Below are 288,358 nucleotides of genomic sequence, written 5' to 3'. Positions count from 1 at the left end.
TGTATCTTTGATACAAGGCAGAAAATGGACATAAAAAATCATACTACAAGTTTATTCATACCTGAGATTAAAAACTAGATTTTCTAGATGCCATTTGTATATAATCTGATCTGACCAGCCTAAGCTGTATCAACCTCTAACACAATGAGCATAAATAGGAATGAAAAATTTGTGATAATAACACACCCTCAGAAGTCAGGGTCTACTGCATGCATGTGTGTGTGTGTGTGTGTGTGTGTGTGTGTGTGTGTGTGTGTGATGCCCTATGGAGTGTGAGATATCATTAGAACAGGGATACTGAGCTCATATTCCAACGTGATTATCATTCATAGAGGCCAGAACACAATCAACAGAAGGTACTAGAGAAGAGTCATTTAAACACACAGGCCAACTTTGCAATAGTTTCATAAACTTCTAGAGGTACATAGTGGCTTCCCAAGTGACTCCAGGGTGAAGAATTTGCCTATCAATGCATGAGATACAGGAGACACAGGTTTGGTCCCTGGAATGGGAAGATTCCCTGGAAAAGGGGATGGCAACCCACCCCAGTATTCTTGCCTGGAAAATTCCACGGACAGAGGAGCCTGGTGGGCTACAGTCCATGGAGTTGCAAAGGAATCGGACACAACTTAGCGACTAAACAACAAAGAGGGACATGGTGTGTGCTGTGTACAGGGACACCTGATCTGAGGTCTCAGCAGCAGCAGGGAGGCCACCTGGTTCCTCAACATCCTCTGACACCATCACTCATCACTCTCCCTCCTGCTCATGTTCCTCCAGAGACTGACTTTAAAAAAAAAAAACTTTAACATCTAATACAAGTACATTCTTTCTTCAGGGCCCTATTTGCATGTCTTGCCTGAACACCCATGTAAAAGAGCAGCCACACTAATTCCTTTCCTCGTACTTGCTTTCATTTTCCTCATTGTGTCTGCCACAATCGAACATGCTATATATGATGCTTTATTTGTGATATTCTTTATCCATGATGAAATTTTAGAAGGCTTTGTTTCTCAGAACCCTATACACATTGCAAAATCATTAAAGATGTTTTGCTATAGAACTGTTACATCTTGATATAAAAAGAGAATTAACCCAATTTTAAAAAGCAAAGGACACAGATAATTTGTGGTAGAGAAAGTAAACGGCTAACAAAATCACATACATAGTTAGCCTCATGAGAAATGAAATATTGCCAAAGTAAGATCATTAGCACATGCCCTTTAACATCTTAAAAATTTTTTTATTTACTTCACAGAAGGCACTGTGAAATAGATGTCTCAGGTACTGTGAAATACATGTGCTATTGTTGCAAACAAGTATTTCCAGGCATTCCTTGACATGGATCTTTCTCAATATAAAAACATGGTCAATTATGGACCATCATAAAAAGTAGTAAGAAATTTCTTCATTGTATATTCCTCCATAATTAATACCCTGGGGCTTTCCTGATGGATCAGTGGTAAAGAATCCACCTGCCAGTGCGGGAGATGCCGGTTCAATCCCTGGGTTGGAAGATCCCTTGGGGAAGGAAATGGCCACCCACCCTAATATTCCTGCAAACTCCATGGGAAAATATTAAAATTAATATTTGACAGCAAAATTTTAAAGTAACATTTCAACAATGTGAGACATGTCTATTTGTAGCAAATTTTCCATGTTATTTTTCCTCTATCCTTGTAGGCAACAAGGAACATCACAGGAGTTTCAGAATTTCTTCTCCTGGGATTTTCACAGGAACCAGAACTGCAGCCCCTCATATTTGGGCTTTTCCTCTCCATGTACCTGATCACTGTTTGGAAATCTGCTCATCATTCTGGCTGTCAGTTCAGACTCCCACCTTCAGATTCCCATGTACTTCTTCCTCTCCAACCTGTCCTTTGTAGACATCTGCTTCACCTCCACCACTATCCCAATGTTGCAGAAACCAATACTCAAAAAACCAAGCACCACACTCGGAGAGTCGGAGAACTCAGCTTTATTAAGCCAGCAGACCCAGAGGAGTTAACACTCCAAGCTCTGAGCCCTGAACAAAGGGGTTACAGAGTTTTTATACATAGAGAGGCATGATTAAGCAGGTTTGCAGGGGCTTGGTGATTACAAAGAGCAGGACAAGGGTGAGTGAGATAAGCTCCAGTTCCTAGTATCATGAGTTTCCACTTTCTGAGACTATGTGACCTACGTGATCCAGACTTTGCAAGGAGCAAGCTGAGTTATAGAGGCAGAAGAAGCAGAAGGTTATGTGAAATTTTAACTTTTCCTCTTCATTCCCCCCTCTTGATGCTTCTATCACTCATTGTAGAAAGCATCATCTCATGTTTTGGTAGGACATTTAGAGCTCCCCATCATTTAAAGGGCTATATTGAACTATTACCATTTGTAAATTTATGGATTTAACTTGAAAGATTATGAACTGGGTAGTGGCATTGAGAATACAAGGGCCAAACAAGAGCACCCACCACAAAGAACATGAAGACAGGACCAGTTAAAAGGAGAAGCCATGATGCCCAGCTCCAGATATTGTTCCAGTTACCCCAGGAATTAGCTAGTTTATCTCTCCAATTTATGATTTGTTCCCTTAGCTGTTGGGCCATGTCCCTGACTATTTCTGATTGGTTTACATAAAGGCAGCATTCTTCATTCAAGAAGAGACAGAGTCCTCTCTTTTCAGCTGTCAGTATGTCAAGCCCTTTGCTATTCTGTAAAACCACCTCAGCCAGGGAGACTAGTTGGTCCTGTAATGAAGAGCACAGCAATAATACTGATTAGGGATAGAGCCAGAATTGACAATGAAAATCCATTGATATTTTGATAGCTGGATCCTCAAGCTTCCAACCACGCGTTGACCAGCCAGTTGCTGGAGTGTGGCTGGAGCAAGGCTGAAGAATCCTCAAGCTTCTGCCGGGTGTTGACTAGTCAGCTTCTGGAGTGACTAGGGCAGGGCTCAGCGTCCTTCATGGGTGAGGGCCATTGTCTTTGGAACTGGACGTTGAGGGGGTTTGGGGGGTCCCAAACTGCCTTCCAGGTGTCATCACAGGAAGCTGCTGACTTATTGACTCTGGTGTGGTGGATTCAAGGGATGACCTATAACTCTAACAGCAGTAGGGGTTGCCAGGACGACCGTGTGAGGGCCTGCCCAAACTGGCCAAAGTGTTTTTATTTTGTTTTGTTTTGTTTTTTCTAATCTTTAACCCATACTTCATCTCCTGGCTCATAGGGATGAGCCCAATTGCCCAAAGGAATGGGTGTCCTTTCTAACGTTTACTGGGGATATGGTGGAAGATTTTCCCAGGGCCTGGAGGTGTTGGGACATCTCCTGGTCAGCTAGTTGTTGGTGGCCTCCCTTGAGCTTTTCTATCACTGGGGGTGGTCTCTTGTATAAGATCTCAAAGGGAGACTAGCCTGATGACTTTGGGATGCACTTACATAGGGAGATGAGAGTCCACAGAATAAGACAGCTTGTTCCAGCATTGTTTGGGTGTTAACCAGGGTATATTCTTGTCATACTACTACTTGGAGAAACAAACTTAACAAAAAGTTAAGGCTATATGGCCCAAAGATTAATAGAAGTAGGAAAGATGTTGTGGGGCTAGCCAGGAGAACCAGGTCCAGACATTGGTTCATGACATTAGTGTTTCTCTAGGTATGAGAAGATGCAAGAATTTGGACTCATAAAAATCTTTACCTAAAAACATTTGACTATCTGAACGGCTATTTTTCTGGGTTTCTCCCAGAGCACCGAGTGCCTTATTTTTTTTCTCCACCCTGAACTTCTTTCAAGGGGATGTGGAAGGTCAGCATCTTGTAGTGGCTATGATTTAATCTTTGTAGAGGCAGCTGGCAAGGGTCAACTTCCAGTCAGCAGGGCCCCTTCATAGCCACATATTTGACCATGTTTTGAGAACATTTCATGGTCATTGTGTCCTGTAGTCCTGGGAAGGCTCATTACCAGGTCTAACAAAGATTCCATTGACCGGCCACTCAATGTGTTGTCACTAGACTAGGCCTTCCTTGTAAGTAGCAAAAGTCTCTGGACCATACCTGTCTTACTAGCCTCCTGGTCCAGGAAAATATTTCCTCTTGTTGCTTCTTCCCATATCTAGAGTTACACTATTACAATTATTGATCTTGTGTGGAACTGCATGTCAGCAGTTTATCACAGGCTCAATCATGCATTTGGTAACATAAGAAATAATCTTCTGAAGCAAGCTACATAGAAAATAATATAGATAGCAGTTATTAGTAAGATCACAAGCAAGAATTTAAGTCAAGAACTTTCATTAGGTATAGTCCAGTATACCCCAGGTCATCTGACTCAGTGAAATGATTACAGCCAAGTGTTCATCTCCTGGTTGTACATCATGGAGCATCGGACCTTTATCCAAAGATTGGTTACTGAGATAAGCTTTAGAAACTATCTTAGAGTGTACTTTTTAATAACTTAATTAAACTTTTTAGCAATATAACATAACAAAGAACTATCTCAGAAGTGAGTAAGCACAGACCTTAATTAACAAAACTAGAACTTAATATTCAGTGAAACATGAATTTTTTTTATTAGAACTCATTGTGAGGGCATTAACAATGTAGCCAGGGAAGGCTTTAACCCATCAAATAAAAATGAGGTCTGTCAGGAAGCTGGGAAAAGCCAAGCGGCCATCGCCATCTTGGATTTCCCATACCCCTGGCTCTTTGATTTTCAGGGTTGTTTATCCATTTTTAATTTCCTGATTTAGGAGCAGACTATTGCCATGTTTTAAGAACATCAGGATAGCAAAAGTCTTACCGTGAGGGGTTACTTTTTGTAGAAGCAAAATGAGCTTTGTCTACATGTACCATAATCTTAAATGTTTATTTACTTTACCAAAGTAACAAAAGATTTTAAAAGCAACTATAAATCACTTAAAGACAAAGAAATTTATAATCTGTTATCGAAAGCTTCATTCTAAGAAAACTTTGCTTTCTAAACAAAGAGAAGGCCAAATTCTAGTCTGGTACCAGCTTACTGTTAAAAACAAAATTTGTTTATCTCTTTAATCTTAGAAAGTCTTTTCCATAAATCTTGAAGAACTAGCAGTATTCTTCTAAAGGCATGAGAGTAAAACCATAGAAGACATGTTTAAAATCTGATTCTATTGCAATTGACAAAGAAACCTGGTCATAAAATTTTAATATGATAACTAGAATTATAATTGACCATATTTTATCAGGGTATATCAGATCTATATGAATTTCACACAATTTTAAGATATCTATTTAGTAACATAAACCATACAGTATAACCTGAAAAGATTTATCACCCCTCTAACAGTACTTCCCATGTAATTTAACGTGTCCAATGAACCCAGGTAGCTACTAAGTTATCTGTCTCGGGGGCCTCTGAAGCATCCCAAAGTTAGCTAGAAGTCAAGCTATTTAGGAAGTTTTGTCAATAAATATCAAAAGGATTTATAACAGCCAGGTAGGATAATATAAGTTACTGGGAAATAATAGTTATTTACTTAACCAAGGTTAACGAAAGATTTCAAAGGTAAATATAGAACAGATCAGTTAAGAGGTAAAGAAACTTAAATTTATTATTAAAAGCAGTTCAACATCTGAAGAAAGTATGTCCTCTTAACAGAGAGAAAGGCTGAAACCAAGTTTTGCACCAGCTTACTTTAAACTCATTTAGGTAAACTTAATTAAATTTATTTTAAACTTGGTCAGTCCTAATCATGCACAATTTTTTTTTCAGGGTCAATTTCCACAAACCTTCTAATCACTTTTTGTAACAGCCACCTGTAAGTCAGACCTACGTTTTTTCCCTTCATAAAATGTAATTTTATTTTTATACCTTTTTTTATTAAAAACATACCTCCTACTTCCTTATTAGATTAGCAAACAAGCATTAATACTATATATTTAATATTGACTATTTCCCAGTTTACATGAATCTGAAATTTATTTAGGTTAATTTTTCTTGTATTTAGAATTGCTTGATTTGTAAGCACTTACTTTTCTTAAGGCCAATTAAATTAGAATTCATTTACAACTTCAACAATATTATCAGAAAAAAACAAAAGTCATACGCAGAGACATACATAAATCCAGACAGACAGATTGACAGAGATCTTATAGTTTTCTATTTGAGATTTAAAATATCTTTCACCCCCCCCCCCTTTTTTTTTTCCCTTTGCTTGAAGTTCTAATCTGCCCAAGGCTGAGGTCTCAGGCAAAGTTGGCTTTGTATTTTAAGGACATGGAAAGGGTTAACTTCAAGGTTTCTCCTAGATAGGCCTTTTAACAAGCTAGTTGTTTTTAATTGTATATGCAAAAAGAATTGGTTTTGCAGTTTCCAAAATGAAAAGTTTCTCTCACTCCGTTCAATCAGCAATCCCACACTCAAAATCATTCAGAGATTATCACAACGCCTCCTTTCTCCCGTATCCCCAGGTTTCCTTAACTGTTGCTCCCTTCCTGGGAGCTCCAGGGAGGTGATGAGTCTCCCGGTTGGAGTAGAATCTGACTGGGGACTGGCCCTGGGGCCTTACCTGATCCTGTGGCCATTCCTGGTGGGTTGGTCCGTCCCTCCAATGAGTCCAGTTGGGTATCGGCCATCTGGAGAGTCAGAACACTGGTCTGAAAGAGAACCCGGAATACCATCAGGGGGCATGTCTCCTTGTTTGTCTCGGGGTTTCTTTGCTCCAACCCAGCCAAGCCACCAGTGTGGCAACTTAAGGGGCCGGCATGGTTGGAATCTCGCTGGGGCCTCCAGAAATGTTGCAGAAACCAGTACTCGAGAAACCAAGCACCACACTAGGAGAGTTGGAGAGCTCAGGCTTATTACCCTGGCGGGCCCAGAGGAGTTAACACTCCAAGCTCTGAGCTCCAAACAAAGGGGTTGCAGAGTTTTTATACATGGACAGGCATGATTAAGCAGATTTGCAAGGGCTTGGCGACTGCAAAAAGCAGGACATGGGTGAATGAGATAAGCTCCAGTTCCTAATATTGTGAGTCCCCACCTTCTCAGACTACATGACCTACGTGATCCAGGCTTTGCAAGGAGCAAGCTGAGTTACCAAGGCAGAAGGAGCTGCTGCTGCTGCTAGGTCGCTTCAGTCGTGTCCGACTCTGTGCGACCCCATAGATGGCAGCTCACCAGGCTCCTACATCCCTGGGATTCTCCAGGCAAGAATGCTGGAGTGGGTTGCCATTTCCTTCTCCAATGCATGCACGCATGCTAAGTCGCTTCAGTCATGTCCGACTCTGTGCGACCCTATGGAACAAGAGGTTATGTAAAATTTTAACTTTTCCTCTGCACCGAAGATGATGTGGAACATCCCGACCCAGAGCAAAGTCATAACATTTGAAGGCTGCATCACCCAGATGTACTTTTTCATTCTGTTTTCAGAGTTGGACGATTTCCTCCTGACCATGATGGCCTATCATCAGTATGAGGCCATCTGTCACCCCCTGCACTATACAGTTATCATGAACCCCCAGATCTGTCGGCTTTTGGTGCTGGTGTGCTGGATGATCAGTGTCCTGCATTCCTTGTTAGAACGCTTAATGATGTGGTGACTGTCTTTCTGTACAGTCTTAGAAATTTCTCACTTTTTCTGTGAACTCAATCAAAGGATCCAACTTGCCAATTCTGACACTTTTCTCAGTAACATGGTGATGTATTTTGTAGCTGTGTTCCTGGCTGGTGGTTCCCTCTTTGGTATCATTTATTCATATTCTAAGATAATGTTCTGCATACGTGAAATCTCATCATCTCAGGGGAAGTATAAAGCATTTTCCACCTGTGCATCTCACATCTCAGTTGTCTCCTTATTTTATTGTACAGGTTTAGGAGTGTACCTCAGCTCTGCTGCTACTCACAGCTCACACTCAAGCGTAACAGCCTCGGTGATGTACACTGTGGTCACACCCATGCTGAACCCCTTCACCTACAGGCTGAGAAATAAAGACTTAAAGAGAGGTCTGAAAATACTCTTTGGAAAGGTGTCTCTAAAAGGGCCTATTTATCCTAGGACTTAAGAAGCACCCTGGGTAGCAAAGCTCAACATAAGGGCCAAATGTTGCCACTCTTTGATGAGACTAAAAACATAGAACATGCCTCTTCCATTTGGGGGGGGAGGGGAGGGGGTGGATTTCTATTTTTATTTCAAATTCTCTATACAATTTATGTAACTCTATTTTACATTTTGTAATATCTCTTATAACCAGGATTTTTCCCTTTTTCATTTTTCAACTCTCATCATTGTATTCCCAAACTTGTTTGTGAAATATTTGGAAATTCCCACTTATCTCAAGGAACCGCATGGATCCCTTCAGATAATTTCTTCTCAAATAAAATAGATCATATGGAATACTTGCTGTTGTTGCTTTTGTTGTTGCTGATTCTGAGAGGGTAACAGGCAGGAAGGCCAGGGGTCTCCAAATGGAGGAAATAGGCTGCAAGTGCCAGACATTTTTATCTCTCTTAAGCGGCAGGAGGAAACAAACGCGATATTTTTTTTTTCCTTCTCTATACAAATTTAAAAGGAGGTTTCTCTTAAAATGCTCTGTTGCCATGACACCTGGTTTCACCTTAAGCTAACTATTCTCAAACCTTGAGTTAACCAATACATTTTTCTTGTGGAAATGTTTGTCTTAAGCTATGTTAATGTGCTATGCATTCACCCCAGACTCTGTAAGTTTCACCAAATGGCTCAGAAACTACTTGACAGACCAATATGTTATACTCAGATATTGTTCCCCTAATCTATGCAAATGAAACTAATTGTTTGGTAATCTGCCCTTCTACAAGATTCAAGTCAATCATTTTATGGCCTGGGATGAATTATCTGGTGCCATTCTGAGTTTTAAGACATTCTTTCTTTTCATTAACAGACTGCTAGTGACTATATAACATCCAGCTGAAGACTAGCAGGGGGGTACTCTTTCTGACCCCTTCTGATGCCTGTGTCAAAAGCTTTCTCTATCTCCTTTATACTTTAATAAAACTTTATTACACAAAAGCTCTGAGCAATCCAGCCTCGTCTTTGGCCCTGGATTGAATTTGTCTCCTCCGGAGGCCAAGAATCCTGGCGTCTTATCGTTCAGCAGCAACCTTTCAATTCCAATTCCTTACTTGTTGTTGGGACAAGCAATAGAGACGCTTTGGAAAGACTGCAGACCAAGAAAATGGTGAGCAAGTGTCCCAAAGAACCATCTTTCTGTGTTTGAATGCTTGTTTCTTTTATAGAACAGAGTGGTAAAGCGTAGGTAAAGTAAAAGGGAATGAGGTGTTGCAACTGTTTCCTAGTTCCAGCCAGGCTCTGGAGGGGATGTAGTCATTTCTTCTTTCCCGAAGCCATTTACAGGTGGACATTATCAGGATGTTTTTTGTGAAGTAAACAAAGATAACTTAGTTTAGATTCAGACATGGAGGTTTGATCCCTGGGCAAGGAAGATCTCCTAGAGGAGAGTATGGCAACCCACTTCTTGACTGGAGAATCCCATGGGCAGGGGAGCCTGGTGGGTTACAGTCCACAGAGTCACAAAGAGTCAGACACAACTGAAGTGACTATGCACACACGCACAGATATGGGAGGCTGGGTTCCAGAAGATGGGCCATTGTATATACTTCAAGCCATAGGCACTATCCCTTTAGTGATTAACTTGTACCCGAAGCATGAGTCTCCTGGAGGAGGGCATGGCAACCCACTCCAGTATTCGTTCCTTGGACAGAGGAGCCTGGCGGGCTACAGTCCGCATGTGTGCATGCTCAGCCACTTTAGTCAGGTCCAGATCTCTGCAATCCCACGGACTATAGCCTGTCAGGCTCCTCTGTCCATGGGATTCTCCAGGCAAGAATACTGGAGTAGGTTGCCATGCCCTCCTCCAGGGGATCTTCCTGACCCAGGGATCGAACCTGTGTCTCATGTCTCTTGAGGTCACAGATGTTGTGCAAACATCCACAATCTTCCAGCTTCTCCATTTGACCTCTAAGGGACAGAAGTAATGCCACTTGTTCATACAGTTATGTGAAATAAACTTGAGCAACAGAATAATCATGAATATTACCTTCAAATATCAGAACAGATGATTAGAAAAAGTAGAATCAGTTACTACAATTATCATCACCTGTCTCCAATTTGATGTTTGTTTCAATTAGCTATAATTGCTCCATAAATGTGGACAAGACTGGAAGAAAGTTGGAGTGAGAGATTTGAAAATGCTTTGCAGCTGGTTTGGAGATGGAGAACATGTTCTAAGCAAAAATACACATGTGTCCATTACAATCTGTAATAGAAAAGGAAATACATTTTCCAATGGAGCATCTTGTAGGATCATAGGCCTACAGATATCTTGATTTTAGTCCAGTGAGACCCTTTTCAGGATTCCACCCTCCATAATTTAAGATATAAAATTTTTTTTAGAAGCCACTCAAATGGTAGTTTGTTACAGAAGCAATAGGAATCAAACACACATATAAGATTTAGTTTGAGAGAACTAAGTTTAAGTCTCTCAATTCACTCATTTAGCTTCCCTTGGGCAAATGGCATTTTGTGTTGAAACCCTACGTTAAGTAGAAGAAGAAAATGAGAGTCAAACTGAATATCTTGCCCTGTTAACTGGAACAACAAATTTCTCACTGAAAAATTGGGAATGTGTGTTTTATTTTGAGGCCATTAAGGAATTAATGTGGGAAAGTAAGTCTATTAAAATTAGGATCATCCATTATAATTTAAATATTTTCAAATTTATACTCTTTCAATCGCATGAATATTCAAACATTCATTTTTTTACTTCTATTCTTTCCAACTTTCTCTCAAATTTTCTTTCAATATTATAGATGGGACTACAAATGAACATGTGATTGTACATATGCATGTGTGTGTGCATGTGTGTGCTCGGTCATGCCCAACTGTTTGCAACTCCATGGACTTATCCTGCCAGGCCTCCCAGTCCATGAAATTTTCCAAGCAAGAAATACTGGAGTGGATTGTCATTTCCTTCTCCAGGGAATCTTCCCGAGCCAGGGATTGAACCCCAGTCTCCTTTGTCTCCTGCATTGGCAAGCAGATTCTTTACCACTTGTGCCACCAGGGAAGCCCAAATGAGGGTGTGAGTGTTTATTTGAAGATGTACAAATGTACACACACACATAATACACATAGTCCTTACTCCCAAACATTTTCTTTAGACTTATAAAGTATTTTTACATATTTTTGTAGCTTAAAAAAATTATTTGGCAAGTAAAGTGGGATAAAATTATTTGGTATATAAAGTGGGGTAAATGTATTTAGTGTTATGATTTAATACCCATGTGCTGTGCTGTACGTAGTCACTCAATCATGTCCAACTCTTCGCAAACCCCTGGACTGTAGCCCGCCAGGCTCCTCTCTCCAGGGGATTTCTCAGGCAAGAATACTGGAGGGGGTTGCCATTTCCCTCTCCAGGGAATCTTCCTGAACCAAGGATCAAACCCATGTTTTTTGCATCTCCTGCATTGGCAGACAGATAATTTACCACCAGGACCACCTGGGAAGCCCCCTTCAGCTGAGGAAGGGCACAAGATTGAAGGATTCAGAGACCCAGAGTCAGAAACTCTGAATCTTTTTTTTTTTTTTTTTTTTCAGATTAATCAGATTGAGGAAGTACAGCTTGCTCCTTCTGTTTATTTTCTTGCATTTTCATTTCTTTGACTTCAACTCCTCTGTACAGTTTATGTGACTCACTTGATTAAATCTTGTGATCTGTCTCATATTCAAGAGTTTTTCCATTTTGTGGTCTTCCCACTCTCTCAAATGTATTCTCAAACTTGATTCTGAAAGGTTGTTGCTGAACGATAAGATGCAGGATTCTTGGCCTCCGGAGGAGACGAATTCAATCTGGGGCCAGAGACGAGGCTGGATCGCTCAGAGTTTTTGTGTAATAAAGTTTTATTAAAGTATAAAGTATAAAGGAGATAGAGAAAGCTTTTGACACAGGCATCAGAAGGGGTCAGAAAGGGTACCCCCCCTGCTACTCTTCAGCTGGATGTTATATAGTCACTAGCAGTCCGTTAATGAAAAGAAAGAGTGTCTTAAAACTCAGAATGGCACCAGATAATTCATCCCAGGCCATAAAACGACTGACTTGAATCTTGTAGAAGGGCAGATTACCATACAAATAGTTTCATTTACACAGATTAGGGGAATAATATCTGAGTATAACATACCGGTTTGTCAAGTAGTTTGAGCCATTTGGCAGAACCAACTTGAAGACAGAGTCTGGGGTACATTAACATAACTTAAGACACAATATTTCCCTAAGAAAAAAATGTATTTGTTAACTCAAGGTTTGCGAATAGTTAGCTTAAGGTGAAACCAGGTGTCATGGCAACACAGCATTTTAAGAGAAACCTCCTTTTAAATTTATATAGAGAAGGGAAAAAAATATCGCCAGTTTGTTTCCTCCTGCCGCTTAAGAGAGAGAAAAATGTCTGGCACTTGCAGCCTATTTCCTCCATTTGGAGACCCCTGGCCTTCCTGCCTGTTACCCTCTCAATTCCAAACAATTAGGGAATTACCATTTTTTCATATGACTAGATGGATTCCTTAAGAACAATTTAGTCTCAAATAAAATATATACTGGAAGTCTCTCAGTCATGTCCCACCCTTTGGGACCCCATGAACAGTCCATGGAATTCTCCAGGCCAGAATACTGAAGTGGGTAACCTTTCCCTTCTCCTGGGGATCTTCCCAACCCAGAGATCAAACCCAGGTCTCCTGCATTACAGGCAGGTTCTTTACCAGCTGAGCCACAAAGGAAGCCCCAAATAAAATACATAGTACCAAGTATTTTTCTCTTTTTAAAAGAATAGTCATAAGTTTTACTGGTGCTGTGGAAAAAAAACTACTTTAGGCACCCATAGCTACTTATATGTTTAAAAGAAGGGAAATATCTGACCACAGATTTCACTTGTGTGAACTTCATTCCTTTGTATGCCACTATCTTAACTACTCTTCCTGGTATTCTGGAATTCAACGTACAGTGTTTTATAATATGGCATTGTTATAGCCACGCTTTCTGGGAAACAAACTCACTCAGAAGGACAATGCAGATAGTGGAGTGCATTTTATTACACCGGTGGGCCCAAGGCAGTCTCCTCTTAGCCAAGGACCCCGACCAGCATTTGTGAAAATCTTTTATACCCCATGTGTACATGTCCAAACCCACCACCCCAAATTCCTAGAAACTTACATAAACAAAGGTAGGGTAAATACAACTACAATAACCCCATCATTCACGTGTTATGTGTTCAAACAGTTAATAATCAACAAGCCCGCAGTTACATTCCAAATAGTTAATAATCAATAAGCCCGTGGTCACATTCCAACCAGTTAGTAATCGATAAGCCTGTGATTACATCCCGATAAATATGGAAAAAATTTATGACCTGTCCGGAGGCAGGGGTGATTAGGGTATGTTTCCTCTTAGGCGTTGAGTAACCTGGATGTGATCTTCAAGATTCCCCTGCCCAGAGGGGGTCTTATCCTTCCATTGTCATTCCCATAGGCATAAAGCAGAGAGTTCAGAGTCCACTGGAGAGGTGGCCATGCACGACCAGCACGGCCTGGGAGGAGTCCAGGCCCTATGAATTCCTTCTTCAACATTGAATGTTATTTTCCCTGGGAGGCCTGAGATGGAGTCCAGGCCCTATGAATTCCTTCTTCAGCATTGAATGTTATTTTCCCCATTAGAATTTTATTCTCTTCTTCATATCTATGCCCACAATACCTACCACAGTCACTGACAGAAATAGATTATAAAATACATGTCTTTATGTGGGGGAGGGATGTTAGGGGGAAGGCATAGTTAGGGAGTTTGGGATGGACTTGTACACACTGTCATATTTAAAATGAATAACCAACAAGGACGTACTGTATAGCTCAGGGAACTCTGCTCAGTGTTATGTGGCAGCCTGGATGGGAGGGGTGTTTGGGGGAGAATGGATACGTGTGTATGTATGGCTGAGTCCCTTTGCTGTTCACAACATTGTTTGTTAATTAGCCATATACCAGTACAAAATAAAAAGTTTAGAAGAATTTTACAAAATTTTTCACAGCCTCTGGAATGAATGCATACACTTTTCTTCAAAATGTCATGCAAAGGTAATATGAGGTAGAGAAAACTATGTACAAGACTCTAAAACAGCCTGACTTACTCATGGAGTGGCCACAGTCCAGTACCAGCTTCATCAGCATCTTCCAGGATCTTGTTAGAAATGCAAAGTCTCATGACTCACCAGGCAGGATGAGCTGAATCAGAAACTGCATTTGAACCAGTATCTGGGTGACTGGTATGCACAGTGAAGTGGGCAGAGTGCTGGTCTAGAACAGGCTGATTTGCTTTCCATTGTTGACTTTTTGTGACAGGATCATTATCTGAGCTGGGTACTGCCCTGGGCTGGAGAAGGGCATGGCAGCCCACTCCAGTATTCTTGCCTGAAGAATCCCATGGATAGAGGAGCCTTGCGGGCTATGGGCCATAGGGTTGGACATAGGGCCAAGAGTTGGACAGGACTGAAATGACTCAGCACACATGCACTGTCCTGGGCATCATAGATGTTTAGCAATATCCCTTCAGTATGACCAAATATCATGCTGGACAAAGGTATCTCTGATTGAGAACCACTGGCCCAGAGTTTGAAAGGTACAAACAAACTGGCAGAATTCCAATAAAGGCCACGTACCCTTACCTGGATTATAAATGGCAAATCACTCATCCACAGGAAACCTATTTCTGCAATGGAAAATGGATTTTGTAAAGTACTATCTTATAGAATGTTTGTTTCTAAAAATGAAGGCATATCATTCCTATAAAGTGCTAAGATCTGTATGTCTCAAGCTTAACAAACATTTTCTAATGAGAGACTAACTGTGACAACCCCTAACTTATGCTGTATGTATGAAGCTCCTAATTATTTTGGCAAAACTGTTGTGAATCCAAGCAGCATACTGCCCAAGTTTTTTATATTGTTTTTTTCTCTAGTTGCAGTGAGAAGCCCTCTCATTGCAATGGCCTCTCTTGTTGCAGAGCATGGGCTCTAGAGTGAGCGGGCTTCCGCAGTTGAGGCACATGGGCTCAGTACTTATGCAGATTCTTAACCACAGGACCATCAGGAAAGTTCTGCCCAAGGTTTTATATTAAAATAACAAAGTTATCCAACTTATTAAAGATGGGAAGAGTAATTTTTCGAGGGATATGTGGAGCTCTGACCTACCAATGCTTTGATTAGGAACCTAATCAAGACAGTATCCTCTCTGAGACTCTGGAGAAAACTTGAACTCAGAGTTGTGATAAAATGCTGCTATTTAAGGTTTATTGCCCTAAAAAGACAGGAAAGATCAAGGAAAAGGAAAAATAATCACTGAATTCAACTGGCTTTTAACATCGTCTCCACACAGAGAATGAGTGGGAAAATTCTCTTATCTGTCCAGACCAGATCAGTGTCCCACAGGAAAATTAATTATTAGAGGCTGGTGTAACAGGAGGGAAATGTGCTAATGAGGAAACACAGGGAGCTGTAAATATCTCTCTGTTGCATCCCTCAGCCTGTGGGTCCTTTGGATGGAGAGGACGTGACTGTAGCTTGTGGACCCGTAACTCTGCCCAGGGGACCAATGCTTGATTGCATCCCACTCTCTTGTCTGGAAGCAGAGCATCTTTCTTCACCATGAACCATCCAAGAGGAACCTTGGATGTGTATATGCAACTTTCCTCTCAGAGACCCCACCCAGGTGAGTCCAAGAGTCCAGTAAACCCTGCAGAAGATCAACCAGAACTGCAGACAAGAACATTTACCTGAGTTCACCTGAGAGCCAGCCCAGACTAGCCCAGAGCCAAGACCAATGAAGTTGTTTGTTTGCCTGATTGATTAACATTTTAATTTATGATGCCCAAAATAGTAGTGAATATTGAACTCATTAATGCAAGGGTCAATGTTGACCATTAAATGACTCAATTTGGAGAAGGGATAAGAGGTATAAGGTGCTTCCAGTAGAAATAGAACTGAAATCCAAGGAACTTTGTGATTAACTGGAGTAAAGATATAAGGTATTAGCTGTGGAGGAATGTAAAGTGATGTAGGGCATTTTTTAAGAAGGGGCATATTTGACTATGATGAGTAAGATCCAGACTAAGGAATGCTGGCAAACATTTCCCTGCAACAGCAGTTCATGAGACACACATTTCAAAGTATCTCCTCCCTCTTAATATTCAAATATTTTTTTAAATTTATTACATGTAAGTGGGTAGTGCTTAGTCACATGCAACACTCTGTGACCCAGCAAGAATACTGGAGTAGATTGCCATTCCCTCCTAATGGGGATCTACCCGACTCAGAGATCAAACCTGTCTCTTGCATCTCCTACATTGGTAGACAGAGTCTTTACCACTAGCACCACCTGGGAAGCTCATAACTGGGTAGTGCAAAAGTGAAAGTGTTAGTCAATCAGTCATGTCCAACTCTGTGACCCCATGGCCAGGGGTCCGCCAGGCTCCTCTGTGGGATTCCCCAGGCAAGAATACTGGAGTGGGTTGCCATTCCCTTCTTCAGGAGATCTACCCAACTCAGGGATCAAACCTGGATCTCCTACATTTCAGGCAGATTCTTTACCATCTGAACCACTAGAGAAGCCCATAAATGGGTAAGCTAGAGCTTAATTTGCAATGAATTCACTCATTGTTAAAGCTGAATATATTTGCAGATCAGTTAGCCTGTTACATTCTGCATTTAAAATTGCCTGTTCAGGGAAATCTGCTCAATGTTATGCGGCAGCCTGGATGGTAAGGGAATTTGGGGAAGAATGGACACAGGTATATATATATATGGCTGAGTCCTTTCACTGTTCACCTGAAACTATCACAAATTTGTTAATCAGCTATACTCCAATACAAAATAAAAAGATTTTAAAAATTAAAATAAAATTGTCTGTTCAATCCATACATTAGGAAGTAGACATCTTTGACAGGGAGGTGGAGATGAGAAGGGGATATTCTTCACCCCAATATAAAACCCTATTTAAAAGTGCTTCTTTGAGACTTCTGGCAGTCCTCTGGTTAAGACTTTGCCTTCCAATGCCCAGGTGTGAGTTTGATCCCTGGTCAGGGAGCTAGGATTCTATATGCCTTGTGGCCAAAAAATCAAAACATGAAACAAAAGCAATACTGTAACAAATTTAATAAATGACTTTCAAAATTGTCCACATCCAAAAACAGGTGTTTTTGTGGGTTTGTTTGTTTGTTTTACTTTTTTAAATTAAATTAATTGGCAGATAACTGCTTTACTGTATTGTGATGGGTTTTGGCATACGTCAATATGAATCAGCCACCAGTATTTATATGTACCCCATCCTGAGCCCCCCCACCTCCCACCCCACTCTGTCCCTCTGGGTTGTCCCAGAGCACCGGCTTTGGGTGCCTGTGTTCTTTTTCAATACTGAGCTTTATTCAGGGCAAGATAAAAGACTCTAAAGACGTTAGGTTACATACAGTTAAGAAGTTGTTAGGGCTTCCCTGGTGGCTCACATGGTAAAGAATTTTCCTGCAATGCATGAGACCCAGGTTCAATCCCTAGGTCAGGAAGATCCCCTGGGGAAGGTAATGGCAACCCACTCAGTACTTTTGCCTGGAGAATTCCATGGACAGAGGAGCCTAGCAGGCTAGTCCGTGGGGTTGCAAAGAGTTGGAAAGACAGAGAGACTAACTTTCACTTTCACTTTCAAGATGTTGAGATGTTGTTAGGGGCTTCCCAGGTGGCACTAGTGGTAAAGAACCCACCTGCAATGAGATGTGGGTTTAATCCCTGGGTGGGGAAGATCCCCTGGAGAAGGAAATGGCAGCCCACTCCAGTACTCTTCCCTGGGAAATCTCATGGACAGAGGAGCCTGGTGGGCTACTGTCCATGGGGTCACAAAGAGTCAGACATGACTGAGCCCCAAGGTGTTGCGAAGGTAAAGTGTGTCCCCAGTGAAACTGAATTGAATTCCTGAGTGAAAAAATAAAATATTTGTGACTAAAAAAATAAGCAAATAAATAAAATCCCCTGCTCTTCATTAAATTCACTTCATTTCTATTTGAATATTGGGGCTTTATAATGATGAACCACAAATAGTTGGGTTTTGACTTGGCTCAACTTGAGAATTTTTATCTTTAGTGGGGAAATTGAACTGATTTTAATATACTGACATCCCTGGCATATTTGTTTTGCCCTTTTTTTAATTTAATTTTTGTTCTGCTTTTGGAAGAAGTTTTCTATACTGTCCTGTTGCCTTTCTTTTCTTTTTTTTTAACTTTAATCTTCTTATTGTCTTTATGTTTTACCAAAGCTTTCTTTATTCTTCCAAATGTCAAAATTGTAAGGGAAATACGAATATATAAGAAGTTTAACACAATTTTACTTCATCTACTCAACCAAAGATGTTAATATTGGGGGTAATTTTAGATAAAAATTATTTTTAAAACTTTGTCTTCTTTTTTTTTTCCAATAACACCTTTGCTGGAACATAGTTCACATAATGGGGGCTTCCCTGGTGGCTTAAAGAATCTGCCTGCAATGCAGGAGACCTGAGTTCAATCCCTGAGTCAGGGATCCCCTGGAGATCCCCTGGAGAAGGGAATGGCTACCCAATCCAGTAGTCTTGCCTGGAGAATTCCAAGCAGAGAGGAACCTGGCAGTCTATAGTCCATGGGGTCACAAAGAGTCAGATATGACACTACATAACTCACTATTTTAATGTGTATGTTTAAGGGGCTTTTAACATTTACAAAGTTGTGTATTGATCACTGTTGTCTAACTCTAGAACATTTTTATCACTTCCCAAAAGAACCCCACATCATTAGAGTCACACCCTCTTTTTTTTTTTTCTTCTGGCCCCCAGCAACCACTAATCTACTTTCCCTATAGATTAGCCTACTCTGGACATTTCATATAAATGTGATCATACAAAAAGTAAAGGAAAATTGCCTGTTCAGGTCCTTTGTTCTAGATAGTGAATTTCAGCATGTTTGGGAAGTTTTTTGTTTTGTTTTTAATTTTTGTTGAAGTCTAGTTGTGTTAGTTTCTGTTGTACGGCAAAGTAAGTCAGTTGTATACAAACATATATCCCCTTTTTGTTGGGTTTCCTTCCCATTTAGGTCTCCAGAGAGCAGCTTATGAAAAGCTGTTCGCCATCACTAATTACTAGAAAAATGCAAGTCAAAACTACAATGAGGACTTGGCCTTCACTGAAAATCTACAAACCATAAATGCTGGAGAGGGTGGGGAGGAATGGGAACCCTCTTGCACTGTTGGTGGGAATGTAAATTGATGCAGCCACCATGGAAAACAGTATGCAGGTTCCTTAAAAAAACTAACCATAGAACTGCCATATGACCCAGCATGTTTTTTATTCCTATTTTTTTTACTGTATTCTTTCAAACTAAGAATTGAAATTTCATCATCAATTTGCTGTTCCCCATTTAGATACTTTATGTGCCTGCCTGCTAAGTTGATTCAGTAGTGTCCAACTCTGCAACCCCATGGACTGACATGCCAGGCTCCTCTGTCCATGGGATTCTCCAGGAAAGGATGCTGGAGTGGGTTGCCATGGCCTCCTCCAGGGGAGCTTCCCCACTCAGGGATCAAACCCAAGTCTCTTAGGTCTCCTGCATCCACTGGCAGGGACTTTACCACTAGCACCACCTGGGAAGCGCATTCAGATATTTGTGCAGAAGGTCTGAGAATTTGCACATTTCTGTGGTAAAATCTGTGTCAATTTTATGTTCTATCCATTATTGTTTTGTTTTTTTTAACTGAAGCAATTGTGTTCACCTAAATATTCTTCACTTGCAAATAATTACCTTAATCAAAAATGAAAATGAATGTTCCTGTTCATACTCAATGCTAATAAGCCATGCTTTATGTATGCTTTCAACTACTCTCCTCATCTTTATTTCTTATTCTTACTTCGATCTTTTAAATTTAGAACTATCTCTAAAAGTTGCATCATGTTTAATCTCCATTTAAAAAGGGTTCCTCTTTACCTTTGTCAATTTTCTTCCAAATGCAGAATTGAAAGGATATATTTCTATCTAAAATGAAATTATACAGAGATAGTGCTCCCATCTCATATTTTAAAAACTGTTGAATTATTTTATAACCATATCTGTGTAATCCAAAATTAAAATCATTATTAAGCTATAAGTACTGTATTATCTTTTCTTTTAGAAATTTAGTTTTGGTTTTTCCTTAAACTGTCTTTTGTACAGGTGTTTTTAATATTTAATTTCATAAAGTGCCAAAGATACATAACAGCAACAAAGGACCCCTTGAGACTTGAAGTTTCAGCAGCAGCAGGGAGGCCACCTTGTTCCTCAATATTTTCTGACACTTTCTCTCCTCACTCTTCCTCCTGCTCATTTCTCTCACCCCCTGGCTTCTTTTTTAGACTGGGACATCTTAAAGAAGCACCCTCCTCAGGCCTTCACTTTGATTTCCCCTTGCCAGACACACACTTGCCAGGTATGCTCATCCACTCTCTTTCTTCCTTGATGTCTCTGTTCAAATATCATATTTTTTACAGGTCTTGCTTAAACATGCATTAAAAAGTAGCACTCCCTTTTCACTCTCTCCCTTATACATACTTTTGGTTTTTTTTGTAACACTTCTCACCATCTGGCAAGCTATATGATTTTCATTTGCTTACATATGGTCTCCATAACTGATTTTTGAGAGCTTCTGCTTTTTGACACCCTATACTCCCTGCATAGACATTACCTGGAACATTGTCTCAAATCAATTTATATTTTTCAAATGCATGAAAGAATTTCTCATTAAAACTGCAAATACGTGACATCTTTGAAAAAAAGAGAAATGCACAAGTTTGCTTCTTAGAGATGACACAGGAGTTTCTCTAAAGTGGACCAAATCCATGAACAAATATTGAAATTAATTTCCTAATGGGAAACTTCAAATGGGAGCACTTGCAATGTGACTAATGTACATTTGTGTGAAAATTAGTTGTGATATTTTCCCCTTTTCTGTTAGTCACCTCCACCACATGGCACAAGGGAATCAAACAAAAGTTTCAGAATTTCTTCTTATGGGATTTTCAGAGGATCCAGAACTGCAGCCCCTCATATTTGGGTTTTTCCTCTCTATGTACCTAATCACAGTATTTGGAAACCTGCTCATCATCCTGGCCACCATCTCTGACTCCCACCTCCACACCCCCATGTACTTCTTCCTCTCCAACTTATCCTTTGTAGACATCGGTTTCACCTCTACCACCATCCCAAAGATGCTATGGAACATCCACACTCAGAGCCAAGTTATAACCTATGAAGCCTGCATCTTCCAGATGCATTTTTTCACACTCTTTATAGGATTGGACATCTTCCTCCTGACCGTGATGGCCTATGACCGCTTCGTGGCCATCTGTCACCCCCTGCACTACACGGTTCTCATGAACCCCCGGATCTGCGGACTGATGGTGCTGGTGTCCTGGATCATCAGTCTCCTGCATGCCTTGTTAGAAAGCTTAATGGTGCTGCAGCTGTCTTTCTGTACAGTCTTAGAAATCCCTCACTTTTTCTGTGAACTCAATCAAATGATCCAACTTGCCAATTCTGACACTTTTCTCAATAACATGGTGATGTATTTTGTAGCTGTGTTCCTGGCTGGTGGTTCCCTCTTTGGTATCATTTATTCATATTCTAAGATAATGTTCTGTATACGTGAAATCTCATCATCTCAGGGGAAGTATAAAGCATTCTCCACCTGTGCATCTCACCTCTCAGTTGTCTCCTTATTTTATTGTACAGGTTTAGGAGTGTACCTCAGCTCTGCTGCTACCCACAGCTCACACTCAAGCGTAACAGCCTCAGTGATGTACACTGTGGTCACACCCATGCTGAACCCCTTCATCTACAGTCTGAGAAATAAAGATTTAAAGAGGGGTCTGAAAATGCTCTTTGGAAAGGAAAATACAAAAGTGTCTATTGTCCTAGGGCTTGAGAAGTGCCTGTAATAGCAGAGCTCAAAACCTGAGCCAAATATTGCCAATCTTTGATCAGATTATGAAAGTAGAACATGCCTCTTCTGTTTTTCTTGGAGTTTCTATTTCAACTTCTCTATACAATTTGTTTAACTCACTTTTATTATTTATGGCATCTCTGATATCCAAAAGTTTTGTATTTGTATTCCCAACATTGGAAGTGAAATATTTGAAAATTCCCATTTATCTCAAGGGATTTCTTAAGAATAATTTCTTCTCTCAAGTGAAATATATCATACTGAGTATTTTTGCTTGTTCTTTGTCTAAAAGAGTAGACATGAGCTGTAAAAATTCTATGAACCAGAAAACTTCTCTATAAACAGCTATTTGTAAGTTTATAACAGAGGAAAACCTGAAACCACTCTTTTTCACTTTTGTTAACATCATTCTTTGCACATCACTACCTTAGTTGGTCTTCTTGATTATCCAAACCTTAACATATTGATTGTTATCACTGATCAAGGTTACTTTTCTATTCATTAGGATCTTATTCTACTAGATAGCTTGTGTCCACTTGAGGCAGGAGGTAGATGTCCATCCCCCACCCAGGGTAAAGCAATTGGGATTAATCCCCTGTACATCAAAACTCTAAGATGAGAATTATAGGAAACAAGAGAGGAGGCCGGACCTTGCTCAGACCACACATTTCTGATTTCTGAAGTGAGATGTCCCCAATCACACACATGTAGAACAGCTCCTTGGAGGTCAAAGGGGAGTGATGTCAAGGGATGCTCTACCCACAGGCCTCTTTGGTAGAATCCATCTTGGCTAAGAAATGCATGTGCACACATGGGAGGATTCTGGGATATACCATATATGGATTGTGAACCAAACCAGGTAAATCAAAATTATTGGCCAAAGAAAACCAGGAAGAAATGCTCCATGAAAGTAATTCTAATTACCACAAGGGTGCAGCTCAGAGATTCTCTGAGTCCAACCATGTGTCTACCCACAGGTACTGTACTCTTCTTTTTTTTTTTCTATTAATAAATAAAAATATTCTTAAAAAATATTTTTCCTCTTTAAAAAGTGCTTTTTTCCTCTTACTTTTCTTTGTGAAAATTTTTTTTCTGCAACACTGAAGGGCCAGGGCCCTTGTCTCTGACTACTGGTCTAGTGGCTAGGATTCCTTGCTCTCACCACCACGACCTGGGCTTGATCCCTGCCTAGGAACCCAAGACCCACTTCAAGCCATCGCAGTCTGAGTAGGGTCACACTGTGTCCATCATACTCATTGACAAAAGTGATAATAAAATACATGCCTCCAAGTCGAATCTATACAGAAAGACAAGTATGAAAAATAGATTGATATAATATGGCCTTAGAATGGATTTTACTTTAAATATAATGAAGCAAAATGCTAAGTCATTCATTTTGTTGTTGCTATTGTTCAGGTGCTCAGTCATGTCCAACTCTTTGCGGCTCCATGGACTGCAGCATGCCAAGTTTCCCTGTCCTTCACCATCTCCTGTAGCTTGCCCAAACTCACGTCCATTGAATTGGTGATGTCATCCCACCATCTTATCCTTTGTCATCCCCTTCTCCTCCCACCTTCAATCTTTCCCAGCATAAAGGTCTTTTCAAATGAGTCAGTTCTTTGCATCAGGTGGCCAAAGTATTGGAACTTCAGCCTCAGCATCAGTCCCTCCAATGAATATTCAAGATTGCTTTCCTTTAGGATTGACTGGTTTGATCTCCTTGCAGTCCAAGGGACTCTCAAGAGTCTTCTCCAACACCACAGTTCAAAAGCATCCGTTCTTTGGCTCTCAGCCCATCCTTATGGTCCATTTATTACTATGCAAATTTTTTTCAGACAATTCATTGACTGATTGAAATATGCGCTATCAGTATCCATTTGTAAGTCATGTCTGACTCCTTGTGACCTCATGGACTGTAGCCTGCCAGGCTCCTCTGTCCATGGGATTTCCCAGGCCAGAATACTGGAGTGGGTAGCCATTTCCTTATCCAGGGGATTTTCCTGACCCAGGAATCGAATCCAGGTCTCCCACATTGGCAAGCAGATTCTTAACCACTGCACCACCAGAGAAGCCCATCTGTAGGATTTCCCAAGCAATTATTGTTTCAGTTATTGTGAAACAGAGTGGGACCTTGTGGGGTTTCCCAGGGGCAGACACACACATCCTGTGTCCATACCTCTTGTTCATAGAAAAGCTTCAGTTTCTTAGATCTTCCCCAAGTTCCAAGCAGCAAATTTAGTCAGAGAAGTGAGAACATTTAGAAACAGAGGAGAGCAGTCAAATGGAAAAAATGATAGTTTCACCATAAGACAAAGTCAAGGACATTGAGTTCCTCCTCAAGGGCTATAGATCATATACCAAATGATATCCTTGCATTGTTTTTCAGATACTAAAATTCCCACTCAGTGGGAAAATATTAACTACATGCTGACCACAAGCACATAGGCCTCAGACCTGTTGGAACCAAAAAATTGATGACTGAGATTCCCAAAAAGATCACCCTGTTACCTCACCAACAACGAATCATAATTTTGCACAGGCTGATCACACATCCTGTGACTTTCTCCTCACTCTGTCTTTAAAAATGCTTCATACAGAGTGAATTAAGTCAGAAAGAGAAAAACAAGTATTATATTAATGCATGTATGTGAAATCTAGGAAAATGGTACAGATGAGCCTATTTGCTGGGCAGGAATAGAGATGCAGACGTAGAGAACAGACATGTGGATGCAGGGCAGGGGAGGGAGAGTGGGATGAATTGGGACTGACTATACATGCTATCCCGAGAAGGCAATGGCACCCCACTCCAGTACTCTTGCCTGGAAAATCCCATGGACAGAGGAGCCTGGTGGACTGCAATCCATGGAGTCGCTAAGGGTCGGACATGACTGAGCAACTTCACTTTCACTTTTCACTTTCATGCATTGGAGAAGGAAATGGCAACCCACTCCACTGTTCTTTCCTGGAGAATTCCAGAGAAGGGGGAGCCTGGTGGGCTGCCATCTATAGGGTCACATAGAGTTGGTCACACAACTGAAGCAACTTAGCATACACACTATCATGTGTGAAATAGATAGCTAACAGAAAGCTTCTGTATAACATGGGGATCAGCTTGGTGCTCCATGATGACCTAAAGGGGTGCAATGGGAGGGAGGTCCAAGAGGGGGGGATATATATATATATACATGTAGCAGATTTACTTCATCATACAGCAGAAACTAGCACAACATTGGGAAGCAAATATATTTTAACTAAAAACAATAGTAATAAGAGTAAAGTTTATACCTAGATACTTGAAAATGGATGAGTAAATAAATAATTAATAAAAAATAAAAATATCTCCCTGAAACATTTATAGATGATGAAATGTTATTTAACCAGGCTGATCTTGTGCATTATGTTAACTTACTGTATTGAAATGTGTATCCATTTTTTTAATATATATATATATATCATTTGAAAAGATACATGTATTCCATTGCTCATTGCAGCACTATTTACAATAACCAGGACATGGAAGCAACCTAAACGCCCATCAGTGGAAGAATGGATAAAGAAGAAGTGGTACATGTATATAATGGAATATTACTCAGCCATAAAATGCCATTTGCAGTGACATGGAAGCACTTAGAGATTGTTAGTATCATGTATATGTGGAATGTTAAATAAAAAAGGTACAAATGAATCTATTTGCAAAACAGGAATAGTGTCACAGAACAAAATTATGGTTACCAAGGGGGAAATGGACGGGAGGGATATATTGGGAGATTGGGGTTGACATACATACTATGCATAAAATAGATAACTAATAAGGACCTACTATATAGCACAGAGAACTCTGCCCAGGGCTTTGTGGTGACCTAAATGGGAAGGAACTCCAAAAAAGAGGGGATACATATTTGCTGTACAGTAGACACTAACATGACATTATAAAGCAACTATACTGCAATAAAAAAATTTTAAATAAATAAAAGAGAAAAAGTTTTTAAAACCAGGGGATAAAACGTGAATTGCCTTAACTTAATTCACTGCTGTAATATCCACATATGAAACTTCCTTTTTTCCAGTTAGAAAAGATGTCTCTTGTCTCTGTCAAATGTGACTGCTCCAGACCTGACCCTGGAATGCACACTAGAATTCTTTAATCATGATAAATTTATCAAATCATAACTACATGCCCTATTCTGTACTCATTTAATGTATACAAATTGAAGAAATTTAAATGTCATTTGCTAATTAAGACTATATACTACCTGCTTCTATATACACAGTTGAAGAAGGTACATAACAAGTTATATATAATTAAGTTTTTACTGCTGTGTTATGTACTTACTAAAAATTTAATCCCCCTGGTCTCTTTCTCCTTAGTTCTGGAGATAATATGGAATAACAAACATAACTTCTGAGAGATGTTGAGAGAAAAAATGAAATCTGTAAAAGTATTTGTGCAGTCCAAAGAACACAGTCAAGGGCAAGGAATATGTATGTCTGTACATTACTTGTTTACATTTTTCTCTCAAATAAACATACTCACACACATATATGTAAATGCAAAGAGTTTCACTTATAATTCTACCTATTATGTTAAAGAAACCTCTAAGGAAATTTGGAGGGTAAGTAAATGAAAATATTGAATGTTTGAATTACAATGAAATTCATGAATTGTAGAACTTAATACAAAAAGTCACAAAAATCATGAATGTGTCATATTACTTTGAATAGAGATTAATATTTCTGTCTTAATGCCTCAAAGTCAGAACCACACCTATATTCTATATTTATGGAATGGGGAATTTATTGCACTAGATAATGGGGAAAACATCTCCAAACTGACTAATTTTCTTCTACTAATGTGAGGTTTCAACAATAAACAAAGCTAGTGGAGATGAAGGAATTCCAGTTGAGCTATTTCAAATCCTAAAAGATGATGTTGTGAAAGTGTTGCACTCAATATGCCAGCAAATTTGGAAAACTCAGTGGCCACAGGACTGGAAAAGGTCAGTTTTCATTCCAATCCCAAAGAGAAGCAATGGCAAAGAATGCTCAAACTACCACACAATTGCACTCATCTCACACACTAGTAGAGTAATGCTCAAAATTCTCCAAACCAGGCTTAAATAATACATGAACTGTGAATTTCCAGATTTTCAAGCTGAATTTTGAAAGGGCAGAGGAATCAGAGATAAAATTCCCTAAATCCTCTGGATCATTGAAAAAGCAAGAGAGTTCCAGAAAAACATCTATTTCTGCTTTATTGACTATGCCAAAGCCTTTGACTGTGTGGATCACAATAAACTGTGGGAAATTCTGAAAGAGATGGGAATACCAAACCACCTGACCTGCCTCTTGAGAAATCTGTATACAGGTCAGAAAGCAACAGTTAGAACTGGACATGGAACAGCAGACTGGTTCCAAATAGGAAAAGGAGTACATCAAGGCTGTATATTGTCACCCTGCTTATTTAACTTATATACAGAGTGCATCATGTGAAATGCTGGGCTGGATGAAGCACAAGCTGGAATCAAGATTGCTGGGAGAACTATCAATAACCTCAGATATGCAGATGACACCACTCTTATGGCAGAAAGCAAAGAAGAGCTAAAGTGCTTCTTGATGAAAGTAAAAGACGAGAGTGAAAAAGTTGGCTTAAAGCTCAACATTCAGAAAACTAAGATCATGGCATCTGGTCCCATCACTTCATGGTAAATGGATGGAGAAACAGTGGAAACAGTGGCAGACTTTATTTTGGGGGGCTCCAAAATCACTGCATATGGTGATTGCAGCCATGAAATTAAAAGACACTTACTCCTTGGAAGAAAAGTTATGACCAACCTAGACAGCATATTATAAAGCAGAGTCATTACTTTGCCAACAAAGGTCTGTCTAGTCAAGGCTATGGTTTTTCCAATAGTCATGTATGGATGTGAGAGTTGGACTATAAAGAAAGCTGAGTGCTGAAGAATTGATGTTATTGAATGGTGGTGTTGGAGAAGACACTTGAGAGTCCCTTGGACTGTGAGGAGATCCAACCAGTCCAAACTAAAGGAAATCAGTCCTGAATATTCATTGGAAGGACTGATGTTGAAGCTGAAACTCCAATACTTTGGCCACCTGATGGGAAGAGCTGACTCATTGGAAAAGACCCAGATTCTGGGAGGGACTGGGGGCAGGAGGAGAAGGGGATGACAGAGGATGAGATGGTTGGATGGCATCATCGACTCAATGGACATGAGTTTGAGTAAACTCCGGGAGTTGGCATTGGACAGGGAGGCCTGGCATGCTGCAGTCCATGGGGTCACAAAGAGTCAGACTGACTGAGTGACAACTGAACTGAATCCTGGGGAAACTAAATGACTATATTGAGAAAGTTAAAATCAGTTCCTGTGACCCATATTTTATTGGATAAAATGTGAGCATTACACTCCTATGCTGCTTTAGCAAATTACTATACTAGTGACTTGTGGCTTCTCAGGTGGCACAGGGATAAAAAGTCTTCCTGCCAACGTAGGAGACGAGGATTCGATCTCTAAGTTGGGAAGATCCCCAACTTGTTTACATTTGGAGTAAACATTTCTTACATGGAATAGGAAATGGCAACCCACCCCGGTATTCTTGCCCAGAAAATCTCATGGACAGAGGAGCCCAGCAGCCCATGAGTCACAAGGCGTGGGACATGACTGAGCACTGAGCATGCATATTAGTGGCTTAAAAAAATTAATGTAGAGATCAGAAGTCAAAAGTCATCTCTTCAGGCTTAATATAAGACGTCTGTAAAAGTGATCCATCAGGACACTCAAGGGAAGGAAAGCATTGCCTTCCTAGATCACTTCCTGTAGGTTACCTGCATTGCTTGTCTCATGGTCATTCCTCATCTTCAAAGGCAGTAGCATCTCTCTGCTGACTCCAATACTTCTCTCTCCACCACATTTAGGGGACCACTGCCATTATTTATATCAACCTGGATAATCCAAGGTAATCTTCTCATCTTAAGGACAATGTTAAGCAAATTTATTTTATCTGCTAGCTTTATCCCCCTTTACGTCAGCAAACATATCCAAAAGTTTTTAGGATTAGGATGTAGACATCTTTTTGAGACCCTTATCTTGTCTATTCAAAGTCTTTTTCTGATATATATTATTTGATGTCATTCAAGAGCCCTCATAGAATTGAATACAGAATTTATTAGGGCTTCTGCAGCGAGTAAAATATTTTTCTTACAAAAATTGCACAAAAAGTGAATTTTGGTATAAATCTAAACTTACCAATAACTAACTCTAACACAGGACCATAGCCTTGTTAAAAAGTGACCCACAGGACTTCCCTGGCTGTCCAGTGGTTAAGACGTCACCTTCCAACACAGACGGTGCAGGTTCTTTCCCTGGTCAGGGAGCTAAGACACCACATGCCTCGAGGCCAAAAAACCAAAACATAAAACAGAAGCAATTAAAAAAAAAAGAAAGTGACCCACAGATCAGGACCTGCAGTGTCACACCTCTAGGAGTGCTAAAAATGCAGAGTCCTTGGGCCCACTGGGAGACATAGTTCCTCAGAATTTGCACTTGAATTAAAATCCCTAGTGATTTGTATGCACAGTGAAGTGGAAGAAGTGTTGATGTAAATGTGTTTTCTCCTGTTTTTGCTGTTAACATTTGGGGCAGGATAATTATCTGTGGGTGAGTGCTGTCCTGTGTTATGGCCATTTAGCAGCATCCTTCCTGACATTGCCAAATAGCCCCAGGAGAAAAACCACCTCTGGTTGAGAACCACAATCCAGAGTTTGAGAACAGGAAGCAACCTAATAGGATTCAATCAAGACTCCATCTCAAAACTGGCTCGTAATTTTCATCAGAACATTAAACACCTCTAAACCTCACTCCTGAAACAGAGGATAGAGTTATCTTAGCACTGTCTCACAGAATGTTCTCTAAACATTAAACCAGATCATCCCTATAATGTGCTAAGGTAGGTAGGTTATGGTGCATGACAAAATCGAAATATGTCTCATAACTTACAAACATATTTAATTAGGTGCTAACTGATAGATCCAACTTCAGATATAATTTGAAATTCTTAAAGGTTTTAGCAAAATCATCAGGAAACCAAGGACTGCATTGCCCAGTGAATTACATTAAAGGAAAAAAGTTTCCCTCTCACAAAGAGGGGAATAATAATTTTCTGAGGGTATCATAGACAGTGTTCCCTCCACAGGTCAACGTTTTAAGACCCAGAAAAACTATTGCCTCAGTCTCACACGTTGCAGAAAGCTAAACTCATGGTTGGGATAAGGCGCTAGGAGTTTAGATCCCTGGCAAGAGAATTAATGGAGAGGGGTTAATAAAAGCTGAATTCTTGGGGCTTCCCTGGAGGTCTAGTGATAAAGAATCTACCTGCTAATGCAGAGGACACAGATTCCATTCCTGGTCCAGAAAGATCCCACATGCCTTGGAGCAACTAAGCCCATGTGCCACAACTACTGAGCCTGCACCCTAGAGCCGGGGAGCCACAACTACTGAAGCCCGTGTGCCTGGAGCCTGCGCTCCGCAACAAGAGAAGCCACTGCTGTGAAAAGCCCACACACCACAACTAGAGAAAGCCAGTGTGCAGCAACGAAGACCCAGCACCAACCAATAATAAATAAATAAATCTTTAAAAAAAAACAACCTGAATTTCCCTGACATACAACCTAACACCCTGAGAACAAAGACTCAGCAGGAAAAGTCCTATCTTGTCCAGACCAAGTCCCACGGGGAAATCACATACGCATAGGTAATTGCAATATAAGGGAAATGTACCCTAGGAGAAAACATGGAGAGCTATAACTATTTTGTCTGCTGTATCACTGAGCTTCTAACACCTGGGCATGGATGAGATACAGGTTTTACTCTAGAGTCCTAAATCTGGCTAAAGGACAATGTTTGATCTCTTTTTGCTCTCTTGTCTCAGGACAGAGCTTCAGTTTCTATCACCAACCATCTACTAAGAGATTTCAGACTTCCAGGCAGTTAACTTCCTCTCAGAGTTCCCATGCAGGTGAGTCCAAGAGCCCAAAAGACACTGCTGGGAAGGGTCAGAGAGAAAGAAGTAAAGCATGTCTGCATGAGGTCACCTGAGAATCAATTCAGCCTAGCCCAGAACCCAGAAAACTTGTTTGTTTGCTTGCTTAATTAAATATCAATGTACTTGAATAATGCTAAAAGTGAAGGAAACACTGAAAGCAGTAAGGCAGTGTTCAGTGATGCTAATTAAATGATAGGAAATCAAGCACAATTAGAAGAGCAAAGAGAGGTTAAAGTGCTTTCAGTAAAAGTAGGACATATGCTGCGTTAGCAAATACTTCCTTCTGTTGTGAGGGCTGTCTTTTCATCTTGCTTATGGTTTCCTTTGCTGTGCAAAAGTTTTTAAGTTTAATTAGGTCCAATTTCTTTATTTTTGTTTTTATTTTCGTTACTCTAGGAAGTGGGTCAAAAAAGATCCTGGGTGATTTCTGTCAAATAGAGTTCTGCCTGTTCTCCACTAAGAGCTTTATACTGTCCAGCCTCACATCTACGTCTTTAATCCATTTTGAGCTTCTTTTTGTGTATGGTGTTAGGGAGTGTTCTCATTTCACTCTCATATGTGTCGCTGTCCAGTTTTCCCAACACTACTTATTGAAGGGACTGTCTTTTCCCCACTGTATATTCTTGCCTACTTTGTCAGAGATTAGATGACCGTAGGTACTTAGGTTTCTCTCTAAGCTTGTTGTCCTGTTCCATTGACCCATATGTCTTTCTTTGTGCCAATACCATATTGTCCTGATTACTGTAGCAGAACTTTGCAATAGAGTCTGAAGTGAAGGAGCCTGACTCCTCCAACTCCATTTTTCTTTCTCAAGACTTCTCTGGCTATTCTGAGCCTTTTGCGTTTCCAGATAATTTGTAAAAATTTTTTTTCTAATTCCGTGAAAAATGCCATCAATAACTTGATAAGGATTATGCTGCATCTGTAGATTGCTTTAGGTAGTCTAATCATTTTCACATTATTGAGTAATACTCTTCCAATCGAAGAACAAGGTTATTCTCTCCATCTATCACCTTTGATTTCTTTCATCACTCTTAGAGTTTTCTGAGTATAGATATTTTGCTTCCTTGGGTATGTTTCTTCCTTGATATTTTATTCCTTTTGTTGCAGTGGTAAATGAGATTGTTTCCTTAATTTCTCTTTCTGATCTTTTGTCATTAGTGTATAGGAATGTTAGATGTTTGTGTATTAGTTTTGTATCCTGCAACTTTACCAAAGTCATGCATTAGCCCTAGTAGTTTCTCTGGTGGCATCTTTAAGGTTTTCTATGTGCAGTATATGCAACCAGTAATATGCAATCAGCAATAGCTTTATTTCTTCTCAATCTGGATTCCTTTTATTTTCTAACCAATTTTATTGAAACAAATTTCATCATGTAAACTCAACCATGCAGAAAAGTCAATGTTTCAATAAGTAAGATTTTAGCAGCTGAAATAGAAGCATTTGCTAGTGCACTGTTTGCTTTTTGAAACCTCTAATTCCTCAGAATGATCCTGTTTTTTAGAATTCCATATTTAGTATCAATTTATGCCAGGTAAGATTACATATTAAAAACATCTATAAAGATTCTACAGTTTTACATTGTGGGTTGCTATGCAGACAAGAAAAATAAGTTAAATAATATGAAAGGTATGCAAGATATGGGCTTCCCAGGTGGTTCAGTGATAAAGAATCTGCCTGCCAATGTAGGAGACACAGGTTCAAGCCCTGGGTCAGAGAAGATGCTCTGGAGAAGGAAATAGAAATCCAACCCAGTATCCTTGCCTGAAGAATCTCCATGGACAGAGGAACCTGGCAGGCTACAGTCCTTGGGGTTGCAAAAGGATCGGATACTACTTAGTGACTAAACAGCAACATGGCAAGATAGAAGGCAGGAAAGAATATCTAAAAATTTGGGTTTTAATTAGCAGTGTTCATGTCAGATAATAAGGTGGGGCTTTTTTACCATAAAGATATTAATAACTGATTTAGCTGCTTGATTAGTATTTCCACACATCACTGCATATTAGTGACAAAACATCAAAGATACCCAGAAATGTTGAATCCCTCATGTGCTCTAACTGTTGGTATTTTATCTGGTATAAATATAGCTCAGCTTCAATGAATATATTTGTTGGGATGTTAATACAACACACTTAAACAACAAACTTAAACTCAAAGGTTAAGAACAGGAAGATTAAATTTCTTGGCACACAAAATAATAGTGGCTAAAAGTTGGTAACTTGTATCACTATTTTACATGCTGATCAGATGAGCAAGTAGATAAGTGAAAGCTTTTCTAATAGTCTTAAAAATGTTATGATTTGAAGATGTACTTTTTCTTTAGCTATTATGCATAAGGTTTTGTTTTGTCTTTCATCTTTCTTTACTTTTATACAAAGGCAGCATTTTCTAAGTTATTTTGTTCTGTGTTGCAACCTTTTTTTAGTTCTTTTAAACTGTGATAGGGCTTCCCTATCAGTTGGTAAAATAGCTCAGTTGGTAAAAATCCACCTGCAATGCAGGAAACCCCAGTTAGATTGCTGGGTTGGGAAGATCCACTGAAGAAGGGATAGGCTACCCACTCCAGTATTCTTGGACTTCCCTTGTACCTCAGCTGGTAAAGAATTCGCCTGCAATGTGGGAGACCTGGGTTCAATCCCTGGGCTTGGAAGATCCCCTGGAGAAGGGAAAGGCTACCGACTCCAGTATTCTGGCCAGGGGAATTCCATGGACTGTATAGTTCATGGGGTCCCGAAGAGTTGGACACAACTGAGCAACTTTCACTTTCAAGTTGTGATAGGATGGTAACTGATGCCTTTCATTTTGTTTAACTGATACAAAATAAGCCAGGATCTGATCAAAAGTATTTCATAAAATCTTCCTTAATCTACTGAAAGGTGCTTTGATGAATTTTTCTTTGGTCTGTAGAATTAGGACTGAACTGTTGACTTTACTTGCTACAGTTGCCATCACTTTTTTCTGTGATAAAACTACTGAAATTTGCTTTCCTGGGTAAAGAAGTATTGCCTAAAGATGTCTGCTGTTTGCTTTCAGGGCTTGGGCTGGGATGATATTGTTTATATCTATGAATATGAACATGCTATTTTGCTTGTTACCATTGGGTTTTTTGCTTGCTTGCTTGTTTTGTGGTATCTTGTTCTTCTCAGTGGTCTTGTGTTAGCACTCAGGTAAGCTTTTTCTCCATAGCCAGTCAAATGTTAAACACTCAGTTCAGTTCAGTTGCTCAGTCATGTCCAACTCTTTGTGACCCCATGGACTGCAGCACGCCAGGCCTTCCTGTTCATCACCAACTCCCAGAGTTTATGCAAACTCATGTCCATTGAGTCTCTGATGCCATTCAACCATCTCATCCTCTGTCGTCCTTTTCTCCTCCTGCCTTCAATCTTTCCCAGCATCAGGGTCTTTTCAAAGGATTCAGCTCTTTGCATCAGATGGCCAAAGTATTGGAGTTTCAGCTTCAACATCAGTCCTTCCAATGAATATTCAAGACTGATTTCCTTTAGGATGGACTGGTTGGATCTCCTTAGTCCAGGGGACTCTCAAGAGTCTTCTCCAACACCACAGTTCAAAAGCATCAATTATTTGGCTCTCAGCTCTCTTTATAGTCCAGTTCTCACATCCATACATGACTACTGGAAAAACCATAGCATTGACTAGACAGACCTTTGTTGGCAAAGTAATGTCTCTGCTTTATAATAAGCTATCTAGGTTGGTCATAGCTTTTCTTCCAAGGAAGAATTGTCTTTTAATTTCTTGGCTGTAGTCACCATATGCAGTGATTTTGGAGCCCCAAAAAATAAACTCTGCCACTGTTTCCACTGTTTCCCCATCTGTTTGCCATGACCTGATGGGACCAGGTGCCATGATCTTAGTTTTCTGAATGTTGAGCTTTAAGCCAAGTTTTTCACTCTCCTCCTTCACTTTTATCAAGAGGCTCTTTAGTTCTTCACTTTCTGCCATAAGGGTGGTGTCATCTGCACATCTGAGGTCATTGATATTTCTCCCTGCAGTCTTGATTCCAGCTTGTGCTTCTTCCAGCCCATTATTTCATATGATGTACTCTGCATATAAGTTAAATTAGCAAGGTGACAATATACAGCCTTGATGTACTCCTTTTCCTATTTGGAACCAGTCTGCTGTTCCATGTCCAGTTCTAACTGTTGCTTCCTGACCTGCATACAGACTTTTCAAGAGGCAGGTCAGGTGGTCTCTTTCAGAATTTTCCACAGTTTATTGTGATCCACACAGCCAAAGGCTTTGGCATAGTTGATAAAGCAGAAGTTGATGTTTTTCTGGAACTCTCTTGCTTTTTCGATGATCCAGCGGATGTTGGCAATTTGATCTCTGGTTTTTCTGCCTTTTGTAAATCCAGCTTGAACATCTGGAATTCACAGTTCATGTACTGTTGAATCTTGGCTTGGAGAATTTTGAGCATTACTTTACTAGTGTGTGAGATGAGTGCAATTGTGCAGTAATTTGAGCATTCTTTGGCATTGCCTTTCTTTGGGGTTGGAATGAAAACTGACCTATGAAGGTCATTTTTTTTTATCATGTCATTGTTCATCTCAGATGTTGACTGAGGTTTCAAGAATGATGGCAGTGGGTTTTGAAAACAGTCTTATACTTGTTGGCTTGGAGTTTCACAGAGATAAGTATATTTCACGGTTAATTGTTGAGCTGTAAGACAACTAACCAGGCTACCCAAGTAACTCAGTGGTAAAGAATCCACCTGCCAATGCAGGAGATGAGGGAGATGCCTGTTTGATCCCTGAGTCGGGAAGATCCCCTGGAGAAGGAAATGGCACCCACTCCCAGTATTCTGGCCTGGAAAATCCAATGGACAGAGGAGCCTGGCCAGCTATAGTCGATGCGGTCACAAAGAATCAGACACAACTGAGCAATTGGGCAGGTACCTAAGACAACTAACCATTTAAAACTGAAAAACAGTTCATTGTTTTGTAACAATTCAGTTTTTAAACATAGACATTTCAATTAAAACATGAGTTGCATTTATAACTCAACGCAAATCCAACAGTTGTATTTGGAGTTAAATTATTTTTAAAAACTTATTTAATGAAAAATTAAAAAATAAATAAACATGGATTACCATTAGTACTCCCTTTTCACTCTCTCCTTTATATCTCCTTTTCTTTTTCTTTTTTTTAATATCTTATTTGTTTATTTGGGCTGCTCTGGGTCTTTGTTGCTGCATGTGGGTTTTCTGTCATTGCAGCGAGCAGGGGCTACTCTTCATTGTGGGACATGGACTTCTCATTGTGATGGCTTTTCTTATTGCAGGGCAGAAGCTCTAGATGCACGGGCTTCCGTCGTTGCAGCACATGAGTTCAGAAGTTGTGGCACACAGGCTTAGCTTCTCAAAGACAAATGTGATCTTCTCAGACCAGAAATCAAAGCCATGTCCCCTGCATTGGCAGGCATATTCTTAACCACTGGACCAAGGGAAGTCTTTCTTTTTCTTTTTCTTTTTCTTCATAACACATGTAACTATCTGATATGCTATATGATTTTTATTTGCTTATGCTTTTTCTCCATAATTGAATTTTAGGAGTTTTTGTTTTTCAGCACCCCTACACTCCCTGCATAGGTGGTACCTGGAATATTGTTGAAATTCAATTTGTGTTTTTAAAATGCATAAAAGAATTTCTCTTTAAACAATAAGTAAAGATTATTGTTTTTTCTTTTTTATTGCTTTATTTTCTTTTTATTGTTGGGGCTTGGAAATGAGAGTAAGAGAAGTTTGCTAATTATAGATGACACAAGGAATTCTCTAAAGGGAATCAAAGCCATCAACAAAATATTGAAATTAATTTATTGTTGGCAAAATATAGAATAGTTATATTTCAACAATGTGATAATGGCCATTTGCAAGGAATGCAGTCATGTTATTGTCCCTTTTCCTGATAGTCACTTCCACAAAATGGAACCAAGGAACATAACAGGAGTTTCACAATTTCTTCTTATGGGATTTTCAGAAGAAACAGAATTGCAGCCCCTCATCTTTGGGCTTTTCCTCTCCATGTACCTGATCACTGTGTTTGGAAACCTGCTCATCATCCTGGCTGTCAGCTCAGACCCCCACCTCCACACCCCCATGTACTTCTTCCTCTCCAACCTGTCCTTTGTAGACATCTGCTTCACCTCCACCACCATCCCAAAGATGCTGGTGAATATACAGTGAATATACAGAACAAAGTTATAACTTATGAAGGCTGCATTATCCAGATGCATTTTTTCACACTCTTTATAGGATTGGACAGCTTCCTCCTGACCGTGATGGCCTATGACCGCTTCGTGGCCATCTGCCGTCCCCTGCACTACACGGTCATCATGAACCCTCGTCTCTGTGGAGTGCTGGTGCTGGTGTCCTGGATCATGAGTGCGCTGCATTCCTTGTTAGAAAGCTTAATGGTGTTGCGACTGTCCTTCTGTACTGACTTGCATATCCCTCACTTTTTCTGTGAACTCAATCAGATGATCCAGCTTGCCTGTTCTGACATGTATCTCAATAAAGTAGTGATATATATTTTAGCTGTGCTACTGGGAGGTACCCCTTTTGCTGGTATCTTTTACACTTACTCTAAGATAGTTTCCTCCATACATAGAATCTCATCAACTCAGGGGAAGTATAAGGCATTTTCCACCTGTGCATCTCACCTCTATGTGGTCTCCTTATTTTATTGTACTGGCATAGGAGTGTACCTTAGCTCTGCTGCTCCCCACAGCTCACACTCAAGTGCAACAGCCTCAGTGATGTACACTGTGGTCACACCCATGCTGAACCCTTTCATCTACAGTCTGAGAAATAACGAGTTAAAGAGGAGTCTGAAAATACTCTTTGGAAAGGAAACTATCAAAGAGCCTATTGTCCTAGGGCTTAAGAAGTGCCCACGACAGTAGAGTTCAAAGCCTGAGCCCAGTGTTGCTATGCTTTGAGCAGATTGTGGAATTAGAACCCAATCTTCTGTTCCTCTTCTGTTTTCATTCGAATCTCTGCTTTGGCTTTGACTCTATACAATCTACGTAACTCGCTCTTAAGTTTTATGATATCTCTGATACCTAAAGGTTTTTTTCCTTTGCCATTTTCTTACTCGCCCAATTTTGTTACCAAACTTGGGTTTGGAACATATGAAAGTTCCCATTTATTTCAAGGGGCTACATGAATTCCCTAGGAATAATTTCTTCTCAAATACAATATGTCATTTTGTGTATTTTTTTCTTTCATGTGACTAAAAAAAACAATAGTCATGAATTGTACTGTGTGTGCTCAGCTGCTCTGTCGTGTCCAACTCTGAATACCATGGACTGTAGCCCACCAGGCTCCTCTGTCCATAGAATTTTCCAGGCAGAACACTGGAGGAGGTTGCCAATTCCTACTCCAGGGGATCTTCCCTATTCCTATGGTAAAAAAAAAAAAAAAATTACTCTTGATAATCACAGCTATTTATAACAGAGGAAAATCTGAGATCACTATTTTTCACTTTTGTGAATGATATTTCTTTGCCTATCACTACCTTAATTGCTTTTATGATAACCCAAACTTTACCATACTGGTTGTTAACACTGATTATATGATATTTTTCTATGCTTCACAATCTTATTCTGCTGTACCACCTGTGTCCACTGTGTCTACCATACTTGCTGGCAAAACCTGATGTTAAACTAAATGTCTTCAAGTACAATCTATACAGAAAGACAAGCATGAAAAAGTATACCAGACTCCTTTGTCCATGGAATTCTCCAGGCAAGAATACTGGAATGGATTGCCATTCCCTTCTTCAGGGGATCTTTCAAATCCAGGAATCAAACCCAGATCTCCTGCATTGTAGGCAGATTCTTTACCATCTGAGCCACCAGGAAAGCTCTCTATGACAGAGTTGACCTTAAGTATAATGAAGCAAAACATCAAATCATACATTTATCACTATGCAATTTGAGTCTTTTCTGGCAATTCATCTTCTCATTGAAATAAGGACTATCAGTGTCCATTTGTAAGGTGTATTCATTGAGTTGAAGGACTGGAGGCATATTTTGAGTTTTTATTAGTTACTTTCATCTTTCTGTTCAAAACTTTCCAGTGCTTCCAGGAAATATCATTCCTTCCAATTTTCCTAAATGAAATATCTCCCACTCTTCAAAATTTTGTCACAAACACTGAAGGGGCAGAGAACGAACAATATCAATATCATGAATTATGTCTCACTCCCATACTTAAAGGATGACTCACTTCAAACCTCAGATTCTTGTTCAGGTATGTGATTCAAGGTCATAGGTGTTGTGCAAACATCTATGTCCTACCTCTCCATGTGACCTGAAAAGAACCTCAGTGAGGTCACTTTTTCATACAGTTATACAAAATAAACTCAAATAACAGAGAAGTCATGAACAAATGTCAGAACAAATGTCTGGAACCAGTAGAATCAGATTTTTGCAACAGCCTTCAGTTCAGTGCAATTTGTGTACTGTGCCAGTTAGCTGCCAGTGGATGCAAACTTTCCTACAATAAAACTGCTTAATAGAACATCTTTATTATCAAATGAGGTGGTCCAGTGAGGAGTTATTCTGATCTCTGCAGAGCTTCTCATGAGTCTACAGTCAGGCAGGAATCTCTATCTTGTGCTTCTAAGGCTCATCCATGATGCTGTGTGTGGCTATACTGTTCTTCCATCTTCAACTAATTTTTGTCATTTTACTTTTTTAAACATGTAGGCTAAATTCTTGCAGGAAAATGAGCTTAATAAGTGTGAATTGCCTTAATTTAATTCCACTACTTTAATATCTACTTATGAAATTTTTTTTCCCAATTAGAGAGACATTTCCTTCCCCTGTGAGCTGTGACTCAGCTACCTGTGCTCAAGATCCTATGCCTGCATGCACACTGGAATTAATAAATACTAATAAATATATTCAAGCATGGCTACATGCAATAAGCTGTACCCCTTTAAAAGTCATTAAAAACTTAAAAGAATACACTGCCTGGTTCTATTTCTATACATCTTGAGAAGAAATAAAACATTTACTTCATTGTTATCAGTTCAGTACAGTTCAGTCATGTCTGACTCTTTGTGACCCCATGGGCTGAAGCACGCCAGGCCTCCCTGTCCATCACCAATTCCCAAAGCTTGCTTAAACTCATGTCCATTAAGTCAGTGACGCCTTCCAACCATCTCATCCTCTGTACATCTCCATCTCCTCCTGCCTTCAATCTTTTCCAGCATCAGGGTCTTTTCCAATGAGTCAGTTCTTCACATCAGGGTACCAAGTATTGGATTTCAGCCTCAGCATCAGTCCTTCCAATGAATTCAGGACTGATTTCCTTTAGGACTGACTGGTTTGATCTCCTTGCAGTCCAACAGACTCTTGAGAGTTTTCTCCAACACCACAGTTCAAAAACATCAATTCTTCAGCGCTGAACTTTCTTCAAGATCCAACTGTCACATCCATACATGACTACTAGAAAAACCATAGCTTTGTTGGCAAAGTAATGTCTTTGTTTTTTAATATGCTGTCTAGGGTGGTCACAGCTTTTCCTCCAAGAAGCAAGTGTCTTTTAATTTTATGGCTACAGTCACTGTCTGCAGTGATTTAGGAGCCCAAGAAAATAAAGTCTACCATGGTTTCCATTGTTCCCCCATCTATTTGCCATGAAGTGCTGGGACTGGATGCCATGATCTTAGTTTTTCAGATGTTGAGTTTAAGCCAATTTTTTCACTCTCTTCTTTCACTTTCATTAAGAGGCTCTTTAGTTCTTCTTTGCTTTCTGCCATAAGGGTGGTGTCATCTGCATATCGGAGGTTATTGATATTTCTCCTGGCAACCTTGATTCTAGCTTGTGCTTCATCCAGTCCAGCATTTCTCATGATGTACTCTGCATACAAGTTAAATAAGCAGGGTGACAATATACAGCCTTGGTGTACTCCTTTTCCAATTTGGAACCAGTCCATTGTTCCACATCCATTTCTAACTGTTGCTTCTTGACCTGCATACAGATTTCTCAGGAGGCAAGTAATGTTGTCTGGTAGTCCCATCTCTTGAAGAATTTTCCACAGTTTGTTGTGATGCAAACAGTCAAGGCCTTTGGGATAGTCAATAAAGCAGAAGTAGATTTTTTTCTGGAACTCTCTTGCTTTTTCTATGATCCAACACTATATTTTGCACTGCTATATATTGTTATAAATGTAATCTCACTGATCTCTGTTTCTTTACTTCTGTTGGTACCAAGGAATAATAACATATAACATGAACATAATAATAATGTATGATAATAAACATAATTTCTCAAGTATGCTGTAAAAAAAGAAATCTGTAAAAATATTTATGTAACTAAAAGGAAACATTCAAGTATAAGAGGTACGTGTGTGAGATGAGCATTTTATGTATATATTTTCCTCTCAAACAAACACATTCACACACACACATAAGTACATGCATGCAGTCATTTATAATCCCATTTATTTTATTGAAAGAATATTTTACCAAAAGTTGGAGAATAAAGAAATGAAAATAATGAATGTCTGAATCAACATGAAATTCAAGGAATGTAGAAATTTAGACAAAAAGATTTAAAGTAGATTGTGTGACCTTGCTTTTGATATAAGTAACTTGTCATAGGCCTCAAAATCAGAAACACATTTATATTTATGGAAAATAGAATTTGATCCACCAACTAATAAGGCAGGTATTTTTGACCCTAATTTTCTTCTCCTGTTAAAGTGGGGTTTCATGCAAATTCCTTTATCAAGGGAAAATTAAATGTCTAAATTGAGAAGCTCAAAAGTGACTATATTTTATTGGATAAATGTGTGTATTGCATTTGTATTTCTGCTGTAACAAATTACTACACTGTGCTTTTAAAAATTGAAGTTCTAAGGATCAGAAGCCCATATTCCTCTTATTGGACTGAATTCAAGATGCTAAAACTGAGGCCTATCTGGACACTCTAGGGAAGAATAAATTTTCTTTCTTGAGTCACATTCTAGGGGCCACCTGTATTCCTTGTCCCAAAACTGGTTTGTAGTTTTCACCAGAACATTGAATATCCCGGAGCCCCAATCCTGAAATGGAGGGTGAAGTTATAATAGTGCTACCTCACAAAAGGAACTTCTCTAAACATTAAACCAGATCATCCCTATAAGATTCTAAGGTAGGTTATGGTTGCTTGATGAAATCTATCTCACAGCTTACATGCATTTTTAATTAGAGGCTAATTGATAACACTTAATTTCAGACATGTGGGTTTCCCTAGTGGCTCAGACAGTAAAGAATTTGTCTACAATGTGGAAGACCCAGGTTTGATCCCTGGATTGTGAAGATCCCCTGGAGAAGGGAATGGCAACACCCTCCAGTATTCTTGCCTGGAGAATTCCAGGGACAGAGGAGCCTGGAGAGATACAGTCTGAGTTTGTGAAGAGTTGAGCACAACTGAGTGACTAAAATGAAATTCCTGAAGGTTTTAGCAAAAGTGTCAGGAAGCTGAAGAGTATACTGTCCAATGTTTTACATTCAAGGAACAAAGCTGTCCCTCTTATAAGGAGGGGAATAATAACTTTCTAAGCATATCATGGGCTATACCCCCACCACAAGTCAATGCTTTGGAGATCCAAGGAACCGATTCAAGACAATTGCCTCAGTCTAACATGTTGGAGAATCTTAGAAATAGTGTTGGTATAAGGTGTTGAGAGATTAGACCTCTGGAAGGCAACTAAGTTAATGGAGAAGTGTTAATAAAAACTGAATTCTCCTGGCTCATAACCTGGTCCCCTGAGAACAGAGCATCAGAAGAAAAAAGATTCTTTCTGTACAGACCAAGTGCCATAGGGATTCTTCTGCTTATAGGTCATTATAACAAGAGGGAATGCACCTAATAAGAAGACAGAGAGAGCTGTAAATACCTTCTCTGTTTCATCCCTGAGCTTGTACAACCTGGGCATGATTGAGACACAGTTTTTGCTTTTGGAGTCCTACATCTGGCTAAAGGATCAATGATTGACCACTTCCTGCTGCCTTGTCTGAGGACAGAGTTTCAGCCTCTATCATCAACCATCAGGAAGAGAATCAGACTTCCACATGGAGACCTTCCTCTCAGAGTTCCCATGCAGGTGAGTCCAAGAGCCCAAAAGACCTATAGGGAAAGATCAGAGAGTATGAAATCCAAGGATGTTTACTGGAGGTCACCTGAGAACCAACTCAGCCTAGCCAAGAGCCAGGAAATGACAATAGTTGTTTGCTTGCTTGCTTAAAATATCAGTGTATTTTGATGACGCTGTAAAGAGACATGAACATTGAATTCAGTCAAGCAGCATTCAGTGATGCCAATTAAATGATAGAAATGGAAACTCATGTAGAAGAGAGATGAGAGGAATAAAGAGTTCCCAGTAAATATATAACTTATGTGCAAGTATCTTATTAATTAACTGGAGTAGAGAAGTAGGGTATTAGCTATGGAGGAACATAAAATGAATTAAAGACGTTTCTTCCTAATTTTTATCATGGGGCATATTTAACCAAGTTTCCATATTGATGAGAATAAACCACACCAAAGAATGTTTATAAGCTCAACTTTGCAACAACAGAACACATTCTTCACAGCCTAAGAGGCATATTTTCACAGTGTCTGCTGTGACATAAGTGAAAAAAAAAAGATAAGAGCTAAAAAAGGGTACACTAATGATCTTACTTTGCAATTATTTCCATGACTCCAAATATATATGTGGGTTTGTCAGCCATTTACATTCTCAATTTCAAATCATCTATGTGAGTCCTCTGTTTAAGTTGGGTTATTTGTCTTTTTGTTAAGTTGTCTCAGTTCTTTCTTAAAACACTTGCTTTGAGGTAACTTTGACATAGAAATATTGTACATATTTGAGGTATATATAATATTTTTATATATTGATATGAATAAATTTTGTAAAGATCATCAAATCAAGCTAATTGTCATGTCCATCACCTCTACAAGTTTCTGATTGTGTATTTGTGTGTGTATGTTGAAAGGATTTAAGATCATCAAATTTATCAAATTTGAATCTTTCAAATCTTATCAAATTTCAAGGAGTAAGCCCTTTGCTTTCATATGGTAGGATCAGGGAACTTTTACTCCTGTCTTTGACAGAAATGTTTCAAAAAAGATGTATTTTTAAAAATACATCTTTTTTTATTAAAAAAAATAGAGAATGTAAGTGGCTATAAAAAGCACCTCTGCTTTTTCTTTTATTACCAAGTTGTTAACAATTTAATTTTAAATTATGACTTATTGATTTAGTTAAATTATCACTATTTCATCTGCTTATATAATTTGCTTGTAGATTTTGATTCCATTTTGTTACATAAATTGTTTTGAAACTAATCTACTTAACCTAAGTTCATTCTTACTGATATTTTCCCCATTAGTTTTTAGTTTATTTTAAAGCTTCTTTCTATATTATGCACACATACATACACATACTTTTATACAAAAGCAGCAATAGAATTCTATACATATTGTAAATGCTGTTTATGTTTGATTTCATCATTTTTCCTAACTTTCCATTTTCCTTCTTACTCAAAATACCTTACTGAAAACCCTGCTTCCAGTCACCAGGATGATGATGATTCATTATTTTTATGGCTATATAACATTTCATGGTGTTATAACTTCAATGGCCATTCATATTCTCTTTTTTATTAAACTTGTTATTCTGTATTGGAATATAGCCAATTAACAATGGTGTGATAGTTTCAGGTGGACAGCAAAGGTACTCATTCAAACATATACAGGTATCCATTCTCCCCACACTCCCTCTCATCCAGGCTTCCACACTGAGCAGAGTTCCATGTCCTACACAGTAGGTCCTTGTTGGTTTTCTATATTCTTTTTCATTAAATTGCTATTATATCAACGAAGCAGAATTTTTTACAATAGTGAAGCACAGACTGTGGATGACTTTGTCCCCCCAGGGTTCATCTAGCAATATCCAGAGACTTTTATGGCTGTCGTACACGGAGGCTCAGCAAAGCTCAGGGATGCTCTAAGCATCCTACAGTTCACAGGACACATTCCACCACAAACAGTGATCTGGATCAGAATGTCAGTCATGCCAACACTAGAGAACCTGAGTTAAAGACTGTTGCCGTTATCATTTAATCACTCAGTTGTATCCGACTTTTTTGTGACTCCATGAACTGTAGCCCACCAGGCTCCTCTGTCCATGTATTTCCCAGGAAAGAGTACTGGAGTGGGTTACCACTTCCTTCTCCAGAGGATCTTCCTGATCCAGGGATCAAATCACGTCTCCCACATTGGCAGGTGGATTCTTGACTACTGAGCCACCATACGTGTACTTTGAATATTTATAGCTGTCTACAGGTATTTTCCTAAGATGTTATAACACTTCACATCTGCCAGAAAATTCAGATAGTATTAGTTCAAAAGTTCTCATCCCAAAATATAACAAATCTTTTTTTCCTAGCAGTACGCTCTGAAAAAGATTTCTTGTTTTTTAACTGTATACCAAGTTAAAACAAAGATTTATACATTTTGTCATCATTTTACTTGTTATTATGCCCCCAATACTATATGCCAACTTTCCTGCAGTTATCAGCCTTTCAAATCATTTTTACAAGTGAATTATTTTTCAGTTGAGTTTGGGTACTCGGGAGACCTAAAATTTTAAATGTTTATTCTGTTGTATATGTCTGTTTTACTATCCGCCTTTCTGCCTTATTTAAAATGTTTTCCCCAACTCATCGGGTTTTGTTAATTTTACCTGTTTACTTATTTATTTTTGGCTGCGCTGGGTCTTCGTTGCTGCGAGTGGGCTTTCTCTAGTTGTGGCCAGCAGGGGCTGCCCTCAAGCTTCAGTGCACAGTCTTATTGCTGTGGCTTTTCTTGTGGGCCTTTGTGGTGCACAGGTTTCAGTAGTTGTTGCACACGGGCTTGGAATATGGAACCTTCCCGGACCAAGGATTGAACCCTTGCCCCCTGATTTGGCAGGTGAATTCTTATCCATTGGCCCACCAGGGAAGTCCAACCCATAGCTTTTTTTTTTTAATTGGAGGCTAATTACTTTACAATATTGCAGTGGTTTTTGCCATACATTGACATGAATCAGCCATGCATATGCATGCTTTTATATGTAGATTTCAAGATGTTCATCTTCAATGTGTTTATTACTCTCACACTGAGGTGGTCATCTCTAATTTTTTTTAAAAATGTTGAAGGGAGGAAAGAAACTTTACTTTTTGCAATACAGATGTTTACGCCTGCTTTTATCAGCAATTCAATCTTTCTCAATAAATTGAAATACACCCTTGCCATATTTTAAATGTTCATATATAATAAGACCTAAGTCCCAATTCTGAATAATAACTGATCATGCTATGTGCTCGGGCATTCTAGGAACATTGTGTAGTGTTTCATTTTATATCTAGATCACTGGCAAATTAATTGATTCACACTGATATTGTAATTTATTACTATTTCAATGCTTGTTCAATTCATTTTCAATACTCCATTCAATTTACTTGTTTTGAAACCATATTACTTAACCTGGTTTCACTCTTTTTGTTATTTTCTTTATTTCCTAACTTTTTATTTTTCTAAATTCATTTTTGTACAAGGTCGCATATATTTACAAACTCAATTAAAATACAAAGGTGAATTTTTTAAAAAGACATGATGGCACTTGCTGCAACATGAATGGACCTAAAGACTGTCATACTGAGTGAAGTCAGACATAAATGAGAAATATCACATGGCATCTCTTATATGTGGAATCTAAACAGAAATGATACAAATGAATTTGCAAAATAGACGCATGAATAAACTTATGGTTGCCATATATATATATATATACATATATGTTTTAGTTATATATGTTTTAGTTATACATATGTTTTATTTGAGGTAGTCTTTCTCCATGATGGGATTTTAGGAGATTTTGTTTTACAGAACCTTATCAGTTCAGTTCAATTCAGTTGCTCAGTCATATCTGACTGCCACCCCATGGACTGCATCACACCAGGCTTCCCTGTCCATCACCAATTCCTGGAGCTTGTGCAAACTCCTTTCCGTCAAGTCTGTGATGCCATCCAACCATCTTATCCTCTGTCATCCCCTTCTCCTCCTGCCTTCAATCTTTCCCAGCATCAAGGTCTTTTCCAATGAGTCAGTTCTTCACATCAGGTGGCCACAGAACCCTATACACATTGCCAAATCCATGAACAAAATATTGAAATAAACTTTTTACAGCAAAATATAAATAGTGGCATTTCAGCAATGTGAGTGATGTCTGTTTGTACCATAATCCATCATTTACTTTCCTCTTTCCTTGCAGTCACCTCCAACACATGGCACCAAGGAACATAACAGGAGTTTCAGAATTTCTTCTCATGGGATTTTCAGAGGATCCAGAATTGCAGCCTCTCATGTTCAGACTTTTCCTCTCCATGTACCTGATCACTGTGTTTGGAAACCTGCTCATCATCCTGGCTGTCAGCTCAGACTCACACCTCCACACCCCCATGTACTTCTTCCTCTCCAACCTGTCCTTGGTAGACATCTGTTTATCTTCCACCACCATCCCAAAGATGCTGTGGAACATCCAGACACAGAGCAAAGTTATCACCTATGAAGGCTGCATCACCCAGATCTATTTTTTCACACTCTTTGTAGTCTTGGACATCTTTCTCTTGACCGCAATGGCCTACGACCGCTTTGTGGCCATCTGTCACCCCCTGCACTACATCGTCATCATGAACCCTTGGCTCTGTGCACTGCTGGTGCTATTGTCCTGGATCATCAGTCTCCTGCATGCCTTGCTGGAAATCATAATTGTATTGCGGCTGTCATTCTGTACAGTCTTAGAAATCCCTCACTTTTTCTGTGAGCTCAATCAGATGATCCAACTTGCCAGGTCTGTCATTTTTCTCGATAAAGCAGTAATGTATTTTATACCTCTGTTGCTGGCTGGTGGTTCCCTCGTGAGTATCCTTTACTCCTACTCTAAGATAGTTTCCTCCATATATGGAATCTCATCAGCTTGGGGGAAGTATAAAGCATTTTCCACCTGTGCATCTCACCTCTCACTTGTCTCCTTATTTTATTGTACAGGCATAGGAGTATATCTTAGCTCTACTACTACCCACAGCTCACACTCAAGTGCAACAGCATCAATATTGTACGCTGTGGTCACCCCCTTGCTGAACCCCTTCATCTACAGCCTGAGAAATAAAGACTTAAAGAGGGCTCTGAAAATACTCTATGGAAAGAAATCTATAAAATAATCTGTTATCCTAGGGCTTAAGAAATGTCCATGATAGCAGAGCTCAAATCCTGAGCCAAAAATTACTGGTATTTGGTACAACTGTGGGAGTAGAATACGCCTCTTCTATTTTCCTTGGAATTTCTATTTCAACTTCTTCATACAACTTACATAGCTCCCTTTTAAGTTTGGTGATAGTGCTAGTATCCAAGAGTTTTTCCCTTTTTCATTTTTATACTCTCCCAACCTTGGATGTGAAATATTTGAAGACTCCCATTTATCTCAAGAGATCTCTTAAGAAAAATTTTTTCTCAAGTGAAATGTATCATGCTGAGGATTTTGTTTGTTTGACTAAAAGAATAGTTAAGAGCCATACCACTCCTATGGAGGGAAAACTCTTGGCAACCACAGCTATTTATAAGTTTATGACAGAGAAAAATTTGTGACCTCTGTTTGTCACAAACATCACTCCTTTGTGTATCACTACCTTATGCTTTTCTTGATAATCCAAACTTTAACGTGCTATTTGTTATCACAGATCATGGGTATTTTCTACTTGTTCAGATCATGTTCTGCTGTGTAACTTGTGTCTCTTATATCTTTCATAGTAGTAGTGTTAGTCAGTTGGGTCCAACTCTTTGCGCCCCCACAGACTGTAGCCTGCCAGGCTCCTCTGTCCATGGATTCTCCAATCAAGAATACTGTAGTGAGTGGCCATTCATTCCCTTCTCCAGAGGATCTTCCTAACCCAGGGACTGAACTCAGATGTCCTGTGTTGCAGGCAGATTCTTTACCTTCTGAGCTACAGAGAAGTCCTTGTATCTACTATAAAGTGAAGTGAAGTCGCTCAGTCGTGTCTGACTCTTTGCAACACCATGGACTGTAGCCTACCAGGCTTCTCTGTCCATGGGATTTTCCAGGCAAGAATACTGGAGTGGGTTGCCATTTTCTTCTCCATGTATCTACTATAGTCATTGGCAAAAACTGATAATAAAATATGTTTTCAAGGAGCATCAAAAGAAGAAAATGACTATGAAAATGACTATGGATATAATATGGTGCTAGAACAGACCTGATCTTAAGTATGATGAAGCAAAACATTAAATGATACATTTATAACTATGGAAAATATGTATTTTTCAGACAATTCACCTACTCATTGAAATATGATATAAAAGTGTCCATTTGTCATGTAATATGGGGACAGAGGTCTGAGAGGGAGGGGATGTATTGCAACAGATAGCTGATTCACTTCATTGTACAGCAGAAACTAACATGACATTGTAAAACAACTATACCATAGTAATAAATAAATAAATAAATAAACTTGTGTAATTTTGTGCAAGCTAAAAACAGTGTCAATTTGTAAGGTGTACTTATTGAGCTGTAGGACTGGTGGCATGTTTGGCTTTTTTATTAAATTATTTTCATGTTTCTGTTTGAAAATTTCCAGTGCTTTCAGAAAATATAATTCCTTCCATTTGTCTAAATGAAATAGCTCCAATTATTCAAAATTTTGTCACAAACTCTAGAAGGGCAGAGAATGAACAATTTCAGCATCACCCATTAAAGTTCATGCTCATTATCAAAAGATGACTCACTAGAAAGTTCAGATTCTGCTCAGCTATATGATTCAGGGTCACAGGTGTTGTACAAACATAACTGTCCTTCCAACCTCTCCATGTAACCTCAAAGGATCCTCAGTGGAGGCATGTTTTCACACCCTTATATGAACTGAACTTGAATAACAAAGTAATTGTGAATGTTACTTTCAAATATCAAAACAAATGCCCAGAGCAAGTAGAATCATATTGTTACAACTGCCCTCAGTTCTGTCTGATTAAATTATTATATCAGTTAGCTATTGTTGCATACAAATTTCCTAAAATAAAATTGCTTAATGTAGTATCTTTATTATTAAATAAGGTGGTCCAGTAGGAATTTGCACTGAGCTCTGCAGGCTTCTCATGAGCCTGTAGTCAGACTCGAACCTCTACCTTGTGTTTCTAAGGCTCATCCATGATGTTGTGTGTGATTGTACTGCTCTTGTGACTTAAACCAATTAGTGTCATTTTACTGTCCTTTGATATGGGCTTCCCAGGTGGCCCAGTGGTAAAGAATCCACTTCCCAATGCAGGCGACATAGGTTCGATCCTTGGGTGGGAGAAATCTGTTGCAGCAAAAACAGAAAAGAATGGATAGTCTTTGTCACTTACCAGCTAAACAGGCCTGTGAGAATTAAACAGTCTTGGTTACTCTTTAACTGTTATTACTAAAAACCACTTACTAGACTTGTCCTTCACAAAGTTTCAAAAAAGTGAATTAATCTCTGACTCCATGTAGATTATACTCTGTACCTGGCATTCTTCACCCCTACACTATCTTGTAGCATTCTGCATTTCAGAAAGAAGGTCCTTGGACCAATAACTTCAGGGACATCACACTTGATTGCTGAGTTGTCTGATGCCAGCTGTAGCCATTTTGAAACTTTAAGAGAAAAATATGCAAGACCTTCATGAGGATATAAAACCTCTATTGCCTAGAGAGAAGGGCACAATTCTTGAGACACAGGCCTGCTGTGTTTCCCTTTCACCTGGCAAAAATGATAAAACTACTCTTTTCTATTTCCTCCAAACTGTCTCCTTATGTCTACTTGGCATCAGTGAGCAGGGAGCCAAGACTTTGGTAACAGATCCCATGGAGTAGGAAATGGCAACCCACTCCAGGACTCTTGCCTGGGAAATCCCATGGACAGAGGAGCCTGGTGGGCTACAGTCCATGCAGTCACAAAGAGTCAGGCACAACTTAGCTGAGCTGAGGCTAAATAGCTTGCAGAGAAAATGAGTTTAATAATTATGAATTGCCTTAATTTAATTCCACTACATTAATGTCCACTTAGGAAACTTTTCTTTATCCCATGCAGAGGAAATATCTCCCACCATCATGAGATCTGACTCAGCTACCTGTGCCCCAGGTCTTACCTTAACATACACACTAGAATTTTTAAATTATAATAAATGTTATTAAAGCAGAGTTACACAGAACAAACTTTACTCACTTAAAAGTTATTAAAAAATTAAGTGTATGCTGCCTGGTTCCATTTCTATACCCCTTGGGAAGAAATATAATAATTTCACTACTTTGTTACATGTATGCATGTGCATGCTCAGTCATGTCTGACTCTTTGTGACCCCATGAACTGTAGCCCACCAGGCTCCTCTGTCCATGGGGATTCTCCAGGCAAGAATACAAGAGTGGGTTGCCATGCCCTCCTCCAGGGGGTCTTCCTGACACAGGGATCCAGCTCCTACCTCCCGCATCTCCTGCATTGCAGACAGAGTCTTTACCTCTGAGCCTTCAGGGGAGCCTTGTTTACTGTGGGTGTTTTGCAGCATTTCTCTTTCAATTACCATGTAACCAGGAGCAAAACCATCCCTGGTTGGAAATCACAATCCAAATTTTGAAAACCGGAAGCATCCTGTGAGAACCCAAATCAAGACTGCATCCCAAAACCAGTTCATCAGTTTCAGCAGAACAGTAAATTCCCATTCCTGAAAGGAAGGATGGAGTTACAATAGTACTACCTCATAGAAGGAACTTCTCTAAAAACTAAATCAGATCATCCTTATTATATGCAAAGGTAGTCTATGGGACATTAAAATATATATCTCACAACACAACCCTTTTACAGTGAGTGAGAGGGTAACAGGCAGGAAGGCCAGGGGTCTCCAAACAGAGGAAATAGGCTGCAAGTGTAAGACATTTTTATCTCTCTTAAGCGGCAGGAGGAAACAGACTAGCGATATTTTTTTCCTTCTCTAGACAAATATAAAAGGAGGTTTCTCTTGAAGTACTGTGTTACCATAATGACACCTGGTTTCACCTGAAGTTAACTATTCTCAAACCTTGAGTTAATCAATGCATTTTTCTTATAAAAATGTTTGTCTTAAGCTATGTTAATGCACTATGCATTTACCCCAGACTCTGTCTTCAAGTCGGTTCGCCTAATGGCTCAGAACCTATTTGGCAAGCCATTATGTTATACTCAGATATTGTTCCCCTAATCTACATAAATGAAACTATTTGTATGGCAATCTGCCCTTCTACAAGATTCAAGTCAATTGTCTTATGGCCCGGGATGAATCGTCTGGTGCCAAGATTATCCCAAAATGCATCTTACGGATGAGGGGGCTGATGCCATTCTGAGTTTTAAGACATTCCTTTCTTTTCATTAACAGACTGCTAGTGACTATATAACATCCAGCTGAAGACTAACAGGGGGTACTCTTTCTGCCCACTTCTGATGCCTATGTCAGAAGCTTTCTCTATCTCCTTTATACTTTAATAAAACTTTATTACACAAAAGCTCTGAGTGATCAAGCCTCATCTCTGGCCCCGGATTGAATTCTTCTCCTCAGGAGGCCAAGAATCCCAGCGTCTTTTTGTGGGTCAGCAACAACCTTTCGTGAGGAGCAAAATGATAGCTCTCAGCTTCAGATATAAGCATGAAATTGTGTCCGAACCTGCCCACCAGGCTCCTCTGTCCATGGGATTTCCCAGGCAAGAATACTGGAATGGGTAGCCAGTTCATTTTCCAGGGCATCTTCCTGATTCTGTTAGGGGAAGCACACTGATTGAAACCTTTCACCCTGGCCAGGCACCATAGTAACCATTTGCATGAGTTGTTTTATGACAGGAGGTCCTGGTAAGGAACACAGAACTAATAAGCCTCCACCAACCGGAAGAGTTCGGGAAAGGTCAAAAGGAGACACCACAGGTCCAACCACCTCCCAGAATCCTCGCTGGCATCCGTCTTGGCTGAACAAGGCGTACACCACCAGGAAGGACTCTGAGTCAGAATGATTGGCTAAAGACAACCTGGAAACTAATCCCATCACCGTAAAACCCAAGACTGCAAGCCATGCAGCAGAGCAGTTCTCCTGGTTCCCTGACCCTTCTGCTCTCCACCCAGGCGCCCTTTCCCAGTGAAATCTCTTGCTTTGTCAGCACGTGTCTCCTCGGACAATTCATTTCTGAGTGTTAGGCAAGAGCCCAGTTTTGGGTCCTGGAAGGGGTCCCCCTTCCTGCAACAGTTCCAGGGATTGAATTCCTGTCTCCTGCACTGCAGGTGATCTCCTGCATTGCAGGTGATCTCCTGCATTGCAGGCAGATTTTTACCAACTGAGCCACTAAGGAAAGGCCCCAAGTATGAAATACCTAATGGTTTCAGTGAGCATCAGGAAGCCAAACAGTGCACTAACCAATGCTTTCCATTAATGGAATGATGTTGTCCCTCTTACAAGCAGAGAATAACAGGTTTCACAGGGTTCCATGGGCTGTGTAGCCATCGCAAGTCAATGCTTTATCGACCCAAGGGATCTATTCAAGACAGTTGCCTCAATCTAACTAGTTGGAAAAAAATTTAAATTCAGAGATAAGATGAGGTGCTAGGAGTTTAAGCTTCTGGAAAGGAAGAGAGATGATGGAAAAGGATTAATAGCTGAATTCATCTGGCTTATAACTGGTATCCTAGAAACAGAGAATTATGAGGGGAAAAAAAAAAAAAACTTTCTGTCCAGATGAAGTCCCCCAGGGAATTCAGGTGTTTACAGATCACTGTAACAAGAGGGAAATGTACCTAATGAGCAGGCAGAGAGAGCTGAAATAACCACCTCTGCTGCATCCCTGAGCTTGTACAACCTGGGAATGGACAAGACTTAGTTGTAGCTTTTGAAATCCTAAATCTGAATAAAGGACCGATGCTTGACCTCTTCGTGCTACCTTGTGTGGGGACAGAGCTTCAGTCTCCATCATCAGCCATCCAGGAAGATAATCAGACTTCTGCACAGAGACCTTCCTCTCAGAATTTCCATGTAGGTGAGTTATAGAGTCCGGAAGACACTGCAGAAGGTTACGGACAATGAATCCAAGAATGTTTACCTGAGTCCACCAGAGACCCAACTCAGCCAGGATCAGAGGACAGAGTACACTGTGGTTGTTTGCTTGAATGATTAAAATATATCAATGTATTTTTATAATGCTAAAAAGAGAGCTGAACATTGAACTCAGTAAAGCAATGTTCAGTGATACCAAGTCAATGATATAAATGGAAGCCCAATTAGAAGAGAGATGAGAGGCATAAGGGGCTTCCCAGGTGGCTCCATGGTAAAGAATCTATCTGCTAGGGCAGGAGCCACAGGAGATGCAAGTTCAATTCCTGGATTAGGAAGATCCCCTGGAGGCGAGTATGGAAACCCACTCCAGTATTCTTGCCTGAAAAATCCCATGGACTGGCGAGTTACAGTCCATGGGGTCACAAAGAGTTGGACACGACTGAGCAACTGAACACACACGAGGCATAAAGTGCTTCCAGTAAAAGTAGAACTATGTCCAAGTATCTTATTAATGGTTTGAGTAGAGAATTATTATATTAGTGATGTAAGGATATAAAGTATAATTAGGACATTTCTTTCTAATTTTTTTGATGGAGCATACTTGACCATGTTTCAATATTCATGAGAAAGACATCCTGGGATTCCCTGGGAGCTCAGTGGTGAAGAATCTGCCTTCTAGTGCAGGGGACATGGGTTCGATCCCTGGTCAGGAAGATCCGACTTGCCTTGGAGCAGCTAAGCCTGCCCACCACAACTACTGAGTCTGTGCTCTAGAGCTCAGGAACCACAACTAGGCGGTCCTCACACCCGAGAGCCCATGCTCTGCAATAAGAGAGGCCCCCGCAAAGAGAAGCCCATGCGCTGCAACTAGAGAAAAACCACATAGCAACAAAGACTTAGCACCACCAAAAATAAATAAGTAGATATGCACACCAAAGAATGCCTGTGAATGCATCCTCGCAACAGTATTTGCCAGATATATACACTTCAGAGTATCTTCTGTGAAAAAATATTCACATGTAAAGAGGGGTGTGCGGACGAGCTTGTTGTTATAGTCGCTACCTTGTGTCCAACTCTTTGTGCCCCGTGGACTGCAGCCTACAGGCTTCTCTGTCCATGGGATCTCCCGGATAAGAATACTAGAATGGGTTGCCATTTCCTCCTCCAGGGGATCTTCCAGACCAGGGACTGAACCAGTGTCTCCTGCAGTGGGAGGCGGCTTCTTGACCACTGAGCTGCCAGGGAAGTGCTAATAAGCTTACCTTGCGATTGTTTCATTACCTCTGAGGGTGAATATGTGTGTGGATTTGTCAGCCATTCACTTTCTCTATCTTAAATGATGTATGTGAGCCGTTTGCTTTTCTATAGTAGGATCAGAATAGAATTCCTATCTTTGAGTACAATCTTTCAAAGAACTGGAGATGTTTATTAATCGTTAAGATGTTGTTTCATTGTTAAATCATGTCCGACTGTCTGGGACCCTAGGACTGTAGCCCACCAGGCTGTTCTGTCCATGGGATTTCCCAAGCAAGAATATTGGAGTGAGTTGCCATTTCCTCCTCCAGGGGATCTATCTTCCCAGACCAGAGATTGAACCCATGTTTCCTGTATTGGCAGGTGGAGTCTTTCCCACTGCACCACCAGTGCAGTCATTGTTCCTACCTTTTATCCCATTTGCCTTTTTTTCAATTTTCCTTCTTACTCAAAATTTCTCACAGACCTGCCTCAAATCACAAGTATGACGATGAATTCATTATTTTTATGGCTGTCCAGCAGGGCAGGGTGTGCCTCAACTACTGACACTTTAATGGTCTTTCATATCCTTTGAGCTTCCCTGGTAGCTCGGCTGGTGAAGAATCTACCTGCAACGTAGGAGACCCGGGTTCAATTCCTGGGTTGGGAAGATCCCCTGGAGATGGGATAGGCTACTCACTCCAGTATTCTGGCCTGGAGAATTCCTCGGACAGTATAGTCCATGGGGTTGCAAAGAGTCAGACACGACTGAGCGACTTTCACTTTCACTTTCATATCCTTTATCACTAAGTTGCTATTATACCAAAGCTACACAATACATTGAGATAGTGAAGTTCAAACTCTGATTCTAACTATGGGTGGTTTCATCCCCCAGGGATTTTTGTCTGTCACACATGGAAGGCTCTGTAGGTCAGGGATGCTGTAAATATCCTTCAATGCACAGGGCAGATGCCACCACAAACAGTGATCTGGCTCAGAATGTCAATGGTGCCAACACTGGAGAACCCTGAGTTAAAGTATATCTGTATTTTGAAGGTTTATAGCTGTCTTCAGATTGTTCCCTAAAATACTGTAACACTTCACATTTCTTCCAGAAAAATCAGAGTCTCCTTTGCTACTAGTCCAGAAGTTCTCAGCTCAGATTTGACCAGTCTTCAAGATTTTTCCCAGGACCATGGTGGGAAAGAGATTTCTTGTTGCTTTCTTAAACTACATACTGAGCTAGAGCAAAGATTTATATATTTGGCCACCTTTTTGATTTGCTTATTATTATTATGTGTGGGCTTCTGTGGTGCCTCAGTGGTAAGTTCGAATTCACCTGCCAGTGCAGGAGACGTGGGTACATCCCTGGGTCGGGAAGATAAATTCCCTGGAGAAGGAAATGGCAACCCACTCCAGTAGCCTTGCCTGAAAAATCCCATGGACAGAGGAGCTTGGCGGGCTAGTCCATGGGGTCACAAAAGAATCAGACACGACTTAGTGACTAAACAACAAAAACAATAATTATTATTATTATGTACACATATTAGCAACTGAACAACAACACATATTATATGCCCATTTTTCTACAGATACAGCCTTCCAAATAATTCTTTAAAATGGTTGTTTTTCAGTTGATTTATGAGGCATATATTTGGCCTTAATTTTTTTAAAATTTTATTTAGTTATATAGGTCTGTTGTCTTGTTTCTGAGTCTTTTGTATTATTTAAGGTGATTTCCAGCCCCCATTGATATTATATATTTACATGTCAAAGTGTTCATCTAAAATGTGCTGGCTATTCTTACACTGAGGATGTAATCTCCCTAATATTTGTAAGATGTTTGAAGTAGGCAAGAAACCAATTTTTACAAGATAGATATTTATGCCAGCTTTAGGAACATTTCAGTCTTTCCAAGTAAATTGAAGTGCAACCTTGACATATATTAAATGTCCATATATAAGGAGACCTAAGTTCTGATTTATTCAACAAATAGTAACTGAGCATATGCTACATGCCAGATTACTCTAGGAACATTATATATCATATTATTTTATATTTTGATCATTGCCAATTTAATTAATCCATATTGATAACAAATTTTTGCTATTACATTTCTTCTTCAATTAATTTTCAGTGCTCCATTCAATTCTGTTTACCACAGTTTTGAAACCATGCTATTTAACTTGGTTTCATTCTCTATGTTATTCTTTTTATCTCCTAACTTTTCATTTATCGAAGTTCGTTTTTATACAAATGCACATATATTTACATACTCAGTTAAAATGCAAAGATGAATAAAACAGTGGAAGTCCCTACATGTATGGATCAAGCATTATAATTGGGAAGACAGAGTGCAATGAAGGAAATAAGTGTATAATACAATGTCCCCAGATGACTAATATGAAGAAAGTTAGTGAAAAGGTTGAAACTCATGGTGTATCCAGGTTTTATGTGGATGGACCATTGATCCTTTGGGCAAAGATCAGAACTAGGGCTAGAGTGCACTCTTAGGACTCATCAAAAAAAAAAAAAAAAAAAAAGATTAAAATCCAAGAATAGCAACAACAACAGAAAAAAAGATGTCACGTATGAAAAGGGAGAAAGAGGCTTGCTTCTCTGCTTTCATATAAAAACATTTAGTCAAATGAAAATGAAATAAGAACAGGAAAAACAAGCTTTGCCACTTGATATTAAAAATGGCCAATGTTCAATTCCTATCCATTGTGCTTTGTAAGTATCCTTTTGTGAAGTGCTATTTTGTTCCCTTTGCTCATTTTCTCTTGGGTCATGCAATCCATAAGTAATAACCATAAGTTATTACTACTCTGGATAAATTTATTTTTTCTTTTTAATAATTTCTGCTGGGCATCAAGGGAATATAATAGCATGTTAAATGTTATAAGAACCAAGGAAATTTTCTTAGCACAGTCTCTCAAGGACCATTTGAGTTTATTAGATCTGTATTATTTCATTTCCATTCTCTATTTCTCTCTCTTTTTCTCTCATATGTAGAATTATATATTGTTGTTGCTATTGTTCGGTCACCAAGTTGTGTCTGAATCCTTGTGATCCCATGGACTGCAGCACACCAGGCTCCCCTGTCCTTCACTATCTCTCGGAGTTTGCTCAAATCCATGTCCATTGAATCGGTGATGCCATCTAATCATCTTATTCTTTGCTACCCCCATCTCCTTTTCTTTCAGTCTTTCCCAGCATCAGGGTTTTTTCCAATGAGTCAACTCTTCGCATCAGGTGGCCAAGTTGTTGGAGCATCAGCTTCAGTATCAGTCCTTCCAATGAATATTCAGGGTTGATTTCCTTTAGGATTGACTGGTTTGATCTCCTTGCAGGCATATATGTATACTCAGTCATGTCCAACTCTATACAGTCCATGGGATTCTCCAGGCCAGAATAGTAGGTAGCCTTTCCCTTCTCCAGGAGATTCTCCCAAACCAGGGATCAAACCCAGGTCTCCTGCATTGTGAGCAGATTCTTTACCAACTGAGCTATCAGGGAAGCCCCCTATATGTATATATCCAGATTTAAAGATACAATACAGATATATAATATAGTTGTACACTGGAAAAAAAACTATATGCCTTTAATACATGACACAAAATGGTCATACCAAAATTAAATGCCAAGTTACATTGATACCTGGGAAAACTACAAAGTGGAATTTCTGAATGTCATTTGTACATAATCTGATCTGATCAACTTGAGTTGTGTCTAACTCTAAATCATTTGTGATTGTTAAGGGTGAAAAATTCTTGGAAATAACACAGCCTAGGAAGCCAGGGTCTTACTGTGTGTCTTTTGCTTTCTTGCCTTGTGAAGGGTGAGAAGTCTTCAGGGCAGGGGTACTGAGCTCACATATTCCAAAATGATTCTCACACATAGAGGCCAGAACTCAATCAGCGAAAGGTACTAAAGAAGAAATTCATTTAAACATATAGGCTAGGACTTCCCTGGCGATTCAGGGATTAAGAATCCACCTCCCAATGCAGGGGATGGAGGTTTCAATCTCTGGTCTGGAAACTAAGATCCCACAAGCCACAGGGCAAATAAACCCATTCACCACAACTAGAGAACCCATGCACTGCAACTAGAGAAGATTACACACTGCAATGGAGACCCAACAGAGCCCCCTCCCAAAAAAAAATGCAGGCCACCTTTGCAACAATTTCATAAAGTGCTAGAGAAATGTAATACGGAGGAGGGACTCCTTGTAACTTGCAGTCTCACCAGCAGCAAGGAGACCCCCTTGCTCCTCAACATCCTCTGACACCTTCTCTCCTCACTTTCCCTCCTTCTCACTTCCCTCACCACACTGGTTTCCTTTTTTCAACTAGAACATCTTAAACAAGCACCTTCCCCAGGGCCTTTGCACTGGCTGCTCTCCCTGCCAGGCACACATTTCTCCTGATAAGTTCATGGCTCTTGCTCTCTCTTCCATGAGGTCTCTGTTCAAATGTCACCTTATTTGCGGTCTTACCTGAAGACCCATAAAAATAGCATCCTTTCTTTACTCTTTCCTTTACTCTTACTCTCATTTTATTCATAGTATGTGTCACCATATGACATGCTACATATATTTTTATTTGCTATATTGATTCTCCATGACTGGATTTCAGGAGCTTTTGATTACCAAAACACTGTACTCATTGCATGAACAAAATATTGACATTAACTTCCTAATTGCAAAATATATAAGGTAGCATTTCAACAATGTGAGTAATGTTCACTTGCATGAAAATTAGTCACCTTTTTTCCCTTTACTTGTAGTCACTTCCACTACATGGCACCAACGAACATCACAAGAGTTTCAGAATTTCTTCTTCTGGGATTCTCAGAGGAACCAGAACTGCAGCCCTTCATATCTGGGCTTTTCCTCTGCATGTACCTGATCAATGTGTTTGGAAACCTGCTCATCATCCTGGCTGTCTCAGACCCCCACCTCCATACCCCCATGTACTTCTTCCTCTCCAACCTGTCCTTTGTAGACATCTGCCTCACCTCCACCACCATCCCAAAAATGCTGTGGAACATCCAGACACAGAGCACAGTTATCACCTACAAAGGCTGCATCACCCAGATGTTTTTTTTTATACTGTTCGCAGGGTTAGATGACTTCCTTCTGACTGTGATGGCCTATGATCGGTATGTGGCCATCTGCCACCCCTGCACTACACGGTCATCATGAACCCCCAAATCTGTGGAATTCTGCTTCTGGTTAGCTGGGCCATCAGTGTCCTTCATTCCTTGTTACAGACCTTAATGGTGTTGAGACTGTCCTTCTGTGGAGAGCTGGAAATCCCTCACTATTTCTGTGAACTCAATCAAATGGTCCAACTTGCCTGTTCTGACAACTTTCTTAATGACATGGTGATGTATTTTGCAGCTGGGCTGCTGGCTGGTGCTCCCCTGTCTGGGATATGTTACTCTTACTCTAAGATAGTTTCCTCCATATGTGGAATCTCATCAGCTCAGGGAAAGCTTAAAGCCTTTTCCACCTGTATGTCTCACCTCTCTGTGGTCTCCTTATTTTATTGTACGAGCTTAGGAGTGTACCTTAGCTCTGCTGCTACACAGAGCTCACACTCAAGTGAAATTGCCTCGGTGATGTACACTGTGGTCACACCCATGCTGAACCCCTTCATCTACAGTCTGAGGAACAAAAACATAAAAAATGTTCTGCAAGCATTCTTCAGAAAAGCAGCTATAAAAAGGCCATTTGTCTTCAGCTGAAGAAGCCTACCTGACTGAAGGGTTAAAACCAGAGCCAGAAATTACAGATCTTTTTTCAGATTCTTTCATTAGATTGAAGAAGTAGGACATGCTCCTTTTATTTATTTCCTAGAAGTTAAATTTCTTTGAACTCCTCCATATAACTTAATTTCACTCACTTGAATAAGATTTGTGATCTTTCTCATTTTCAAGAGTCTTTCTGTGTTATGGTTTTCCCACTCTCTCAAATTTATTCTCAACATTGGATCTAAACAATTTGGGGAATTTCCATTATCATGTGATTAGCTATATTCCTTGATACAAATATATTATTATGTCATGCGTGCAGGCATACTCAGTCTCTCAGCTGTGTCTGAGACTTTGCTGTCCCACAGACTGTAGCCCACCAGGCTTCTCTGTACTGGAGTGGGTTGCCATTTCTTACTGCATAGGTCATGTATATGTGGAATCTTTTTGAAAAGCCAAAATTATGCAAATAGAGAGTAGAATAGTGGTTGCCAGGAACTGAGGCTTTTGGAGAGATGTTAATCAAAAGGTACAAGCTTCCAGTTAAAAATGAAGATGTCTTGAGGAGCTAAGAGAGCATGGTGACAACAGCTAATGATTCTCTATTATATCTTTGAAAGTTGCTAAGAGAGTAATTCTTCAATGTTCCACCATAAGAAAAAAAAATGATAATTTTTTTCAGGTAATGTTAGCTAAATTTGTCATGGTAACTATTTTAGAATACATAAGTATATCAGATCATTACATTGTTGACTGAAAACAGCATCTCAAGTACCCTGAGCAGAGAGCTCCCAGGAGACGGGGGTAGGAACCAGACCATGCAGAAGTTTTGCAACAAGGGGCAGATAGTCCGAACGTCAAAAGATTTTTTGTAAATTAAAGAAAACTAGAAATCCCAAGTTAAGGACAAAAATTAGTGATGAAATATCTTCCAAAAATTAGTCAAATTCCAGACCAAGAGGAGGAACTGAGGAATGGAATATTTCCTGCCATATCAGTAAACAACAGATGTCAATAATCAGCAATTTCAGCCACCACAGAAGGTGAGCTGGTGAACGGGTGAGCCCTGAGGGAACTCAGGAAGGAAAGATTATCTGCCATCTCAGTTCAGTTCAGTTCAGTCGCTCAGTTGTGTCTGACTCTTTGCAACCGCATGAACCGCAGCACACCAGGCCTCCTTGTCCATCACCAACTCCCGGAGTCCACCCAAACCCATGTCCATTGAGTCAGTGATGCCATCCAACCATCTTATCCTCTGTCGTCCCCTTCTCCTTCTACCCTCTAGCAGCCAGCAAACTGCTACCATTCCCTATGGTGAGCCCCAAGGAAGCTCAGGATGTGAAAAACACAGAATGAAAGTGAAACTGTCAGTCACTCAGTTGTGTGTCTTTGAGACCCCATGCCCTGTAGCCCTCCAGACTCCTCTGTCCATGAATTGTCCAGGCAAGAATACTGGAGTGGGTAGCCAGTCCCTTCTCCAGGGGATCATCCCAACCCAGGGATCAAACTCAGGTATCCTTCATTGCAGCTAGATTCTTTACCATCTGAGCCACCAGGGAACCCCAGATAGCTGAGGTGCATATCAAAGGAATAAAGTCTCATGCTTTGTCAGAATTCATGTCTCCTCAGACAATTCACTTCTGAGTGTTAGACAAGAGCCCGGTCTCAGGCCCTGGAGTGGTCCCCTTCCTGCAACAGATTACTCCTGGAGGCTCCAGGGAAGAATATGTTTCTTGTCCTACTCCAATTCCTAGAGAATACTTGCATTCCTTGACTATTGCCACATCACCAAAGTTAACAGCTTAAGATTTTCAAATATCTCTATGAGTTCAATTCTTCTACCTCTCTCATCCATGTTTAGAGGATCATTGATTAATAATCATGGCTAATTGTCTTAAAGTGACTTATTAGGAACTTTATTCAACTAACCACCTTAATTTAAACATCCCTGCTATGTAAAATAACATATTCAAAAATTATAAGGATATGAACATGGACATCTTTTGGAAGCCCTTATTCTGCCTACTACACCAACTTTCCCAGAAGTGCATTATTTGGGGTGATTCAAGGGCCCTTTTTGCCTTTTCATACTGTTCATGAGGTTCTTATGGCAAGAATACTGAAGTGGGTTGCCATTCCCTCCTCCAGTGGACCATGTTTTGTCAGAACTCTCTACTATGACCTGCCTGTCTTGGGTGGCCCTGCATGGCATGGCTCATAGCTTCGTTGAGTTACACAAGCCTCCTTGCCACGATAAGGCTGTGATCCATGAATGGGACACAAATTGGACATAGTTTTTCACAGCCTCTGGAATGAATGCACATGCGTTTCTTCAAAATTTCATACAAAGATGATTTGCAATAGAGAACATGTGAAACTCTGTAGAAGACTCTAAAACATAACCACAGCCTTGTTTACTCAACAAATGGTCAAAATCCAGTACCTGTATCATCAACACCACCAGGCAAGATCTGCTGATCAGAAGCTGCTTTTGAACCTGCATCTGGGTGGCTGGTATGAACAGTAATGTGGGAAAGTGCTGGTCTAGGTTAGGTTTAATCATTTTCTCACTGTTTTCCTTTGGGGCAGGATCATTATTTGGGTTGGGTGGTGATTGGGCATTATTGTATGACTGTTTAGCAGCACCTCTTCAGACATGACCAAATATCACCCAGGGTAAAAGTATCTCTGACTGAGAACCACTGTCCCAGCGTTTGAAAGCTGGAAACAACTGGAGAATTCCAGAAAAGGTCTCATACCTTACTCAGAGTATAACTGGCAGATCACTAATCCCTAAGAAGCCCGTTTCTGCAATGGAAAATGGAGTTCATAGAAGTACTATCCTTCCCTGGAGGCTCAGATGGTAAAGAATCCACCTGCCGATGCAGGAGACGCAGGTTCAATCCCTGGGTTGGGAAGATCCCCTAAAGGAGGAAATGGCAGCCCAGTCCAGTATTCTTGCCTGGAGAATTCCATGGACAGAGGAGCCTGGCAGGCTACAGTCCATGGGGTCACAAGAGTCAGACACAACTGAGTGGCTAGCACTTTACACTTACCACATAGAATGGATTTTTCTAAAAATTAAGCTGTAGAAACCCCAAAAGGGAGCTAAGATCTATGTGTTTCTTATAATTAAAAACATTTTCTAATGAAGAACTAACTGACAGGTCTTAACTCTTGCTTTAAGTGCAAAATTCCTAACATTTTTGACAAAACTGTAATGAATTCAAGCAGTATACTGCCCAAGGTTTTACATTAAAAGAACAAATTTATCCCACTGCTTGAAGGTAAGAATAGTAATTTTCTAGAGATATTAGGGGCTGGGACCCACCAGGAGTAAACGCTTTGATCACAGACCTAGCCAAGACAGAAACCTCAATCTTAGACCCTGGAGAAAATGTGGACTCGGGATTGGGATGGGACCTTAAGTTTTACTCCCCCAGGACAGGAAAGATCATGGAGAGAAGTAATAAATACTATATCCATCTGACATTGTCACCTAGAAACAGAAAACAAAAAGAAAGTTTTCCTATCTGTCCAGAACAGTGTCCCACAGGGATATCAATTATTAGAGATGGTACTAACAGGAGGGAATTGTACCTAATGAGCAGACATGGGGAGCTATAAATATCTCCTCCGCTGCATCCCTCAGCCTGAGCAACCTTGGGATAGACAGGACATAGCTGTTGCTTGCAGACTCATAATTCAACTAGAAGACCAATGCTTGACTCCATCCCATTGTCTTGTCTGGAAACAGAGCTTCTGTCTCCATCGTCAGTAATCCAAGAGCACCTGGGACATCTATGTTGCAAACTTCCTCTCAGAGACTCCACCCAGGTGAGTCCAAGAGTCCAGGAAATACTGCAGGAGAAGGTCAAATGGAATGGAGGCAAGAACATTTACCTGAGTTCACCTGAGCCAGTCTGCACTAACTCATAACCAAGATCACTGGGGTTGTTTCTTTACTTGATTAATTGATGTTTTAATTTATAATGCAAAAAGAAATGCAAATATTGAATTCCTGGTGGCACAGTGATAAAGAACCCGCCTTCAATGAGGAGATACGGGTTGGATCCCTGAGTCAGGAGGATTCCCTGGAGAAGGAAATGGCAACCCACTCCAGTATTCTTGCCTTGAGAATCCCATGGACAGAGGAGACTGGCGGGCTACAGTCCATGGGGTTGGAAAGAGTCAGACATGAATGAGCGATTGAGAAGTGCAAGGGTCAGTGCTGGCCATTAAATGATGAACATAAAGGCTCAATTAAAAGAGTGAGTTGGAGGTGTAAAGCTTCCAGTAAAAGTAGAAGCAAAGTCCAAGGATTTTTGCTATTAACTGAAGTAGAGATACTGAGCATTAGCTGTGGAGGGTTGTACAGACATGTAAGGACTTTTATTTTTTAAGATGGAGCCTATGTGACTACAATGAGAGGGATCCAGACAAAGGAATACTGGCAAACATTTCCCTACAAAAGTAGTTCATGAGACATACCTTTCACAGTATCTCCTCTCTCCTAATATTCAAATAAAAGAGCATTTATTATTTAAAAATGGATATGCTAATGAGCTTACTTTGCAATTATTTCATTACCAGTGAGGCTGAACATATTTATATATTAATAAGAAAGTTAGTTGAAAATTGTTCAATGCCTTTGCTTTTGCATCATGAATTTGGCAGGATTCTTGCTTTTGATTGTATTCTTTCAAAGACTAAAATTTTTTTCATCATGGTTGCTCTTTGCCACTTAGTTATTTTATGTATGTATACAAGTTTTGTGCAGAATATCTGGGAGTTTTAAATTTTGTGTGGTAAAATCAACAAGTCAGTTATATTCTGTTCTTTTCATTGCTTTTTAATTTTTTTAACTGAAAGAATAGAGCAGTCACTTACACATTCTTCACTGCTTTCACCAAAAATGAAAATGAATGTTCTTCTGCATTGTCTTGTTGTGGTTGTGTTAGTTGCTCAGTTGAGTCCAACTTTTTGCAATCCCATGGACTGTAACCTGTCAGGTTCCTTTGTCCATGGAATTCTCCAGGCAAGAATACTGGAGTGGGTTGCCATTCCCTTCTCCAGAGGATCTTCCCAACCCAGAGATTGAACCCAGGTCACCTGTAATGCAGACAGATTCTTTACCATCTGAGTCACCACCAGGGAAGGCTTGATGCTAATAAATCATACTTTATACGTATTTCCAACTACTTCTCACATCCCTTATTACTTGCTTTTGTTCTTTGTGGTTAGACATTGCATTTTTATTTCTTGAAGTTGCACCATATTTCTAAAACTTACATCATATTCAGCCACCATTTGGAAAGCATTTCTCTTTACACTTGACTAAAGATCACCTCTATCTTCCATATGCATATTTGAAATCATATGTTTCTATGTAAGTGGAAATTGTAACTTAGATACTGCTTCCTCCCCACATTTTAAAAGACCTTCTGTCGTATTCTTTTATTTCCAAGTCTTTGATAATCTAAAATTGAGTCAGTGACCCAAGCTTATATAATTAAAGCATGTTGCTGTTCAGTGACTAAGTCATGTCTGACTCTTTGTGACCCCATGGACTGCAGAATACCAGGCTTCACTATCACTGTCTCCCAGAATTTGCTCAAATTCAGGTCCATTGAGTTGATGATGCTATCTAACCATCTCATCCTCTGCCATTCCCTTCTCTTTTGTCTTCAGTGCTTCCCAGCTTCATGTCTTTTCCAGTGAGTCATCTCTTTGCATCAGGTGGCCAAGGTATTAGAGCTTCAGCTTCAGCATCAGTCCTTCCAACGAATATTCGTGGTTGATTTCCCTTAGGATTGATGATTTGATCTCCTTGCATTCCAAGGGACTCTCAAGAGTCCTCTCTAGCACCATAATTTGAAAGCATCAATTTTCCAGCACTCAACCTTCTTTATGGACCAAATCTCACATTCGTACATGACTACTAGAAAAACCATAGCTTTGACTGCTTTGTCACAAAATGATGTCTCTGCTTTTTAATATGCTGTCTAGGTTTGCATAGATTTCCTTCCAAGGAGAAGTGCCTTTTCATAAATTTAATTAACTAATTTTAATTAAAGTATAACTCTTGTATATTTTTGACGAAAATATAATGTCTATAGTTTTTCTTCTAGAAGTTGGTTTTGGATTTTCCTTCAATTTTGTTTCATATGGCTGTGGGGTTTTTTATATTGAATTTCACTAAGTGTTGGAGATACATATGTGGATGAGGGACTCCTCGTCACTTGAGGTTTCACCAGCTGCAGGGAAGCATCCTTGTTTCTTAGCATCCTGTGACACCACCTCTCCTTCTCCATCCTGCTGATCTCCCTCACCAGACCGGCTTCCTTTTTTTGAACTTGAACATCTTAAACAAACAGCTTTGTGCTGTGCTGACCTGTGAACTGGCTGTTCCCTTTTCAGGCACACACTTCCCCACAAACGCTCAACTGCTGGCTCTCTATTCAAGAGTCACATTTTTGGCAGGTCTGGCCTGAACATGCATAAAAATTAGCACACACACACCTCCTTCTCTCTCTTCCTTCCACATACTTCCTTTTACTTTATAATACCTGTAGTCATCTAGCATGCTTGTTATAATACCTGTAATCATCTAACATGTGTGTGTGTGTGTGTGTGTGTGTGTGTGTGTGTGCACTTAGTTGCTCAGTTGTGTCTGACTCTTTGTGACCCCATGGACTATAGCCCACCAGGCTCCTCTGTCCATGGCATTTCCCAGGCAAGAATAATGGAGTGGGTTGCCATTCCCTTCTCCAGGATATCTTCCCAACCCAGGGAGTGAACACAGTTCTCCTCCATTGTAGGCAAATTGTCTACCATCTGAGCCACCAGGGAAGACCCCTAAACATGATATACAAGTTTTTCACTTGCTTATGTTCTTTCTCCAATCTGGATTTTAGGACCTTTTGTTTTTTCTGTTCAGTTCAGTCCCTCAGTCGTTTGTTTTTTAGCATGTCACAATCCCTGCATAGACTGTATGGAGAACATTGTTGCAATTCAATTTTCAAGTGCAAGAATTTCTCATTAAAACTGTGAATACATGACATAATGGGGGGAAAGTTAAAAATGGGGCAAGTTTGCTTACTGGAGAAGGCGTGGCAAATTCTCTGAAGGGGATAAGAACCATATGTAACATATTGATTTCTTGATGACCAAATATGAATTGTATTATTTAAACAATGTGAGTAATGCCTATCTGTGTGAAAATTAGTCATGTTATTTTACCCTTCCTTACAGTCACCTCTACCACATGAACCCACGAAATGATACAGAAATTTCAGAATTTCTTCTCCTGGGATTTTCAGAGGAACGAGCACTGCAGCCCCTCATATTTGGGCTTTTCCTCTCCATGTACCTGACCACTGTGCTTGGAAACCTGCTCATCATCCTGGCCGTGTGCTCAGACTCCCATCTCCACACCCCCATGTACTTCTTCCTCTCCAACCTGTCCTTTGTAGACATCTGCTTCACCTCCACCACCGTCCCAAAGATGCTGTGGAACATCCAGACACAGAGCAAAGTTATAACTTATGAAGTCTGCATCACACAGATGTATTTTTTTGTACTCTTTGCAGTGTTAGACAACTTCCTCCTGACCGTGATGGCCTACGACCGCTTTGTGGCCATCTGTCACCCCCTGCACTACACGGTCATCATGAGCCCCCGGCTCTGTGCACTGCTGGTGCTGGTGTCCTGGATCCTGAGTGCCCTGCATTCCTTGTTAGAAAGCTTAATGGTGTTGCGACTGTCCTTCTGTACAAACTTGCATATCCCTCACTTTTTCTGTGAACTCAACCAAATGGTACAACTTGCTTGTTCTGACACCTTTCCCAATAACATGGTGATATGTTTTGCAGCTGTCCTGCTGGGTGTTGGTTCTCTTACTGGTATCCTTTACTCATATTCTAAGATAGTATCCTCCATATATGGAATTTCATCATCTCAGGGGAAGTATAAGGCCCTTTCCACCTGTGCATCTCACCTCTCAGTAGTCTCCTTATTTTATTGTACGAGCTTAAGAGTGTATATGAGCTCTGCTTCTACCCACAGTTCCCATTCAAATGCAAAAGCCTCAGTGATGTACACTGTGGTCACACCCATGCTGAACCCCTTCATCTACAGTCTGAGGAACAAAGACATAAAGAGGGCTCTGAAAATGTTCTTGGGGAGGGCAACTCTAAAAGAACATGTGGTCCTAAGGCTTAAGAAGTGCCCGTGATGAAAGCCTCAGAGCCAGAAATTGCAGTTTATATCAGATATGGAAGGAAGTAAAACATGCCTCATCAGTTCCTTATTGGAGTTTCCATTTCTTTTATCTCAACTTCTCTATACAATTTATGCAACTCATTTTATGAAGCTTTGTGCTCTCTCTTATATTCAAGAATTCTCTTGGAAGGTTGGGACTGACAATATATACTGTTGACACTATGTTTAAAATTGATAGCTAATGAGAACTACTGTGTAACACAGGGAGTTCTACCCAGTGCTCTGTGGTGACCTAATAGGAAGGAAATCCAAAACAAGGGGATATGGGTATACATACAGCTGATTCACTTTACAGTATAGCATAAGTTAACATCGTAAAGCAACTATATTCTAATAAAGTTTTTTTTTAATTTTTCCCTTTGTCATTATTCTATTATTCCAAGGTTATCTTCAACCATGGATCTAAGATATTTGGATTTTCCCATTATCTCAAGGTTGTATGCATGCATGCTAAGTTGCTTCAGTCATGTATGACTCTGTGGGACCCTATGGACTATAGCCCACCAGGTTCCTCTGTCCATGGGATTCTCCAAGCAAGAATACTGGGGTGGGTTGCCATGACCACCTCCAGGGGATCTTCCCAACCCAGGGCTTGAACCCATGTCTCCTGCATTGCAGGTGGATTCTTTTACTGCTAAGCCATGGGAGAAGGCCCCTATGGAAAAAAAAAAAATACTCTTGGCAATCACAGCTACTTACATAAGCTTGTAACAGAAAGAAAAAAAATCTGAGACCACTGTTTTCCTTTTGTGAGTCTCATTACTTTATATATCACTTCCTTAACTGCTCTTTCAAATACTCCATACCTTAGCATACGCCTTATTATAGTTGTTCATGGGTATTTTTCTACTCTTTTGATTTCTGCTGTTATTCAGATTGATGTCCTCCATGTTTACAACTGACACTGGCAAAAACTGATAATAAAATAGATGTCTCCAAGTGGAAGCTACACAGAAAGACAAAAAATGAATAAACAGATTTACATAATATGGCCTTAGAGTTGAACTTGACTTTAAATATGATGAGGAAAATATTAATCAAACATTTATTACTACACAAAAGATAGTTTTGTATATGTGTAAGTGTTTGTCGCTCATTGGTGTCCAACTCTCTGCAACCTCCTAGACAGTAGCCCACCAGGCTCCTCTGTCCATGGGATTCTCCAGGCAAGAATACTGGAGTGGGTTGCCATGCCCTCCTCCAGGGGATCCTCCCAACCCAGGATAGAAACCAAGTCTCCTGCATTGGCAGGCAGAATCTTTATTGCTGGTGTCACATGAGAAGCCCAATACATGTGTCTCTATTTGTATACATTTCTCTTTCAAATAACCATGTTCACACCTACACATATGTACATGCACACAGAATCATTTATAATCCAATTTATTCTATTAAAAGAAACCTTACAAAACTGTTGGAAGGTAAAGAAATTTTTAAAACAAACATTGCCTAGTTAGCATGAAGTCCAAGGAAAGTAGAAATTTAAGCACAAAGATTTAAGGTAGAATGAGTGATCTAATTTAATAATTTTAATTACTTTTTCCATCTTAACACCTCAAAAGTCTTAAAATCAAAACCATATTTACACTCATGCAGTGTGGGGTTCACTGTATCAGTTAATGGAACCAACTATCTCCAAATTGACTCTAATTTTCTTCTATTAAGGTGGGATTTCAATGCAAAATACTACCTGGAGGAACCTAAGTGAATAAATTGAGAGGCTTAATCTCAGTTTTTTGAATGAAATCTTATTTGATAAAAATATATGATTTATATTTTACTGAGGCTTCCCAGGTGTCAGAGTGGTATCCATCTGACAGAGCAAGAGATGCAAGAGAAGTGAGTTCAATCGCTGGGTCGGGAAGATCCCGGAGTAGGAAATGGAAATGCACTCCAGTATTCTTGCCTGGAAAATCCCATGTACACTGAAGCTTGGCAGGCTACAGTCCATGAAGTCCCAAAGAATGGTACACAACTGAACAACTAAGCACGCACGCATGCTGCTGTAACAAATTATCTCATTATAGCTATGTATGTATTTTATACATGTGTGTGTATACACAAAGATAGATAAATAGATAGATAGATGGATGGATAGATCAGTTCAGTTCAGTTGCTCAGTCCTGTCTGATTCTTTGCAATCCCATGGACTGCAGCATGCCAGGCTTCCCTGTCCATCTCCAACTCCCGGAGGTTGCTCAAGCTCATGTTCATTGAGTTGGTGATACCATCCAACCATCTCATCCTCTGTTGTCCCCTTCTCCTCTTGCCTTCAATCTTTTCCAACAGCAGGGGTTTTTCTCATGAGTCAGCTCTTCACATCAGGTGGCCAAAATATAGGAGCTTCAGCTTCAGCGTCAGTCCTTCCAATGAGTATTCAGGATTGATTTCTCTCAGGATTGACTGGTTGGATCTCCTTGCAGACCAAAGAACTCTCAAGAGTCTTTTCCAACACCATAATTCAAAAGCATCAATTCTTCAGTGCTCAGCTTTTTTTATAGTCCAACTCACACATCCCTACATGACTCCTGGAAAAACCATAGTTTTGACTAGACAGACCTTCTTCAGCAAAGTAATGTCTTTGCTTTTTAATATGCTGTCTAGATTAGTCATAACTTTTCTTCCAGTGAGCAAACATCTTTTAATTTCATGGCTACAGTCATCATTCCCAGTATTTTGGAGCCCAAGAAAATAGTCTCTCAGTGTTTCCATTGTTTCCCCATCTATTTGCCCTGAAGTGATGGGATTAGATGCCATGATCTTTGTTTTTTGAATGTTGAGTTTTAAGTCAGCTTTTTCACTCTCCTTTTTCACTTTCATCAAGAAGCTCTTTAGTTCCTCCTTGCTTTCTGCCTTAAGGGTGGTAACATCTGCATATCTGAGGTTATCGACGTGTCTCCCGGCAATCTTGATTCCAGTTTGTGCTGCATCCAGCCCAGTATTTTGCATGATGTACTCTGCATATAAGTTAAATAAGCAGGATGACAGTGTACAGCCTTGATGTACTCCTTTCCCAATCTGGAACCAGTCCATTGTTCCATGTCTGGTTCTAACTGTCACTTCCTGACCTGAATACAGATTTCTCAGGAAGCAGGTAAGATGGTCTGGTATTCCCAGAAACACAGTTCATTGTGATCCACACAATCAAAGACTTTAGTGTAGTCAATGAAGCAGAAGTGGATGTTTTTCTGGAACTCTCTTGCTTTTTTTGATGAGATGTTGGCAATTTGATCTCTGGTTCTTCCGCTGCCTTTTTTGAATCCAGTTTGAACATCAGGAAGTTCTCAGTTCACATACAGTTGAAGCATAGCTTAGAGAACTTTGAGTATTACTTTGCTAGCACGTGAGATGAGTGCAATTGTGCAGTAGTTTGAACATTCTTTGGGATGGAGTGAAAACTGACTTTTTCCAGTCCTGTGGCTATTGCTGAGTTTTCCAAATTTGCTGGCATACTGAGTGCAGCACTTTCTCAGCATCATCTTTTAGGATTTGAACTAGCTCAGCTGGAATTCCATCACCTCCACTAGCTTTGTTCGTAGTGATGCTTCCTAAGGCCCACTTGACTTCACACTCCAGGATGTCTGGCTCTAGGTGAGTGATCACACCAATGTGGTTATCTGGGTCATTTAAGACTTTTTGTATAGTTCTACTGTGTATTCTTGACATCTCTTCTTAATATCTGCTGCTTCTGTTAGGTCCATACCGTTTCTTTTATTGTGATCATCTTTGCATGAAATGTTCCCTTGTTACCTCTAATTTTCTTGAAGAGACCCCTAGTCTTTCCCATTCTATTATTTTCCTCTATTTCTTTTGTTGCAATTCAGTTTTCAAGTGCAAGAATTTCTCATTAAAACTGTGAATACATGACATAATGGGGGAAAAGTTAAAAATGGGGCAAGTTTGCTTACTGGAGAAGGCGTGGCGAATTCTCTGAAGGGGATAAGAACCATATGTAACATATTGATTTCTTGATGACCAAATATGAATTGTATTATTTAAACAATGTGAGTAATGCCTATCTGTGTGAAAATTAGTCATGTTATTTTACCCTTCCTTACAGTCACCTCTACCACATGAACCCACGAAATGATACAGAAATTTCAGAATTTCTTCTCCTGGGATTTTCAGAGGAACGAGCACTGCAGCCCCTCATATTTGGGCTTTTCCTCTCCATGTACCTGACCACTGTGCTTGGAAACCTGCTCATCATCCTGGCCGTGTGCTCAGACTCCCATCTCCACACCCCCATGTACTTCTTCCTCTCCAACCTGTCCTTTGTAGACATCTGCTTCACCTCCACCACCGTCCCAAAGATGCTGTGGAACATCCAGACACAGAGCAAAGTTATAACTTATGAAGTCTGCATCACACAGATGTATTTTTTTGTACTCTTTGCAGTGTTAGACAACTTCCTCCTGACCGTGATGGCCTACGACCGCTTTGTGGCCATCTGTCACCCCCTGCACTACACGGTCATCATGAGCCCCCGGCTCTGTGCACTGCTGGTGCTGGTGTCCTGGATCCTGAGTGCCCTGCATTCCTTGTTAGAAAGCTTAATGGTGTTGCGACTGTCCTTCTGTACAAACTTGCATATCCCTCACTTTTTCTGTGAACTCAACCAAATGGTACAACTTGCTTGTTCTGACACCTTTCCCAATAACATGGTGATATGTTTTGCAGCTGTCCTGCTGGGTGTTGGTTCTCTTACTGGTATCCTTTACTCATATTCTAAGATAGTATCCTCCATATATGGAATTTCATCATCTCAGGGGAAGTATAAGGCCCTTTCCACCTGTGCATCTCACCTCTCAGTAGTCTCCTTATTTTATTGTACGAGCTTAAGAGTGTATATGAGCTCTGCTTCTACCCACAGTTCCCATTCAAATGCAAAAGCCTCAGTGATGTACACTGTGGTCACACCCATGCTGAACCCCTTCATCTACAGTCTGAGGAACAAAGACATAAAGAGGGCTCTGAAAATGTTCTTGGGGAGGGCAACTCTAAAAGAACATGTGGTCCTAAGGCTTAAGAAGTGCCCGTGATGAAAGCCTCAGAGCCAGAAATTGCAGTTTATATCAGATATGGAAGGAAGTAAAACATGCCTCATCAGTTCCTTATTGGAGTTTCCATTTCTTTTATCTCAACTTCTCTATACAATTTATGCAACTCATTTTATGAAGCTTTGTGCTCTCTCTTATATTCAAGAATTCTCTTGGAAGGTTGGGACTGACAATATACACTGTTGACACTATGTTTAAAATAGATAGCTAATGAGAACTACTGTGTAACACAGGGAGTTCTACCCAGTGCTCTGTGGTGACCTAATAGGAAGGAAATCCAAAACAAGGGGATATGGGTATACATACAGCTGATTCACTTTACAGTATAGCATAAGTTAACATTGTAAAGCAACTATATTCTAATAAAGTTTTTTTTTTAATTTTTCCCTTTGTCATTATCCTATTATTCCAAGGTTATCTTCAACCATGGATCTAAGATATTTGGATTTTCCCATTATCTCAAGGTTGTATGCATGCATGCTAAGTTGCTTCAGTCATGTATGACTCTGTGGGACCCTATGGACTATAGCCCACCAGGTTCCTCTGTCCATGGGATTCTCCAAGCAAGAATACTGGGGTGGGTTGCCATGACCACCTCCAGGGGATCTTCCCAACCCAGGGCTTGAACCCATGTCTCCTGCATTGCAGGTGGATTCTTTTACTGCTAAGCCATGGGAGAAGGCCCCTATGGAAAAAAAAAATACTCTTGGCAATCACAGCTACTTACATAAGCTTGTAACAGAAAGAAAAAAAAATCTGAGACCTCTGTTTTCCTTTTGTGAGTCTCATTACTTTATATATCACTTCCTTAACTGCTCTTTCAAATACTCCATACCTTAGCATATGCCTTGTTATAGTTGTTCATGGGTATTTTTCTACTCTTTTGATTTCTGCTGTTATTCAGATTGATGTCCTCCATGTTTACAACTGACACTGGCAAAAACTGATAATAAAATAGATGTCTCCAAGTGGAAGCTACACAGAAAGACAAAAAATGAATAAACAGATTTACATAATATGGCCTTAGAGTTGAACTTGACTTTAAATATGATGAGGAAAATATTAATCAAACATTTATTACTACACAAAAGATAGTTTTGTATATGTGTAAGTGTTTGTCGCTCATTGGTGTCCAACTCTCTGCAACCTCCTAGACAGTAGCCCACCAGGCTCCTCTGTCCATGGGATTCTCCAGGCAAGAATACTGGAGTGGGTTGCCATGCCCTCCTCCAGGGGATCCTCCCAACCCAGGATAGAAACCAAGTCTCCTGCATTGGCAGGCAGAATCTTTATTGCTGGTGTCACATGAGAAGCCCAATACATGTGTCTCTATTTGTATACATTTCTCTTTCAAATAACCATGTTCACACCTACACATATGTACATGCACACAGAATCATTTATAATCCAATTTATTCTATTAAAAGAAACCTTACAAAACTGTTGGAAGGTAAAGAAATTTTTAAAACAAACATTGCCTAGTTAGCATGAAGTCCAAGGAAAGTAGAAATTTAAGCACAAAGATTTAAGGTAGAATGAGTGATCTAATTTAATAATTTTAATTACTTTTTCCATCTTAACACCTCAAAAGTCTTAAAATCAAAACCATATTTACACTCATGCAGTGTGGGGTTCACTGTATCAGTTAATGGAACCAACTATCTCCAAATTGACTCTAATTTTCTTCTATTAAGGTGGGATTTCAATGCAAAATACTACCTGGAGGAACCTAAGTGAATAAATTGAGAGGCTTAATCTCAGTTTTTTGAATGAAATCTTATTTGATAAAAATATATGATTTATATTTTACTGGGGCTTCCCAGGTGTCAGAGTGGTATCCATCTGACAGAGCAAGAGATGCAAGAGAAGTGAGTTCAATCGCTGGGTCGGGAAGATCCCGGAGTAGGAAATGGAAATGCACTCCAGTATTCTTGCCTGGAAAATCCCATGTACACTGAAGCTTGGCAGGCTACAGTCCATGAAGTCCCAAAGAATGGTACACAACTGAACAACTAAGCACGCACGCATGCTGCTGTAACAAATTATCTCATTATAGCTATGTATGTATTTTATACATGTGTGTGTATACACAAAGATAGATAAATAGATAGATAGATGGATGGATAGATCAGTTCAGTTCAGTTGCTCAGTCCTGTCTGATTCTTTGCAATCCCATGGACTGCAGCATGCCAGGCTTCCCTGTCCATCTCCAACTCCCGGAGGTTGCTCAAGCTCATGTTCATTGAGTTGGTGATACCATCCAACCATCTCATCCTCTGTTGTCCCCTTCTCCTCTTGCCTTCAATCTTTTCCAACAGCAGGGGTTTTTCTCATGAGTCAGCTCTTCACATCAGGTGGCCAAAATATAGGAGCTTCAGCTTCAGCGTCAGTCCTTCCAATGAGTATTCAGGATTGATTTCTCTCAGGATTGACTGGTTGGATCTCCTTGCAGACCAAAGAACTCTCAAGAGTCTTTTCCAACACCATAATTCAAAAGCATCAATTCTTCAGTGCTCAGCTTTTTTTATAGTCCAACTCACACATCCCTACATGACTCCTGGAAAAACCATAGTTTTGACTAGACAGACCTTCTTCAGCAAAGTAATGTCTTTGCTTTTTAATATGCTGTCTAGATTAGTCATAACTTTTCTTCCAGTGAGCAAACATCTTTTAATTTCATGGCTACAGTCATCATTCCCAGTATTTTGGAGCCCAAGAAAATAGTCTCTCAGTGTTTCCATTGTTTCCCCATCTATTTGCCCTGAAGTGATGGGATTAGATGCCATGATCTTTGTTTTTTGAATGTTGAGTTTTAAGTCAGCTTTTTCACTCTCCTTTTTCACTTTCATCAAGAAGCTCTTTAGTTCCTCCTTGCTTTCTGCCTTAAGGGTGGTAACATCTGCATATCTGAGGTTATCGACGTGTCTCCCGGCAATCTTGATTCCAGTTTGTGCTGCATCCAGCCCAGTATTTTGCATGATGTACTCTGCATATAAGTTAAATAAGCAGGATGACAGTGTACAGCCTTGATGTACTCCTTTCCCAATCTGGAACCAGTCCATTGTTCCATGTCTGGTTCTAACTGTCACTTCCTGACCTGAATACAGATTTCTCAGGAAGCAGGTAAGATGGTCTGGTATTCCCAGAAACACAGTTCATTGTGATCCACACAATCAAAGACTTTAGTGTAGTCAATGAAGCAGAAGTGGATGTTTTTCTGGAACTCTCTTGCTTTTTTTGATGAGATGTTGGCAATTTGATCTCTGGTTCTTCCGCTGCCTTTTTTGAATCCAGTTTGAACATCAGGAAGTTCTCAGTTCACATACAGTTGAAGCATAGCTTAGAGAACTTTGAGTATTACTTTGCTAGCACGTGAGATGAGTGCAATTGTGCAGTAGTTTGAACATTCTTTGGGATGGAGTGAAAACTGACTTTTTCCAGTCCTGTGGCTATTGCTGAGTTTTCCAAATTTGCTGGCATACTGAGTGCAGCACTTTCTCAGCATCATCTTTTAGGATTTGAACTAGCTCAGCTGGAATTCCATCACCTCCACTAGCTTTGTTCGTAGTGATGCTTCCTAAGGCCCACTTGACTTCACACTCCAGGATGTCTGGCTCTAGGTGAGTGATCACACCAATGTGGTTATCTGGGTCATTTAAGACTTTTTGTATAGTTCTACTGTGTATTCTTGACATCTCTTCTTAATATCTGCTGCTTCTGTTAGGTCCATACCGTTTCTTTTATTGTGATCATCTTTGCATGAAATGTTCCCTTGTTACCTCTAATTTTCTTGAAGAGACCCCTAGTCTTTCCCATTCTATTATTTTCCTCTATTTCTTTTCATTGATGACTTAGGAAGGCTTTCTTATCTCTCCTTGCTATTCTTTGAAACTCTACATTCAGATGGTTATGTCTCTCCTTTCCTCCTTTGCTTTAGCTTCTCTTCTTTTCTCAGCTATTTCTAAGCCCTCCTCAGACATCCATTTTGTCTTTTTACATTTCTTTTTCTGGGGGATGGTTTTGATCACCACTTCCTGTACAATGTTATGAACCTCTGTCCATAGATAGATATAAATAGATATATAATAACTTGAAGTTCTACAGATCCAAAGCTCAAACTGGAATGGGTCTCAATGGACTAAAGTCCACATATTTCAGTACTGGGATCCATCTAGATGCTCCAGAAGAGAATGCATTTCCCTCATAAATGACTTTCTGGTAGCCACCTACATTCCTTGGTTCATGGTCCTTTCTCAATCTTCAAAACCAGCAGCATAGCATATTAAATGTTCTTTGGCCTCAATTTTCTTATTCTCATTCAATATTTAGAGGATCTCGTTATTACATTTCACTAACCTGGATAACCCAGGCTAATCTTTTTATCTTACTATGAAACAAAGTCTTTTTCAGGTGTATGTTATTTGATTGCACTGAAGAAACTTCAGGTAGAAGGATCAGCTACTGAATGTATCACAGCTGTCAAAATAAGTGAAATGCTTTTCTTTCAAAATTACATACAAATAGCAGAAGAGGGGATAAATAAAATGTGGTGTATACACACACACACACAGAGTGGAATACTACTCAGCCATAAAAAGGAATGAAATAGTGCCATTTGCAGAGGCATGGATGGACCTGGAGACTGTCCTATAGAGAGATATAAGTCAGAAAGAGAAAAACAGATAGCATATAATATTGCTGTTATGTGGAATCTAGAAAAATAATATAGATGGATTTATTTGCAAAGCAGAAACAGACACACAACTGACATATAGGGGTACTGGGGAGAGAGAGGGGAGGAAGGAGGATAAATTGGGAGATTGAGACAGATATATATACACTACTATGTATAAAATACATGACGAATGAGAACCTACTGTATAGCATGGGGAACTCTACTCGATGCTCTGTGGGACCTAAATGAGACAGAAATCTAAAAAATAGGGGATATATGTATACACATAGCTGATTCATTTTGTTGTATAGTAGTACTTAACACCACATTGTAAAGTGACTCCAATAAAAATTAATTTTAAAAAAGAATAATAATCAAAATATTTACATATACATCTTACGATCTGGGGTCAATTTGTTCTTGCTGGTCATAATTCAAGAACTAACTAGATTTCAATAGTGATGGGGCTATCTGGTTTTTTAAATTATCCTCTTCTTTTAGAGACACATGCTGAAGTTGCTTAAATATTAATAGGTAAAATGATTATATGTGGGAATTGCTTAAAAATAATCATCTCGTGTGAACAGGAGTCGTGTGGCCAGGTTACAGGTCAGGAACTTGTGAAACCCATTGATGAATTGATGAGTGTTCATTACACTCTTCACTACTCTTCACTTCTGTGTGTGTTTGAATTTTCTATAATAAAAAAGGTTTTAATGGTCCCAGTGGGAGAAGACACTTTCTTCCAACATCTACCCCTGAGGACATAACTGAAATTTTTTTCCATTTTGATTATAGTCCCCATATTCCTGCAGTTATATTGCCCCAAGCTTACAAAAATAAAAAAATTTAATGAGAAGCTTTGAGAATTCAGCTTCTGGAGCACAATACACTTTGCCCCTCACCTTCAGTTCACAAATGTGAGAGAAAAAAGACATTCTGTCTTGCTTCCTAGAAACATCACCCTGGTCTAGAGATCCATGTGTTGTTAGTTGTTCAGTCATGTCCAACTCTTTGTGACCCCATGAACTGTAGCCCATCAGGCTCCTCTGTCCACGGGATTCTCCAGGCAAGAATACTGGAGTGGGTTGCCATTCCCTTCTCCAGGTGCCTGGAGCCAGCTCCCTGATGTTGGAGACACAGCTGCTGGCTACACGATTCACCTTCCTGGGATGAGTCCATCAGATTGGAAATAACAGCACAGAGCATCTTTGGGAAATAGAAGAGAGAAATTTCCCCAGGAGCACTGTCAGGAGTAAGAAAATTGGACAAATCTATATATTAAAAATGATTCTGAAATGTTCAAGTGCTAACCAAGAAGGAATGCTCAAGTTTAATTACAGCCTCTTCTCTCTCCTCATCTCCCTTGCCTTTTGCTCATTCCCACATTATTTCTACAACCCTCTCCTGACTCATCAGGAACCATCTCTCTCCTAGTTTTCTCCTGGGCTACACTGGTCTTCCCCTAACATTTTACCCAGTGCCCAGTCTCCCTCTGCTGAGCTTACTGTAACTTGCACATCAGAGGGGCCACACGCCTCATTAACTCGTACATTTCAGCGAGCATACACAGCCACTTTCAGTTGTCTCTGTGATGTACATGAAAGACAGCACTCTCATCCCATTTGTTTCCAGGGAGATGAGATGAGACCATTCAGGGGAAGAGATTAGCACGATTCCTGTACCTGGTAAGTTTAATAAATATTAATTGCTATTTATATCATTTCTTAAGTGTCTTCAATGAGCCAGACGTTAGTCTGTGTATGTCATATGTGTCAGTCACTCAGTTGTGTCTGTCCCTTTGCAACCCCATGGACTGTAGCCCACCTGTTTCCTCTGTCTATGGAACTCTCCAGGCAAAAATACTAGAGTAAGTAGCCATTCCCTTTTCCAGGGGATCTTCCCAACCCAGGGGTCAAACCTGGGTCTCCCCTGTTGCAGGCAGGCTCTTTACCACCTGAGCCACCAGGGAAGCCTTATTTTTGTACAATTTCAAATAGAATTTTTTTTTCTACTATGCATCTGTTTATTGCTGGAAATGGGAAAGAAAATGATGAATGTTTGTATTTCAATCTAGTTTCACCAGAATGACTTCTTAGTTGTAATAGCTTTCCGATTGACTTTAGGTAGCCAGTTTATCATCTGAAAATGTGATCACTTTACTTTTACCCAAGATGTGACCATATGGTTGCTATTTTATTCTTTGGTCATACTGGTTTGAAATTTCAGAACAGCATTGGGTAGTGGTAGTGACACACATGTTTGTCTTCTGTATGATCTTCATGTAGATTTCTCAAATATTTTCATGTGTGGGTTGATATAAGCTGATGATCAAGGAAACTATTTTCATAGTAATGAAACCTGTTTAGTTTCCTCAGAACTCCTTTCAAGCAGTATCTTTAGCGTTCAATTAGACTATCCAATTTTTTGGATGATTTTTTTCTACTTATTTGCTCTATGGCAATAAATACATTACCAATATGAAATACTGGTTGCTTTCTAGGATAAAATGTTACCTGGGCATAGTATTTGGTTTGCATGACAAATTGCTAAATATTTTTATATTTTATATTTTATATATTTTCTTTGAGCTTTTAAAATAATATGCTAATTAGAGATTAGTCTATGGTTTTTCTTATACCGCTGCTATTGGCTGTTGGCCAAAGCCAAAGGCTGTTGGCTTTCAGTATCATGATTAAAATAGCTCTAGAAAATTCACTAGAACACTTATTTTCATGTGCCTCCAGATAATTTTTATGTATTTCAAACATATTTTGTGAGATTTCAAAATTAGCAATTTTTTTCTGGGAAAAAATTGATAACTCCATACCTTATTTCATGATTGTCCATTATACATTTTAATCAAGTGAGTAGAAGATACCATGTCATTATCATAGTTTATGGAAATTATACACAGATCTATGCCTTTCTAATTAGTATTTAAAGTTAAAAATTTAAATAAAATTAATAATTAATAGTATTGATTGATTATAAATTAATGATTATTAAATAAAATGAATAATAATTTAAATAAAATAATTGTTTTATTATAAAGGTGTTTAATAATAAAGTACAAATTAATTCAAAGGCATCTGATAAGACTGGGTGACAAGGGTCAAGGTATTCAAACAAACGAGATCTTCTTTGGCTGCAAAATTAGTTTTCATGTGAAAGTTTTCTAGCTACTGGTGGCAACACAGGAGAAGAGGATGGCATTAGGAGGCCCCAAAGTGACAGACAAGAGAGAAGAGAACATTAAGCAAAAGCATTGTCTCATCAATATATTGTGTTCAAGCTAAAAGTGACCACATTTCTAAGATGCCTGTTGATCACCGATTTAACCTTGCTTCTGCTTCTCTCTTGGCAGACACTCTTTCACATGCAACCAGGAAACCACTCACAGCTCCCAGTATTTCTCCTCCTGGGACTTTCTGAGAAGCCAGAGATTCAGTCTGTTCTCTTTGGGCTCTTCCTCTCTCTGTACCTGGTCACCATCTTTGGGAACGGGCTCATCATCCTGGCCATCATCACAGACTCCCACCTCCACACCCCCATGTACCTCTTTCTCTCCAACCTGTCATTGTCTGACATCTGTTTCACCTCCATCACCATCCCAAAGATGCTCCTGAACCTCCAGACCCAGAGCAAAGCCATTACCTACACAGGTTGCATCACCCAGATGTATTTTTTCACCGTTTTTGGACTTTTGGACAACTTACTCCTGACCGTGATGGCCTATGGCCGCTTCGTGGCCATCTGCCACCCCCTGCACTACACAGTCATCATGAATGTGCGGCTCTGTGCACAGTTGCTCCTTTTAACCTGGCTCATCAGCGTTCTGGGGGCCCTTCCTGAGGGTTTAACCATGTCCCGGCTCTCTTTCTGCGCCATCGTTGACATCCAGCACTACTTCTGTGAACTGCCTGAGGTCCTCAAGCTTCCCTGCTCTGATGCCTTCATCAATAATGTCGTATTGTATCTTGTGACAGGCGTTATGGGCTTTTATCCTCTCACCGGCATCCTTCTCTCTTATTCTCGAATTGTTTGTTCTGTACTGAGGATCTCAACGACAGGAGGGAAGTATAAAGCGTTTTCCACTTGTGGGTCTCACCTCTCGGTGGTCTCCTTGTTCTACAGAACCTGCCTTGGGGTCTATCTCAGCTCCACATGGACACATGACTCTCAAACAGGGGCGTTTGCCTCCGTCCTGTACACCGTGGTCACCCCCATGCTGAATCCTTTCATCTACAGCCTGAGGAACAGGGACATGAAAAGAGCTCTGAGAAAGCTTCTCTGCAACACGTTGTCTCCCCAGTGACAACAATGACCTGGAGCCTGGACACATGTGATCAAGAGCAATGGAAGAGAACACTTAGGAGTGTGAACTCTTAATTTTTCGGTGCACTTAGTTCTGAAGTTGGAATGGATCTGTTGAGAGAGGCAAGGGTGGAAAAGCAAACTAACTGTCCATCCTCAGGACACTGGGAACAGGTGTAGACTAGAGATGGAGAGGTGTGTGTTTTCAGGAGGACAGGTGGAGTGTATGTGTGTGTTCGATCATGTCTGACTCTTTTTGTGACCCGTGGAGTATAGCTTCTCATCAGATTCTCCAGGCAAGAACACTAGAGTGGGTTGCCATTTCCTCCCCCAGGGGATCTTCCCAACTCAGGGACTGAACTCAAGTCTCTTGAGTCTCCTACATTAGCAGGTGGATTCTTTGCCACTGTGCCACCAGAGAGAGCCCTAAAATTTTCCTGAATTCAAACAGTGATGCCATCTTAGTAGATGGTGATAAGATAAATATATTTTATTGCATTATTTTTATCTTTCTTAGATTTTTTTTCTTTTAAAAAACTTAATTATTTTTAATTGGAGGATACTTGCTTTACAATATTGTGTTGGTTTCTGCTATATATAACATGAATCAGCCATAGGTATAGGTATCTTCCCTCTCTCTTGCACCTCTCTCCCACCGCCCGTCCCTCCCACAACTCTAGGTTGTCACAAAGCATCAGATGTGAGCTTCCTGCATCATACAGTAAATTTCCACTGGCTATTCTAATTTTACATCTGGTAATGTATATGTTTCAATGCTATTCACTCAGTTCATCACACCCTCTCGTTCCCTCAGTGTGTCCACAAGTCTGTGCTATATCTGTGTCTCCATTGCTGCCCTGCAAATAGGTTTATCAGTACCATCTTTCTAGATTCCATATATATGTGTTAATATATGATATTTGTCTTTCTCTTTCTGACTTATTTCACTCTGTATAATAGGCTGTAGGTTTATCCACCTTATTAGACCTGATTCAAATGTGTTCCTTTTTATGGCTGAGTAATATTCCATTGTGTATATGTACCACAACTTCTTTATCAAAAGAATATTCAATCCCCATGTGCTTCAGTTGCTCTATCTGAAATGAACCTATAGCAAGGCATGCCTCAGAAGGGTGACAAGAGATTTAAATGGAATAAAATGGCAAAGCTTCAGCATAAGGAATGCAGGTGGCAAGTCCTAAATAAATTTCAGCTCTCATTACATACAAGAGTAATTTTTGTAATGCTCCAACATTTTGTCCTAATATTATTAAGCCAATTTCTCCCCATGTACACTGCCATCCATTAAGGACTAGGTCATAAAGCTCAGTATACCCCAGGAAGAAAGAGGATGTGTAATGTGGAGCAGAATTTCTCAACCTTGGCATCATTGATATTTGGGTTTGGGTCATTCTTTGCTATAGGGGCTATTATTATACATTGTAGGATGTTTAATCATATCCCTGGATAAGATACATCACCAGCCAAGTTGCAAGGACTAAAAATGTCTTCATATACTCCATAAGGGGCCAAATCATCCTCACTGAGAACCATGGGAAAGTGTCTTCCAAAGGGAAAGAGAACATATGAAAATTTTCCATGTGCAAAATCCCCAAGGGAGTGAGCTAAAGCAGGAGTCCCCAAGCTCCAGGATCTAATGCCTGATGATCTGAGGTGGAGCTGATGTAATAACAATAGAAATAAAGTGCACAATAAATGTAATGTGCTTGAATCATTCCAAAACCATTCCCCCTCCCCCCATCACCCCTTATGTGCATGAATGCTCACTCGTGTCTGACTCTGAGACCATATGAATGATAGCTCATCGGGCTCCTCTGTCCATGGAATTATCCAGGCAAGACTACTGGAGTGTGTTGCCTTTTCCTTCTCCAGCAAAATAGTTTTTACACATGATAAGAATGAACCATAAAAATGCCTGTACAAATAGAAAAGCAGAGTCCCAGATTTGACTCTATTTTGCGTAACAGTCAAAAGAAGGAAAGGAGACTGGATAGACTACAAGAATGATGACAGTGAAAAACTAAAATCCATTATTTAAATAATATGTGAACAAAGAAGACACTTGGAAACATCATTTCTTAAGACTTTTTAAAAATTTATTTATTATTTTTGGTTGCACTGAACTTCCCTGTTGCACTCGGGTTTTCCCTTGTTGTGGCAGGCGGGGACTGCTCCTCGTTTCAGTGCCCAGGCTTCTCACTGCACTGGCTCCTCTTGTCATGGAGCACCGACTCTAGGGCACGCAGGCTCAGTAGCTGTGACTACTGTCATTCAAGAGGAGGATGCCCTAAATATCCTACTGTTTTTATTTTTTTAATTTTAATATTTGATTTGGGTTATAAAAGTTACTCCCTTATATACTGGTGTTCTTTTTTACCTTTTTATGAGGTATAGTTTATTAACAATATTACATAAGTTTCAAGCCCACTAAAAAAATGGGCAGAAAACCTAAATAAACATCTCTCCAAAGAGGACATACAGATGACCACAGACACAGGAAAAGATATCCAACATCACTAGTTATTAGAGAAATGCAAACCAAAACTACAATGAGATATCACCTCATACCTGTCAGAATGGCCATCATCAAAAAAATCCACAGACAGCAAATGCTGGAGAGAGCATGAAGAGGAGGAAACCCTCCTACATTGTTGGTGGGAATGTAAATTGGTACAGTCACTATGGAGAACAGTATGGAGATTCCTTTAAAAATTAAAAATAGAGCTACCACATGACCCTGCAATCCCACTCTTGGGTATATATCCAGAGAAAAATATGATCTGAAAGGATACATGCACCCCAGTGTTTATTGCAGCACTGTCTATAATAGCCAAGACATGCAAGCAACCTAAATGTCCATCAGCAGAGGAATGGATAAAGAAGAAGTGGTACATACATACAGTGAAATATTACTCAGACATTAAAAAGAATGAACTAATGCTGTGTGCAGCAACATGGATGAACCTAGAGACTGTCATACTGAGTGAAGTAAGTCAGACAGAGAAGGAGAAATATTGAATTGCATCTCTTAAATGTGGAATCTAAAATGATACCAATGAATGTACTTACAAAACAGAAAGAGACTCGTGGACTTAGAAAATGAACTTATGGTTGCCAGAGGAAGGGACAGTAAGGGAGTTTGGGAAAGTCATGTACGCACTGCCATAATCAAAACGCAGAACCAACAAGGACTTAGTGTGTAGCACATGGAACTCTGCTCAATGTTATGTAATAGCCTGGATGGGATGGGATTTGGGTGGAGAATGGATACATGTATATGTAAGGCAGTGGATGAAATGGTTGGATGGCGTCACCAACTTGATGGACATGAGTTTGAGCAGGCTCCGGGAGTTGGTGATGGACAGGGAAGCCTGGTGTGCTGCAGTCCCTGGGGTCACAAAGAGTCAGACACAACTGAGCGACTGAACTGAACTGATACATAAGGCTGAGTTCCTTTGCTGTTCACCTGAAACAACCACAACACTATTAACTGACTATACCCCAATACAAAATAAAAAGTTTAAACTTTGCAAAAAAAATATTATTTAAGTTTCAGGTGTACAACATAGTGAGTCACAATTTTAAAGGTTATAGTTCATTTGCTGTTAGCATAGAACACTGGCTATATTCCTTGTGCTCTACAGTGTATCTCTGTGGCTTATCTTATTCATGGTAGTTTGTACCTCTTAGGCCTTTTCCCCTGTCTTGCCCCTCTCCCTTCCCTCTTCCCACTGTTGGCCACTGGTTTGTTCCCTATGTCTTTGAGTCCAGACTTCCCTGGTGATCCACAGGTTAAGACTCCACACTTTCAGTGGAGAGGGCATGGGTTCAATCCATGGTCAAGGAAGTTTTATGTGCTAAGCAGTGCAGTCAAAAAAAGAAAAAAAATTCTGTGTCTGTGAGTCTGTTTCTTTTTAGTTATAGTCACTAGTTTGTTTTATTTTTTTAGATTTCACTTATAAAAGATACATATACCTATGGCTGATTCATGTCGATGTTTGACAGAAAACAACAAAACTCTGTAAAGCAATTATCCTTCAGTTAAAAACTAAATATTTATTTTTAAAAAGAGAGATATATAGAAAACAAAGTCACTCTTTTGTGAATTGTTCAAGATAGTCCATTCTCTCTGGACTAGAGTGTTGAGGACCATCCAATGAACTTGACCCTGAAGTCAAGTTTTGACCCTGAAAAGCCATATATTCCCACAGAGTCTGCCTGAACAGCCAGTCAATCCACTTCTCACACTATCTCTTGTTGTATTCCTGGAACCTTCTCCAGATTGCCCTTTCAGCAGTAGGAACAGAAGTTGTGGCAAAGTCATTGGTCTGGCTTTGTTGGTAGTTGGGTGTGACCCACAGCCTTGTTCATAATTCCAAGTTAAGCTGCTTGACATTCACATGGTCTTGAAAAATGTGCCATCGTGCCCTTGATAGACAAAGAAATTCCATCTCAGATGTTGAGGAAGTGCTTGTGGGAAAAGATAGTGGAGATCAGATCCTGGAGAAAGAGCATTGTGACTAAAGTGGATGGGGAGGGGTGTTCCCATGGGGACAAAGTTAGCAGAAAAGAAGCTCCTTTCTGGTTTGGCTTCCACACTCATGGGAACCAAATTGCTTGGAGAGCAGAGTAGCAATGGAACAATTAACTTAATGAGCAGTTGTGAGAATTCAACCTCTGAAGCTACAGAAACAGTAAATATGCCCCTTACTCCTCTCACTACAGCTCCACGGTCCCAGAAAGGAGTAAGTTCAGCTGTGCCCTTTCAGAGAATGGATGCCTGATGCCACCTCCTTGCACTTCATTGGAGCTGAGTTGAGGATCCATCACCCAGGAATGAAAGGATCCAAGGAACTAGAGGCTCACTGAAGACATTAGAGTGTGTGCTGTGGGAAACAGGTATGGAGGCAGGCAGAACTCTCAGAGTATTAATTTGGGTGGCACAAATGAGGATAACACAGTTGGTAAGAGTCCATTTACTTAAAACACTCTGCACAGTTCAAGTCCTGAGTCTCTCAAAACCTCTCTTCCACTCAGGTTCCTTCCTCTCTCTTCTGGAACCCAATTCTGAGAATCTCTCACCTTCCTAATGGAAACTGACCTTGTTTAAGCTCCCAACATCTCTTCATATTTCTTACCCAACCATCCTAGCTGTTTCTCAGGCGCTATGGGCTTCCATTCTCCATCTGATTCTCCTGTATTCTTTCATCTACCAAATCTTACTCATTTATTCACTCACTCAAACAAGAAGCATTCTCTGGGATTCTTCCTATGTAGCACTTAATACATGTGTGTGCATGCTCAGTCATTTATAACTCTTTGCAACCCCGTGGACTGTAGCCCACTAGGCTCCTCTGGCCATGGAATTTTCCAGGCAAGAATACTGGATCAGGTTGCCATTTCTTACTCCAGAGGATCTTCCCAACCCCAGGTACTGAACCCAGGTCTCTGGTGTCTCTTGCATTGGCTGGCAGATTCTTTACCACTGCTCCTTACAAACCCATTCAGCCCATTCAAACAGCTTTGCGATATTAAGTTACTGAATATTTCTCTGCCTCAGTTACCACATTTATAAAATGAGGATAATAATAGTATCCACTTTGTGAGGTTAATATGAAAATTAAATTAAAGGAGATAATGCACAAGAATTTTTTTGTCTCCATCACCCAGTGAATATCTATACATGTTAATGATTATTGTATACCATTTACATATATTCATTTGTTAAATCAAAACAATAATGATCATGATAAAATGAGCTAAGGCATACAAAACTTAGCTAGACAAATACTTGACATACAAATACTTGAAACATGGAGGTCCTCAAGTCATTTGACTTATTTAGTAAATGTATCATTTCATTTATTGTGTATTTGCAAATTTCCAGTCCCTGTTCTAAGAGGCTTACATTTTTGTTAATATGTGAAATGATTGTGATCTATTTTCTGAGAGATTTAACTGCACATATGAACACTGCTGGGGTTATTTTTCTCTTGTATCGACTTTTTATGTTGATTTTTATTTTTGAATAATTTTAGATAAATTTTAAAGAAAATTACAAAGATAGCACAGAGAGTTCTCATAGTGGTAAAAATGTTTCAAAACTCCATAGAAGCAATGGTTGCAAAACATCTGAATGCCACTGAATGTTACTTTAAGGTGACTATTGGTTTTTACATATTTGTTTTGTATCAACTGCTTTACTAAAATCATTTTCAGTCCGAAGAGGTTTTCCTCCTCTAATTAAAAATAAATTTTTTTAAAAAGAGGTTTTCAGTTGCCAATTTATTATCTTCAACAAATCCATCATCTTCAAACAAAGAATTGCTTTTTTGATACTTACATCTCTTGTAACTTTTCTCTGTGTACTGCATTGGCTAGAACTTCCTCAGAATTGATAATAGTGATGATAAATTTTCTTTTCTTCTTTAATATTTAAAGGAGAATTCTTTTGTTCCTGCCCTCAGGTCCCACAATGGCATTTTTGGAGGTAAATCTTGTTGTTTGCTTAATTCCCTCCTTAATTATTGATCTATTATCCTCCATTCTGAGTCAACTTTGGACACCTACATTTTCCCAGAAATAAATTAATTTCTTAGAGATTTTCTAGTTTTTTTGCCAAGCTTTAAATAGCATTTTCTTGAAAAATTGAGCATTTCCTTACATCTATGTTTATTTTTCTCATTGCTAATTTTAGGCATTACTGTTCTCTTTCTTATTTCATTCATTAGACTAATTTTGCCTGTATGTTTGCTTTTGCCAAAGAATTAGCTCTGGATTGTCTCAACTTTAGACCTATTCTTCTCTTTAGTTCCTTAACTCTGCTTATACCTTGATTTTCTGCTTTACCTAGCTTTGTTGTGTGTAACTTGCATTAATAATGCCTTCCAAATCTTTAAATGTGTATTTCTTGAGGATAGAATAAATGTGTGTTCATTTGTACTTTTTGAAAGATGTAATAGAAGAAAATGAGTTGAAAAATCCAGACTCATTTTATCACTCCAAGATGATTCTTGTCCACATTTTGGTATATCTTGTTGATCATTTTCCTTGGATTTGTACAAGGAAACTTATATATCTGTACACTGATTTAATTTCTCCACTCCAGAAAATACAGATCAATTACCATCTCATAGCAGTATGTGAAGTGCTATTTCTCTTTCCACTTGATGAACTTTTGCATTCCCAATCTTTATTTTTCTCAGTGGTTTCTTAATTACCTCAGTGAAAAGGTATCTTATTTTACTTTCATCCTCATAGGTTAATACTAGAAAAAAATTCTCAAACATTTATTATCCTTTTTATACTTTTTAATAAATTTTTAATATCCTACACCTTTTTCCCAGGTAATATATTAATGTTTCTATGATTTATAATTAAGGTTTATAGGTTAAAGACACTAATTTTATTAGTCAAATAATTATCTTTTGCATTCCAGCTTTCTTCATGGCACATTTCTCACTAATAATTTTTCAATTTGTTGTCCAATTATTGATCTTTTCTTCCCTTATTTCCATCAAAGACTTTTTATTCATAGAGAACGTCTACTTTTAAAGATTACATATGCGTGTTTGTGTGCTAAGTCACTTCAGTCATGTCCGACTCTATGCGACCCCATGGACTACAACCTGCCAGGCTCCTCTGTCCATAGGATTCTCCAGGTAAGAACACTGGAGTGGGTTGTCATGTCCTTCTCCAGGGGATCTTTCCAACCCAGCGATTGAACTGGTGCCTCTTACATCTCTTGCACTGGCAGGTGGGTTCTTTACCACTAGCGCTACCTGGGAAGCTCAAGATTACATATATTCATGTATAAATTGTATTATCTATGTATTCTATTTATTTTCTTCTGATAGCTTATATGGTTCCTAGCTCTACACTCGACATTTGAAATTTATTAGAGAATATGGAGATAACATTTAACACTATTTTTTTCTAAATTATTAATCAATTGTGAAACACTTATTTGTATCTTGAAAAGGCCCTTTAAAACACATAGGAATGAAAAAATGCAAGTTAAGATGATAAAATACACAAAGATATATCCTAAATTATGATAAACATAATATTAAAACATCATATTAAATAAAAACCCTAGAATTATTCCCTTGAAATAAAGGGAAAAATAATAAGAATTCCAACTCAACATAAATTTGAACAGTGTTGTGGAGTTTTATAGCAATGCAAGAAGACCTAAAGACAAATAGATATTGTAAATTAATGCTATTTGGAGAAAGCATATAAATATTAGGAAAAAATTTTTAATTAATCAAAGAGTCTAGAAAACGCCCATGAAGTGAATTTGCTCAGTCGTATCTGACTCTTTGTGACCCCTTGGACTTGTAGCCCACCAGGCTCCTCCATCCATGGGATTCTCCAGGCAAGAATACTGGAGTGGGTTGCCATTTCCTTCTCCAGGCGATCTTCCCGACCCAGGGATTGAACCCAGGTCTCCCGCATTGTAGGCAGACATTTTACAGTCTGAGCCACCAGGGAAGTCAGAAAATGCCCACAACACCTTATAAATACAGAAAAATCTAAGGTTTTCCTAATGTAATAGTGATATCAAGGATACAATGTGAGGGAATATCATTATTAATAGCATTAAACCTAAAACACATTGAAAATGCCATGCAGAAATCCTGCTATTTGCAACACCTCAGATGAATCTAGAGGACATTATAATAAGTGAAACAAGCCAGACAGAAAAGAACAAATAGTGTGTGATTCCACTTACATGAGGTATCTAAAATCATCAGACTCATGGAAGCATGCAATAGAATGTTGATTGGAATTATTGGCTGGAAGGGAAAGGAGATAGGGAATTCTTATTCAGCGTGTATCAAGATTTGTTATGCAAAATAAATAAATTCTAGAGATCTGGTATATAACATGGTGGTGGTGGTGATCTAGTCGCTAAGTCGTGTCTGACTTGCAACCCCATCAATTGTAACACATCAGGCTCCTCTGTCCATGGAATTTTTCAGGCAGGAATACTGGAGTGGGTTGCCATTTCCTTCTCCAGGGATATAACATAGTAAATAGAGTTAATAATACAGTATTGTACTCTTTAAAATATGTTAGAGAAATAGATTGTATTCATACCACACAAAAGAATACAAGGACATTTTTGGAGATGATAGGTATGTTTTTATGGACTTCAAAGGTTGCTCAGTGGTAAAAAAAAAAAAAAAAAAAAAAAAAAAAACCACCAGCCAATGCAAGAGACTTAGGTTCCATCCCTGGGTTGGGAAGATCCCCTTGGGAGTAGGAAATGGCAACCTACTTCAGTATTCCTGCCTGGAAAATTCCATGGACAGAGGAGCCTGGCAGGCTACAGACCCACAGGGTCTCAGAGAGTCAGACACGACTAAGCACGCACCCACTCAAAGCTAAAAATAAAAGATGATTTATGTGAGGATAAACTCAATATTTAGAAACTCTAGGAGTCTATATTTAGAAATTCAATTTTGATTGAATTTATATAGGGATGTTGATAATATAAATGAAATATAAATATTAGGGTCTTTTCTTTTTTAGCAAAAGGAGCACCCAAGGTCCAGAGGATCTAAGAAACTCTCAATGAGTGAGAAGAGCTGCCTAGAGTTAGGGAATTCCTCATTCCCACAAACACTGAGCAGAACGCTCAAGAGTAGTCATCAGGGTTCCAGGAAAGGGATGATTGTTTGGGGATGCAGGCAAGCACTAGAGCAGTGCTTCTCAAACCTGTATGTGTCAGAATTTCCATGAGGGCCTGTTGAAGCGCCAAGTGCTGGCTTCACACCCAGAGTATCTGATTCAGTAGGTTCGAGATGACTCAGTAGAAAAGAATCCACCTGCCAATGCATGAGATACAGGAGATGCAGGTTCTATACCTGGGTTGGAAAGATCTCTTGGAGGAAGAAATTGCAACCCACTCCAATATATATATTTTTTTTTAAGAAGTCGTTCAGTCGTGTCTGACTCTTTGTGACCCCGTGGACTGTAGCTTACCAGGCTCCTCAATCCACAGAATTCTCCAGGCAAGGATAATGGAGTGGGTTGCCATGTCCTTCTCCAGGAGATCTTCCCAACCCAGGGATCAAACTTGGGTCTCCCACATTGCATGCAGACACTTTACCATCTGAGCCACCAGGGACTCCAGTATTCTTGCCTGGGAAATCCCATGGACAGAGGGGTCTGGCAAGCTGCAATCCATGGGGTTGCCAAGAGTCAGACACACAACTGAGCAATTGAGCACACATGCAGATCAGACAAGCCTTAAAAAAGTGTATTTCTAATGTTTCTAGGGGTTGCTGATGTTGCTCAGGAACCACAACTTGAGAAGTGCTGCACTTGAGACAGTTTTTCTAGATGTCAATAGTAACCACAATTTGTCATCAAAGAAAGTCAGTCCTTAGCCAAAATGAATGACTTTATGATCTCCCTGGGTTTGGATTAAGGATATTTCTGTCTCTCTGGGGAATATTTATTTGGGGTAAATTTTGTATTCCTTTTTCCCTCCTTGTTGGCTAGCCCAGCAGGCTCATGGAAAGGGGAAACCAAACAGGAGTCAGAAACTTTCTCCTTCTGGGATTCTCAGAGGACCCAGACCTGCAGCCTCTCCTCTTCCGGCTGTTTCTGTCCATGTACCTGGTCACATTCACTGGGAACCTAGCCATCATCCTAGCCGTCATCTCAGACTCCCACCTCCACACCCCCATGTACTTCTTCCTCTCCAACCTGTCCTTTGCAGACATCGGTTTCACCTCCACCACCGTCCCAAAGATGCTGCTGAACCTCCAGACACAAAGCAAAGTTATCACCTATGCAGGTTGCCTCAGCCAGGTATTTTTTTTCATTGTGTTTGGATGCCTGGACAATGTACTCTTGACTGTGATGGCCTATGACCGCTTCGTGGCCATCTGTCACCCCCTGCACTACACGGTCATCATGAACCCCCGGGTGTGTGGGCTGCTGGCTCTGGGGTCCTGGAGCCTCAGCATCACAGCCTCCCTGCTCATGACCTTAACCCTTTTGAAGCTGTCTTTCTGCAGAAGCATGAAGATCCCACACTTTTTCTGTGATTTTCCTACAGTCCTGAAGCTCGCCTGTTCTGACACCCTCATCAATAACACAGTGGTCTATTTTCTGACTATTATCCTAGGTGTTTTTCCTCTCTCTGGGATCCTCTTTTCTTACTATCAGATTTTCTCCTCCATCCTGAGAATTCCATCAGTCAGGAACAAATGCAAAGCTTTTTCCACCTGTGGGTCTCACTTCTCAGTGGTCTTCTTGTTCTATGGCACAGGCTTAGGGGTCTACCTCAGTTCTGCAATCACGTCATCCTCTAGAACAAGTCTGGTGGCCTCTGTGATGTACACCACGGTCACCCCCATGCTGAACCCCTTCATCTACAGCCTGAGGAACAGGGACATGAAGGGGGCCCTTGTGCGGCTCATTAGCAGGGCACCATCTCTCATTCACAGGGCCTTCAGAGGACTCTCATAAGTAACTGGGCACATAACATTGAGGACCAGACATCCTGGCTTCCTTCACTTAATGTTTTTATCTTTCCTAATATTCATGTTTTAAAGAAAAACTTTCCTTGGGTCTTCACAGCCCTATTTTCCTTCATAATATATCTTTGGTTACCTTTTTCAGTTTGTAACCATATGAATTTTAACTTCATATAAATTGAACCTGATATTTTCTGTTACATTTAATCATAATTTAAATTTATTAAAAAACAAACTAAATCTCATGTTTTTAATATATATCCTCACAGTGATGGGATGTATACCTATTAGGGAAATGTTGCCCTGCAAACTCATTTACAGAGATGTTTCCTGAGGCTGTATGAATGAAATCAACTGGAATATGTGCCTTTTTTCTAAATAACTTCCAGTCACATCAAAACTTAGTGATGTATATTCCATTTCTGAAACATGAAGTCCGGAGCTAAACAGTTCAAAGCTGGCCTTCAGGTACTCAAGATCCTTGCGCTTTGCTGCTGCGTCTCTAGCATGGGTCTTCCACCCTCATGGTCACAAAATGCCTTCTGCTCTTGCAGCCACTGCAACTGTATCCCAGGAAGGTGGAATGGAGAAATATAATATAGAAGATATTCCTTCATCATTTATCATTTTAGTACATTCTGTATGGCTTCCAACTTTCATATCTGCATCTTTTGCCTAAGGGATTTCTCTAGTCTGCCCTGCCCGTGTTCAGAGAATTAATGTCCCAGGAATCACTCCTTAACCAAAGACCAACAGGAGTTGCTGTATAAATCACTTGCACATTGGGTAAGATAAGTCTGTAGCATATATATTTGTACTGGCTCCCTGTCTTTCCCCAGCAGAAGTCCACCAGTTGATGGTAGTGGTAACTGGCTTGATAAATGCATCTTTTATGGCTGTTTTCTCTTGTCTGACTCACGGCCCTGTTCCCCGGGACCACTAAAACCTTTGTCTTAACTAGACTGAGCTACATTTCCTGTACCACATAGTGGCTTTATAGGCAACACCACAAAAGATATGCCTACCCAGAACCTGTGAATGTGATCCTTTAAAAAAAGCTTCTTTGACAGTTTAATTAAGTTAAGGGTCTTGGGATGAGATAACTGTGGATTACTTGGGTGTGCCCTAAATCCAATGACAGTTCCTTAGAAGATACAGGAGAGGGACTTTCCTGATGGTCCAATGGTTAGGGATCCACCTTGAAATGCAGAGGACTTGAGTTTGATCCCTGGTTGGTGAACTAAGATTCCACAAACCATGGAACAACGAACGCCCACACTACAACTACTGAGCCGACTTGCCACAGCTAAGGAGACCCTGTGCCACAACAAAGACCCTGCATGTCGCAACTAAGACCTGATACAGCCACATAAATAAATAAAGAAAAATAAAGAAAAAAGTTTTATCCAAAAAAATTAAAAGATACAGAAGACATAAAGAAGAGAAAAGCCTATAATATAAAGGCAGAAATTGGAGTAACGTGGCCACAAGGCAAGGAACTCTTGGAGCCACAAGAAGCTGGAAAAAGCAAGGATTGATTCTCTCCTAAAGCAGGGGTTTCCAACTCCCAGGCCATGAACCCATACCAGTCTATGGTCTGTTAGGAACTGGGCCATACAGCAGGAGGTGAGCAGCAGGCCAGCAAGTGAAGCTTCACCTGTATTTATAGGTGCTTCCCTTTGCTTGCATTGCCACATGAGTTCCGCCTCCTGCTCAACAAACTCAATAAACATAATGTGCTTGAATCATCCTGAAAACATGCCCCCAAACCCAGGTCTATGGAAATACTGTCTTCCACGAAACCAGTCCCTGGTGCCAAAAAGGTTGGGGTACATGCCTACTAAGTCAATTCAGTCATGTCTGCTTCTTTGAGACCCTATGAACCACAGCCCGCCAGGTTCCTCTGTCCATGGGATTCTCCAGGCAAGAATATTGGAGCGGGTTGCCATGCCCTCCTCCAAGGAATCTTCCTGACCCAAGGATTGAACCCACATCTCCTATGTCTCCTGCATTGGCAGGTGGGTTCTTTAACACTGGCGCCACCTGAGAAGCCCAAAAGCTTAGGGATCCCTGCCCTAAAGCCTTCAGGGGGACTACAGCCCTACTGACATCTTGATTTTGGATTTTCAGGCTTCAGAAATGTAAGAAAACAATTTTTGTTCGTTGCTTCAGTCATGTTTGACTCTTTGCAACCTGAAGGACAGTAGCCCACCAGTCTCCTCTGACCACTGGGATTCTCCAGGAGTGAATACTGGAATGGATTGTCATGCCCTCCTCCACCACAGGATCTTCCCGACACAGGAATCAAACCAGAGTCTCCTGCATTGCAGGCAGATTGTTTACCGCTGAACTGCTGGGGAAGCCCTATAAGGCACCCACATTGTGCTAATGTGTAACAGCAGCCATAGGGAGCTAATACAGGCTCTGAGGAAGATTCTTAGTGTATTTGGAGGGTTACAGGAATCAGCTGCCATTTGTAGACACACACACACACACACACACACACACTGCTGAAGGCCTGCTGATTTGCCCACTGGCATGAAGCTACAGAGGCCGTAGAGGGGGCACTAGTGGTAAAGAATAAGATTGCACCACACTTCTCCCCAGCACGGTGTCAAAGGAGCTTGCTGTCAGGAAGCATTTAACAGGAGGCTTCCCATGTGCTGTTGCGGATCTGTCAGGAAACCTTTGGCCCTTATTAATTCCTGAATATTCAGGAATTAAGAGGAGAGGCAGCTTTTCCGGGGGCTGAGGAATCCAGGCATTTCCTTTGTTAGTTTCTCATTATGGTGATAAGCACCCTCTTCTCTCTTTTAATAGGGATCGCCTTGTGTTTTTTAAGTCTGGAATTTTAATCTTTATTTTGCTGAGAATAACTACCTTGTAAGACAGTATATATGCCCACGTCATGTTGATTAAAACACCTTTGCTCCATCAGACCTTTGGTCCCCGTGTCTTTCTTTCTTTCTCTTCCTCTCTTTCTTTATCCCTCTATTTCTGGCTGATTCCCTGGAACGCGAAAGCCAGATGGGTAACCCAGGGAATATTAGCCTCTTTCCTTCTTTCACTCTCTCATCGTCGACTCTGGACCACCAGGTCCCGGTCCATTAAAGGACCAACAGCTTGACAAAACAGAAGACCTTAATAAAATCCAGAGCTTCAAAAAGGAGCCTCCCAGGAGGCATTGCTGGTAAAGAACCCACTGCCAGTGCAGAAGAAATAAAAGACACGGGTCTGATTCCTGGGTCAGGAAGATCCCCTGGAGAAGGAAATGGCAACCCACTCCAATATTTTTGCCTGGGAAATCCCATGGACTGAGGAGCCTGGCAGGCTACAGTCCATAGGGTCACAAAGAATCAGACATGACTGAAGCAACTTAGCACACGTGCATATGAACCTGCAGATGGACCTACAACTGTTCTACATTCCCAGAGAACCTCTTTGAGTCTCTCTACCTCTTGGGCCAAGTGTGTCTGTTTATCTCCATGACAAAGGTCTTTGGGTTCTGCAGGATCCCTCATCACTGAGGTCAGAAACAACACAAGTGGACATAACTTTTATTCCATCCTCATAAGTTTCCATCTCTTGCTTGCAGCTTCCAGACTGCCTTTGACCACACCTCACGTTACAGTCCATCTTCACTTCTCAAGATAAACGCAGAAAGCAGGTCACATATTTTACAACAGGAAACTTCTGTGGTCAGAGATAAATTTGTCTCATTCTTGCTGGTATGAATGATTGAAAGAATGAAAAGATTATCTAACCCAACCCACAATTCCCCCCAAAAAATCATCTGTATTTCCAATATAGGGGAGGGATAGTTAGGGAGTTTGGGATGAACATGTACACACTGCTATATCTAAAATGGATAGCCAACAAGGTCATACTGTGTAGCACAGGGAACTCTGCTCAATGTTATGTGGCAGCCTGGATGGGAGGGGAATTTGGGGGAGAGTGGATACATGTATATGTATGGCTGAGTCCCTTTGCTGTCCACCTGAATCTATCACAACATTGTTAATCAGCTATGATGACTATGACTATGTGTGCTCACTCTTGTCTAACCCTTTGCAACCCCATAGACTGTAGCCCGCTAGGCCCTTCTGTCCATGGAATTTTCCAGGCAAGAATACTGGAGCAGGTTGCCATTTCCGTCTCCAGGGGATCTTCTCAACCCAGGGATTGAACCCAGATTTCCTGCATTGCAGATTCTTTACCATCCGAGCCACAAGGGAAACCCACATCAGCTATGTGCTAAGTTGCTTCGGTAGTCTCCGACTGCTTGCAACACTATGGACTATAGCCCACCAGGCTCCTCTGTCCATGGGATCCTCCAATCAAGAATGTTGGTGTGGTTGCCATTTCTAGAGGATCTTCCCAACCCAGGGATCAAACCCGCATCTCCAGCATTGGCAGGCAAATTCTTTACCACTGAGAAACCTGGGAAGCCCCTTAATCATACTCAAGTACAAAATAAAAAAAAATTTTTAAGATCTATACTTCCTTCTACCCATGGGATAAAATCAAATTCAAACCACAGTCCCCCCCAAAAAAAAAAAAATGATCTATCTTTCTCTAGTTTCTTTATTCTTTAAAATGCAGGCTTATAGAGAAAATAGAGCTGGAAGGGGTTCCAAGGATTGGAGGCGATGGAGGCATGGATCCCTTGACAGTATGTCACAATTTGTGTGGTGACCTGAGTTGTATGCTCTACGATATTCATATGCTGAAGTCCTAAACCCCTATACCTGGGAATGTGGCTGAGTTTCGAGATGGGGACTACAAGCCATAGTAATAAGCTTCTCAGGTGGCACTAGTGGTAAAGAACCTGCCTACTAACGTGGGAAATATAAGGGATGTGGGTTCGGTCCCTGGGCTGGGAAGATCCCCAGGAGGAGGGCATGGCAACTCACTCCAGGATTCTTGCCTGGAGAATCCCATGGACAGAGGAGCCTCTGGGGCTATGGTCCACAGGGTCCCTAAGATTCAGACATGACTGAAGCAACTGAGAATGCATGCAAGTTAAAATGAGTTCATTCAGGTGGGCCCTACTCTAATTTGACTGGTTTCCTTAAGAAGAAGAAATTAAGACTCAGACACACAGAGGGAAGACCATCTACAAGGAGAAGACAACCATCTACCAGCCAAGGAGAGAGGCCTCAAAAGAAGCCTACATTGCTGGCATCTTCATCCATGACTTCGTTGTTTTGTTGTTGTTTTCTTAACACAGTGAAAACTTTTATATTTGGAATTATCCAGCTGGACTCAGTTTAGGTGACCCCAATTTTGTTGGCAACATCCAAAGCATCATAGTCAGGAGTCAGTGGAACATATGCCCTCTTCGCTCCCTCAGGCCTGATCAGGGTATTGACCTCAGCCACATCAATGCCATAGAGCTTCTTCACAGCCTGTTTAATTTGGTGCTTGTTGGCCTTGACATCCACAGTGAATACCAGTTATTTTCTTCATGGCTGACTCAGTGGTGAGTGGGAACTTGATGATAGCATAGTCAAGTCTGTTTCTCCTAGGGGTGCTCTTCAGGGGATATTTGAGCTGCCTCCTAAGCAGCAGTGTTTTGGGCTGCCAGAAGGTGGGTAACCTCCAGATCTTCTCTTTTTTGTGGCTGTGGACACCTTTCAACACTGCTTTCTTGGCCTTCAAAGCCTTTGCTTTGGCTTCGACTTTCAGAGGGGCAGGGGCTTCCTTCTTCACCTTTGGTGCCATCTTCATGAAAAGGCGTGACTTCATTTTGTAAATGTTTATTTATTTGGCTGCCCCGGGTCTTAGCTGTGGCATGCAGGATCTTTGATCTTCACTGAAGCATGAGAACTCTCAGTTATAGAATGTGGGATCTAGTTCCCTGACCAAGTATAGAACCCAGGACCCCCTGCATTGCGAGCGCAGAGTCTTAGCCACTGGACCACCAGGGAACTCCTCGATCTAGGACTTCTAACCTCCACAGTGATGAGAAAAAGAAATTCTATTGTCTAAGACACTCAATCTGTTGTACTTTGTCATGGCAGCCCTAAAGAACTGGCGTACCCTGCTTCCACAGGAGCCCTCTGGGGACGCAGAACACTGACCATTGGGTGGATGGAGATAAAAGCTGAAATTCTAGTTTAACACTGGGATCTCACGCAAAGTTCCCCAAGGCCCATTGTAGAGTTGAATATTTTATAAGTGGATGAGCTTCTTGTCTTCTCGCAGAATATTTCTAAACTCTTACCATAATTGTCTCCAATTGTTGTTCAGTCACTAAGCCATGTCTGGCTCTTTGCGGCCCCACAAACTACAGCATACCAGGCTTCCCTGTCCATCACCAACTCCCAGAGTTTGCTCAAACTCATGTCCATTGAGTCAATGATGCCATCCAACTCTCATCCTCTGTCGTTCCCTTCTCCTCTTGCCCTCAATGTTTCCCAGGAGCACAGTCTTTTCCAATGAATTGACTCTTCACATCAGGTGGCCAAAGTAGTGGAGCTTCAGCTTCAGTATCAGTCCTTCCAATGAATATTCAGGGTTGATTTCCTTTAGGATTGACTGATTTGATTTCCTTGCTGTCCAAGGGACTCTCAAGAGTCTTCTCCAACATCACAATTTGAAGGCATCAATTCTTTGGCCCTCAGCTTCCTTATGGTCCAACTCTCACACCTGTACATGACCACTGGAAAAACCACAGCTTTGATTACACAGACCTTTGTTGGCAAAGTGATGTCTCTGCTTTATTAATATGCTGTCTAGGTTTGTCGTAGCTTTTCTTCCAAGGAGCTAGCATCTTTTAATTTCATGGCTGCAGTCACCACTCACAGTGATTTTGGTTCCATGGTGAGATAGATTAAATAGATTAAAGATTTCTGAAGTGCTTCTCCCAAGTTCTCTCAGTTGCTTATGCTCAAGAGTTCTCTTAAAACCTAAGAAATGGAGGATGGAGCATCCCAAAACCTACCCATGTTTGAATTTCCCACCCTATCCTCCCCCTGCCTTTGGGAGAGGTAAGTGCTCAAGTGAAGCTTAATTTGATTTAGAAAAAATTAATATCATATTTCTTAGACAAACAGATCATGGAGTTGAGTTATATTTATAGCAGCTATAATCATGTTACCTTCTGTTTTTCCTTGTTCTCCCTACACCTTTAGTAAGGGCTCATGTAATTTCCCACCTGGTTCATTAGCCTGCAAGAAAATAATGGTTAAACTCCAACATCCATCCTTACATATAAGAAGCCCCCTGGGGCCAGCCTGGGAATGTCCAGGACAATTAGTCCCAGGCATCAAGTGTCGGAGTTACAAGTCCCCATTACTCATCTCCATGGGACCTGCTTCCCCAGTTCCCAACAATGGGGTGTATGAAGAGGTTTAACTCAGAGGATAAGGGGTGCTCAAAGCCCAAAGAAAGGACTAGCCCTGGACTGCTTCCTGAAACATGACCTCTGAACTCCTGGAATATCCTACCTGATAAAAGTGTCTTTGTTTACCTGGGGCCTTAATCCACGCCAGATAGTCTGGTTGATGGTGAATGCCCGTTTTTGCTCACCTGGGACCCAGGGCAATGCAGTGTGTGCTGAATGGCTCATTTGTGTCTGCTGTGGCCCACCAATCCATGGGATTTTCCAGGCAAGAATGCTGGAGTGGGTTGCCATTTTCTGCTCCAGGGGATCTTTCTGACCCAGGAATCAAACCTGCACCTCCTGTGTCCCCTGCATTGCAGGCAGATTCTTTACCCACTGAGCCACTGGGGAAGCCAGGCTTTGTTCACCTGGGACCCAGGGCAATGCTATATTAGTCTGACCTCTGGAGGGACTCAGGCTTCCCTGGTGCCTCAGATGGCAAAGAATCCACCTGCTACTGCAGGAAACCTGCAATCTCTGGGTCAGGAAGATGCCCTGGAGAAGGGAATGGCTACCTACTCTAGTATTCTTACCTGGAGAATCCCACAGCCAGAGGAGCCTGGTGGGCTGCAGTCCATGGGGTCACAAAGAGTCAAACAGGACTGAGTGACTAACACTGGAGGGACTCAAGAATGAGCTGTGAAGGTCAGCAGGGACCCCATGCCTATGTGACACACCTGGATAAAAACTCTGGACACCAAGGTTCAGGTGGGCTTCCACGGTTGGTGGTATTTCACACGTGTTGTCACACCTCACTGCTGAAAGAATGAAGGGCTAGTCATGCAATTCCCCTGGGACAGGACAAGTGGAAGCTCACACCTGCCCTCTCCTGGACCCTGTCCCCTGCATCTTTTGCCTTTGCTGATTTCAGTGTCTCTTTTCAGTGCAGTAAACCATAAATGAGAGTATCCCAGCTTTTTCAAGTTCTATGAGTCCATCAAATCTGAAGGTGATCATGGGAACTCCCCACACCAAGGCCATCGATATTGTTTTAAAGCTAGACAGTGTATTAAAAAGCAGAGACACCACTTTGTCAACAAAGGTCCATATAGTCAAAGCTATCATTTTTCCAGTAGTCATGTACGGATGTGAGAGTTGAACCGTGAAGAAGGCTGAGCACCGAAAAGTTGATGTTTCGGAACTGTGGTGCTGGAGAAGACTCTTGAGAGTCCCTTGGACAGGAAGATCAAACCAGTCAATCCTAAAGGAAATCAACCCTGAATATACACTTGAAGGACTGATGCTGAAGCTCCAATATTTTGGCCACCTGATGCAAAGAGCAGACTCACTGGAAAAGATGCTCATGCTGGGAAAGATTGAAGCAAAATCGGACAGCAGAGGATGAGATGGTTAGAGAGCATCACCAGTCCAATGGACATGAATTTGAGCAAACTTCAGGAGACAGTGGAAGACAGAGGAGCCTGGTTGTGCTTCAGTCTACAGAGTCGCAGAGTTGGACACAACTTACCAACCTGAACAACAACAACACTGAGTTCCACCACTCTTTGAGAAAATGAGGAACATGAGCTGACCCCTCATCTTGTTGAACCTGAAGCTTCTCTTATCCCTAATCCCAGGGCAAAGATCTCCTTCTCTGCCTTGCTCATGGCCTCCCCGACAAATTTTCAGTATATGCCCAGAGAGAAACAGACAACTTAGACATTTTCATTCCTGCTCCTTTATCTCAGTTTCCCCCCAAACACACTGGAAAGAACATGTGTGTTCAGTGCACAGTCACTCGGGCAGTGGTTCTTCCCCAGGAACCCCCTCCCAGACCCCCTTCCCTCCTCTCTGGTTGGCAGAGCAGGGGGCTCTCACATGGCACTCTCGTTTCCTCCCCGCCCCCTGGACGCCCCTTTCTCATGTGCCATGAGTGACTTGTAGGGCTTCCCCAGGCTGGGGAGGGTGAGTTCAGCTTCCTGCAGCTCCAGCTCCCGCTGAGACAGATGTTCAATGACGGCTGCTCCGATAGAGTCCCCCAGCACATTGGTCATTGTGCGAAGTCGGTCACTGCAGAGGGGAGGGGAGAGAGAAGCCGCCATTAATCAAGGCTTGAGGCACTCCACAAAGACGGTGCAGCAGCTGGGGGCTCCGCATGCCCTGGAGGCAGGGCTCACACTCCAGGCGAACACAGGTTGGACCAAGCTCTCATGTGCTCATATTAGTTCTCAGCGGTGCAATTCTTTTTTTAACGTAAATGTATGATATAACAAATTAGGGGTATGGACATGTATATGGAATTTAGAAAAGTGGTACTGATGAACTTATTTGCAGGGCAGGAATAGAAACACAGATGCAGAGAATGGACAAGTGGACACAGCGGGGGAAAGAGGATGGGACGAGTTTAGAGAGTAGCACTGACATATATACACAACTTTGTGTAAAATAGATAGTTAGAGGGAACCAAAAGCAGAGACATTACTTTGCCAACAAAGGTCCATCTAGTCAAAGCTATGGTTTTTCCCGCAGTCATGTATGGATGTAAGAGTTGGGCTATAAAGAAAGCTGAGCACCAAGGAATTGATGCTTTTGAACTGTGGTGTTGGACTCTTGAGAGTCCCTTGGACTGCAAGGAGATCCAACCAGTCCATCCTAAAGAAAATCAGTCCTGAATATTCACTGGAAGGACTGATGTTGAAGCTGAAACTCCAATACTTTGGCCACCTGATGTGAAGAACTGATTCATTTGAAAAGACCCTGATGCAGGGAAAGGTTGAAGGTAGGAAGAGAAGGGGATGACAGAGGATGAGACGGTTGGATGGCATCACTGACTCCATGGACATGAGTTTGAGTAAACTCCAGGAGTTGTTGATGGACAGGGAGGCCTGGCATGCTGCAGTCCATGGGGTGGCAAAGAGTCAGACACGACTGAGCGACTGAACTGAACTGAACTGGGAACCTGCGGTGTGGCACAGGGAGCCCAGCTCAGTGCTCTGTGATAACCTAGAGGGGCAGGAGGGAGGGGAAGGAGGGAAGTTCAGGAGGTAAAGAATATATGTACACCTGTAGCCGATTCATGTTGCTGTAGAGCAGAAACATTGTAAAGCAATTAAACTCCAGTTTTTTAAGTAAATTAATTCACTTTAAAAAAGAAAATTAGGGGTTATGAGCTGAACAGCATACAGAATGAGGAAGGTAACAACCACTGTGAGTAAATAAGACCCTGCTGGAAACCGTCTAAATGGGAGTGAGATCCAGGCAAGAGAGCCAAGGTGGAGATAAAAGTCCAGATTTTCATATGTAAACCTCCTATTATTAAAAGTTGAGGAAATTCCCTGGCATTCCAGTTGTTAGAACTCAGATTTCACTGCCAGGGCTTGGGTTCAATCCCTAGTCAAGGAACTAAGATCCAACAAGCTTGGCAGCACAGCCAAAAATAATTAATTAAAAAATAAAAGTTGAGGGGGGCTCCCCCAGTGGCACTAGTGGTAAAGAATCTGCCTGCCAATGTAGGAGACATAAGAGACAGGGGTTCAATCCCTAGATCAGGAAGAACTCCTGGAGGAGGGCATGGTAAGCCCCTCCAGTATTCCTGCCTGAAGAGTCCCATGGACAGAGGAGCCTGGCAGGCTACCGTCCACAGGGTCACAAAGAGTCAGGACACAACTGAAGGGACAGGCACACACACACAAAAGTTGAGGGACTTCTCTGGTGGTCCAGTGGCTAAGACTCTTCACTCCCAAAGCAGGGGGTCCAGGTTCGATCCCTGGTCAGGGAACTAGATCCCACATGCCAAAACTAAGAGTTCAAATACCATTACAAAGCTAGAAGATCCGCATGCCCCAGCTAAGACTTGGCACCATCAAATAAATAAATAAAATTTTTAAAATAAAAGTTGAGATTTTTTTTTTTAATTTGCAAGTCAGCTCTGCCCCATGGATCACCTTCTTTTTGTGATTTCTACACAAGGCAGGTACCATGGGGCTTTTCTGGAAGATGGATAAAGCCCCTCGTGGCTTACTTCCCTACTTCCAACTATTAACTCTATGGAATTTGGGGTCCATACTGCTTGGGATGTTCTCCAAGGCCCTCTTTTCATTCTAAAATTCTAAAGTTCTGTCCTTGCTGGAATGAGAGCCCATTCATTGGGAGCCTACAGGGAAAGCAGGGGATTCAAGGAGAGAGAGTAGAAGAGTCTGAAGAATACTCACAGGAACCAGTCCACAGCGATGATGAGCGTGATGTCTTCAGTGGGCAGGCCGACCGAGGTGAGCACAATCACCATGGTGACCAGACCTGCCTGGGGGATGCCAGCAGCCCCAACACTGGCTGCGGTAGCTGTGATACTGCAGGGGGAGAGAGGACACAGGGATGCAGGCAGGGAGAAGGGAGAAATGAGGTGGTGTTAGGAGAGACACAAAAGAAGGGAAGGCATCAGATCCCCAAAATGAAGAGTAAATCCAAAGCAACTTTTATAGAAAGCCAGTGCAGACATACACCCTCGTCTTTTATTGGGATCTGGCTGGAGTTTCATCCAATGAAGTTTTAAAAAGTTCATATTGCAGATGCAAGAGCAGGTGGGTTTTTTTTAATCTGAGTTGTTTTTGCTGCTGTTGTTGTTGTTGTTGTTTAGTTGCTCAGTTGTGTCTGACTCTTTGCAACCCCATGGACCGCTGCCCACCAGGCTCCTCTCTGCATGGTATTTCTCAGGCAAGAATACTGGAGTGAGTTGCCATTTCCTTCTCCAGGGGATCTTCCCAACCCAGGAATCAAACCCTCATCTCCTGCATTGGCGGGCAGATTCTTCATCACGGAGGCACCAGGTACACCCCTCAAAGCTGAGAACTACGTTTTATTTCAGGACCTTACCGAGCCAGAGTGACAGCAACTCTGGTACCTCTGAGGAAAGGTTCTGAAGAGGTTAGGGACAAAGGAGTTTTTGTTGAAAAAAAAAAAAAGAGTGAAAAATAAAAGCTTGTCAGGAAACCTCTAACAGATCACTGCTAAACACAAAAATAAAAATTAAAAAAAACAAGAAGAGTAGCCCTGACATATACACACTATCCTGTGTCACACAGATAGCCAGTGGGAAGCTGTGGTGTACCACAAGGGGCTCAGCTCAGTGCCTCCGTGGAGATATAGAGGGCTGGGGTGGGGGAGGGAGAGTGGGAGGGGGGCCCCAATGGAGGGGATCTTTGTTCACTTATAGTTGGTTCACACTGTTGTGCAGCAGAAACCAACACAGCCTTGTAAAGCCATTATCCTTCCAATAAAAATTAAAAATTAATTTTAAAAATCATCCTCCAATTAAGATTTACATTAAAAACACCAGACATCTCAAGTCAGTGATTTGAGTGCTTTTCTATGTATGGGACAATACAAGAGTCTGGCCCATTGATATCATTTCCAGATGGGCATCTGAACTATTCAGGGCCAGTAGCCTGCTTTGTTCCATCTTGAATTGCCCCCAAGGGGCACCTTTGGGGGCAGCTGCAGGGGCCAATAGCTGATGTCAGGGTGACAACCTTTGTTTACTGAAAAGACCAGTGACATTTTTTGTCCACAGATGCAAAGGAAAGCAAGCAGTCAGCATGGCATGAGTGTTTAGGGATGTCATACCCATGACACCCTGCTTCCCTTGTGGTTCAGTGGTAAAGAAGTCAACTGCAAGGCAGGATACATGGGTTCGATCCCTGGGTCAGGAAGATCCCCTGGAGGAGGAAGTGGCAACCCACTCCGGTATTCTTGCCTGGAGAATCCTATGGACAGAGGAGCCTGGTGGGCTACAGGCTGGGCGTGTCGCAAAGAGTCAAACACAATTGAGCGACTAACCAACAACAAACCCATGCTGCCCCGTGCCTCACCCAGAGAGAGCAATGTGAGAGGTGATCCCAATGCTCCCTGAAGTTTCCGCAATGTTTCTTTCTTTGCTCCTTTAGTCTCCCTAGGCGTAAAAGCAAGGATTTAACCAGCTGCCTCTGGGGGCTGGAAGAGGGCAGAAGAATCAACTGGGACAGCATCCATGAAGCAGAAGCTTGAGTCCCCCATACATCCATGTGCTAGAAGTAGGTGGGTCAGTAGAGAGAGGTCCTGATGCCAGGAAGGACACTCTGGGAGGTGGGCTATGTTTAGAGTCAAAAGAAGAAACCGTCTATGGTACTGAGTAAGTGAAAAAACATACACTTACATGTATATGGCTTAGGAAAACTAAAATGTACAACACCTAGAAAATGAAAGAGATGGTGGTCTACCACCAAGTAGAGGGTCAGACTGAATCAAGAGTAGACTAACGAACTGAGAGAGTAGCATCAATATATATACACCACCAGGTGTTAATAAGACAGCTAGTGGGAAGCTGCTGGGTCTCCCAGGTGGCAATAGTGGTAAGAACCCACCTGCCAATGCAGTAGATGTAAGAGATATAGACTCAATCCCTGGGAAGATCACCCAGAGGACATGGCAACCCACTCCAGTACTCTTGCCTGGAGAATCCCATGGAGAATCCCATGGACAGAGGAGTCTGGCAGGTTACAGTCCATGGGGTACAGCCCATGGAGTGACTGAGATGGTACATAGCAAGAATTTCATAAATGTTGGCCATCATTGTCACCACCAAAACATTTATCACCACCATCACCATGATCAACACCATCCACATCATCTCCACTATCACCAACATAATCTACATCATCATCATCATCACTGTCATCAGCATTACTATCATCAGTGTCTTTTCCTTAGACTAGATCTTCCCTGAGTGCAGGAACCATGTCTTATTTTTTTCCTGCAGCCCCCAACACACACCCCCATCCAATATATAAAGGCTCCCTTCCCTCCAACACCATCCACCCCCCACCCACCCAGCCAAGCTAATGACTTCTCAGGTCTCACCTGTTGGCAGATTCCAGCCAAGGCCAACTCACCTGATAGTTGTGATCTGGCCCAGGTTGAGCTCGTAGTTGTTGACTTGGGCAATGAAGATGGCGGCCAGGGCCTCATAGAGGGCGGTGCCGTCCATGTTGACGGTGGCCCCCACGGGCAGCACGAACCTGGTGATGCGGCGGTCCACACCGAGGCCCTCCTCCAGACAGCGGAAGGTGATGGGCAGTGTCGCAGAGCTGGGGAAGAGAGCCCCGGGGGCTGAGGATTGGGGGTAGTCATGGGCCCAAGGAGGGCTCCCCTTGAGAACGTTGGGAGGCAGGCTGGGAACTAGAGTAAGGGGAAGATGGCAGATGTATAACATTTCAGGGGCTGATAACTGTGCATGGGGGAGAGGGACTCTTCATGACACAGGGAGCACATAGCAGTGACATCCCCCAGGCTCAGGTCTCTTGACCCACCTAAAGTCAATAGCTTAAGGCTACTTACTACACACTAGTTCAGGTCACTGGTTCATGCCACTAGTTCACTCTAACTATCCACTCCAAGAAGAGGAAAGGTCTTCTAAGTTACCACCTCTCAGGGCTAAGAGAAGGGTATTACAGAAGACTCCTATTCCCCACTTCCCGTGTTTACTTGGGGACTGACCTCAGCTATACTAGCCTTCTCAGTATTTCTCCCCACTTGGAATCAGCTGATCCATAAAACATGTACTCTGTCTGGTCAGCTTTATATCATGCAAAGAGAAGCTTGGACCCACAGAGATGATGTTTAGGTGTCCATGCCTGTGGCAACCTGGTGAGTTTAATTCTGGGTGTACAAGCAAGCCAATCCTACTCGACCACAGATCAAGAGGCACATTCTTCAGTGTATAAGCAATAAAAATTATATTCTTCTTCCATCTGGTTGGCTCTAGTGATACATCTCAGATTGTTTTGAATTTGGTTGATGAGAGAAAGGGGAGCTTCTTATGAACCCCCTGAAACCACAAAATAAAAGAAGCCAAGAGATCTCCCAGAGGCCATCTCAAGGCAAGATGAGACCCTATGAGCTAGAAAATGACTGAGATCAGGAGGCATGTTGGAACCTTTGTCCTAACCTCAAAATTGGTAGCTGGCTCTCTATCCGTATTAAATAGAGAAACAGAAAAAGAGGGGAAAAGAGTCACAAAAGCCAGCACGTGACAAAGATCAGTGCCCAGGTGTTGGGTGCTAATCACTTCAGTCATGTCTGACTCTTTGTGACCCTATGGACTGTAGCCTGCGAGGCTCCTCTGTCCAGGGGATTGTTCAGTCAATAATACTGGAGTGGACTGCCATTTCCTCCTCCAGGAGATCTTGAACCACCTTCAAAGAGCCACTGACACTACTCAATAGCCCAGATGAGGTTCTGAAGTGGTAGAGAGGGCAGGACTCCCAGGAGATCCTAGGAAAGACAAAGAGTGAAGCTAGGAAAGGCACCAGCAGTAGGGGTCAAGGTCATACCTGGAAGATGTGCCCATGGCGGTGATGAGAGCCTGCAGTATTCCTCCAATGAAGGGGAAAGGGTTCCGGTGGGTGATGAGGAAGTAGATGAGAGGCAGGATGCCACCGGCATGAACGAACAAACCCACGATGACGGTCAGGGTGTACATGCCCAGCTGACCCCCCAGGACGGCCATGTCTTCCATCTCTAAGATCTTGCCAGCAATCAGGAACAGGATCCCCACGGGTGCATACCTGGGCCAAGCCAGACACCTGTCAGGCCTTCCTCATGACCTCCCCTGGCACTAGCAGCCCATATAGACCTTGGAGCCAGGAAACACCCACCATACAGCACCTGACTCCCCTCCAACCTCCCCCACACAATAACCTATGGGGCTGGGTTCCATGAACATATCCCCCCTTTTCTTCCTGCTTACCCACAGCTCAGCCTCAGTCTTACAACTCCAAGATAAACTCTCATAAGGGCTCTCCTTCACTCACTCCCCACTTCAAAGACCTCCCAATAATCGCTGTCTTCAGGACTTCTTCCTGAGGCTGTGCCCAGATACTCCCTATCTCTGACCCTCGAACTTCCCTCATTTCCCATATTTGTAACTCGTGTGCCCCTATTCTCTAAATTCCCTAAAAGTGCATTTCCTCACTCATTCGCCAGCCCTGAGCTATTTCACCTGGATTTCCCACAGACATCTCAAAACAGTCTCTCTCAAATATCCTATGATATCACATATATGTGGAATCTTTAAAAATGGTACAAAGGAACCTATTTACAAAACAGAAATTGTGATGCAGATGTAAATAACAAACTTATGGTTACCAAAGTGAAAAGGGAGGAATAAATTGGAAGAGTGGGATTAACATATGCACACTACTATATATAAAATGGATAAGAGTTGGACAGGACTGAGCAACTGAACTGAACTGAAGAAGAACCTACTGTATAGCACAGGGAACTCTGTTCAATACTCTGTGATGACATAGATGGTAACAGAATCTAAAAAGGAGTGGATATATGTATGTATATTATATATAACTGACTCACTCTGCTGTACATCTGAAACTAGCACAACATTGTAAATCAACTATATGCCAATAAAAATTAATTATAAACAACCTGTCTTATTAAATTACCTATTTATTCATTTTCTCAACAAATATCCATTGAGCACCTACTGTGTTCCAGTCACATGGTCCCTGCCCTCTTGGTACTTACATTCTAATGGGTGAAATATGCAGTACACAGAGAAATGTGTCATTAAAAACCTCAGTGTGTGATAGCTGCAAAAGAGAGTCACTTTTGAGTGGGGCTCTAAGAAGGAGTGGTCAGGGAGGGCTTCTCGGAAGAGGTGACATTTGCACAGAGACCTGAATGATGAAAAGCAACCATGCATATCTGAGGGGAAAGCACTGCAGGAACAGTGCAAAGACCCAGAGGTGAATGTGAGCTAGGAGTATAGGAGGAGCAGAGAGAAGACCAGTGTGACTGCAGCAATGAGTTAAAAAGATAGTGGAGGAGACAGAAGAAGCAAGTTCATCAGGGGCTCACCTGTTTTCCCCTCAAATCAGCTCATTGCTTAGTTTTATGAATTTCTGCCAACAGTGCCCTAATTAACCCATCACCTGGCTTCCTCTGTTACTTCTCTCTCTTTAGAAATTGAAGTCTACACTTGTTCATTGTCATGGAGGATGTACTAGAGGAGGTGAGGACCACTTGGGAAGTTGGTGCAACAGCTTAGGGCAGAAATGATGAGACCCAAGCTAAGGCTGTGGAAATAAGGATACAGGAGACACCTTCAGACATTTCTGGGCTCAAGGTTAGCCCTCATGGGTGATTGCTGAATAGTCTCCAACTCTATGTCTAGGAATATTCCCAAACTCCTCACCTCCATCCTTCCTTCTCATCTTCTGCAAAATTCCTCAACTCTGTATCAATTGTACATGATTTCTTTCCTTCCATACTCAGCTACTTGACACATATAGTGTACGTGCATGCTTGCTCGGTCATGTCTGACTCTTCGTGATCCCATGGAATGAAAACCACCAGGCTCCTCTACCCATGAAATTTTCCAGGCAAGAATACTGGAGTGGGTGGCCATTTCCTACTTTTCCTACTCCAGGGGATCTTCCAAACCCAGGGATTGAACCTGCAACTCCTGCATCTCCTGCATTGGCAGGCAGATTCTTTACTATTGTGACATATGGATATTTTCCAAAACATGCCAAATACCACTATAAAACTCACGGTTCCCAATTCAGTTGAGTTTTGAATACTTCTTTTCAATCTTCTTGCTTATCCTTGATAAGCTTCCCCTCCAAGCTAAGTTGAGATCTTGGAAAAGCAGCTGGAGGGCTCCAGGGCATTGGACCTCATGGGGTTAACTGGACCCAAGTGGGTAAGAAAGGGGAGAGGGGGACTTCTTCCTGCACAGCCTCAGAACCCCAATTGTGAACACAGTGGACTGACCTCACTGGCCCCACAGTCCCCGTCCCCTCCACTTCTGAAACTTTTGTTCCTAATGACAAAGTGGTTATGTGCAATGCATACAAACATACTAAGAGTCCTCTGGTTCAGTCCTGGATTCACTTTAATATATTTATGTTGTAAGTTTTTTGCTTCCTTCTCTTGTACCTACTTCCAGTCCTGTTTTGCTTTCCTTCTTGGGTTTTGCTTTGTCTATTTTTTGTCGTAACCTCTTGAAGTAACAGCAGTTGAAAAAGGATGACAACCAGGGCTTCCCTGGTGGTCCAGTGGTTAAAAATCTGCCTTGCAATTCAAGGGACATCAGTTCAGTCCCTGATTCAGGAAGATCCCGCATGCTGCGAGGCAACTGAGCCCATGGGCCACAAGTAATGAGCCTGCACTCTAGACACCGCAGGCTGCAACTACTAAGCCCAATGGGCCACAACTACCAAAGGGTGCGCAACGTGCCTAGAGCCCATGTTCTGCAACAAAAGAAGCCACCGCAGTGAGAAACCTGTGCCCAACTGCAGAGTGGCCCCCACTCGCTGCAACTAGGGAAAGCCTGTGTACAGCAACAAAGACCCAGCTCAGCCAAAAATAAATAATTTGTTTTCAAAGAATGACAACTGAATTACAAGGTGGAGACCACCTTGAGCCTGACTGGGGAGACCACTCTGTATCCATGACATTTGTTTTTAATCAAAAAAATTTTTTTAACATTTGCCCTTTAATTTTCATTTGAAATCAATTTCTTTAAATATTTTAGCGGTAAGTTCTGAATAGTGAAGATACTGTCTCCCACTCCTTCTCCCCACCGCAATCCCCAGGCCTTGCTTCTCTGCTCAAGACACAAATAGGCACTCTGCACCCTGATGCTTTCCCAAGCTCTCAACTTAGCCTCGAGCCCCTCCCGGCCACTTTCCCCTGATTTGGGAGGATAGACAAACTCGTTCCCAACTTGGGAAGACAGCCTTGTTCACATCTTCCCCCACTATTCCCAACGTATGCTCCCACCTTCTTGAACTCCTCGCCATTCCCCAGACAACTCAGATTCCTTCAAGCTTTGCATGTTCTGTTCCCTCTGCTTGAAGCACCTCTTCCTTCTTCATGTCCATTCGACTCCTACTCACCTTTCAAGACCCAACTAAGAGGTGGACTTCTCCATGACTTTCTCCTCACCCTCCCAGGCAGAGTTCACGGCATATACTTCACTGGCGGCTCACTTTTCTGCATCCCCTATGCTATTTTTTTCTTTTGAACCTTTTATTTTGTACTGGGTCTAGCCGATTAACCATTCTGTGGTAGTTTCAGGTGAACAGGGAAGGGACTCAGCCATACACATACATGTATCCATTCTCCCCCAAACTCCCCTCCCACCCAGACTGCCATGTCACAATGAGCAGAGTTCCATGTGCTCCACAGGAGGTCCTTGCTGGTTATCCACTTTCAATACAGCAGTGTGTACAGGTCCATCCCCAACTCCCTTACTATCCTGCCCCCTGACAATCATAATTTCGTTTTCTTAGTCTGAGAGTTTTTTTCTGTTTTGTAAGTAAGAGCATTTGTATCATTTCTTCTTAGATTCCACATATAAGTGATGTCATGTTTTTCTCTTTCTCTGACTTACTTCACTCAGTATGACATTCTCTAGGTCCACCCATGTTGCTGCAAATGGCATTATGCCATTCTTTTTAATGGCTGAGTAATATTCCATTGTGTGTAAGTACCACATCTTCTTTATCCATGGCTCTGTCAATCATATTCCCTATACTTTCTAAATGTTTCTTGACTCTAGAACCTTCCACCTTGTATCATATTTATCTAATATGCTTCTGTCTCCTCTAAGACTTTGCAAGCTCTTTGAAGACAAGGACTGAATTCAAGTTATCTCTGTATTCCAGAGTTCGAAACAAAGTCCGCCTGGGAAAATGTCTGCTGAAAGAGTGATGAGATTTAAAGAGTGAATGAATGAATGTGTCAATTAAGGCACAATTAGAGAGTGGATAAATGAATAAGAAAATGAGCAAATGAAACATGAATGATGGGTGTGTGAATGAATGAGTGGGTTAAACAAACAGATGAATGAAAGCAGGGAATATTTGATTGAATGATAGAATAACAAATGTAGAGATGAACAAGTCAGTCAAAAAATGAGTCTGAATGAATAAATGACTAAATGAATGAATAAATGAATAAATGAATAAAAGTGAGGAAATCGATCAATCAATGGATTAACTAATGCATGGATGAGTTAATGAATGAATATATGAATGAGTGAATTAACTTATGCACAGAAAATTGAACAAATGAATGAGGAAATGAATAAACCAATGCATAGAAGAATGAAGATACATAAATAAATGAGTGAAAGGATAATGTGGCTAATCCACAGAAGAACGAGCAGATGAATAGATGAATGATGGAGTGAATGAACAATGCACAGAAGCATGAGTGCAAATGAATAGATGAGTGAATACATAGATGAATAGGGGAGTGAATGAGTGAATAAATCATTGTACAAAGGGGTGAATGAAAGAGTGGGTGAGTGAATTAACCAACACATATATAGATGACTTTGGCCAAAGGATCCCCACAACCATTTCAGTAGCTAACCCACAGCCTGACTTCCTGGTCCTGACATCCTTCCCATGCACCATCACCATCACTCCCTGCCCCCATCACAGCCCAGCACTCACCAGATAATGATGCCCACCAGCCTCATAATAGCCTCATTGAGGCTGTCGAAGAAGTCCCGCAGGACTCGGCCCTTGTGTTTCATGCCGCCAATGACCAGCCCAAAGGCCACTGAGAAGACCACAAGGCCCAGGGCGTTGATGCCATTGGCTGAGCCAGGCACAGGCACGGTCTCCTCAAAGCTCAGCACCTCCTGCAGGGTGCCCAAGGCTCGAGTGACGTTTTCCAGGAGGCCGGTCCCATTCTCCAGTGAGGACAATGGCGGCAGAGAGGTGCCCAGCTCAGACCCATTGTCTGTCCTCACGACAGTCCTGGTTACCAGCCTCGTGCTGTACTGCGTCTTAAACTGAAACATGGAGAAATCAGGCCACAGATGAATGCATAGGAGATTGAGTGCGTCAATAAATAAATAAGGAAGTGAACAACCAGTGCATGGGAGAATGAGTATAGATTTTGCATGAGCAATGTTCAGACATTTTGGGGGCCTGTCTCCTCGACAATTTATGATCAGAAGCCCTGGATCCTTCTCCATTACCATTCCCAGGCAGCCTTGGGTTGGCCTAAGTGCTTGTCTCTAACCTTCCCTTGATCACCACACCAATAGGAAGCAAATTCTTCCTTTCAGACTCTTCCGAAAACCCTGAACAGTACTCTGTCCTGTCCTTCTTCCCATCCCTCACTCCTGGACCATTCACTCAGCAGCAAGCTCCCCCAACCCCCCAAACCTCCTTGATCAGACAACAATGTCTTTCCCCCTGACCTGTTTGAAGCAGGCCTCCACAAGGTTGGGCGGAAACATGTTTCTGCAGAAAAACATCAGATAAATGGAGGTGGTTAGACCTTGGAAAAGAATCTAGAGTGATCATAGCAATAATAATAACAACAGCAACAATAATAACAGCAGACAACATTTGAACACTGAGCTAAGTGCCTTACCTCTAGGATCTGATTTAAACATCACACTAACCCTGGAGAATCCCATGGACAGAGGAACTTGTCAGGCTACAGTCCATGGGGTCAAAAAGACTCAGACACGACCGACCAACTAAGCATGCATGCATGCACACAACCCTAAAAGTATTACTGATTCTCCCCCATTTTACATACAAAGAAACCAAAGCAAAAAGACTTATGTAAGTTACCCAATGCCACACAGCTGCTAACTCGGGGGGAGGGGTAGATGGACCTCAAATTCAGTCTGTCTGAGCCCTAGGTTAAGACACTATGCCATCTCAGGGACTTCACATAGAGTGATGTCTCCAAAACAACACAGAAAGCTCCTGAACTCTTCCAACACTAGCTTTCCCCAAATTAAGTCACTAGGGGAGACCTGTGGCCAGTCTTGACACTGGCAGGCAAAATCTTGCTACTCCAAGAGAATTATTCACCTCCCAATGCATCTCTAGAATACCAAACAAAAACCATTTGTCCTGAGCCCATACCAAGAAGGTGCAACTACAGCTTTCTGAGCTGAAGGATCAAAAGACCACATTCTGGAAGAAAGCAAAATCAATCTCAGGGGATCTGTGGGCTTCCCTGGTGGCTCAGTCAGCAAAGAATCCACCTGCAATGCAGGAGACCCAGATTCCATCCGCGAGTCAAGAAGATTCCCTGGAGAAGGAAATGGCAACCCACTCCAGTATTCTTGCCTGAGAAATTCCATGGACAGAAGAGCCTATAGTTCTGAGAGCCTCACTATAGTGAGCTATAGTTCACAGGGTCGCAAAAGAGTCAGACACAACTTAGTGACTAAACCACCACCACCACCCAGGACAGAAATTGGGTGCCAAGAAAACCCAGGTGGGCACCAGTGGTAAAGAATCTGCCTGCCAATTCAGGAGACATAAGAGATGTAGGTTCGATCCCTAGGTCGGTAAGATCCCCAGGAGAAGGAAACAGCAACCCACTCCAGTATTCTTGCCTGAAAAATTCCATGGCCAGAGGAGTTTGGCAGGCTACCTACAGTCCAGGAACTCACAAAAAGAGTCAGACATGACTGAGCACGCACTATTATTCTAAAACTAGGCTCAACTTGGGTGTTGTATTTCCTGACTGGGTCCGCCTGTCTCCCCACAGGTCTCCCCATGAGTAAAGGTTGTGACACGTAGGGCTGGAATTCCCATCAACATTAGAAAGGACGTCACCTGACCAGGTCCATGAAGGCATCAGCCGTGGGGATGGTCTCGATCCGACCCTCTCGGTGCAGCCCCTCCTTGGAGCCCTTCCCAGGGTGGATGATGGTGACCATGAGAATGCCGATGAAGACCGCGATGACCGTGGTCACCATGTAGTACACAGCTGCCCGCATCCCCATCCGCCCTGTTGCCTTGTTATCCAGGGACGCCATACCTGGAGGACAGGTGATGAAGCCCCGAGGATCCCCATCCACACCCCAACACCCACTTTCCCATCCACTTGCTCCTCAGTCCCCATACTGCCACAACCAACCCCCCTCCTGTGACCCAACCCTCCTCCCATGACCCACCCCCGTCCTTCCACCCACATCGCCATCCTCCAACTCCCATTCTGTGTTCCAAATACACCTTCCACTCCATCCTTTATCTCAAGCACCACTTCACTAACCTTCCTTCTACTCCAAGCCAACATTTTCAACCCCTACTCCATCCTCTAATTACCCCTATTTTGCATCATAACTTCATTTGCATTCCTCACTTTATCCTACTATCCACCCCAAGAATCACACCTCCCTTCAACCCACCTCACTGTGCACTATCTGTATGTAGTATATACGCTTGGTACCCTATCCAGACACCCTTTACCAGGCTGATACACCGATCTTTCCACAGCTGAGCATGCTGGCTGCTAACGACTCATGCTTGCCCCTTCTCTTGAACATTGCTCTCAGCACAGCAGGAGCTTACTCACCCACAAAGGCCCCAGGGGAGGCTGGGAGAAATGACTGATTGGTACAGGGATTCAAAAGCTCAGCTCCTTTGATTTAGAGGGAGGCAGAGTTGTGGAGAACAATTCTGTAGTGTTAAACGTTCTCCAGAGCTCCCCATGGGATCAGGCTGAGAGACCTGCCTTCCTCTGAAGCTATTTCTGCTTAGCTTCTTTATCCACCCCATCCTGCTCATCTCACTTCCTCATAGGTTTCTCTTGAAAACTATTTTATCCCTCAGTAAATCACTTGTGCAAATATCCCCATCTCAGGCTCTGCGGCTAGGGAAACCCAACCCAAGAAATCATTCTTCTATGCCTTTAGCGTCACCACCCCACCCCCCAAAGCTGGTGCTTGGGCACTGACCACTCATGGGCCAAATATGGCCTGCTGCCTATATCTGAAAATAAAGTTTTATTGGAACACAACAATGCCCATTTGTTTACTTACTAATCTGCTGCTGCTTTTGCACAAGAGAAGTGAAGAGTTGCAACAGAGACTACATGGCCCTTGAAGCTGAAAATGTGTTCTCCCTGGCCCTTCATAGAAACAGTTTCTCCAGCCCTGCATAGGCCGTCTATACTTCCATCCTACCCTCCACCCACCAGGGCTTCCCTTGTGGGAAGCCCTGCAATGCAGGAGACCTGGGTTCGATCTCTGGGCTGGGAAGATCCCCTCGAGAAAGGAAAGGCTACCCACTCCAGTACCCTGGCCTGGAGAATCCCAAGGACTGTATAGTTCATGGGGTCAAACAGTCAGACACAACTGAGAAACTTTCACTTTCACTTTCTCCACCCACTATTTTGTAACCTCCGTCTCAAACACCTTCATCCACAGCCCACTCCATGACCATCCACACCATATCCCAAGTACCTTTCCTGGCGGCCCCACAACAGCCTTCCCTTCATCTCTAAGCCCCCAATAAGCTGGTATTTTACCTCCAAGGAAAAGTACAGGAACATTACTGAGATAAGTCATTAGGTCATACAGGTTCTAGAACCCAGCTCTGATTGGGACTGGGGCTTTGGCCAAGGACTCAGAGAGAGGTGCATGCTCCACGTTTGAGGACCTGAGTTGGGGAGGTGGTCCCATGCTTGGGACCTTCGCTCAAGGTGTGAGCCTGGACTCTGGGATGAGTCTTAGAGGCCAGCCCCAGCCTGGGTTCTCTCACCTGTGACCAGGCTGGAGACAATGAGGGGCAGCACCAGCATCTGCAGCATCCTCATGAGGAGCTCTCCAGGGAAAGAGAAGTACTTGATCTGGCGGTAGCTGAGCTGGTATGGGCGCAGGGCAAAGGCCAGGCTGACCCCTAGGGCCAGAATGAAGGGTGCAAAGAGTTAAATTTGGTCACTGAGCCCCAAGGAGGGGCCATCCATCCCAAGAAGGGTCTGTGTGTGTGTGGATGGAGATAAAAGAAAAGAGAAACATTTGATGAGTGTGTGTTGGTGTGTACATTGTGGAATGTATGAATTTATGTGCTACTGCTTTGGCATGTGTGTGTATGTCTACACACACTCCTGTATACCTATGTACACATATGTGACAGTGTATGCTCACTTGTGCACATGTATCTGTGCCTGTATATAAGGGCCCATGTACATGACATGTACATGTCTTTCCTATGTGTGTGTATAGGTGTTACTTGTATGTGTTGGCTTCCTTGGTGACTCAGTGGTAAAGAATTCCACCTGCCAGTGCAGGACATTCGGGTTCGATCCCTGGGTCGGGAAGGTCCCCTGGAGAAGGAAATGGCAACCCACCCCAGTGTTCTTGCCTGGGAAATCCTATGGACAGAGGAGCCTGGCAGGCTACAGTACATGGGGTCACAGAAGAGTTGGACATGATTTAGCAGCTAAACAACATGTTACTTGTGCATATGTATCTGTGCCTGTATGTGAGGGCCCACATACATGAGACGTGCATGTTTTTCCTACGTGTGCACCTAGGTGTGACATATGTGTGTGTTACTGTTTTCAAGCATGGGGGTATACATGTATTTAAGCTTTTCAGTGAGCCCATGTGTGAGCAGAATAATGCATGTGTGTGTGTGAACATGTTTGTAAGTTCTACTATAGGTGTACAAGTGTGTGAGTTTACGTGTTTGCACCTGTAAATTTTGTGCATGCATAAAAATGTGTTCGTGTCTGTGTTCACATGCAGAAAGTATATGTTGTGTGTTCATATGCAGAAAGTGTGCATTTGTATAGTGTATATTTATGCATGTGCATACACTTGCATATCCATGAGACACTGCATATACAGTTGTGTTTGCAGGAGTGTGTACCCATTTGTGTATATCACGGGGAGGCGGAATGGTGGACTTGGGCACGCGTGCAGGTGAGAATAAGTAAGTGGAGGGTATCCCTCGAGTCCTCACCCTCCAAGGGCAGAGCCCGCCCCTCCCGTGACTCACCAATGACCACGGCGCTGACGGTCAGCAGGATGAAGGCATTCCTGCGCAGGAACCGCAGCACGTGCTCGCGTGTCATGGTCTGCAGGCGCAGGCGCGTGCGCAGCGCTCTCTGCTGCAGGCTCTCCTGCAGCCGCTGCAGCCAGCCCACCCGGCCCAGCCGCTGGCCACTCTCCCGCAGAAAGAGGCTGTTGCCATGACTGCTCATCGTCTATCTGTGGGGGACAGAGGGAGCGGGCCTGGTGAGGGATGAGACAGAAGGCGGATGTGGGTAGAAAGGGAAGGGCAGAAGCAGCTGGTGAGGAACTCGGGGAGAGCATGGGACCAGGCGGATGTGCCCACGCTGGGCTGCCTGAGAACACCGCCTGGAGTTCAAGGGTCATGTCCTGCCAGAAAAAGGATCGAGGTCTCCAGAACCACTCCCAGGCATGGGTGGGAGAGACAAAGAAGCTGATCACAATTTCAGGGACGATTTTGCCATTCTGTATCTCTGGCCCCCTCCTTAGTTCATGAAAAGTGAAAGTGTTAATGACTCAGTCCTGCCCAACTCTTTGAGACCAGATGGACTGTAGCCCACCAAGCTCCTCTGTCCAAGGAGTTCTCCAGGAAACAATCCTGGAGTGGGTTGTCATTTCCTCCTTCAGGCAATCTTCCTGACCCAGGGACGATCTTCCCAACCCATCGAACCTGGGTCTACCAAATTGCAGGCAGACTTTTTACCCTCTTACGAGATCATTACAAGTAACTGGGAGCTTCCCCGGCTCACAAACCAGACTAACAAGCCTCTGCCAAGCACCAGTTTCACACAGAGCCTTAAACAAGGTACTTTGGGGCTAGCACCCCAAATTAACACGATTTCATGTTTGGCCTAGTTGCTGTGCTGTGCTCAGTCACGTCGACTCTTTGTGACCCCATGCACTGTAGCCCGCCAGGCTCCTCGTCCATGGGATCCTCCAGGCAAGAATACTGGAGTGGGTTGCCATTTCCTGCTCCAGGGATCTTCTTGACCCAGGGATCGAACCCATGTCTCCTGCATCTCCAGCACTGCAGGCAGATTCTTTACCACCGAGTCACCTGGGACGCATGAGAGGTGCCACCAAAGGGGCTTTCCAGGACGACAGAACCAGCAGATGCCTGCTTTATTGGTGCCCAATAAACAGAGCTCCTCTGCGTGAATGCCCAAGTGGGCAACAGGGAGAGGGAGAGTCCCATGGGATGAAAATGGTGATCTTTCTTGACCCCAGCACCTCCTCAGGATCCATTTTTTAACAAAAATGGGACGTTCAGAGTCACTCTGCGGTGCCAGATACTGTTTCCCAAACTTCAGATTTCCATCTCTTCACTTTACATTCAGCTAAATCCATGTCACTTCCCAGGTGGCACTAGTGGTAAAGAACCCATCTGCTAATGCAGGAGACATGGGTTTGATCCCTGCTTTGGGAAGATCCCCTGGAGGAGGGCACGGCAACCCACTCCAGTATTCTTGCCTGGAGAATCCCATAGACAGAGGAGCCTGGCGGGCTATGGTCCATAGGATCGCAAAGAGTCGGACACGACTGAAGCAACTGAGCACACGTCATTTTACTTACTTATCTAATGAATCTACAAGGGAACTCACAAAACAGAAAGAGACTCACAGACTTAGAGAACAAACTTACAGGTGCCAGTGGGGAAAGTTGGGGGGAAGGGATAGTTAGGGAGTTTGGGATGGACATGTACACTTTGCTATATTTAAAATGGATAATGAACAAGGCCCTACTGTACAGCACAGGGAACTCTGCTCAATGTTATGCAGTAGCCTGGATGGGAGGGGAGTTTGGGGAAGAATGGATACATGGATGGCTGAGTCCCTTTGCTCTTCACCTGAAACTATCACAACATTGTTAATTGGCTATACTCCAATACAAAATTAAAAGTTAAAAAAAAAAACAAATAAATGTAAACTGGAAAACTTAGATTATTACTTGAAATGCTGATTATATTTTAATACACACTAAATAAAATGCATATAGAAATTAAAACTTACCTATCCTTTCACCAATACCATATATGCACAGGGCAGCCTGGAAATTGTGACTTTGAGTCTGAGGAACAGACTTTGTGGTCCCTTCCTCCATTAAAACATAACCTCCATTAAAACATAACATCAAAATTAACCTACATGGGTGTGATGGGGTGGGTGGGAGGTTGAAAGGAGGTTCAAGAGGGAGGGCACATATGTATACCTATGGCTGATTCATGTTGATGTATGGCAGAAACCAACACAATATTGCAATTATCCTTTAATTAAAAATAAATTTCTAAAAAATATTTTACAACTGCATTGGTATAAAAGTGAATATATTATTTTGGAGCTTGATAAAGGTGATTGCTGTACAATGTTGCGAATGAACTAAATGCCACTGAATGCCTTTTTTTTTTCCATTTATTTTTATTAGTTGGAGGCTAATTACAATATTGTAGTGGTTTTTGTCTTATATTGACATGAATCAGCCATGGATTTACATGTATTCCCCATCCCGATCCCCCCTCCCACCTCCCTCTCTACCCGATCCCTCTGGGTCTTCCCAGTGCCCTAGGCCCGAGCACTTGTCTCATGCATCCAACCTGGGCTGGTGATCTGTTTCACCTTAGATAATATACATGTTTCGATGCTGTTCTCTCGAAACATCCCACCCTCACCTTCTCCCACAGAGTCAAAAATATGGAACAATTCACGAATTTGCGTGTCATCCTTGCGCAGGGGCCGTGCTAATCTTCTCTGTATTGTTCCAATTTTAGTATATGTGCTGCCAAAGTGAGCACTGAATGCCATTTTTAAATGGATGGTTGTTCTGTGTACATTTCACTCCAGTTTTTTAAATGAATATATTAATATTATATATTAAAACATTTTCTTCAACCTGGAAAGTTAAATTCTTCATTGTAATTTTAAAAGAAGCACAAACAGGAATTTCACTGGTGGTTCAGTGGTTAAGATTCTGCCCTTCCACTTTTTGGGGAGCATGGGTTTGATCCCCGGTCAAGGAACTAAGATCCCACATGCCATGAGGCTCAGCCAAAAAAAAATAATAATAACAAGCATAAACATTTGCATGGGTCCCTAAAAGTATTGTGGGCCCTGGGCACCTCCTAATCTGGAAAGATAAGCAGACTTGCCTATAAGACCTCACAGCAAGTGGCAGTGGCCCTATCGTAAGCATACTGGAAATTCTGTTATCCCTCTAGATTCATTCCCAGGCAAAAGGCTAACAACTAGAGATAGCATTGCCCAGGCTCCCTTGCCATTTCAGTCAGGCCAGTGGAAAACAGCAGAACGGAAAGTGGGAAAAGATGGAGATGGAGCATTCTTCCAGCTCCCCCTACCAGCCTCATGTTTGGCAGTGACTGGCTTCCCAGGTGATGCAGTAGTGAGGAACCCACCTGCCAATGCAGGAGACGCAAGAGATGTGGGTTCGATCCTTGGGTCAGGAAGATCCCCTGGAAGAGGAAACGGCAACCCACTCCAGTATTCTTGCCTGGAAAATCCCCTAGACAGAGGAGCCTGGCAGGCTACAGTCCATGGCGCAGCAAAGAGTTGGACACAAGTGAGCACACACACAGGCATGTATTCCTCGACTTAAGGCCACAGGTCCCATCAGACGATCTTCTGCAGCTGTCGGACATTTGTACATCTTCTTTGGAAAATGACTATCTAGTTCCTCTGCCCCATTTTTCAGATTGACCTTTCTTATTGAGTTGTATGAGATCTTTATATATTTTGGATATTAACCCCTATCCAATGTATGATCTGCAAAGTTTTTCTACCCTTCTGTAGATTGCCTTTTCATTTTGCTGTTGTTTTGGTTTTTTTGCATACAGAAGCTTTTAAGTTTGATGTAGCACCACTTGTTGATTTTTGCTTTTGTTTCTGCTTCTGCTGTCATATCAAAAAAAAAAAACACCTCATTGATGGGACCAGTGTAGGGGAACTTCTTTCTAACATTTTCTTCTAACAGTTTTATGGTTTCAGGTCATATATTTAAGTTTTATACCCATTCAATCAATCCATCTGGTCCCATCACTTCATGGCAAATAGATGGGGAAACAGTGAGGGACTTTATTTTGGGGGGCTCCAAAATCACTGCAGATGGTGACTGCAGCCATGAAACTAAAAGATGCTTGCTCCTTGGAAGAAAAGCTATGACCAACCTAGACAGCATATTAAAAAGAAGAGACATTACCTTTCCAGCAAAGGTCCGTCTAGTCAAAGCTATGGTTTTTCCAATAGTCATGTATGGATGTGAGAGTTGGAATATAAAGAAAGCTGAGCACAGAAGAATTGATGCTTTTAAACTGTGGTGTTGGAGAAGACTTGAGAGTCCCTTGGACTGCAAGGAGATCCAACCAGTCCATCCTAAAGGAAATCAGTCCTGAATGTTCATCAGAAGGACTGATGCTGAAGCTGAAACTCCAATCCTTCAGCCACCTGAAGCAAAGAACTGACTAACTGGAAAAGATCCTGATTCTGGGAAGGACTGAAGGCAGGAGGAAAAGCGGACGACAGAGAATGAAATGGTTGGATGGCCTCACCGACTCAATGGACATGAGTTTGAGTAAACTCCGGGAGTTGGCAATGGACAGGGAGGCCTGGTGTGTTGCAGTCCATGGGGTCACAAAGAGTCGGACACGACTGAACTGAACTGAACCCATTTCAAGTTAATCTTTGTAAGTGGCATAAAATTGTTGTTGTTGCTAATTCAAGTCCAACTCTTTTGTGACTCCACAGACTGTAGCCCACCAGGCTCCTCTGTCCATAGGATTTCCCAGACAAGAATCCTGGAATGGGTTGCCATTTCCTTCTCCAAGTGATCTTCCCAACCCAGGCATCAAACCTACATCTCCCACATTGGCAGGCACATTATTTACCCCTGAGCCACCAGAGAAGCCCAGTGTAAAATGGGGATCAGATTTTATTATTCTGCACATGTTTAACCAGCTTTCCCAACATCATTTGTTACAGAGAGTATCTTCTCCCACTGAGGGTTTGTGGCTCCCTTGGCATGATAAAAATGCTCCTGCTACAGTGGCAATCATGTTTCTGTGTTGGCCAAAAAGTTCACTCAGATTTTTCCATAACGTTATATGGGAAAACCCAAAGGAACTTTTCAGGCCAAACCAATATTATACAACATATAAAATATATCAAAACAACAAGGTGTACATCTTAAATGTATCCAATGTTATATATCAATATGTATTTCAATTTAAAAAATAATAAAGACTATTTTTGTTACAGCCACAGCTCTCTCCAGGTCTCCCTCTTGCTCCCTCCTTGCCACTCCCATATTCTTGCTATTCCCTGAGTGTTGTACCAACTTTACTGGTTTAACCTTGTAAATAGTCCTTAATTTTCAACTCCCCTTTTCGAGTGTGCTGTCAGTTTCCTAACAGGCACACTAGATTCATCTGACTCCCAGAGGGGAAAAAAAACTCTCCAAACCAAAGAAAGGCAGTAAATATTGTATCCTGTGCTGAGCTGTGCATATTCGGGTTGCCTGGATGACTGTAGAACTTGGCCTTCCTCAGCTACTCTCTGATCATGGTTTCAGATTCTTCTCCTCGCCCATTCTTTCCCCAAGCCCTAATCCCAACCCCAGTGCCTGAATCCATCCAGATCAAGTGGGAAACTATCAGAGATAGGCCAGTAGGTGGTTCCCTGAACTTTTTTCGGGGTGGGGGGAAGCGGTGAAGCCACTGGCTGCGCAGCTACTTCTGAGATCACTGCCTTTCTTGTCCTCTTATGCAGCCTGCATATCCCAGGGATAGGGTATCTGCCTCAGCTTTCCAGGCTCTGCTTCTTTCAGCTCTAAGTCCTAGTTCCAAAGTCAAGTCCCAGTTGGGACCTTGCTCCAAAGGATCCTGAAATCACAATGGTGTTTTTCAGCTGGCTGTGAAAAATCCCAAACAGAAAACAAAATGTGTGATTATTCCCTCATCTCTAAGATGCATGATCCCAGTCACCAAGAAGTATTGTGATGCTTGCACGTGGGTTGAAAGGAATTATTCAGCTGAGATGTGAACTCATCACAAAAAATCCAAAGTCAGTTTGTCTATTTCCTGTGTCTTCCTTAAGAGAAACAGCAGGGATGGACAAGCCATTGTCCAAGGGTCAACTCTGGCCCGCTGCTTGTTTTTGTAAATAAAGTTTTATTGGCACATAGCCATGCTCATTTCTTTATTCTCTACAGCTACTTTCATGCTACAATGGTGGAGTTGGGTTGTTTGGACAAAAGAGATCTTATGGATGTCCATACACTGTTTTTGGTCCTTTACTGAAAATTTTTGCAGAACCCTGCCCTAAAGGAAGAACACACATGAACTCTTTGTTTCAAATCCAACTCCACCTTGCAGGACCTGGTCACTTTCTATGTGATTTGATGACTTGATTCATGTGACACTTAGAATAGCACCTAGTGAGCATGAAACAGATGACGACCACGGTTGTTAATAAAAAGCATCAATGCAACAGACATATGACTGAAGACAGAGAAAAACACTGACAGGAAACAGAGTCTTCTCATCAGTCTTGCTCAGTCCTAACTGCATTACTTGCCAAGCAATACTTGACTTGAACTGTTTTTCCCAGGAATTTGGCCTCCACTTGGCCCCTTCTCAGTCTCTCTTGGACCCCTGGGGGCTTCTGTCCTCACAGTCGGTTCTCTCTTGCCTAGTCTTTCCTGGTCCTGGGCCTTCTCTTGCCCCTGCTTCTTAGGCTCCTGATAAGGAAATGACCCTCCCAGTGTCCCCAGTATCTACAGGAGTTCAAAGACAAGTGCCCCACCTGCTTCCCCAAACCTCCAGACTTTCAGATGTGATGAGATGTGAAAGCCACCCTTCTCTCAGAACCAAGGAGAAGAAGGAACTTCTACATTCTAAAGCTGAAGCAAACTACAGTGGGCAAAGGAGGATGCTTTCCATACATTTTATCTCAATACTCTGCTAACCTGAGGAGTGAGTGACAGGAGAGAAGGAGAAGGAGGAAATCACATACATTACACACACACACTTGAACACACAACCTCACACACATCTTGTGTACAAATGACTTATACACAACTGCACAAAGACACACAGTCTCACACACACAGAACTGTTCAGCATACAACACACACAACTTTCGAAATGCAACTCTAGGCATTTTACTAAGTGAAATAAGTCAGACAGAGAAAGACAAACACTGCATATTACTTATATGTGGAATCTAGAAAACACAACAAACTAGAGAAACAGACTCACAGGTATAGAGGACAAATTAGTGGTTACCAGTGGGGAGAGTGAAGGGGGAGCCGCAACTCAGGGATAGGAAGTTATATGTACAAACTATTGTGTATAAAATAGGATATAAGGATATATTGTACAACATAGGGAATATAGCCAACACTTCATAATAACTATGAATGAAGTAAATCTTTTAAAATTGTGAATCACTATATTGTATGGGTGCTCAGTCACTCAGTTGTGTCCAACTCTTTGCGACCCCATGAACTGTAACCCACCAGGCTCCTCTCTCCATGGGATTTTCCAGGCAAAAACACTGGAGTGGATTCACTTCCTTCTCCTGGGGTTCTTCCTGACCTAGGGATCAAACCCGCATCTCCAGTTTGGCAGGCAGATTCTTTATCACTGCGCCACCTGGGAAGCCCCTACTGTATTGTATACTTGTAATTTATGTAATATTGTACATCAGCTTTACTTCAATTTAAAAAAAAAAGAAATGCAGCTCTATTCATGCAGCATGTCATTCAATTCCTACACACACAAACATACACACACTTGACATTCATGCACGCCATCAGACACAAAACCCCACAGTCCTCCTCAGACACACAGCTCCATACACACACACCACTTCAGGATCTTGCACAAATCCCCTTGTAAATGAAGCTCTATACAGGCAGATGCATAATACACACACACACACACACACAACTTTGGACACAAGACACAAAACTTCAGACATCGAAATTCCTTCCCACATTTAAACATTCAGCCTCACACATCTCTGTGGGTTGGCACTTCTACTCAAAATTCAGTCTCACACACCATCACCACCACCACCTCTCATACAAATTCGGACCCAGTCCCCCCGCATTGGTGGCCAACGTCTCAGTCACAGTCAGGTCCCTCCAGATTGGAGGAATAAACCCCCTGATAATGAAGGGAACCAAGCCTTGGAAAGGGACCAGGCATCAGGCAAAGACGGAAACGTGCCCACGGGTAAAGGCCACGGATAAGAGGGACAGGATGGACAAGAGCGGAGATGGGTAACCAAGGAGACAGGAAACTCACCAGGGCTACAGGAGAGGAGCGGAGGCTACGGCTCCACGGGGCAGGGAGCAGCTGAGACAAAGAGCAGCCGAGAGATGAGAACAAGGGGGAAAGGGGGGCCCCACCCGCCTGCCCCCATGATAGGCCCAGCCGGCCCCGGATCCCGCCTGCCCAAAACCTCAGAGCCCCCGCCCTCGCGGAGCTGCGGGACTCGCACTCACCAGCGCCAGGAGCGGCGGGGGCGGCCTGCCCGCGCGTCCGCCTGCGCGCTGCGCGGGAATGCAGGTGCCGGAGCCCAGCGAAGCGCCCGGCCGGGGCAGCGGGGACCCGCCAGAGACCGCGCAGCGCCGGCTCCAGAACCAAAAAGGCCGAGGTACCGGCGCGGAGCCGCGACGCGCTGTGCAGCTGGTGGGATCCGCGCCGGCCCCGCGTTCACGTGGGTGTGGGGGCGCCGGGCCGTTGGAGGTGGGGGGGCGGGATCCCCTCCGGGATAACCCCCGCCTCCCCCGCGCCCAGCCCAGGCTCCGCAGCCGCGCGGGAGAAAGGGCACCGCGTGTTTGGGGAGGGGTGAGTGGCCTCTCTCGCGTCTAGCCCCCGCCCCCAGCTCGGAGCCGCGCCTCCGAGCCCCGGCCTCCCGCCGCCTCCCGAGCCCTCCAGACTCCCGACCATCCCTGGAGAGCGCGGGGACCAGGCCTCGGCATCACTGGGCCCTCGCCCGCATCCTCAGCGGAGGTCTAGGGAAGGCGCGGCGTGGACTCGGCTGCCCGGCTTCTCCCTCCGGGTGCACGCTCCATCTTTGGCCATTTGGCCGCTGTGTGAGCTTGGGTCAGCCCCTCTCCCTCTCTGAGTCTGGTCTCCTCATTTAAACAATGGAGGTGACTCTGCCAACCCCACAGAAGATTAAAGCTGGGAAAATTAAAGTGCGCGTGAGCCTGGAAATCCTCCGTGCAGCATGAAGCCTTGTGCAAGTGGGAGACAAATCACTGCTGGTAGCCTTGTAATTAATATTATTCTTTGCTCTCTTGGATACCCCGGGCAGTGTTCATTTTGCTTTTCTTCCCAAATGGCACTGATTTGGTCCCTTCCAGTATCTCCTACTAATTGCCATTTTTTAAGAGCTGAGCACAGAGCTTGGCATATGATTAAAACCCCAATATGTGTTTGCTATTATTATTCCCGAGCAATTGTTTATGGCAACCTCCTAGTCTAGCCAGGCTCTTTTACACGTATTTAATCTTCACATTCCTATGTAGTAGCTATCACTACCCTCAATTTGCAGATGAGGGAACAGGCTCTCAGAGAGGTTCAGCAACTGGACCAAGATCACACAGCCAGCAAGCAGTCGAGCCAGTTCCAACTCTGTGCATAGAGCCCCCACTTTCCTTCTTGACACAGCACCTTCTATTAATCGATAAGCAGTTCTCAAACTTAGCTGTACCTTAGAATCACCAGGTGTTGTTTAGTCCCTCAGTCGTGTCCAGCTCTTTTGTGACCCCATGGACTGTAGCCCACCAGGCTCCTCTGTCTGTGGGATTTTTCAGGCAAGAATACTGAGTGGACTGCGATTTCCTTCTTCAGGGGATCTTCCCTGGCCCAGGGATGGAACCCACGTCTCCTGCAATGGCAGGCGAATTCTTTACTTCTGAGCCACCAAGGAAGCCCACTTTTACACCTGCGTGCTCAGTAGGTTCAGTCATGTCTGACTCTTTTCAACCCTTTGGATTATAGCCCTCCAGGCACCTCTGTTCATGGGATTTCCGAGGCAAGAATACTGGAATGAGTTGCCATTTCCTTCTCCAGGGGATCTTCCGGACTTAGGAATTGAACACAGGTCTCCTGCATTGGCAGATAGATTCTTTACCACTGATCCACCTGAGAGGTATTAATAGTAGGGGAATAATAAATAATAGGGGAAATTGGGGGGCGGGGGAGGGTTAGTGAGAGGATATGGAAATTCTCTGCACTCATTTTGGAGAAGGAAATGGCAACCCACTCCAGTATTCTCGCCTAGAGAATCCTGTGGACAGAAGAGCCTGGTGGGCTGCTGTCCATGGGGTCTCACAGAGCCAGAAATGACTGAAGTGACTTAGCGGCGGCAGCAGCAGCTGCACTCTTTTCAGTTTTTCTGTAAATCTAAAACTATCCTAAGAAATTTTGCCAACTGATTAAAAAAATCACAGAGAGGAGTACTTCCCTGGTGGTCGAAAGGTTAAGTAAGACTTTGCTTTCCAGTGAAGGGGGTACAGGCTCAATCCCTGGTTCGGAAGTTAAGATCCCACATGCCTAGTGGCCAAAACACCAAAACATAAAACAGAAGCAATAGAGTAACACATTCAACAAAAACTTTTTAAATGGTCCACATTAAAAAAAAAAGTCTTTATTAAAAAAAAGAACTAAAAAAATTATGGAGGATTCAAAAGTTTTTGTCTATATGTTATACTTACTAATCTTTACTGTTTTAGAAATTAAAACTGAACGTGCTCAAATATTCATTTTAGGATAAAAATAAACTCATTACATGTTAACATAAATAGCAGATTTTGGGGAAAAATAACTATATTTTCCAAAACAAGGAAAAATCTATGAGAGTAGCAATATTTTGCACTTTTACAAATTGCTTTAATGTCTAGCTTAATAAAAAGAAAGCAAGCATTATACTTTGTGTACTCATCCATTTTATGTCTCATTTTTAATTGAACATTAAGGGAAGGTAGTATTTTACAAGGGCTTCCCTTGTAGCTCAATCGGTAAAAAATCTTCCTGTATAGCAGGAGACCCGGGTTTGATTCCTGGGAAGATACCCTGGAGAAGGAAGTAGCAACCCACTCCAGTATTCTCACCTGGAGACTCTCATGGACAGAGGAGCCTGGCAGGATACAGTCTTTGGGGTCAGAAGAGTTGGATACGACTTAGTGACTAAACCACCACTACCAGTATTTTAATCATAACTCTGCCAATATCTTTATCTAGAGGCTTTCAGCCATTTTTGTCTTTTCTGAAATTTTTGTCACCAAGAAAGGCAGGCTTACATTTTTTTCCTTCCAGATTGAGTTGGTGTAGTGTATTCTTGGTTATGAAATGCTCATGGTTTTGAGACTTTGAAATGATAAATATTCATGATGTGTGAAACAGCATGATACATAACTGCATGATCTTAATTACATAATAATGGATGCTTAGTTATGAAAATACACAAATGAGACCTAGAAGGACACATCAAACAAGTCTGTGATTGTGAGTGACTGTTTTTTGCTTCTTGTGTTTTTTGGTTTCCTATCATGCACATGTTAACTTTTTAGAAATAAATGTGATTTTAAAAACCTTTAAAAAAAAAAAAGAAAACAATATTCTCATACAATTGTCCCTCCTTGTGTGAGAATTCCATATTTGTAAATTCACCGACCTGCTAAGATTTTTATGTACCCTAAAATCAATATCCATGGCACTTTCATGGTCATGCACAGAGTGATGGAAAATTTGAACTGGTTGACATGCTGAGGTCAAATATATAGTTAAAGTCAAACAAGACAACCCTCTACCTTCTTATTTCAAGTGTCATACTGTAAAAAATGTCCTTTCCACAATCTGTTTAGTGCCGCATTTTTCCAATTGTGCTTTTTGTTGATCTTGCTGTTAGGAATGGCCCCAGGCCTAGAGCGAAAGTGCTGTCTAATGTTCTTCAGCACAAGAAGACAGAGTTGTACTTCATGGAGAAAATCTATGTGTTAGATAAACTTCATTCAAGCATGAGTTACAGTGCTGTTGGCTGTGAATTCAGTGTTAATGAATCAACAATATGTATCAAATAATGTGTCTCTAAGCAGAAACACCCAGATGATTGGAAAAGATAGGAGTATTTTAATCAGCTTTTTAGGTTATTATGCCTATGCTTTGAGACTGTACCAAGGCTTGACATGTTTTAAAGGATAGTTGCAAAGCAGAATCTGAAACTGTCACTGAATCTTTACTACTCTATTAACATTACAATCCATGGAGTGCATCTTTTTAGCTATGGATGATTTTGGAACATCATTCATGAGTCACCTGAATTACACAGATCAACCAAGTGTTAACACATTTCATTATTCAGTATCAAAAAGTAACATTTGTTAATATGACTACCAATCTCATCAGAAAAATCTTTAAGTGTTGGCAAGCTGTCGAGATTACAGTAGTAAATACAAGTTTTTCAAAATTCTAATTTTCCCTTAAAAGTCCAGATTTTATCATGGACAACAAACACTGTTTTCCTTGATGCTACAGACTCTTTCTTTCACTTTTGTGAAAATGTAGCCTCTCTCTTCCTAACTTATTTCACTTAGTATGATAATCTTTAGTTGCAGCCAAATAATATTGCAAATGGCATTATTTCATCCTTTTATATGGCTGAGCAGTTGAATTGTCTCTTTCAAATGGTTAATTTCATGTTGTTTGAATTTCACCTTAATTTAAGGAAAAGTAAAGAAATGCCCAGAAAAACTCAAGAGTATTTCAATGCAGTGTTTTTAAAAATCAAATTAATGCAAAAATTCCACAATGAACAAGTTATCAGCATTTCAAATAAAGACAAGATCAGAATTCCTGATGTTTCCTTGTGCTTCAGACTTCCATGTAGCTCAACTTAACACTCTTACTAATTCTGTCTTTAAAATAAACATTTTGATGTTTTGCTTACCATGAACTTTTGCGTTAATTTTGTGTGACTTTTTTTTTTACTGCACCCAGTTTTACTCACAGCACACGAGAGCTTTAGTTAAGGCATGCAGGCTCTTACTCGTGGCATGCAGGATCTAGCTCCCTGACCAGAGATTGAAACTGGGCCCCCTGCATGGGGAGTGCAGAATCTTAACTGCTGGACCACCAGGTAAGTCCCTGTGTGACTTTTTAATTATTAAAATTGGAATATTATTTTTCTATCAGAGAACACCCCTATTATCTCTGAATGGGGAAAAGATAACAACCATATCTTCAAAGAATAATTTTTAAATTATTTAAAAATTTTTTTTAAATCATTTTATTGGAAAGTAGTTGATTTACACTGTTGTGTTAGTTTCAGGTATACAGCAGAAATAATCAATTATACATATACATATAGGTACTCTTTTTAGATTTTTCAAAGAATGATTTGTAAAGAAAAAATCTGACTTATTTCACTATTTCAAAGTTACAGATACACACAGACTCCCTTTGTGATTCATTGCCCTGTTCATTTCTCTTAACTATTTTATTGAGGTATAACAACAGGTAAAAATCTAAACAACATCAACAGAGACCCATGAAACTATCACCACCATCAGGGCCATAAACATATCTATCACTTCTCAAAGTTAATATTCCAGTAATAATATTCTGATATGATTTTTCTTAATTACAGAGGTTTTCTTGGATCCCCCTAACAAGTTGGACTTCCCAGGTGTCCCAGTGATAAAGAATCCGCCTGCCAATACAGGAGATGCAAGAGACAAGGTTTGATCCCTGGGTGGGAAAGATCCCCTAAGAAGGAAATGGCACCCTACTCCAGTATTCTTGCCTGGAAAATTTCATGGACAGAGGAGCCTGGTGGGCTACAGTCCATGAGGTCGAAAATAGTCGGACACAACTGGGCAACTGAGCATGCAAACACACCACATTTTACAGACAGGTGCCTCATTTTCCTCACTCTTGCCCTGTCCCTTTGAGTATCTCTTCCATCCTTTTTTCGTTTGTTGTGTGTGTGTGTGTGTGTGTGTGTGTGTGTGTGTGTGTACTCCAGGTCTTAGTTGCAGCACTCAGGATCTTTAGTTTCAGTATATGGGATCTAGTTCCCTGACCAGGGATCAAACCCCTGGCCCTCTGCACTGGGAGCACAGAGTCTTAGCCACTGGATCCCCAGGAAAGTCCCTCTTTCATTCTTTCAAGAAGGGAAAGGCTACTGGCTCCCATTTATAGTGGGAAAGTGGGCTCAAAGAAGTCAAGTCACAGGATGCATTGTTAATAAATGGTGCAGTCAGAGTTTGAGCCCACCCCAGGTCCACCCTGACCAGAGTCTCCAGCTCTGGCCCCAGCATTAGGAAGCCAGGCCAACCCAAACAGAGCATCCCCAGGTTGTCCCAGACGATTGCTCCAGTGGATAGGGCCTGAGCAGGGACTGAGCCACAAGGAGCTTGAGGTGGAGGAATTGAGGCTAATTACTCTGCAAGAGGCACTCACTGCCAATGAATTAATTAGGGCAGAGCTAGCCTGCGGCATCCCCGAAGTCCCCAGAGTCATTAAGGGAGAAGGAGTGTGTCAGTACGGCTGGCAGCTTGGGAGGGGGAAGAGGAAGGCCAGCCCCCGCCCCCTCCTTCGACCCCACCCTCCTTACCAGAGTGGCCTGCTCGGCAAGCCAAGTGTCTGCAACCACAAGCAGAATTTCAGGGGAGCAAAGAACAAAGCCTGAGATGAAGGGATAAGTTACCTACCTCCAAAATCCAGTCAACATTTATATTTATGTGAGATATCTGGCTTCCCATATAGTTCAAACGGTAAAGAATCCATCTACAATGTGGGAGACCTGGGTTCAATCCCTGGGTCAGAAAGATACCCTGGAGAAGGACATGGCAACCCACTCCAGTATTCCAGCCTGGAGAATCCAACGAACAGAGGAGCCTGGTGAGCTACAGTCCATGGAGTCGCAAACAGTCGGATACGACTGAGCAACTAACACTTTCGCACAGGATATTCAGAGTAGGTAAATCCGGGACTCCCCTGGTGGTCCGGAGGGTAAGATTCTATGTCCCCAGTGCTGGAGGCCCAGGTTCCATCCCTGTTCAGAGAGCTAGATCCCATGTGCCACAACAAAGACCCAGTGCAGCCAAATAGATAAATAATAATAAAAGATATTCAGAATAGGTAAATCTCTAGAGAAAGAAAGCAGATTAGTGGTTACCAGGAGCTGGAGCAAGAAGGGGATAGGGAGTGATTGCTTTAGGGGTATGGGTTTCCTTTCGGGGTGACGAAAAAATTTTGGAGCTAGGTAGTGGTGATAGCTACAAAAAACATGAGTGTACTTATCACTAACTTATGCCTTTAAAATGGTTACAATGGCTATGGTGGAAGTTATTTTGCAACAAATATATGTATCAAATCAACACATTGTACACCTTAAACTTCCACTGTGTGTGTGTGTGTGTGTGTGTGTGTGTGTGTGTGTGTGTGTGCGTGAGCATGCGCACACATACGTGCTCACTCAGTTGCTCGGTCCTGTCCCAATCTTTACAACCCCATTAACTGTAGCCCACCAGGCTCCTCTGTCCATGGGATCAAACCCACGTCTTTTGTATCTCCTGCATTAGCAGGCAGATTCTTTATCACAAGTGTCACCTGAAAAGCCAAAACTTCTGCAATCTTATATGTCAATTATATGTCAGTAAAAATGGAAAAAGTGGTTACAATGTTAAAACTTGTGTGTTTTACAATTAAAAAGTTGGTCTCCTTGTAGTTCATGATTATTTATTCAACGTTGATGAACACCTTTGGGTGTTTTATTTTGTTTGTTTTAATATTTATTTTTACTTATTTATTTGGTTATGCCGGGTCTTAGTTGCAGCACCCGGATTTTCAATCTTTGTTACAGCATACAGAATGTAATGCAAACTCTTAGTTGTGGCATGTGAGATCTAGTTCCCTGACCAGCGATCAAACCCAGTCCCCCTGCTTTGGAAATGTGGCGTCTTAGCCACTGGACCACCGGGAAGTCCAGTGAACACCTGTTTGGTGCCCAGCATTGTACTGGGTGAGGAAGCCCAGCCCTGTACTCAGAGCTCAATCTCAGTGAGAAACGGCACCATACAACTTCCATACAGCTTCCTGAGACACTCTCCAGCCTCCTCTAATTCTGGTCTTAGGACGCTGACCCTCATCGATCATACCAACAGGTTCCTTTGCTCTCTGACTTCAGGTTGCATGCTCAGCAGCTTCAATCATGTCCAGCTCTTTGCAATCCTATGGGCTGTAGCCCACCAGGCGCCTCTGTCTATAAGATTGTCCAGGCAAGAATACTAGAGTGGGTTGCTATGCCCTCCTCCAGGGCATCTTCCCAACCCAGGGATCGAACCCATGTCTCTTACATCTCCTACATTGGCAAGCAGGTTCTTTACCAGTAGTGCCACCTGAGGCTTCTTGTTGGGTTCAGGCTAAGAGAGCCCCTTGCAGGAGGACAGGGGGTGGAGAGTGAGACCTCAGTAGTTTTTCCCTTAGGTCCCTCCCCACGTGCTCACTGCAGATGTCAGTGCCCCTAGACTGTAGAACACAGGTCCAGGCAGGTAGCTCTTTCCAAATTCTAGAAGTAACTGCTCCCTCCTCTCCAGAATGTTCTTCCAGGTATGGATAACTGCTCCCAGATGCGACTGACTTGGATAGTGTGTCATCCCACATGGGTTCCTAGCCCTCCTCCCACACCTTCACCAAACGCTCCTCAACTTGTCCAGTTTGTATATTTGCATCCTGCTGAGACTTGTTCAGACATATATTTAGAAGAAGCAACAGAAAAATAAATGGGCAATGGGTAGACTGAAGCTAGTACTACCTTTAATGGTATATCCAGGAACTGGGGAGCCCTAGCAGAACTGTTGCTGTTGTTCAGTCACCGAGTCATGTCTGACTCTTTGCCACCCCGTGGACTGCAGCACGCCAGGCTCCTGTATCCTCCACTATCACCCACAGTTTGCTCAGATTCATGTCTACTGAGTCAGTGATGCCATCTAACCATCTCATCCTTTGCTGCCCCCTTCTCTTTTTGCCTTCAGTCTTTCCCAGCATCAGGGTTTTTTCCAATGGGTCAGCTCTTCATATCAGGTGGCCAAAGTATTGGAGCTTCAGCATCAGGGTTGATTTCCTTTAGGATTGACTGGTTTGGTCTCCTTGCAGTTCAAGGGACTCTCAAGAGTCTTGTCTAGCACCACAATTTGAAAGCATCAATTTTTCAGCACTCAGCCTTCCTTATGGTCAAATCTCATATCCATACATGACTACTGGAAAAACCACTGCTTTGGCTATACAGACCTTTGTCAGCCAAGTGATGTCTCTGCTTTTTAATGTGCTGTCTAGGCTTGTCATTAGCTCAGTTGGTAAAGAATCCATCTGCAATGCAGGACATCCCAGTTTGATTCCTGGGTTGGGACGATCCGCTGGAGAAGGGAAAGGCTACCCACTCCAGTATTCTGGCCTGGAGAATTCCACAGACTATATAGTCCATGGGGTCGCAAAGGGTCGGACACAATTGAGCAACTTTCACTTTCACTGGGTTTGTCGAAGCTTTCCTTCCGCAGAGCAAGCGTCTTTTGATTCATGGCTGCAGTCACCATCCACAGTGACTTTGGAGCCCAAGAAAGGGAGAGATAAACAGAGGGTAAATTTTTTAAAGACCTTTTTATTGTCAAGATCATGCATATTCATTGTAGAAAATTTGGGGAAATACAGAAAGGGTAGAAGGAAACAAAAAAAATCACCAAATCCTCTTCATACTAACCATTAAAATGCTGTTGGATTACTTTCGAAGTGGGGATATTTTTCCTAGTTCACAGTTAGAATCATGCCTACATGTTACAATGTGGATGAACCTTGAGGCCACTATGCTAAGTGAATAAACCAGAGACAAAAGGACAAGTATTTGATGATTCCACTTATATGAAGTCCCTAGAGCAGTCAGATTCATAAAGACAGAGTAGTAGAGTGGGGGCCAGGGGCTCAGGGAGAGGGGTGGGGACTTCATGTTTAATGGGGACAGTTTCAGTTTGGGAAGATGAATCAGTTCTGGAGATGGATGGTGGTGACAGTTGCACAACAGTGTGAATGTGCTTATGCCACCGAACTGCATACTTAAAAATGGTGAAGGTGGTAAATGTTATGCTGTGTATATTTTGTGTGTGCATGTGTGTGGTCACTAAATCATGTCCGACTCTTTGCAACCTCATGAGCTGTAGCCTGCCGGGCTCCTCTGTCCATGGGATTTCCCAGGCAAGAATACTAGAGTGGGTTGCCATTTCTGCCTCCAGGGGATCTTCCCAACCTAAGGATCGAACCTTTGTCTCTTGTGACTCCCGTATTGGCAGGCAGATTCCCTTCGACTGAGCACAAGGATAGGAAATGTTACATAGAGACAGGCCAGCAGTAGGCAGGGGACCCCAGACTTAAAGGGACAGATATCATTATACTAGCCTTCTAGGGCTACAATAACAAATTACCACAAACTGGGTGGCTTAAAAGAATAGGAATTTACTCTCTCGAAGTTCTGAAGCCCAGAATTCTGAACCAAAAGGTTAGCAGGGTCACGCTCCCCACAGAGGGTCTAAGGGAGGAAATTCCTTGCCTCTTCCAGCTTCTAATGGTTGTCAACAAGCCTTGTTATTGTTCTCATTCCATTGCTAAGTTGTGTCCAACTCTTTGCGACCCCTGTGGTTTGTCACCTGCCAGGCTCCTCTTGTTCATGGGATTCCCAAGCAAGAACACTGGAGTGGCTTGCCATTTCCTTCTCCAGGAGATCTTCCCGGCCCAGGGATTGAACTTGTGTGTCCTGAATTGGCAGGTGATTCTTTACCACTGAGCCACCAGGGAAGCCCTCCAGCAAGCTTTGGCATTCCTCAACTTGTAGGCATGACTCCAGTCCATGCCTCTTTCTACACATAGCCGCCTTACCTCTCTATATCTCTGTCTCTTCACACGGCCTTCTTATAAGGATATCATTCATTAGATTAAAGGCCCACCCTACTCCAGTATAACATCCCCACCCTACTCCAATATAACCTCATGTCAACTGTTTACATCTTCAAAGACCCTATTTCCAAATCAGGTCATATTCATAGGTACTAAGAGTCTGAGTTTCAACATAACTTTTGGGGGATACTCACTTCAACCCACCACAGTGGGCAAGGTCCTTCATCTATGCTACCTATCACCTAATTTGGGCTCCCTCAAAAGAAAGATGCTTAGAACTTCCCTGGCAGTCCAGTGGCTAAGACTCCAAACTCTCAATGCAGGTGCCCAGGTTCAGTCCCTGGTTCGGATACTAGATCCCACATGTTGTAACCAAGAGTTCACACACTACCACTAAGACCCAGTGTAGCCAAATAAATAAAAATAAATATTTTTTTTAAAAAATAAGAAGGATGCTTGGAGGTTGAGCAGCCAAAACAGGAACACCCATGGCAGAAGCACCAGAAACTCTTTCGTTGGTCCACACATGGACTATGTCCAGGTGTGGTAGGGCCACAATCATTCAGTCATTCAACAAATAAATATTAAGAACCTGCTTTGCACTAGGAACTGGGCTATGTACCAGGGATTCAGTGATGACTAGAACAGGTGAGCTCCTGGCAAGCATTAGTCCATGGGGTTACAAAAGAGTCGAACACGACTGAGTGACTAAACAACAACAAAGGACAGGAGAGGTCCCAGACAAGGACCTGGTGTTTAGGAACGGAGTTGAGAAACTCACAAACTGATGCAGGAGAGATGCAGTAAAACATGCAATGTGATTTGTCAGATGGTCAAGGAAGGACCTTTTAGGAGATAATACTTTAGCAGAGATCTAAAGGATGAGAAGGATTAAACCATATAAAAATGCAGGCAAGAAACATTTCAGAGAGGGAAGAATATTCCAGAGAGGGCAAATGTGACTGCAAAGACCATGAGATTAAATAAGCTTGATGAATCTGAACACAGCATAGCTGACCCTTCATGAACCAAGGACGAAGTGATGGCATATGGGAAAGGAAAGGTGGACAGAGGTCACCAGGTTGTAACTGGAATTCTCTTCTATTCAGTTCAGTTCAGTTGCTCAGTCCTGTCCAACTTTTTGTGGCCCCATGGACTGCAGCACGCCAGGCTTCCCTGCCCATACCAACTCCTGTTCTGTAGATCATGGTAAGAAATATGGATGCTATCCTATACTTGAGGCTCATCTCACTAAACCTACCGATTGGTCTTAAAGACACAGGCATCCTAACTGAACAAGTAATACTCAAATCCACTAATGTGGATGAGATTTTCTAGGGAGAAGGTGATGGAGAAGGTGAAGGAGAATGGATGATGGAAATCTAATATTGTTCAGTAGCTCAGTCATGTCCAACCTTTGTGACCCCTCATGGACTGCAGCATGCCAGGCTTCCCTGTCCTTCACTATCTCCCAGAGTTTGCTCAAACTCATGTCCATTGAGTCAGTGATGCCATACAACCATCTCATCCTCTGTCATCCCTTTCTCCTCCTGCCCTCAATCCTTCCCAGCATCAGGGTCTTTTCCAGTTAGTTGGCTCTGCGCATCATGTGGCCAAAGTACTGGAGCTTCAGCTTCAGCATCAGTCCTTCCAATGAATATTCAGGATTGATTTCCTTTAGAATTGACTGGTTTGATCTCCCTGCAATCCAAGGGACTCTCAAGAGTTTTCCCCAACACCACAGTGCAAAAGCATCAATTCTTTGGCACTCAGCCTTCTTAATGGTCCAGCTCTCACTTCCATACATGACTACTGGAAAAACCATAGCTTTGACTATATGGACTTTTATCAGCAAAGTGATGTCTCTGCTTTTTAATATGCTGTCCAGAATTGTCATAGCTTTCTTTCCAAGGTGCAAGTGTCTTTTAATTTCATGGCTGCAGTCACCATCCACAGTGATGCTGGAGCCTGAGGAAATAAAATCTGCCACTGTTTCCATTGTTTGCCATGAAGTGATGGGACCAGATGCCATGATCTTTAGTTTTTTAAATATTGAGTTTTAAGCCAGCTTTTCACTCTCCTCTTTCACTTTCATCAAGAGGCTCTTTAGTTCCTCTTCACTTTCTGACTTTACGATGGTATCATCTCCGTATCTATGCTTGTGTGCTTAGTCGCTCAATCATATCTGACTCTTTGAGATCCCATGGATTGTAGCCAGGCTCCTCTGTCCATGGGGATCCTCTAAGCAAGAATACTGGAGTGGGTTGCCATGCCCTCCTCCAGGGGATCTTCCCAACCCAGGGATTGAACCCAGGTCTCCCTAATTGCAGGCAAATTCTTTACCATCTGTGCCACCAGGGATTCCATGAATACTTGAGTGGGTAGCCTATCCTTTCTCCAGGGGATCTTCCCAAACTAGGAATTGAACCAGGATCTCCTGCATTGCAGGTAGATTCTTTACCAGCTGAGCTATCAGGGAAGCTGTATCTCATCTGCCTATCTGAGGTCGTTGATATTTCCCGGCCATCTTGATTACAGCTTGAGCTTCATCCAGCCTGGCATTTCGCATGATTGCTGCATAACAAATTAACTCAAAACTTAGCAGCTTAAAACTTTAAAACAACACACCTATTACATGGGTTTCTAGGAATCAGGAATCTAGGCAGAGCTTAGCTGGGTCTTCTGGCTCAAGGTCTTTGACCAGACTGTAGACAAGCTGTCAGCCAGGGCAGCTATCTAGTCCCAAGTCTAGACTGGGGTAGGATATGCTTCCAAGCTCACTCCTGCGGTCATTGGCAAGATTCAGTTCTTCATGAGCACTGGACTGAGAGTCTTAAGTCCTTAGTGGCTGATAACCAGAAGTCTTCTCAGTTTCTTGCCATGTGGCATCCTCTTTTCTAAAAGAGAGAGCATGACAGAAGCCATGATTTCTTTATAACCTGACCTCAGAAAGGACATCCTATCGATCTGTTGGTTAGAAGTGAGTCTCTAGGTTCAGCCCACATTCAAAAGAGAGTATTACACAGGGCATGAAGATCAGAGGTGAAGACCACAGGGAGCCATCTTCAAGATTGCCTAAAGCACCTAAACAACCTAACTATTTGAGGGTGGATGGCAGACAACCAGCCAGGAAGGACCAAGAGTACAGTCAAAAAGGAAGAGTGAGAAAGAGTGTAGGAGAGGATATTCAAGTTTCAGGAAGCTGATAATTTCAAATACTACCTAGAGGTCAAGTTACATGGGATGGAAAAGAAACTAGGAATTGGTCCATTGCAGGAGGACATTGATAACCTCTGCCCAAACCATTTCAGAGAACTGACAGGGGCTAGAGACATACAGACCAGTGTTTATCCCTCACTGACCAGCACAGTCACTACCTCTGCAGGAGGTGATCAGAAAAACCAGGAAGAACCTCCTCTCCCAGTCTGGGGCTTCCCACAGTCTTCTGACACCTCCCCCAGGAAAGCGACCTCATTTCTAAAAGACAAAACTGATTCTAGGTCATATCCCCCTGGAACAAGAGACCAATTGATGTGATTATCTCCAAGAGAAAGGGGGCACCGACTAAAAGTAGAACCTGGTGCCCCAGAAGGGAAGACATCGGGGAACCTAAAAAAGGGTCTCTGATAATTACCTGCCAAGATTTCAGAGTGAAGGGCATCTCCATGTAATAGCAAAGGAAAAAAGGAAAGAAAAGCCAGAAGTTTTAAAAGGTCCTCCTTCTTCATATATTCTGCAATTTCATTCTGTTTAATACAGGGCAGAATTACATTTCCCACTTTGTAGGACTTATTATACAGAATATCTTTGGTCCCACCAAAGATGGCTACAAAAAGGAATTTCTGTAAAGTGTTCTTCATTATAAAAATCAGAGAGCTAATTTCACAAATATTCCCCACTGGCCTGAGTTAGAAATACTGGAGCTTTTGCATGTTGGGTGATGCATATACCTGTAATTTTATGTGGGGAGGGAGAGAAAAAGAAATGAATGGCTACAGTGAAATCAAGACATGTTCAGAGTAGTTATCTCTGGATAGTAAAATTACAGATGACTCTTATTCTCATCATATTTTTCTGTGTTTTACACAATGTGTGTGTGTGTGTTGTGTGTGTGTGTGTTTAGTCACTCAGTCATGTTCTACTCTTTGTGGCTCTTAGGACTCACAGGCTCCTCTGTCCATGGGAATTTTCAGCCAAGAATACTGGAGTGGGTTGCCATTTCCACCTCCAGGGGATCTTCCTGACCCAGGGATTTGAACCCACACCTCCTGTGGCTCCTGCATTACAGGTGGATTCTCTGCTGTTGAGCCACCAGATGAGCAATGAAAATGAGAAGTTGGCAGGCTGAGAAACAGGCCGTAGTATGCACCAATTCCAATGCTCAAACAATGTAATACACACTAGGAGTATATTGGCAAGAAAGAGATGAGCCAATTAAAAGCCAGAATGGGACTGACCACACCCCCATCCATCACCCTAATGAATTTCACCTAAGACCCAAGTTGGGGCCAAAATCCTCCATATTTAGGTCTGACACAGTAAAGCTTCCTCAGATGTCCCTCAGGTTGCTTAGCACACCAAATAGATGTGCTCCATACACCAGGCAGCAAACCCATCCAGTGAGATTCTCCAGTTAGGAAGATGGAAGCATTCAATGAACAGAGCAAAGGTAGATGGTTGAGTCCAGAATGTTTTCCCAAATGAGCTATCTCCTAGGTTCTTTGGGAAACCTCTCTGCACCTCCTAGTATTAGAAGAGCTCATCCATCTATTCACTTAATTAATAAAAATGAAAAGAACTTTCACAAAGATTACTCTCTGTCAGTCACCATGCTAAGCAGTTCACTCATATTATCTTCTTTAATCCATCCCATAATCTTATTACGCTAGTTGACAGATGAGGAAACAGAGGCACAGAGAAGTCAAGCAACTTTCCCAAGATCACACAGAGGGCAATGGTCAGAATCATAATCTGAACCTTAGTCATCTGACTCCAGAATCTTGACCATGGTACTATCCTGGTTCCAGTGCAGATCTGTTGAGTCAGATACCATTGGACCCGGTGGCTAATGACAAGCCCAGAGTCTCATGAACACTTGAAATGAACATCCATCCCCAAAGGTTACCTGCCTTCATTTTTTCCTGGTGATGCTGGTGGAGTCTCCAGATGGCTGACCTGGGAGGTTTTAGTTTTCCATCTTATTTCTCCTCATTACCAAAGGATCCCTTGGTTTTGCAAAGCCAGGTTATTTCATTCCTTCCTGTTCCTTGTATTTCTCATATCATGCTACAAGAAAATGTTTATTCATTCCTTCACTCATGTATTCATTAAGTAAATGTTTATTCAGTATATATTTATATATGTGTATATATATAGTGTGTGTGCATATGTATATATATATACACCAATGGAGCTATGAGGAAAGCCCATAGATAGATAGATAGATAGATAGATAGATAGATAGCTCAGTTTGGTAAAGAATCCACATGCAGTGCAGGAGACCCCAGTTCATTCCTGGGTTGGGAAGATCCACAGCAGAAAGGATAGGCAACCCACTCCAGTATTCTTGGGTTTCCCTGGTTGCTCAGCTGGTAAAGAATCCACCTGCAATGCAGGAGACCTGGGTTCAATCCCTGGGTTGGGAAGATCCCCTGGAGAAGACAAAGGCTACACACTCCAGTATTCTGGCCTGGAGAATTCCATGGACTGTATAGTCCATGGGATCACAAAGAGTCTGACACGACTGAGTGACTTTCATTATATATATATATTTATTATATATATTTATAATATATATTTTTATATATTATATATATGCATACATACATATGTGTGTGTGTATATATATATATATATATATATAGGCAGGAGGAGAAGGGGACAACAGAGGATGAGATGGTTGGATGGCATCACAGACTTGATGAACATGAGTTTGAGCAAGTTCTGGGAGTTGGTGATGGACAGGGAAGCCTGGTGTGCTGTAGTCCATGGGGTTGCAAAGAGTCAGACACGACTGAGCAACTGAACTGAACTGAACAATGAGATTGGGCTTCCCTGGTGGCGCTGTTGTCGAGTCCAAGCTGGCACTGCTCACTGAAAGATAAGTCAGTGAATCTGAGACAAGGTGTTGGGATCAGGAAGGGACTTTATTCTGGAGCTGGCTGACCCAGAAGATGGCAGGCTAGAGCTTCAAAATAACCATCTTGTCAGGGCCTGGATGCCAGGTTCTTTTATGGATCAGAGATTGGGGTGGGGGGTGGAGAAAACAAAGTAAAAAGACTATTCAATTCTTGCCAGTGTCTCCTAGAATGGCAAGCCTCAGGCAGGGTAATGTGTTAGTTTTTGCTTCTTTACAGTCCTTTACAAGTGGGCAGCTCAGGTTGCCTCCCTGAGGGAGGCTGTTGTGTATTCCTATCTTAACAAAAAAAGCCGCGATGAACATTGGGGTGCACGTGTCTCTTTCAGATCTGGTTTCCTTGGTGTGTATGCCCAGAAGTGGGATTGCTGGGTCATATGGCAGTTCTATGTGCTCGGGCCTGGTGCACTGGGAAGACCCAGAGGGATCGGGTGGAGAGGGAGGTGGGAGGGGGGACTGGGATGGGGAATACATGTAAATCCAGGGCTAATTCATATCAATGTATAACAAAAACTACTGTAATGATGTAAAGTAATTAGCCTCCAACTAATAAAAATTTAAAAAAAAAAAAAAGCCACAGGATGAGGGTTAAAGTCACAAAAGCAGATGGAGCATGAATTCAAAATTAACCCTTCCTGGTTACAGTGCTAGCGGTAAAGAACCTGCCTGCCAAGGCAATGCTATGAATCCAAGCTCTCTGCTCACCGCACGACAGGCCGGTGAGTCAGAAAGACAAGGTATTGAGGCAAGGAAAACAACTTTATTCAGAAAGCAGCTGACCAAGAAGACGGCAGGCTAGTGCCTCAAAATAACCATCTTTTGGGGGTCTGGATGCCAGGTTATCTTATAGATCAGAGAGAAAGAAGCAATGAGAAACTCAAGTCAAAAGGCAGAATAGAGAAGGAGAGGCAGTGGGGACGTAAAATGAAAGGGTCTTTAGTCTTGTAAAACATCTCCAGGGGACTGGCCAACCTTTGGAAGGGGTGTGTTAATCTCTTCCGTTCACAGGTGGGCAGGGACAAACTATCTCTCCAGGATCTGAACAAAGGCACTTTAGTTTACAGTCAAGTAGAGGGGCAGAGTCCTCCAGGCAAGCCAATAAGTATGATTATGATAACAAAAGCAATGAAAAGCAAGTCAAAGAAACAGTTTCCAACATGGAGTCAGAATCAGTTTCCTCCCTGTAACAGAAAGAGACATAAGAGATTCATGGGTCAGGAAGATCCCCTGGAGGAGTTCATGGTAACCCACATACTGGCAATTTCCATATCCTAGCCTGGAGAATCCCATAGACAAAAGAGCTTGGTGGGCTATAGTCCATAGGGTCTCAAAGAGTCGGACACAACTGAAGCGACTTAGCACACACACAAGCACAATGAGATTCATTGAAGGGTTTTTAAGTAAGAAAGTGATGTGCTCTGGGCTTTACAGGTGGCTCAGTGGTTAAAAAATTCACCTGCCAATGCAAGAGACATGGATTCAATCCCTGGTCCAGGAAGATCCCACATGCCTCAGAGCAACTAAGCCCATGCACCACAACTATTGAGCCTGTACCCTAGAGCCCAGAAGCTGCAACAACTGAAGCCCATGCACCCTAGACCCCATGCTCCACAACAAGAGAAGCCAATGCAATGAGAAACCCGAGCACCACAATGAAGAGTAGCCCCCACTCACTGCAGCTAGAGAAAAGCCCACACAACAACAAAGACCCAGCGCACCCCAAAATAGATAAATTTAAAAAAGAAGAAATCACCTGCCAATGCAGGAGACTCGGGTTTGATCCCTGCATCATGAAGATCCCCTGGAGAAGGAAATGGCAACCCACTCCAGTCTTCTTGCCTGGGAAATCCCATGGACAAAAGGAGCCTTGGTGGGCTACACTGTGTGTGTCATGGTCCAGGTGTGGGTTGGAGAAAAATTTCCAGACTTGAGACAGAATGAGGGGAAATAAAATTTATTAGAGTGGGAGACGCTGTTAAAACAGTGAGTCAGCTCAAGGGAGAACCAACATTGAACAGGGATCTTTAGTGCATTTTTATAGCCAGGGGACAAGGAGCAGGATAGGGGTCTTACAGGTCATTTGCTGATTGGATAAGGCACATATACTGGGTCGGGGAACAGTAAGGCAAATACCTTCTCCCTATGTGGTAGGAGAGGAGACAGGTTATACTGCTCAGGAGGACCTAAATCTGTTAATAGTTACGACAGGGTGGAGGGAAGGACAATAAGGGTCTGGTTTTTCCGTTCCTGCATCCCAAGACCCTCCTTGGTTTTATCTGCTCTTTCATCCTTGGGTCACCGCAGTGTGGGGTCCCAAAGAGTCAGACATGACTTAGTGACTAAACAACAACAGATGTGCTCTAGTTTAAAACAGGGTGCTGACTGTGGTGTGGAGAATGAATTTAGGAAGGCAAGGGGGAGAGGCAGGGAGACCAGGTGAGTGAGAAATGATGGTGTGAATGAGAATAAGAATGCTGCTGGTGGCAATGGAGAAAAAATAATCATATTGGAGATAAGTTTTGAAGGTAGGACAGGCAAAACGTGTTGGTGGATTGCATGTGGACACAAAAAAATTAAGGAAGCTTACTAAGTTTTTAACATGAGCAACTGGGGTGGCTAGTGGGCAAGTATCAAGTCAAGGAACACTAGCAAAGGAAAAAGATCAGAAATGTTCATCAAAAATGTGGTTTTGATAATTCAAAAAGACACATGCACCTCAATGTTCATTGCAGTGTTATAGAAACATGGCAATGAAAGAAGATAAGTGGTGCTCAAAGACGTAGAACAGCAGGGTTTTATTCAGTACCTGTGCTGGCCCAGCAGTGTCATCTCCAAAGGCTGAGTGCCCCAGCTTTGTTCTGGGTTTCTTTTATACACCATAAAGTTCCCACTTAAATAGTCAGATCCCTCCCCTCCCCAAGTAGCCCAAGTTCCCATGGATGTAACAAGCAAGCAAGATCACAGAAGCAAAAGCAGTTATTGATGAGCTACAGCAGTTAAAACAAGATAACAGGAGGGAAAGCAAAAGGTTGTGACTTTAACTGGGGGCTTTGATCTCGCCCCTATCTCAGCAGCACTCTTTAGAATAGCCAGGACATGGAAGCAACCTAGATGTGCATCAACAGATGAATGGATAAAGAAGATGTGGTACATATATGCAGTGGAATATTACTCAGTCATAAAAAGGAATGAATTTGAGTCGGTTCTAGTGAGGTGATGAACCTAGAGCCACCTCAGAGTGAAATAAGTCAGAAAGAGAAAAACAAATATTGTATATTAACACATTTATAGGGAATCTAGCAAAACAGTACTGATGAACCTATTTGCAGGGCAGGAATGGAAACAGAGATGCAGACATAGGAAACAGATGTGTGGGGGAGGGAAGAGAGGGTGGGACAAATTGAGAGAGTAGCATTGCAACATATACATTACCAGATGCAAATAAATAGCCAGTGGGAAGTTGCAGTATAACAAAGGGAGGCTCAACCTGGTGCTCTGAGACAACCTACAGGGGTGGGATAAGGTAGGAGTGGAGGGAGGTTCAAGAGAGAGGGGACATATGTATACTTACGGCTAATTCATATTGTTGTGTGGCAGGAACCAACCCAACATTGTAAAGCAATTATCCTCCAATTAAAATTTTTAAAAATTAAAATTAAAAACAATGTGGTTGTGGACCTGTTGAGTTTGAGGTGCTTATCAGTTGCCCAGGTAAAGATGCCACAGTTTGAAGGGGAAAAAAAAGGTGATGTGATGGAGAATTATGAGGCGGGGAGGGCAGTTGTCTCTTCTTCTTCCCCAGACTCCAGCAGGCTTCCTGTGTTAGAGGAATTCCACATCATATTGTCCTGGTGGGAAACAAAGTCCTCCTTCCTCCATAGAAACAGGAAGTTCAGCCATGAGTCATTTTTCCTAGCTTCCTTTGCAGTCCAGGCATGGCCATGTGAGACAGGCTTAGGCAATTAGACACAGCCACCTTGGACCCTGGGAACTAAAGGGGCAAAAAAGCAGGCACTATAGAGAACTGACTCAGTTGCTGGCTGTAGTAGCAGTGCCATTCCGGGGGACAGTCAACCAACAGCTGAGATTTCTGCAACAGTAGTCATGGTGCCCTTCAGAGTCGCTGTATGTCTTTGTTCTGTGTGTCTTTTGCTATGATTCTGACTGTGAAACCATCTTTTCCTTTTCTGTGGCTTTAACTAAAAATCCTGAGTGATAGGAGAGAGTAGGTCTTAGATACTGCACTAAGGAAAGCCTCCTTTAACACAGTGATATTTAAGCTGGGTTCTGGACTTCCCTAGTGGCACAGTGGATAAGAATCTACCTGCCAATGCCAGAGGACACAGGTTTGATTCCTGGTCCTGGAAGATTCCACATGCCTCGGAACAGCTAGGCTCCTGAGACACAACTACTGAGCCCCTGCTCTAGGGCCTGTGAGCCACAGCTGTTGAGCCCAAATGCTGCAACTACTGAAGCCCACATGCCCTAGAGCCTGCGTTCCACAACCAGAGAAGCCACCACAATGAGAAGCCCAAGTGCCATCCCACAGAGGAATCTGCTGCTCTCTACAACCAGAGAAAAGTGCAGCAACAACCTAGCACTCGATATACCTAGCACAACCTAGATAGATCGATTGACAGATAAAGCTGGATTCTGAAGACTGAATAGGAGGGAGCCACAGGAAGAAGGTGGAAAGGAGTATGCCACACAGACAGAACAACAAATCCAAAGGTCTAAAGTGGGAGAAACCTTAGCCCCATCCTCAGAGCTGGAGAAGATGTTTGGATGGCATCACTGACTCAATGGACATGAGTTTGAGCAAACTCAGAGAGACAGTGATAGAAAAGTGTGGAGTGCTGCAGCTCGTGGGATCACAAAAAGTCAGACACGACTTGGCCACTGAACAACAGAGCCGGAAGAAGCCTGATCCATGTTCCTGGGTAAGCAGGTAAGAGGGTAAGGAGCAACAGGAGAGGTGGGCTCCATAAGGTAGAACCTTTCCCAAGGAGCCAGGATTCCAAGCTGCCTCTGCCTAGTTCCAAACCAAAGACTCCATCCAGCCGGTCTCTGTAGCCTTTCCCCTCCCCCACTTTTGGAACTCAGCCTATGCCGTTGCCACGCTCGTCATAGTCAAGAGGGCTCTGTTTCACAAACTTCTCAGTCCAGGAAGGAGTTGCGTGTCATTGAGGGGGGCGGTCTCTGCCCCTCCAGACAAGGATCTCAGGCCAGGCCTGGACACCAAACAGGGATCATGCCCGTGTTGATACCCCCGGTGGAGCACAGTCAGGACACGCGTGTTGGGCATCCAGCATGGCGCGAGGCGACCAGGGCCTTGACGGACCAGGCACACCAGCTGACCGACCGCTGCGGGCAGGAGGCGGTGACTATGTGGCAACCGGACGACAGCGTGCGGGACCCAAACCTGGCGCACCACCTCTGCCGGGCCGCCTACATTCTGCCCTGGCGCTTCCGCGTGGAGATGCTCAAAGGGGGCAGCACCATGGAGAAGCCGCCGCCCGGCGAGGGCGTGACGCTGTGGAAGAGCAAGATGAAGCCGCCGGCCTGGCACGCCCGCCTGCCGCTGCCCATGCACCGTGACGCGCGGGCCCTGCAGACCGCCGAGGTGGTGCAAGCCCACGCCCGCGGGGCGCGCCTCACCGCCGCCCGCCTCGGCCGCGCGCAGCACCAGATCAACGGGCAGCTGCGCCTGCTGCAGCGCCAGCGCGAGGCTACGGACCGCAGGCTCAGCGAAGTGCGCAAAGCACTGCTGATTAACCAGCAGAGCGTCAAGCTGCGGGGCTACCGGCCCAAATCTGAGACGGTGGGACCACCCCTGCCCCAGCCCAGCCGCAAAGACTCAGGCCTCCGCTCCCAGATGCGCAGACTGGGCAAAATCCACCCTAGAGAGGAAACACTCCCCCATCGCAGGCCCAACTCCACCCCAAGATGAGGTGCCTTGGTTCCCGGCCCCAGAGACAGAGATCCTCCCAAACAGATGCGATCCTCAAACCCCTTGCCCCAGAAGTGTTAGTCGTTCTGTCGTGTCCGACTTTTTCTCCAGTCCATGGACTGTAGCCCTCCAGGCTCTTCTGTCCATGGGATTCTCCAGGCAAGAATACTGAAATGGGTAGCCATGCCCTCCTCCAGGGTGTCTTCCCCACCCAAGGATCGAACCGAGGTCTCCTGCATGGCAGGCAGATTCTTTACCATCTGAGCCACCAGGGAAACCTTGCCCCCAGAGGGGGATATCTCACAGTCTCCCTGCTAGGGAGAGAAGGTGGGACCCTTGAGTCAGACAAGAAGCTAGATTTACCAAAGAGTAAAATCTACCACTCCCAGCCTAGACAAGAGGGTGGAACTCTCCCCCCCCACCCCCCATGCATGAGACCTTCAGTGCCCCAACCCCCCAACCCCACTGAAAACACACAAGAAGCCTGCAGCTGAGCAGTGGGTGATGTCCTAGTCCCAACAGATAAAATTCTCCTCATTGATTTTTTTAAACCCTAACCAACTCCCCCCTTCCCCAGGCTTCCCAGGTGGCTCAGTGGTAAAGAATCCACCTGCCAATGCAGGAGAGACACAGGTTCCATCCCTGAGTCAGGAATATCCCCTTGGGGAGGAAATGGCAACCCACCTCAATATTCTTGCCCGAAAAATCCCATGGACAGAGGAGCCTGGTGGGCTGTAGTCCATAGCGTCACAAGGCATCTGACATAACTGAACAGCATGCACCAGACACACCCCCAGCCTCAGGGAATGAGAACCCTATCCCAGGCCTCACAGGGGTTAGGGTTAGAATCAGGAGAGGGACAGGTTCTGCCTAAAAACTGAGACCCTCAGACTCCTCAGTCCTGCACCTGAGAGCTAAACCCTTAGCCAGGGGGAAAGAGTGAGACCCCCTAGTCCCAGCCCTGGTAAAATCCTCCCCGTAAAGTGAAATCCTCGATGGCCATCCCCAAAGGGGACAATATTCCAGCCTCCCTGGGGAGAGATGAGACCCCCAACCCACCCACCCATAGGGTGGGTTTCCGAGTCCCAGCCCCCAAATCCAAACAATAAGCCCTCAAAAGGGCAAACCCCATCATCGCTATGATGAGACTCCTTCACTTGTAGCCTGGGAGAGAGGATAAGACCATCACCAACAAAGGGGGAGCCCCTCAGCCCCAAAGAGCAATGATAACTTGCCCCCAAGTTAAGTCATCTCCATCCCAGCTCACTGGGCTCTTATCTGTAAAAGGAAGAAGCCCCCAGCCCTGCTCTCTAGAGGGTAAGACCTCCCCCAAGTGAAAGAGTTAGTCACCCAGTCATGTCCAACTCTTTAGGACCCTGTGGACTGTAGCTCACCAGGAATAGCTGTCCATGGAATGAATTCTCCAGGCAAGAATACTGGAGTGGGTTGCCATTCCCTTCTCCAGGAGATCTTCCCTACCCAGGGATCTAACTTGGGTCTCCTGCATCATAGGTGGATTCTTTACCATCTGAACTACCAGAGAAGCCCTGATAAGAGCTCCCTAAAAGGGTAAATGCTTCTCAGAGAGTGAAATCCCCAAAGCGTGAGGGTGCCCCCAACTCCATTCCCCAAACTCAGAGTTTCTGAGGTTGGCAAACTCTGTCCTAGTCTAGAAAAAGAGCTCTCCCTGCCAGTCCTGGTGTGAGGAATTCTCTCCTTGTTTTCCAGATCTCGGACAAAGCTGACAGTATGCTTACCTGGGAAAGAGAGGAGCTAAAGAGCATGAAGAGGAAGATGGAGACAGATATGGAGAAATCAGAGGCCCTGCTCAAGGTTTGGGACACCTGGAGCCAGGTTAAGGGGATTAGAGGGGACCTTTGGCTGCCTAATGGGCAAACAGTTTTAACCTTGAGGATTGTAGCCACAGCAAATCCTTCAAGCCACACACCCATCCCACCCTGACGTGACATTCACTGTATTTCCACTTTAGGAAATGGAAAGACTGAAGCTCTGAGAGATGAAATTGGGCCTCAAAATAACAATGAACACCCCTCACCTCTGTGCCCTGGTGGCTCAGATGGTAAAGAATCCACCTGTGATGCAGGATAAACAGGTTCCATCCCTGGGTTGGGAAGATCCCCTGGAGAAGGGAATGGCAACCCACTCCAGTATTCTTGTCTGGAGAATCCCACGTACAGAGAAACCTGGTGGGCTATAGTCCATGTGGTTGCAAAGATTCAGACATGACTGAGTGACTAAGGACGCCCCTCTGTGCCAAACCCTGTCCTGTTGTTAAGTCCTTAAAACACTCCTGTGAAACAGAAACTATGATTCTCATTAGAGATGGGGAAGTCAAGGCTCAGAAAGATGTGACCTCACCCAAGGCATGGAGCTAACCAGTGTTGAGGCTGTGATTTCAGTTCAGGTGTCTTTTTTTTCCTCCAGCTTTAGAGAGATACAACTTAACTATTTTAAATTGTGTATATATTTTATTTCTTAAAAAAATGTATTTATTTTTGGCTGTGCTGGGTCTTTGTTGCTGCGCAAGTGCTTTATCAAGTTGCAGTGAGTGGGGCTACTCTCTAGTTGCAGTGCACGAGCTTCTCATTGCTGCGGCTTCTCTTGTTGCACAGCATAGGCTCTAGGTTCACAGGCTTCAGCAGTTGTGACTCAAAGGTTCAGGAGTTGCAGCACAAGGGCCCAGTTGCCCCACTTCATGTGGGATCTTCCCAGATCTGGAATGGAACCCATGTCCTCTACATTGGCAGATGGATTCTTAACCATGGACCAGCAAGCAAGTCCTGCTATATAGTACAATTATTAGTATAGTAACTTTATTAATATAATAATATTGCTACTACTAATTGGCTTCCCTGATAGTTCAGTTGGTAAAGAATATGCCTGCAATACAGGAGACCCTGGTTCAATTCCTGGGTTGGGAAGATCCTCTGGAGAAGGGAAAGGCTACCCACTCCAGTATTCTGACCTAGAGAATTCCATGGATTGTATGGGATCACAAAGAGTCAGACATGACTGAGCGACTTTCACTATTGCTACTACTGACAATTACTATATTATATATATATATACATATATATAATATCACATTTTCTTTATCCATTCATCTGTCAACAGACATTTAGATTGTTTCTATGTCTCAGATGATGAATAGTGCTAAAATGTGCATGGCAATTATTTCCCTTCAAGGTCCTGATTTCCTTTATATATGTACCCAGAAGTGTGAGAACTTCCTCATGTTTCAACTCAGGTGTCTTGAGCTCTTTACTCTGTACTATGTGCTCGTCTTTATCAGCTCAATTCAGAGATGGCCTCTCACTGTATCTTTCACTCTTGCAACAAGGATTTCTTTATGACATCACTAGTGGAGACATGAAAGTAGGTTTCAAGGAGCCTGTATGCACTTGTGACTTTTCCATTTGACAAATATTAATCCAATACCCTGGTGTCCGGGGCACTGTGTTTGGCAGTTGGGACAAGTTGTGAACAGGCCTTGCCCTCGAGGAATTCACATTAAAGGGTCATTCAAATAAGGGACCAGCCAGGGTTGGGAGAGTGGAGTTTGGGAAACGTGGGTGGAGTTAGGAGCTCGTGTGCCACTGTCCGTGGTGCTGAACCTTAATTGCACTCAACTTATTACACCTCCGATGCAACTGACACGTGCTGTGTGTACTTAGTCACTGGTCGTATCCGACTCTGTGACCCCATGGACTGTAGCCTGCCAGACTCCAATGAACATGAACTTGGGCAAACTCCGGATGGTGAGGGACAGAAGGGCCTGGTGTGCTGCAGTCTATGGGGTCGCAAAGAGTCAGACATGACTGGGGGACTGAACAACCATATTGTACCTCCAGGCTGCTGTCATATTCCTTTAAATCTGGTGATCCTGAAAAATCCTCCAAGTAAGTCTGAAACAGACAAGGGAGAAGACCCTGAAGGTGGCCCTGGTAGGGAAGGGCTTGCAAGAGAGAAAATGAAACAGGGAGGTGGGAAAAGACAGATGGAAACCCAAGAGAGTGCTGCTGTGTTGTCGCTTAGTCACTAAGTCAGGTCCGACTCTTTTTATGACAACCCCACGGACTGTAGCCCACCAGGCTCCTCTGTTCATGGGACTTCCCAGGCAAGAATACTGGAGTGGGTTGTCATTTCCTTCTCCAGGGTATCTTCCCGACCCAGGAATTGAACCACATCTCTTGCATTGCAGGTGGGCTCTTCACCACTGAGCCACCAGGGAAGCCCTTTCAACTTAAAAGCATGAACTCAAATCTCAGACTGACAGTAAGAGGGTTCCCAGAAATCTCATATGTGTCTCTGGACGACTTGCTGTCCCACTGTGCAAGTTATTTCATACCTTCTCTTCCTTCATATGTGTCCAACTCCCTGCTCTTTCTTCATTTTCAAAGAATGACCCCGAACCATGCAGGAAGCAGGCAGGGATGCAGGCAGAGGCAGCCGGGCAGGTGGCGCGGAAAGCCAGGGCTGGCGGGGTGTCAGGGGTTGTCGGGGTAGACCCCGCAGCGCGGGTGCTGCTTCCGCTGCAGACCACGGAGCTCCGGGTGTCGCGCCGGCCCAGCACTCTTTGGGGCTGGGCGGAGACCCGTGGTCCCCGGCCCAAAGGCCGGGAAGCCGACCATGCGTATTCACCCTAAACGTGCCCTTCCCGTCCACCTTGGAGGCAGAGATTGCCCGTGGGTCCCTGGCCCCAGATGCCGAACCTCACCGTGGGGCGGTTGGGAAGGAGCTCAGAGTGAGCGGCAGTGTCCTGGTGGTCTGCTGGAGAGCTGAAGATTGCCGCCTCCTTCGAATCTCCATTGTCAACTTTCTGGACCAGCTTTCTCTGGTGATGCGAACCATGCAGCGCTTTGGGCCCCTTGTTGCCCACTAAGCCAGGGCTAGGGAAAGGGGGGTTAAGGTCTGACCTGGTGGCCCTTCCTTGACAGTGCATCCTTACTAGGGCAGTGATTCCTGCATTAGTTGCCGAATTATTATGAGGACCTCATCTTTTGCCTGTACTGGCCCTTCGGTGCTCAAGGTCCACTTGCATTGTTTGGTGCTTAAATGTCTCTTAACTACTGAAAATAAAATTGATGTATGATGAGTTTATTTTCAACTATAGCACCCTCAAAATTCTTGCCTTTGTCCTTAGACTGGAGGGTTCTGTGATTCAGATAGTCAAGTAGTACAGTGTAAGTGAAGATAATCTAAGAAATGGAGGAGAATAGGTCCTGTCTCATTCAGTTATTTACTACTTTCAATATTTTGGAGCATTTTCTGAGTTTTATAGTTACATAGTAAACATGTAACAATAATATTTGATATTGTGCAAGTTTAGCATTTTTCCTGGTATTTCTCATCTAACATGAACTTTTTTCTAAAAACTCTTCAAAATCATTATTGAATGTTTAAACTATTTTCAGTCTTTGCCATATTATAGGTAATGATTCAGTGGAATGCTTGTATATAGATCTTTGCATGAATGATTAAGATTACAAGAAGTAGAATTAATTAAATATTTAAAGCTCTCAAAAAAAAAAAAAAAAAAAAGAATGACCCCAATGCATGGAAACCACTGAAGAGAATTTCTCTCATTTTTCCTCTACCAACCCTATAATTCCATCTACCTACTATACCCACCTCCTCTCCCTTCTCCTACATCATCCATATTTCTTTCTTCATCAGATCACTCTCAACAGTGAACAAATGGGGGATTATCCTTTAATGGACACAGATCTACTTAGGATGATGAAAAGATGGACAGTGGTGGCAGTTACACATTGCAAATATACTTACTGCCACTGAACTGTACACTTAAAATGGCTTAAGTGGCTAATTTTCATCTGTTTTTTGTTGTTTTCATTCAGTTGATAAGTCATGCCTCTTTGAGGCCCCATGAACTGTAGCACATCAGGCTCCTCTGTCCTCTACTGTCTCCCAGAAATTGCTCAAATTCATGTCCATTGAGTCAGTGATGCCATACAACCATCTCATCCTCTGCCGCCCCCTTCTCCTGTCTTCAAGTTTTCCCACCATCAGGGTCTTTTCTAATGAGTTGCCCTTTGCACCAGGTGGCCAAAGTATTGGAGCTTCGGCTTCAGCATCAGTCCTTCCAATGAATATTCAGGGTTGATTTCTTTTAGGATTGACTGGTTTGACTGCCTTGCAGTCCAAGGGACTCTCAAGAGTCCTCTCCAGCACCACAATTTGAAAGCATCAATTCTTTGGCATTCAGCCTTCTCTAAGGTCCAACTCTCACATCCGTACATGACTACTGGAAAAACTATAGCTTTGACTATACGGACTTTTATCAGCAAAGGGACGTCTCTGCTTTTTAATATGCTGTCTATATTTGTCACAGAAAATATGTACTTCCATGGTAGTCCATTGGTTAAGACTATGCTTCTAGTGCAAGGGGCATGGGTTTGATCCCTGGTCAGGGAACTAGATCCAGCATGCTTCCACTAACACCCAGCACAGCCAAATTAATCTTTTGATCCCACCCTTCCAGATAAGCCCCATTTCTCTGATTCACTCACTAGCCAATCTTATCTGCACACTTTTGGTCAGAAACTGGGTCATTTTCCCCCATGGCATCCCTGCAACCTAGCACAATGCCTAGAATACAGTAAGGGCTTAATGAACATTTAAATTTAATGAATGAAAGACTTTATATCCATTTTTTTACCCAAATGGATGAATCCCAAAGAAATAACATTCAGCAAAAGAAGTTGGACATAAAAAGCACACACTGTGTGATTCTGTTTATATGACATTTCAAATTTCAAAAGCTTGTTCTTAAAGAATCAAGTAGTTAATTTTTTGAAGCTTTGTGTGCAATATAATCTCTGTCACAATTCTAGATGGTCCTCAAATCACGGTTTAAGGTTCAACTTAATGGTGCAAAGTGATACACATTCAGTAGAAACTATAATTCTAATCTTGAATTTTTATCTTTTCCTGAGCTAGCAATATGCAGTACATACTCTCACCTGAGCTGGGCAGCAGCAGTGAGTCACAGTTCCCAGTCAGCCACTGGGTAAATAACTGATGCCCTTCTAGCTATTCTGTGCCCAGACAACCATTCTGTTTTTCACTTTCAGTACAGTATTTGATAAATTACAAGTACTATTAAACACTTTATTAGGAAATAAGCCTTGTGTTAGATGATCTTGTCCAAATATAGACTAATGTAAGTGTTCTGAGCACATTTAAGGTAAGTTAGGCTAAGCTATGATATCCAATAAGATTAAGTGTATTAAATGCATTTCAACATAATATTTTCAACTTACAATGTGTTTACTGGGATGTAACCCTATTGTAACTTGAGGAAGATCATACTTAATTTGGCCAGTGGAGTAGATAAATAGCCAGAAACAATACGTACATGAATGAGCATGGCCATGTTCCAATACAGTTTTATTTAAAAAAAAAAAAAAAAGATGGGGACTTCCCTGGTGGTCCAGTGGTTAAGCAGGGGATGCTGGTTCGATCCCTGGCTGGGGAACTTTTGTTTGTTGTTGTCCAGTCATCAAGTCGTGTTCAACTCTTGCTTCGACTCCACGGACTAAACCCACCAGGCTCCTCTGTCCATGGATTTTCCAGGCAAGAGTGGGTTGTCATTTCCTTCTCCAGGGGATCTTTCCAACCCAGGGATCAAACAAGCATCTCCTGCATTGGCAAGTGGATTATCTTCCACTGAGTCACCTGGGAAGCCCCACTTTCAGTCACTTCTCCCAGCTTACAATTAACCTTCTCTGCCTCTCCTTCCTCGCTCCCAGACCCTGGCCTCCTGTCGTGACGCTCTGGTCTTCTGCTGTAAGGAGAGGCTCCAAGCTGTGGAGCTAATGAACCAGCCACTGGACAAAGTTCTGGAGCAGGCGGGCCGCCACTCTTGGGTGAACATCTCCCGAGTCCCCACTCCGCACACTCAGGGCCTGAAAACGCCGCCTCCAGACCCTGTGGGCACCTACACGCCAGGTAAAACCGCGCAGATATGAGTCCAGCAGAGTGGGCGCCCGTGGTGCCCAACTGCTCCCCCACTTCACGGCCAGAGGAGCCTGGCGGGCTACACTCCACGGGGTCGCAAACAGTCAGACACGACTGAGCGCCTAACACACGCATACACCCCCCTCCCCACGCCTGCAGAGTGCGCCGCGGCGCTGCACGAAGCCAAGCGACTGTTAACGGAGTCCAGGGACACTTTGCTAGATATGGCAAAGAACGAGGAGGACATCCGAGAGCAACAGCAGCAGATAAGCGACCGCGTGTGCGCCTCGCTAGCGCAGAAAATGCGCGAAACCTTGGAGCTGAAGGTGCGCCCCGCTGCCGCCGCTCCTAGTTGGCGGCTGGAGTCTAGAATGCTATAGTATGGAGGAGGGAGATGGGGGTTGGGTGGGGGGCGGCGGAGGGACGTAGGCGGAGAGGGGACGGGAAGCCGGTGTGATTCCGCGCTGTGCTCCCACCCACCCAGGATAGACTGAACATGACCTTAGGACTCATGAGGGGAACGATCCACCGGTGCACGAAATTCAACCAGGAGATGTACATCACCCGCGGCCTCATCAAGGTAGATCTGGGGGAAAGGGTCTGCGGGGATGCGGCCATGGGCGTCCAGGAGGTAAAACCTCACGGCTCTGCACACCGCACTCTGCCAGGGTCCTCTGTCCAAAAATCACCTGGAGACTCGAGAGAAACTGGACAGACCTCTGGTTCGCACGTATCAGAGACATGTGGGCACCCAACTTCCGGAGGCCACACGCCTCGCCCAGGTAAGCCCCTCTCAGTCCCTCCCGCCAGGCCCTGCCCTGGTAAGACTCCTTTCTCAAGCACGCAGCGCAAGTGAGACCTCTGACCCAGGTCTGTGAGTCCTTCGGCTCCCCCCGCCCCCAGCAGGATGCCTTCAGTATCCACATGTGCAGCGTGCTCAGAAGAGTCCAACTCTTTGCTACCCCATGGGTGCAGCCCACCAGGCTCCTCTGTCCATGGGATTTTCCAGACAAGAATACTGGAGTGGATTGCCATTTCCTCCTCCAGGGGATCTTCCCAACCCAGGGATGGAACCTGGATCTCCTGCATCTCTTGCATCGGCAGGCGGATTCTTTACCACTGAGCCACCTGGGAAGCTCAGTACTCACACCCATCTCAAATAAGTTCCCCCAATCTCTGCCCTACTTCTGTCCAAGGTCTGCCCGTCCCCTCACCTTCATGAGCATCCGCTTCTTCATACACGCCCTGTCACAGGTTCTTTTCCAAGTACATTCTGGCCCAGGCGTGTAACCCCCAGCCCCATTCTAGGCTCTTCCCTCCTGGGTGTGCTCCTACCCAGGCGAGGTCCTTCCACACGCACACCTGACTCAGATGTGCGCCCCCCCCCCCCCCCCCAGCCTGAGGCCCGTCCCCTCGTCAGCTGTCGTCCTGGTACATGCATACCTGGCCCAGGTGTGCCCGCCCATCCTAGATGGCGCCACGCTCTGGCTCGCCTGTCTCCCAACACCGCCCCTCCTCGTGCCCAGGGCACTGACAAGCTGCAGCGCCACATCTCGCACGTTGAAAAGAACCTGGATGAGCTGCTCGCCATGCGCAAGAACCTCACCTGGAGCTTCAACTGCAAGAAGATCGGGCACGACGTGGACTACAGCGTGGTGCGCCTGCGCCTCCGCCAGCGGCACCCGCAGGTGTGCTTCGAGCAAGCGCAGCGCCTGGTTAATGACTGGGACCCACGCACGCCGCCGCGCAAGCAGTCCAGCCCCGCTGCCGCCAAGTGACCCGCGCACCCCTGCCCCAGCAGCCCACAGCCCAGTGCCCCTCCCTCTCTCCTGACCCCCTTCGCCCTCAGAGCGCCCTCTAGCAGAATTATAATTCAAAACGAGAATGCATAATTACCACTTATTAGGCGCGTGGTGGTGGTCGTGAAGTCGCTAAGTCGAGTCCGACTCTCGCGACCCCATGGACTGTAGCCAGCCAGGTTCCTCTGTCCACGGGATCTCCCAGGCAAGAGTACTGGAGTGGGTTGGGGGGTCTTCCCGGCCCAGGGATGGAACATGGGTCTCCTGCTTTGCACACAGAGTCTTTACCATCTGAGCCAGCTGATCACTTATCCTACAACACGTTATAGGCTATGCATCCTGGAAGTTGTTAATGATAGGATGGATTTGGCCACTGTATTTTGGGGGTTCAAATCCCGGTTCCCCAATTCCAGATTATGTGGCCTTAGTCAAGTCACTACTTGTCTCTGGCCTCCGTGTCTCCAGCCTGTAGATTGTAGCATTAACTTCGGAGGCTTGTTGTAAGGGGGTAGGAGAATGGTGACTGTATATAAAACATCCTTAACTGCAGATGAATTACTGTTTTACACTTGAGGAAAGTGAAGCACAATGCAGCTAAGCAGATGTCAGAGGTCACACAGCTAGTCATTAGAAGAACTGGAATTTTAATACCTGACTCTACAGCTTGCTCTCTAAGCAGAACTGGGATTCTGCCTTTATTGACAACACACACACACAGGGATATAACTTCCTCCCCTGGAGCTCTCTCTAGTGGAGGCTGTTTATTTTCCTAGTCCCCAAGCAACTCCATAAAGTGAAAGTCACTCAGTCGTGTCCAGCTCTTTGTGACCCCATGGACTATACAGTCCATGCAATACTCCAGGCCAGAATACTAGAGTGGGCAGCCATTCCCTTCTCCAGGGGATCTTCCCAACCCAGGGATTGAACCCAGGTCCCTCTCATTGCAGGCGGATTCTTTACCATCTGAGCCACAAGGGAAGCCCATAAGGAGGTGTAGTTGAGCCCTCCCTGCTTCCCATTGCCCTTATCTCCACTTACCAGGGCTGGGGGGGGGGGGGGGGGTATTGCTTCTTCAAATTTCACAGCCTCCTTCATTCACTTATTAAGCCCTTATAAAGCCAGGTTCTAGACTTGTGTACACAGTAGGGGAAGGAGAGGGTGGGATGAACTGAGAGAGTAGCATTGAAATATACACACTAACATGTGCAAAACAGATAGCTAGTGGGAAGCTGCTGTGTAACAAAGTGAGCCCAGTGTTCTGTGACAACCTAGAGATGTGGGATGGGGGCGTGGGTGGAAAGGATGCTTGAGAGGGAAGGGGGATATATTGTATACTGACAGCTGATTCACGTTATTGTACAGCAGAAAATGACAACATTGCGAAGCAGTTATCCTCCAATTAAAAATAAATTTTAAAAAAAGAATATGGGGGGTGGGGGAGGGGGTTGGGAAGTGTCAGGTTCTGAGCCAGGCACTGAGAGTGCAGCAGTGAGCCAGGCTTACATGGTCTCTGCTCTCAGGGAACTTGCAAGTTGATGGAGTGCAGCCTATATCATCCTTTTATTATTATTATTATTATTATTAATTTATTTTTTACTGAAGGATAATTGCTTTACAGAGTTTTGCTGTGTTCCATCGAACCTCAGCATGAATCAGCCATAGGTATACTGCAGTTTTAGTGTGGCCTCCTACAGGAAGCCCACCTGACTGCACCCATGCATTCAGGCATAGCTCAGTTTCTCTTCTGTGTTCTTTTGGACACCCTCCCATCACAGAACTACTCACACTAAGCTGTGATAATCATCTGCTCTCATAGGAAGATTTCAGGGTGTGGTCGACACAGAATAAGGGGTGTTCATTCAAGCCACAAATACTGCCCAAGCAACTGCTTCATGCCAGAGACTGTACAGCAAGGACCGAAACACACATGATCCCTCTCGTGAAACCGACGTGCACAGGCTAAGAATGACCATCACAAATACAATCTTTTTGGCATAGCCCCTTGGACACACCTGAGCCCAGCCAGCATTTTACAGAGAAGGAAATGAAGTTCAGGAAGGTGAAATTATTTGCCCAAGGTCATAGAGCCAGAAAAGGACAAAGCGGGATTTAAACCTGGATCTGAGTCCATGCTGTTTCTCTCTTGCTCCAGGCTACAGACATCCATAGGCTCACCCTAACAACCAAGCAGAGGTGGAGCGAATTATGCTCACTTGACAGGAAAATATGCAAGAAAAAAGTGGGGAGTTGGGTGCTCAGCTGAGGAGTAGGGGCAGCGGGTTCAAACCGGCAGCAACTACTCAGGAGGCCTTGGGCATCACAGTCAGCTCCCTTATCTCAAGAGGGACTTGACAGACAGGGGCTTCCTGGGGTTCCCTGGGGCTCCAGTTTCCCCAGGATTGTTCCTCAGGCATTCCCTCCATATACCCATTCAGATGCCGACTGGAAACAGCACACATGATTTGAAGGAATTTTAACAAAGAAATGACAGTTGATCTCCATTATTCAAAACTTCTGTATTTGTGAATTAACCCAACTCACTAAAATTTACTCTTAACCCCCAGTATACTGTGGTGCTTTCTGGGTTCTTTGCAGGCATGTGAAGAGCAGGAAAAAAAAAAAAATTGTGTCTGGACCACACATTCCCAGAAGGTCCAACAAGACAACACTCTGCCTTTCTGGTTTAGGTCTCATCCTTAAACAAGCATCCCTTCTAATCTAATCTGTGGCACAATTGTGTGTGTGTGCATGTGTGCGTGTGCGCTTTTTGTTGCCAGTTTCACTGTTTCAAATTGCCCCTGTCATGCCAAAATGCTGCATGGTGATCCTAAGTGCAAGAAACAGCACATGCCTTACAGAGGAAATGCATGTGTTACACAAGCTCCCTTAAGGCATAAGTTATGGTGCTGTTGGCCTTGAGTTCAATATTAATAACTCACATTAATGTATAATATATCTTTATTGAACAATATATAATGAAGTATTGTTGTTTAGTCGCTAAGTCCTGTTTGACTCTCTTGCGACCGCACGGACTGTAGCCCACCAGGCTCTTCCATCCATGGGATTTCCCAGGCAAGGATACTGGAGTGAGTTGCTATTTCCTTCTCCAGGGGATCTTTCCGACCTAGGGATGAAACCCGCGTCTTTTGCATTGGCAGGTGGATTCTTTACCACAAAGCCTGGGAAGCCCTTCACCATGCAGATCATGGGGGAATAAATGTCTCTATCTCCTCTCCTTCCCTAATGGTCAAAGTCAAAGAGAAAGGGAGTCCATTGACACACTCCCCTCAGTCTCCTGGGGCATAGAGCCATCACCACTCTTCTGACTTCTGAGCCTCTCAGGGGTTCTTCCTGAGCCTGGGGACTGTCCCCTTTGTCTGCATCTTTGTCCATCTATCTTCTCCCAGACACATCACATGGGGATGTAAATATTCCCCTTGCATACGACGCCTTATCCTCTGGGTTGCAACCTGCGACCCTCATCCTAACCAACACAGTCCCAGTTTGTCACCTCAACTCACCCAATGTTCCCTGAAAGCATTTTTTGCACAATTCTCTAGGTTGCCTTAGAGCTCCTATTTCAGCTGGTGCTCCTAAAGTCAAGTTCTAGGCACCCAGGAAGCCTCTCAATGATACTACAAGTAAGTGTCATCAACCTGTGTTAGAGATGAAGAAATAGAGCAATAGTGACTCAATGGTAAAAGAACCCACCTGCCAATGTAGGAGACACAGGAGATGCAGGTTCAATCCCTGGGTTGGGAAGATCCCCTGGAGGAGGAAATAGCAATACGCTCCAGTACTCTTGCCTGGAAAATACCCTGGACAGAGGAGCCTGGTGGGCTACAGTCCATGGGGTCACAAAAGAGTTGGACATGACTTAGTGACTGAGCATGCACAGAAAGACTTAAAATCCCACCCAACAAGTGAGGGACTAAGTCTGGACTTTTAAATGTGTGGGGATGTCCCCACAAGGAGATTCAACACTGCCTCCCAAGAACTGTCCAGGTGTCATTTGCATGAGAATACCTACAGTGCCTGCCAAAGATGCAGATTCCTGGGCCGCACTCCAGACCTAGAGAATCTGGATCCCAGGAGGTGAGGCCTAGGAATTTGCGTTTCTAGTAAGTCTGATGCACACCAGTGTTTGAAATGCATTCCGTCCATGCTGCCAACTTCCCAGGGCCAGCTTCTGCACTGGCCACAGCAGACACTAAAGGAGGGACCCACAAAAATGTTTTTTCATTTATTCTAAAGGCAGAAGGAACATAGAAATACACAAAAATAAATAAATAATAAACACTGATGGTTCAGTGGTAAAGAACCTGCCTGCCAATGCAGGAAACATGGGTTCAATCCCAGGGTAGGGAAAATGCCCTGGAGAGGGAAACACCAACCACTGCAGTATTCATGCCTGGAGAATCCCCATGGACAGAGGGGCTTGACGGGCTACCGTCCCTGAGGTCGCAAAGAGTCAGACATAACTGAGCAGGAATGCACGCTGACAGCAGCAAGGAGTCCACACACTCCAACATTTTAAATTTTTTAAAAAAACATTTCCTCTGGAGCCCCAGGCTCTGTACACATTGTAATGAACAGTCTTACCAAATGTTTTATCACAGTGGCACATGAACGGCTAGCTTTCCAGTGTACGAACATGCACCCTTGTCACGTACTGCTAAGCCAGGTTTTCTCAATCATGGTACTACTGACATTCGGGGCTGAATACCACTTTGTATTGGGGTGTGTCCTGTATATTGGAATATTTAGCAGCATCCTTGGCCCCCTGAATGCCAGTAACATCTCCCTCCAGCTGAAGACAGTCTAAAACATTCAAAGGCTTTGTCAAATGTCCCAAGTGGAGGGGCACATTTGTAGAATTGCCACTGGTTAAGAATCACTATACCAAGCCAGGGCTTCCCAGGTGGCTCAGTGGTAAAGAATCCACATGCCAATGCGGGAGACACAGGTTCGATCCCTGACTCGGGAAGATCCTCTGGAGGAGGAAATGGCAACCCATTCCAGGATTCTTGCCAAGATAATCCCATGTACAGAGGAGCCTAGTGGGCTACAGTCCATGGGGTCCCAAGAGTCAGATATGACTAACTGAACAAGCATGCATGCACACTTGCCAAGGCAGTATCATAAATTTGGGGTTCTCTTGAGGAAATACTTTTCTCCCGGTACCAAATTCTGTATTAGTTAGACTATAGGTTTAAAAAAAAAAAAAGAAGAAGAAGAAAAACACAGATTGCTTGACTAACAGGGAAGGCTTTTGGCAAAGTGACCCATTCTTGAGGCTACAAAAGGGAAAACAGTTCAGCTCAGATGGGCTTCCTTACTGTCCTCTGGACACTGAGACCTCTTCTCTGACTTTCCAATCACACATGACTATTCACGCATGATTACTTGGCATCACAAATATTAGACAGTGACCAAATTTGTATCACAGTTACTTGGTGGTAAATTCAATTTTATTAAAACATTTTATTAACAATTTTATTAAAACATTTATTTGCTTGTTTAGTATTTGACAGATTTAATTCAATTTTGCTTATATTGATTTTTAATGAGATTCTTCCCCTTTGAAAGTTCCCATTCATAGGATCCTAGTATGTTCTCATTAAATAAAACAAAAGTCAGAGACATCACTTTGCCAACAAAGGTCCATATAGTCAAAATATGATTTTTCCAGTAGTCATGGAAGGATATGAGAGTTGGACCATAAAGAAGGCTGAGCACCAAAGAACTGATGGTTTTTGAATGGTGGTGTTGAAGAAGACTCTTGAGAGCCCCTTGGACTGCAAGAAGATCTTACCAGTTAATCCTAAAGGAAATCAATCCTGAATATTCATCAGAAGGACTGGTACTGAAGTTGAAGCTCCAATACTGTGGCCACCTGATGCGAAGAGCCAACTCACTGGAAAAGACTCTGGTTCTGGGAAAGATTGAGGGCAGGAGAAAAAGTGGGCAGCAGAGGATGAGATGGTTGAATCACATCACCAATTCAATGGACATGAGTTTGAGCAAACTCCAGAAGATAGTGAAGACAGGGAAGCCTGGCGTGCTGCAGTCCATGGGGTCGCAAAGAGTTGGATATGACTTAGCAACTGAACAACAGCAACTAACATGTTCTCACTGTATAATTCAGGAACAGTATTAGTGACAGGAAAAATGACTAGAAAGCTATAAAGTGATGCTTCAATTCCTTCTTGCAGCTAAAAAAGGCTTACTTACCACAAAGTAAAATAAATATGTTATATACTAAAAATAAATAAAAACACAGAGACCCAGAATAACAGTGTGTGCATGCTCAGTCCTGTCTGACTCTTTGCAACCCCATGCACTGTAGCCTGCCAGGCTTCTCTGTCCGTGGGTTTCCCGAACAAGAATACTGGAGTGGGTTGCCACTTCTTTCTCCAGGGGATCTTCCTCACCCAGGAATTGAACACACATCTCTTGCATTTCAGACAAATTCTTTACCACTGTACCACCAGGGAAGCCCCAGAATTATTTTTATCTGCACTTACTTGGTCAAAACATACATTATAAATATTTAAAATTTTGGTAAGTAAATACGAAACACAAGAAGTTTTTATCTAACATATTGATTTTTTTGTACACTTTTATTATAGTTGATTTACAATGTTGTGTTAGTTTCAGTTATACAGCAAAGTGACTGGGTAATACACATACATATATCCACTCTTTTTCAGAGCTTCCCTGGTGGTTCAGTGGTAAAGAATCCACCTGCCAATGCAGGAGACACCAGGTCCATCCCTGGGTTGGAAAGATACCCTGGAGAAGGAAATGGCAACCCACTTCAGTATTCTTACCTGGGAAATCCCATGGGCAGAGAAGCCTGGCTAACTAGAGTACATGGGTCGTCCGACGTGTACTTAGCGACTGAACAACAACAGAATATTGAGTGGAGTTCCCAATGATCTTCTATTTCTCAAGCCCGTTGCAATAGTCAAACATTTTCTAAATTATATACTTTTAAAAACATTATTTCTTTCAGTTCCCACCTTGTGTTAAGAGAAGTCCAGAGCCCCTTTTGTCTCTCCTCCAGGGACATAGCCGTGCACCACTAAGCCACTATCTGTTCCCATCTCCCCCAGTTCATCGCTTGAGTCACCTGCTGACTCAACCCTTACATGTTTCTGCAAACCATTACATTCCTATCTGGTGAGAGCTACCATGATGGCTTCCAAGTGGCTCAGTGGTAAAGAACCTGCCTGCCAATTCAGGAGACGCAGGTTTGATCCCTCGGTCAAGAAGATCCCCTGGAGGAGGACATGGCAACCCATTCCAGTGTTCTTGCCTGGGAAAGCCCATGGACAGAGGAGCCTAGTGGGCTACAGTATATGGGGTCGCAAAGAGTAGGACACGACTGAGCATGCAAGCATGTACCTTGAGGCGTACTGATCCCCATGTTCTGGGGTTAGCTCTGATTGTCAGAGTAGCCTGGGAAGGGCAGACCTGTCTTGCTCTGGGAAACTCCTGCCTAATTTTCCAGCTTTATCCCTCATCCTTTTATGCTTCAGGAAGTAATGAAGAACATGAATATTGGAGTCTGAAATTAGTTCAAACTCTGGTGCTGCCAAGCACTCATTGAGAAACCTTGACCAACTTATCTAATCTCTCTGTACCTCAGCTTCCCCAAAATATAAAATGGCCATAATCAGATGGTAACTAGACTTACTGTAGTGATCATTTTGCAATGGATATAAATGTTGAACCGTTATGTTGTACACCTGAAACTAATATATGTATGACAACTATATTTCCATTTTTAAAATGTTCTTAATAACAGTTTTTACCTCGCAAGGCTATGAGAATTAAATGGGATAATCCACTTAAAATGTTTAATGTTTAAGAGGGAGGTTCACGAGGGAAGGGACATTCATTGCTTTGTCCACCTGATGTGAAGAGCTGACTCATTGGAAAAGATCCTGATACTGGGAAAGAATGAAGGCAAGAGGAGAAGGGCAGGCAGAGGATGAGATGGTTGGATAGCATCACCAACTCGACGGACATCAGTTTGAGCAAACTCGGAGATAATGAAGGACAGAGAAGTCAGGCATTTGTGGGGTCACACAGAGTTGGACACAACTGAGCAACTAAACAACAAAAGTGACCAGTTAATATTAATATATGGCAGACACCAACACAATGTAAATGTGAAGTAGTTGTCCTCCAGTTAAAAGTAAATAAACCAAAATAAAATAAAGTGCTTAAGGGAGTGAGACGAGGTTCAAGACAGAGGGGATATATATATATAAATATATATATTTAGCTGATTCACTTTATTACGCAGTAGAAATTAACACATCATGAAACAATTATGCTCCAATAAAAAGTTAAGACATAATACCAACCAAAAAAATTTTTTTTATTTTAAAATTAAGTGCTTAAGAGAGTATCTGGCACACAGTGAGCACTCCATAGACAAGACAGATTTTGACCTGTGTAATTAGAAGTTTTATAAAGAATGAGAGCAAGGTGTAAATGGATAGATGGAAAAATCTTACTCGGTGGAGACAAAGCAGGTCATCAAAGGTTGTCTTAAAGAAGCTGACTACTTCTTTATCATCTGAGCCACCAGGAAAGCTCTGTCACCTGACATATGAACATAAATCAGCTAGGAAAGAACCTACTGTATAGCACAGGGGAGTATACTCAATATTTTGTAGTAACCTAGGTAAGAGAAAGGAGAGTGGGGACAAATGTTTCAGGAAATGGGAACAGCCTGGGGAAAGGTTCTGAGGCAAGAGAGAGTGCATATGGTACACTTGGAAAGCTGAAAAATCAGTTTTAGAATGGTGGCAGATGAGACTGAGTAGGCAGCCAGGGACCCACTGTTGCCAATCAGATTCCTGTAGTGATGTGGTCCAGATACTTCCTCTCTTATAATTCATTTGAGAGCCCCCTTCCTTTCTTCCGCACATTCTTCATCATCTCCTCAGACTGATCTCTGTTTTAAAGTTAATTTCTTACTTCAAGAATCTCATTAGCATTGATAAAAACTTTTGCAAACCACCAGTACACGTGAGGGTTCAACTATTGTCAACCAGTGCCTTGAATTCCTCCAGAACACTACAGAGTGCCTGGCCTACAAAAGACACACGAAAGGATGCTCAAAATCTCTAATTATTAGCAATTAGATCAAAACTATAATGGGGTGTCACTTCACACCACTCAGAAAGGCCATGATCAAAAAGTCTACAAATAATAAATGTTGGAGAAGATGTGGAGAAAAAGAAACCCTCCTACAGTATTGGTGGGAATGTAAACTGGTACAGACACTATGGAGAACAGTATGGAGATTCCTTTAAAAACTAGGAATAAACCTACCATATGACCCAGCTATACCACTACAGGGCATATATCCAGAGGAAACCATAATTCAGAAAGATACATGCACCCCAATGTTCATCACAGCATTATTTATAATAGCCAAGACATGGATGCAATCTAAATGTCCATCAATAGATGAATGGATAAAGATGTGGCCTTTTTTATACAATGGAATATTACTCTGTCATAAAAACAGACTTAAATAATGTCATTTGCAGCAACATGGATGGAACTAGAGATTATCACACTAAGTGAAGTGAGCCAGACAGAATAAGACAAATATCATATGATGTTGCTTATGTGTGGATTCTTAAAAAAGGGTGCAAATGAGCTTATTTATAAAACAGAAGTAGGGTTACACATGTAGAAGATAAACTTAAGGTTACCAGTGGATATGGGGGAGTATAAATTGGGAAATTGGGCTTGACATACACACACTACTCTATGTATTTAAAACAGATAACCAACAAGGACCTGTGTAGCACAGGGAAGTATACTCAATACTTTGTCATAACCTACAAGGGAATAGTGGAGGAGGAAATGGAAACCCACTCCAGTACTCTTGCCTGGAGAATTCCATGGACAGAGGAGCCTGATGGGCTACAGGCCATGGGGTCTCAGAGTCTGACACGCCTGAAGTGACTTTGCACACACATAAGGGAACAGAATCTGAAAAGGAATATATACTGCAAAGCTGAATTACTTTGCTGCACACTTGAAACTAACACAGCATTGTCAATTGAGGAAAGTCTTCCCTGGGTTTGACTTGGGTGGTCTTGGACATGCTGACCTTTCTGAGTTCTGGCACTATGACCTGCAGCCGCTGTAGGCTGAGATGGGCAGATCCTATCCCATTCCACTTGGAGGAAAGAGTCACTTTGGGACAGAAATCGGCAGGACTGACTTTTGCCTCTCTTCATTCACATCTTGGACTACTCTCCCATCACCCTTCCAGCCCCAGGGCCTCTTGTCTCCATTGATTCTGTGCCTAAGCCACCCTTTCTCATGATCACCCCCATCCCACACCTCTGCCTGGACGATCCCCACTTAAGCATGTCTCTTCCTCAGGGAAATCTTCCTAGTTATCAGTTGTTCTCAGGTGCCCATGCTTCTCTCCTCCAGCATACTTATTTCAGTTTCTGATTATGTATTCATTAGTGTGATTGTTTTGCTAACAACTGTCTCCACCCAATAAATGTAAGGTCCATGACAGCATGGATTAGATCTAATTTTTCTCCATTATATTTACTATGCCTGGAATATAGTTGGCAGTTAATAAATGTAGTGGAAAGAGAAAAGAAAGGAAGATAGAGGGAGGGAAGGAGGCAAGGAGAAAAGTAGAGAAGGGAAAAGAAAGGAAGGAATGGAAGGAGGCAGAGAGAAAGGAAGTCCTACCTAAAAATGGTCCTCCTAGTATGGAAAAAAACATTCTTTGTGTAACTCCATTAAACATCCTATTTAAAACAACCTCACAGTTTCATTATAATCCCTTTTCCAGCAGCAATTTTCCACCCAGGCGCCCTTTCACATACCTGCTGGAATTCTCTCTCACTCATTAGTTCCTGTCTCTTTCTTCACCCATTTCTGAACACAAAAACCTGTTTATGACTCTTCATTGCAAGAGTAACCACAATTGCTATTTCTGCTTGTTCATGGCACCAACACATGATAATTATTCTTTTTATCTTCATCTCATGCCTCATTAATAGCACAATAGCCATCATTTATTGCTGTTAAGTCATTGCTTCTCTCAGTGGTATGAACCTGGCCCCTTCCCAGAAGAGTCAGCTGAGGTCATTGATAGTATCGGTTTATGGCCACCTCTTTCCCTTCTTTTCTCCTCCACCCTTATCATGAAAAAGACATAGAGTACACGCACCACTTGGCTTCCAAGGCAAACCAACTGACCAGAGCCAATATCCCCATGCAGAATGAAGAGGCAGGCATACTGGGGTGTGGCGGGGACTTCCCCACAACTAGCTAGTGGAGATCAGTAAGTCTTTAGCTGCCATCCAGGTCATGGACGTTGGTCAGCTCAACTAGGAAGTAATGTTGGAGAGAAACAGATGAATTCGAGAAGTACTGATGAAGTAAAATAGAATGCTTTCTGAATAATGGACCAAGGGATCGAACACAGGTCTAATGCATTGGCAGACGGATTCTTTACCATCTGAGGAAACAGGGAAGACCAAATAATGGACACCGTGTCATATACTAACACATATATAAGGAATCTAGAAAAATGGTACTGATGAACCTATTTGCAGGGCAGGAATCGAGATGGAGATGTAGAGAATGGACGTGTAGACAGTGAGGGGAGGGGAAAGGGGGACAAACTGTGGGAGAAGCACCGACCCACATACACTACTGCTGTAAAACACCAGTCGGAAGGGGTGGGATGGAGGTGCGAGAGAGACCTAAGAAAGACGGGATGTACATATACACACAGCTGAGTCACTTCATCATACAGCAGAAACTAACAACACTGTAAAGCAATTATACTCCAATAAAAAATAAATTAAAACCTTAAGTAAATAGTGGTCACTGTTCTAAGTGTCTTGAATATATTAATTCCTCACAACACTCAAGAAAGGTGGGCATTTTCATCTCTTATTCACAGGCAAGGGCACAGAACCACCAAGAGGTTACATAATTCAGGTCATTGGGGTCAAGTATCTAACCCAGGCAGTTTGATTCCAAAGCCTACATCTTTCACCATTACGCTACTTCTCTTTCTGCTAACTTATCTGCTTGCTAGAGTTTGCTTGGAGAAGGCAACGGCACCCCACTCTTGCCTGGAAAATCCCATGGACGGAGGAGCCTGGTGGGCTGCAGTCCATGGGGTCGCTAAGAATCGGACACGGCTGAGCGACTTCACTTTCACTTTTCACTTTCATGCATTGGAGAAGAAAATGGCAACCCACTCAGTGTTCTTGCCTGGAGAATCCCAGGGACGGCGGAGCCTGGTGGGCTGCCATCTATGGGGTTGCGCAGAGTTGGACACGACTGAAGCGACGCAGCAGCAGCAGTAGCAGCAGCAAGAGTTTGCTAACAATTTCTGCTTGCTAGAAGATTTCCTACATATATGTATCTCTTCCACCCACATCCCTTTACACACATGCACACACTCACATACACATCCACCCACATCTACAGCAGACTGGTAGGAATGGGAAAAATTGAGATATGTAGGTGTCCAAGGAGTGGGCCAGGTCAGAGAATGTGGCCATGCTGAATGAATGCATTCAGTCAAGTTCAGAGAGAGAACTTCATTGGTTGCCAGACCTGCTTTAGGTCATGCTGAGAAGCTTGGGTGTGTGTGTTAGTCATTCAGTCGTGTCCGACTCTTTGCAACTCCATGGACTGTAGCCTGCCAGGCTCCTTTGTCTATGAGATTCTCCAAGCAAGAATACTGGAATGGGTTGCCAGTTTCTTCTCCAGGGGATCTTCCTGACCTAGGGATTGAACCTAGGTCTCCCACATTGCAGGCAGATTCTCTACCATCTGAGTCACCAGGGAACTGAAAAAATCTGAGAAACTTGGGCTAACCCATTTATTCTGCTGAGCTCATGTGATATCCTTAAGCTGGATCTTTCCTCTCTGGTTCCTTTTTCATTGTTCTGACACTTGGACCATGAAGGAAGGAAAATAAGAGGACTCATCATGATACCTTGTTTATATGTTGCTGTTGTTGTTGTTGTTGTTGTTGTTGTTTAGTCACTCAATCGTGTCCAACTCTTTTGTGACCTCATGGACAGACTATAGCCCACCAGGTTCCTCTGTCCATAGGATTTCTCAGGCAAGAATCCTGGAATGAGCTGCCATTTCCTTCTCTGGGGATCTTCCCCAGCCAGGGGTTGAACCCACATCTCCTACACTGGGAGGTTAATTCTTTACCACTGAACCATGTGGGAAGTCCATCTTGTTTATATACCAACATAATAAATTTTATGTGTTCACAACAGTTTATGCATAAGATTTGCCTATAATACCACATAGATATGTTAATTGTGTTATTTTTGCTAGTTAATAATTTTAATAAAATTTGCTGATTTTCTAGTGAAAAAATAAGAGGACTCAGGACTCTGAAACAGCTGTCCTCAGAGTTCAGCTGCACCACTGTTGAGCCAACTTACTTTTCTTTTTTTTTTCTTGGATTATTATAGTAATTTATCATTATTTATTATGCAGAGGAATTTTGGAGGGTATATTTTTTCTCTTTTTCATTTATTTTATTTTTTTTCATTTATTTTTATTAGTTGGAGTCTAATTACTTTACAGTCTTTTTCATTTATTTTAACTGGAGGATAATTACTTGCAATATTATGATGGTTTTTGCCATCCACCAATATGAATCAACCACAGGAATACAGGCGTCCCCTCCATCCATGCCAGCCCTGCAGGTTGTCACAGAGCCCCGGCTTTGGGTCCCTGCATCACACATGAAACTTGCACTGGTTATCGTTTTACATATGGTAATGTATATGTTTCGATGCTATTCTCTCAAATCATCCCACCCTCTCCTTCTCCCACTGAGTTTCCCGAACCTCGGTTTTCTCCAAGCTGTCACAGTTGTCAGCATTCGAGTTCCCATTGTTCAAATGTGCCTGAGAACAGACAGCTGCAGAATTCTGTTCCCCACTGTATTGCAAAACTTGCAAAACTTTGATACCAGTGCCTGAGGCGCATGGGTGTATTTCACGACTGTATCGACAGAATCCTGTCTGACAAGATACTGTCTCGCCTAGTCTTGTCAGGCACCCATGGGTTGTTTACCCCCAAGGGAGACTGAGATGATGAGAATGGCCAAGTCTTTGAGCAACGCCACCTCCTTTCATCATGAAGACTTCTTACGGCTGCAGCTCTCGACACAGGCAGAGGGGGCCCCAGAGATCAGGACCTGAAATCCGATTCGAACCATGGGCTGATGTCACAGATGGGAAGAGAGGCATGGGCAGACAAGGGGCTCTGTTGCTGCGAAGGCAAATTCATAGAGGCGCCCAAGGGGTGAGTATGAGCTCTCTGGGTACATGGCCGTTCTCTGGCCATGTGTGAAGGCAGGACATCGCCACCATGCCTGTGAACTCAAAGAAACATAGTGTTGAAGGAGCATATGAAAGTTCAGTGAACCATCTCCCCTCACTTTTTTGCAAAACAGTCTGAGAGACTGGGCAGCCTGGGGACTGGGTGTCCTCACACAACATCTGCCTGAGAAATAAGTCCATTTCAGGTCTGAGAAGCCATTGCTGTCACTGTGAATAATGTCAACACACACCTAAACACCAACCTTGCATTGACTGTGGTTTTACCAGTAGTCATTTATGGATGTGAGAGTTGGACCATAAACAAGGCTGAGCACCAAAGAACTGATGCTTTCGAACTGTAGTGTTAGAGAAGACTCTGAGAGTCCTTTGGACTTGAAGGGATCAAATCAGTCAATCCTAAAGGAAATCAACTCTAAATATTCATTGGAAGGACTGATGCTGAAGCTGAAATTCCAATATTTGGGCCACATGATACGAAGAGCCAACTTATTGGAAAAGACCCTGATGCTGGGAAAGATTGAAGGCATGAGGAGAAGAGGGCGGCAGAGGATGAGATGGTTGGATGACATCACAACTCAATAGACATGAGTTTGAGCAAACTCAGGGAGACAGTGAAGGACAGGGAAGCCTGGCATGCTGCAGGTGGTGGGGTCACCAAGAGTCAGATATAACTTAGCTACTGAACAACACAACATCAAATAAGGCAATGGTTTTTAAGCTTTGATACCTGTCAGAGTCACCTGGGACTTTTAAAATTCCTGTGGCACCATACAGTTTGTGACATTTTGTATCTGACCCCTTTAACTGAACTTGATGCTTTTAAGATCCATCTATATTGTATATTGTTGTTGCTGTTCAGTCACTAAGTCTGTTGTGTATGTCAGAACTTTATTCTTTGTGTCTGAATATCTGTTGTATGGATATGCCACATTTTGTTTATGCATTCATCTATTGATAGACATTTGTGTTGCTTCCACCCTTTGGCTATTTCTGAGTAAGACTAGGCAATTTTTTTAACTAACTTTATTTTTTTTAATTTATAAATTACTTACTTGACTGCATCAGGTCTTAGTCGCCGCACACAGGATCTTTGCTGCATCATGTGGGATCTTTCATTGTGGCACTCGGTCTCTAGAGCTCTCAGGCTTCAGCAGTTCCAGCTCACAGGCTTAGCAGCTCCTTGGCATGTGAGATCTTAGCTCCCTGACCAGGGATTGAACCCACATCCCTTCTATTGCAAAGTGGATTCTTAATCCCTGTGCCACGAGGGAAGTCCCAAGAATAGGCAAATGTTTAGAGGCAGAATTAATCCAGAGTTCTAGTTGCAAGTTCTGGGAGCAGGGGATAATATACTACTTAACCAGTATAGGGTTTCCATTTGGGATGATGAAAATTTTCTGGAATAGATAGGAGAGATTTTGACACAACATTGTGAATGCAGTCAGTATTACTGAGTTGTATTCTTTACAATGATTACAATGGGAAATTTTGGTGTTTATGGTTTGATGATGAAGATGTTCTTTGCTCAGTCTTGTCCAACTCTTTGCGACCCCATGGACTTCCAAGGAATTCTCCAGGTAAGAATACTGGAGTGGGTAGCCATTTCCTTCTCCAGAGGATCTTCCCAACCCAGGGATCAAACCCAGATCTCCTGCATTGCAGGCAGATTCTTTACCATCTGAACCACCAGGGAAGCCCTATTTATGGCTTACTTAAGCCCCATTAAATCAGTTGGGCCACAACTGAACCAGGACTCTGGGGTTGGGAGCCATGCTTTAATTTTTTTCCTTTTTGTATTTATTTTTCTTATTTTTGAATTTATTTTTTTTAACTGAAGGATAATTGCTTTATAGAACTGTGTTGGATTCTGCCAAACATCAACATGAATCAGCCATTGGTATACATATGTCCCCTCCCTTTTGAACCTCCCTCCCATCTCCCTCCTCATCCCACCCTTCTAGATCATTGCAGAGCCTTGGTTTGAGTACTTTTTAAAATTCCCTCAGTGACTCCAAAGTATAGCAAGTTAGAGAACCACTAATGTCAGGAAAGGAGGGAGAACTATGGGAATTAAACATCCACACTTCCCAGGACTTATTAAACCCCATCTTCTCCAAGACCCACCCATACTCTCACCATTTCAGTCATTTCCTATCACCTCATCTGGCCCATTTCCATTCTAAATGCATGTCACCATCGAATTACCTTGTTCATTTGTTTGTTCAGTTATTATCTGTCCCTTCCCACAAAACCAATGGTATTCAACCTTATAATGCATTTGAATTATCTGGGACCCTATTTTTTTAATAAATACTTTTTCTTCAGGGCAGAAACTGAGATGCAGACATAGAGAAAAGACATGTGGACACAATGGGATTGGGGAGGCTTGCATGAATTGAGAGAGTACCTATATACACTACATGTGTACATGCATATATATGTACATACATGTGTACATACATATATACACATACATGTGTAAAATGGGTAGCTAGTGGGAAGCTGCTATATAGCACAGGGAGCTCATCTCAGTGTTCTGTGATGACCTAGAGAGTTGGGATGGAGCGGGGAGGAGGAAGGCTCAAGAAGGAGGTAATATATATATACTTATAACTGACTCACTTTGTCATACAGCACTAATACAACATCGTGAAGCAATTATACTCCAATTAAAAAAGAAAGAGGGGGCTTCCTTGATGGCTCAGTGGTAAAGAATCCATGTGTCAGTGCAGGAGACTCAGGAGATGTGAGTTCAATCCCCGGATTGGGAAGATCTCCTGGAAAGGAAATGGCAACCCACTCCAGTATTCTTGCCTGAAAAATCCCATAGACAGAGGAGTCTGACGGACTACAATCCATAGGGTCACAAAGAGTCAGACACAACTGAACATGTACACAATAATAAATATAATTCATCAACTTTATTAGTTGATTAATTAACTAACAGTTGCTCCAATCCATGCTGACTCATCCTTTTCTGCCTTATGATTCCAGTTCTTAATGCACTAAGATTTCTTAAGCCCCCATTCCACCCCCAAGCCCTGCGTTAGAGTTTTCATACTATGGTCTTGATGAGGGAGGTGGTATTATTCCCAGTTTATACCTAATAGGGTTAGGGAGCACTAGTGTCAATGCTGACAACACCAGGCTCCCAGCTTGCAGACCTTTACTGAAGGCTTTCCATGAGACTGGCTGGGTGCTGAGTAAACAAGTGTGGCTCACCTTCTCACCAGCCAGCAGTCCTTTAGGGAAGATAGATGTCAAGTCAGCATAATCAGAGCAGTGTCATTGCCCAGTAGAAGTGCAGGGAGCCCTGGAAATTGGGATCTGATCTGGTTCAGGGAGCGTTCAGAGACGGCTTCCTGCAGAAGCTTCACTTCCCCTGACATCCAACCAAGAGTTATTAAATTATCCCCCAGCTTAGAATCCCTCGGTGGCTTCCCATTGCCTATTGAATAGGGGACCAATTCATTTTGCTTTGCCAGGGACTCTTCCAGGTTTTTAGCACTTAAATCCCTGCACCCCAGGAAATCCATCAGTCTTCATTCAGATGGGCCGAGAGGCACATGGAAAGGTGTTCAACATCGCAAATTATTAGAGAGATGCAAATCAAAACTACAAGGATACCACCTCACACCAGTCAAAATGGCTATCATTAAAAAATCCATGAACTGAGGGGTCTCTTCCCACGAGGGCCCGGCACGGGCGCCCTCATGGCCGAGGTGAAGGCGAAGGTGCAGCCGCCCGACGCGGATCCGGTGGAAATCGAAAACAGGTAAATCGGGGAGTGAGGCTCGTTCCCCATCTCTAAAGGCCTCTTTTCTCCCGGACCCTACTCTCGTCTCCGGAAGACGGCACACTTAAGAAGTTCAGAGCTAGTCGGACAGTTGACGAGATTGTGTGGCCGGCCTTTCCCTGGGTCTGTCAGGGAAGCTGTCTACTGAGGCGCACCTTTCCTTAAGGTGATCCACGCTCAAAGTGAAGACTCGGCGTTTCCCTCCAGGAAAGTGTTAGCTGCTTGATCGTGTCAGACTCCTTGCGACCCCATGGGGTACTGGTGTAAACACATTCTGATCCAGGATCGCCCTTGTTACCAAGGAACTCCCGTGATGGAAGGTTTAACCAGACTTAGGGTGCAGTTTTCGATTATGAAGCAACAGACACCAAACAATTTGAGCGCGATATTTAAGTGAAGTTTTTAGGGCACCCAACGCATCTTACGCTTACCCAAAGCATCTCCCAAAGCATCTCCAATACTCTGGGCACCTGATGCGAAGAACTGACTCTTTTTAAAAGATCCTGAAGCTGGGAAAGACTGAGGGCGAGAGGATAAGGGGACGACGAAGATGAGATGGTTGGATGGCGTCACCGACTTAATGGACATGAGTTTGAATAAACTCCGGGAGTTGGTGATGGACAGGGAGGCCTGGTGTGCTGCAGTCCATGGGGTTGCAAAGAGTCGAACACGACTGAGCGGGTGAACTGAACTGAACTGAAGCATCTTACAATTTCGTATTCTCTACCGTGCACTGCAGTGTTTAGGTTACCACAGAATTTATGAAGACCCCAGCTTTCTTAAACTGTTCCTTATTAGTAACACATATGATGATCCTGTGACAAGGTGAAACTTGAGGTTTATTTTTGTTTGTTAGGGATAATTCCAAAAACAGGTCCCCGTTGTGGTGAATTGTCCTAAAAAAACTTTGACTTCCCTCCAGAAGTGTTTGATCTGCCTCCTGCTTACAGACTTATGGCTACCCAAGGCACTGTCTCTTCACTTTGTCATACTTGTTGCATCTGAGAAAATTGAAGCCTCAGCTTTAATGTGTTTTTCTGTGTTTTCATTTGATTTTTGTCCTAATTTAAAGTTCATATAAATAAGAAATGCTTCTCTTAAATACAATAAAAATGCAAACATGTACTTAAAAAAAAATCCATGAACTATAAATGCTAGAGAGGGTGTGAAGAGAAGGGAACCTTCCTACACTATGGTGGGAATGGAAATTGGTACAGCCACGATGGAGGGTCCTCAAAAAACTAAAACTACAGCTACCATATGATCTGGCAAACCCACTCCTGGGCACATATCCAGAGAAAAACATGGTCCCAAATGCACTTCAGTGTTCACTACAGCACTATTTATAGTAACCAGGACATGGCAGCAACCTAAATGTTGATTAGCAACCTAAATGCTGATTCCTCAACAGGGGAATGGATAAAGAAGATGTGGTACATATATACAACAGAATATTACTCATCCATAAAAAGGAACAAAATTGGGTCACTGGTTGAGACGTGGATGGAGCTAGAGACTGCCATACTGAATCAAGTAAGTCAGATAAGAAAGAGAAATATCTTATAATATTCCTTATATGGAATCTGAAAAGAAATGACACAAATGAACTTTATTTACAAAACAGAAACATACTCACAGAGAATGACTTTATGGTTACCAGGGAGAAGGGTGGGAGGGAAGGATAGTTAGGGAGTTTGGGATGGACAGGTACACACCGCTATATTTTAAATGGATAACCAACAAGGACCTACAATAGAGCACAGGGAACTCTGCTCAACATTATGCAGCAGCCTGGATGGGAGGGGGGTTGGGGGAGAATGGATACTCATATGTAGGTTGGCTGAGTCACTCTGCTGTGTACCTGAAACTGTCACAACATTGTTAATCAGCTATACTCCAATTTAAAGTAAAAAGTTTTTAAAAAAAAATCAGTTGAACAAACCAGGATGATTGCTCTCCCTATGACCCAATCAAATCCAGACTCCTTAAGAAGTCTCAAGTCCCTTTATGATCTCATCCCCTCCTAGACTCAGTTCTTAATACCTGAACACTCACATAGACTCACCTCTCACGACCTGAACTCACCACCAGCATGCATGTGCATGTTAAATCACTTCAGTCACATCCAATTCTCTATAACCCTATGGACTGTAGCCCAGCAGGCTCCTCTGTCCATGGGAGTCTACAGACAAGAATATGGAGTGGATTGTCATGCCCTCCTCCAGGGGATCTTCCTGATCCAAGGATCAAACCTGAGTATCTTACATCTCCTGCATTGACAGGCAGGTTTTTGACACTAGCGCCACCCGCTTGCACTTTATTCTCTAATCCCACGGAAGCAGACGTGGTACCCTTAAGCCGCTGAGATCTCTCCTTCACCTCTGCTATTGCCTATACTGAGATCTCTCTGCAAGAACTGCCTCCCCCAAATGCCCACCTGGAAAGCACCTTCTCATTCCTCAGGTCTCCTGTGAAATGCTAGCTTCTCTAGGAAGCCAACCTGCAACTCTATATAATCTTATGCATCCATCCCTCCAAGGAGTCTTTACACCAGGTTGTCTTTCTCTTGGTAATTGTCAGATAAGTCTAATTAATATAACTAATCAGAACTGCAGACAGTGACTGCAGCCATGAAATTAAAAGACACTTACTTCTTGGAAGAAAAGCTATATCAAACCTAGACAGCATATTAAAAAGCAGAGACATCACTTTGCCAACAAAGGTCTGTATAGTCAAAGCTATAGTTTTTCCAGTAGTCCTGTACAGATGTGAGAACTGGACCATAAAGAAGGCTGAGCACCGAAGAATTGATGCTTTTGAATTGTGGTGCTGGAGAAGACTCTTGAGAGTTCCTTGGACAACAAGGAGATCCAACCAGTTAATCTTAAAGGAAATCAACCCTGAATATTCACTGGAAGGACTGATGCTGAAGCTAAAGCTCCAAAAACTTTGGCCATCTGATGTGAAGAGCTGATTCATTGGAGAAAACCCTGATGCTGGGAAACATTGAGGGTAGATGGAGAAGGGGGCAACAGAGGATGAGAAGGTTGGATGGCATCACTGACTCAATGGATATGAGTTTGGGCAAACTCCAGGAGATAGTGAATGACTGGGAAGCCTGACATGCTGCAGTCCATGGGGTCACAAAGAGTTGGACACTACTGAGCTACTGAACAATAGCAACTAGATTAATTAACAGTTACTCCAGCCTGTAGCCTGTAGCCTTATAGCACACACTGACATTGTATAAATAAGTGTCTCATCGGGGAAGCCAGGACCCTCTGATGTTTTGTCATTGATGGACTGACATTAAACTCTATAAAAAGCTCTTATAGTTTCACTAAAACATATATTATCGACATACACAGTATATACAGAGTCATGTTCTTCAGTCACTGATTTGTGTCTGACTCTTTGTGACCCCATGGACTGCAGCACACCAGGTTTCCCTGTCTTCACTATCTCCCAGTTTGCTCAAACTCAGGTCCATTGACTCAGTGATGCCATCTAACCATCTTATCCTCTGTCGCCCCCTCTCCTTCTGCCCTCCATCTTTCCCAGATCAGAGTCTTTTCCAATGAGTCGCCTCTTCACATCAGGTGTCCAAAGTATTGGAGTTTTAGCATCAGTCCTTCTAATTAATATTCAGGGCGGATTTCCTTTACAAAATTGTATCATCTCCAAATACAATTTCATTACTTTTTTTAAATTTATATCGAAGTACAGTTGCCTTACAGTGGTGTGTTACTTTCTACTGTACAGCAAAGTGGATCAGCTATACATATACATATATCTTCTCTTTTTGGACTTTCCTTCCCATTTGGATCACCACAGAGCATCTAGTAGATTCCTCGTATGATACAGTAGGTTCTCATTAGTCATGTACTTAACACATAGTAGCAATAGTGTATCCATGTCCATCCTAATCTCCCAACTCATCCCTTCCGCCCTTTTCCACCTTGGTATCCACAGGTTTATTCTCTACATTTGTGTTTCTATTTCTGCTTTGCAAATAAGATCACCTATACCAATTTTTTCAGATTCCACAGAGTGAAGTAAGTCAGAAAGAGAAAAACAAATATTGAGTATTGGCTTTTGAGTGGCAAGGAGCTGGACCTGAGTTTGATAACATGTTATCATAGATTTGGAGCACTCACACACTGCTGGTGGGAGGGTAAAAGTGGTACAACTCTTTGGAAATGGTTTGGTAATAGCTACTATACGTAAGCATTACCTACAATCCAGCACTCTCACTTATAAGCTTATACCCAACAGAAAAGTGCATGTATTGGATTGGCCAAAAATGTCCATCAATAACAGACTGGATACATGAGTTCTTGTGGTATATTCACACAATGAAATACTAAAAGGTACATGTCCTCAATGGAAGCAGTATTTTATCTCCACAAAGGCAAAAATTGATTTGGGAAAGAAGAAAAAATAAACATATGTACATACAATATATATATGAATATAGATGGATAGATAGATAGGGAGAGCATATTTGTGATATTAAATTTCATGGAGGGGCAGTTAGGAAAATTGTCTAACACAGTTTCTGGGGGGTAATAGTGAAAAAAGGATTGAGAAAGCTGCAAGATTTAAGATCTACAGACACATGTAAAAAAAATCTTTTTCATAAAAAAGAATGAAATATCGCCATTTGCAGCAACATGGATGCTATTACATGTTATCAGTATTACAGATTGTAATACTGAGTGAATTAAGTCAGACAGAGAAAGATAAATATTTATGATATCACTTACATGTGGAATCTAAAAAAGAATACAAATGGATTTATTTACAAGACAGACTCACAGAACAAATGTATGGTTACCAAAGGGAAAAAGGGCGAGGGATAAATTAAGAGTATGGAATTAACAGATACACACTACTATACATAAAATAGATAACAAGGATTAATTATGTAGCATAGGTAACTATATTCAATATCTTTGATAACCTATAATAGAAAAGAATGTGTGAATATATATGTATGTATAACTGAATTGTTTTGCTATATACCTGAAACTAACACAATATAATAAATCAGATATATTTCAAATTTTAAAAAGGTGAATCTTGCAAGTGGAATGTTTAGTGAATGAAGCCAGACGAAGGAGAGTATATTGTGTGATTCCACTCATATAAAGTTCCAAAGGCAGGTAAATTTCATCTATAATGTTTATATTAAGAGAATGTTTGGGGAGGGCAAGGGCAGAGTGATGACAAGAAAAGAAACAGGAGAAGAATTCCAGGGACAGAGAGATGGGGTCATTCTTTTCCTTGATCATGTCCTGATTGCATGGTTGTTTTCAGTGTGAAAATACATTGAGTTACACACATGACCTACCCCCTTTTCTGCATGTAGCTTATTCTTCAATTAAAAGTTTTTAAAAAGAAAACCAGAAATGAGTGTTCCGTGTGCACTGGCACAGAAAGACGACTCAGACATATAATTAAATGAACAAAGCAGTAAAGAACAATGTGGCAGAATGAGTCAACATATACAACAGCTTCTAATGGGTAAGTCACGCAGAATTGGAGATTTGGCGAAAAACTGTCTGGTCTTGCACCTGAATTATCTCAAAACAAAAGGAAGAACTGGAGGAATGGGACTGTTCGTTTTTTAAATTTTGTTACTATGGTCAAATACACAAAATGTAAATTTTACTATTTTGGCCATGTTTGGGTGTCCAGCTTAACAGTATTAAGCACATTCACATTGTTGTGCAACCATCGCTGCCATCCATCTGCAGAACTTTGTCAGCTTCCCAAACTGAAACTCTGCATCCATTAAACACTAACTCCCCACCCCTCCTCCTCCAGTGCCTGGTACCCACCATGATACATTTTTTTCTGTGTGAATGTCAATATTCTAGGCACCTCATATAAATGGAATCAAAGGACAACACATGTCCTTTTGTGTCTGGCTTATTTCATTTACCATAATGTCCTTTAAGTTCATCTATGTCGTAGCATGTGTCAGAATCTACCTCCTTTTTAAGGCTGAATAATATTCCATTGTATGGACACTCCACTTTTTTATCCATTCACCATCACTGGCCATTTGGGTTGTTTCCACCTTTGGGCTGTTGTAAATAATACTACTATGAACATTGGTGTGCAAATATCTGTTCAAGTTCCTGTTTTCAACTCTTTTGTGTATACACCCAGAAGTAGAATTGCTGGATCAAATGATAATTCTAAGTTTCATTTTTGGGAGAGCCATCATACTGTTTTCCATGGTAACTACCGCATTTGGACGGAATGTTCCAGCTTGGCTGAACAATTTCAGTATTGTTTGAATATTCCAATCCTAGGTACAAGCTCAAGAGAAATGAAAACATACATCTACACAAAAACTTGCATGCAAATGTTTATAGCAGCATAACTCATAATAGTCAAAAAGTGGAAACAATCCAAACACCCGTTAATGGACAAATGAACAAAATTAGGTACATCCATAGAATGGAATATTATTCAGCCGTTAAAAGTACTGGTGCATGGTGCAACATGGATGAACCTTAGTAACACTATGCTACATGGGGAAAATAGGCTAAGAGGGCACAGAGAAACACACACAGTGACAACCGCTGAGAGCGAGAGATGGAAATGGGCTCTTAGAAGCAGAGAGAGAGTGACAGTAGTCCCACAGAGCAAGACATAAGGAATGAGAACCGACTCTAGAGCACAGGGAACACTACTCAGCACTCTGTGGGGACCTAAATGGGGACAAAATCCAAAAAAGAGGGGTGTATGTATACATGTGGCTAATTCACTTTGCTGGACAGTAGAAATTACCATAACACTGTAAAGCAACTATATGCAAATAAAAATTAATTAAAAAAAAAAAAAGAAACTTGGACTTCCCTGGGAATCCGCCTACCAATGCAGGGGACACAGGTTCGATCACTCGTCCGGGGAGATCCCACATGTCACAGGGCAACTAAGCACATACACCACAGCTACCGAGGCCACACGCCTGCAGCCTGTGCTCCGCGCAGGGAAAGCCTCCACCGGGAGAAGACTGAGCACCGCAACGATGAGCTGCCCCTGCTCGCTGCCTGCAGAAAACCCACTCACAGTAGCAAAGACCCAGCCAAAAATTTAAAAAAAAAAAAATTATAAAAAGAAATCCTTTACTCTAAGATCCTATAGGACATACAGTTACTCTTTTTACTTTCTTCTACAAATTCTAAAGTGTTGTTGTTGTTCAGCTGCTCAGTCATGTCCAACTCTTTGCGACCCCATGGACTGCAGCATACCAGGCTTCCTTGTCCTTCACCATTTCTCAGAGCTTGCTCAAACTCATATTCATTGAGTCAGTGACACCATCTAATCATCCCATCCTCTGTCATCCCCTTCTCCTCCTGCCTTCAATCTTTCCCAGCATCAGGGTCTTTTCCACTGAACTGGCTCTCCACATCAGGTGGCCAAAGTATTGGAGCTTCAGCTTCAGCATCAGTGCTTCCAATGATCACCCAGGACTGATCTTCTTTAGGATGGACTGATTTGATCTCCTTGCAGTCTAAGGGACTCTCAAGAGTCTTCTCCAACACCACAGTTCAGAAGCATCCATTCTTCAGTGCTCAGCCTTCTTTATGGTCCAACTCTCACATCCATACATTACTATGGGAAAAACCATAGTTTTATCAGCCCCTTTGTCGGCAAAGTGATGTCTCTGCTTTTTAATACGCTGTCTAGGTTTGTCATCCAAGTTCTAAAGTTTTGGCTTTTTAATATTTGTCTTTTAATAGCCCTTGAAACTTTGTTGATAGAGGAAAAAAATAGAGAAATGGCTTCCTAGGCCTGTGATGTAGGAGGTTGGGGAAGGGGGAAATTCAGGACAATAGCTAAAGGCCACAAAATTTCTCTTTGAGATGATGGAAATGTCCCAAGTTTTACTGTGGTGATAGTCACACAACTCTGTAAATATAGTAAAAAAAACCATTTAACTGTACACTTTAAATGGGTAAATTGTATGGATATATATATACTATGTGAATTACATTTCATTACAGCTATTAACATAAAATAGGGCATTATGCTAAATGAAATGTCAGACAGAGAAAAACACACACATATGACAGCCCTTATATGTGGAATCTTAAAAATACCACAAATAAAAAAGATGCAGACTCACAGATTTAGAGAAAAAACTAATGATTACTAGTGGAGAGAAAGTGAAAGTCGCTCAGTCATGTCCAACTCTTTGCAATCCCATGGACTATACAGTCCATGGAATTCTCCAGGCCAGAATACTGGAATGGGTAGCCTTTCCCTTCTCCAGGGGATCTTCCCAACCCAGGGATGGAACCCAGGTCTACCGGGTTGCAGGTGGATTCTTTACCAACTGAGCCACAGGGGAAGCCCAGGAATACTGGAATGGGTAGCCTATCTGTTCTCCAGACAATCTTCCCGACCCAGGAATTGAACCAGGGTCTCCTGCATTGCAGGCAAATTTTTTACCAACTGAGCTATCAGGAAACCTCCTAGTGGGGAGAGGAGGTGGGCAATATAGTGATGGGGAAGGAAAACACAAACTATTGGGTGTAAGATAGACTACAAGAATATATTATAGGGCTTCCCTGATGGTCCAGTGATTAAGAATCTGCCTGCCAATGCAGGAGACACAGTTTCTTTCCCTGGTCTACGAAGATCCCACATGCCGCAGAGCAACTAAGCCTGCGTGCGGCAACTACTGAGCCTGTGTTCTAGAGCCCGGGAACCAGAGCTACTGAAGCCAAGGCTCTAAGAAGCCCTCAGACCCACAACTAGAGAGTAGCCCCCTTTCATTGCAACTAGAGAAAAAACCCATGCAACAACCAAGACCCAGTACAGCCAAAAATAAAAATTAATTAATTAAAAGAATGGATTGTACAACACGGGGAATATAGCCAACATTTTGTAATAACTATAAATGGAGAGTAACCTTTAAAATCATACTTTTAATTTAATTTTTTAAATAAAAAAGTAAACGGAATCGAATTGAAAAGTGAAATAAAATTAAAGCTGAAAAAGAATAGAAGAGGAAGGACATAAAAGAGCCAAACGCTCATGGAATAAGTGATGGCAAAGCTTAACCGACACCCCTGGCTAAAAAGGCTGAGGCAGAGTATCCAAATTAGCCAGGGCTTTGATGCCATCCCAACCACAAAGCACCCCCCAGATTCCAGCTCATCCAGCTACCAAGTCCATCATTCCCATCATTACACCTCTTCCATCCCTTCTACATTTGACTGTGCAGATACTGCCAATTTCACATGTTTATTATCTCCTGCAGTCCTCAGCAGCCCTAGATCAGCACTGTTCCTCCCATGAAGCAGCTGAGTCTCAGAGGTGACATGAGTGCCCAACAACTCATTGGCACAATTGGTATTCAAGTTCAAGAGGATTTATTTATATTTTAAAGTAAAACATTTAAATTTAAATATTTTATTGAAAATATTTTAATTAATTAAAATTGTGGTTTATTTTTAAATAACTAAATAGAAGAATATACTGTACAACATGGGGAATACAGCCAATATTTTATAATAACTATAAAAGGAAAGTGACCTTTAAAATCATACTAAAAAATACTTTTTTAATTAAAAGTAAATTGAATTTTAAAGTAAAATAAAATTAAAGCTGAAAACGAATAGAGGAAGGAGGTCATGAGGAAGAGAAGAGAGAGACTGAATCAACTGTGAAGCATCCATCGAGGGGGCTGGACCAAACCCTCTGGGGCTGGACCCTCTTGGATTTGAATACCAGCTGTGCCAATTAGTGGTCGGGCAGTCATTTCACATGTGAGTTTCAGTTGCTTCATGGGAGCAACAGTGCTGATTTCCCAGGGCTGTTGAGGACTGAAGGAGTTAATAAACATGTGAAGTTGGCATTATCTGCACAACCAAATGTGGAAGGGATAGAAGAGGTGTAAGGGTGAGAATGATGAGCTGGAATCTGGCGGGGCTTTGTGGTTGGGATGGCATCAAAGCCCTGGCTAATTTGGGTGCTCTGCCTCAGCCTCCTTAGCCAGGGGGTGTCAGCGAAGCTTGGCCATCACTTGCTCCATGGGCGTTTGGTCCTGTTTCCTCACCAAGTTTGTGCCAAGGGTGTGTCCCTCCTGTCATAAGGTTTCTTTTGCAACAGAAAGCTTGCCAGCAATAAAGGCCCAGACAGCTGTGTTGCCCAGTTCATAGACAGGCCTCTCAGGAGACACCTGAGAAGATCCCAGGCTGGCAGCCCTTTCTCCAAGGTCAGCACGTGGAGCCTGACCCCTCCTCGGTGCCCAACTTGTTGGCAGCTAGGAGGGTGGTGAGAGAGCCTGAATTTGAGAAGTTACTTCCAGAGTCAGTAAGTGATATTAAATGTCTCTGTGCATCTGTCTGTCTGTCTGTCTGTCTCCCTCTCTGTCTCTCTGTGATTGTATGTGTATGTGTGTCTGTCTGTCTGTCTCTCTGTCTCTCTGTGATTGTATGTGTATGTGTGTCTGTCTGTTTCTCTCTTTCTCTGTCTCTCTGTGATTGTATGTGTATGTGTGTCTGTCTGTCTGTCTCTCTCTCTGTCTCTCTGTGATTGTATGTGTGTCTGTCTGTCTCTGTCTTTCTCTGTGTATGTATGTGTGTGTCTGTTTGTCTGTCTACGTCTCTCTGTCTCTCTCCCCTCTCCCCATTAGTCCCCTACTTCCTCCTCGTTCTTTTCCCTATCCCTGCACCAATGGATGCTCAGTCCAGTTTGGGCAGAACTGAAGAAATGTTCATCCAGTTACACATCCATCATTCTTTCTTTCATTTGTTCATTTATTTGTTTACTCAAGAAACTCTCCCTGACACCAGCTCTGTGCCCATTCCCACACTGGTGACCCTGATGGAGACAGAGACAAAGAAGTCAGGCTATCAGTTCTAAAAATGGAGCTGCTCTTTCAGTCACTAGAAGAAGAATCAAAAGCTGTAACACAAACATAGACTGGCAGAGCTGTGGGAGCCCAGAGGAGGGAGAGGCAATTTCCAGTGGGTCAACAGGGATCCTAAAACCCACTTCACAGTGCCATTGCTATAAAGCATCTATCATGTCTAGGTCCTTTTCAGACAGGAAAACTGTCTCAGAGAGGAGAGTGAGACGCTCAAGTTCACACAGCTGGGAAGGGGCCAAGGCAGGACTTAATTCTAGGTTAAGCTTCCTTCCACTTTCTCTCTCAAAGTGTTTAATTCCTCTTCCCTCACAGCACTGGCTCCAGTGGGGTGTGTGTGGGGGTGGGGGAGTGTGTGTAGTGCATGTGTGTTTCTAACAGATGGGGGGAGATTTAATGCTCATTTCTATCGTAGACAAGAGCTACCTTAGGGCAGGGATCATGTCTGTCTTATACAGTGTATTCCCAGTGCCCAGCACATAATAGACACCCAGAAAATCTTTGCTGGATACATAGATATATGAGTGATTGGATGGAGAAGTAGATATATGGATAGATGAGTGGATGAATGAATGAATGGGCAGGTGTTGGATGGGCTGATGGATGAATGAATGGATGGATCCGTGGATGGATGGATAAATGAATGAACAGATGGATGAATGGCTGGCTGGCTGGATGGGATGGACAGATGTGTGAGTGGATGCATAAATGGTAGGGGGAAGTCATAGCAGACCTGATGCCCCCAAGATTGGCAGAGCAGGGTCTTAACCAGTAAAAAGCACTCAAGATTGAGGTCAAAATGTAACAAAAAGTAAAGAAATGGGAAAATGCCAAGACCATGGAAAAAGCCATTTTATCCAGAAAAAGAATCAGAGATGAGAATGAAGACCTTGGACAGATGTTCAGGCTCAAATCAGAGAGAGGAAGGTGAATTGATCTATTCAGATTTGAGAACTTCTGGGACAGTTTCAAAATTGTATTCCCCACTTTGATAACATTCTCATTTTATTGTTTCTCCCAGTTTTATTGAGATACAACTGACATACAACACTGAATAAGTTTAGGGTGTACAGCATAATGATTTGATTTACATACACCATTAAATGATTATCATGATAAGTTTAGTGAACATCTATCATCTCATATTGATACAAAATTAAAGAAGTAGGAACATATTTTTCTTGTGATGAGAACTCAGGATTTACTGTCTTAACTTTCATGTATAGTATACAGCAATGTTGATTATATTACCATCTTGTACACTACATCCATAATAATTATGTTATAACTAGAAGTTGTACATTTTGACTTCCCTCATCCAATTTCCCTCCCCCCTCCACCTCTGATAACCACAAATCTAACCTTTTTTTTATTAATTTATTTGTTTCTAAGTATAATTGACCTAACACACTGTTAGTTCCTGTTACACAGCACAGTGATTTGATATTTCTATACATCTCAAATTGATCGCCACAATGTCTAATTACAATGTGCCACCATACCACGATATCAATAGTTATTGACTATATTCCCCACACTGTACATTTCATACCCATGACTCTTTACTTGGTAACTAGGAGTTTGTACCTCTTAATCTTCTTTACCTATTCCTCTCATCACCCCCATCCTCCTCCCCTCTGGAAACACACCTGTTTGTTTTCTATATCTATAACTCTGCTTCTGTTTTGTTACGTTTCTTCATTTGCTTTGGCTTTTTTCTTTTTGATTCCACATATAAGTGAAATCATACAGCATTTGTCTTCTTCTGTCTTATTCACTTAGCATAATGCCCTCTAGGTTCATCCATGTGGTCACAAATGACAAGATTTCATTCTTTTTATGGCCGAATAACATTCCATCGTTTATATAAGTATCTTCTTCATCCATTCATCTACCGTGAGCACGTAGGTTGTTTCCATATCTTGGCATTTATAAATAATGCTGCAGTGAACACTGTTGTTATTGTTCAGTTGCTCAGTTATTCCAACTCTGCAAGCCCATGGACTGTAGCCCACCAGGCTCCTCTGTCCATGGGATTTCCCAGGCAAGAACACTGGAGTGGGCTGCCATTTCCTTCTCCAGGGGATGGATCTTCCCTACTCAGGGATCAAACCTGTGTCTCTTACATCTGCTGCAATGACAGGCAGGTTCTTTACCACTGAGCCTCCTGGGAAGCAATGAACATGAATCGCCAGAGTATCACACTAGACAGGACACACTTCATGGACTGTCATCTCTTGCCCCAAGTCTGAACATGAACCAAGTCCCAACCACTGGGATCCTGTTCAGTCTCAAAAACCCAAATAGACAACCTAGTCTGTCCCCTGAGCCCCTCTGTCTTCCTTTGGAGACCTTTAACCTATCTTCTCTTGTCCCTCTTCCCTTAGGATCAGCCAAGGGTGGTGAGATTCGGACTCAGAATCAAAAGAGATGAGCAGTCCTCAGCCTTTGGAGGAGGTAGGCTGGGTGCAGGCTGGGGGAGAGGGGTGGGAATGTCTGGGGAGAGGGGAAGAGAGGAACTTAATGTTTGATACACTGGAGCAGGTGAAAAATCATGACGTGGATTCAGAATTCAGGTGCTTTGTGATCATTCAGTTGGAGAAAAAGACCCAGCAATGGAACTGAAGTTGTGACAACTGGGAAAAGGGGGCACCCTGGCTACCTTTGTCTCAATGATAAAATTCTTATGATTATGGTACTCAGTATCCTGCTTCTCTTTTTTTATACCTATTTGCATATTTTCGGCTGAACTGGGTCTTAATGGGGGCACAAGGGATCCTCATTGCAGCTGGAGGCTCCTCTCTAGTTGTGGCACATAACTGTTCTTATTGCCCTGTGGCATGTGGAATCTTAGCTCCCCAACCAGGAATTGAAGCTGGGTCTCCTGCATTGGAAAGCAGATTCTTAACCACTGCACCACCAGGGAAGTCCCACCCTGCTTTTCTTCTAAAAAAAGACATTTTGGCCCCAATATTCTTCTTCCTCTGATAGGACAAGATAGAATCTCAGAATTAGCTTCAGAAAGTCTGAGACCTCTGCAAGTGAGAAGGTAATGCTCAGAATACTCTTGGGAATGATGGAGAGAGAGACAAAGCTATCAAATGTGACAACTGGAAGAGACCCTCAAAATCCCCCCCTCACACATATTCATTGTCTCTATTTGGAAGTGTGCCAATCACTCAGCCTTGCCCGACTATTTTCGACCCCATGGACTGTAGCTTACTAGGTTCCTCTGTCCATGGAATTCTCCAGGCAAGAATACTGGAGTGGGTTGCCATCCCCTTCTCCAGGGGATTTTCCCGACCCAGGGATTGAACCCAAGTCTCCCACATTGCAGGCAGATTCTTTACCATCTGAACCACCAGGGAAGCCCCTATATTTGGAGACAGATTCAAACAGGAGCAGTGACGTACTCAAGTTCACACTGGACGCCAGGTTGAATTGCCAGATTTGGCAAATAAAAATAAAGTATACCCAGTCAAATTTTAATTTCATATCAACAACAAATAACCTTTCAGTGTAAATATACTCCATGCATGGAGAAGGCAATGGCAACCCACTCCAGTACTCTTGCCTGGAAAATCCCATGGACGGAGGAGCCTTGTAGGCTGCAGTCCATGGGGTCACTGGGAGTCGTACACGACTGAAGCGACTTAGCAGCAGCAGCAGCATACTGCATGCAATATTGAGGACATACTTATTCTTCAAAGTGTTAGTCACTCAGTCATGTCCAACTCTTTGTGACCCCATGGACTATAGCCTACCAGATTTCTCTGTCCATGGGATTCTCCAGGCAAGAATACTAGAGTGGGTCGCCATTCCCTTCTCCAAGGCATCTTCCCAACCCTGAGATCAAACCTGGGTCTCCCACATTGCAGGCGGATTCACCATCTGAGCCACAAGGGAAGCCCTTTATTCTTTGAAACTTGGGTTGTTTTTTTTTTCATCTGAACCTTGAGTATAACTTGGCATCCTGTATTTCACTCAGAAACCCTACCTCCAGGCTTCTTTGGACCACATCTGCTTTCTCCTCCCCTTCCCTACCCATTTGATGATTTCTGGCGTCTCTTGGCCCAGGAGACATACGACATGTCGGGTGCCCGCCTGGCCCTGACACTGTGTGTCACCAAAGCCCGGGAAGGTTCCGAGGCAGATCTGGATGCCCTGGAACGCATGTTCCAGCAGCTGGGGTTTGAGAGCACCATGAAGAGAGACCCTACCGCCCAGGTATTGTGCTGCCGGCTCTAGCCCAGCAGGGGAGGGGTGGGGGCTGAAGGAGAAGGTGGATTCCAGGGTCACCCCTGAGTCCGGCCATTCCTCTCACTCCAGCAATTCCAGGAAGAGTTGGAAAAATTCCAACAGGCCATTGACGCCCGAGAAGACTTTGTCAGCTGTGCCTTCGTGGTTCTCATGGCACACGGATTAGAAGGTCGCCTCAAAGGGAAGGATGAGAGGATGGTGGAGCTGGAGGACCTCTTCCAGGCTCTGAACAACAAGAACTGCCGGGCCCTGAGAGCCAAGCCTAAGGTGTACATCGTGCAGGCTTGTCGAGGAGGTGGGGCCAAGAGCTAAGGACACAGAGCCCCTCCCTCCCAGATCCAAAACCCCAGCCAAGCCTTGGGTTTCCCATCTGTCTTATGACCTTTATTTTTTCTCCTTCTTTCTTTCTGATTTTGCCTTTTCCTCCTTGATGTTTCAGAACAAAGGGACCCTGGTGAACCAGTCGCTGGAGGGGACCTTGTGATGATCACAGAAAATACTCCTGAAACCATCCCAACGTACACAGACACCCTCCATGTCTTCTCCACCATAGAGGGTATGAGCTTCCAGCTGACCCAGGGTGGCCTGCTTCTCCACCTTGCCTGCCACTCCTGACCCTTGAGACTCCCCTCCCGGACCCACCATTGTCCAAGGCGTTTTGTAACACACATGCACATGCACGCGTGTGCATGCACACACACCCACACACACAGTCACCCACCCCCAATGAGCTCCCCTGAGCCCACTTCTCTGGAATTCCCAGGGTACATTGCCTACAGACACGACCAGGAGGGCTCCTACTTCATCCAGACTCTGGTTGATGTGTTCGTCAATAAGAGAGGACCCATCCTGGAGCTTCTGACAGAGGTGAGTTGGGAGAAGGTACCTTGGAAGCCCCACCCAGCTTGATTAGGGAGCATGCAGAATGGACTATATGTGCCTGCCCAGTCACTCAGGCATGTCCGACTCTTTGTGACCGCATAGACTATAGCCCGCCAGGCTCCTCTGTCCATGGGATTTCCCAGGCAAGAATACTGGAGCGGGTTGCCATTTCCTCCTCCAGGGGATATTCCTGACCCAAGGATCAAGCCCGCATCCTTTGCGCCTCCGGCATTGGCAGGCACGTTCTTTACCAACTGCACCCCCTGGAAGCACAGCAGGCTGAGCCTCTTGCAAACCTTTCTGCATGTTCCCCCTCCCCTGCCTCCTGCTCCAAGGCCAACCTGGGTCCCAACACAGAAACTAGAACACCCATCTCCCAGAAGTGACTTTCCCTAAAGCAGGGAGTTCCAAAGCTTACAGTCTGTGAGATAATTTAGATGAAATATGGATACATTTCTGTAAACAAGCCCCTTAGGTTTAACTTGTCTTTGGACATTCTGATGGTTATGTGTTATTTTGGCAGATTAGAAAAAAACATATAACGAGAATGTGCAGCCAGTGATTCCACAGAGATTATGGTGAGAAAGTGAAAGTGTTAATTGCTCAATCATACCCAGCTCCTTGTGACCTCATGGACTGTAGCCCCCCCAGGGTCCTCTGTCTGTGGAATTCTCCAGGCAAGAATACTGGAGTGGGTGGCCATTTCTTTCTCCAGGGGATCTTCCTGACACAGGGATGGAACCCAGCTCTCCAGCACTGAAGGCAGATTCTTTACCTTCTGAGACACCGGAAGCCCAATTACAGTGTAGGATGAGACAATAAAGGCCTCCCATTTTAGGACATGGAGACCCACCTGCCCTAACTTTCTCCCAATAAGCTCATTACCCGACTCCCCCAAAAGCACAGCCCCAAGCTGACCATTCCTGTTGTTGCAGGTGACCCGGAGGATGGCAGAAGCAGAGATGATTCAAGAAGGGGAAGCAAGGAAAGTGAACCCTGAAATCCAAAGCACTCTTCGGAAACGACTCTATCTGCAGTAGAAGTAGAAAGGGTGGGGTGGGGCTATCTTTCAGGTGCCCTCTCTGCCCCCACAGAGCTTTAAAGTCAGCTCTCACCACTTCTCCAAAATCTTCTCTTCCCAAAGCTAAATGGTGCCCAGCTCTTCTTTCATCACACCCTTCATGAAGGTCCTCCTTCGATCTATCCCCATCCTTCTTAGGGCAAGCCAGCTAAAACTGAGCACAAGGCATGGTGATAACATTAACATCACCTCCCTCAGGCTGGACTCTCTACCTCTATTAATACACCTAAAAAGGCATTCACTTATCCCACTCTATTCTTATGCTCCACTGAAGGCCTCTTCTTTCTGCCACGAATCATATCCATACAAATGTAACTGGATAAAACTCAAGATTTTCCACCGATAAAACATGCCTATTCACCACCTCCCATCCCAATCAAAACTTCACTGGCTCTGGAATTTCACGTGGAGTTATAACCTCCTCCTCCTGGCAATCGCATCCATTCCCATCTCCCAGAGATTTCTTCTCAACCACGGGAAATTCAGTAAAGCAAAAGTTGTTCTCTCTCCAAGACCCCTCTTCTTTGGCTAGCAAGCTGGTGCCTTGATGCCATCCACCTCATGGGTTCTCTCTGGTTAGTGGAGCTGCTTCTTCCTTTTCTGAAGCCCTCCCTCCTAACTAATGCCACCCCATCCACTGCTCTGAACCCTGACATCTGTCTGAGACAATCCATCCCTTTACCCATTCTCAGAGTTTCGACTCTCTTTTTAAAAAAAAATTTTTGTTCTTAATTGGAGGATAATGGTTTTACTGTGTTGTGCTGCTTCTGCCGTATAACAATGTGAATCAGCCACAAATACACATATATCCCCTCCCTCTGGAACCTCTCTCCCACCCCACCCCATCCCACATCCAGGTTGTCACAGAGCACCAGGTTGAATTCCTTGTGTCAAACAGCAACTTCCCACTAGTCAACTTCCAACCACTCTAAATCACAGCATGTTGGAGCTATGGAGAAACCCCTAGTGTTACCCTGTTACTTTTCAGACAAGGTTATAGAGGACTAGAGAGGCTAAATCACTTCTCAAATACCACACAGTAAGCCAGTGGCAGGGTCAAAGTCTGGCTTCCAGGCTAGCCCCACTTCCACTACCTGCTAAGTCTTCCATTAGTGAGTGTGTGCGTAGTTGCTCAGTCTGATCTGACTCTTTTTGACCCCCATGGACTGTAATCCACCAGGCTCCTCTGTCCATGGCACTCTCCAGGCAAGAATACTGAAGAGGGTTGCCATGCCCTCCTCCAGGGAATCTTCCCAACATTGGGATCTAACCCAAGTCTCTGACATCTCCTGCATTAGCAAACAGGTTCTTTACCACTAGCACCACCTGGGAAAGTTTACCTCCATGGGATTCTGACACTGGGCTGAAAGCTGGATCAGAGGCTCCCAAGTCTATGACACCTTTCTGCTTATCTACAGCCCTGACCTTTCCCACCATAATAACCTGTGGTCATATCTGCCATCACTGAAAACTCATGGCTAAAGCGGAATCATTTCTTCCTGGTCCATCCACCAAGTGTTCCCTGGAACCGTCAATCTCAAATCTCTGCAGTCATCTATGACACCCCTCTTCCTGCATCCTTCATATGTCACCAGCCACCATACCCAGCTCAGCGTGACTTTTAAAGGAAAAGAACCTTTCCTTGTCACTCTCTAGTTCCATCCTCTCATGTCTCTATCTTTGCACCAGTTTCCTTCCTTGCCTCTATGCCCTCCCATCTCAGCCCTCCTCTGACCTCCATATCATCTACAATTCCTGATCTCCCCAGAACACTCAAGAAGACACAATGGTGCCTCATTACACAGAGATCAAGGCTCAACTCCACACCCCGATTTCTCACACCCGTACAATCCCACTCCTATCAGCGATCATCTAAACTCATCTCCCACTTCCCCAACCATGCTCCAAGACTAATGTCTTATTCATCCCTGCATCTAAGCCTTTGTTCTTACCATTTCTCCAAGCGTGAGTGCCCTCTCACTCTTGTTCACCCACTTTCCACTATCTCCCACCCCTACTTATTCCAGAAAGCCATTCCTAATATTCTTTCCAGTTGATTCTGCTCTGTCACCCAGGATGAGACACAAATTACAATTTCTCCAGGGTGGGGAACAAGTCTTTGCTCAACATAATAGATGTTCAGTAAACAGTTGTCAAACTTTAAGAATCTGTGGGTCTCCATTCCTACCCTGCAAATAGGTTCGTCAGTACTATTTTTCTAGATTCCATACATATGCATTATGGGCGATAATTGTTTTTCTCTTTCTGGCGTATTTCACTTATAACAGGCTCTAGGTTCAACCACTTCACTGCAACTGACTCATATTCATTCCTTTTATGGTTGAATAATATTCCGTATATGTACCACAACTTCTTTATCCATTCATCTGTTGATGGACATCTAGATGCTTCCATATTCTGACTGTAAATAGTGCTGCAATGGACATTGGGTGTAGATGTGTCTTTTTGAATAATAAAATAAAAGAATATGTTGGAATCTTTGCTCTGTACTTAAACAGTGAGGATGATGAGATAGGCATTGTGTATTTGATTTCTTTTCCCTGATGGCAAACTGCCTCCCAGTATGTCTGTCATGCACAGAGAGTAATGAGCCTCAGTCCTTTCATATAAGCAGATGTGCTGGGAGTGGTAAAGTCACAGGCCACACTTCCATGCCATGTGGCTATAGTTTACATGGCAGTTCCACCTCCAGAATGTTCCCAAGGAAGTATCCAGACACAGAACTGTAGCTTTCCAGAACCCTAAGGGATCTTGGAGATCAGCTAGTTATAGGATCATGGATATTTAGCAAATGTGCCATCTCTCTCTATGTTGGTGCCCATGGCAGACATGACTAATCAATCACAGTTTCCAGGGACTTCCCTGACAGTTCGGTGGTGAAGAATCCTCCTCCCCAAGAGGGTAAGATGAATGGAGTGAGTAGCATGGAAGCATATACACTACCATATGTAAAGCAGATTGTCAATGGAAATATGCTATATGACTCGGGGAGCTCAAGCTGGGGCTCTGTAACAGCCTAGAGCAGTGGGGAAGGGTGCAAGGTGGGAGGGAGGTTCAAGATGGGGGGACACATGTATGCCTACAGCTAATTCATGTTGATATATGGCAGAAATGAAACTAATATTGTAAAGCAATTATTCTTCAATTAAAAATAAACACATTTTTTTTCAAATATATGAGAACAATAAAATAAGGAATCCACCTTCCAATGCAGGGGCCTGTGTTCAATCCCTGATCAGGGGACAAAATCCCACATGCCACAAGTAAGACCTGATGCAGTTAAATAAATAAATTTCTTTTAAAGTTTATCCACTTAATCATTTTCCAATATATGCAATGTCTCATCACATTGTATACATTAAACTTACACAATGTTATATGTTAATTATATCTTGATAAACTGGAAAATTATTTAATAATTTTTTTTAATTTTAAAAAGTGTATACACTAGCAGAGGATGAGATGGTTAGATAGCATCACTGACTCAATAGACATGAACTTTATCTCCTGGCAAATTGCAGGAGATAATGGAGGACAGGGAAGCCTGGCATGCTGCAGTCCATGGGGTGGCAAAGAATTGGACACAATTTAGCTACTAAACAACAACATACACTAGCAAGGGAAGCATAAGGAGTTGATCTCCTAAGCCATTTCAAAGGCCTCCAGTTCAGCACAAGACACAAGAAAAGCAATATGATGTCTAGCTTTCAGAACTTGGGATACAATTGGTCTGCTTTCATTCTAATTGGTTGGGTTATTTGGGGAATAAAACATTTCAGCTGTTTATGAAGTTGTTACAGATGATCAATTATAGGAAATGAGGTCACCCTCATGCTGGCCAATTAATTTAACCTCCTTGCCCACAGTCTACACCCATGCCCACAACTCACCCAAGGTGAGCTCCTTATGCCCAACTGGCTTCCTATTACATTCTGACCACACAAGACACAAGAGAGAGACAGGAAGGAGGAGGAGGAACTTGTGATTTGAATTTTCCTGTTGTCATCCAGCTGTATCAGATCTTTCCAGCTTCCAATTGCTTTGACCCATATGTAAAACTAGCATCATCATGCTGCTGCTAAGTCACTTCAGTCGTGTCCGACTCTGTGCGACCCCATAGATGGCAGCCCACCAGGCTCCCCCGTCCCTGGGATTCTCCAGGCAAGAACACTGGAGTGGGCTGCCATTTCCTTCTCCAATGTGTGGAAGTGAAAAGTGAAAGTGAAGTCGCTCAGCCATGTCCGATTCTTAGCGACCCCGTGGACTGCAGCCCACCAGGCTCCTCTGTCCATGAGATTTTCCAGGCAAGAGAACTGGAGCGGGGTGCCATTGCCTTCTCCGAGCATCATCATGCCTCCCCCTAAATACACCAGCCTCAACTGGTCAGGAACGCCTCCACAGAGGTATGAGTACCAGATTCCCATGGGACACTCTTCTCCATCCTCTGTGCTTCTAGGATCTGCTAACCTCAGCTCCTCCCTTTCTTCCCAGGTCTGGGCAGGTCACCTGATCCCTACCTGAACTATCTCTAGTTTAACCCTAGAAATGTCTTCTTGCCTTTCCAGTCCCCCACTGCCTGTTTGGTCAATGCCCACAATAAATTCTCTCTGTTAAAATACCTTGAGTGCGTCTACAACACGGATAAAATTTGAAAGTGTCACATTCAATGAAAGTAGCCAGACACAAAAGGGAAAGTATTGGGACTTCCCTGGTGGTCCAGTGCTCCCAATGCAGGGGACCCAGGTTCAATCCCTGGTCAGGAAACTAGCTTCCACATGCCACAACTAAGAGTTAAATGTTGCAACTAAAGATCCTGTATTCCACAACTAAGACACAGTGCAGCCAAATAAATAAATAAAAGTTTAAAGAAAATAGACAAGTGTTATATGAGTCCATTTATAGATTTGCCTACTCCAAACTGGCAAACTCACAGAGACACAAAGTAGATTAGAGATAACCAGAAGCTGGAGGCAAGGAGATTGGGGAGCTACTGTATAACGATTACAGAGTTTCTGTTTGGGGTGACAAAAAACTTTGGAAATAGATAGTGAAGTTGGCTGCCCATTATGAACTGCACACCTTAAAATGGTTAAAACGGCAAGTTTTGTGTCACATATATTTTACCACAATTTTTAAAAGCTAATAATGTAATATACCAAAAGACAATGAATTGAACAATTTAAATGGGTGCATTGGATGGCATGTGAAGTACATCTCAATAAAGTTGTTTTGGGCTTCCCTGGTTATTCAGTGGTAAAGTATCTGCCTGCCAATGCAGGAGATGTGAGTTCAATCCCAGGGTCAGGAAGATCCCCTGGAGGAGGAAATGGCAACCCACTCCAGTATTCTTGCCTGGAGAATCCCTTGGACAGAGGAGCCTGGCGGGCTACGTCTGTGGCATCACAAAAGAGTCAGACATGACTTAGCAACTAAACAACAACAAAGTTATTTTTTTTAATAATTTGTTTGCCTTGCAGGAAATAAAACTACCTTAATAAAGACTTTTAAAACTCCCTTGGTATGTAGTTGTGCAACTTTAGGCACACCAAAGACCATTTAACTCTGTAGTTTCAAAGGGTAAATTGACAGTGTGTGAATTATATATAATAAAGTTATGTTTTATAGGGAGTAGTTACCTACTATGATAAGTGGAAAGTCAGTATTACCTGCCATAATTAGGAGATAAGCATAAAACATGATTCAACTATGAGAAAGGAGTAAATCCTGCCAATCGCAGCAATATGGACGGAACTTGAAAGCATGATGCTGAGTGAGATAAGCCAGACAAAGACTAATCCTGTATGAAATCACTTGTACATGAATCCTTTAAAAGCTGAACTTGTAGAAACAGTAGAAAGGTGGTTAACAGTAGAAAGGTTATCTAAACCTGGGAGATAGGGGAACTGGGGAGATGTTTTAAAGATACAAACTTGCAAACCAGATGATGAATAAGTTAAGGAGGTCTATTAATGCACAGCATAGGGATTGTGGTCAACAATGCTGTCGTATAAACTTCCAAGCTGCTAAGACACTGAATCTTAAGCGTTCTCACCACAAAAAAGAAATGATAATTATGTGATGTGATAGAAGTGTTAGCCAATGCTGTGGTGGAAATTGTATTGCAATATATAAATGTTTCAAAACAACACATGGTACACCTTAAACTTACATAATGTTGTTTGTCAATTATATCTTAATTTTTTATTCCATACACACAATTAAAAATTTTATTGTTCATTTATGATAGAGACAACAACCCACTCCAGTGTTCTTGCCTGGAGAATCCCAGGGACAGCAGAGCCCAGAGTCAGACACAACTGAAGCGACTTGGCAGCATGATAGAGACAAAAAAAGAATGGTGGTTACCAGGGTTTGGGGTGAGGGCTAGAGAGTTATTGTTTAATGGGTACAGAGTTTTAGTATGGTAAGATGAAAAAGTTTTGGATGGATAGTTGTAATGATTGCACAACCATGTGAATGTACTTAAGGTTACTGAGCTATAGTCTTAAAAATGACTAAAATTGTATATTTTATTGTATATTTATAAAATTGTACAAAATTTTATAAACTTTATAAATTTTAATGGGTAAAATTGTAAAATAAAATGTATAAAATTGTAAAATTTATAAAATTGCACATTTTACCACATTAAAAAGTGGTAACAGAAAAAAATGCTTATGTATGAACCATCAAAAGTCACCTCAGTGTACAACCAGTTTGAGCACCACATACTGCCTTTTGACATCATGGCCGTATCCTGGTCTTTGCCTCTTTGTTCGTGTGTATAAACATTTCTCAAAGAATTGCTAAGACAAAGGTTTGAGCATTTTTATTTCCCACTGTTCATTCATTCATTACATTAAAATAATTTATCAGATTCCTACCCAATGCCAAATACTGTTCTAGGCTCTGGAAATAGTGTGATTGACCAAGACCCTGATCTCACGGAATTCACATTCTAGTGGAGAGATGATAAACAATACAATATGATTTTTGGTATTGTTGAGTGCAATGGAGTGGGGGAGCACCATACGAGGCTAAAGAATTGGAGGCAAGAGTCAGATGTGATTTGGCAACTGAACAACAAAGGTGATAGTTGAGCAGAGATCTATCTGAAGAAACAATGAGTGAGGACCATGAAAAGATCTAATGGTCTAGGCACATTATCTTCATCATATATCTACAAATCCCTATACTATTATTTTACTCAAGTTTTTTTTTAAGTAATTCTTTTTTTTTTTAATTTTTTTTTTATTAGTTGGAGGCTAATTACTTTACATCATTACAGTAGTTTTTGTTATACATAATTCTTTTTTTATTTAAAAATAAACTGTTGGAAATAAACTCGCAGACATAGAAAGCAAACTTATGGTTACTAAAGAAAAAAGAGAGGAAGGGATAAATTAGGAGACTTGGATTAACATACACACACTATTATATGTAAAATAAACTAGGGCCTACTGTGCAGCCCAGGGAGCTATGCTCAATATCTTACAATAACCTATAATGGAAAAGCACCTGAAAAAAGAACAGACATATAAACATACATGTTGTCTACTTTTTAAAAGTGTACAACATGAAAGTTGTGAGTTAAGTTTTATTTGGGGCAAAATGAGGACTGCAGCCTGGGAGAGAGCACCTCAGATAGCTCTGAGAGATGCTCCAAAGAGGTGGGGGAGGCAGGGGAGATCAGCATACATATGGTTTTTGATGAAGGGGAATACGTGCAATCAAGCACATATTTTTCCAGAAGGTTTCTGTTAATCTCCTGAAGCTTTCTGCCAGACACAAGGAACAATCATCACCATGAGGGATTTCGGTGTCTTTCTAGTTATGAGAAGATGCAAGAATCGGGCTCATAAAATTACCTCCTGAAAATAACTATCTGAAGACCGGTTCTGCCAGTTTCTTTCCCCCTGAGCACAGAGTGCCTCATTTCTCCTCTCCACCCTGAACTCCTTTCGGAGAGTGTTCAAAATCAGCAGCGACAGCAGTACATGGTTTAATCCTTGTAGGGACAGGTGGCAAGTGCCAATTTGTAGTTGACAACGTGTAACTGAACCACTTTGCTGTACACCCAGAACTAACACAACACTGTAAATCAACTATGCTTCAATTCTTCTAATGAGTCTATTTAAAAAAAAAAAAAAAAACAGCACTTACCCATACAACATACAACAGAATATTATCTGGTAATCTAAAAAAGCATGTAATACAGATTCACACAGACAGAAGAGCCTGGCAGATTACACAGTCCATGGGGTCTCAAGAGTCAGACACAATTTAGCGACTAAACCACCACTGATTAACACATTAGCAGGAAGGGACCTTGAAAACACTAAGCTCTTAAAGCAGTGAGAACATTCTCTGTGGTTTTGGGGTGAAAGCAAGGACCTCCAGGAAGAAATGTTAAGGAAGCAGATTTTGGCTTAACCTTAGAAACTTCTAGCATCAAAATCTACCCCGTCCCCCAAGGTAAGCATCCAATTCTGAATTTCAAGATCTCCCTTCCTGCAACCTCCAACCCCCAAAAGTTATTTAAACAGAGCTCACCCACAACAATTCCCCAAGGAGCTCATAAATCCAATGCAAGCAAACATGGGAGTGTTCTGCAGAAAAAACAATGCAAATTCCACCAGCTCCATAGGTACCTGCGCATGCATGCTAAGTTGCTTCCATCACTTCTGAGACTGGAACCATATGGACTATAGCCCGCCAGGCCCCTCTGTCCATGGGATTCTCCAGGCAAGAATACTGGAGTGGGTTGCCATGGCCTTCTCTAGGGGAATCTTCCTGACCCAGGGATTGAACCTACATCTCTCTCCTGCATTGGCAGACGGGCTCTTTATCACAGCACCACATAGGGACCTGTAACACCTTAAAAATTAGCACAAAGTTTTATGAATTGGTGGTGTATAAATTTATATTATAACCTTTGGAAACGACTGGCTTCGTCAAGAGCTGTAATAATGTTCTTTTCCTTGACCCTGTAACCCCACTTCAAGAAAGTTATCATAAAGAAATAATTCAACAGGGCTTCCCTGGTGGTTCAGTGGTGAAGAATCTGCCTGTCAATACAGGAGACATGGTTCCTTCCCTGACCTGGGAAAATCCCACATGCCAAGGAGCAACTAAGTCCGTGTGCCCCAACTACTGACCCTGTGCCCCAGAGCCCGAGAGCCTGCTGAGCCTACGGGCCACAACTACTGAAGCCCTGCCCCTAGAGCCCATGCTCCACAAGAGAGGCTGAGGTAGGAAATAGACGAGCTCCAAGTGTGATTTACAGCTGGCCTTGTTCGCAATTCATGGGGCTCGAACAAATGGGCTTCAGACTGGATACTTAAAACCAGCCTCATGTTTGCATTCCCTGAGATAAGAGACAGGTGGGCTCCAGTCAAAGCATTTACAATCAGCCTCCTGTTTGCCCTCCAAAATGGAAGTAACAACAGAAACAGGGTAAATAACCAGTCTTTGCCTCCTGTAAAGACCTTAAGGTAATAGTCATGGCAATAGTCAAGGTAATAATCACGGCAAGAACAAAAAGAGGGAAAACCCTGTTTGAGGAAAGGATTAAGGGACCGCCAATCCCCCCTTTGTGGGAGAAGAGAGACGCGCCCCCTGTGCAGAAAGGCTCCTTGGGTGTCAAAAGTCAGGGGATAATTCCCGGCCATAATGCATCTTGCTCCCCCAAAGCCTTCCCTTTGAGACCACCTTGGCTGAAGGGTATGCGTGCACCCAGGGGAGGATCCTGAGTGCACAGAGCAAGATGACTGGCCTGGGGGAAGACAAAGACCTGGACAACAGCCCACTTACAGAGGATTTGCACTTCCCAAAGGCGCAAGTCTCTCTCTTACCTGGCCCATGTGCCTTTCCGCACGTAATTTTCCTCTCCTTAAACTTTCTACATTACTCTTTACCTTCTGCCTCCTTGCCTGAATTTGTTGTTGACTAGGCAGGCAAGGACTAGGGACTCTACCCCTAACTGCTCACCCTTGTGGTCCAGGGGTTAGGACTCCTGGTCCAGGAAACTAAGACCCTGCTTACAGCTAGCCCTCACTGCTGCTTGCTGCAAGCTGCCACTTACTGCTACGCATGTCCAGAATCAAAGCCACCACAATGAGAGGCCCGTGCACCTGAATGAAGAGTATCCCCACTAGCCTCAACTCGAGAAAAGCTCGAGCAGCACCAAAGACCCAACACAGCCAAAAATAAATAAAATTATACCCAAACACATATGTCTACACAATACACATACACACACACACACACCTTAAGTACACATACATGCTTAACTATATACATACATAAGTACACGTCCACACCTATAAATGCACATTCATTTGCGCACATAAACATGCTCGCCTGATACACACACACACATACATGTACACATAAGTACAGATTCACATGGGATTGCCCTGGTGGCTCAGATGGTAAAGAATCTGCCTGCAATGGTGCAGACCTGGGTTCAATCCCAGTGTCAGGAAGATTCTCTGAAGGAGGAAATGGCAACCCATGCCAGTATTCTTGCCTGGAGAATTCCAAGGACAGAGGAGCTACTACTGTCTATGGGGTTGCACAGAGTCAGACACGACTGAGCAACTAACACTTTCACTTTTCACACATTCACATACATGTATGTGAATGTACAGTTTACATCGATGTTTGCAGCAAGGGGAAGGCAATCTGAACATCAAAAGATTATCATTAATTCAGGAAAAATGAGATATCTCAAAATAAAGAATTCAGCGCTCTGCTGTGTATGGGAAGATGCAAGCATCTGGGCTCACTGAAATCATTTCTTTCATATACATCTCAGCTATCCAGGGCCAGCAACCCGCTTCTTGATTTTTCACATCCTTAATTCCTCATTCACCTCATTCCTCGTTCAGCTGACAGCTGCTGGATCACAGGCATTGTTCTCTGTCTCAGGGGCCCTCTGACCCAAGAAATTCATATTTGAAGGCCTGAATTCACTGATGGCTGTTATATCCCAGTTCATTGATATGGCCGGAGATATTCCATTTCATAGTCCTAACCCCCAATACCTACCTCTGACTGTGACTTTATTTAGAGACAAGGTATTTAAAGAGGTTACTAAGGTAAAATCAGGTCACTGAAGTGTGTCCTAATCCAATATCACCACTGTCCTTATAAGAAGAGATTAGGACCAGATACAGAGAGTAGACAGTCATCTACAAGCCAAGGAGGGAGACTTTGAAAGAAATCAACCTTTTCGACACCTTGATCTCAAACTTCTAGCCTCCAGAACTTCAAGTAAATTAATTTCTGTTGTGTAAACCTCCTAGTCTGTGGTATTTTGCTATGGCAGCCCTGTGGAGCTTATACACACACATATGCCCACACAATATACAGACACACACATGTTGCTGTTCAGTCACTAAGTCATGTCTGACTCTTTGCCACCCCATGGACTGCAGCATGCCAGGCTCTTTGTCCTTCACTATCCCCCAGAATTTGCTCAAATTCATGTCTATTGAGTCGGTGATGCCATCTAACCGTCTCATTCTCTGCCATCCCCTCTTCTCCTTCTGCCTTCAATCTTTCCCATCATCAGGGTCTTTTCCAGTGAGTCAGCTCTTTGCATCAGGTGGCCAAAGTACTGGAGCTTCAGCTTCAACATCAGTCCTTCCAATGAATATTCAGGGTTGATTTCCTTTAGTTTTGACTGGTTTGATCTCCTTGCTGTCCAAGGGATTCTCAAGAGTCTTCTCCAGCGCCACAATTTGAAAGCATCAGTTCTTCAGTGCTCAGCCTTCTTTATGGTCCAACTCTCACATCCATACATGACTAATGGAAAAGCTGTAGCTTTCACTACGTAGCTTCCCTGGTGGCTCAGTCGATAAAGAATTCACCTGCAATGCAGGAGACCTGGGTTAGGAAGATCCCCTGAAGAGGGCATGGCAACCCACTCCAGTATCCTTGCCTGGAGAATCCCCATGGACAGAGGACCCTGGCAGGCTGCAGTCCATGGGGTTGTAAAGAGTCAGACAGGACTGAGTGACTAAGCACAGCATAGCAGTAACATGGATGGACTTGAAGATTATTATACTAAATGAAATAAGTCAGATAGAGAAGGAGAAATTTCATACAACATCCCTTATATGTCGAATCCAAAAACAAATGATACAAATAAACTTACAAAACAGAGACTCAAAGACTCATAAAATGAACTTAGGGTTGGTGGGGAAGGGGGGCTGGGGGAACGGATAGTTAGGGAGTTTGGGATAGACATGTCCACGCTGCTATATTTAAATGGATAACCAACTAGGACCTACTATATGCACCTGGAACTCCGCTCAATGTTGTGTGGCAGCCTGGATGGGAGGGGAGTTTGAGGGAGAATGTATACGTATACATGTATGGCAGAGTCCCTTCACTGGTCACCTGAAACTGTCACAACACTGTGAAGCAGCTAGTTGTTTTTTGGTCACTAAGTCGTGTCTGACTCCTTGTGATCTTGTGGGTTGCAGCATGCCAGGCTTCCCTGTCCTTCACCATCTCCCAGAGTCTGCTCAACACATGTCCAGGGAGTCAGTGATGCCATCCAACTATCTCATCCTCTGTCACTAGATCCCAATACCGAATAAAAAGGTTTTTTTTTAAATAAGTAAAAAATACTTTTAAAGATGAGTAAAAAGTTTTTTAAAATAATACAAGTGGACTTATTTACAAATGAGAAAACAGATTCACAGACTTAAGAGAATGAACTTATGGTTACCAAGGGGGAAGGGGAGGAGGGATAGATTGGGACTTTAGCGTTGACATGTACACACAGCTATATTTAAAATAGATAACCAAGGACCGACTTTAAAAAAAATTAATAAAATAAGGAAGTAATACAGAAAATACATTTTAAAAATTCCTTGCTCATGAGGACCCTGAAGAAAAGATAACATGTTCTCTCCATCTGTCTTCAGAGAAGAGATGGAAGCTATGAGAGATGAGTGTTATGAGCTGGGAAGTGACACAAGCCAATTTCATTTGTGCCCTGAGTTCTTCCCACATCTGGTTCCCTTCAAAAGGCATCAATACCGATCAGGCTTCAGAACCCAGGACAGAGACAGACTCACAGTAAACCTCTGTGCCACTGTGAAGAGGGGCAAAAGTGATGGAGAGGGAGGTGCCCCAGGTCAGTGACAGAGTGTAGTGGAACCTTCTTCTAGCTGTTGGAAAGAGTTTGACTTTCCAAATCTGGGAGATGGCCCACCTTGGGCAGTTCACAAGCTTGCTGGTTATCAGATCACCATAGAGCTTATTGTGCTTTATTTCTCCTTCCTTGACCTAATAAATTCTAATCAGGGGAGGGAGCTGAGCCTCAAAGACTCCTGACAAATATTTATAGTCATCTGGGGCTTCCCAGGTGGCACTAGTGGTAAAGAACCTACCTGCCAACACAGGAGATGTAAGAGATGTGGATTTGACCCCTGGGTCAGGAAGACCCCCTGAAGGAGGAAATGGCAACCCACTCCAGTATTCTTACCTGGAGAATCCCATGGTCAGAAAAGCCAGGTAGGCTACAGTACATCTGGTCACAAAGAGTCAAACATGACTGAAGCAACTTAGCACAAAGGTATTCTCATCCATAAAAATGAATAAATGAGTAAACATGTAAGGTAGCCATGAAATCATACTGCTATTACTTGAAAAGTGAGTAACATAGTGACTGAAAGTGAAAGTGAAGTCACTTAGTCGTGTCCAACTCTTTGTGACCCCATGGACTGCAACCTGCACCAGGCTTCTCTGTCCATGGGATTTTCCAGGCAAGGGTACTGGAGTGGGTTGCATTTCCTCCTCCAGGGGATCTTCTCGACCTAGGGATCGAACCTGGGTCTCCTGCATTGCAGGCAGACGCTTTACCGTCTGAGCCACCAGGGAAGCTAACATAGTGATAAGTTTTCTAATTAGTTTTCTGGTTATAAAATGATGTAAATCAATGTAATACTGTAAAGCCATTATCCTTCACTTAAAAATAAATCAAAAAAACAAAATTCCATTACAGTAGCCCATTTTGTTCAGCTTTGACCAATGTTCCCAAGAGACTAGAGTCTTAATACATTGTCATGCGTCACTGACCCATAGTTAGTTAGCTGGTGTGGACTCACATAATATAGACAGAAGACATTCCAAAGAGTTTAGCTACTCTGGGCCCAGAATAAGGCCTCTTGCCAAATACACTGAGACATTGTTACTCTTTAAAATCATGGCGCAGTGATTTTTTTAAACTTTTTTATTGAAGTAGTTGTTTTAGTTTCTGGTGTACAGCAAAGTGATTCAGTTTAATATATGTATATATATTTTCTTTTTGGTTTGTAAGCTATTAAAAATAGTTCCATGTGCTATGCAGTATAACCTGGTTGTTTATCTATTTTACATACAGTAGTTTGTATCTATTAATCACAAACTCAATTTATCCCTACCCTGCTTTCCCCTTTGGAAACCATAGTTTGTTTTCTGTCTCTGTGGGTCTATTTCTGTTCTTTATATAAGTTCATTTGTGTCTTATTCTAGATCCCACTTTTAAGTGGGATCATATGTTATGTGTCTTTCTCTGATGTAGTATAATAATCTCTAGGTCCATTCATGTTGCTGCAAATGACACTGTTTCATTCTTTTTTGTGGCTGAGTAATATTCGATCATATATATATGTACCACATCTTCTTTATCCATTCATCTGTCAGTAGACACAGGTTTCTTCCATTTCTTGGCTATTTTACATAATGTTGCTATGAACATTGGGGTGATTATATCTTTTCAAATAGGAGTTTTCATCTTTTCCAAATGTATGCCCAAAGTGGGATTGTCGGATCATATATTTTTAGTTTTTTTAAGGAATATTCATACTATTTTCCATAGTGACTGCACATGTTGCAGTGATTTTAATATTAGATGACAAAGCCAAAGGGCTGGAGTCCTCCCAGAAACTGAATTAGACTGAGCCCAGGTCCTCCTACTTGAGGACATCTAGGCTGACTGAAATGGTCACATCAGTGTCACAGGGACACAATGTCAACAGCAGGATTTCTCACTGACACCACCAAATGACTGTGTGTGGAAGTCCATGTTCAAAGACAAGTGACTTGAGACATTCAGAAATGAATGATAATTGGATGACAAGGCCTTCAGCAAATCATGAAGTGAACTTGAACCTCTTTGAGCTTTCAAATGTGAGTTATTCTTGCTCTGGCTTGGAGAAGAAGCTGAAGAGGTGGGAACCAATCCAGTCCAGAAAGTTCCACCAAGACCAAAAATTAAAAATAAATCCCAGCATCTCCAAGACTCACCTGGGACTGGAAAATGTGTGAATTTCTTGGTATGACTGTTGAGCAGAAGCTGAGTAAATCCAGAGTTGTAACATCCCTTTAGTATATAGGACTTACTATGAAATCTTGATATGATTGACCCGATCCTTCATAGATAGATAGATATAGATGGCTGAGTCACTTTGCTGCACACTTGAAACTATCACAACATTGTAAATTAACTATACTTCAATTTTTTAAATAGTTAATTAATTTAGAAAGCTTTTCTTTTTGTGGCCTGTACCACAGGGCTTGAGGGATTTTAATTCTCTGACCAGGGATTGAACCCAGGCCACAGCAGTAGAAGTGCTGAGTCCTAATGGCTGAACCACCAGGCATTCCCAATTAATTAAAGTGTTTAGATGGGTCAGGATTAATAATATTTTGTACAGTTCTGGAGCCAAATAACACTTGTAACAATTAAAAGATCAATATTTATAACATAGAAAGAGGTTCTGCAAATAAAACACATCACAAATGTGTCCAAACATGCAAATAATATTTGAACTGGGCAATCGCAAAAGAGAAAATCTTAAATAAAGTAAATAAATGAAAAGAGGTTCAACTTCATTAGCAGTCAGGGAAATGGAAATAAAAGTGATAATGATGTGTACTTGCACTCATCAGATAGGTGAATTCTTTGTAAATAAGACCCAGTGCTTACAAAGATGTGTTGCAAAGGGCACTCCTACATATTATTAGTGGGAACATGACTTACTATTGCATTTGGGGGAAGTTAATATGACATACCTATTTGAAATTCCAAATCTGGGACTCCGCCTTATAGAAATATGTTTGCCAAAGATTGCTTACAGTGACAATGAAAGATAAAGTAGAAATAACCTGTATGTCCTCAAGGGTGGATTGAGTGGATAATCAGATTACATTCATATAGTGGGATGTTATACACCTATTAAAATAATGAGTGAGATATTTATCTAATCACCTGGAAGAATACTATGATGGTTTGGTTTGTTGTTGTTGTTGTTGTTGTTTTGCTGTACCAGGTCTTAGTTACAGCATACAGGATCTTTAGTTGTGACATGTGGAATATAGTTCCCTGACCAAGGATTAAACCCAGGGTGCCCTGCATTGGGAGCACAGAGTCAGTCCCTGGACCACCAGGGAAGTTCCCAAGTGTTTTTTAAAAGCAACTTATATATGTGTATATATATATATATATATATATATATATATATGGATGTATAGTGCAGTCTCAGGTGAGAAGTAGACATCAGGACACACCATGTTGTTAACAATAATTACCTGAAAGGGGTAGGTGTAGAACAGGGCAAGTGTTAGTTGTTCAGTCATGTCCAACTCTTTGCAACCCCATGGACTGTAACCCACCAGGCTCCTCTGTCCATGGGATTCTCTAAGCAAGAGCATTGTAGTGGGTTGCCATTCCCTCCTCCAGGAGATCTTCCTAACCCAGGGGTCAAACCCGGGTCTCCTGCATTGCAGGCAAATTCCTTACCGTCTAAGCCACCAGGAAAGCTAGTAGAACAGGGCAAGTAAAGTGAAAATGAAAAGTCGTTCAGTCAAGTCCAACTCTATGAGACCCCATGGACTATGGAAATTCCATGGAATCCTCCAGGCCAGAATACTGGAGTGGGTAGCCTTCCCTTCTCCAGCAGATCTTCCTGACCCAAGAATCAAACCTGGGTCTCCTGCATTGCAGACAGATTCTTTACCAACTGAGCTATCAGGGAAGCCCTAGAATAGGACAAGGGAATGATAATAAGTAAAAACAAATAGAAACAAGTAGAAAATACTAATGGCGCAATAATAATAAAGTATGGGATATAAAATGCTATGATGTTACTATTCATATTTAAAATTAACTGTGCAGAGACTTCCCTGGTGGTCCAGTGACTAAGACTCCGCACTCACAACACAGGAGGCCTGGGTTTGAACCCTGGTCAGGGAACTAGATCCTGCATGCCGCAACTAAGAGTTTGCATTCCACAACTAAACATCCCTCATGCCACAACGAAGGCATGGCGTAACCAATAAATAAATAAATATTTGAAGAACTAAAACATAAAAATAACTATGCACATGAACATGTTGTAGTATATGCATATGTGCTAAGTCATTTCAGTCGTGTCCAACTCTTTGTGACCCTATGGACTGTAGCCTGCCAGGCTCTTCTGTCTATGGGATTCTGCAGGCAGAAATACTGGAGTGAGTTGCCATGCCCTCCTCCAGGCGATCTTCCCAACCCAGGGACTGAACCCATGTCGTTTATGTCTTCTGCATTGGCAGGAGGGTTCTTTACCATTAGCACCACCTGGGAAGCCCATATGCTTATGTATATAGGTATAAATTTTGTCTGGGATTGTTACTAATACATTGTTGGCAATGAAATAATTTATGTTTTCTAAAACTATGACCATGATATTAAAAAATCATTTTGAAGCATTTTTTATGACAAATAATAGCCTTTTATTGATGTTTCATAATATATATAACCAGTCTTTCAATGGGAATTTAAATGGTTTTCAGTTTTTCACCATTTCAAAAGCAGGTCAGTGAATATCCTTCTATATTACATTTTGTCCATATCTCCAGTTATATAAATTACCCCCTAGGGGTTCTTGAGAGAACAACTTGGGTGGTTCAGGTGTTGGCACCCAGTAATAACAATGATAGATATCAAAAGTTTATCAGTATTACTTCTCTCTTTTCAGTGCTCTTGGTATAAATTCCAACCCTATCCTACTCCTAAAATAGAATCTGTTAGTTTGCTGAACAACTAAACCCCACATTTTCTTTTGCAAAACTCATAGTCCTCCACCTCACACATCATATCCTGCACGAGCAAAATTATGCTTTCCTCCATAAAGAGCTCTTATGCATATATTAGCTGATATTCAATAAATACAAGTTTACTGATTTTTAAATTTTAGGGAAAAAATAGATTACTGTGAAACTTAGTAATCAAAATTACCCTACATTCCCAGATGCCAGAGATAAACGGAGGGAGATTTTTCCTGTATGTCCTCCTATTCCTTACCGTCTACCTGGGTTTCTCCATCTCAGCACTGTTGACACTTGAGGCTGGATAATTATTTGTTGTGATGGGGTTTGCCTGTGCACTGTGGGATGTTGGGCAGCAGCCCTGGCCTTCACCCATCAGATGCCAACAGCACCTCCTAGTAATGACAATCAAAAATGTCTCCAGACCTTGTCAAGTGTCTCTTGGGGGTAAAATCATCTCTAATTAAGAAGCACCATTCTTGGACTTCCCTGGTGGTCCACTGGTTAAGAATCCACGTGCCAATGCAGGGGACATGGTTTCGATCCCTGGTCCGGAAAGATTCCACTTGCCCCGGAGCAGGTACTGAGGCTGAGTTCTAGAGCCCACGAGCCGCAACTACTGAGCTCATATGGCTGCATCTACTGAGGGAGGCCTGTGTGTCCTACAGCCTGTGCTCCGTAACAAGAGGAGTCACTGCAATGAGAAGCCCTCACACCGCACCTAAAAAGTAGACCCTTGCAGAAACTAGAGAAGGCCTGCTTGCAGCAGCAAAGACCCATCAAAGCCAAAAATAATACACAAATTAAAATAAAAAACCTCTCAGAAAAAGAACCACCATTCTACACATGTGCTGTGCTATACTCAGTCGCTCAGTAGTGTCCAACTCTTTGTGACCCCACGGTCTGTAGCCTGCCTGGCTCCTCTGTCCATGGGGATTCTCCAGGCAAGAATACTGGAGTGGGTTGCCTTACCCTCCTCCAAGGGATCTTCCCAACCCAGGGATCAAACCCAGGTCTCCTACATTGCAAGTCCTCTCTATACATATATATGTATAATTTTCTAAAAAAGCAAAATCATACTGTAAAATAAAATAAATAAAACCATCGGTTTGTAATTGAGTAAACAAGTTTAAACCTAATCATTCCACTCCTAAATATAGTGACAAGCATTATATAACCCCACAATATAATATACACTGCAAGCTATATATAATGACCACAATACACATTTCTTACAGCATTTTTTCCTTTATAATTTCCTTATCTCACTTGATCATTGCAACAGTCCTATAAGGTAGACATTATTATGACTTTACAAATGAGGAAACTGAGGTTAAATGACAAGATTCGATGGAAAGAACAAAGACTTCAGAATCAGACTGACTCTGGATTTCATACCTGACTCCTCCAACTCCCAGCCACGCACCCTTGGACAAATCACTTTATCTCACCTGGCTCACATTTCTCTGTTTGCAAAATGGGGGTTAAAAATTGCTACTTTGAAGAACAATCATAAACTTTACAGGTGAAGTATGAAGCATGCCTAGCACACCATGACCTCTCAATTGATGGCACTTCTTCATATCAAAGAGGATGAACTTTCCCAAATCACATGTGAGTAAGTGGTGGTACCAAGACTCAAGGCCTCTCCTCCTGCTTGATCCCTTTTTCCTTCTCCCCTCACAGTGTTCACCTCCATCCTCTTCTCCAGACACCATGCCTGCTGTTGATGATGAAAATTAAGCCATAAGACCTTGAGGAGATGCTCTTCTGTCAACATGCCATCTTCATCTTTCCATCTGGGAAGCATTTCTCAAGTTGATTCTTATTAGTGACTCTGCCAGAATGATGAGTACCATTCCCCAACAAGCAGGAACTGGTCCTGGTTTGGGTGGTTGGGCATCACCTCAACCCACTGCGGTGAAACTCAATTGACCACAAAGAGCACACACACCCCAAGCTACATCCTCATCAAAGCTCAGGACATGACATGAGTATGTGATCCCAGGTTTCACTGTTATCATTTAACAGTGTCGCTGGGTCCTTGAAGGGTTTGGTCCCTCCTGCATACATTTGCAAGTATCAAGGCACTTGTTCTAAAAGTAGGAACGTGTTGAATTTCACCACATCATCAGAGTCTTTTCTTAATCCCAGCACCTCCAGACCACATTACTACCTTAGCCTAGCCACCCTGTTCCAAAAACAAAGTCCAGGGAGGTATATGATTGGTCAAGTGGTGGTCAGGTGCTACCATCACTAAGAGATAAGGCATTCTTATTGGCCAGATCTGATGCATGTACACTCCCTGCCTCCAGCTGAGATGTAGGGATTAGCCACACCTAGATCTCATATCTCCTCTTAGGAAAGTGTGGTGCTCTTATCAGACATCAAGAAACAGGGCTGCAAAACAGACATACCCATCAGGCACCCACCTGACCCTCTAGGGTAGACATTTGAATCTTCTTATGTTATCGAAGAGGAAGGGGAAAAGTGACTTGCTCTGGGTAGCATAGTAAGTAGTGAATCCTGCCTCCAATCCAAAGCTTTTTCCACTGCATTATGCCACCTCTGTTAAAACTTCCATAGGGACTTCCCTGGTTATCCAGTAGTTAAGACTCTGCACTTCCAATGCAAAGAGTGCCAGTTCCACCCCTGGTCAAAAAACTAAGATCCCATAGAGTAGCCAAGAAAAAAAACTTTCATTACTTTGTAACAAAATTATCTAGGCATCTCTCTCCTTAATATGCCTCTATGTCCTTGCTACCTTTCATACCTAAATAGGCTTCTCTAAGTATGCTTCACTAAAGAATCATTTTTTAGTGCAAGTCAAAGCTGAGAAAAGGGAGACTTCACACACAGTAAGACAAGGGACAGCTTCTCTTAGCAGTGTAAAGGTTTAATTGTTTTCCCAATGATTCAGCCTGAGAGCAGGCATGTGTAGACAGCTTCCTTCCCTCAACCTCATTGACCTTCCTCAACCAGAAAGAGAAACAACTGACAAAATGAGTGAAAATACAGAAAGAAGGAAGATAAAAAGGAGGAAACCCTGGGAAGAAGGTTTTAAGAGATTAGAGATTTGCCAATTATATCATAGACAAATGGTTAATTCCCCTCCTAGAAATTGATAAGAAAAATCGAACATCAGACTTCCTTGGCAGTCCTCCCAGTGCAGGGGGCACAGGCTCAATCCCTGGTCAGGGAATTAGGATCCTGCTTGCCACATGACGTGGACTTAAAATAAAGAAAAAAGAAAAAAATTCAATAAATGAAGAGGAAAATAGGTATAGGCAAAGGATCTGAAGAGAGAGTTCACAGAAAATACAGATTCTATTCATATATTAAAAAGATTTTCCATCTGATTCATATAGAAATGCAAATTAAAATTCATACTGAGACATGTCCATAGACTAATGAGTGAATAAAGAAGATGTGGTATATACGCACAATGGAATATTACTCAGCCATGAAAAAGAAGTGAAACTGGATCATTTGTAGTGATGTGGGTGGACCTAAAGTCTGTCATACAGAGTGAAGTAAGTCAGAAAGAGAAAAACAAATACTATATATTAACATATATACGGAATCTAGAAAAATGGTACAGATGAACCTATTTGCAGAGCAGAAATAGGGATGCAGAAGTAGAGAGCAAACAGGGGGACACAGTGGGAATGGGGAGGGTGGGACCAACTTGGAGAGTAACATTGACATATATACACTACCGTGTGTAAAATAAATAGCTAGTGGGAAGCTTCAGTGCTCTGTGATGACCTAGAAGGGTGGGGCAGTGGGTGGGAGGTTCAAGAGGAAGGGGATATATTTATACTTATAGCTGATTCATGTTGTTGTACAACAGAAACTATTAATAACACAATATTGTAAGGCAATTATACTACAATAAAAAATAAATGAAAAAACAAACAAAAATAAAAGGAAATTTTAAATTAAAATATTCATACTGAGGAATGTATCCATACTGGTTCATTAACTGTAACAAATGCATCCATGAATGCAAAGCATTACTGATAAGGGAAACTATAAGCAGGCGTGAGTATGTGGACTCACTATACTATCTGCTCAATTATTCTGAAAATCTAAAACTGTAATAAATAATAAAGTCTGTTAATTATTTTTAATCACACTAACATACTAGTTTTTTTTTTTTACATATCAGAGTGACAGGAACAATCCTCAAAAGATGGCAACACACACTGTTGGTGAAGAACGTGTGAGAAGACAGGCATTCACGTGTCTCTAAGGGGACTGTAAATTAATACAATTCCTGTGGAGAAAAAACTTGGTAATATTTATCAGAAGGCAACCTTTGGCCCATCAACCCCACTTTTGGAGTTCATGCTCAGGCACACTCACAGTTGTGAAATGATACATGTACAAAGTAACCATTTTTAGCAAAGACTGGAAACATCCATCAATAGCAAATTGGTTACATAAATTATGGTGAAGTCAAATCAAAACTACTGTGAGGTATCACTTCACACAGGTCAGAATGGCCAACATCAAAAAGTCTACAAATAATACATTCGGGAGAGGGTGGTTCCAAAAAGGAGCCCTCCTACACTCTTGGTGGGAGTGTAAACTGGTACAGCCATTATGAAGAATAGTATGCACCATGCATAGCCACTATGGAAAATAGTATGAAAAGTAAAACCAGAATTCCCATATGACCCTGAAATCCCACTCCTGAGCTTTACATCCAGAAAAAAAAACTTCAAAATGATACATGCAACACTATCTACAATAGCCAGGATATGGAAGCAACCTAAACATCCCTCAGCAGAGGAATGGATTGAGAAGATGTGGCACAAATATACAATGGAGTATTGCTCGGCCATAAAAAAGAATGAAATAATGCCTTTGCAGCAACATAGATGGACTTGGAGATTGTCGTACAGAAGGAAGTAAATCAGATACAAGAAGACAAATACCATGTGATACCACTTATATGTGGAATCTAAAAAAAAAGGGTACAAATAAACTGAAATACAAAGTAGAAATAGAGTTACAGATGCAGGAAATAAACTTATGGTTACCAGGGGATAAAGGCGGGAGGGATAAATTGGGAGACTGGGCTTGGGATTGGAACACCACTCTATATAAAATAGATAGACAATAAGGACCTAGTGTATGGCACAGAGAACTCTATTCAATACTCTGTAATGGTGTATATGAGAAAAGAATCTAAAAAGGAGTGGAGATATATGTATATAATGCTTAACTGATTCACTTTACCGTACACCTGAAACTAAAACATTGTAAATCAACTATACTCCAATAAAAATCATTTTTAACTTATTTTTAATTGAAGGATAATTACAATAAAAGTGTTTTAAAGAAAAAGAAATTGGATAAAAGATGAATGACCAAAAAAAAATGTACCTGCACCTCAACGTTCAGAGTAGCACTATTGAAAATAGCCAAGAGTTCCTGCCTAGGAACTGCCATGAGGCTCAGTCTGAGCAGGGAAGATACACCAGGTGAGGTTTCCTCATGAGACTGAGTCCCTAGTGCCATCTCCACCGGGTTACCCACTCCATCATCCCAAAGTGCACAGTCCCAGAGAACAGGTCACAGGGGTCAAGGAAACAAACAAAATAATTACCATCTTCCTTAACAAGGAGCCGTGGGACTGAAATGCCCACGAGCCCCCAAACTGTAAATACCCTGCTGTGTCCCTGGCTCCCTGTTCACATACCCCCGCTGGGGTGCGAACACATGATTCCCATGCTCCCTGACCGTAGATAGCGGACTTGCCCCAGCCATCAGAGCTGAGTGGTCTCCTCACACCTTTCCTGCTGGCTTAGCAATGACCTCAGGATCTGCTGGGGGCCAGTGCAGAAGGAGTCTGCCAAGACCATAGTCTTGGCGATACCATCCTGGTAAGTCAGTGAAGGACAGAGAAGGGGAGTGAGATGGATGGGACTGGGAAGAGGAAATCTTTTCATCCCTTCCTGGATGAAGAGAGAGAGAGAGAATAAGAAAAAGAGGAGGGACCAAGACCAATTCATACTTTCTGACTGGGAGAAATGTATAGAGGACAAACCCTCTGTAACCAGTCGTATGGGAAAAAGCATTTAAGGGTCGGTAGACGAAGGACACCGTAAGACACCTTTCTCCAAAACTGAGGTTCTCCAAGTGCAGTTCTGGGCCAGCAGCAGCTGTGTCCCCTGAGAACTCCAAGTGTGTGTTCGTCGCTCAGTTCAGTTCAGTTCAGTCACTCAGTCGTGTCCGACTCTTTTCGACCCCATGGACTATAGCCCACGGGGCTCCTCTGTCCATGGAATTCTTCAAGCAAGAATACTGGAGTGGGTAGCCATTCCCTTCTCCAGGGGGTCTTCCCAACCTAAGGACTGAACCTGCATCTCCTGCATTGCAGGCAGATTCTTTACATTTGAGGCACCAGGGAAGCCTGAGAACTTCCTAGAACTGTTGATTCTCAAGCCGCATCCCAGACACTCCCAGGGCACAGCTACCTGGGTTCTAACCAGCCTGCTAGGTGACACTGATGTACACTCAAGGTGGAGAACCACTGCCCTAGAGAAGCCAAAGACTTCATGTCGACAAAGACGGTTGTAAATGTGTGGTCAGGAGGAGGCTCACAGTAGTATAGGCAGTCCAGAGAAACCTGAGCATCACCCTACAAACACCTCAAACCCAACTCTAAAAATCCTTGAAAAGTAACTAAGTCTCTGCTGGAGACTTCTTTACCACTTCACCACCTGGGAAGCCCAGTGTTATTTTACAAACTCACTTTTCTTGTCATTACATTAACTACAGAAATAAGCATGTAGCACATCCTGCTTTCTGCCAACTGGATATTTGTTCACACCTTTCTTGTTGTTATGGAAACTGTTTATCTCTGAATAGTCTGGGCTGGGTCTGGGAGTTTTTATTTTGAATACACTTTTTGAATAGCTGTTTGACATGATACAACAGTGTGTATTTTACTGAGGGTGCAAAACTATTTCAATGGAAAGTGACAGTTTGTCTAGAACATAAGAAAATGTAAGATTTCTTGTCCTGCAAACTGACTGCTGAGAGCAAATATACTTCCAAAATGCCATTAGCTTTAAAGCTCCAGAGAGTCTTTTGTTACTGTGAAAGCTCCCTTTAAAAATTCCACTTAACTAGCTTTCTGGCTTCATTCAAAGTTTCCATTTTCCCTAACAATACACTGACTGCTGTCCCAGAATGCTTGAGACCAAAAGGTTACTCACTAGCCTTCCTCCTCAGCTAAGTTGAAGTGAAGTTTAAGTGTTAGTCACTCAGTCGTGTCCAGCTCTTCGAGAACCCGTGGACTGTAGCCCACCAGGCTCCTCAGTCCATGGAATTCTCCAGGCCAGAATACTGGAGTGGGTTGCCATGCCTTTCTTCAGAGGATCTTCCTGACCCAAGGATAGAGTCCGGGTCTCCTGCATTGCAGGCAGATTGTTTATCATCTGAACCATCAGGGAAGCTGCAGCTGAGTTGAATCATTTTAAATAATCCCCAAGCTGATCGTGCTGATTGTAGTGGCTGCTGCAATTACATTCTTTAAATAATATGGTGTCATTTAACAAACTGTATGAGAAAGGAGGAAGGAAGGAAGGAAGGAGAAGGGAAGAGATAGGAAATTGTGCCTTCACAAAATCCAGATTGAATGCTTTGTAAAGACTTAATAAGAAAAAGGAATCATTAAAAATGGCTGTCAAATTTGATGTGACCAAGGAGCTTGAAGATGATTTAGATGTAAAATTGTAAAACTTCGGAAAGGATTCTGCACCTGAACTCTTTCGCAAAGCTCCTTACTTTTTTGTTCCACATGCATGAAAGAAAAAAAAAAAAAACAGAGGATAGATTTCAGCCTATGTGTATGGCTAAGGCAAGGTGCTTGATAAAGATCCACCATCAATTTATTCATATTCAGAGAAAAGACCTCAGTCTCCATCGAAAAGCCTGGTGAATAAATTTACACACTTAAGTTACAGTGTGGAAAGTGTGTTTGAGCATGTTTATGTTCCCACACTGTTAGAGGAGCTTTCAGCACTGATCCCCATCACAATACATGCTGCTGCTGCTGCTAAGTCGCTTCAGTCATGTCTGACTCTGTGTGACCCCAGAGATGGCAGCCCACCAGGCTCCCCCGTCCCTGGGATTTTCCAGGCAAGAGTACTGGAGTGCCGTTGCCTTCTCCGTACAATAAATGAGAGGGAGTTTATCGAGTGATCACCTGCTACCAGATCATAGAGTGCCCCTAACAAACTTGAAGTTCACCGGAAGCAGAGGAAGAGTGTTATCCCTCCATATATCCCTAGTTATTAAACCAAAATTGATGCTAAAATTGCATCTTGTTGGTGGAGGGTGAAAGGAAGCAAGGGAAGAAAGAAAGTTAAGGAGAAAAGGAGAGGGCACAGATGATCAGGTATGGGTTTAATCTCTCTTGATTTTGTTTTCTATGAAGCTTTCCTTCACTGAAGAGACATAATGGTTTATGAACAATATCCAGCTGTCTCGCAACAACTCAGTTAGACCTTTGAGACTGTCTCACACATGGGTGGTTTTCTTTAAGGAAACAAAAATCAGCAAAGGGGATTTTCCCAGAATGTACAGATCTGCAGGGAGCTGAGATGGAGCTCCATTTCTAACTCCCAGGATTGTTTGTTTTTTGGGTTTTTTTTAACCTTCTATTTTGTATTATAGCCAGTTAACAATATTATGATAGCTTCAGGTGAAAAGGGAAGGAACTCAGCCATACATATACTTGTATCCATTCTCCTCTAAACTCCCTCCCATCCAGGCCGCCACATACACTGAACAGAGTTCTATGTGCTATACAGTAGGTCCTTGTTCTTTATCCATTTTAAACTTAGCAGTGTGTACATGTCCATCCCAAGCTCTTTTCCCTTCCCTCCACCCTTCCCCCACCCCAGGCAACCATAAGTTTGGTCTCTAAGTCTGTAAATCTCTATTTTCTAAGTAAGCTCATTAATATCATTTCTTTTTATATTCCACATATAAGGAATGTCATCCAATAGTTCTCCTTCTCTGACTTACTTCACTCAGTGTGACAATCCATGTTGCTACAAATGGCATTATTTCATTCTTTTATTTGCTGAGTAATATTCCATTGTACTTATATATGTACCACATCTTCTGTACTCATTCCTTTGTTGATGGACATCTAGGTTGCTTCCATGTCTTGACTGTTGTAAACAGTGCTGCAATGAACATTAGGGTCCATGTATCCTTTTGAATCATGTTTTTCTCCAGATATATGCCCAGCAGTGGGGTTTCAGTGTCATATGGTAGCTTTTAAGGAACCTCCATACTGTTCTCCAGGCTTCCCAGGTGGCACTAGTGGTAAAGAACCCACCTGCCAATTCAAGAGACATGAGAGTCAGAGGTTCAACCCATGGATAAGGAAGATCCCCTGGAGAAGGGCATGGCAACCCCCTCCAGCATTCTTGCCTTGAGAATCCCATGGACAGAGGAGCCTGGCAAATTACAGTCCTTATGGTTGCAAAGAGTCAGACAACACAGAAGCGACTTAGTACACATGTACACATACTGTTCTCCATAGTGGCTGTGTCAATTTTCATTCTCACCAACAGTGGAGGAGGGTTCCTTTCTCTCCACACCCTCTCTGGCCCTTACTGCTTGTGGATTTTTTTGATGCTAGCCATTCTGGCTGGTGTGAGGTGATATCTCATTGTAGTTTTGATTTGCATTTCTCTAATAATTAGAGATATTGAACATCTTTTCATGTGCCTCTTGGCCATCTGTATGTCTTCTTTGGAGAAATGTCTATTTAGGTTTTCTCCCCATCTTTTGAATGGGTTGTTTGTTTTGATGCTGTTAAACATCATGAACTGTTTGTAATTTGGCAAATAATCCCTTGGCAGTCACGTTATTTGCAAATATTCTCTCCCAATCTGTGGATTGTCTTTTCTTCTTGCATATTGTTTCCTTTGCTGTGCAAAAGCCTTTGAGTTTAAGTAGGTCCCATTTATTTATTTTGTTTTTATTTCCATTATTCTGAAAGATGGATCAAAAGAGATATTGCTTTGATTTATATCAGAGAATGTCTTGCTTATGATTTCCTCTAGGAGTTCTATAGTGTCTGGTCTCACATTTAGGTCTTTAATCCACTTTGAGCTGATTTTTGTGTATGGTGTTAAAGAATAACCTAATTTCATTTTTTTCCCATGTAGCTGTCCAGTTTTCCCAGCATCACTTGTTGAAGAGTCTGTCTTTCCAAATTTGTGTAGCCTTGCCTCCTTTGTCATAGACTAATTGACCATAGGTGCATGGGTTTATTTCTGGGTTTTCTATTCTGTTTTACTGACCTGTATTTCTGTTTTTGTGCCAGTACCACATTTTTTTATGACTGTAGCTTTGTAGTATTGTTTGATTCCCAGGTTTATGTTCTTCCCTCTGCCCTTTTCTCCTTTGTGGTAGACAACAGCTGTCCATGGAACCAGAAAACCGAACAGCAGTCTCAGAATTCCTCCTCCTGGGACTCTCAGAAAAGCCAGAGCATCAGATCTTCCTCTTTGGGCTGTTCCTATTCATGTACCTGGTCACCATCTTTGGAAACCTGCTCATCATCCTGGCCATCATCACAGACTCACACCTCCACACACCCATGTACTTCTTCCTCTCCAACTTGTCCCTCATCGACATCTTCTTCTCTTCTACCACTGTCCCCAAAATGTTGGTGAACCTCTGGACACAGAGCAAAGCCATCCTCTTTGCAGGCTGTCTTGCCCAGATGTATGCCTTCCACCTGTTTGGGACCATGGACAGCTTCCTCCTGGCTGTGATGGCCATTGACCGGTTCATGGCCATTGTCCACCCTCTGCGCTACTTGACCATCATGAGTCCCCGTGTGTGTGGGCTGCTGGTGGTGGGGTCATGGCTGATCACCAACCTCCAGTCCATTGTCCACACCAGCCTCATGGCTCAGCTGACCTTCTGCGCTGGCTCTGAAATCCCCCACTTCTTCTGTGACCTCATGCCCCTGCTGAAGCTCTCCTGCTCAGACACACACACCAATGAGCTGGTGATCTTTGCTTTCGGCATTGTCATGGGCATCAGCCCTCTTGTGTGCAAAGTCTTCTCTTACACTTGCATTTTTCGGACGATCTTCAGGATCCCTTCTGCTCTGGGCAAATGGAAAGCCTTCTCCACTTGTGGCTCACACCTCACTGTGGTGACACTATTCTATGGCACCATCTTTGCCGTGTACCTTCAGCCGGCATCTCCCACTTCCTCCCAGAAGGATAAGGCAGCTGCCCTGATGTATGCTGTGATCATTCCCATGCTGAACCCCTTTATCTACAGCCTAAGGAACAAGGACATGAAGGCAGCCCTGAGGAAGCTGGGTGGCAAAGTAGCCCCCATCAGTCCTAGGGCAGAATAGCTGTTCAGCACCTGCCATGTTCCAGGACCGCAGTTTAGTGCATGGGACACTGAAACACATCCGTTGTTGCTCTCAAGGCATTCAGAGTCTGGTATGGAATAGAGATCTGTCAGTATATCACCACAGGTCAACACGGTAAATGTGTCTGTCATAAGAGATGAATGAAGTGCTGCAGGAAAGAAAAGATGTGCATTTTCCCCATGGTTTATCTTCTTCCTGAAGGTCAGAGTAGGAGATTTTGAAGTAGCCTTAAACTGGTCCTCCTGGGGTATCTTATAGAAATGGTACATGGATAATCCTAGTTGAATGAAAGATTAGCTACACTCAATTTTAAAGAAGATCTTTGTCTTCAATAATGTAGAAGCAACCTAAATGTCCATCAACAGAGGAATGGGTAAAGAAGATGTGGTATGTTTACACAGTGAAATATTACTCAGCCTTAAAAAGGAACAAAACAGTACCATTTGCAGAGGTGTCAATGCACCCTGAGACTGTCGCACAGAGTAAAGTAAGTCAGAAAGAGAAAAACGAGTATCATACAGTATTGCTTATATGTGGAATATAGGAAAAATGGTACAGATGAATTTATTTGCAAAGCAGAAATAGAGACACAGACATAAACAACAAACTTATGCACACCAAGGGGGCATGGGAAGTGGGAGGGACTGGGGAACTGGGACTGATATATTGACATATTGACACTGTGTATAAAATGGATAACTAATGCGAATCTACTGTATATGACACGGATCTCTGCTCAGTGCTCTGCGGTAACATACACGGGAAGCAAGTATAAAAGAGACAGGATGTATGTATATGTGTAACTGATTCGCTTTGCTATACAGCAGAAACTAACACAATGTTTAAAGCAACTATACTCCAATAAAAGTGAAAAATAAATGGTCTGTGTCTTAAAAAAAAAATATGTGTTACATATCAACCAATTACATCACCATGCTTCCTAAGTGACTTGAGGAAGGACTCTGAGAACATGAGATGAGCTCATGTGCTATCCGATTCAGCAGTCATCAACCTCAATCTCACAGGGGGCCTAGTGGTCCTGACTTTGCATGGGGATCACTGTCATCATCAGGCCTCCCATGTCCCCCACACTGGGACATAGGAGATGCTAGCATTGGATCGTGGAGATCATGATTCAGCAGGCTGACACTGGACCCTGGAATCTGCCTTCTTAACAGGCTGCCCAGGTGGTCCTGAAGCAGGCAGCACACAGACCCCAGCAGGAGCACACTGGCCCTGAACTAGCCACAGAGTCCATGTGTTTCCTGTGATTCCACCCAATATGATTCTACAGGCGCTGTCAGCAACAAGTGGATGCGGTGGGCTGGGCTCCATGAAGAGGTTGGATTAGGGGCTGAATTGTGTCCCCCAAAAAGATATGTCTCAGTCTAACCCCTAGTACCTCAGAAAGTGACCATTTCTGAAAATAGGGTCTTTGCAAAGTAATCAAGTTATAACAAGGTCATGAGGGTCCTAATCCACTGTAACTGGTATCCTTATTAAAAAGGTAGAATTTGGACACAGACATGCACCCATGGAAAAATCCGCGTGAAGACCAAGGAAGAGATCAAGGTGATGCTTCTAAAAGCCAAGGAATGCCAGAGATTTCCATTAAACCAAAATCTTAGAGAGAGGCATGAACAGATTCTTCCTCACAGTTCCCAGAAGGAACTCTGTGTGTGTGTGTGTGTGTGTGTGTGTGTGTGTGTGTGTGTGTGTGTTTACGTCTGTGTAGAAACTCTGGAAGGTTACACAAAAGCCACTAAGAGATTATTCCTTGAGGGGCCTTGCTAAGAACTGGATGAATAAGGATCTGGATTGGGGAACAACATTTCATTATTCCATTGCAAGAATATTTTTTTTATTTTATTGAGTAGAGTTGTGTTAGTTTCAGGTGTACACCAAAGTGACTCAGTAATACATACACATATATGCATTCTTTTTCAGATTCTTTTATCATATAGATTATTGTAGAATATTGAGTAGAGAGTTCCTGTGCTATACAGTGAGTCCTTATTGATCATCTGTTTTATACATGGTAGTGTGCATATATTAATCCCAAACTCCTAATTTATTCCTCCTGCCCCACATTTCCATTTGGTAACCATAAGTTTGTTTTTGAACTCTGTGAGTTTGTTTCTGTTTTGCAAATAGTTTCACTTGCTTCCCATGTAACGTGTGAGTGCTCAGTTACTTCAGTCGTGTCCAGCTCTTTGTGACCCCATGGACTGTAGCCCTCCAGGCACCTTTGTCCATGGAATTCCCCTGGCAAGAATACTAGAGTAGGTTGCCATGCCCTCCTCCAGGGGATCTTCCTGACCCAGGGATGAAACCACAGCTCTTACATCTCCTGCATTGGCAGGTGGGTACTTTACCACTAGTATCACCATAGTTTTACTTATACTAGTTTCACTTGTAATAGTTTCACTTCACTTATATCATTTTTTAGGTTCCACATATAAGTGATATCATATATTTTTCTCTCTGATTACTTAGCATGATAACCTCTAGTTCCATCCATATTACAGCAAATGGCATTATTTCATTCTTTTCTATGGCTAATTTATCATATGATTCCACAGTCTTATTCATGGATATATGTCCAGAGAAAAACCATAATTCTAAAAGATACTTGCACCCCAATGTTCATTACAGTAGTACTTACAATAGCCAAGACATGGAATCAACTTAACATCTATTAACAGAGGAATGGATAAAGAAAATGTGGTGCATGAAAAATTTCTTAACCAAGAGTCAGTATTTACACATTTTAAAAAGTTAATATTTCTAAGACATTAAAAAGCCAGTTGGGGAGAAGGTAAAAATAGAAGGATCCAGAAGATAAAAAGCCCCCACCCCCAGGGAAACAGAAATGGGAGGCATGACATAGGAACACAAACACCAAAGAATGAAGTCCACAAACACTTCTGATTCAAGAGTTGAAGAGAAATCCCTTAATCCCCATTCAAAAATAAGCTTGGTCTCCTCTGGAAAGAAAAGGAAATACATACCCATCTAAATGCAGAGTTCCAAAGAATAGTAAAGAGAGATAAGAAAGCCTTCCTAAGTGATCAATGCAAAGAAATAAAGGAAAACAATAGAATGGGAAAGACTAGAGATCTCTTCAAGAAAATTAGAGATACCAAGGGAATGTTTCATGCAAAGATGGGAACAATAAAGGACAGAAATGGTATGGACCTAACAGAAGCAGAAGATAATAAGAAGAGGTGGCAAGAATACACAGAAGAACTATACAAAAAAGATCTTCATGACCTGGATAACCATGATGGTGTGATCTCTCACCTAGAGCCAGACATCCTGGAATGCAAAGTCAAGTGGGCCTTACAAAGCATCACTACGAACAAAGCTGGTAGAGGTGATGGAATTCCAGCTAAGCTGTTTCAAATCCTAAAAGATGATGCTGTTAAAGTGATGCACTCAATAGGCCAGCAAATTTGGAAAACTCAGCAGTGGCCACAGGACTGGAAAAGGTCAGTTTTTATTCCAATCCCAAAGAAAGGCAATGCCAAAAAATGTTCAAACTACCACAAAATTGCACTCATCTCACATGCTAGCAAAGTAATGCTCAACATTCTTCAACCTAGGCTTCAACAGTACATGACCCGAGAACTTCCGGACATTCAAGCTGGATTTAGAAAAGGCAGAGGAACCAGAGATCAAATTGTCAACATCTGTTGGATCATTGAAAAAGCACGAGAATTCCAGAAAAACATCTATTTCTGCTTCATTGACTACAGTAAAGTCTTTGGCTGTGTGGATCACAACAAACTGTGGAAAAACTCTTAAAGAGGTAGGAATTCCAGACCACCTTACCTGCCTCCTGAGAAGCCTGCCTGCAGGTCAAGAAGAAACAAAACTGGACATGGAACAATGGACTGGTTCCAAATAGGAAAAGGAGTACATCAAGGCTGTATATTGTCACCTTGTTTATTTAATTTATATGCAGAATACATCATGCAAAATGCTGGACTGGATGAAACACAAGCTGGAATCAAGATTGCAGGGAGAAATATCAATAACCTCAGATAGGCAGATGACACCACCCTTATGGCAGAAAGCAAAGAGCAACTAAAGAACCTCTTGATGAAAGTGAAAGAAGAGAGTGAAAAAGCTGGCTTAAAATTCAACATCCAAAAAATGAAGATCATGGCATCCGGTCCCATCACTTCACAGCAAATAGACAGGGAAACAATGGAAACTTTGAGAGACTTTATTTTCTTGGGCTCCAAAATCACTGTAGATGGTGACTGCAGCCATGAAATTAAAAGATGCCTGCTCCTTGGAAGGAAAGGTATGACAAATCTAGATAGCATATTAAAAAGCAGAGACATTACTTTGCCAAAAAAGGTCCATCTAGTCAAAGCTATGGTTTTTCCAGTAGTCATGTACGGATGTGAGAGTTGGACCATAAAGAAAGATGAGTGCCAAAGAATTGATGCTTTTGAAATGTGGTGTTGGAGAAGATTCTTGAAAGTTCCTTGGACTGCAAGATCAAACCAGTCAGTCCTAAAGGAAATCAGTCCTATACATTCATTGGAAAGACTGATGCTGAGGCTGAAGCTCCAATACTTTGGCTACCTGAGGCAAAGAAGTGACTCATTGGAAAAGACCCTGATGCTGGGAAATATTGAAGGCAGGAGGAGAAGGGGATGACAGGATGCGATGGCTGGATGGCATCACCGACTCAATAAACATAAGTTTGAGCAAGTTCTGGGAGTTGGTGATGGACAGGGAAGCCTGGTATGCTGCAGTCCTTGGGGTCACAAAGAGTTGGATATGACTGAGCAACTGAACTGATACTGATTTGTGCAGCATAAATTTATTGATTACTTTGCAGGAGCTTTCACTGGTGAACTTAACTGTATAAGTTCCCTATCCTCCTGGAGTTTCCTTCATGATGGAATGAGTGAAAGGACATATATTCAGGCACCTGAGCACCCTGGGGAGGGGCTTGAACCTCCAGACCACCCTGCATGGGAACTGCCATGAGGTTCAGTTTGGGCTGGGAAGGGACACTAGGGGGTTTTCTAGTGAGAATGTATCCTTAGTGGAGTGTATCCTCCACTTTTTCACCCATTATCCCAAAGTGCCCATACGCCAGACAACAGGTCACAAGTGGCAAGAATACAAACAAGACAATTAGCATCTTCCTTGTTAACAAGGAGCCATGGGATTAAAATGCCCAAGAGCCCTCAAACTCTAAATACCCTGCTGTGACCCTGTTCGCATACCCCAGCTGGGGTGGGAATACATGATTCCCTCCTCTACACCACAGACATCAGACTCCCCTCAGAGGTCACAGCTGAGGGGTCTCCTCACGTCTTTCCCAGTGTCTTAGCATTGACCTCAGAATCCTATGGGATCCAGTGGAGACGGAGTCTGCCAAGACCATTCTCTTGGTAACACCCTCCTGGTAAGTCAGCCAAGGATGGAGAACAGGAGTGAACTGGAGGGGCTGGGGAAGAGGAACTGCATCTCTTCCTGAAAGGAGAGAGACTGTGAGGGAAGAGGGAGAATGAGAAAAAGAAGAGGGACTGAGAGCAATTCTATATTCTCTGGGAGGGCAAAAGGTACAGAGGACAAACTCACTGTGGCTAGTCATGTGCAGAAAAAGCATTTAGGGTCTGTGGATGGAGGTCACCATAAAACAGTTTTCTCCAAAGCTGAGGTTCTTCAAGTACAGTCCTGGACCAGTAGCAGCTGTGTCCCCTGAGAACTTCCTAGAACTATTGTTTCTCAAGCCCCCTCCCAGGCCCTCCAAGGCATGGGCACAGATACCTGGGTTTTAACCGGCTCCCTAGGTGGCACTGAGGTACACTCAAGGCTGAGAACCACCGCCCTAGTGCAAGCAAGGGCTTCAACAACCAAAGACAGCTGGAAACGTGTAGCCAGGAAGGGACTCACAGTAGTACAGGCTGCCCAGAGAAGCCTGAGCATCACCCTATAAAAACCTCAAACCCAACTCTAAAAACCCTTGAAAATTAATTAAATCTCTGCTGGAGATCTCTTGAGGTTACCCAGGAAGAGCTTGCGCTGCTAACTTTTCTAAAGCTCCCTTTCATACCTGTTCACCTTCCATGGTCCTGCTCCTCATAGCAGGGATTAGCATCTCTTCCTTGTTCTCAAAACACCATGGAGTCACCTATCACCTTTCTTATACCGATCAAACTATATACTTTGTTGTCCCATTTACTTCAGCAAACCTTAAATCTTTCTATAAACCAATGTTCTTGGAAGGCACGTAGATAAGAATCTAAAACACTTGTAATTGAAGAGGATGACTTAGAACATGTTGGGAGAGTTTGACTATGAAACACCACTGCTCCTAGGGTGTGAGTGGCCATACTCAGAAGCAATGGAGTTTGAGAGTGAAAATAAATCTCAGTTCAACTAAGAGCCCAACCACCTGCAGGTTGAGTGCCCAGAACATCTCTCTCAGCCCCCATCTTTTTTTTTTTTTACTGCACCACCTGGCATGTGGGTTCAGACCAGGAACTGAACCCATGACCTCTGCAGTGGAAGCATGGAAGTGTGGATTCTTAACCACTACTCTGCCAGAGAAGTCCCAGCCCCAGTCTGTCTATTATCAGTTGTGGTCAACACCATATACCTCTCAGAGTCATTGTGAAATCTACACATGAAGAAACTCTGGGGACTTCCCTGGTGGTCCATTGGTTAAGACTCTGCATCTCCAATGCAGGGAATGCAGGTTCAATCCCTTGTCAGGGACCTAAGAATCCACATGCCATGTAGCTCAGCCAAAAAAATAAAACAAAATTTTTTAAGAAATAAAGTGTTGCTCCTTAGAAGTCTCAACACTTTTGTTGTCATTAAATGCCTCAGATATGTATTTGTCAGAAATTGGTTTTAAGACCAGAGGACTTAACCAGGTAAGAAAAGAGGGCAGCATCCCACTGCTGGGCATACACACCAAGGAAACCAGAATTGAAAGAGACACATGTACCCCAATGTTCATCGTGGCACTGTTTATAATAGGCAGGACATGGAAGCAACCTAGATGTCCATCGGCAGACGAATAGATAAGAAAGCTGTGGTACATATACACAATGGAATATTACTCAGCCATTAAAAAGAATGCATTTGAATCAGTTCTAATGAGGTGGATGAAACTGGAGCCTATTATACAAAATGAAGTAAATCAGAAAGAAAAACACCAATACAGTATATTAACGCATATATATGGAATTTAAAAAGATGGTAACGATGACCCTCTATGTGAGACAGCAGAAGAGACACAGATGTAAAGAACAGACTTTTGGACTCTGTGGGAGAAGGCGAGGGTGGGATAATTTGAAAGAATAGCATTGAAACGTATATTACCATATGTGAAATAGATCACCAGTCCAGGTTTGATGCATGGGACAGGTTGCTCAGGGCTGGTGCACTGGGATGACCCTGAGGGATGGGATAGGGAGGGAGGTGGGAGGGGGGTTCAGGATGGGGGACACATGTACACCCATGGCTGATTCATGTCAATGATGGCAAAACCACTACAATATTGTAATTAGTCTCCTATAAAAATAAATGAATTACTTTTAAAAAATAAAGAAACGAGGGCAGCAAAGGAAAATCCTCTCATTGCTGGAGATGATATTAACATTTTACAAGGACCTGGTGAACCGTAACACATTGGCTTTTTTTTTTTCTATGCTGTCTATGTATCATAAGAGACACCTAGCACCTAATATGTTCTCTATGAGTCTTCATTAATTTAAAGGAAGGATAAACACATCCAGTGGAAAATGGAGACTTAAAGAGGCAAACGCAACCAAGTTTTGGTGGTCTTGTATGAATCTGCTTTCTCTGAACTTTCTATATGAACCTGATTTTTGTTGTACAATTGCCGAGTCGTGTCCAACTCTTTGCAACCACACGGACTGCAGCACGCCAGGCCTCTCTGTCCCTCACCATCTCCTGAAGTTTGCCCAAGTCCATGTCCATGAACCTGCTAGCTCCCAATAAATAATGAGAACTTTCTAAATAGATGGGGAAACAAAACTAGGATCAAACTCATTGTCAGCTTAAAATGTGTGAATGAGAATAGTATCAGGCATGATGACGTGTTGGCATTTCTTTAACACTTGCTCTCTCCTGTTCATTCCTTCGGTCCATATTTTCATATCAGTTCATGTCAGAGTGTTATTTTACAAACTCACTCTTCTGTCATCATATTAACTCCAGGAGCATGCATGTAGGACATTCTGCTTTTTGTCAACTGACACTTGATCACACCTTTCTTGTTGTCATGGAAACGGCTTATCTTTGAATAGCCCAGGCTGCATCTGGAAGTTTTCATTTTGAATAAACTTTCTGAACATCTGTTTGACATGATACAACAGTGTATATTTTACTGAGGGTGCAAAACTGTTTCAAGGAGCAGTGATGGTTGGTCTAGATCATATGAAAATACAGAATTTCTTGTCCTGCGATGGTACTGCTGAGACCAAAGATACTTCCAAAATGCCACTAGTTTTTTGTTTTTAAATATATATTTTGTTTATTTGGCTGTGCCGGGTCTTAGTTGTGGCACACGGGCATGTGAACTCAACTCTTAAGTTGCGGCCTGCAGACTCCTAGGTTGCAGCATGTGGGATCTAGTTCCCTGGTCAGTAATTGAACTGGGGCCCCTGCACTGGGAGCATGATGTCTTAGCCACTGGACTACCAGGGAAGTCCCCAAAATGCCATTAGCTTTAAAGCTCCAGGTATTCTTTTGTTAGTGTGAAAGCTCTCTATAAAACTTCCACTTTACCAGCATTCTTGGGTTCATTCAAAGTCACTGTTTCCCCTGAAAACATGTGACTACTGTCCCAGTGCACTGAATGCTTGAGGCCAGGGGCCTACTCACTAGCTTGCTGAAACATTTCTGCTCAGTTGAGTCATTTTAAATAATGCCAAACCTGATCATGCTGATTGCAGTTGCTGCTACAAATGTATTGTTTAAATAATACTATAAAAATTAACAAACTATAAGAGAAAGGAGGAAGGAAGGATGGAATAGAGGGAGAGAGGGAAGGAAGGGGAAGGGAGAGAAGGAATGGGAAATATGATTTAATGAAATTCAAATTGTATGCTTTGTAAAGACTTAATAAAAAAAGGAATCATTTTAAAAACCTGTCAAAATAGATGTGAGCAAGGTAATGGAAGGCAATTTGGATGTAGAAGTATAAAAATCTGAAAGGATTCTGTACCCAGATTGTTTTGCAAGGATCCTTAATTCCTTGTTCCACATTCATGAAAAAAAAACAGAACACAGATTTCAGCCTATGTATATAGCTAAGGCAAGGCAGCTGATACAGATCCACCACCAATTTCCTCATACTAGAAAAGATCTTGGTCTTCACCAAAAAATCCAGTGAATAAATTTACATACTGGACTCAAGTTAAAATGTGAAAGGTATGTTTGTCCACTTTATGTTTCCACTCTTTTGCTGGAGTTTTCTACACTGGTCCTCATCACAACAAATGAGAAGGGGTCTACCTAGTCATCACCTGGGAGCAGATCATAAGTGTCCCTAATGAACTTAGGGTTCATTGGATGTTTCATAAAAATGCTATTTATCCTTATCTCCCTAGTCATGAACCCAAAAGAGATGCTAAAATCATGTCTTATTGGAAGAGGAGAGGATGATGAGATGGAAGAGGAGAGGATAGGAAAGGAGGAAAGGAAAGAGAGAAAGATGAAGGGGAAAGAAGAGAAAGAAGATGATCAGGTTTGGATTTGATTTCTCTCAATTTGATCTTCTATGAAGCTTGGCTCCACTGAAGAGAAATGAGGGTATTTATGAACAATACCTAAATTGTCCCAAAACAACTAAGTCAGACATTTGAGACTATCCATTCTCAGACAAAGATGGCTTTCCTTGGGGAAACAGAAATCCATGGAAGGGAGCTGCAAGAATCCCATCGGTTTTCACAGAACACACAGGTTTTCAGGGAGCTGAGATGGAACTCCATCTCTGACTCCAAGTTTTATGTCTCTCATCTTCCTCCTTTTCTCCTTCGCGGTAGACAAAAGCTGTCCATGGAACCAGAAAACCAAACAGCAGTCTCAGAATTCCTCCTCCTGGGACTCTCGGAAAAGCCAGAGCATCAGATCTTCCTCTTTGGGATGTTCCTGCCCATGTACCTGGTCACCATCTTTGGAAACCTGCTCATCATCCTGGCCATCATCACAGACTCACACCTCCACACACCCATGTACTTCTTCCTCTGTAACCTGTCCCTCACTGACATCTTCTTCTCTTCCACCACCATCCCCAAGATGCTGGTGAACCTCTGGACTCAGAGCAAAGCCATCCCCTTTGCAGGCTGTCTTGCCCAGATGTATGCCTTCCACCTGTTTGGGACCATGGACAGCTTCCTCCTGGCCTGTGATGGCCATTGATCGGTTCATGGCCATTGTCCACCCTCTGCGCTACTTGACCATCATGAGTCCCCGTGTGTGTGGGCTGCTGGTGGTGGGGTCATGGCTGATCACCAACCTCCAGTCCATTGTCCACACCAGCCTCATGGCTCAGCTGACCTTCTGCGCTGGCTCTGAAATCCCCCACTTCTTCTGTGACCTCATGCCCCTGCTGAAGCTCTCCTGCTCAGACACACACACCAATGAGCTGGTGATCTTTGCTTTTGGCATCATCATGGGCATCAGCCCTCTCACATGCATCCTCCTCTCTTATATCTGCATATTCTGGATGGTCTTCAGGATCCCTTCTGCTCAGGGCAAATGGAAAGCCTTCTCCACTTGTGGCTCACACCTCACTGTGGTGACTCTATTCTATGGCACCATCTTTGCCGTGTACCTGCAGCCAGCATCTCCCACCTCCTCGCAGAAGGACAAGGCGGCTGCCTTGATGTGTGGGGTGGTCATCCCCATGTTGAACCCCTTTATCTACAGCCTAAGGAACAAGAACATGAAGACAGCTCTGAGGAAAGTATTCAGCAAAGCAGCTACCTCTCAGTCCTAGTACAGAAAAGTTGTTCAGAGCCTACCATGTTCCAGGACCACTGTTCAGTTCCTGGGACACAAGGATGCACCCTGTTTCTGCCCTCAAAACATTCAGTCTGGAGGCTGATAGAGACATGTCAATAAATCATCACAGAGCAACATGGTGATTGTGTCAACAGAGATGAATGAAGTGCTGCAGGAAGGGAAAGATATGTATTTTCCCCATGATCTCTTTCCCCTTAAGATCAGAGCAGAGGAGACTTTGAAGTAGCCTTAAACTCTCTGAGGTGTTGAGCTCATAGCATTGCTCCTTGTTGAAGGAAAGATTAGCTGTGCCCAATTTTAATAATAATAAAGACAATGAGTATTAGCCAGGTGCATTACATCACCATGCTTTCTATGACTTAGGGAAGGACTTTGAGAGCATCTGTTGAGATGAACTGACTCGCTATTGGACTCAGCAGCCACTATTCTCAGTCTTACATGGAGTCTGGTGGTTTGACTTTGCAGGAGGACCACTGTCATCAATAGACCTCCCATGTCCCCCAGATTGGGACTTAGGAGATGATGACATTTGGATCATGGTGATTGTGATTCAGCAGGCTGACTGGACCCTAGTGCTACAGGTGCTATCAACAACAAGCAGATGGGCAGCCTGGGTTACACAGAGACTTAGAATTAGGGGTTGAATTGTGTACAACAAAAAATATATGTCAAAATCATATGGGTACTTCATACCCAGTACCTCTTTCTCGTTGGTGGTGTTCAGTCACTAAATCATGTCTGACTCTTTGTGACCCCAGGGACTGCAGCACACCAGGCTTGCCTGTCCTTTTCTATCTCCCAGAGTTTGTTCAAATTCATGTCCATTGAGTTGGTGATGTCATCCATCCAACCATCTCATCCTCTGTCCTCCCCTTCTCCCCCTGCCTTCAGTCTTTCCCAGCATCAGGGTCGGTTCCAATGAGTTGGATCTTCATATCAGGTGGCCAAAATATTGGAGTTTCAGCTTCAGCATCAGCCCTTCCAATGAATATTCCTTCCAAAGGCTTGATTTCCTTTAGGATTGACTGGTTTGATCTCCTTGCAGTCCAAGGGACTCTCAAGAGTCTTCTGTTGCACCACAATTTGACAGCATCAATTCTTTAGCACTCAGCCTTATTTACAGTCCAACTGTCACATCCATACATCACTCCTGGGAAAACCATAGCTTTGACTATACAGACCTTTGTTGGCAAAGTGATGTCTCTGCTTTTTAATATGCTGTCTAGGTTTGTCACAACTTTTCTTCCAAGGAGCAACCGTCTTTTAATTTTGTGGCTGCAGTCACCATCCACAGTTATTATGGAGCCCAAGAAAATAAAATCTGCCACTGGTCAGGTCATCAAGTTAAAATGAGGTCATTGGGGGAGGGGTCCTAATGACCTCATGACTGACTATCTTATAAAAAGGTATAATATGGACACAGACAGTCCCCCAAGGGAGAAGGCCACATGAAGATGAAGGCGGAGATCAAGGTGATGCTTCCACAAGCCAAAGAATGCCAGAGGTTGCCAGAAAACAACCAGAAGCTAAGAGAGAGGCATGGACAGATTCTCCTTCATACTCCCAGAAGGAAATGTGTATGTGTGTGTGTTTAGAGATAGAGATCCTGGGAAGTTATACAGAAGTCATTTAGAGGGGTTATCCATTAAGGGGACATGTTAAGAACTGGATAAATGGGGACCTGAATTAATGGACATCATTTCATTTGTCCTTGCAAGGCTACTTTCTTAACCAGGAGTTAGTATCAACACATTTTAAAAGTTAACATTTTTAAGAACTCAAAAAGCCAGTTGGGGAAAAGGTAAAACTAGAGGGATTCCAGGAAATAGAGAGACTACCTAGTGGAACAGAAGTGGGAGTTGTGACCTGGACACCCCAACACCAAAGATTCAAGTCCACCAACAATTTTTTTGATATGGACAATTTTTTAAGTCTTTACTGAATTTGCTACAATATTGCTTCTGTTTCATGTTTTGGATTTTTGGACAAAGGCATGTGGGATCATAGCTCCCTGAACAAGGATTGAACCCTCACCCTCTTCATTACAAGGCAAAATCTTAACCAGTGGACCCCTGTGACAGTCCCCAGACAACATCTTGATTCAAGCATAGAAGGGAGTACTTCCCGGTGGTCCAGAGGTTGAGACTCCCATCTCCCAATGCTTGGGGCATGGGTGCATCTTGGTCAGAGAGCCAAGATCCTGCATGCTGCACAGTGTGGGGAAAAAAAAAATAGTTGAAGAGAGATTCCCTAATCCTACTCAAGATGTGCTCTATAGGGACTGTGTGTGCTATATTTAGTGGCTCAGTTGTACCCAACTCTTTGCGACCCCCTGGACTGACCCCCGCCAGGCTCCTCTGTCCTTGGGGATTCTCCAGGCAAGAATACTGGAGTGGGTTTCCATGCCCTCCTCCAGGCAATCTTCCCAACCTAGGGATCGAACCCACCACCTTGCAGGTGGATTCTTTAGCATCTTAGCCACCAGTGAAGCCCAAGAATAATGGGAGTGGACAGCCTATCCCTTCTCCAGGGGATCTTCCCAACCCAGGAATCAAACCGGGGTCTCCTGCATTGCAGGCAGATTCTTCACCAGCTGAGCTACCAGGGAAGCCCTTGGTAGGGACTACACCAGGTTAGTGAAGACTGATCACTTCCCATGACCGACAAGAAGACATTTTAATAAGGACTGAAGCCCCTGTGCCAAGCACAGCACCTGACTTACAGTCAAGATGTGTCTGATACCTTTATTTATCCAATATACAGTTAACTGATTATTTATTAATTTCTAAGAGCTTTCATTGGTGAACTTAACAATATAAATTCCCTGTCTTTGTGGACTTTCCATCAAGGTCAGATGAGTGAAAAGACATGGACTCAAGCATCTGAGCACCCTGGGGAGGGGTATGAACCTCCAGACCACCCTGCATGGGAACTCTCATAGGGCCACAACTACTGAGCCTACACGCTCTGGCATCCACGTGCTCTGGAGACCACTCATCACAGCTAGAGAAACTCCCGTGCTGCAACAAAGATCTAGTGTGGCTAAAAAAATACTGTTTCTGTCTAGCAATGAGAGGAGTTTCCTTTCATTAAGTTTCCTTTTGTTAAAGTTTCATTTCTTACCTAGACAGGTCCCCAGTTCTCAAAGCCTGGGAACACATTATTGACCCGAACAGAACTGAGGCCTTTAAAGACAATATCTGTAAAGCGTTGAGCCTTCTCAGGTACCACAGTTTCTGTATGTGTGGGTTTTGCCACAGCTCAGACAGAGAGAGATGGAGCTGGTGAGGGGCACCAAGCCTGGAAGTGCTTGGCCTCTCATTGAGCTGAGACTTCTTTCCACTCTCTAACACTCCATTGCTTCTGAGAATGGCCATTCACACACTATGAGCAGTGGTGTTTCAAAGCTAAACTCTTGTGCTGTCAACAAGTACTAGGTTAAACTCTTTAATTACGAGTATTTTAGATTCGTATCTCTCTGCTTTCCAAGACAACTGGTCTTTGGAAACGTTTTAAGGGTTACTGACGTGTATGGGTAATCATAGGGCTTCTCTCGTGGCTCAGTGGTAAAGAATTTGCCTGACAATGCAGGAGATGTGGGTTTGATCCCTGGGTCAGGAAGATGCCCTGGAGAAGGAAATGACAACCCATTCCTGTAATTTTTGCCTGGGATATCCCATGGACAGAGGAACTTGGTGGGCTACAGTCCATGGGGTCACAAAAGAGTCAGATACAATTTAGCAACTAAACACCACCACAATGGGTAAACATAGTACATAAATCAGTCTATATAAGGAAGGTGATACGTGACCCCAAGGTGTTTCAAGAACAAAGAAAATATGCTAATACCTGCTGTTAGGAACAGGATCACTGGAGGTGAAGAGGTGGTGAAAGAGGGCTTTAGGAAGGTTAGCACCACAGGGTCTTCCTTGTTAAACTGGACAGATCTCCAACAGAGATGCAGTTACTTTACAAGGGTTGGAGTTTTTGTAGGGTGATGCTCAGGTCTATCTAGTGCTTCCCAGGTGGCACTAGTGGTAAAGAACCCACCTGCCAATGCATAAGACTAAGAGACACAAGTTTGATCCCTGGGTTGGGAAGATCCCCTGGAAGAGGGCATGGCAACCCACTCCAGTATTCTTGCCTGGAGAATCCCAAGGACAGAGGAGCCTGGAGGGCTATGGTCCGGTGGAGTTGCAAAGAGCCGGAGGAGACTGAAGCAACTCAGTATGCAGTTTTCCCTCAGTTGCATATAATACTGTGAGTCCCTTCCTGGCCACACCCTTGCAACTGCGCTTGTTGACAGGAAGTCCCTGGTTGCTCTAGGGCAGTGGTTCTCAGCCTGGACTGCACATCACTGCCACCTAGGGGACTGATGGCTCAGTCTGGGCTGGGAGGGGACACTCTGGAGAGTGGGGTCTTAGTTCTCTGACCAGCCATGTAACCCATTTCCTCTGCACCGAAAGATGGATTCTTAACCACCAGAGATGTCTCTCAAAATGAAAATATTAACATTTTACAAGGACCTGGTGAATCATGTCATGTTGAATTTTTTCTATATTGTCTATGTATCATAAGAAACAAGCATAGTGCCTAGACCCTAACACGTTCTCGATAAATCTTCATTAGCTTAAAGGAAGGATAAACACTACCCACCAGGAAATGGAGACTTGGAGAGGCAAATGCAACCAGCCTTTGGTGGTCTTGTATGAATGCAGTAAAGATCTGCTTTCTCTGGACTTTCAATATGAACGTGCTAATAATAATGGGGACTTTCTAAATAGATGGGGAAGCAAAACTAGGATCAAACTCATTCTCAACTTAAAATGTGTGAATGGGAACAGTATCAAGCATGCCTACATGTTTGCATTTCTTTAAACCTTGCTCTCTCCTGTTCATTCCTTTCATCCATATTTTCCTATCAGTTCATTTCAGAGTGTTATTTTGCAAACTCACTTTTCTTGTCATCATATTAAAATCGGGAATAAGCATGTAGCACATTCTGCTTTCTGTCAGTTAGACATCTAATCACACTTTTCTCATTGTCATGGAAACAACTTACCTTTGAATAGTCCAGGCTGGGAGTTTTTATTTTGAATAAACTTTTTGAACAGCTGATTGATAAGATACAACAGTGTATATTTTAATGCAAAACTGTTTTTAATGGGCAGTGACAGTTGCTCTAGAATATAAAAAAATATAAAATTTCTTGTCCTGCCAAGCAACTGCTGAGAGCAAATATACTTCCAAAATACCATGAGTTTTAAGGCTCCAGATAGTCTTTTGTAACTGTGAAAGCTACCTTTAAAACTTCCACTTTACCAACTTTCTGGGTTCATCCAAAGTCTCTTTTTCTGCTGAAAATATATTGACTGTTGCCACCGTATGCTGAATGCTTGAGGCCTGGAGACTAATCACTAGCTTGCTGAAACATTTCTGCTCAGATGAGTTGAGTCATTTTAAATAATCCTAAACCTGATTATGCTGATTATAGTGGCTGCTGCAAATGTATTGTGTAAATAATATGATGTTATTCCACAAGCTACAAAAGAGGAAGGAACGAAGGGAAGGAGGCAAGGAGGAAGAGAGGAAATGGGAAATGTGGTCTATGAAAATCAAATTGAATGCTTTGTAGAGTCTTAATAATAAAAAGTAATCACTAAAATATATTGCTGTCAAATTAGTTGTGAGCAAGGTAATTGAGAGCAATTTCCATATAACATTGTAAGATATACTGAGATCTGAAAGGATTCTGCACCTAGATTGGTTAGCAAGGATCATTTCTTGTTCAATGTTCATGAAACCAACTGGAGCATAGACTTCAGCCTACATGTAGAGCTAAGGCAAGACTGCTAATACGGATCTACCATCGATGTAATCATAATTAGAGAAAAGTTCTTGGTCCTCATCAGGAAGCCCAGTGAATAAATTTACCTGCTGGATTCAAATTAAAATGTGAAAAGTGTGTTTATGCACATTTATGTTCCCACCATTTTGCAAGAGTTTTCAACACTGATCCTCAAGGCAAAAAAAAAAGAAAGAGGGAGTCTGCCTAGTGATCACATTGTTGTTTAGTCCCTCAGTCGAACTCTTTGTGACCCCATGGACTGCAGCATGCCAGGCTTCCTTGTCCTTCACCATTTCCTGGAGCTTGCTCAAATTCATGTCCATCAAGTCAGTGATGCCATTTGACCATCTCATCCTGTCATATGCTTCTCCTCCTATCTTCAATCTTTCCCAGCACCAGGGTCTCTTTCAATGAGTCGGCTCTCCGCATCAGGTGGCCAAAGTATTGCAGCTTCAGCTTCAGCTTCAGTCCTTCCAATGAATATTCAGGGTTGATTTCTTTTAAGATTTAAAATGCCCCTAACAAACTTGAGTTTCATTGGAAGAGCAGAAGAGTATAATTCATCCTATACCAAAAGTCATGAACCCCAAATTGATGCTAAAATTATGTCTCACTGATGGAAGAATGAAAGGGAGGGTGGAAGGAAAGATGAGGGGAATGGAAGAGAAAGAAAAACAGAAGATAATCATATTTGGATTTGATTTCTCCCAATTTTGTTTTCCATGAAACTGCTTCACTGAAGAGAAACAAAGGTGTTTATGAACAATATACCCTTGGGACAATTGTCTCAAAACAATATACCTTGAGATAACATGGATTGTCTCAAAACAACTTAGTTAGATCTTTGAGACTGTCTCAAAAATGGGTGGCTTTGGGGAAACAAAATTCCATGGAAGGGAGCTATAAGAATTCCATGAGTTTTCACAGAATGTACAGGTCTGTAGGGAGCTGAGACTAGAATTCCACCTCTGACTCCCAACTTTACATCACTTCCCTCTGCCCTTGTTTCTTTCCTAACAGACACTGGCTATCCATGGAGCTAGAATACAGAACAGCAGTCTCAGAATTCCTCCTCCTGGGACTCTCGGAAAAGCCAGAGCATCAGATCTTCCTCTTTGGGCTGTTCCTGCCCATGTACCTGGTCACCATCTTTGGAAACCTGCTCATCATCCTGGCCATCATCACAGACTCACACCTCCACACACCCATGTACTTCTTCCTCTGTAACCTGTCCCTCACTGACATCTTCTTCTCTTCCACCACCATCCCCAAGATGCTGGTGAACCTCTGGACTCAGAGCAAAGCCATCCCCTTTGCAGGCTGTCTTGCCCAGATGTATGCCTTCCACCTGTTTGGGACCATGGACAGCTTCCTCCTGGCCGTGATGGCCATTGATCGGTTCATGGCCATTGTCCACCCTCTGCGCTACTTGACCATCATGAGTCTCCGTGTGTGTGGGCTGCTGGTGGTGGGGTCATGGCTGATCACCAACCTCCAGTCCATTGTCCACACCAGCCTCATGGCTCAGCTGACCTTCTGCGCTGGCTCTGAAATCCCCCACTACTTCTGTGACCTCATGCCCCTGCTGAAGCTCTCCTGCTCAGACACACACACCGATGAGCTGGTGATCTTTGCTTTCGGCATCATCACTGAAAGGGTGTTGCTGAACGATTAGACGCAGGATTGTTGGCCTCCAGAGGAGACGAGTTCAATCCAGGGCCAGAGACGAGGCTGGATCCCTCAGAGCTTTTGTGTAATAAAGTTTTATTAAAGTATAAAGGAGATAGAGAAAGCTTCTGACATAGGCATCAGAAGGGGGCAAAAGAGTACCCCCCTCCTAGTCTTTAGCTGTATGTTATATAGTCACTCACAGTCTGTTAATGAAAAAAAGTCATAAAATTTAGAATGGCACCAGATAATTCATCCCTGGCCATAAAACGATTGACTTGAATCTGTAGAAGGGCAGAATATCAACAAATAGTTTTGTTTACATAGATTAGGGGAAAAATATCTGAGTAAGTAAGTTAGGCCATTTGGCAGAACCAACTTGAAGATAGAGTCTGGGGTTCATTAACATAGCTTAAGACAACATTTCCATACGAAAAAGAAATGTATTGGTTAACTCAAGGTTTGAGAGTAGTTAGCTTCAGGTGAGACCAGGTGTCATGGCAACACAGCACTTTAAGAGAAACCTTTTAAATTTGTATAGAGAAGGAAAGACAAATCGCTGGTTTGTTTCTTCCTGCCACTTAAGAGAGATAAAAGTATCTGGCACCTGCAGCCTCTCTCCTCCATTTGGAGACCCCTGGCCTTCCTGCCTGTTACACTCTCATCTTGGGCATCAGCCCTCTCACATGCATCCTCCTCTCTTATATCTGCATATTCTGGGCGGTCTTCAGGATCCCTTCTGCTCTGGGCAAATGGAAAGCCTTCTCCACTTGTGGCTCACACCTCACTGTGGTGACTCTATTCTATGGCACCATCTTTGCCGTGTACCTGCAGCCAGCATCTCCCACCTCCTCGCAGAAGGATAAGGCGGCTGCCTTGATGTGTGGGGTGGTCATCCCCATGTTGAACCCCTTTATCTACAGCCTAGGGAACAAGGACATGAAGACAGCTCTGAGGAAACTGGTCTGCAAAGTAGTCGCATCTCAGTCTTAGGGCAGAATAGTTTTTTAGCACCTACCATGTTCCTTGGGCTTCCCTGGTGGCTCAGAAGGTAAAGAATCTGACTGCAATGCAGGAGACCCAGGTTTGATCTCTGAATCTGAAAGAGTCCCTGGAGAAAGGAGTGGCTACCCACTCTAGTATTCTTGCCTGGAGAATCCCATGGACAGAGGAGTCTTGTGGGCTACAGTCCATGGGGTCACAAAGAATCTGACACAACCAAGCCACTAACACTTTCACTATATTCCAGGACCACTGATCAGTGCCTGAGATACAGGAATACATCTCATCTCTGCTCTCAAGGCATTCAGAATCTGGTGGGGGATGAAGACATGTCAGTAAACTGTCACAGAGCAACATGGTGATTGTGTCATAAGAGATGATGAAGTGAGTGATACAGAACAGGAAAGATGGGTTTTTCTCCATGATTTGTTACCCCTCAAGGGCAGCATAGAGAAGACTTTGAAGTAACCTTAAACTCTCTGAGGTATTGAGCTTACAGGATTGCTACATGGGTAATCCTTATTGAAGGAAAGATAAGCTACATTCAATTTTAATACTGATAAAGACAATGTACATTAGAGAGATATATGGCCGTGTTTCCTAATGACTTGGGGGAGGAATCTGAGAGCATCTGTTGGGATTAGCTCACTAGGTGTTCGTTCAGAAGTGACCAGTCTCTCTCCCAGAGGGGACCTAGTGGTCCATAAAGTAGCCCCCTCAGTCCTCGGGCAGAATAGCTGTTCAGCACCTCCCAATGTTCTGTGACCATTTTTCAGTGCATGGGACACAGGAATATATCCATTGCTGCTCTCCAAACATTCAGAATCTGGAGGGAATAAAGATATGTCAATAAATCATCACAGGTCAACTTGGTAATGCATCATAAGAGAGAAATAAAGTGCCATGGGAAGGGAAAGTGAAAGAAAGTGAAGTGAAAGTGTTAGTAACTCAGTCCTGTCTGACTCTTTGCGACCCCACAGCCTGTCAGGCTCCTCAGTCCATGGGATTCTCCAGGCAAGAATACTGGAATGTGTTGCCATCCCCTTCTCCAGGGGATCTCCCCAACCCAGGGATCAAACCCGGGTCTCATGCAATGCAGGCAGATTCTTCACCATCCTATTTTTGCCATGGTTTACCTTCTTCCATGAAGACCAGAGTAGCATAGAAGACTCCGAAGTAGCCTGAAATTCTCTGAGGTTTATAGGATTGCTATGTGGATAATCCTAGTGGGATGAAAGACCAGCTCCTCTCAGTTTACTATTGATAGAACAGTGTGTATTAGCCACGTGTATCATATCACTGTGCTTCGTAAGTGACTTGGGGGAGGACTCTGAGAGCATCTGTTGAGATGAGCTGACTTGCTGTCCAACTCAGCCACCATCATTCTCAGACTCACGGGGAACCTAGTGGCTTGACTTTGCACGAGGATCACAGTCTTAAACAGGCGTCTCGTGTCCCCTAGACTGGGATATAGGAGGTGCTGGCCTTTGGATCCTAGGGATTGTGATTTAGCAACCCGATACTGGATCCTGGAATCTGGGTTCTTAACAGGCTGTCCAGGTGGTCCTGAAGCAGGCAGTCCACAGACCACAGTGGGAGCACACTGGCCCTGGACAAGCTTCAGAGTCCATACGTTTCCTGTGATTCCATCACCTGACTCCAAACCCTATATGATTCTATAGGTGCTGACAGCAACAAGTGGATGCAGCGAGCTAGGATGCACAGAGAGGTCGGGTTAGGGGTTGAGTTGTGTCCTCCAAAGAGATATGTCACAGCCTAATGTCTCAGTCTAACCCCCAGCACCTCAGAAGGTGACCTGTCCTGAAAATAGGGTCTTTTCTAAGGTAACCAGTTCTAATGAGGTCATCAGGGTCCTAATCCACTGTGACTGGCACCCCTATAAAAAGAGAGAAATTGGACACAGACATGTACCAGGGAGAAGGCCACGTGAAGATGGAGATGATGCTTCTACCAGCCAAGGAATGCCAGAGATTTCAGGAAACCACCGGAAGCTAAGAGAAAGGCATGGAACAGACTTTCCATCACCACCTCCAGAAGAAATAAACCCTGCTGACAACTTTGATGTTGGACTGCTGGCCTTCAGAACTGCTAGAGGATACACTTCCGTTGTTTAAGCCACATAGTATGTGATACTTTGCTATGAAGCCCCAGCAAACTAGTACCGTTAGTTTAGGAAGGGCTGGCATCGTGCAAAGACCATGCCCAGATATATCCTCTCAAGCGCTGACTACCCTGAGTTCTGGTTAAGGGAGTCTGTGCTACAATTGGAGAAAACCTGAAGGATTCAGATTGCATGAATTCAATTTCTTGGTCTCACTGTGATGACAATGAGGATACCAATAGCTGAGATTTAGTATGTGCCCTGCACGGGGATCATCCCTTTAAATACACTATCTCATTAAATTTTAAACAGAAAGCCTACAAGAGCGGTCCCCAACATTTTTGGCACCAGGGACCAGTTTCGTGGAAGACAATTTTTCTAGGGACCAGGGTGTTGGCAGGATGGTTTCAGGATGATTCAAGTCCACTACATTCATTGTGCACTTTACTTCTATTGTTACATCAGCTCCACCTCAGATCATCAGGCATTAGATCCTGGAGGCTGGGGACCCCTACCTTTATTACAAGGTAGGAAATGTAACTCCTTATTTTACAGATGAGGAAACTAGACTTGAAAAGTGCAGCTTTCTATTAAGCAGTAGTGAATGTTCAAACAGAGGACCCATTCTACAGCCCCCAGTCTCAACAACACACAATATTGCCTAGAATTTGGTGCCTAAAGCATGGATTTACCAACTGCAGTCGGTGGGCCAAATTCAGCCAACAGCCTGTTTTTGTGTGCCCTGCAAGTTAAGAATGGTTTTTACATTTTTAAATGGTTGAAAATTTTTTAAAAGAAGACTACTTCATGACACATTAAAATTATGTAAAATCCTAATTTTAGAGCCCATAAAGTTTTATGGGAACAGAATTGGACCATAAAGAAGGTTGAGGGCCGAAGAATTGATGCTTTTGAACTGCGGTGTTGGCGAAGACTCCTGAGAGCCCTTTGGACTGCAAGATCAAACCAGTCAGTCTTCAAGGAAATCAACACTGAATATGCATTGGAAGGACTGATGCTGAAGTTGAAGCTCCAATACTTTGGCCACCTGATGCGAAGAGCCAACTCATTGAAAGAGACCATGATACTGGGAAAGATTGAGGGCAGAAGGAGAAGGGGGCAAACGAGGATGAGATATTTGGATGGCATCACTGACTCAATGGACATGAGTTTGAGCAAATTCTGGGAGATAATGAAGGACAGGAAAGCCTGACATGCTGCAGTCCATGGGGTGACAAAGAGTTGGACATGTCCTAGTGACTGAACAATAACAACAACAAGCAACACTCATTAATTCATCATCTATGACTGTTTTGGGGCTTCCCAGGTGTCACAGTGGTAAAGAATCTGCCTGCTAATGTAGGAGATGCAAGAGACACAGATTCAATCCCTGAGTCAGGAAGATCCCCTGGAAAAGGAAATGGCAACCCACTTCAGTATTCTTGCCTGGAAAATTCCATGGCCAGAGGAGGCTGGTGGGCTACAATTTATGGGGTAGCAAAGAGTCTGACATGACTGAGCACACACACACACAACTCTTTTCAAGCTACAATGAATCCTGTGCAAAATCTAACATGTTTACTATCTGGCCCTTTACAGGGGGATTTTCTGACTTCTTTTTAAATTAATTTTTATCAGAGTAGAGTTGCTTTACAATGTTTCATTAGTTTCTGCTGTATAGCAAAGTGAATCAGCTGTACATACACATTTTTCCCCTCTGTTTCAGATTTCCTTCCCATTTTTAACTGACCTTTCTTCTATAGAAAAAGGAAAGCCTGATACTCAGTGGTCCTTGAATCACAGTCATCATTATTATGGGAAGCTTGACAGAAATAAAGACTCAGACACCATGTCAGATCACTTAAGTCATCATTTTAACCAACCCAGGGGAGTTATATGAGCCTTAAAATTTGAGGATCACTGGAATAGATGGGGGTAGAGGACAGCTGCGGCGATCTGGGCCCTAAATATGTCTTCAGGGACATGAGATATACAAATCTGGGGCATTTTTCCCACAGGCATTTTCCATTTTTCCCTGCCCTGGACAGGGTCATGGAGAGGTTCTACCCAAAAGCTTTAAAAGCACTGCAGCTACAGTTTGAGGAAGTGGCCAGCAGGTGGCAATAGTGGAACATCACAAAATGGATTAAAAACTGCTTTTGGGAAACACAGATCCCGGCTCCTCTGGGAGGGAACAGCATGTGCAACCTTCCCAGGGTGGGACAGAGCCTGGGTTGTTCAGAGAAATCATGGAGACCGGTGTGTCCTTAGACTGCAGTGAGGACAGAGGAAGTGGGCAGGGAGCTGTGGTCAGACCTCACCAGGGGGAATTGGACTCAGGATGAGGGGACCATCATGGGGTTAAGCAGGAATGCAGGAGGGCAGGGGCTTCAGAACAGACCTGTTGCTGAGTCCTGCCATGCGTTAGTGATGAGCAAGCTTTTTCTGTAAAGGGCCAAAGGGTAAATGAATATCAGCTTTATGGACCACAAGGCCTCTGTCACAATGACTCAGCTCTGATGCTAAAACGAGGAAGGCAAAACCTCAAGAAAAGGGCGGGGCTGAGCACCCATGAAACTTTATTTATAGACACTGAAATTTGAATTTCTATCATTTTACATGTCACAAAATATAGTACTTTTTGAAGGTGTGGTACATATATGAAAGTATGAAAGTCAAATTTGCTCAATCTTGTCTGACTCTCTGCAACCCCATGGACAGTAGCCTTCCAGGCTCTTCTGTCCATGGAATTCTCCAGGCAAGAATGCTCGAGTGGTTTGCCATGCCCTTCTCCAGGGGATGATCCTCCTGACCCAGGGACTGAACCCATGTCTCTCACATTGCAGGCAGATTCTTTACCATCTGAGCCACCAGGGAAGCCCAAGAACAATGTAATATGACTCAGCCATTAAGAAGGGTGAAACCGTATGGCAGAAACCAACACAACATTGTAAAGCAATTTCCCTCCAAATGAAAAATAAATTTTAAATAAAGAATGTAATAATGGCACTTGCAGCAACATGGATGGACCCAGAGATTCAGTGAATAAGTCAGACAAAGAAGGAGAAATATTGTGTGACTTCCCTTATATGTGGAATCTAAAAAGAAATGATAGAAATGAACCTACAAAACAGAAAGAGACTCAGAGAACGAACTTACGTTTGCCAGGGGGCAGGATGGGGGTAAGGAATAGTTAGGGAGTTTGGGATGGACAAGTACACACTGCTATATTTTAAATGGGTAACCAATAAGGACCTACTATATAGCACATGGAACTCTGCTCAGCATTACGTGGCACTCTGGCTGGGAAGGGAGTTTGGAAGAGAATGGATACACGCATATGTATGGTTGAGTCCCTTCCTTGTTCACCTGAAACTATTACAACATTGTTTGTTCATCAGCTATCCCCCAATACAAAATAAAACATTTAAAAAATAAGTAAATAAAATGGATAACTAACAAGGACCTACTCTATAGCACAGGGAACTCTGCTCAGTGTTATGTGGCAGCCTGGATGGGAGGGGAATTTGGGGGAGAATGGATACATGCATATGTATGTATGAGTCATTTTGGCTGAGTCATTTTGCTGTCCACCTTAATCACAACATCGTTAATCAGCTATACTCCAACACAAAATAAATAAAAAGTTTTATTAAAAATAGTACTTTTTTCCCATTGCATTGAAAAATGCATTGAACTCATCAAATTAATGCAGAAAGATTCTCAACTAATATTTACCTTCTGTGTATTCTGCTCCCCCAAATGATAGTGATAAAATGTAGCATGGAGTGGAGCTTTTGTTTGCTTGTTTTAAAGAAAGTAAAAAAAAATATTGCAGAAATGCATCTGCTGTTTGGGTTCTAGTGTCTGGTACTCCTCCTCAGCCCTGCCCCTCCAACATAGTTGCCTCTCTTAATACGGCTGGCTATGAGACAAGTGCTCGGGCCTGGTGCACTGGGAAGACCCAGAGGGATCAGGTGGAGAGGGAGGTGGGAGGGGGGACCGGGATGGGGAATGCATGTAAATCCATGGCTAATTCATTTCAATGTATAATAAAAACCACTGCAATGATGTAAAGTAATTAGCCTCCAACTAAAAAAAATAAATGAAAAAATTAAAAAAATTAAAAAATAAAATTAAAATTAAAAAAAAAAATACAGCTGGCTACCTTGCAACCGTGTCCCTAACCACTAGGGCCACCTGGGAAGCTCTACCTGCAACAGTTGTTCCCAAATATAGTAACTACCAAAATATCTCAACTATATCTCAAAAAGCGAGGAGAAGGGGATGAGAGGATTAGATGGTTGGAAGGCATCACTGACTCAATGGACATGAGTTGAGTAAGCGCCAGGAGTTGGTGATGGACAGGGAAGCCTGGCGTGCTGCAGTTCATGGGGTCGCAAAGAGTCAGACATGACTGAGCGACTGAACTGACATCTTGAAAAGAGGAAATCAGGAAGAAGTTTCCACCTTCTGTATTAACTGTCTAATCCCTAACTAATTTGCAACCCAGAAAATCCTGTCTAAAATCTGCCATCTAGTATGGGCTTCCTAAAATTACAAATCACTGGACATGTTAATCCTATGGTCACATCACTAAGTATTCCCTCACAAACACTAGGTTTGAAAGCCTTAATTACCAAATAAAATTATCAACAGTAGCATGAAATTTGGTCCATGAACTGTAGCCTTTTATTTTCAATCATGGGGCTCAGCAGCTGCTCAAAATTTACTTGTTGAGTAAATTAAGGAATGAATGAACTGATGGATGGATGAGAGGACTGATGGATGGATGACGCTGGCCAGTTGCTGTTCAGTCACTAAATCATGTCCAACTCTTTGGGACCCAATGGATATAGCAGGGGGCGCCTCTGTCCTCCACTATCTCCCAGAGTTTGCTCAGATTCCTGTCCATTCAGTCGGTCATGCCATCTAACCACCTCATCCTCTGCTGTCCCCTTCTCCTTTTGCCTTCAATCTTTCCCAGCACCAGGGAAAGATTCCTTGGCCAGTATGATAGTACAATAACATTTCTTTCTCTCCATATGGGATTTTATTGGGTATTCGGATCAGTTTGAGAGATTCAGACACTGAGGATCACAGAGGGGAGCTGACTGTCCCAAGGTCACATGCTGAATCGGGTGGGGTGGGGAGGAATTCCAATCCAACCTGTGTGACACTAAAACCTGATCCCTCTTGCATCATGATGTTGGACAGCCTCCCAGGCAGATGACTTGGAACAGCTCAAGTCCTGCCCCATGTGTGGTTCTCAGGAGGCAAAAGTCCTCACCAGATCTGCTGCTGGGAGTGGCTAGAAAGCCACTCCAACAAGACACAAGAACGGACTCAGTAAGACTTGAGCCCAAGGTCCTAGAAAGGAAGTTCCTACTTCCAAATGTACATTTATCAGGGATCTGTGGAATCATTTCCCTCTCTGTGAATCTGTGTAGTGGGAGGTCTCCCCAAGACCACCCTCAGGTTCAGTGATTCACTAGAAGGACTCACAGAACTCAGCAAAGTTGCTGTATTCGTGGTTTATTGCAAAGAAAGGATACAAATTAAAATCATCAGGTGGGATGAACTGGGAGATTGGGATTGACATATAAACATTGTTGATACTATATATAAAACATATAACTAACGAGAACCTACTATATAGCTCAGGGAACCCCACTCAGTCCTCTGTGGTGACCTAAGTGGGAAGGAAATCCAAAAAAGAGGGGTGTGTGTGTGTGTGTGTGTATGATTCACTTTGCCATTCAGTAGAAATTAACACAACACTGCAAAGCAACTATACTCCAATAAAAATTAATTTTAAAAACTTAAATGAAAATAATACCAGCAAAGGTAAAAGGCACATGGGGCAGGGTTCAAAAGAGACCAGGCTCTAGCTTCTAGTTGTCCACTCCCTGTGGTGTCATGTAGACAGTGCCTAATTCCCCTAGCTAACATGGGTGAACAACACACATGGTGTACTGCCAACCAGGGTAGCTCCTTCTGAGTGGCCGTGCCCAGGTTTTCATAGGAGACCAGTGTACTCCTCTGTTCAGGTTGACCCCCCTACCTCTGGGACAACGAGCACCTATGAAGCCCTGGTGGCCACACCAGCACCCCCAGGCCCTAAAAGCTGGGCACCAGGGCAGCTCTTGGTTTGACTTCAGGTGGCCAATTGTCAAATATGTCCTGGGGCCTGTGCAGACACCTGGTCATCAAGAGAGCCAGCAGACCTGCATCTAATAATAAAAGCAAGGTAGGCTGAGTGCCGAAGGATTGATGCTTTGAACTGTGGTACTGGAGAAGACTCTTGAGGGTCCCTTGGATTGCAAGGAGATCAAACCAGTCAATCCTAAAGGAAATCAGTCCTGAATATTCATTGGAAGGACGGATGCTGAAGCTGAAGCTCCAATACTTTGGCCACCTGATGCAAAGAGCTGACTCACTGGAAAAGACCCTCGTGCTGGGAAAGATTGAAGGCAGGAGGAGAAGGGGATGACAGAGGACAAGACAGTTGAATAGCATCACCAACTCAATGGACGTGAGTTTGAGCAAGCTCCAGGAGGTGGTGAAGGACTGGGAAGCCTGGCGTGCTGCAGTCCATAAGCAGGGAAGGGGGGGCGGTCACGAAGAGTCAGACAGGACTGAGTGACTGAACAAGAACAACCACATAGGCAGGGCTTCCTTGGTGACTCAGTGATAAAGATCACACCTGCCAATGCAGGAGACATGAGTTCAGACCTGCAGTTAGAAAGATTCTCTGAAAAGGAAATAGCAACCCATTCCTATAATATTCCTGCCTGGAAAATCCCACGGACAGAGGAGCCTGGCAGGCTACAGTCTAGGGGGTTGCAAAGAGTCAGACACAAGAGTCACACACAGCTTAGTAACTAAACAAAAACAACTTCACGGGCAACAGGGGGCCCCTCTGTCCCTCAGTTTCAGCTCTACAGCTGCCCGGCAGGGCTTTTTCATGGGTCATCAGGAGGCTCTGGCCGACATATGCTGCCCCCTCTGATTGCCTTCCCGGCAATACCACATCCTGCCTCAGGAAGCTGCCTCAGGGGAACTCAACCACCCTCTGCCCCCTCTAGATCCTCAATGCTGCCCCAGTGGACATCTCTGGGCAGCCACTCCTTCCTTGGTACCTCTGAGGACTAACTCCCAGTCAGAGAGACCTGTGCAGCCTGTAGAACTTGCCTTGTCATCCTGGAAGATGAGAGATGCCAGTGAGTCTCCATTGTGGGAACAGCTGCAATGACAACAGGAGGTAGAAACTCCCCATAATCAGCTCCATCTTTCATTTCCCAGGAAGTGAGGACCCCCAGAGAGGTAGCAGACAGGGGACTTAACCCACAGACACATGCCTCGTCCCTAGAACCTCCTACTCCCATAACAGGGGGAGTTATTCTTCCCTTTGAATGGATGAGGAAATTGAGGCCTCGAGAGAATGTCTTCATTTGGCATCTCTCAGCAGCTGATCCTGTGATAAGGATTCAAGGACAAGGAGTTTATTTGGAAAGAGATCTACAAGGACTTCCCTGATGGTACAGTGTGGTTAAGAATCTGCCTGCCAATGCAGGGGACACAGGTTCAATCCCTGGTCCTGGGAGATTTCACAAGAAACAGGGCAAGTAAGCCCACCAGCCACAATGACTGAAGCCCCCATGCCCTAGAGTCTGTGCTCCACAAGAGAAGCCATGCAATGAGAAGCCCGCACACCACAACTAGAGAGTAACCCCTGCTCGTTGCAGTTGGAGAAAGCCTGCGCACAGCAATGAAGACCTAGCACCACCATAGATAAATAAATAGTTTTTTTAAGTGACCCAGAAAATGCTCAAGGGTTTCCCAGGCAGTGCTAGTGGTAAAGAACCCACCTGCTAATGCAGGAGACACAAGAGATACAGGTTTGATCCCTGAGTCAGAAGATCCCCTGGAGGAAGAAATGGCAACCCACTCCAGTATTCTTGCCTGGAGAATCCCATAGACTGAGGAGCCTGGTGGGCTACAGTCCACAGGCTCACAAAGAGTTGGACACAGCTGAAGTGACCACACACACACACACACAGAAAATGCTGAAAGGGAGGTGGAGAAGCGAGACAGGGAAGGGAAGGGAATCAGTAAAGAGTGCACTGATCTGCAAGTTTCCACTGTGGGTTGCTGGGACTCAATCTCATGAGGACCTCTGAGAGTCAGTGCAGAACACACACTTTAGTCAATCCACCTGAAGGGTGAGGAAGGTAGAATACATATTCATCAGCTTCCACTGTCTGCCACAGAGGTGTAGAGCTCCACTCAAACCTGACCTGCCCCTTCTGCCTACATTTCAACAAATCCCTGTATCTGCTGAGGGCTGATTTATCCATCAGGCATCATAAGCATAGTACATCAGCCAATGATGTGAATATCTGGAGGAAAGAAAATACACAAACATGCACACAAACCAAAATCTGAACAGCAACTAGCAAAATTCAAATGAATTATTGTACAAACTTCACGTGTGAAGCTTAGCACTCATAACTATTTCATAATGTACAGTTTGTAGATCATTTGTTTTCACTTATCAATAATTTCTGAGCACTGAGAAAGAATCATAGCCAACTGTGAATTAAATGAGTTACAGGTAACCAAATAAATGCAACAGGAAACATATAGAAGCTCTGTCATTTACCAAATAATAACAACAAATATTGATGTGACCTGTGAGTGTCCTTTGATCATTTGATGTGATATAGGTGGTAAGAGACACAGGTTTGATCCCTGAGTCAGGAAGATCCCCTGGAGGAGGGCCTGAAAACCCATTCCAGTATTCTTGCCTGGAGAATCCCATAAACAGAGAAGCTGGGTGGGCTAACCTCCATAGGGTCACACAGAGTTGGACATGACTGAAGCAACCTATTACACACACACACAGTGGAGCCAAGGGCTGCTCTCACCCCTACATCAGTCTCCAGCTCTTCTGAGTTACCGTACCCCCAAAGGACCGTAGTCCTGCAGTCCCTCCCTTCAGCTTGTGAAGAGGTACTGTCTTGACTCCCGACCCCTCTCTCCACTGTCAGCAGTTGCCTCAAATCTGATGGTGTGCACCCCACCCCTCTCAACCTCACTTCTCCCAAATACATACAACCAAGAAAACTAACAGAGCCTAAGAGACCTGTGGGACACCATCAAGTATATCAATATATGCCTAACAGGAATCCCAGAAGGAGAGAGGCGACAGGGGCAGAAAGAATAGTTGAAGAAATAATGTCCCCAAAACTTCCCAACATTGATGAAAGACATGAATATACACATCCAAGAATCTCAATGAACTCCAAGTAGGATAAACACAGAGATCTATATCAAGATTATTATCACCAAACACACACAACGTCCTCTGTCCAAGCCTCTACCACCTGCCATCTGATCTCCCACCTGCACATTCAGCAGTAAATAAGACAGACAAGTATCACCTCGTGCAGCCCCAGTCTGAACAAGGAGACACATAAACTAGAACAAGTCACTAGAACTATAGGGTTCAAGCCATGGCAAGTGTTACAAGAAACAAAGGGATTCCTTGGTGGTTAAGACTCTGTGTTTACAATGCAGGAGGCATGGATTTGATTCCTGGTTGGGAAACTAAGATCCCACATGCCATTTGGTGCAGTCAAAAAAACTTTAATTTAAAAAAGAAGAGATGAATCACAGTGATGTAATAATGGCTGGACAATGGTAGGTGGTCAGGGAGGTGAGAGCCTCCTCAGGAAATGCCATTGGACCTAAAGGATGAGAAAGAGGCAGCTTCAGAAGAACCAGGACTTCCTAGCCAGAGGGAACTGCATGTGCAAAGGGCTTGGGGTAGGAACAGTTTGATGTGAAGAAGAGCCAGACAGGAGGTCACGGTGGGTGATGAAGACAACCAAGGATATGAAGCCAGAAGTCTTGCTGGGACTGGATTTTATTTGTGGGAATCTGGATTTTTATTTTAGGTGGAGTGAGCAGTTATGGGAAGACTGTTCAGCAGGGGCATGCCATGATCTGATTTTGGGTTTTTAAGTCCACTCTGGGCACTGCATGGAGAATGGAATATAGGAGTAAGATGGTTAAATTTTCCAAAACAGCCAGAAAAACATCTCCCATTCCACATTCTCTTGCACAAAGACTGTTACAAGGTCACTGTGACACACCACCCATTGAGAGAGGAAGAGTCTGTGTCCCTTTCTCTTGAATCTGGTGCCAGAAGTAAAACAGTGTGATACTCCAAACTGGATCAGGAAAGGTAATATAGCTTTTGCTTTGTTTATTTTTGAAGCCCTGGGTGGCTCTGTAAGAAACCCAACTACCCTGACTACTGACCTGCTAGGATGAACCCAGTTCACACCAAGAGGCTGGTTGTTCAGTCACTAAGTCGTGACTGCCTTTTTCTGACCCATGAACTGCAGCACACCAGGTTCCCCTGTCCTTCACTATCTCCAGGAGTTTGCTCAAATTCATGTCCACAGAGTCAGTGATGTTATCTAACCACCTCATCCTCTGCCACCCTCTTCTCCTTTTGCTTCAGTCTACCTCAGCATCAGGGTCTTTTCCAATGAGTCAGCTCTTTACATCATGTGGCCAAAGTACTGGAGCTTCAACAGTCCTTTCAATGAATATTCAGGCCTGATTTCCTTTAGAATTGACCGGTTTGGTCTCCTTGCTGTCCAAAGGACTCTCAAGAGTCTTCTCTAGCACAATTTGAAAGCCTCATTTCTTCTGCACTCAGCCTTCTTTACGGTCCAACTCTCACATCCATACATGACTACTAGAAAAACCATAGGTCTGACTGCACAGACCTTTGTTGGCAAGAGCCTTGTGGAGGTGCCCCGGTCCACAGCTCCCGCGACAGTCCCAGCGCACACCTGGCATCAACTGCAAGACCTGTAAGTGAACACACCTCCAGATGATCCTGGCCTTTTGTTTGTTGAGTCACCCCTAAACCTCGAAATCTTTTCAACAAAAGAGTAGAGACAACCAATGTCAGCTCTGCCCTGCCCCAATCCTTGGCCCACAGCATCAGTGAGCGGCATAACACGGCTGATTTACAACCATTAAGCTTTGTGGTAGTTTGTTAAAAAGCAGCAGTAACTGGAACTGGGGAGAGAGGGGAGCGGAGAACTGGATGGAGGAAGAAGGCAAGAGAGTGGCATCCGGGGAAACTAAGGGAAGAGCGGGTGTTATCAAAATAAGCGACGCCAGGGCTTGCACCAGGCTGGAGCAGTGGATGGAAGGAAAGAGAAGAGATCAGTGGATTTGTGCAGGATGCCTTTTGGAAGTATACTCAAGAGAACCTGCTGTATGCGATCACTAATGGAGGAAAGACAAGACAAGAAGGAAAGACAAGAGCCGGTGACAGGTCCCCCGCCCGGCCCTGGCTATTGACTACAACTCCCAGCATCGCCCGCTCAGGCCGCGGGAAGGGCAAAAAAAAAAAAAAGTTTGGGCCAAGCATTCCCGGAATGCGCTTCCTGCTGGCGCGGGACGCGGGGCGCGGGGCGGGGGGCAGGCGGGGAGACCGGGCGGGGCAGGGGGCGGCGCGGCCGGAGCCCGGGGCGCGCACTCAGCCCGGCCCGGGCCCCAGCATGGCCGAGCCGCTGCTTAGGAAGACCTTCTCCCGCCTTCGGGGCCGGGAGAAACTTCCCCGGAAAAAGTCGGACGCGAAGGAGCGCGGTGAGAGAGAGAGTGGTGGGGAAGAAGGGGCCGCGAACCCCGCCCGGCTCGGAAGAGGGTCCCGGGGCCCCAAGGAGGGACGCTGAGGGGACAGGGGAAGCCCCGTGGAGCCCCCCTGCGGGTCGAGGTTGGAGGCCAGGGCAGGCAGGGGTCGTGGAAGTAACGGGCCGGGGGGGAAAGGGGGCGCGGACCGTTATGTGCGCTTGACCAGGGATGCCAGCGCTGCGGGCTCCTCGGGAGGCCCGGGAGGGGGCCTCACCCCTGACAGGAAATGGGGCCGAGGCTGAGCGCCTGGAGAGTGGAGGGGAGGAGGAGCTGGGAGGCTGAGAAACTGGGGCTTAGTCAGGCCAGGCTGGCGACACCCTGAGCCCAGGGACGGGAGATGGGGGCGTACACCCTGCAGAGGAGGCAGAGAGGCGGTGCGTCGATCGTGGGGGCCACCTCCCAATCCCCCCTTACCTATTAGCCCGTAACTGCAGTTGCACCCACCTTAGGCAGCTGCAGGAAACTGCCGCCTTACACAGATGGGGGAAATGAGGCACGGAGCAGTTTGGGTAATTTATCCAGTGCCATTGAAGCGACTTAACTCTGTGGACCACACTACTAAATGAGAGCCCAGAGAGACTCGGGGAGTGGAAGTATGAGATGACCAGAGGAGGAAGTCGGCATGGAAGACCTTAAAGAAATGGGAGCTGCATGGGACGGGAAGTCCCCGAAAGGAAGGGGTTAAAGGAGGGAAGGCAGAGGACTTCGCGGATCTGACCTTCCCCCAGACGTCTTCCCAGAGATTCCCAGGGTTCCCAAGGCAGAGAAGAGACAGCGGTGCCCACGCACAAACACACACAGGAAACAGCCTGGGATGTCGGAGAGAGGAGGATGGGGCAGCGGCGGAGGGGGGGGTAGTCTGAAAGCAAAAACTGTTGGGGTCAAAAACACAGGGTCAGCTCCAGGATGGTGGCAAAGCTTGGAAAGAAAGGCAGCAGGGTGCGAAGTGACATGCTGAGGGTAAAGGCGAACCTGGCAGCCACACACTCGCTGTCATGCTTGTTCTGTTCTTCTAAGCAAGCTAGCCAGCATCCACCGTGGGCTGTGTGTGCCCAAGATATGACTGCCTAGGAAGTGCTCTCATGCTGAGATCCCTTGAAGTCTCCCTGGAGGGCCTCAAATCCACGCCCCCCCCCGCACCCCCTCCATATCACAGGAGGACAGTGAGGCTCAGATGACAAGTGGTTTCCCCGAAGCCACCCACTGAGAAGGCACAAGGGCAGGGCTCCCCGCCAGCATTAAAGGGAGGCATGGGGACGTCGAGTGGGGAATGCAGGGCCCAGGCCCACAGAAACCCCTCTGGACCTCTGAGGCTGGAGGGCAGACCGACAGAGTCCTGTTTGGGACACTAGGGCGCGGAGTTGGGGGCGGGCCGCTGGTAGCGGATGTGATTGCCAGCCTGCAGCCACCCATTCCAAATGAATGTGGGGAGTGTCCAGGCTGAGCGCACCCCATCTGCCACAGGGGAAGAGCCCTGGGCTGGGGCTGCTCTGGGGGCAGTGGGAGGCTGCCCCTCACTCCCCTTGCTCTCTGCCAGGCCGACTAGCCCAGCACCCGGAGCCCAGTCCTCCAGAGCCCCAGGCCCCGGAAGGACCCCAGGCTGGAGCGGAGGGGCCCCCCAGCCCTGAGGCATCTCGGAGCCCGGCTCACGGTGCCTACCTGCAGAGCCTGGAGCCCAGCAGCCGCCGCTGGGTGCTGGGTGGGGCCAAGCCACCAGAGGAGGCCACTCTGGGGCCGGGGGTGCCTGGCAGTGGGGAGCCAGCCGGTGAGATCTGGTACAACCCCATCCCAGAGGAGGACCCCAGACTCCCAGCACCAGAGCTCCCAGGCCCACAGCCAGGCTCAGCTGAGGGAGACAGCCCGGCCTCTCCAGGTGAGCACAAGCCTCCCACCCTGGGGCCTGCAAGGTGACTGCAAGCATAATCACCCCCATCCCAAGCCCAGATTTCTGGACCCTGAGGTCTGCTGTCCCCACAGGCGCAGCCCCTGCCAGCCCCCCGACCAAAGCCTCCCGCACCAAGTCCCCTGGCCCGGCCCGGCGCCTCTCGATGAAGATGAAGAAGCTACCTGAGCTGCGGCGCCGACTGAGCCTGCGGAGCACCCGGACGAGCCGAGAGCGCGAGGGGGCCGCCCCCGAGGGCTCGGTCATCAGTCGTTACCACCTGGACAGCAGCGTGGGGACCCCTGGGCGGAGAGCAGTGGCTGAGGGCGCACGCGGCCCACGGGCGGGTTACCTCAGTGACGGCGACTCTCCCGAGCGCCCTACGGGGCCTCCGTCGCCCACTGCCTTCCGCCCCTACGAGGTGGGCCCCTCCGCCCAGTCGCCCCCGGCTGCGCTCTGGGGCCGCCTCAGCCTGCACCTGTATGGGCTGGGGGGGCTGCGGCCGGCGCCAGGGGCCACTCCGCGAGACCTCTGCTGCCTGCTGCAGGTGGATGGGGTGGCCCGGGCCCGAACCGGGCCGCTGCGTGGGGGGCCAGACTTCCTGCGGCTGGACCACACCTTTCACCTGGAACTCGAGGCAGCCCGGCTGCTGCGGGCCCTGGTGCTGGCCTGGGACCCTGGTGTCCGGCGGCACCGGCCCTGCGCCCAGGGCACTGTGCTGCTGCCCACGGTTTTCCGAGGTAGGGTGCATGGTCTCAGAGGTGGGTGTGGAGGGCACTGGACTCAGTTCACAGCTCCCTCCTTCCTCTAGAGTGCCCAGGGTGGGGACGTAGCTTGGCCAAGGGGACAGGGCACAGGAGGCAATGGAGGCAGACCCCACTCAGGAAGTCCCCCTTGTGTCTTTAGGGTGCCAGGCCCAGCAGCTGGCCGTGCGCCTCGAGCCCCAAGGGCTGCTGTATGCCAAGCTGACCCTGTCGGAACAAGAATCATCCGGCACGGCTGAGCCCCGCGTCTTCGGGCTGCCCTTGCCCCTGCTGGTGGAGCGCGAGCAGTCCCCTGGCCAGGTGCCTCTCATTATTCAGAAGTGTGTTGGGCAGATCGAGCGCCGAGGGCTGCGGGTAAGTCCCTCACCCCATCCTATCTTGCCCCCAGACCTCAGACCACTCTCCAGAACACCCAGGGTATGGAGGCCAGGCTTCCCTCTACCCAACCTGGGGAACTCTTAGCTCCAATCCCAGCCTAGACAAGGGCAGGCGCTCCCTACACACCCCCAGATCCTAGCATCTAGCCCAGAACTCATGGGTCCTCTGTTCATTTGATAACATAGGATCCCAGCCCTTTTGCAGCTCAGAGTCTGGTGGGGGGAAAGACATGACAAATAAATCACATATATGAAACTGACTGAGATAAGAATGAAGAAGCTGGGATGGCTTAAAGCAGGACCTGACCTGCTGGCTGGGGTAGTCAGGGAAGGCTTTTCAGAGGAGGTGACAAGTACGCTGAAAAGGAGTCAAGGTTTCCTGAGTCAAAGGAGGTGGGTGCCAGGACAAGTAATTTGGAGGGTTTACAGGGCTGGGTTGTCCAAGCAGCCAGATGGGGTCCCCCATGACAGGTGTCACAAGAACAGAAAGGCAGCCAATAAAGTTTCAGCCAGCCCCCAACCTCTCAGCCCATTGCCACCTGGATCCAGGCCTCTGGCCCTCACCCCATAGTGCCCACATCAGTCTGTACTCTGACAAAAAAGACACCTCTCTGCTCCTACCCCCAGGTAGTGGGGCTATACCGTCTGTGCGGCTCAGCAGCCGTGAAGAAAGAACTTCGCGATGCCTTTGAGCGAGACAGTGCAGCTGTCTGCCTCTCCGAGGACCTGTACCCTGATATCAATGTCATCACCGGTCAGCTTGCCCCTTTGCTCTCCTGCCTGCTCCCCAGTCAACCTTCACCTCAAGGCAGTCCCTGTAGTCCCTCTGGGACTTCACCCCTTCTGTTGGCCTTGTTCTCACCTTCCTGCACCTGTCCTCCTCCTCTTTCCCTGCTCCCAGCCCCCGTTGAAGTTCCAGATTCAGAACCCAGGGCTGCCCTAACCAGTGTGGACCCTATATCCACAGGCATCCTCAAGGATTATCTTCGGGAGCTGCCTACCCCACTCATCACCCAGCCCCTCTATCAGGTGGTGCTGGAGGCCATGGCCCGAGGGCCCCCAAGTAGGGCTCCGTCCAACACTGAGGGCACCCGGGAGCTCCTCAGCTGCCTGCCAGATGTGGAGAGGGTGAGTTGGACCTCGGGGGTGGGGAGAGTGGGCAGGACAGGGAGTGAACTGACATCAGCAGAATGTTTCTCCCATGTCTGGGCTGGTGATGGCCATGAATGTGTGGCACCATCACAACCCTAGTGCTGTTAGTATCCCCACTTTACAGATAATGGAAGCCAAGGCCCAGGGCAGTTGAGTGAGTGACCTCAGGTTTCACAGGCAGGATGTATTGAAATTAATAGACTCTGAACAGAGGTCTATCAACCTACCATAAGGGAGGTTCCTGGCTGTGGGATCCTGCCTCTGTGCCTCAATATCCTCATCTGTAAAATGAGATTACTACCAGCCCTGCCTAACACACAGAGGAGAAGGTTCAAGCCCAAGTTCTGTAATTTCAAAGTTGTTACCTTTGGCCTCAGTCTTCCCTCCAGCAAATTGGGAGCATAATACTAAGTTCTAGCAGGATCATCTCCCAGCTGAGACTCTGAATCTCAGTTTCCCCATTCTGAACCGCCTTAGTCTCCCTCGAGTGCGACAGGGAACCGACTTTGCCCACCGCGTACTCTCCCAACCCTCTTCTCTCAGGCTACATTGACGCTTCTCCTGGACCACCTGCGCCTTGTCTCCTCCTTCCACGCCCACAACCGCATGACTCCGCAGAACCTGGCCGTTTGCTTCGGTCCGGTGCTGCTGCCGGCGCGCCAGGCACCCGCCAGGCCCCGCATCCGCAGCTCTGGCCCGGGTCTCTCGAACGCGGTGGACTTCAAGCGCCATATCGAGGTGCTGCACTACCTGCTGCAAGCCTGGCCAGGTGAGCTGGCCCCCGCCCCCGCGCCGCCGAAGCGAGCCTGGTTTCCCAGACGATGCTCTCTCTGGCGGCCAGTTAAGAAGCCCGAAGCCCGAGACACGCCCTCTCGTCAGAGTAAAACCAGTACCTAGTTGCCTGAGCAACCAGTTCTGGCTCAGCCAGTGAAATCCCGATCCGGTCGAAGGCCTTGCCTTTCGATAGGCCAATCAGGGGCGTGATTACCTAAGCAGCCAATCAGAGGCCTAAGTGCCGCCGCTGGGCGTGACATCATCCAAGCCCTCCCTCTCCCACTGCAGATCCTCGCAGGCCCCCAGAGCCTCCGGAGCTCGTCCCGTACCTGCGGCCCAAACGACAGCCGTCACTGCACTTGCCGCTAGCGAGCCCCGAAGTGGTGACTCGGCCCCGCGGCCGGGGCGGTCCCGAAAGCCCCCCGAGCAACCGCTACGCGGGTGACTGGAGCGTTTGCGGGCGGGACTTCCTGCCCTGTGGGCGGGACTTCCTCTCTGGGCCAGACTACGACCACGTGACGGGCAGCGACAGTGACGATGAGGACGAGGCTGGCGAGCCGACTGGCGCCACGGATTTCGGCGACGACTTCGAGGCGCCCTTCAACCCTCACCTGAACCTCAAAGACTTTGATGCCCTCATCCTGGACCTGGAGAGAGAGCTCTCCAAGCAGATCAACGTGTGTCTCTGAGCCGGGCGGGGCTGGACCCCAATTACTAAGGCCAGGCTCCTGGTTGCTAAGGCGGTGCCCTAACGACCTAGGGAGGACCAGACCTGTAGCTCAGGCCTAACTCCTGGTTACTGGGGGGTTGCCTAGCGACCAGCCAATCCGTTGCTGAGAATCATTCCTCATTTCCAGTACTCAGTATTTGGGCACTGGTTGCGACGGCCAGGGATGGGGGACTTTAGGGACCAGCTATTGTGGCCATCTTTTCTTGAGTACCAAGGGCTTCTCTCCTGGCTGCCAAAAGGCAGTTCTGCTTGCAGGGCCGGCATCTTTTGCTTCCCCTTAGCCAGGGAAACACCAATTACTGTGAGCATCACCCTGAGATGGTGAGACACCCTCCCAGCCAGTCCTTGCTGCTGCCAACCAAATCAGTATTAGCTTTGAGCACTGCACTCTGCTTCTCCCTCAGTGGGCCCAAAGACTATGAAGAAGTGCCGTTTGAGGCAGGGTGTCGGGGGAGCCCCTTTCCTGGGCTCTGGATAGATAGGAGCAGCCTGGGGCTTATAGGAAAACAACTGGTTTCGCCAACCTCTTTTCCAGGGAAAACTCCATAATTGCCTCAAACCAGCAAAAGTAGATATCAAGTCTGGCCCTTCCCCTCCCCAATTCTTCCTCCCCATTCCTGAAGAAATTGAGCACTTATAAGACCTCCCTTTTGGAGGGGCCCCACCTGAAGCGTCAGGCTGGGGGCACTTTGGTACGGAACATATTTATTGCCTCCCTGCGTGTGTGTCTGTGTGTGAGGAGTAACATGTATGGACATGTCTAGAGTGGGTATGTGGGGCTCTTTCAGGGACCACAGAGGGGATGGGGGGGAAGAGTTTGCAGTGTCCAGGCACCCTGAAATCCCCAGTAATGGTGCCTCAGTGAGCCCGAGTTCCAGTGGGAGAGTAAGGTCCCCTCCTGTCTCCCCCCTCTTTCCCTCACTTCCATCTTTGTGGACAATAAATCAGTATGCACAGGTTCTGGGATGAGTACTTGGGCCCCCATGGACCAGATGTGGTTTATTCAATGTGTGAGACAGCAAGCTGCAATACTTTGGCCACCTGATGCAAAAGAGCCAATTCATTGGAAGAGACCCTGAGGCTGGGAAAGACTGAAGACAGAAGGAGAAGGAGGCAGCAGAGGATGAGATGTTAGCATCACTGACTCAATAGACATGAATTTGAGCAAACTCTGGGAGATAGTGGAGGGATGGAGGAGCCTGGCGTGCTGCAGTCCATGAAGTCACCAAGAGATGGACGCGACTTAGCAACTGAACAACAAGTGAGGAGGGAAGAAAGGACACAGTTGAGCTCACAAAAGAACAGGCCCAAGGACTCCCCAGGGCTGTCAGAGCCTCTCTTAGCTCTGACCCCGACCAGCCCCTCCCTGTCATCAGGGAAGATTGCAGGGTCACTGGGCCTCGTGGCTTAGGCCCAGGGCAGGCAAGGATGAAACTCCAAACCAGCTAGGCACAGTCCAGGGGTGGGAAAAGAGCCAAGAGCACTAACCCATGAGGCCCTACACGGCTATGGAGCCATCCCGGAAGTCTGTCCTCCCGATGAGGATGTTGACCACAACCGGGTGGCCATCTTGGCACTGCTGCTGGGCGTCACGCAGCACCTTGACCACCTGGTCTTCATTCTCTCGTGAGAGCAGCTGGCCCTGGGCCCCCAGCCCCAGGGCTGCCTTGTGATAATCTAAAACGGAAGGGCAAGTCAGAATGGTGGCAGAAACCCAGCCCCAACATGCAGGTAGCCCAGGAGAGGAAAACACATTCAGCTGACCCTGAAACGGCGTTCCCCCTCCCCGCCCATCCAGGCCCTTCTCACCAGTGTAAGTCAGGCCACAGGCCACATTGCTGCCCAGACAGGACACCTGCTCCCGGGAAATCTGGGTCCAGCCAGCATCATTTCCTATCAAGGCCATCACTGGGATCTGCAAGGAGGGCGAGGAGGAGGCCAGGCCACGCCCTTCAGTCCCAAGGCTTGGCCAGCGGCAGGTTAAAGGCAGGGACAGGACCTCTGCCAGATAAGGAGCTCCCTCCCCAGCCCACCCCTGAGGATATCTCCCAGAACCCCAGGCTCTGAGCTTCCCTTGGGTCAGCCCGCCCAGTCACCTTGTGTCTGACGAAGGTGTCAAATTCGATGAGGCTATAGCCAAACGCTCCATCCCCAAACAGGCACCAGACCTGAGGTGGGTACCAAGGATGGTTGGGCTGGCTTACGGCCCAGAAAGCAGCAAGCCTCCTGCCCCCCAGCACACTCGGACTCACCTCAGCATCCGGCCGACACAGTTTGGCCCCAAGTGCAAATCCAGCACCGACCCCCAGAGTCCCGAAGGCCCCTAGGAGAACCAAAAGCAGGTGTAAAGAGGCCCAGAGGAGCGCAAGCTGCCCCAGGTGTAGGTCTGCCCTTACCAGGATCGAGCCAACACAAGGGCCCACGGGGCTGCACCAGGTAGGCGGCTGTGCCCACAAAGTCCCCACCATCGACCACCAGGATGGAGTTGTCAGGCAGAATGTCCTCCACCAGCTGTAGGACCCGCACCGGGTTAAGATGCTCAGCTACGGGCATCAGTGCCTTCTCTCTGTGTCAGGGCAAAGCAGGTCAGCAGAGCCAGCAGCCTGGCCCACCAGGAACCTGTGACCCACCAAGTCCACTCTACCCAGCCCCCACCGAAAGGTCTGCTCCTTCTGTCGGTCGGCTTGCCGAAGCTCCTCTGCCCAGTCTGAGGCCCACGTCTGACCCCGGAGGCCCTCCATCAGCTTCACCACGAAGGAGCCCACATCTCCTGGGGAAGAAAGAGGGCACAGCTGTGGGGAGAAGGCGACCTCCTACCCTTTGAGCACCAGAGGCCCAAAGACAGCAGGAAGCCAACAGGCATCTGAGCAGGAAGCAAGGAAGCAGGCCTGGGGGGGGGGGGGGGGTGGATGGGGGGAGGATAGCCTAAGGCAAAATGGGTGAAACACCTCAGAGTCTGCCAGAACCAGGGTTAGGGCGATAGACGTGAGGGGGAGAGCAAGGCCAAAGTGAGTTAGCTGGGCTTCCCTGGTGCCTCAGTGGTAAAGAATCTGTCTACCAGTGCAGGAGACATAGGTTTAATCCCTGGTCCGGGAAGATCTCACACGCCACTGTGCAACTAAGCTCCTGCACCGCAACTATTGAGCCTATGCTCTAGAGCCCAGGAGCCGAACCCTAGAGCCTGTACTCAGCATCGAGAAGTCACCGCAATGAGAAACCAACACTCTGAAACTAAAGAGTAGCCCCCACTGGCCACAACTAGAGAAAAGCCCATGCAGCAGGGAAGACCCAGTGCAGCCACAAATAAACAAAATTACAAAGTGAGTTAGAAACTCACATCAGCCTGTCTCCTGACTCCCCCTTCACACCCTGGGTCACACAGACCTCTCAATTCTGCCTCTGAAACCTGTCACTAAAAACACCTCTATCGTCCAAGCACATCTCGACAGCCCAGGCACACAGGGTATTGGAGAGCAAACAAATAAGCCAATGACGATGTACCTTTCATCAGCTCCATCTGAGAAACAATCACACAGAGGCTCAGAGAAGCCGAGTTTCTCCTCCCTGTCCATCCCAACTCCAGGCCTCATGGTTTCTGTCCTGGACTTAACAGCCCCCTTGCCTCTACCTGGTCCTGCCCAACTTGAGCCCATTGGCTGCTCCACTGGATCTTCCCAAACGTGAATGCACATGGTGCTATTTCTTTGCTTGACACAAGTTCCCCGTCACCTCCACTGCAGGGCAGAGTCAGCGTCCTTGGAACGATGGGCAAAGCAGGACATGGAAAGGCTGTGGAAGAGGACTGAACAGGGGTAGGAGAGCCACGACAGAAAAACTGAGAGACCCCAGGGCAGGTCCTCAAGGCAGCAGGCAACCTGGGAGAGTACAGTCAGGACACAGGATCACATGCACATTCCCGGGCCTTCCCCCTGGTACACATGCTGTGTGTGCATGCGTGCGTGCTCAGTCGGATCCAAGTCTTTGTGACCTCATGGACTGCAGCCCAAGAGGCTCCTCTGTCCATGGGAGTTCCCAGGCAAGAATACTGGAGTGGGTTGCCATTTCTTCCTCCAGAGGATCTTCCCAACCCAGGGATCGAACCCTCATCTCTTGCATCTGCTGCATTGGCAAGAGGATTCTTTATCACTAGCACCATCTGGGAAGCTCTGGTTTACATTAAACAATTTTAGAGGTGGTAACAACTGACCTATGAAGGGGAATGACCATTTTATGCACAATAAAAATTTCTAAAAAAAAAACCCTACCCTTAGTTCATCCAGAAGCACCTACCAGTCTAAGGGACAAATGTGCATCTCCGGCCAACTGGGTGCCCCCTGGGGCAGGATCCAGGCCTTGGTCACCAGCACCCAGCTCAAGCCAGGTGCAGCAGAGGCCAGAACAAAAGGGACACGTACAAAAGGAGGGGCTCACCCTGCACAGCCTCTTGGGGCTTCCAGAAAATGTCTGAGTTGATCAGCATCTCCTTCCGGTCACGGTTGACAACAATGATTTTGCTACTTCGGCTGAGGACACGGCCATAGGACAGGCGGAAGTCACACACCGCTCCTGGGGTAAGGGGACAGGGTCTCAGCAGACCGAGGGCCAGCTTCCTGGGGGATGCCCGCCAGCTTACTCAGTCCACTGTGGTAGCCTGAATGCAGAAAGGTCCCCATCCTTCACTTCCTGTGCCAGTGCCACCTACGATGAGACTCTGCAGGTCCCCACTCTTGGAACCTAGCCTGGCGCCAGGACCTATGGTGCTTTGGCCTGTAAGAATGTGGGAGAAGCCATGGCGTGTGTTCCTGAAGCCTTGCGGTTTCCATCCTTCTCTCTGGTATAACCTGTTCCCCCAGCCCTGCATGTTTCTCATCACCCACCAAGTGAACAAGGTCAGGCTACTTGGCTGGATGATGAGAAACGTGGAGGAGGAGGTAGGGGGAGAGGGAGAACTCAGTTACCCCAACCAAGGCCATGCTAGCCCAGTCCGGCAGCCAGTCGACCCCCAAGTACACAAGGCAGCCCAACCACTGCCTTCCCACCTCCCTGACTGCAGACTCAGGGACGAGCCCTGCCAAAATGAGAGAAAAACTGTCAACTAACTCATACGTGGGTCTTGAGAAATAATAAGCATGTTGTAAGTCACTGAGTTTCGGGTGGTTATCATACAACAGTAGCTAATGGATAAAACTCTTATGTGCCTGGCAGGATTCAGAGCACTTTATGTAAGAAGATATGTGTAGTCAGTGTACGGGCTGTCAGTGCTATATAATGCATACATATGCAAGTGCTGTATACACAGCCCCACAAGTGCCCACTCTCTGTGCATGCCCTTCTGTGTAAAGCTGGGTCCCAGCACACGACTGCCACCTGGAGAGAAACTAGGGGTGAGAGGTAGGAGGGTGGGTGAGTGAGTATGAGAATAGGTGCCAGCCAGTACCCAACTAGGGGGGCAAGGTCACTCGAGCAGGGAGGTACCTAGAGGGAGGGAAAAGGGAGGGAGGGTAGGAGGACCGGGCCCACCTGCCAGGACGACCACGTCTGCCTTCTTCAGGGCGGCCCTGCGGTTCTGCCGGAAGTGGAGGGGGTGGTTGCGGCCCAGCAGCCCTCGTGCCATCCCCGCCAAGAAGCAAGGGATGCCCAGGGTCTCCACAGCAACCCTGGGGATCCAGGCAGAACAGAAGTGAGTGTGGTCCAGGGCCTGCCCCTCCTCCCAGGGAACCAGGGGACCAGGCTTGTGACTGTAACAATAAGGGCAGGCCAGAGGCTTCTCACCGAAGCTTGTCTGCAGATGTTGGAGGCAGCAGGGCCTGGCTCCCAATTAGCATGAGGGGCCTCTTGGCCCGACTCAAGATTTCCACACAGCGCTGAACCTGGGGCAAGAGGTGGGGGCTCAAAGAGCCGACCTTGGGTCACCAGGAGGCCCCCAAGATGACAGCCCGATACTGATTCAAAGAGATGCCACTCCCCATGTGGCGGGGGTTGGGGGGGGCCCTAGCCAGGGAACAGAGGTAAGTCACCTGCTGGGGGGAGGCCTGGGGAATGTCCAGGGGCAGAGGCCCCTCAGGCTGAGGCTCCCAAGCTCCTGCAAAGAGGTTGGCCAGGGAATTCACTAAGTACCTGCAAAGAGAAGAGGAAGAGGCCATTACCAGGAACAATTACCAGGGTTTCAGAGGCTGAAGGAGAAGGGCCCAGAAAGGGACCGGAAAGGCAGGAAGGAACACAGGTGGATGAGCAATGACCCGGGGACACACAGACCCCAGCGGCCGAGTGTCCAGTGGCCTGTTTCCCCTTGGAAGCTTCCGGCGACCACCCCAACCTGACACAGTCCTTGAGAAATAAGGGCCACAGGCTGGAGCACCAGAATCAGGGGCCAGAGCCGCCGGGTCAGACAGATGTGGGCTTGGGTTCTGGCTCTGCTGCTTCCTGTGTGACTCTGGTTCAGTGACTTAACTTTTCTGAGCTTCCTCCTCTATAAGATGTAAAAGGGACCGTCTCTCCCAAGGTCCAGTGATCTATCCACTCAGGAAATAAAGCACTGTGCGAAACATTGTACTATTGTCTAGACACTAAGTCATGTGTGTCCAATTCCTTTGCAACCCCATGGACTGTAGCCTGCCAGGCTCCTCAGTCCATGGGATTTCCCAGGCAAGAATACTGGAGTGGGTTGGAATTACCTTCTCCAAGGGATCTTCCTGACCAGGGATCGAACCCATGTCTCCTGTATTGGCAGCAGGATTCTTTACCACTGAGCCACCAGGGAAGCCCATTAACTCTATTAATGGGAGTTATTTGACAACATCTGTACTCTTGTCTTTCTCTGGCTTCTGACATCTCCTTACTCACTGGGTCACAGGGCCCTGATGCTCCACAAGGCTCATTGCAGGGCCCTAGAGACAAAGATTAATCCGGCGCCTTCCTGCCCTCACAAACAAAAACACATATGTGGACATCAGCTGGATAGAATTAGTCATAGCCTGAAGCTTCTGTTTCTCTTCTGAGGAGGAGTAAAGATGGCAGAAAATGAGAAGAGGAACCATGGGAAACTATATGTGGAAAGAAGGCAAGGAATAAGTCAGCCTCAGGCGGGTAGTTCCCTAATCGTGTTGGAGGAAGGCTGGGAGACACCTTGCCTTATGCCTGGTATGACTTTGGACTCAGCTCTATTCTTTTTTTTTTTTTTTAACTTTTAATTTTATATTGGGTATGGCCAACTAACAATGTTGTGATAGTCTCCGGCGGGCAGTAAAGGGACTCGGCCATACATATATATGTATCCATTCTCTCCCAACTCCTCTCCCATCCAGGCTGCCACATAACATTGAGCAGAGTTCCCTGTTCTATACAGTAGGTCCTTGCTGGTTATCCATTTTAAATGTAGCAGTGTGTATGTGCGTGCATGCATGCTAAGTCACTTCAGTTGTGTCCAGCTCTCTGCGATGCTATGGACTGTAGCCCGTCAGGCTCCTCTGTCCATGTTATTCTCCAGACAAGAATACTGGAGTGGGTTGCCATGCCCTTCTCCAGGGGATCTTCCCGACCTCGGGATCTAACACGAGCCTCTTACATCTCCTGCATTGGCAGGCAGGTTCTTTACCACTAGCACCACCTGAGAAACCCAGTGTGTACATATCCATCCCAAACTCCCTAACTATCCCTTTCCCCCATCCTTCCCCACTGGCAACCATAAGTTTGTTCTCTAAGTCTGTCAGTCCCTTTCTATTTCATAAATAAGTCCCTTTGTCATTTCTTTTTAGATTCCCCATATAAGGGATGTCATATGATATTTCTCCATCTCTATCTCACTTACTTCACTCAGCATAACAATCTCTAGATCCATCCATGTTGCTGCAAATGGCATTATTTCATTCTTTTTTATGGACTCAGCCCTATTCTTATTTAAGGGAATAATGATTAGTTCTTTTCTACTTCAGCATATGCTTTGCACTATCAAAATAATCTCACTTTATTTTTCACAAAATCTTAGTCTAAAGAGAAAAAGCAATGTTTGTCCACCTTACCGATGAGGAAGCTGACATCAAGCAAGGTTTAATCAGAGTATACACAGGTCAAATTATTGTGCTTTAAACCTACACTGTGCTGTATTTCAATCAGATCTCAATAAAACTGGAAGAAAAAAAAAAAGAGAGGTTTAAGCATTTGTTCACAGCTAGCTAATGGCAGTTCTGGGATTTGAACCCATCTCTCTGGAGAAGGAAATGGCAACCCACTGCAGTATTCTTGCCTGGAAAATCCCATGGACTGAGGATCCTGGTAGGCTACAGTCCATGGGGTCACAAAGAGTCAGACACAACTGAGCGACTTCATTTCACTTCACTTCACTCTGGACTTTCATTTCACTCCAGCTACATTACAGATGGAGCATAGCTGTGTAGATTAAGCACTGAAGGTTCCTTCAGGCTGAACCCTGTTTTACCATTAACAAACCAGACAACTGCATACAAGTCATTCAGCTGCCTTGAGTCTCGGTTACCTAATCTGTGAAATGGGCTGAATAATACCTCTGAGTCTTAACTCTAAGGGTTATTATAAAAGACATGTGAGTTAACCTGCTACACCATGAGCTGGCCTTTCAGGTGCTCCTCACATGCCCAGGGAGCAGGGACCTGTCTGTCCTATTCATGCCCATCCTGGCACCTAGCACATAGTGGCACTCACTAAATATTTGGAGGGGTAGTAGAAGGCAGAGGGGCAAGGACAGGCAAATGAAAGGGACAGAGGAGGAAGAGGAAGAGAACTGATTCTCCTTTCTGTGTCCTGTTTCAGCCAGGTCCACCTCAGTGGTGACCAAAAATGATCCCTTTCACATACCTCTGCTCAGTCTATGCCCCTACTTACAACCTTTTTTATAGCCTCTCAATGGAAAGAAGTTCCTCCATGAAACTTGCAGCTCTCCCAGGAAAACCTTCAAGCTTATCCCATGCCAGGCCTGCTGCCCTGATCTCTCCAACACCCAGGCTACTCACTACTCAAAAGCCCCATAGGAGGCCCCAGAGTGAACTGTGCCATGTCGTGGGCCTATAGGGACCCACTGTCCCCTTATCCTGTCCTGCTGCAGGTCCAGACAGTCATATGAGATCCAGCCACATCTCTGCATTCCACAGCTACCACCTAGATTCCAGGCCACCATCATCTCTCATCCCAGGGACTGCCACACCTCCTCCCTGGTGTCCCAGCTTCCACCTGACCCCAAAGTCCACTCTCTGGCAAGAGCCAGAGGGATCTTTAATAAAAACCCAAACCAGGGCTTCCGTGATGGCTCAGTGGTAAAGGATCCATCTGCCAATGCAGAAGACACAGCCTCAGTCCCTGGCCTGGGAAGACCCCACATGCTTTAGGACAGCTAAGCTCAGGTGCCACAACTACTGAGCCTGTACTCTACAGCCCAGGAGCTGCAACTACTGAAGCCCACACGCCCTAGAGCCTCTGCTCCGAAACAAGAGAAGCCGCTGCAATGAGAAGCCCACAGACTGCAACTAGAGAATAGTCCTGACTCACCACAACTAGAGGAAAGCCTGTACAGCAGTGAAGACCCAGCACAGTCAAATAAATAATAATAAAATAAAATAACAAACCAGGTACCCCATGCCAGTGCTTAAGGTCCTGCAATGCTTCTCAATGGCTCTCAAGTTAAAAACAAAGCCCCAGGGACTTTCCTGGCAGTCCAGTGGTTAAGACTTTGCCTTTCAATGCAGGGGTACAGGTTCAATCCCTGGTCTGGGGGCCAAGATCCCACACGCCTCAAGACCAAAAAAACACAAAGCAGAAACAACATTGGAACATGTTCAAGACCTTTTTAAAAAAAAAAAAATCACAGCCATTTATTTAAAAAAACAAAGCTGCAAGTCTGCCCAGGCACTCCTGCTGACTGCTCTCAGCTCAGCCTCTACCCTTCTCCCCTTTGCTCACCTGCTGCCACCACTTGGGCCACTTTGCTTTTCCAACCCACAAACTTCATTCCTGCCTCAGGACCTTTGCATATGCTGTCTCCTCTACCTAGGACACTCTCCCCATAGCTGGCTCCTCTCAAACTAATGTGCAAATCAGTGAATGAGTCAAAGAAAGGATGGGTGCTGGCAGGGATCTGCAGGAGAAGCCAGGGAATGTGGGAGTGAATGGTAGGAGCTGGGCTACTTACCAGCGGACCACTCGATCCACGAGGCCCTTGGGTGACTTAGCTGGTATCATCTCCTTCTGAACAATGAAGTAGGGGTACAGCACATCTATAGGCAGTTCCACAAACACCGGGCCTGCATGGAGACAGGAGAACACTCAGTCTGCTATGCCTCCCAGGTCCCAGGGCAGGACCACTGCCCAGACCCCGTCCCACCACCTACCGGGGGTGCCCGACTGTGCAGCGGCCATCGCGGCCCTTAGGGTGGGGATGATATCCCGCACTCTCCGCACAGAAGCACAAAACTTGCAGAGCGGCCGGAACAGGGACATCTGATCAACTGCCTGGAGTGCACCCCGATTCTAGTAGAGACAGAAAGAAGTCCAGGAAGTCAACACATGAACACTTCTGGGCTCCCTGGGGTCCCTGCCACCTGCCCCCCACCCCCACCAGGACAGGCACCTGCAGCAGGGTGCTGGCAGCCCCACCCAGGAGCAGGACTGGGGACTGGGCTATCTGGGCATTCTTCACCGCAGTCACTGTGTTGGTGAGGCCAGGGCCTGCCGTCACTGCTGCCACGCCCACTGTCCCTGGAACACAAACCCTGTCACAGCTGGGTCCACTCTCCCAGCCATGTTCCTCCCCCCCCAAAATAAAAACCCTGCCCCCTCAAAGACATCCCAGTCTCACCAGCCCCCAGCCCTCCCCCGTTCTGCTCTGCCCTCACCGGTCAGGCGGGCTACAGCATCGGCGGCAAAGACAGCTGTGACTTCATGGCGGGTGTCCACCACGCGGATGCCCAACTTCTCAGAGGCCACCAGCACCGGGGAAATGTGCCCACCGGCCAGCGTGAAAAGGAAGCGCACACCGTGGGCCTTCAGCACGGCTGCCACATTCTCCCCACCATGCCGGATGCTTGCCGTGTCCACCTGGGCCAGGAGGGGGAGGAGTGAGATTGTCAAGGACCAAGGTGCGGGCACCAGGGCAGGTGGGAAGAGGAATTACCCCCCTCCCCCAGGAAGGAGGGGAGGGCAAGGAGGGAAGGCAGGAGAAGCTTGGTGTTGCTTTGCTGTTGTTTAGTCACTAGATCGTGTCTGACTCCTGTGACCCGCATGGATTGTAGCCCGCCAGGCTCTTCTCTCCATGGGATTTCCCACTCAGTAAACACTGGAATGGGTTACCTTCCTTCTCCAGGGGATCTTCCTGACCCAGGGATTGAACCTGCGTCTCCTGCGTTGGCAGGCGGATTCTTTACCACTGAGCAACACCAGGCATCTTATCAGAGCCTCCCGACAATATATCCTTTTACAACTACAGAGACCAAGACTCCTGAGCAAGAGTCAAAGTCCCATAGAATCAGTGCTCTCAAGGCACCTGTGGCACAAGCAGGGAGAAAGGTTAGGGAAGGTGGATCCACAGAACCCAAGGGAGCTTGGCCAGAAGCCACCAGCTGGGACTCCAGAACAGCCTGCCCTCCGGTATCAGGGCCCCACCACAGGAGACTCCTGACTCCAGTCTCTCAGGCCCCTCCCACCCACCAGACCAGGCCCGGCTCACAGGCTGCCAACCACCACGTGCCTAGCACGGGAGCAGCCTGCGACAAAGACCATGCTGGGGCTTCCCAGCCTCAGCTTCCACACAGCCCCATACACCAGAGGCCTTTGCCACTGTTGTTGTGGTTGTTTAGTCACTCAGTCATGTCCGACTGTTTTGCAGCCCCACGGACTGCAGCCTGCCAGGCTCCTCTGTCCACAGGATCTCCCAGGCAAGAATACTGGAATGGGTGGCCATTTCCTTCTCCAGGGGATCTTCCCCACCCAGGGATCAAATCCACATCTCCTGCATTGGCAAGCACTGCACCACCTGGGAAGCCCGGCCTTTGCCTTAAATCTTTACAAATCCACAAGGCTAGTGGCATTGCCCTCCAGGTTAGGAGGGAGACTTCCCTGGTGGTCTAGTGGTTAAGACTTCGCCTTCCAATGCAGAGAGTGTGGGTTCGATCCCTGGTCAGGAAGCTAAGATCCCACATGCCTGGTAGCCAAAAAACCAAAACATAAAACAGAATCAACACTGTAACAAATTCAGTAAAGACTTAAAAAAAAAAAAAAAAAGACAGGGAGAGGGTCTGGGAAAGGGTGAATTTCTGTCACAAGCAAAGTAGTTCAGAGTCAGGTCTGTGGGGTCACTTCTTCCCCAAACAGGTCACCTAAGGCAAGCCATTACATACCCTCTACGAGCCTCGGTTTCCGCTTGTGGAAAATGAAGACAAACTGTTGGGTACTTGGGAAAATTGCTCTAAACCGTTGAGCAGAGCAGACAGCTACCCTCACAAAACTGTCACGGCCAGCCACATCCTCTGGAGCCTGCCCTCAGCACTCTGACTCCACCATGTTAGGGAGCATCGCTCAGTGAAAAGGACTGGGGGGCTCCCTAAGGAAAGGGGTAGGTGGGGTGTGGAATGCCCGGCAGCTGTAGTTTCCCCGTGGCCTCTTCCTAAAGGCAAAGTCCAGGGTCCCGGAAGCAGTTCCACAATAGCAACAGGATCCTAGAATTTCCCGATCAGTCAGTCGCTCTGCATTAATCGGAGCCTCACTCTCCCCGCCTGTGAAATGGCTTAGCTGGAAACGGTGCTAACGGAAGTCCACTCCTTTGACTGCCCCCGGCCCGCCACCCCTGTCTGCCCCCGAACCTTGTGCATCAACTGATAGAAGAGCCCCAGGCGGTGAGCGGCGCCCAGCAAGGCGGCCACTAGCGTCCCGAAGCCCAGGAGCAGGAAAGAGGGGAAGAAGCCCCCAGCTGGGGCGGCAGCCGCCGCGGTCTCCATGAGCTGACACCTAAGGAAGAAAGGGCAGTGCTAGGACTTGGAAGCGACAATTAAATTATCCAGAAGGCACACCCCGTCTCCAGGCCCAGATCCCGGCCACGCCCCTAGTCGCGCGCACCTATACTATCACGCCCCTTACACCTCCAGGCTCCTAACCAGGCCACGCCCCTAGCAACGCTAGCCCAACCCCCCACCCCTTACACTTCCACGACCACCTAAATTAGGCCGCCACAGGTCAATGCGGCGACAAAGTCTCCAATTATTTCCCACTTACCTATTTCTCAATGGGTCTGCGGGAAGCCCCGCCTCTCTTTGACATCAAGGACCCGAATCTTCGTCCTAGCGGTGAGCCCACCCCACAACTACACCCCCAAGTCAGCGTGCATGACCCTCTCCTGAAGCCGTGCCCCTCCCCTCCAACGAGCGCCTGGACTCCAATCTGACTCCCGACTGCAGGCCACGAGTCAAGATCAGACCGTATCAGGATGCTCCTCCTACCCCCGTGGCACTTTAACCTTCATCCATAGGAAATGGCGTTGGCTCCTAAGGAATTCGGCGCCCTGCGTGTCACGTGACCTGGCGCAAGACTTGAAAGGGCTGGGCCAAGTACCTGTGTCCTAGCCCTTTTGCCCACTTGGATCCAGGGCGCCCCTCCGCGCGTGCGCGGAGCCCTAGCCACGCTCCGGGACACAAGGCCCCTCCTCTAAGGGCTCTGTCTCTACTGGCCGCCTCTTGCACAGGCCCCGCCCTCCCTCGCTTCTCATTGGCTTGCGCTGTAAGCCTCACACACGCACACACACACTTTTTTTTTTTTACAAGAAGCCACGCCCCCCTACGACTTTCTGTAGCCGGGAGTCTGGCGAATCCGCCCTCCTCCGGTTTCCCCTTGGACCCAAGTTGCTGGCTTGCAGATTCCCGGCCTTCCGAGCCCAAAGCTCTTTCCATAGCAGGCATGCTGTACGCCCCTTCACGTTGGCCCAGCACGGACGATCACAGATCCCTTGCCAGTGTCACCATCCGTGATCCCACCCCACCGCAGTTCTGCAAAGGCAGAGGCCAGCCCTCTCTCCCCTAGGCCCGCCTCCACTGTTTCCCTTACCCTCGTAGGCCCTCCCCTCTTCTACAGGCTTGAGGTTTTTCTGCTTCCAGTGGAGGAGAGGGGACGCTCTACGAGCGGTCCCCGTTCCAGCCCGCGTTTCGCCACATTGCAGCCTTCTGGAACAATCTCCCCATCAGTAATTATGGTCCCCAACCCTCCGCTTCTCTCCAAGACAAACCCTGCCGTTTTTACACTGGCTCCCATCCCAAGTCAACTGGGATTGCCCTCTGATTCTACCCCGTCGTTCATATTCTGTAGAATCATTATGTTGCAGAAACCAATACTGGAGAAACCAAGCACCACACTCGGAGAGTTGGAGAACTCAAGGTTTATTACACCAGCAGGCCCAGAGGAGTTAACACTCCAAACTCTGAGCCCCGAACAAAGGGGTTACAAAGTTTTTATACACAAACAGGCATGATTAAGGAGGTTTGCTGGGATTGGGCAATTGCAAAGAGCAGGACAAGGGTGAAATAAACTCCAGTTCCTAGTAGTGTGAGTCCCCACTTTCTGAGACCTATGTGATCCAGACTTTGCAAGGAGCAAGCTGAGTTACAGAGACAGGAGGGTATGTAAAATTTTAACTTTTCCTCTTCAATTCCACCCATTAAAACAAAACTTCCATCGGCCCCACATTCTCCACGTGTTACTGTCCATTTGCTTCTCTTTTTAGCAAAGTCCACCTATCTTTGCTGTCTCCATGAGTTCTTCTATTCCCTTTGTTTTATAAGAACATACATTGAATAATCCCCTGGAGAAGGAAATGCCAACCCACTCCAAGTATTCCTGCCTGGAGAATCCCAGGAACGGAGAAGCTTTAATTTTTAGTAATTATTGATAGGTACATTCTTTTTACATTTTTATTTATTTATTCTTGGCTGCACTGGGTATTCCTTGCTGCACAGGTGTTTTCTCTAGCTGTAGGTGAAAAGGTTGTTGCTGAAAAATGAAACACACCGGAGAAGAATTCAGTCCGGGGCCAGAGATGAGGCTTGATCGCTCAGAGCTTTTGTGTAACAAAGTTTTATTAAGGTATAAAAGAGATAGAGAAAGCTTCTGACAGAGACATAAGAAGGGGGCAGAAAACTACTCCCCTGCTAGTCTTTATACAGATGTTATACAGCTACTAGCAGTCCGCTAATTAAAGAAAGGAAATGTCTCAAAACTCAGAGAATGGCACCAGGTGAGTCATCCAAGGCCTGAATCTTAAAGCAGATTACCATATAAAGTTTCATTAACATAGATTAGGAAAACAATGTATGAGTATAACCTACTGTTTGTCAAGTTGGTTCTGGGCCTAAATTTGAGCCTTTAGGCAGAACTGACTTGAAGATAGAATCTAGGGTAAATGCATAGTACATTAACACAGCTTAACACAAATATTTCCAAAAGAAAAATGCATTGGATGAAATGGATGAAACTGGAGTCCATTATACAGAGTGAAGTAAGCCAGAAAGATAAAAACCAATACAGTATACTAACGCTTATATATGGAATTTAAAAAGATGATAACAATAACCCTATATGCAAAACAGAAAAAGAGACACAGATATACAGAACAGACTTTTAGACTCTGTGGGAGAAGGCTAGGGTTGGATGTTCTGAGAGAATAGCATTGAAACAAGTATACTATCAAGGGTGAAACAGATCACCAGCCCAAGTTGGATGCATGAGACAAGTGCTCAGGGCTGGTGCACTGGGAAGACCCAGAGAGATGGGATGGAGAGGGAGGCGGGAGGGGGGATTGGGAAGCAGAACACATGTAAATCCATGGCTGATTCATGTCAGTGTATGGCAAAAACCACTACAATATATAAAAATAAAATAAAAAAGAAAAATGCATTGGTTAGCTCAAGGTTTGAGAAAAGTTAAGTTCAGGTGAAACCAGGTGTCATTATGGCAACACAGAATTATAAGAGAAACCTCTTTTTAAATTTGTATAGAGAAGGGGAAAAAATATGACACTAGTTGGTTTCCTCCTGCTGCTAAAGAGAGAGATAAAAAATGTCTGATGCTTGCAGCCTATTTCCTCCCTTTGGAGACCCCTGGGCTTCCTGCCTGTTACCCTCTCATAGGGAGCAGGGACTTCTCTCTAGCTGTGGCGCGTGGACTTCTCATTGCAGTGGCTTCTCTTTTTGCAGAATTCAGGCTCAGTAGTGGCTTAGTTGCCACACAGGCTTAGTTGCCCCAAGGCATGCGGAGTCTTCCTGGACCCAGGGATTCAGCCTGTGTCCCCTGCATTGGCAAGTGGATTCTTAACCACTGGACTAGCAGGAAGTCCCTTCTGTTCCCTCTGGAACCTACTCCAAACAGGCTCTTACCTGCCACTCTATGAGAGCTATTCAGTGTTATTTCAAGTCTCCAAACCAGTCCCTCCCGCTGTCTCTCACCTACCAGCTCAGCCTGACTCTTCTTGAGGATGAAAGTGAAAGTTGCTCAGTCGTATCTGACTCTTTTCGACCCCATGGACTATACAGTCCATGGAATTCTCCAGGCCAGAATACTGGAGTGGGTAGCCGTTCCCTTCTCCAGGGGATCTTCCCAACCCAGAGATTGAACCGGGGTCGTCTCCTGCACTGCAGGTGGATCCTTTACCAGCAGAGCTACCGGGGAATTAACAGGATAAAATGCAAACTTCCTAGAAGGGCCTTCTAGGCCCAATTAAACTTGCAGAGCCAATAATGAAATAGTGATTACCTTATGTCAAGCACTTACCACATGCAAGGGACTGTTCCATGTCCTTTTTTAACTGTATGATTCCATGTATTTTATTTTTTAAATGTGATTCTTTTACTATTATTAATATTTGACTTTGTCAGGTTGTTTCCTGCCCTTTTGACATATTAACTCATTTATTCCTCACAACAGCCCTGGAAGGGAGATGTGTTAGCAATATCTCCATTTTATAGATGCTGCACCTGAAGCACAGAAAGGTTTTTTGTTTTCCTTCCATTTATTTTTATTAGTTGGAGGCTAATTACTTTACATCATTGCAGTGGTTTTTGTCATACATTGAAATGAATTAGCCATGGATTTACATGTATTCCCCATCCCGGTCCCCCCTCCCACCTCCCTCTCCACCCGATCCCTCCGGGTCTTCCCAGTGCACCAGGCCTGAGCACTTGTCTCATGCACCCAATCTGGGCTGGTGATCTATTTCACCCTAGATAATATACATGTTTCGATGCTGTTCTCTTGAAACATCCCACCCTCGCCTTCTCCCAGCGTCCACAAGTCTGTTCTATACATCTGAGTCTCTTTTTCTGTTTTGCCACAGAAAGGTTAAGGTGAAGGAGGAAACAGACAGAACAGGCTCCATCTTGAAAGGAGGACTCCATCTTGGGCCAGACTGTGGACTTTGAGCTATATGCCCAGTATCTACGGAAACGACATACCAACTGGAAAACCAGACCCCTAGATGGAAGAGCCCCAGGGTTCGTACCTAGACTCTCCATCACCTAAAAGAATACCCTGTCAGGGGAGTGTAATCTCCTCGGTTCTGTGTGGGCTCAACAAAAATTTGAAGTGAGGGACATTAAAGCCCTCGGCGTGTCGCAGCTCTCAGACAGACCATGTTATAGCTCTTGGACAGATCAGTGTTATGGCTCTGTGTTACAGCTCAGTTTTATTTAGAAAATAACAGGAAAATATATCCTCGAGGCCTGAGGGCATGCCAACCCAAAGAGAATGAGCGCGTGTGGTGGGGAGAGAGAGAGACCCCCTGGCCCTTTGGCTCCTCTTTTTATGTTTTTTCCTCCCCCTGAGCCTGCCCTATGTAAATTGGGCTAGCCAGGAGTGTTGTTTGTTCCACCTGGGGTCCTCACTCCGGTCTTCAAACCTTCCTTTGTTCTATTTTCGCGGGCTTTTCCCTTCCTTGTCTTTTAGCCACCACCATTCTGGACTCCTTTTCCCTATTCTAACTACCTAACATTCCCCACCTCAAGAGATGGGAGGCCCAATTCTTTGGGAATAGGGGCGTCGAGGTCTCTCTGGCTACTTCCTGCTGAACTGGGATGGCGAGGGGTATTGGGCCTCCCCCTCTTGCTAGTCTCAGGCCTCAGCGTCCTTATAGCAGTGTCCGTCTAAGGGTGAGTGATATTTTCCATGGTCAGCTATAGTTTTATGTATCCTTGTTGAAATGGCAATGCATGTTGTAACTTGTTGACCTGGGCAGAGACAAAACAGGTTAGACAATTGATAATACATGGAACAATCATAAGCAGCATCAACAAGACATAACAAGGACTAGTAGGAGCATTAGCCAACTCCAGATTCCCATTGCCAGGATGACTCAAGTCTTTCCTTGTTCGGGGATCAGAAGATCTATCTCCTGTCTGTTTTGGAGTACAGTCCGTACCAAGCTGTGTTGGCTCTTTAGAGTTATCTTGAGAAATCTTATCTCCAGAAACCAGATTTTTGAGGTGTTCATTAGAATAGCACTCATTTGTAGTTCTGAATAGGTATCTGAGATCTCCCAGGGGCTCACAGGTATATTGAATGTCCTTTTCTGTTTTCTCCCATGGCTTGACTCATGAGTCCAGAAGTCATGTTCTGGTACCTTCACTGCTGTGGGGATAGAAAATATTACAGGGTAGGGGCCCTTCCATGTGAGCTGGAGTTGAGCCTTTGGGGACCCATCCTTCCAGACTTTAATTAGGACTTGAGTCCCTCAGCATATAGTGGTGACTCCTTAGAATGTTTTGGGTCCTGGTTCACACCCCACAAGCGTATGTCCTGTTGGAATTGCCCAATGCCATGGTATAAGACTGGAGGGTCTGAGCCTCTGGATCTAGGAAGAGGTCATTGAGATAAACAAAAGGTCTCCCATATAGCATCTCATAAGGACTAAGACCAACCTGTTCCTTAGGGCCAATACAGGTGCAGAGGAGAGCTATTGGTAAAGCCTCCTTCCATCCCAGGGAGATCTCCTGGGTTATCTTTTTTATCGCCGATTTTAAGAATTGGTGGGCTCTTTCTACTTTTCCTGAAGACTGAGGCCTCCAGGAACAATGGAGATAATAAGTTAATGCCTAATGCTTTAGAGACCCCTTGGGTGACCTTAGAAGTAAATGATGTCCTGTTGTCACTTTGTAATGACCTGGGCAGACCAAATCTTAGAATGATTTCATGGAGCACTTTATTTTACCACCTCCTCAGCCTTCTCAGTCTGGGTGGGAAAGCCTTCAATCCATCCTGTGAGTGTATCTATCATGACTGATAGGCATTTATACCCTTGAGAAACTGGCATGTGGGTGAAGTCCATCTGCCAGTCCTCTCCTGGATAGGCCCCACGTCATTGGACGGGCTGGGCCAGCTGGGGTCTTCGAGCTCCTTGGGGGTTGTTTAATTGGCAAGTAGGACAAGAGGAGACCACTTGCCTTATAGTCCTTTGGAGGCCTGTTCCTCTGAAGGACATTTCTAGTAATCTTTGGAGGGCCTTTTCCCATAAATGAGTGGTGGCATGTAAGGAGTTAACCAACTTCCATTGGAGGTTTCTAGGCAGAAAAAGGAGTCCCTCCTTGTGGAACCACCCCATATGATCTTCTTGAAAGCCTTCACTCTTAGCTTTAAGACTCTCACCTTCAGTATATAAAGGAGTTTCTGGCAAGTTAGTCTGTGGAACTAGGGTGGCAACCCCTATTAGGTCATGGTTCTGTAATGCTGCTCTCTTAGCTGCCTGATCGGCTGCTTGGTTCCCTCGTGCCACTTCTGTGCTCCCTTTCTGGTGTCCTTTATGGTGGGAGACTGAAACCTCAGCGGGCAGATGGACTGCCGCCAAGAGTCTAAGGATTTGATCACCATATTTAATTGGGGACCCTCAGGTGGTCAAGTGGCCCCTTTCTTTCCAAATAGCTGCATGTGCATGTAGCACCAGAAAGGCTTACTTGGAGTCAATGTAAATGGCTATTCTTTTTCCTTTTCCCAGCTCTAAAAGCTCGAGTCAAGCTATGAGCTCAGCTAATTGGGCTGAAGTACCTGGTGGCAGAGGCTTAGCCTCTATGGTCTCAAAATTGGAGACTACTGCATAACTGGCTCTTCTTTTTCCATCCAAGACAAAGGTCCTTCCATCAGTGTACCAGATTTCCTCAGGATTGGTCAGAGGATCTTCTGACAATCCCTCTCAGGGTTTTGTCCAGTGGTCCAAGGTTTCTAGACAAGAGTGAAAGGGGAGAGAGCCCTCGGGGGTAGGCAAGCAGGTGGTTGGGTTAAGAACCTCACAAGGGGATATAGTGAGGCCTGGATTTTCCATCAGCACTCCTTGATATCTGAGGATTCTTTGATCAGACATCCATAAATGCCCTCTCCCATTTAGGAGTTGTTTCACTTGGTGGCTGGTATAAATAGTTTGCCCCCAAAGGAGAGTTTTAAAGCATCTTCTATCATGATTGCAATAGCCGCAAGATTTCAAAGGCAGGGGGGCCAGCCTTGGGCGGTTGGATCAAGTCTCTTAGATAATTAAGCTACAGGCTGGGGCTCAGATCCCAACCTTTGAGTTAACATTCCCAAAGCTATTCCCTCTCTTTCATGGACATAAAGTTGGAATGCTTTTTCTGGGTCTGGCAACCTCAAGGCAGGTGCCTGAGTTAAGGCCTGTTTTAGTGTAGCCTCTGCCTTCTTTTGAGGAGTTCCCCACTTCAGTGGGATTGGATCATCTAGTCCTTTAAGCTTTCATATAAGGGCTGGGCAATTAGACCATAGTTGGGTATCCAGATTCTACAATACCCAGTTAGCCCCAGGAAAGCTCTCAGTTGTTTTTGAGTCGTGGGGGAGGGCAACTGGAGGATTCCTTGTAACTGATCAGAGGACAGCCTCCTGGACCTGTGTGTAATCTGAACTCCCAGGTAAGTGACCTTTGCCTTGACCACCTGTGCCTTAGGACGGGAGACTTTATATTCCCCTCTCTGCCAAAAAATTTAAAACCTGAATTGCATGTTGTTAGGCATTTTTCTCATATGGAGAGCAAGTAGGTCATCTATGTATTGTAATGTTTTCCCATTAAGTCCCAGGTCCAGATCTAGGAGATCCCAGCGAAGGGCCTGTCCAAACAGGTTGGAGCTATCTCTGAACTCCTGAGGTAATACTGTCCAAGTCATCTGTTGGTGTTTTTTTCCTGGGGCCTCCCACTCGAAGGCAAAAAGATATTGGGATTCTTTAGCCAGTCTTATGCAAAAAAAATGCATCTTTGAAATCCAAGACTGTAAACCACTTGGCACTGGATGGGATTTCTCCCGAGATTACATAGGGATTGGGTACTGTGGGATGGAGGGGGACTACAGCTTCATTTATGATCTGGAGATCTTGAACCATTCACCAGGTTCCATCCTTCTTCTTTACTGAGAGGATTGGGGTGTTACAGGGCGAATTGGTGGGGACCAAAAGCCCACAAGCAAGGAAATTATTTATTAAAGGCTGTACTCCCTCCCAAGCCTCTCTTCTGAGGGGATATGGTTTCCAGTTGGGAAACCGAGTGGGATCTCAGAGGACAATGATGACCGGTTCAGCTTGGTGGGCTCGTCCAAGAATCCCCTGGTCCCAAGCCTGGGGGTTAATTTTGTCCTCCCATAGTTTTTGGTCCCTCCCTATTGGAGAGGGTGTAATGGGTTCTTCAGTAATAACCAGAAGCTGTCAGGCTCTAGGGGCTGAAAAGCTTCCCGTCGCAACGGTGGTCCCAATTTAGTGAGTATATCTCTTCCCAATAAGGGATTAGGGCACTCAGAGACCACCAGAAACTGGTGGGAAAATATCTGTCCATCCCAGCGACAAAGTGCTCGAGTGAATCTTTTAGTAGTTGTTTTTCTTGTAGCACCCAAAATGGTACAAGTTTGGGAGGAGAAGGCTCCAGAGTAGGAAGTCAGGACAGAGTAGGTAGCCCGTATCAACCAAGAAATTCTTGGACCTACTTGCCACATCCAGTTGCACCCTTGGCTCCAGCCCCGTGATGGTTATCTGTGACAGGAGGGCTGGCTGGAGTGGGCCGCTTCAGTCCTGTTGAACCATCGTGACGGAAGGCTTGGCGCTTGACCTCGAGGCCCTTGGGTTCCAAGGGCAGAGTGCCGCCCAGTGTCCCAGTTGATGGCATTTGTGGCAAGCCTTTCTAGGAGACTTGTTTGGACACTCTTTGGCCCAATGCCCCACCAGTCTACAGATTAGGCATTTGCTTCGTGCCTTGTCCTTCAAGGACTCGAGGTTTGCCATAGGGCTTCCCTGGAGGGTGGCCAGCATCTGGGCATTCCTGGTCTCTTTCCTTCTCTC

The 288,358-nt window shown here is 43.8% G+C and overlaps 14 protein-coding genes, 1 non-coding gene and 4 pseudogenes across 23 annotated transcripts; 15 read left to right on the top strand and 4 right to left on the bottom strand.

Moving 5' to 3' along the window:
- LOC139032628 (olfactory receptor 7A17-like) overlaps positions 1-8,025 on the top strand; it is an 11,744-nt pseudogene extending 3,719 nt beyond the window's left edge.
- A 13,028-nt stretch (positions 8,026-21,053) lies between these two features.
- LOC110125921 (olfactory receptor 7A17-like) lies at positions 21,054-22,031 on the top strand. Its single transcript, XM_020875280.2, has one exon. It carries the CDS (start codon positions 21,063-21,065, stop codon positions 22,029-22,031), a length of 969 nt encoding a protein of 322 aa, XP_020730939.2. The 5' UTR covers positions 21,054-21,062.
- Positions 22,032-37,034: 15,003 nt separating this feature from the next.
- Positions 37,035-38,014, top strand: LOC110142707 (olfactory receptor-like protein OLF4; annotated as a pseudogene).
- Positions 38,015-47,536: 9,522 nt separating this feature from the next.
- LOC110142708 (olfactory receptor 7A5-like) lies at positions 47,537-48,373 on the top strand. The gene has a single exon (XM_020902027.2). The coding sequence runs from the start codon at positions 47,537-47,539 to the stop codon at positions 48,371-48,373; it is 837 nt and encodes a 278-aa protein (XP_020757686.2).
- Positions 48,374-60,270: 11,897 nt separating this feature from the next.
- LOC110150735 (olfactory receptor-like protein OLF4) lies at positions 60,271-61,229 on the top strand (annotated as a pseudogene).
- Positions 61,230-68,439: 7,210 nt separating this feature from the next.
- LOC139032620 (olfactory receptor-like protein OLF4) lies at positions 68,440-69,471 on the top strand. The gene has a single exon (XM_070460137.1). The coding sequence runs from the start codon at positions 68,503-68,505 to the stop codon at positions 69,469-69,471; it is 969 nt and encodes a 322-aa protein (XP_070316238.1). The 5' UTR covers positions 68,440-68,502.
- A 4,057-nt stretch (positions 69,472-73,528) lies between these two features.
- On the top strand, positions 73,529-74,560 carry LOC110142709 (olfactory receptor-like protein OLF4). The gene has a single exon (XM_070460127.1). The coding sequence runs from the start codon at positions 73,592-73,594 to the stop codon at positions 74,558-74,560; it is 969 nt and encodes a 322-aa protein (XP_070316228.1). The 5' UTR covers positions 73,529-73,591.
- An 8,072-nt stretch (positions 74,561-82,632) lies between these two features.
- On the top strand, positions 82,633-83,571 carry LOC110142710 (olfactory receptor 7C1-like). The gene has a single exon (XM_020902029.2). It carries the CDS (start codon positions 82,633-82,635, stop codon positions 83,569-83,571), a length of 939 nt encoding a protein of 312 aa, XP_020757688.2.
- A 10,547-nt stretch (positions 83,572-94,118) lies between these two features.
- OR7C2 (olfactory receptor family 7 subfamily C member 2) lies at positions 94,119-95,081 on the top strand. The gene has a single exon (XM_020902030.2). It carries the CDS (start codon positions 94,119-94,121, stop codon positions 95,079-95,081), a length of 963 nt encoding a protein of 320 aa, XP_020757689.2.
- A 5,238-nt stretch (positions 95,082-100,319) lies between these two features.
- LOC110142713 (large ribosomal subunit protein uL23-like) lies at positions 100,320-100,819 on the bottom strand (annotated as a pseudogene).
- A 3,319-nt stretch (positions 100,820-104,138) lies between these two features.
- SLC1A6 (solute carrier family 1 member 6) lies at positions 104,139-265,741 on the bottom strand. Of its 3 annotated transcripts, XM_070462778.1 has the most exons (11): positions 129,775-129,863; positions 129,575-129,625; positions 121,247-121,458; positions 120,005-120,142; positions 118,076-118,280; positions 116,692-116,734; positions 115,934-116,277; positions 110,780-111,013; positions 109,340-109,534; positions 106,628-106,762; positions 104,139-104,486 (listed from the first exon to the last, which is right to left on the bottom strand). In XM_070462778.1, exons 3-11 carry the CDS (start codon positions 121,449-121,451, stop codon positions 104,291-104,293), a joined length of 1,695 nt encoding a protein of 564 aa, XP_070318879.1. In that variant the 5' UTR covers positions 121,452-121,458; positions 129,575-129,625; positions 129,775-129,863; the 3' UTR covers positions 104,139-104,290. The 3 variants fall into 3 exon arrangements, with proteins under 3 accessions (XP_070318879.1, XP_070318884.1, XP_070318874.1); XM_070462783.1 differs by lacking the exons at positions 129,575-129,625; positions 129,775-129,863 and adding an exon at positions 265,650-265,741; XM_070462773.1 differs by lacking the exon at positions 129,575-129,625 and having other exon boundaries at positions 129,775-129,866.
- Positions 123,942-124,048, bottom strand: LOC139034603 (U6 spliceosomal RNA). The gene has a single exon (XR_011487126.1). It is a non-coding gene; the product is annotated as a U6 spliceosomal RNA (small nuclear RNA).
- Positions 129,833-162,213, top strand: TEKTL1 (tektin like 1). 2 transcript variants are annotated; one of them, XM_070462790.1, is made up of 7 exons: positions 129,833-130,120; positions 154,039-154,143; positions 160,104-160,302; positions 160,471-160,637; positions 160,796-160,891; positions 160,980-161,093; positions 161,838-162,213. In XM_070462790.1, exons 1-7 carry the CDS (start codon positions 129,833-129,835, stop codon positions 162,087-162,089), a joined length of 1,221 nt encoding a protein of 406 aa, XP_070318891.1. In that variant the 3' UTR covers positions 162,090-162,213. The 2 variants fall into 2 exon arrangements, with proteins under 2 accessions (XP_070318891.1, XP_070318890.1); XM_070462789.1 differs by lacking the exon at positions 129,833-130,120 and adding an exon at positions 151,483-152,181.
- On the top strand, positions 193,636-199,048 carry CASP14 (caspase 14). The gene is made up of 6 exons (XM_020902045.2): positions 193,636-193,662; positions 195,283-195,432; positions 195,535-195,760; positions 195,905-196,021; positions 196,229-196,332; positions 197,283-199,048. Exons 1-6 carry the CDS (start codon positions 193,636-193,638, stop codon positions 197,385-197,387), a joined length of 729 nt encoding a protein of 242 aa, XP_020757704.1. The 3' UTR covers positions 197,388-199,048.
- On the top strand, positions 226,002-226,952 carry LOC110142719 (olfactory receptor 1I1-like). The gene has a single exon (XM_020902040.2). It carries the CDS (start codon positions 226,002-226,004, stop codon positions 226,950-226,952), a length of 951 nt encoding a protein of 316 aa, XP_020757699.2.
- LOC110142722 (olfactory receptor 1I1-like) lies at positions 237,039-237,981 on the top strand. Its single transcript, XM_020902044.2, is given in 2 exon segments — positions 237,039-237,386; positions 237,388-237,981. Coding segments are annotated over 2 exon segments (942 nt in total).
- Positions 244,886-246,516, top strand: LOC110142721 (olfactory receptor 1I1-like). The gene is made up of 2 exons (XM_020902043.2): positions 244,886-245,504; positions 246,191-246,516. The coding sequence occupies exons 1-2, from the start codon at positions 244,889-244,891 to the stop codon at positions 246,514-246,516; spliced, it is 942 nt and encodes a 313-aa protein (XP_020757702.2). The 5' UTR covers positions 244,886-244,888.
- On the top strand, positions 260,187-267,022 carry SYDE1 (synapse defective Rho GTPase homolog 1). 2 transcript variants are annotated; one of them, XM_020902032.2, is made up of 8 exons: positions 260,187-260,326; positions 261,909-262,244; positions 262,349-262,993; positions 263,160-263,371; positions 264,022-264,148; positions 264,362-264,522; positions 265,090-265,315; positions 265,609-267,022. In XM_020902032.2, the coding sequence occupies exons 1-8, from the start codon at positions 260,239-260,241 to the stop codon at positions 266,007-266,009; spliced, it is 2,196 nt and encodes a 731-aa protein (XP_020757691.2). In that variant the 5' UTR covers positions 260,187-260,238; the 3' UTR covers positions 266,010-267,022. The 2 variants fall into 2 exon arrangements, with proteins under 2 accessions (XP_020757691.2, XP_070318835.1); XM_070462734.1 differs by lacking the exon at positions 260,187-260,326 and having other exon boundaries at positions 260,421-262,244.
- ILVBL (ilvB acetolactate synthase like) lies at positions 267,009-279,706 on the bottom strand. Of its 5 annotated transcripts, XM_070462751.1 has the most exons (17): positions 279,505-279,674; positions 278,872-279,016; positions 276,910-277,111; positions 276,645-276,772; positions 276,406-276,544; positions 276,207-276,318; positions 272,068-272,167; positions 271,823-271,920; positions 271,571-271,707; positions 270,482-270,616; positions 268,706-268,820; positions 268,447-268,616; positions 268,303-268,373; positions 268,147-268,218; positions 267,860-267,965; positions 267,539-267,727; positions 267,009-267,300 (listed from the first exon to the last, which is right to left on the bottom strand). In XM_070462751.1, exons 1-16 carry the CDS (start codon positions 279,525-279,527, stop codon positions 267,549-267,551), a joined length of 1,932 nt encoding a protein of 643 aa, XP_070318852.1. In that variant the 5' UTR covers positions 279,528-279,674; the 3' UTR covers positions 267,009-267,300; positions 267,539-267,548. The 5 variants fall into 5 exon arrangements, with proteins under 5 accessions (XP_070318852.1, XP_020757697.1, XP_020757694.1 ...); XM_020902038.2 differs by having other exon boundaries at positions 267,009-267,727; positions 279,617-279,706; XM_020902035.2 differs by having other exon boundaries at positions 267,009-267,727; positions 279,281-279,673.
- Between the last annotated feature and the right edge of the window lie 8,652 nt (positions 279,707-288,358).

The sequence above is a fragment of the Odocoileus virginianus genome, chromosome 3 (assembly GCF_023699985.2).
Source record: "Odocoileus virginianus isolate 20LAN1187 ecotype Illinois chromosome 3, Ovbor_1.2, whole genome shotgun sequence".
Classification (NCBI taxonomy): Eukaryota; Metazoa; Chordata; class Mammalia; order Artiodactyla; family Cervidae; genus Odocoileus; species Odocoileus virginianus.
This window is presented reverse-complemented; position numbering and strand designations above follow the sequence as displayed.

Excerpts from the sequence above, each read along its gene's own strand:
- LOC110125921 (XM_020875280.2), top strand. The coding sequence starts at position 21,063 with ATGGCACAAGGGAATCAAACAAAAGTTTCAGAATTTCTTCTTATGGGA.
- LOC110142708 (XM_020902027.2), top strand. The coding sequence starts at position 47,537 with ATGTACCTGATCACTGTGTTTGGAAACCTGCTCATCATCCTGGCTGTC.
- LOC139032620 (XM_070460137.1), top strand. The coding sequence starts at position 68,503 with ATGAACCCACGAAATGATACAGAAATTTCAGAATTTCTTCTCCTGGGA.
- LOC110142709 (XM_070460127.1), top strand. The coding sequence starts at position 73,592 with ATGAACCCACGAAATGATACAGAAATTTCAGAATTTCTTCTCCTGGGA.
- LOC110142710 (XM_020902029.2), top strand. The coding sequence starts at position 82,633 with ATGCAACCAGGAAACCACTCACAGCTCCCAGTATTTCTCCTCCTGGGA.
- OR7C2 (XM_020902030.2), top strand. The coding sequence starts at position 94,119 with ATGGAAAGGGGAAACCAAACAGGAGTCAGAAACTTTCTCCTTCTGGGA.
- SLC1A6 (XM_070462783.1), bottom strand. The coding sequence starts at position 121,451 with ATGAGCAGTCATGGCAACAGCCTCTTTCTGCGGGAGAGTGGCCAGCGG. Across the intron at positions 111,014-115,933 it reads CTGGTGGGCATCATTATCTG|GTATGCACCCGTGGGGATCC; the intron begins GTGAGTGCTGGG and ends GGCTTGGCCCAG. Across the intron at positions 106,763-109,339 it reads GGCCAGATCACAACTATCAG|TATCACAGCTACCGCAGCCA; the intron begins GTGAGTTGGCCT and ends CTCCCCCTGCAG.
- TEKTL1 (XM_070462789.1), top strand. The coding sequence starts at position 151,612 with ATGCCCGTGTTGATACCCCCGGTGGAGCACAGTCAGGACACGCGTGTT. Across the intron at positions 160,303-160,470 it reads TGTGGGCACCTACACGCCAG|AGTGCGCCGCGGCGCTGCAC; the intron begins GTAAAACCGCGC and ends CCACGCCTGCAG. Across the intron at positions 160,892-160,979 it reads TCACCCGCGGCCTCATCAAG|GGTCCTCTGTCCAAAAATCA; the intron begins GTAGATCTGGGG and ends GCACTCTGCCAG.
- CASP14 (XM_020902045.2), top strand. The coding sequence starts at position 193,636 with ATGAGCAGTCCTCAGCCTTTGGAGGAG. Across the intron at positions 195,433-195,534 it reads AGAGAGACCCTACCGCCCAG|CAATTCCAGGAAGAGTTGGA; the intron begins GTATTGTGCTGC and ends CTCTCACTCCAG. Across the intron at positions 195,761-195,904 it reads CGTGCAGGCTTGTCGAGGAG|AACAAAGGGACCCTGGTGAA; the intron begins GTGGGGCCAAGA and ends TTGATGTTTCAG.
- LOC110142719 (XM_020902040.2), top strand. The coding sequence starts at position 226,002 with ATGGAACCAGAAAACCGAACAGCAGTCTCAGAATTCCTCCTCCTGGGA.
- LOC110142721 (XM_020902043.2), top strand. The coding sequence starts at position 244,889 with ATGGAGCTAGAATACAGAACAGCAGTCTCAGAATTCCTCCTCCTGGGA. Across the intron at positions 245,505-246,190 it reads CTTTGCTTTCGGCATCATCA|TGGGCATCAGCCCTCTCACA; the intron begins CTGAAAGGGTGT and ends ACACTCTCATCT.
- SYDE1 (XM_070462734.1), top strand. The coding sequence starts at position 261,794 with ATGTGGGGAGTGTCCAGGCTGAGCGCACCCCATCTGCCACAGGGGAAG. Across the intron at positions 262,245-262,348 it reads AGACAGCCCGGCCTCTCCAG|GCGCAGCCCCTGCCAGCCCC; the intron begins GTGAGCACAAGC and ends CTGTCCCCACAG. Across the intron at positions 263,372-264,021 it reads TCGAGCGCCGAGGGCTGCGG|GTAGTGGGGCTATACCGTCT; the intron begins GTAAGTCCCTCA and ends TCCTACCCCCAG.
- ILVBL (XM_070462751.1), bottom strand. The coding sequence starts at position 279,527 with ATGAAGGTTAAAGTGCCACGGGG. Across the intron at positions 279,017-279,504 it reads AAGGTTAAAGTGCCACGGGG|GTGTCAGCTCATGGAGACCG; the intron begins GTAGGAGGAGCA and ends TTTCTTCCTTAG. Across the intron at positions 267,966-268,146 it reads ACACCTTCGTCAGACACAAG|ATCCCAGTGATGGCCTTGAT; the intron begins GTGACTGGGCGG and ends CCCTCCTTGCAG.